Source organism: Myotis nattereri (assembly GCF_964212035.1).
Source record: "Myotis nattereri genome assembly, chromosome: 3".
NCBI lineage: Eukaryota > Metazoa > Chordata > Mammalia > Chiroptera > Vespertilionidae > Myotis > Myotis nattereri.
Genome location: NC_138077.1, coordinates 67,644,935 through 67,887,647, shown reverse-complemented (window position 1 = coordinate 67,887,647; position 242,713 = coordinate 67,644,935). Strand labels below are relative to the sequence as shown.

The 242,713-nt window shown below is 40.1% G+C and overlaps 2 protein-coding genes and 1 pseudogene across 3 annotated transcripts in view; 2 read left to right on the top strand and 1 right to left on the bottom strand.

The window, feature by feature from the left end:
* Positions 1-9,435: 9,435 nt before the first annotated feature.
* On the top strand, positions 9,436-238,521 carry PHLDB2 (pleckstrin homology like domain family B member 2). Its single transcript, XM_081086409.1, has 20 exons — positions 9,436-9,629; positions 125,671-125,785; positions 156,474-157,825; positions 176,707-177,090; positions 183,128-183,271; positions 184,529-184,666; positions 195,791-195,919; positions 201,739-201,894; positions 202,825-202,935; positions 204,715-204,804; positions 208,024-208,167; positions 209,027-209,212; positions 210,956-211,096; positions 212,266-212,365; positions 220,832-221,039; positions 229,116-229,206; positions 230,140-230,286; positions 232,296-232,515; positions 236,003-236,088; positions 236,707-238,521. Exons 2-20 carry the CDS (start codon positions 125,719-125,721, stop codon positions 236,845-236,847), a joined length of 4,035 nt encoding a protein of 1,344 aa, XP_080942535.1. The 5' UTR covers positions 9,436-9,629; positions 125,671-125,718; the 3' UTR covers positions 236,848-238,521.
* On the bottom strand, positions 66,072-66,452 carry LOC308517262 (protein C1orf43 homolog; annotated as a pseudogene). Its single transcript has one exon. The product of its transcript is annotated as a protein C1orf43 homolog (transcript).
* A 3,735-nt stretch (positions 238,522-242,256) lies between the features above and the next one.
* The window catches only part of ABHD10 (abhydrolase domain containing 10, depalmitoylase), a 15,536-nt gene continuing 15,079 nt past the window's right edge, over positions 242,257-242,713 (top strand). The window contains exon 1 of the mRNA XM_081086408.1: positions 242,257-242,415. Within this exon, the coding sequence (XP_080942534.1) occupies positions 242,274-242,415 (142 nt within the window). The 5' untranslated portion in view covers positions 242,257-242,273. The remainder of the gene's footprint in view (positions 242,416-242,713) is intronic.

Below are 242,713 nucleotides of genomic sequence, written 5' to 3'. Positions count from 1 at the left end.
GGAGGACACGCCAAGTGAGTTTGGAGCCATTCTGTAACTCCTTGAAAACAAGACTACCTCGGGGGACATTTAGGATGACTTGGATGTCGTCGAGTGAGAAATACCCAGTGTTGGAACATTTCCAGGTCGTGTCTTCCTTGTGCTGAGCCTAGTAATCACCACTGCATGAGGGCTTTGAAACTCAGAAGGGGATTTTTTTTATTATTGATAAGAGGTGCTTATCCATAAAAAGCTCTCTTGTGTTTTATTTATTCACTTATTTATTTATAGATTAAGTATCTTCAGTGCTTCTTACCTCATGAGCACTCACCAAGGAGCTTCCTGAACTTTCTCACCCAGGCCCGATGCTGCCATGGTCTTCCTCCTTAGCAGGACCATGCATCTCAGGACTGTGAGTGACCTGAGACTCTGCTGTAGATGTCCTGGCTCCTCAGTCAAGAGGGCGGACGGGGTTCGTGTGTGGGCGTGGTCCAGATCTGAGAAGCCACTCGCAAGCCACACACTGGGGCAGATGATGAAAAGGGTAGTGAAGAACTCTCAGTTCTTGAGGAAGACCCTCCAGAAAAGGATTGAAAAGAAAGCAGCCAGGAAGAAAACCGAGCATGGGAATGCGTGCACTTCGATGCTCCTAAGAACTGCTTGAGAATCTCTAAGGAAGTGTTAGCTTCCAGGTTCTAAAGGAGAAAAGATAAGCATGCAATCCTGGGTGGCTGTGTGCATGTATACAGATCGTTGGACCACCTCCCAGTAGTTTCCCATTTCTACTTTTCGATGCTCATGGCTGGATTTGCATGCTGCCTGCAGTGGGGGGTATCCTAGAGTTGCTACTAAAAGCACATGCACACCCCCAATTCTTGGTCTTCCAACCTTTACTCCCTGTGAAGGAATTTAAGCCCTGACCTTTAGCTTCCACAGCTTGAGGAGGTCATAACACAAATGCCTCTTCTGGGCATTAACTTTTCTTACATTTGAGCTCCTCCAAAGAGGTTTCTGAGATTTTATTGTCAAATTCTTTAGGACCTTCTATGGAAAGGATTAAGGAAGTGAGTGCCCTCACTTTCTCCATTTCCCTTCAATTCTGATATTAAACTCCAGTGATGAGCTCTGAAATCCCTGGCCCACCCTCAGGGTTTTATTTGTTGTTATTGTTTCATTTGGGTCTTGTGTTTAATTCATGCTCAATTGCTAGGGACTAGATCAGTTCCCCTCTTTAACCCTTTGTTACTTGGCAAAGAGATAAGGAGGCAAGAAGAGAATTCTTCTTCTCTGTTTTATTTGAGCCTCAGCTTTGTCCAGGTGCTTGGTGCTACGAGGCCAGGTGTGTGACAGGTGTCTACACAGGATACCAGTGACACTCAAGGGCTGCTGACTGTTCAGTGAAATGTTTACTTGATTTTTTTCCCTTTAGTTTTAAAATATATAGTTGCACTTGGGCTGTACCGTTTAACTGCACCGCAGTGTTTGCATGCTGAGAGAAAAGTCACCAAAAGTCACCGAGCATGACAAAGAGCACAGCCCGCGGTACCAAGGGCGTGTGCATGGAGCCCCGCTCTGCATGGCGAGTGCAGGGGCTCGCTCCTTCGCGCTGCTGTGGGTGGCAGCCTGACTTGCATTTTGAAATCCTGTGCAGGAGTTCTGGGAGATAGAAGGAGAATTATGTACAGCTCACCCTTGATAAACACCCTTGAATTAGCAAAATGTCTGCCCCAAGAAGGAGTTGCTCCATGTATGATAAGGGGTGTGTGCATTCTGCTCCTTGACAGAAGGCCAAGCAGGAGACGCGGTGGTGGGACAGACTTGAGTTCTGTGACTCATTCTGCCTCTGCCACCAATAAAAATGGTGACCCGACCATATCACTTATTCTCACAAGCTCTAGGGACCTTTCTGATCAGATAAGTTTATCTTATTTACTAGTACTCAGAATTAACTTCAAGGTCAGCTAAAAAGCTACTTGATTGATCCAAAAGAGGATGTTAGGATTCAGGGCCATGGTTATCCTGAAAAGTAGACTGAGTTTTTTATGAGCTCCCTGGACCATTTGCCACGTGGCCAAGGGGACCATTACAGGTTTCAGTTAGATTACAGCAGAGTTGAAAGGCTTGAGCTTGGAGCCTATTAGAGGTGCCGCGGTAGTTTCAAGTGGTACAGAAAATATTCTTAGGTTTGGAGAGAGAAGTCAAGATAGAACGGGTGAAATGAGAAATGATCAAAAATTAAAACTGTAATTTAATGGCAGATCTAAAGGGTCAAGCCAAAAAATATCATCTACCTTCTGTATCAGACTCTCTAGTAGTTAAATTTAGTTACTTTCCTTAGTGCTTAGCCCAGACCCCTGTATTCTTGAGAACCATTAAGTCACAGTTTAAAGCAGGATTTTCTATAAACTCAAAGAAAAGCACAAGATTCAGGTCCCAGAAATGATCGATCTTCAGAATCCTAGTTTTCTTTCATCTCCTCATCTTCACAAAGTTTGTGTTTCTGTTAAGAAGACTATGTGGTGGAACACTCCAGAGTTAAATGCAGTTTTGTGGTGAAACAGTATTTTCTATTTCTGTTTTTCTGAATCTTACCATAAGAAAGTGCTCCCCATCGAGACGTTGTGGCAACCCAACTCAAAGGCTTAACCCAAAGCTAAAGGTGGAGACGGAATGAAGACTGCAATGAAACCACCTGTTTTCCTGGGAAGCAAAAGGGCTGCGCAAATCCAGACCATCTGACAGAGTTAGTTCATGCTGCAGTTGGAGTTTTGTCACGTTCTCTCTTGGCTGACTGCAGATGTTTACTGTTAGGTTCTGGGAAACAGGATGGGCTAATGAATGGGGCACAGGCATGAGGCCCCCCTCCCCGGCCTCAGCAAGGAAGTGATCCTGAGCTAAATCTGCCTTGTTCTTCCATCTGGAATAAAGATGCCAGCCTGCTACTTTAGTGCTGTTTTGCAAATCTTGGTCAAGCAGCCCCCCAAAGCGTCAGGTCTCTAATGGTGAGGTTAAATGCTATATATTAAGCAGGTGTACAGTTTGATTCTTCTTTGTGTGCATATGTGGAGAAATGCTACTGGGGTTCATTTCTCAAAGGCGCCACCGTTAGATGGAAATTGTCTAACAACGGCGCCTTTAGTGATGTGAACAGTGAGATGAGCGGGGCTGAAAGAAATCTGCCAATGTGTATGTGAACACCTGAGAGTTGGGCGTTCCCCAGTGCACACCAAGTAGTCATGGTATGCCAGGAGGAGGTGTATAGAAATGGTAACATCAAACTCCACAGTGAAAGAAGTTTGGTTTGTATGGCATAGAACATGGCTGTCCCTCCAAATTCCACTAACTTTCCAGTACATATTGGCCCTCTGCCTCAGACTGCTTCCTGCTATTTGCTGCCATGGCTTTGTCACTCACACATGTCGTCTTGGGACACACAGGAGTGGATTGGTTGGGTGATAAGTGATTTAACTGGAAGCTTTACCCTTAGTTCCAATCGATGCTAAACAGCTCTTTACTGCCCCAAGGTTCCTCAGCTTCCTGCTAGAAATAATGATGCTAAGGACATTATGTCACTGGCTTGGCCCTAACCCAGAGAACGCAGCACACAATGCCATGGTGTTGAAGTACCACATCCTTAGACACTGGAAGCACTCTAAGATAACTCCTTCTATCCTGCAGTGGACATAGTGTTCTAGTCTTTTCTCCAACACACCTTATTCTTAGGGCTTTCCAAATTCGTTGCTAAGCCACATCGTTTGGATGAAATGTTTTTCTTCTCTTCATTGGGAATTCAGTACCATAGTCTATTAAGACAACTCCATCAATGGTCTAGAGCAGGGGTGGGCAAACTTTTTGACTCGAGGGCCACAATGGGTTCTTAAACTGGACCGGAGGGCCAGAACAAAAGCATGGATGGAGTGTTTGTGTGAACTAATATAAATTCAAAGTAAACATCATTACATAAAAGGGTACGGTCTTTTTTTTCAATAGTTTTATTCATTTCAAACGGCCCGATCCGGCCCGCGGGCTGTAGTTTGCCCACGGCTGGCCTAGAGCCATTTTCTATCTCCTTCAAAGAATACCACTTTCTCCTCTTGTTTCCTGGCCATCCTCTGTCATCTGCTGATTACTGTGAATCGCAGGATGCTGGCAAAACTTACAGAAAAAGGCACATACACTCAACAATGTCCAAACACACTCTTATCACATTGGTTTAGCTCCTTACTCTTCTCAGATGCATTATCCAGCTCCCCTCCCTGCTTCTACTCAGTTACTAGAACTGTCCCTGATTGGAGCCCAGAACTTGGGGCCAGTACTTTATTCAGATATCAGGGGCTTGCCCCCAAGCTATGAGCCCAACAAGAAGCACAGCACTTTGAAAAGTCAAATGGGCCTTTGGCAGCTTTGAACATTTGCAGTTTTACATTTGTTATTAGTTTATAACACTAATAACACTTTAGTCATAAATCTGTAATATCAATATGATAAATCTTAGTACATAGTCTAGAGACAGTGGTACCTTGCTGCTATTATACTTACTAATTTATACACCAATTAATAAGTATTACATATAGATTGTTTGCATTATTGTATTGTGTATGCATATATATAGTATATATGCCAACTGTAATACTTAACCTCACTGATCAGCATTTTAAAAATACAGTAGCCCCCCCCCCCCTTATCCACAGAGGATATGTTCTAAGATCCCCAGTGGCTACCTGAAACCATGGATAGTAATGAACTATATATGCTGTGTTTTTTTCCTACACATACATACATTTTCACTTAAAGGAAGCATTTTGTGGCTTCTCTTTGGCATATCAGAATTGCCAGCATGACTACTCTTACATTTTGGGGCCATTATTCAGTAAAATAAGGGTTACTTGAACACAAGCACTGCAATACTGCGACAGTCAATCTGAAAACTTAGGCTACTAAGTAACTGCTAGGCAAGTAGCGTGGACAGTATGGAGACACTGGACAAAGGGGTGAATCATATCCTGGACAGGATGGCTTGAGATTTCATCACGCTACTTAGAACTGTGCAATTTAAAACTTATGAATTGTTTATATCTGGGATTTTACATTTAATTTATTTGGACTGCTGCTGACCACGGGTAACTGAAACCATGGAAAGCAAAACCTTGCATAAGGTTGGACTACTGTACAGAGATTGTCATAGTGAAAATAAGTCTGGTCAATTCAGATGATACATGAATCTGAAAATGTTCTATTAGATATTATATTTTGTCCGCTATGCTTGTTTTATATTACAGTGCATGCCATTAGCTAAATTGTGCAAAATAATAATAGTAAATTATACCAATTTTAAAGTTAGAATTAAAATTTTCCATATATGCTGCTTGATACTCCGAAATGTATTTTGTGGCCTAATTATCTTATACACATTTCACATGGCTTTTCTCCCCTAGGAAATAATTGTTCAAATATCTCCCTCTCCTGTCTTGTAACCTGGATTATACTGCTTAATTCAAACTAAAACATTGTAAAGCCAGATTACCTCATTTTAACTGTGAAAAAGTTCAATCGATATGCTGATATGATGTCATTTCTTTGTATTTGACTTGAACTACCTAAATAAGCTTAAACCTAATAATAAATATAAAACTGGAGCAGGCACTTCTCCTTTGTTTGTATGCACATTGTGTTATTCGCCATATAAATCCTCAAGAGTAACTACTAGTCTTGGTAGTAGGGGTGGGGGCTTTACACCCACCCCCACCAAATATCACCCAACACAATCCCTTCGACATGGTTGATTGTGTTTAACTGGTGAATGATTTAGCAAAAATTAAGTACAGTCATGTGAAACAAAGCAGATAAATTCAGATGGCGAAAGAGAAAGTTGCACAATCACTGTATGCATTGCTCAGAGAGTGGGATCCATGCCACTGGTGGTCGGCAAGATGACGTGGGATGGACGATGGCCATGTCCTTGCGTAGCATTAATATCATTGCTCACTTACTCATTCTGGTTATCTAACAGGCATGCCTTAGCTTAGTGATGAAACCCTTCTAGCCCTTGTTTATCTAGCAAATACAAAAAAAGACAATAGTATCCAACTACGTTTATTATCATATTGTTTATATTGTGTTTATTTTGTGGTTACTGTCTCTTTGTAGAAGTGATCCTGGGTTTGTCAATAGTGATATAAAATTTCCTTTCAAAGTAAACTTGAGTTTTTTAAAGAGTCTATTCTATAGAAGCTATGGAAGTGACCTAAGTGTAGGATCCTTTCCAAGCTGGAAAAAAAAAATGTAGTTGATTCTACTGCACACTTTTGCCAAGAATTGGGTTTGGCTGTGCTCTTTAAATACATGAACTGCTATTTGGGGTAGAAAGTCACCTAGTTTTTCATAAGGGAACTTTCTTCATGTTTCCTGTAGAAGTCCACACTCAGATCATCCTCTCTCCATATTGTCCTGTGCTGCAGTTTAAACAGGGGAGGGGGGGAAAGTTGTGGAGTCGCTCAGTCTCATAGACTGTTTTTGAGGTTCCCATGGAATACAGAGAGCAAACCCTGTTTTTTCCACTTGAAAAGTGATTCCTTTTCTGTGAATCCCTGAGGTGAAGATGCCTGAGTATTCTGGATTTTTATTGTTGCTTTTCCCCCCCAAGGAATTCTTCTTACTCAGCGGTATGTCTCTTTGTTTACATCTCTGCATATCTGCTCACTGTGACCAGAGGAGTGATATTATTGTAAGACATGAAACCTTTCCTTCTCAGAGAGGGACAGTGGCCAAAGTCCATGTGCCTCAGCCTCACTCAGGATGGCCTGGACGAGTGCCAGTAAAACAGACATGCTAGTCAGACCAGCGTGTTTGCACAGCTGGGCAGTGTTTGGGGATAGCATGGGGGGTGTGGGGAGTGGAGGGTGTTAGCCTCTGTCCAGCAGCATCATGCAATCCAGAGAAGCCTTAGGCGAGCAGATGGCTTTAATATAAGGGTCCTGGTGTCTAAAGAATAGTTTCATTCTATGGAGAACAGCTCTAAGAAGCAGAGCTCTTGTTGTGAAAAGAAGCCACTGAAAGCTGTTCTTTGTTTAACCTGAGAACCTCTCTGCTTTTTGGCCTGAATACTCTCCTGCCCTGGTCCTCACTGGGTATTTGCCCAATTCAGGGCTCATGGAATCCTCTCTAGGCCTCCATGAATTATAAGGGGATCTGGACAAAGACAGATTGCCTTGTTGGATTGCCTTCTGCAAAAGCTTCTCTCACCAACAAACTTGTGGGTGTGGAACTAATTTGCCACACATCATAGGGGTTGGTGGACCATTTCAGGGGGACCAGAATGCTCTGAAATAACACACAACATTTTAGATATATGTGCACTTTTTTTCTGGTAGAGGATCCATAGCTTTCCTTAGATTCTCAAAGAAATCTATGATCTTTAAAAGTTGCGAACCACTGCCTTTCAAGTGCCTATGAGAATGACCATGAGCTAATTTAGACTAGCACCACAATGCCATGGTCCTTCCTGTTACAAGCAAACATTAAATTAAGACATTTGTTGACTTTAGAGCTCTCTATTAAGAAGCAAGGTTGGATAAAATAAGATAAAAGGGAACTGACTAAGTCAAGTCCAAAGGATCCTAAAGGATCATGACAAGGGCTCAAGCAAGAGAGGGTGGTAGCAGAGCCAGAGAAACCGGGCACGCCGGCAGACATGGGGGGATGGCTGGGTCCCATGCACAGATTGCAGAGGAAATTGATACATTGGACCCTTCTTCCAGAAGGGCAACTAGGAGAATGAAAGGTCCAGAAGTTATATCACGTGAGAAACTGGGGATGTTGAGCTTGCAAAAGATTGAGAGAAAAGTGACAGGAATATCTTCAAATATTTTCAAATTGTTACATGACTGAGATTTTAGAATCTTATGATTTTAGATGTGGAAGTGACCAAAGAACATTTGTCCAGGCGCTGTTATAGGAGAGAAAATGGAAAGTCAGACTGTGTGGCCTAATTCAGAGCTGGGACTAGAATTCAGGCTCTGAGTCCGTTCCCAGTGTTTTTTCTCATCATTTCCAGCTGCCTCCCAAGTGCCTGATGTGCAGGGAAGAGGCAGAACCCATGAGTTGCCATTACAAAAAGGGGAGCTTGGTTTAATAAAGAGTATTCTTATGTGGAATGGATGCTAAGTGAGAGAGTAAGCTCACCATCACAAAGAGTATTTCTGGGAGTGCGTGTACCAGTTTGCTGTTGCTGATATAACAAATTCTCATAAATTTTGTGACTTACAATAACACAAATGTATCACCTTTCAAGTCTGGACTCAGAAGTCTGCACTGGGCTGGCACTATGTCCCTCCTGGAGGCTCTAAAAGAAAATCCATTTCCTTGCCTTTTCAAGTTCGAAGCTACCTTCCTTGGCTCATGGTTCCTTACTCCATCATTAAAGCCAGCAGCGTGACATCTTCAATCTCCCTCTGACTCTGCTTCTCTTATCACATCTTCTTTGACTCTGACCTCTTAAGAGGCCTTTTAGTATACACTGGGCCCACCTGGATAATCCAGGATAGTCTCCCATCTCAAAATCCTTAATTGCATTTGCAAAGTCCCTTTTATGATGTAAGATGACATCTCATGTTCTGGGGATTAGGACATGGACATCTTTGGGACTTTTATGCAGCCAACCACAGAGTGAATTGTAGAAAGTGCTTTGACACTGGTACTGATTTTTAAGCAGACTTGAGTTCAAATCCTGGCTTCAGCACCTACTCGTTTCATGACCATTATCCATTTGAGCCTCTGTTCCCTTAACCATAAAATAGGAATAAAATCTCAAGGTAATTATGACAGTTTGTGGTAAACCATAAAAAATACCTAACATATATAGTGCCCTATCGCTAAATGGCAGCCCTATTTGATAAAGGAACTTTCAGATGATTCTCACATGACAGGAATTCAATAGAAGAAACTCCATTATTAAATGAAAGATTTGATAGTGACCTTCTAATTCCCTTCTGATATTGCTAACATTAAAGGGAGTGAAATAGCCCAGCCAGCACGGCTCAGTGGTTGATGAACCAGGAGATAACAGTTCGATCCCCAGTGTGGGGCATGCAGGGGGCAGCCGATCAATGATTCTCTCTCATCATTGATGTTTCTATCTCTCTCCTTCCCTCTTCCTCTCTGAAATCAATAAAAATACATTTTTTTTTAAAAAAAGGAGTGAATAAAAGGTATTTTCTTCCCGTATACTTCACAGATCCAGTTGCAAGGAAATTGCTTTTCTGGACAGTCCATAGCTAACAGACCCTCCCACAGTTCTGCTATCTATTTTTGTCACCAAGATCTCTGGTCAGGTTTGAGCAGGACTAAGCCTGGCCTGGTGTGTAATGATTGGCCAGACCAGGCAGCTGAGACCAGTACGGCCTCCCTCCTTCACATCTGTCAACATACCTGGCTGCAAGCAAGTTACAGCCCGTGACCACTGTCTGCAGGAGCCAGAGAGAGTGGGGTAGGAAACGGAGGAGAACTCCTCAATTTGGGGGAAAAGTGGAAGCCCAATGCAGATGCTTCTTCCCAACATCTGAAACTCTTCAGCAAGGATTGGGACAATCGTGGCTATCACTGCAAAGTCAAGAAGGAAGCTGAGAAAAGACTAATTTAATTCCGCAATCAAGGTAGGTGATCTGTGGTCGCAGCCCCTTCTCTCAAGATCACAGAACCAGCATTTTGCCCAGTCTTGTAGCCAGAGCGTCCGATGATGGTCCGCTGAGGTTGATGTGGTAGATGTGGGTGTGTGTCCAGAGAATTCAGTCATTTGTTCAAACATGTCCTGGAAGTGGGTTGTAGTTATCTTCCATCTTCTCTCTCCTTTGAAAATTGTTGTTCCTCTACAAAATTGTTGTTTGAAACTTTGGAAAGTTTTTTTTATCGTTCTTTATAAAAAAAAATCATATTATTTATTTATTGAAATTCTTCCATCATTCAGTTCTGCGAACGTGGTTTTGTTCCAGAATTTTGCTTGTATGAATTCTTTCCAATTTCAATATATACCAGAAATTTTATACATAATTCTGAGGAACGAGCTGTTCCTGCACAGGGCTGTCAACCTCAGATGATAGGATCTCCCAGGAAGGTATGTGCATTTTCTGCTTTGGAGCCCAGGGAGTTAAAATCTTGAAACTGCTGTAGCAAATCAAGCCTGTTTGCCTAAGCTTATCAGCCAGGGCAGCCGGGTCAATCATTTACTGACGCAGGGCTGTTTCCTACCTTTGATGGAGGACCACTAAAGCCTTGCCTGACAGAGTCTCTCTATAGAACAGACACAAGGCAGCATTGATTGAAGATACCCTTCTCTGACGCTATAGCTCATATTCTTCTCTGGCCAGAGCACCATTTTATCTGAGGAGTAGTAAATACGACAGTGCCCTTCCCATCTCCACAATAAACAAACGTGAATGAGACTCAAGCACAAATCAGAGACCTACTATCGCCTCAGGCACAAGAGCTTGTGGCTTAGGAGGAGCTTCCTCTGCCATTGGAAGTCAATGGGAAGAAACCGACGATCTGTAGGATAAGTTACTAGGGATTTTTGAAGAAGAAAAAGATTAATCATAAAAAAAAATGAACTTTCCCCTTCAAGTCTACACTTTCTAAAAATGTGTTATTTTCTAAGGAACATGGTCCACTCTTCCTTAGGTCTGCATATAACTCCTCTAGAATGGTTGTCACATTGTCACCATGTATATTTGTCGGGCCTAAGCAATGGTTTCTGGTTCGTTTAATGATTAGAGGCCTGGTGGTAGGGAGGCCCTATTTTTCTGAACTCCCTCTCGGGAAGGAGTTGGCCCGTGTATTAGCGGAGGTAAAGTTTGACACTATTTTTGTCAATCATTTATGAAACTGAAGTGCATCCCCTTTGCTGAGGTTTGTGGCAGGAATTTTTATGTGGCTCATGCAGTTAACCAGAGGCAGCAAGCGAGGCCACTGCAGAGTGTGGCGCAGGCACAAACCCCATGCGAGATCTGGGGTGAGTCTGTGGCCAACTCCCAGGAATGTGGTGGAGAACCATGGAAAACTGGTAGATTTCTGTGGAGATATTAAGTCCTGTCTGGCCAGTCTCTAGAGAATGTTTGTAGATAAGGCAAGTGATGGAAGCGGTTATGAAGAGGGGGAAGGGCGCCGGGGCATTCAAATACATTGGCCAGTTTCCCACTATATTGCAGGCTGCCTTAGGGACAGACAGACACTCAGGCCTGACCTGGTCATTCAGTGCAGCATCTAGCTCAAGGCCAAAACACGGGTGGCACCTGAGAATATACCAAGTTTTTCTTCCCATTTCATGCAAAGTGGCTATTAAGTGGGGGAAGGGGAGATTATTTTTCCTTTTACGTGTTATGAGGTTAGAAATCAGAAGTCAATTAATTTGCCCAAGTTTGCTATTAGAGGCTGAGCCAGGATTCTACTCAGCTCTGCCTCACTCTCACTGCCGCTTTCCCATGTGGTTACGGAGTTAAGCGGACCCAGGAGCATGCACTGGGGTGGGGATTCTCCACGGGTCCTTGATGTACCGTACCCAGGCTAGCTGGGTACCGCTGTAGCCAAAAGGCTAGCATTGGACTAGACTTACCTTCTTTGAGATGAGGTAAGGGGAGGGACCGGTGGAGAACAAAGGGAAAAATTCCTGGTAGTGGCAGTCACTGGAGTCTCCCTAAGTAATTAGGAATATTTTTCTAAGTAAACCCAGGCCATTCTCAGGCTACATCCCTGCCTCTTTATATTCCAGAGATGCAAATCCATGAGCCAAACTAAAGTGCATCTGAACTATTTCCAGGGAAAGAAATGACACCATCCCAAGCCTTACCTGGGAACTCAAGAATTTAATTGCTATGTCCTTTCACTTCAGTTAATACCGACTCCACTAAATCCAAGGGATTTAGGCAGAGCGAGGCTTCAAGTATGGGAACCGTCAACAGTCTATCCTATCACAGCTCGCAGTACCTGAAACCCAAAGAGACCCGTGTCAGCTTAGAGTCCAAACGGCTTGTTGGTGCCATCTAACAGGTAAATGAGTAATGTGCAGAAACAAGCCTTCCTCTGCTCCCCACCCCATTTCATTTTTGTTCTGATGCATCAAAAAATCCCTGAAATTTCTGGCAGAAATTTCAAAGCAGCCACAATTCCTGAGCATTTACAGAACCAAGATAAAGAAATGCCATCATGAAATGTGGTTGGCTAAACATTTTTGAACAAAGGGTTCCTTTTTTTCCCACTGACATGCCTCATGCATACCTAAGAGTGCGCTAGCAAAGGCGTGACAAATGGGGCTTGCATCACCAAGTCCAGGAGTCCCCTTTTCTAATACTGCTGACCCTGCCAGAACTCGACTCACGTGCTATCCTTTCTGTTGACTGAAGCATTAGATTAAAGAGAAAAAAAAATGAAGCTGAAATACAAGGACTCATAACACCATTCTACCTTTATCCAGTGCTTATTATGACCAGGAAATGAACCACTGCCTTTTTACCTACATTTTTTAAATTTAATTCTTAGAACAAATGTATGCAATTTGCCAAAATCATGAGCTAGTAAGAAGAGGTGAAGTTTGACTTTGAGTCTGTTGGACTCCAAAGCCCATGTTTTTTAGCACTATCTCTCTGGGAGAACTTACCACCCAACAGTAGCTATACTATTTGTATTCTAAATGTAAAAGAGTAAGGAGTCCTTTCTAATTTACTTGCTTGGATCCTGAAAGCATACATTTTTTACCTCCTCTGCAGGTATTCTTGATCCTGTACCAGCATAAAACTCAACACTAATATTTGTCTCATCCAGGAAAGGAACCACAAAACGCACACATACACACACATACACACACACACACACACACGCATGCACGCACACTAACAATTCCCCACAAGTCAGCATTTTGATCCCTTTCTGAAGCTGTGAGGGAATATTGTTCTTATCTTCTAGTTTTTAACATTTTTTGTTTATTTGATTTTAATGCAACATAGAAACAAATATCTTATATATTACTAGAGGCCCGATGCACAAAATTTGTGCAAGAGTAGGCCTTCCTTCCCCCGGCGGCCAGCACTGGCTATCCTCCCATACCCCGGACCCAGACTTCCTTCGCAGCCCCAGCTTCATCTGGAAGGTCATCTGGTCTAAATAGCATATTATGCTTTTATTATTATAGATACCAGGATTTTCTTAAGTTTATTTTTGCTGTCAATTTCTATCTTTGAGAAGGCAGAATATGCCAAAATGTTCCTGTATGGTTTTATTTAATCTTTATAACAGTCCTGTAAGGAGGGTGTCATTTTCAGATGGTAGTTTTTCAGAACTTGAGACTCGATAAAGCTGAGTGCCCTTCTCAACATCACTCAGCTAACAAGTCCCATATCTTGGGACTCCAAATTATTTGCTCTTTTTTTCTAACACATAAGACAGTCTCTGGATTCCTAAGACTGGCAAAGGGTGGGTATGGGCACAAAGCAATTTTCAGGAATTAAAATGCCAAATGTCTACACAGTCTGTTCTTGGACTACAAAGACTTACTGAAATATTAATTGCTTTGCTTAGGTATTATATCAAATCATTGTGGGAAATGGTGTTACTCTATTTTCATTGAGTAATGAAAATAAAGACACTAATTCTTAATAAAAACTGCTTAGAAGGTAAAAATCTTTCAAACTCATGTGCCCACAAGCTAAGTAGGATATCAAAGGAATTATTGCTGGGATAAACCACTGGTGAGAAACCACTGTCCTCTAATATGTTGCATGCCTGTGGGACAGGATACATGGGTTGGAGTCAAGAGACCCATGGAGTCTCTTGATAGACACAAACCCTCTATTGGTTAACTCTAACCAGACAGAGGTAAGCAGTTACCAAACGGTAGAGAACCTAAGGAAGTCCTCCTACAGGTTGGGAAACCACCATGGGTATAGTTGCAATCCCTGTAGAAACTAACTGAAGTGACAGGAGGAATTCTTGTGCCCCATGAATCCCATTTCTGTCCTACAGACAGCACTCTGAGCAGTCACGGAGCCCAGAATCAGCTGTGCCTCTAGAGTGCACTGAGTGTTTTCTTATTCCTAATGCTTCACTGGGAACCGCTCCTGGCTGCCTGGATCTCCATCCCCCCTGACATTCTTGTTGTCTGCATCCTTACTTTAGGGTTCACCCATTTCTGTGACCTCAGAGGCTCTAAGGATCTTGGTACAGGAGAACCATAAGCATTGGGCAATGAGCAAACAGAGAGAAAGAAACTGTGCCCCTGCCCCACATCAAATTGAAAATTATTCCCCTTCTCTCTACAGTTCTAAGGTCAAGTTTCCCTTGGGAGCAGCTAAGGAACTGAAGGTCACAGAAAGCTGGCAATTCACTGTGCCTTGGAGGGGTTCCCAGAAGCAAAATGAAAATGAGATTGCTTTTACATAAGACCTCTGAATTTGGAGGACAGGGTTCAAGCAGTCCGAGTTTGCAGTTTCACTGTGGGCTTAGGTAAGCTCCATGAAGCTTAGTAATTTTTTTGTAAAATTACAACAATATCAAAAATGCTTCCTGCAGAGAATTCTGGACAACTCTTTTTTGTCATTGTTGCACTGAGGTTTCAAGGTTCATTTCTGCAAGAGAAGCCTTGCATAGTGCATCCAGCTAGAGGCCTCACGTATTTCTGTGTAATGATGACTTTCACCCAGGGAGCCTGCTTTGTGGTGATCTCATTAGATTTCACAAGGGAAGAGGCTGGAAACTTGTAGTTAGTATCTGAGCAGGTTGCAAGAGAAGAGAAAACTCAGAGGCTAACCAGAGATGGTTCAGTGAATGAGGAGGTGGCAGGCTTCTCTATAACCCAAGGAAAAGCAGTACCTCAATCTGATTCTACCAATTCAAGTATATATATATATATATATATATATATATATATATATATATATATATTGAGTGGCCAGATTATTATGACCACCCCATCAGTACTTTATTTACACTTCCAAAAATACTGAATATTGAAAACCTCCTAAGCAAATACTCTCAAGGTTTTATTATTATTATTATTATTATTTGCATAACTAATTCATCTCATTGTACTGATGGGGTGGTCATAATAATCTGGCCACTCAGTGTGTATATATATATATATATATATATATATATATATATATATATATATATTCCACAAAAGTTAGCTCTGCTTCCCAGATAGGAATCTTGAATAGAGGCAAGAACCAATAGCTAGACTTCCCAAAACCTGACTATTCTCTACCAAAATTCATCTCATTTTGTTTCTCTTTGCAAAACGAAAATTCCCCTGATAAGAAATAATGTTATAGCATGTAGTTTTGTTGATAATTTGCAACCCAACAAACAAAACATAAAGCACAGCCCAAAATAGCCATCCTAGTCTTGACTCTGCCATTGTCTTGATCTATGAGTTGGTGGCAATTTTTAAAATTCTTAGTGGTGACTCAGTTTCAAGAAAGAATGCATCCTCGCCGTGAATGACCACAAACATGTATCTATGGGTCATCCTCAGTTCTGCATGTTTCTTTCCCAGAAACATGTTAGACACTGTTTTTGAAACAGTGTTAAATAATCTTGAAGGTTTTAAGCTTACCAAGTGAACTAAATCACAGCCTCTGTAGAGTTCTGTGTGTGTGTGTGTGTGTGTGTGTGTACTTTTAATTATTTATGCAATATCCTGAAGATTCAGAGTTCTCAGTAAATATTCACTGGTGGTATTAATTGGTATTTGACTATAAATTTAGTAGAGAAAGTGATTTTAAAAATTGCCAGGGATGACTAAAGGAACTAGAGGCCTTAACCTGTGATGCAGAAGGAATGGTGCATGAGGGTTACTTGTTCTTCTGCCATCAGTAACAGAATGGCACAGAACATGTGCGACCCCAGTCATGTTTGATTCTGCTACCATTGCATGTTAACTGTGTAACACTGAGCGAGTCGCTTCTGCTTTCTTGGCCTTAATTTTCTCTTTTTAAAAATGGAGACTAGGTGGCTTTATTATTTTTAAGTTCTACTCTGGTTTTAATATCCTATCTTCCATAAAAATAAAAAATAAAAACTAGAAAGGTTAAGATCAGGAAGTTCTTTTAAAAATTAAACACAGATGCCAAAACCGGTTTGGCTCAGTGGATAGAGTGTCGGCCTGCGGACTGAAAGGTCCCAGGTTCGATTCCGGTCAAAGGCATGTACCTTGGTTGTGGGCACATCCCCAGTAGGAGATGTGCACGAGGCAGCTGACCGATGTTACTCTCTCATCGATGTTTCTAACTATCTCTCTCCCTTCTTCTCTGTAAAAAATCAATAAAATATATTTTAAAAAGTTAAACACAGAAATAGTTTTTATCTCTGGAGCCATCACCCTTATCTCTTAGGTAAATGACCTTGGGGGAATAGAAAGCTGCTAAGGCGATCTCAGGAATATAACCTTGGATGGTGATAAACTAGAAATGCTGGGCATCAATCTTTTTTAGGGAAGGGGCCCACTCAGCTGGGAAAATGCAGGGAAAACTGCCTCCCAGATTTCCCTCCAGCTGCAGTCCTGGCACTGACATTCAGCTTTGCCACACCTGCATGTCACTAATTTGAGCTCCAGTGAGCAGGCAGTCATGACTATTACCCTCCCTTACAAATAAACAGAGCCCTTCGAGGTGACGTGACTTGCCCAAGGTTACAGAAGCATGGCAGTGAGTCAGAGGGAACAGTGTGTGTTTGGAGGAGAGGGGGTGGGTGGGAGGGTTAAGTGGCATAATCAAAAGGTGGAAGGATTAGGGACAGATCTGCACTTGCTCTGAAGTTCACACAACAGTGGTCAAGGACTGTAGACGAGCTTGAAGTGTGTTTTGGATCCTGAGAGCATCCCTGTCCTCCCGCTCTTCCCTAAGCCCCCTCATGTGCCCCACCCAGGGTTACTCACCCAGGCTGTTGCTAATTGGGTGCCTGTTCTCATGTCCTTTCTTGTAAGCTTCATGAAAGCTACTTGTAATGAAGAGGAGGTATAAAGAGGAAGGAGAATGCATCAAGGATCTTCCCTGAGGCCCTGAACTGAAAGGGTAGCTCTCTTTGATTCCCCTGACTGCCCTCTTATATTCTGCTGAAATGAGTGGTCATCAGGATGACTGACAGAATTATGAAGTTCCATTCCAAGCAGTGAATATATATATATATATATATATATATATATATATATATATATATATATATATATTGCCTCTGGAATTATTTTATTCCTCTCTGCTCTACTTCTCCCATAAAGAAAGGAAAGACCAATTCTCACTCACTGTATATGAAAGAAAGCTGCCCAGAGCAATACTGTTCAAAGGAACCTGTTTGTTGCACCAAGTACCAAGGCATGACTGAAAGGTCTAGTTAGAAGTGTAGCACCATGGCCCACACTGGTTTACTTGATCACCCAGGCCCTTGCCAAGGGAGCTCTAGGGCTCTGAAGAATGACTCTCACAAGTCACTGAAATGAATCTCTAATCCAACAAGAAAAATACTGAACGAAATTGGGCATAAATGGTCTTATGTAGCATTCCAACACTGCATCACCTTACTGCCCACTTTTGTCCCTTTTTAAAGATGAGAGAAAGACAATTATTAATTTTGTCACCAAGGGGTATCTGGTCATTTTCTGGGTGACAGGGGAATGCCATGCATTCTTTAAGAAGAGGCCTGTTTGGCTCAGTAGATGGAGCATCAGTCCACAGACTGAAAGGTCCAGTGTTCTTTTCTGGTCAAGGGCAGGTACCTCGGTTGCAGGCTCTATCCCTGGCCCTGGTCCAGAGAGGGAACCAATTGATGAGTCTCACATTGATGTTTCTCTCTCTGTCTCTCCCTCTCCCTTTCACTCTCTTTAACAACCAATGGAAAAATATCCTCGGGTGAGGATTAAAAGCAACAACAAAAGAGGCTGCATTCCTGGCAGGGTCCTCAAGTGACTTTCTGTTGTACTCAACAAAAACATTGCACTTCTCAGTTTTGATTCTATTGCTAATATCTCAAAGACGCATTAGGTAATCTCTTGGAGAGGGATGAACAGCACAGTAAATAGTGCTTAGTTGATACTGTCCACAACTACATTGGCTATACTCCCTTTCTAGAAGCCACAAAACAAAAAAAAAACAGCAAAAGTCACCCTTGGGTTGCCCATCATATGTATTCAGTAAAGGTGGGATAGGATGAGGATAGGCTTATGTTTTAACCACATAGTGCCTCTTAATGAGACCAGAGAACCAAAATGACCCATGATTCCAACAGTCATTATCAATGTCAAACTTAACTCAAATACATATCTCAATGTTTGTTTGTTTGTTTGTTTGTTTGATATGACACCATCTCATACATACTCTAATGCTAATGACCAAATGACCAAGCACCAGTTGACTCTGTCACAGTTTCTTCTACGGGTTCAGTGAGCACACTGTTGTTTCTTGAGTTAAACTGAATTTCTAATATTAGACTGGATTCTTTAGCTTGCCAGTTTTCTAGCAGGAAAAAGAGCATTTCAGGGCATGAGGCAAAACTGAACTCAGTGTTTCTACTTTCATAAAGCTATCTGGATACATATACACCTTCCCATGGTCTTCCTTCTGCCAATTAATAGTAAATGGAGTTGGAGCCCATAAGTATCCCATTTGTGCCCAACAACTGCCAAGCAGTGAAGGTAAGGAGAGGTATATCAGTCCAGGCTTCAGAAGATGCAGGACTGTCCCTGATAAACCTACTTTTCGCTGCCCACTAAGCCAAAGGCAGCATTTTGAACAGAGGAGCTTTTATGCCATAAATCTTCAGAATTTGGGGTGAGTGTTTTGCTGTAATTGCAGCAGAAGTAAAATAATTTGCAAGCTGTGTGTGTGTGTGTGTGTGTGTGTGTGTGTGTGTGTGTATAATTCATGGAAATAATTTTGATATGAGAAAAGCATTAGATCAATTTTGTTTTAAAACCGGCAGTCGGACATCTCTCTCACAATCTGGGACTGCTGGCTCCTAACCTCTCACCTGCCTGCCTGCCAGATTGCCCCTAACCACTCTGCCTGCTGGCCGGCTCACCCCTAACTGCCCCCCTCACTGGCCTGCTCACCCCCAACTGCTCTCCCCTCCTGGCCTGATCTCCCCTAACCGCCTCTGGCTCGGCCTCACCACCATGGCTTTGTCTGGAAGGACGTCCAGAAGGTCTCCTGGTCTAATTAGCATATTACCCTTTTATTAGTATAGATAATCTTATATGTAAGATTAACCAAAGAAATTCGAGTAAACTGATCAATGGATACAGAGGCCTGACATTATTTGGTTACATTGTGAGTTTTAGCCCACTCTCCAAAACTGACTTTTTTCACCTATTCTGCAGACAGCCACTCTGACCATATATGGTTATGTTTAATCTTTGGCTATTCTCCTAAGGGATTATCTGAGAGTCACCATTTTCCTCTTTGAGCCACTATCTGATATGCCTCCAACTGGGACATTACTATTTTTCACATGCATTTATATCAGAAGCTATTAATTCCCACTTGCTTCAAGCCAACGTCATAACGGCATGTTGGAATGAAATATTTTCCATTGTTCTAACAGAGAGGAATAAAAAGACATTTATAGAGCCTCATATATGCTTGACACTGTGCTAAGTGCTACAAAGATCAGTAACTCACAGTTCTGCTCAGAGGAAGACCAACATCTCTAAGAGCAGATGGACCAGTAAAGGAGCCAAGGCAGCACCATGTGAGGCTGTAAGGGCAGCGGTGACTGACACAACACAGAAAGTTTCAGATGGATGCTCAGGAAGACTTTCAGAGGAGTTGAGATCCAAGTGGTGTTGTTTAAAAAAGGGATTTAGGATTTGCATCCTTCCTTTTTTAAGAATTCAGACTTTGAAGAGAAAGCTGCTTCCTTTTAAGAATGTGTCTGAATATCCTAAGGAGGTGAAAGTACCAGAGTAGAGACAGTAGTGGTAGGCATGGCTGAGAATGATTTGATTGCCTAGAGAAGGCAAGTAACAGAGGAGCCAAAGAGAGCCTTCAAATGAAAAGGTAGAAATAGCTTCCCTGGTGTGGCTCTGGTTGAGCATCAGCCTATGAAGGAAGAAGTCACTGATTTGATTCCCAGTCATGGCACATGCCCAGGTTGCAGGCTCAATCCCCAGTGTGTGTGTGTGTGTGTGTGTGTGTGTGTGTGTGTGTGTGTGTGTGTCAGGTGGGAGCGGGGGAGAGAGGTGCAGTAGGCAGGCAGCCAATTGGTGATTCTCTCTCATTGGTGATTCTTTCTCTCTATTCTTCTTTGTTCCTCTCTCTGAAATCAATAAAAATACATATTAAAAAATTTTAAAGATAGAAGAGAAAGAACTAAAACTTTACCCCAAATCAGAACCTGAGCCTAAGTTTAGAGCCATTCTCTGCAGTCCAGGCCTTACATGCTCTCCCAAACCCTGGTGAAATTTTCCTGGTGGACAGTCTTGTTATAAATCTGATGGCTGCTCAGTTATGAGTTATATTTATCCAGGGAACAACTTTAAACCGAAATAAAAAACAAAGAAGAAAATGCTAAAGAAAAGACAGTAAGGTGTTCTGATGTCAGTACCTGATACCACTGAGGAAATTCAGGGTTAAAGATTAGAGCTGACCTACCTAGCACTCATCCCAACAGCTCCCATTGACATCCAAATCCAATTCCGTCCTTAATGCCACACATTTCAAGTGGGCTGCTAGCCAGAAGGACAAGCTGAATAGCTTTTGACCTAGTATGGTTGGAAATCTTCCTTAAGTTGGCTTAGGTAAATGTTTAGGGTGTAAGTGAATCTGTCACCATCTTAAAAAACTCCCATTTCCTGAAGTTAGGCCCCAAAATTGTTGAACTCATAATGGACTAAGTTTCATATTGGGTTGATATTTTTCATCCACTGAAAGAAAAAGTATATGTGAAAGTGAACTGAATAGATTTGACTACATACATACTTAAAACTTCATTTACAAATATTATAAGCAAAGGTAAAAATAGAAATAGTGACCTGGGAAAGTATATTTTCAACATGAATAATACACAAAATATTATTAGCCTTGGAGAGTATTTACAAATTCATACTAGCTAAAAACAATACCCCAGGAGAAAGCTGGGCAGAAAATGAGCTGAAAATTCACAAAAGAGGAATATTAAATTACCTATAATCAAATGAAGAGCTGATTAGCCACAATAAAAATAAAAGCAGATTTAAACTGTGAGATAACACTTCATTTTTTTATTTTTCAATTAGTTTGCATTCAATATTATTTTTATCAGTTTCAGGTATACAGCATAGTGGTTAGACAATCATATGTTTTACACAGTGGTCCCCCAATATTTCCAGTGCCCACCTGACCCCATACATAGTTATTACAATTTTATTGACTATATTCCTTATGTTGCACTCTGCATCAGTATTCTGTAACTACCAATTTGTACTTAATGTCTTCATCTCTTTCATCCAGCTCCTCAGCTCCCATTGCCCCCCTCTGGCAACTATCAGTCTGATCTCTGTGTCTATTACTTTGCTTCTATTTTGTTTGTTTGTTTTGTTCTTTAGATTCCATGAAAGCATATAGTATTTGTCTTTCTCTGTCAGACTTATTTCACTTCATGTAATATCCTCTAGGTCTTCCCATGCTATCACAAATGGTAAGAATTCATTCTTTTATATAGCCAAGAAATATTATATTGTATATATTTACCAGCTCTTTATCCACTCATGTATTGATGGACACTTAGGTTGCGTCCATTTCATGGCTGTTGTAAATAATGCTGCAATGAATGAATGTAGGGGGACATCTATTCTTTTGAAATAGTGTTTTGGGTTTCTTCAAATGTAGACCCAAAAGTGGAATCCTGAGGAATAAGGCGGTTCCATTTAAAAATGTTTGAGGAACCTCCATAGAGTTTTCCATACTGTCTGCACCAGCCTGCATTCCCACCAGCGGTGCATGAGGATTCCCTTTTCTCCACATCCTTGCCAACAATTGTAGTTTATTTATTTATTGACAATAGTCATTTTGACTAGTATGAGGTAATATCTCATTTTGGTTTCAATGTGCATTTCTCTAATGATTAGTGATGTTCAGCATCTTTTCATGTCTATTTGCCACCTGTATATTCTCTTTTTGAGAAGTGTCTGTTCCGATCCTCTGCACATTTTCAATTGGATTATTGTTTTTTGTTTTGTTTTGTTTTTGGTGCTGAGTTGTATGAGTTACTTATAAATTTTGGATATTAATCCCTTATCAGATGTATCATTAGCTAATATGTTCTCCCATTCAATAAGTTGTCTTTTCATTTTGTTGATGGTTGCCTTTGCTGTGCAAAAAATAAGTTGCATGCTGTAGTCTCATTTGTTTATTTTCACTTTGGTTTTCTTTGCCCAAAAAGATATATCAGAAAAAAATATTGCTAAGTGAAATGTCAGAAAGTTTACTGCTTATGTTTTCTTCTAGGAGTTTTATGGTTTTAAGTCTTACATTAAGTCTTTATCCATTTTTAGTTTATTCTAGTATATTGTGTAAGAAGATGGTCTAGTTTTGTTTTGTTTTTTTTCATGTATCTGTCCAATTTTCCCAACACCCTGTACTGAAGAGACTGTCTTTATCATTGCATGTGCTTGCCTATTTGTCATATATTAATTGACCATGTAGGCCTGTGTTTATTTCTGGACTCTCTATTCTGTTCCATTGATCTGTGTCTTTTTATCCCAATACCATGCTGTTTTGATTACCATAGCCCAGTAATATAGTTTGATATCAGGAAGTGTGATTCCTCCAACTGTTCTTTTTTCTCAAGATTGTTGTGTCTATTGGCTTTTGGGGGGGGGGGGGCTTTTGTGGTTCAATATACATTTTAGAATTATTTGTTCTAGTTCTGTGAAAAATGCCATTGGTACTTTGATAGAATTACACTGAATATATAGATTGCTTTGATGTTTTAATGATGTTATGTTTTCCTATTTATGAGCACATACTAGTATATGCTTCTATTTATTTGTATCTTTTTCATATCTTCCTTCAGTGTCCCATCATTTTTCAAGCACAAGTCTTTTACCTCTTTGGTTAAATTTATTTCTAGCGATTTCATTTTTTGATGCAATTGCAAATGGGATTGTTTGCTTAGTCTCCTTCTCTGATAGTTCATTATTGGTGTATAAAAATGAAACTTATTTCTGACTATTTATTTTGTATCTTGCTACTTTACTGAATTCCTTTATCAGTTCTAGTAGTGTTCGGTTGAACCATTGGGGTTTTCTATATACAGACAGTATCATGTCATCTGCAAATAATGAAAGTTTTATTTCTTCCTTTCCAATTTGAATGCCTTTTACTTTTTCTTCTTGTCTGATTGGTGTGGCTAGGAATTCCAGTACAATGTTGAATAAAAGTGGTAAAAGTGAACATCTCTGTCTTGTTCCTGATCTTAAGGTAAATACTTTTAGTTTTTCACCACTGGGCATGTTAGCTGTGAGTTTGTCATATATGGCCTTTATTATGTTGAAGTATGTTCCCTCTACTCCCACTTTGCTGAGAGTTTTTATCATAAATGGGTGCTAGATTTTGTCAACTGCTTTTTCTGTATCTATGATATCATCATATGATTTTTATCCTTCATTTTGTTTATGTGGTGTATCATATTAATTGATCTGCAGTTATTGTATCAATCTTGCATCCCAGGAATAATTTCCATTTGATCATGGTGTATTATCTTTTCAATGTTTTTCTAAATTCTGTTTCTAATATTTTGTTGAGAATTTTTGCATCTATGTTTATATGAAATATTGGCCTATAATTTTCTTTCTTTGTAGTGTCTTTATCTGGTTTTGGAATTAGGATAAGGCTGGCCTTGTAAAATGAGCTTGAGAGCTTGGGAGTCTTCCCTCCTCTTGAAATTTTTTTGAATAATTTGAGATGAATAGTTGTTATTTCTTTGAATATTTAGTAAAACCTATGAAGTTATACAGTGTAGGGCTTTTGTTTGTTGGGAGTTTTTTTTTATTACTGTTTCAATTTCATTATTTCTAATCGATCTGTTCAGATTTTCTGTTTTGACTTGATTCAGACAGAAAGATTGTGTGTTTCTAGAAATTTATCCATTTTTCTATATTGTCCAGTTTGTTGGCATATAGTTTTATAATATATTCTTATAGTCCTTTGTATTTCTGTGGTCAGTTGTTACTTCTCTTTTATTTCTGATTTTATTCATTTGGGTCTTTTCTCTTATTTTCTTGGTGAATCTGGTTAAAGGTTTGTCAATCTTGTTTATCTTTTCAAAGAACCAGCTCTTGGTTTAATTGATTTTAGTATTTTTTTATATTCTATTTCACTTGTTTTCACTCTGCTCTTTATTATTTCCTTCCTTCTACTCACTTGGGGCTTTGTTTGTTGTTCTTTTTTTAATTTCTTTAGGAGCAAGGTTAGATTATTTATTTGAGAAGTTTCTTATTTTAAAATTTATCTCTCTTGTTGAAAGTATTACAGATGTCCCATCCCCCCCACCCCATTGACCCCCTTCTCCCCACTCACGACCCCTCCCCAGGCCTTCACTACTGTCTGTGTCCATGGGTTATGCATATATGCATATAAATTCTTTGGTTAATCTCTTACCCGCCCCCCCCCCCTCACCATCTCCCTTCTGAGAATCTTCAGTATGTTGCATGCTTCCATGTCTCTGGATCTATTTTGTTTGTCAGTTTATTTTGTTCATTAGATTCCACATATAAGTGAGATCATGTGATACTGGTCTTCCTCTGACTGGATTATTTCGCTTAACATAATACTTTCCAGGTCCCTCCATGTTATCTCAAAGGGTAAGAGATCCTACTTTTGTTTATTTGAGAAGTTTCTTTTTTCTTGAAGTAGGCTTGTATTGCTGTGAATTTTCCTGTTAGGACTGTTTTCTCTGTGTTCCATAGATTTAGGGTTGTTGTGTTCCATGGAAATGTTCCATGTGTAAATAGAATGTTTATTCTGCTGCTTTGGGGTGAAGTGCTCTGAAGATACCAATTTAATCCATCTGGTCTAGTTTGTCATTTAAGGCTGCCATTTCCTTGTTGATTTTCTGTCCAGACGATCTATACATTGATGTTAATGGGTTGTTAAAATCTCCTAATATCACTGTCAATCTTATCCTTTATATCCATCAATATTTGCTTTATATACGTAGGTGCTCTTATACTGGATGCATAACAATTTACAAGGTTTATATTCTTTTATTGGATTGATGTCTTTATCATTTAATGTCCTCTTTTGTCTTATTACAGCCTTCTTTTTAAAGTCGCTTTTATCTGAGATAAGTATTGCTATCCAATTTCTTTTTCATTTCAATTGTCATGAAATATTTTTTCCATCCCTTTACTGTTTCTCTATGTGTGTCTTTTGATCTAAAGTAGGTCGCTTGTAGACAACATACACATGGGTCTTGTTTTCTTACCCATTCAGCTACCTTATAACTTTTGATTAGAGCATTCAATTCATTTACATTTAAAGTGATTATTGCCATTTTATTATATTGCCATTTTATTATACATATTTATATTCCACTTTCTAAATTTCTTCTTCTTAAAGAAGTTTGTTTAACATTTATTATAATACTAGAGGCCCAGTGCACAAAAATTTGTGCACTTGGGGGGGTCCCTCAGCCTGGCCTGTGCCCTCTCGCAGCCTGGGACCCCTCGGGGGATGTCCACCTGCTGGCTTAGGCCTGCTCCCCAGGGGAGGATGTGAGGACCCTTGAACTGAGTATTCTCATTTGCCTCCAAGTTCCATTTCTGATTATAAAGTACTCCACATTTAGTAATCTGTCTTGTGCACCAATACCTTTATTTCCTCCTATTCTCCTCTTTTATTTTTCCATTTTGTTGGATTGTATCTTTCTATGTAATCTCAAATCTTATTTGGAGTGAGGAGAATTTTATGTAAGTAATATTAGTGACACTAATGTCGATTTCTTGTGAGATGCGCAGCCCCGGAGCCTGTTCACTTGTGAGCATGCAGACAGCTAGAGATTTTGATCCTAAAGATCTGGAGTTAAACCTCAGTGTTGTAGTCAGTCAGGGGTTATGGTTCAACAAACAAACACTAACTCGGAAACTTTTAGCAGAAAGGAAATTTATTGGATAACTGAAACGGCTGGAGAGAAACACTTCTAAATGAATTTGGACAAAGCGGAGGAGTCTCTCCTGTTAAGTTCTATTGGGACATAAGTTTCAGATTACCTGTGAGCCTTTTTCATTTTAAAAAAATACCCATTTAGGGATGAGTTCAAAGGGACTGGGTGCCCTAATGTGATTTACCATGAACAATGTAAGATGCCTATTTCATAAATTCTTGATAGAGATAGTGATAATGCAAAAACACTGAACTTAACTCAAAAATAGATGTTTCTGGTAAACAAAATAATCTGGGGGAAGGGGAGCAAAGACATCAGTAAGAAAGATGATGTAGGTACATGTTTTAAACAATATCAACTGTTGGTTGATGTTCTTTGCATTCAATTATATTCATAAACAAGATTACTGTGTTTTATTGGATCTGACTTTACACTGTCCTATTACAATAACTTTTCCATATTTGTTTCAGTATCCTTTACATTTATAACATCCTGGAGGGTGGCGGAGTTAGATTTAATTTGTCAACCTATGTTTAATTTTATAAGAATCCAGATCAAACTGCTGTGTAAACAGAAACTGCCTTGCAGAGGCTTTTTGGTGATTGGTCTGGAGAAGTAACAGCTGAATTAGAAAATATGCTGCCAGGGATATTTTTTTCATTTTTCCCTTCTATAATTTTAATGGCTCAAATGAAAGAACAATAGTATCCTTGTTACAGTACTTTAAGGAGCTGTTCCAATGCACTGAAACAGTCTAATTAAACCATGAGTATAACAAACATACCAACAGTATCTAAATCCAAAGAATACATTTCCATCCCATGGTAGAAGTTAAAGGAGAATTTTTCAGTGTGTATTTTGATTTCCAGTTTGGGGCACTAGACATTTCTTTGCAAAAAACGTCAGCAATCTGTGAGACTTATTACAATGAGATATTATTTTCCTCAACAAAGGCTGTTATTGAAACTGCATATTATCAAGGCAGCTGTTCGATTAAGTTTTTATAAAGGATTAGGGGTTATTTGAGTACCTAACAGCTGCACCAGCTAGGATAAAACTAAAGTTCCTAAATCATATGCCTCCTGGTACATGGGATGAAATGATATATTCTCTATCCAGGCAGAAAAATATTAATATTTAAAGGGAAAATTAAATTAGAAACAAAACCTCATTTATCTGAGTTGAAAGCATTGTCTGAGCACAAATGAAGAATAAAAAGAAAGCTATAAAACTTTTCCCCTCCTCTCGGGGACTCAGTAGGCATGATGAAAACTTTCAAAACAGTACATAAAGTTAAAAATTGAAATAAAAGTCTGCAGCATTGAAGAAATTCTACAAATGTGTGCAGGGTAATTGCTGACTAACGCAGAGAGCTGCTATGGAAGTTCAGGAATCAGGAAAACTTCAGGGCCAGGGGTTACAGAAGAGAGTTGATGTAATTTATCAATTAAGACCTCTGAGAAAGTCAGCAGGATTGTCTGCAGTGTTCTGGAAGTGACATCGGAGGCCATTCCCTATTCCAGTGTTCCCTAAACTTATCTCTGGAAAAGGATCATATGAGAAACCCCTAAAAATAAAATTCCTCACCCCTTTCTCAGCCCTATTGAATCATATGTACCAGGGAATATATGGTCCCTCTTTTATTTATATTTAAATAACTTTCAACTGGCTTAGAGGCCCAAGAAATTATATATATTTTTTAAATCTCAGGTGATTATTTTCAACTGGGAAGTTTGGGAAAACCTGTTCTGAGTCAACCTTGTGATTTCAGAAAATAAAACATTAAACAAGTACCAAATGTTAAAACAAAAAAAAAAAAGGAAAAAAGCAGATGGAGACAAAGATGTGTATGTGAGTAAGTGTGTGTGTGTGTGTGTGTGTGTGCGTGTGTGTGTGTGTGCGTGCGTGTGTGTTAAAGAGTAATTACCTGGGGGTACAGCAAGGAGAGAACACTCAAGAAAGCTCCAGGGCCAAAGAGCTGTTGCCGTTATCCTTCACATAACAGACTCTCAAGAAATACCGTGCTGACTGAATTAGAAATAAAGCGAAGAACAAAACAAGCTGTAACTCTCGAGCATTTGATGACCTATTTATTATCATCTTATGTTCAATTCATGTTGCAAACCTCTTAGAGACACAAACCATGAATCTTAAAGACTCTCTTGTGGATTGTGTAGCAAGACTGATTCAAAACACTCAGTGCCTGGAAAAAATTTGAACACCAAGGAGATAAGGAGATTTTGCTGCAGTGAGGTAGAACGCTGAAATTTAAGAAAAGGGGACCCTAAGCTGCTTCTCAGAGATCATATCCAGATGCTTATTAGATTGTGGTAGATTTTGCTAAAGCATGTGATGGAATGAATAGTTCACAAAATAATTTTAAACTGGCTTGGAGGACCTTGAAGAAAATTACTTAAAACTAGCCCACGTCTTCTGCAAACCACGGAAACATAAACTGCCATATGGCATAATCTCACTGTGGCAGGGTGGAACCCATGACCTCATGCGTTTCTGCACCAGCCCCCACCATTCACGCGCTGGTTCTCTCTGCATTCCTCCAGTCAGTGGGAGGTTTGAAGTGTGTGTGTGTGTGTGTGTGTGTGTGTGTGTGTGTGTGTGTGTGTTCATGTGCATTTTCTTATGAAAGAAATGCCTATACTCGCATCCTACTACATTCTAAAATTCTACCATCCTCTTTTCTCACAGACTCCCCACTTTTTTAATATTGAATTTGTGATGCACTTTAATAATAAATTGATTTACAAAACAGGTAGAAATAATAATGTTTTGACTTTAATAGTTTATTTCTTGACTTTTTTTCTATGTCTATTTTAAATACCAGAATCAGAGTTCACTAGACACATTAAGTTGTCATTAAATTCTTTTCCAACAAACTGTTCCAAATGGAATTTTTCCCCCGTGGGTATAGTTTGAAGAATTCGTGGCTTGACATTGTAGGACTGAATCCATGGGAGAGGTGAGCCAACAACTATGAGGAAACCATGAAAGTGGTTTTATAATCTACTAGACCTGGGACAAAACGATGCAACAAGCTGTACTTTGCTAACAAGTCCTATCAATGTGGAGTCCGGGCCATCTTTACTATGAGCATCACTCAGGATGCCAGGAATCAGTCTGTAGAGTTCTCTGTGGAGTTTAAAGAAAGAAAGAAAAAAGAAAACTTACTACTTTTCGGAGCTGATTAAAGTAAAACGCTGTAAATATATATATATATATATATATATATATATATATATATATATATATATATCCATATATTATATCTCTAATACAGGCAGTGGGGAATATTTGCTGTAGCATGTAAATTTACTGTTTGCACCAGTTGAGTTTTAAGATGGTCCCCAAACACAGTAGTAACAGTTACTAAAATCCAGCATTGGACATTGCCCAGATCAGTCTTTATAGCAGCCCTATGGGTTGATCACTTTAATCCCCAATTTATAGGTGAGGAAACAGGTCTTGGAGAGTTTAAATAACTTGTCCAAGGGCACACAGCTAGTAAGAGATAGAGTCAGATTTTGGACTCAGGTTTGTCTCTTTCCAAAATTTCTATTCAAAATTTTACATTGAGATAAAATATTTATTGTTGGCAAGGGTCTTTAGGGGCAGAGAACTTGGTGTATCTGTCCAATAGGGAAGGCCAAGTGAAATCCCAGTTTCGTCTCGCTCCCTTATTGGATATAGGCTGTGGCCACGACACTTCTGCAAAGCATCTCAGGGAAAGACATTGCTAGACAGAGTCTCCCCTCCCGCTAGGTCAGGGTTCAATACCCACAGCACATCTTGCCTTCACTTTGGTGTTGTCACCCACGCTCATGACTGATACCCTTTCAGTCAGTCTGCAGTGAGTTAAAGACCAGATAGCAACACAACGTGCCGAGCAAAACTCCCCTGAAAATCAAATACAGTTTTCAGCAACAGAAACCACGTTTGCATTTTTGAAATTCTCCTTTTACCTTATTTGGAGATGTAAGTTGCACTCCAGAGACCCCTCAAACCAGAACTTAATGCCAGTGAATCTGTGCTGAGATGAAAGAAAATGTCTTTCTACCCAAGGATGCCAAATGAGGCTCACATCAATAACCATTGCTTCCATTTTCTGGCAAAGTGAAATAAAATTCCCCACTATTTTCTAATTAGGAAACGCACGTCGCATCTCAGAAGACAGGCTTTTGTAACAAACCAGCAAACCTGGAGTAAATGTTATTGAAAGTGATGTCGGCACGGTTATTAAAAGACAAATTTGTGTTGAAGGGGAACCCACTTTACACGGGTCTCTGGAGAAGGAACTAGACAGAGGGAAGAAAATGTGCATTGTTTTCATTTTCCTGCGGAGAGACATGTGGGATCAGTGAGCCCGAGAAGCGGACAAAGCTCAAGTCAAATCTTATTTTAAATACTGGAGCAATGAGCTCTCCATTTTCAGCTTTAGTGGCTTCACCCTCTGTCGGTGGGAGACAAGGTGCCTTGCTCCTGCAGAGCTCTGTTCAGAGCCTTTACAACTGAGCCCATTTGGAGCGCTAACCCCAATTCTGCAGTTGTTGAATTCAACTTGGAACCACAGTTTTATTAAACCTTGCTTTTCTCTTTCGGCATGAAGGATAACTTGAAGCTAGTCATTCTGACTGGAAAGTGAGCCTGTGGTTCCAAAAACAGAAGTGGGCTCTGCACACACACGGGAGTGGATAAAGCCCAAAGTCCCTGTGCACATCGAATCAGAAAGGAACGACACTGTTGGTGGAATTTATCACACAGGATGGGTCGTGAGCAAATCCTTCATCCTAAAAAGGACAGAAACCCAGAAAGGAATGACTGGGGTAAATGAGTCACTGGCAGCTGTTAGGAATCATAGCCCTCGATTCCTGATTTAACTCTCTCCTAAGTCTACCCCAGAGCCTATGGTTCTCAAACTTGAGCTGCATCCGGATCAGCTCCAGGGCTGCTTTGAAATAAGGAGGCTGGGCGTCCTCCCACCCTCCCACCCCCAGAGTATCCGATTCAGTCCGTCTGAGTGGGACCAGAGAACTTGCCTTTCTCCCAAGTTCCCTGGGAGGAATGCTGAGGCTGCTGGTCAGGGCTACTGACCTTTGAGACCACTGCTCCAGGTAATACCGGTTTCAGAATTGAGCCTGGGGGACCAAGACCAGTGTATTTACCTGGAAGACCAGCTCAGTATTTCTTTAAAATAGATGCTTCTATGATAACTGGAAAGGGGCACGGCTGAAAGAGAGGATGAAGGGCCAAAGTAACACATTGTCAGATAAACGATGTCTCCTCTCCCACCCACCAGATTCAGCCCAGGACCAGAGCCGGGTGGGCCAGGGTTGGTCTGTTCTTGGGGAGGCAGGGTAAGGTATCAGTTCATGGATGCCAGACCAGACTTAAATTGGAGACCCGAGTCTACCACTTAAGGTTATAAACTTGTGCCAGTCCCTTAGCTTTTCTAAACTGCAGTTCCCTCACATACAAAATCCGAAAAAGAATACCACTGATCTCATCGAGTTGTTGTGAGGATTAAATGAGGTAATGTTTAGAAAGCTTCAAGGCAGTGCCTCGTGAATGGTCAGGCTTGAATAAATGCTAGCTATAAGTTTCATTTAATAATAATCTAACTAGCATTATCATACCATTTTACATAGTCATATGTATGAGATTTTTACTACTCTCAACAAATATTGAGGTGTTTGTCTCATCGTCATATTGGAAACTCAGGTCCTAAGAAGTTAAGGTTCTTGCCAAGGGCATCCTAGGGAGCTCTCTGAAGTTTTGCCCTGTGATGCTGCTATTGTCATCATACTAATCCCAGACAACTGAGTGATCCGATCCAGACCTCTGGACAGCCCTCCCCAGAACCTGGCTGCACTCCTCGGGATTAAAGGAGGAGGTATTATTTCTTCAGGCCCTCCTGGAGTCTCTCTCAGCCTTTTTTGGCTCACTCACTGCTGTATGTATTTTGTGTCTGAAATGGAAAATTTCTGAAACACAATACCCAGCTCTGATCCCTACAGACTCTCAAGTCTCTTTCTCTCTATTTTTCTCTTTTTTGGTTTGGGTTAAAATATGACTTCATGTGCATAATGAAGCCTCCTTTCCCAGTGCTCTCAGCAAATTTATAAACATTACAGATTCAAATCCCTCAGCTTCCTAAGAAATCCAAAGAATCAATTTTACTTTTCCAAAAAAGGAGAGCAATAGCCAAGAGGTGAGAAGAGAAATGGAAAAATTAAAACTACCTGTCTGTGTGATGCAGGGTGGACATTCCCTTCTCCTGAGCCCCTGCCCAACACTGCCTGCTTCCCATGCCCCACAGGCACCCAGAGGAAAGACAGAGAGCACAGCTGCCCTCAGCTTTATGACCCTGCCTAGAGCTGGGTGTTTGACCAGTCAGGCAAAGGAAAGCAAGGGCTTAGAGTTTCAACTCTTAGACTCACCAGGATTCTTCTTCCCTAGAGCGTAAATACTTCATAAACTGTGTCAAATGTGGCCAGGACCAGACTGCACAGTACAATGGGTTTTCAGGCTCCAGAGTCCAGTTGTCTGGTGTTGATTCCCAGTTCCACCTCTTCCTACCTAGCTGGGTGACTTCAGGGCAGTTTCTAAATCTCACCACATCTTAGTCCCCTCAACCAGAAATGGGGCTCAACCCTTTGGTGTAAGACGTTACAAGGAATAAGTTATTGAAAACATTATAAAGTGTTTGGGACAGTTCTTGGCACATAATCAATTCCATGTGCTATGATCATTATTATTACTTCTATTCCAGTGCAGGGGAAGAAGCAGTTAAGGCTATATTTGCTCACGAAAACATAATGCCATAATAGAAAGGAAGCAGTCCTGGTAAAGTCATGACCTTGAAATCAGACAGATCTGAGTTTGACCCTTGACACTGCTATTTAAATTGTGTGACCTTGGGCAAGTTATGAATCTCTTGAAATCCAGTTTTCTGTTTATAGTGATAATAACACTACCTCATAGGGTTACTGGGAGGATCCGATGAAGTCATGCTTGGGAAACACCCAACCCTTGGTGGCAGCCAGGGAATGGTGGTTATTCTATGGTAAAGTGAGCACATGAACAAATAAACCCATTAACTCCTGAAAGCACTCAACACACACACACACACACACACACACACACACACACACATTTTCAAAAAGTGAAGAGTTTGTACATTTTTCTGTCTTGCATGCTCAACTCGGTCTGCTGGCTGGATTTATAAAGTATTCAACTCCCTACCCCACCCAAGCCTCCCTTCTCTATCAATCACATTTCTGTCCCAGCATATGCATGTTGCTATGGCGTTTTGCAGGTTTTGCAAGAGAACTATGATGAAAGTCCTTCCCAGACTTTCAGATGTCAACCTCCAGATGATATGAAATTGTGTGAGGTAAGGAAGGCTGCAGCACTGCTCAGTTTCAGGTGCGCTGTTTCTAACCGACTGTATTAAAACTGTGCTCCACGGTGCCTTTATCAAGGAGGGCAACAGAATGGGCAGTGCAGGGAATGCAGTTGTGTAACAGAATACCTCTGATGCCAAAGCACAGGAAATAAGGCCCACTTACTCAGACTTGGGCTCTCACTCCCCTTCTTTTGCATGAGTCAGACTCTGTCTTCCAAGCCTTAATTTGTACTTGCTGAGTGAGAAAGTGCTAATCCCCTCATGATATAATCCTGAAGAAAAAATTGCTGAGTCACCAATTCTGAGAGTTGGAAGACCTGCACAGGTCATCCGGCCAATTCTCTCCAGAGCCTTAGGAGGAGCATGTCCAGCAGTTCCGATTTGTCTTTTGTCAACAGCAAAAAATAGCCTTGGGCAAGGAGTGTTAGAGTTCACCAATCTGTCCTCCCAGAGGAGGGGGAGGAAACAGACAGACAGGAAGCATCCTTTCCTCTCGGCTCCTCCTACAGCACCGATGTTCTAAGTGCAGTAGTGTGACTAGTGGGTTTCCTGATGAGGGAGAGAAAGGATGATCCTGGCACTCAAGGTGTAGTGACAAAAAACGGGTAAATCCAAACACCAGTGGAGAAAGATCATGGAAACTAATGACTCCAGGAACCGTAACCCACTGGCTGTTCTTTCGCTTTTATACTGTCCCTTTCTCCCAAACCACTCTTTTCTTCCACAATTTAAAAGCACTTTAGAGCTAATGCCATCCACACATTATCTTGTCCTAAGGCCCTTGGGTTTCAGATGAGGAAATGGCTCCCAAATCTTTGTTGCTACCAAGCATCCAGGAAAGACGAGGGATCCAGAAATCAAGTATGCTTTCAACAGCCTTTAAAAAGAGAGAGAAATGTATTCAGGTTAAAGTAAATGGTATTTGTAACTCTATACAGATAAAGTAAGGTTCAAAGTAAATGGCAATGCATCTTCTTCCAAGTTCTTATACTACTACTCTGCTGGGTTGCAAAATCTGTGGAGGGATCAGGGTTTGAGCTGAAAGCAGCTCCCTGAGGATAGAAGCTAATACATGGATGAAAGACATGGTCCCATTCTATGCATCTTGTGGAGGATAAAAAGCCAGTCACTAATCAGTCACATAGATGGAAAACATAAAATACATTTTTAAAAAGAATCCTCTTTAACATTTCATTGTTGTCATTTCTCCCTCTGCAAACACACACACACACACACACACACACACACACACACACACACACTGCAAATGGGAAGAACAGAAGAACAGAACACCAGGCTTTTTTAAAAAAAATAATTATCTTTCAATTATAGTTGATGTTCAATATTATATTAGTTGCAGGTGTACAGCATAATGGTTAGATATTTATATAACTTAAAGATGATCTCCCAATAAATTTAGTACCCTTGACCCCATACATAGTTATAAGAACATTATTAACTACTAGAGGTCTGATGCACGAAATTCATGCAAGAGTAGGCCTTCCTTCCCCCGGCTGCCGGCACCAGCTTCCCTCTGGCACCCTGGACCCAGGCTTCCCTCGCAGCCCTGGCTTCATCCAGAAGTATGTCCAGTCTAATTGGCATATTATGCTTTTATTATTATAGATAGTCCCTATGCTGTACTTTACATCCTCATGCCTATTTTGTAACTACCAATTTGTACTTCTTAATCCCTTCACTTTTCTCACCTAGTCCCCCAATACCCTCCCATCTGGCAACCATCAGCTGTTCTCTGCATCTATGAGTTTGTTTCAGTTTTGTTAATTTTGTTTCCGATGTTTCACAAATAAGTGAAATCATATGATATTTGTCTTTCTCTGACTGACTCATTTCACTTATGCCCTCTTCAGGGGTGGGCAAACTTTTTGACTCGAGGGCCACAATGGGTTCTTAAACTGGACTGGAGGGCCGGAACAAAAGTATGGATGGAGTGTTTGTGTGAACTAATATAAATTCAAAGTAAACATCATTACATAAAAGGCTACGGTCTTTTTTTTTTAGTTTCATTCATTTCTTTTTTTTTTTTAATTTATTGCTTAAAGTATTACAAAGGGTATTACATATGTGTCCATTTTATCCCCCCGCCCTAGACAGTCCCCTAGCCTCCCCTATCCCCCAATATCTTATGTCCACTGGTTATGCTTATATGCATGCATACAAGTCCTTTAGTTGATCTCTTACCCCCCTACCTCCTGCCCCCCAACCCTCCCTGGCCTTCCCGCTGCAGTTTGACAATCTGTTTGAGGCAGCTCTGCCTCTGTATCTATTATTGTTCAAAAGTTTATAATGGTCTCTATTATCCATGAATGAGTGAGATCATGTGGTATTTTTCCTTCATTGACTGGCTTATTTCACTTAGCATAATGCTCTCCAGTTCCATCCATGACGTTGCAAATGGTAAGAGTTCCTTCCTTTTTAGAGCAGCATAGTATTCCATCGTGTAGATGTACCACAGTTTTCTAATCCATTCATCTACTGATGGGCACTTAGGCTGCTTCCAGATCTTAGCTATGGTGAATTGTGCTGCTATGAACATAGGGGTGCATATATCCTTTCTGATTGGTGTTTCTGGTTTCTTGGGATATATTCCTAGAAGTGGGATCACAGGGTCAAATGGGAGTTCCATTTGAAGTTTTTTGAGGAAACTCCATACTGTCTTCCATAGTGGCTGCACCAGTCTGCATTCCCACCAGCAGTGCACAAGTGTTCCTTTTTCTCCACATCCTCTCCAGCACTTGTCGTTTGTTGATTTGTTGATGATAGCCAGTCTGACAGGTGTGAGATGGTACCTCATTGTTGTTTTGATTTGCATCTCTCGGATGATTAGTGACTTTGAGCATGTTTTCATATGTCTCTTGGCTTTCTGAATGTCCTCTTTTGAAAGGTGTCTATTTAGGTCCTTTGCCCATTTTTTGATTGGATTGTTTATCTTCCTTTTGTTGAGTTGTATGAGTTCCCTATAAATTTTGGAGATTAGGCCCTTATCAGATATGACATTGGCAAATATGTTTTCCCACACAGTGGGTTTTCTCGTTGTTTTGTTGATGGTTTCTTTTGCTGTGCAGAAGCTTTTTATTTTGATGTAGTCCCATTTGTTCATTTTCTCTTTAGTTTCAAGTGCCCTAGGAGCTGTATCAGTGAAGAAATTGCTTCGGCATATGTCTGAGATTTTGTTGCCTTTGAATTCTTCTAGAATTTTTATGGTTTCCTGTCGTACATTTAAGTCTTTTATCCATTTTGAGTTTATTTTTGTGTATGGTGTAAGTTGGTGGTCTAGTTTCATTTTCTTGCATATATCTGTCCAATTTTCCCAACACCATTTATTGAAGAGACTATCTTGGCTCCATTGTATGTTCTTGCCTCCTTTGTCAAATATTAATTGAGCATATTGGTTCGGGCCGATTTCTGGGCTCTCTATTCTATTCCATTGATCTATATGCCTATTCTTGTGCCAGTACCAGGCAGTTTTGAGAACAGTGGCTTTGTAATACAACTTGATATCTGGTATTGAGATCCCACCTACTTTGGTCTTTTTCAGGATTGCTGTAGCTATCCGGGGTCTTTTTTTATTCCAGATGAATTTTTGGAGAGTTCGTTCTAGATCTCTGAAGTATGCCGTTGGTATTTTAATGGGAAGTGCGTTGAATTTATAGATTGCTTTGGGTAGTATGGACATTTTAATGATGTTGATTCTACCAATCCATGAACACGGTATGTTCTTCCATCTGTTTATGTCTTCCTCTATATCTTTTTTCAACGTCCTGTAGTTTTCTGAGTAGAGGTCTTTTGCCTCTTTAGTTAAGTTTATTCCTAGGTAGCTTAATTTTTTTCATTTCAAACGGGCCGGATCCGGCCCGCGGGCCATAGTTTGCCCACGGCTGCTCTAATGTTGTTGCAAAAGTACAATTTCATTCTTTTTATGGCTGAGTAATATTCCATTATATATATATATATATATATATATATATATATATATATATATATATATATATATATCTCCACTGTTTTATCCACTTGTCTACTGATGTGCAGTTGGATTGCTTCTATATATTGGCTATTGTAAATAATGCTGCAGTAAATGTGGGGGTGCATGTATCTTTTTGAATTGGTGTTTTGGATTTCTTTGGATTAGTACCCAGAAGTGGGATTGCTGAGTTCTATGACAATTCCATTTTTAAATTTTTGAGGAACCCCCATACTGTTTCCATAGAAGCTGCACCAATTTACATTTACAATCCCACAGGGTTACCCTTTCTCCCCATCCTCACCAACACCTGCTGTTTGTTGGTCTTTTTTATGATAGCCACTCTCACAGGTGTGAGGTGATATCTCATTTGTGGTTGTAATTTGCATTCTCTGATGATTAGTGATATTGAGTATCTTTTCATTGGCCATCTGTATGTCTTCTTTGGAGATATGTCTATTCAGTTCCTCTGTCTATTTTTAAAATCAGATTATCTTTTTGGTGTTAAATTGCATGAGTTCCTTATTTATTTGAATATTAACCCTTTATTGGATGTGTCATTGGCAAATATTTTCTCCCATTCAGTAGGCGCCTTTTCATTTTGTTGATAGTTTTCCTTTGCTATGCAAATACTATTTAGTACAATGTAGACCTGTTTGTTGTTTGTTTATTCTGTTTTGCTTGCCTGAGGAGAAATATCCAAAAATATATTACTAAGAGCAATGTCAGAGTGTTTACTGCCTATGTTTTTTTTTCTAGGAGACTCACATTTAAGTCTTGAATCAATTTTGAGCTTATTTTTGTATATGGTATTGGAAATTGGTCTAGTTTTATTTTATTTTATTTTTGCATGTATCTATCTAGTTTCCCCAACACCATTTATTGAATAGATTACGTTTTCCCCATTGTCTGATCTTGTCTCCTTTGTCATAAATTAACTAACCGTATATTCATGGGCTTATTTCTGGTCTCTCGATTTTGTTCTATGTGTTTATTTTTATGCCACTACCTGCTGTTTTGATTACTATAGCCTTGTAGTATAGTGTTTTATTAGGTAGCTTGATACATCCAACTTTGTCCTTTCTCAAGATTGCTTTGGCTATTTGGGGTCTTTTGTGGTTATATATACATTTTTTTAGTTATTTTTTCTAATTCTTTGTTATTTTGATAGGGATTGCATGGAATCTATAGACTGCTTTGGGTAGTATGAACATTTAACAATGTTAATTCTGCTTATCCATGAGCACAGCATATACTTCCATTTATTAGTGTCTCTTCAGTTTCTTTCTTCAATGTCTTATAAGTTCCCAAGTACAGGTCTTTTACCTCCTTAGTTAAATTTATTCCTAGGTATTTTATGCAATTGTGAATGGGATTGTTTTCTTACTTTACCTTTATGATAGTTCATTATTGGTGTATAAACATGCAACCGATTTCTGAATATAAATTTTTTTACCTTTCTACTTTACTGACTTTATTTATCAGTTCTAATTGTTTATTGGTGGACTCTTTAGGTTCCTCTCTATATAGTATCATGTCATCTGCAAATACTGACAGTTTCATTTCTTCCTTTTCAACTTGGATGCCTTTTCTACTTCTTCCTTCCCAACTTAGATGCCTTTTCTTTTTCTTGTCTGATTGGTGTTTGCCAGGTTATTGGAGACTCAGCTAAGGTGCCAGCCTGCACCTGCTATCTTTGTATGTTGAGGGGAAAGGTGCGCTTAAAAAACAAGTAAAATGACAGAGAGAGCTGCTTCTCCAGCCCTTGCCCTGAAGCCAGATGGTTGGCTTCCTTTCTGTATGTCACTGGCACCTTTTGAGCTGTGCCCAGCACTGGAGCTCAGAGCAAGTGCGTCTCTCAGCAGGTAAGGCCCTTTAAGAGGAAAGGCTGGGACTCCAGCTGGCTCATCTCACCTGGACAGAATCCCTGCTGGTTTTCACAGCCCTGTGGTGTGGAGATTCCTCTTCCTGGCAGTAGTGGTCCTGGTTGGGGAGTTGGGTGTGGGGGTGGGACCCCTTGCTCCTCAGGGAGGACCTCCACAGCCTAGAAACCCCTCCCAATTCTTGACCATCACAGGTGAGTGTGGGACTGGCCCATTTTGTGTCTCCACCCCTCCTAACAGTTTCCATGTGGCTTCTTATGTATATACTTGATTATAAGAGTTCTGTCCAGCTAGTTTTCAGGTGGTTCTCAAGTACGGTTGTTCTATAATTTAGTTGTAATTTTGATCACCAGGCTTTTTTATTTAATACCTGTGCCATCTTTCTGTTTCACACATTGTTCTTCTGTAAATAAGGGATCATTATAATATCTTTCACATAGGGTTGTTGTACAAATCTAACAAAATAATGAAGTGTAGCTGCTCTGTAAACCACAAAAAAGTGATTCTTAAATAATTTGGTTGAAGAAACTTCTTAACAATTTGATAAATGCTAAAGATCCTCCCTAGATTCCCCGCATGTGGATATGAAGTTTTGCACATCATTTCAAAAGGTTCACACACCTTCTGAAGACCTCAACTTAACACCTGCTCAAAAAGCGCTTCCCAAATGTCGAATATTTCAGCCTGGACAGATGCATAATTTTCACAACTTGGCAAAAATTAGGATGAGTTATTAATTTATTTAATAAACCCTAATTGGGCCCATAGTGAGTACTGAGAGCTACAGGGGCACAGATAACCTTCAAGTTTTAAAGCAAAGAGTCCCTTGGGTTCTCTCTACTAAGAAGGCCACCAAACTACGGCATCTGGCCTCAAAGTTCCTGTCTGGTTACTCTGATCAGATAGAGGGCAGAGTGGTCACCTCTGATTTGAGACAGGAAACAGGTGTACAAAAAGTGAAGGGACTTTTCCCAAGTCTACAAAGGTATGCTTTCCTCCAGAGCTTCATACACTGCAGGATGTGGGTGTAGACAAGCAGAGGAAGCTGTGTTCAGCTTTGGGTGAAGCACAGCTCCTCACAGGCCTGGAGTCTAAGAGCCCCTCATGCCAGTGAAAGGGCATTTGTCATTCTTCCACATTCCACTAAGAAGATCTTGAAGATTGTTGCTGCCAAACTAGGGGATCAAATATGTCTAGTAAAATAAATCAGAATTGGGAAAAAAAAGATTTTCACTATAAGTAGAGGTGTTTTCTGTGTGTGTATTCTTTTTAATTCCTACAATTCAGTATTTAAATTTCTGTGCCCCTTTCTAGTTTGAGAAAGCATAAATACACATTTTCTTTATCTGAAAATGAGAATAATGTTCATGACATCTGCTTTTAGTGGCTGTGCGATTAAATAAGATATTACATATAAGTGCTCAGAATTGTGCCTGCACTTAGTGAAAACTCAACAAATGGTCACAATTATAATTATCATTGATTCCATTCTCAACAGCAACCTCCTCAGCTATTGTCAGAGGCCCACTGATTTTACCAGCAATAGGAAATGCGTTTTTTGTAGTTGCTATTCTACAAACTGTCATTTAAAAAGTGTTGCTACTAAATTAGTCTGTAGAGATAATAATTTTCATAATGACTTAGACTTGATTTTCTAAGTTCTGATTGAGTAGCATATGAATTGGTTGTATAGGGGAAGCAGGTGGAATTTGGGAGGAGCTAGTGGGATGTGCTAAGGGTGAGGCTTGGAAGATAAATTAGAGAAGAGGAATCAAAAAGTGAGGTGATTGATCTTGATTGGGAGCAGCCAAATGAAAATTAGGAAAAGGCAGAGTGGAGAGTAGCAAATGAGTGCCCTTCCCCCTATTAGGGAACTAAATGTGTAGCTAATCTGAGTAATGTTCAGGCCAATTATCTCATTTAGGTTTAATTAATTTTGACTGGAAACTGGGTTGTAGCAATAAAATAAAATTTCTGCATGAAGCAGTATTAGGTAATGGTGATATATATATTCAGGAGAATGAACAAAATTTAACATAAAATTTTGTTGATTCAACCTGAGTACCTGGCTGAGCTACCTACATATATATAGTTTGTAACAAACGTCTTTCCATTGAAGTAAGGTTATTATTTTCTGTAAACGTTAGACTAAGGTTACTGTGCATATGTAGAGGAAGAGAAGGAAAGAAGGCAGTTGTTGGGAGCTATGGTGCTAAAAACATGACCTAAAGGGAACCCTTTCCTCTCTCAGACCAAGTCCTAACCCATGAATGAAAACAATGGAAGTGGTCAGCCACAAGAATTCAGGGACTGCTGGGGAGTTCTGCATGTGCACCCTTCAGCTAGCCAGCCAGTCCCCCACCCACACCCTCTGACTTGGCCACAAATGCATGGATCACTGCCATCGCCATGTCAATAATGGGCCCATGCTGAGTAAAAGTCCATTCACTGCCAGAAATGTAAATGTCCTCTTGCCCACTCTCATCACCCAAAGCCTCTGGTTTCCCAAAGGGGCTTCTGCCTGGCCAGCTCATTTTGCATTGTCTAGCTGGGCCTATGTGCAGAGGCCTTCTGAGAAAATACTGAGACTCATGTTTGGAATACTTTAACATGCATACCATTAAACCAACTCCCACTCTCATTTTTTCCTGAGGCAGAGATTCACAAATGCCCAAGGAGCCCTCTGGCCACAGATAAGCAATTTCTTGAGTCTTTACATATGGGCCAATGAAAACAATACCTTTCGTGAACTTCTGCCTCCCTTTCACCTCTGACCCGTGGCCAGGCACGTGACTGTGAGTGTTGCCAGATGGACATTGTCAGTGAATAGCTACATTTAATGGAACTTTTATTTATGACCTAAGAGCAGCACTCATCAGTTATCCTGTGGGCTGGAGTTGTGCTTAATACATACATAAGTGACCTCAATCTTGTGTGTGAAACCCTGTGTTTGGATGAGGCTCAGACTACCGAAGGGAGAAAAATGTGTCATTTTACCAGGAACCAGGACGATGAGGAAGCCAGTCCAAATTATTAGGGCCTAAAGGTCCGGAAGAGAGCCCAATGCCCAGATAAACATGTTCTCTTGGAACCCTTGCTCAGCAGCACTGTCAGACATCATCCTCTCCCCATATGTTGACATCCCAGAGATTATAAAGACAGGCTCTTTTATCTCACAAGTCTCTGCCCACTGAGTATTCATCAGCCGCCTTTCCCCAATCTAAATACTTTGTGGCTCTAAATAACACTTTTGTTGGAGTCTTGTCAATATATTCCTGAATAATGGAGCGTAGGACTCGGGTGTTGGTAGCATACATAAGTATGTTCAACCTCGAGGGAGAGGGATATTAGAGAACTGGGTTTCCTCATCTCCAGGCTGTTCTGTCAAGTCCCTGCGTTTTGTTCCATCTCTAAACTGTATGATCTTTAGCTTCTCTGTTCAGTAAGTGTTTGGGCAGAAGGATACAAATTGATGGAACACATATGGTTTAGATAGAGATTAAGAACCCTCCTGGGTTGGATGCATTTGACGAGTGATTGCCACAAGCATCTGAGCAGTTTAGAAGATAATGATATTTAACCCAGAGAATCTATTGTTAAATTTTAGCTTTTTATATAATTTCACAAAATTTACTTTACTTTCCGGTGTTCCTATGCAGTATTTTAGAGAAAGGAGCAGAATCATCAATTCATAAACAGAGACCTGAGGTAATGAGAAAGACAGCCAGAGCCACGCAGCTGAAAACCATCGGCGGCATCCAGAGGCCTGTTTTCCTTCGTAGAAGGTGCTTCCTCTGGGAAAAGTTCTCATTACATCATCAGTATATTTTTCCAGATACCAGGCTCCCCTGGGAAATAGAAACTCTGGGAAACATTTGTCATCCCTAAGCAAGTATTTAGATCTTTGTTCCCTCATTACTTTTTCTCCTATTTTCCTGGTGTGTGTATATATATACAAGGTGGAGCAGAAGTAGGTTTATAGTTGTTCATTTGGAAAATGATACAATAATTGATAAATAATAATAAAAGAATAAACTCTGTGTTTCATGTGCTCACAACTATAACCCTACTTTTGCCCCACCCTGTATGTATGTGTTACCCTTTTTCTTAAAAGATTACCAATTCACAAAAGACTTGGTGAATTAAGTTTGACATTTAATTCCTTTGTTACTATTTTTAATGCAAATGTTAAGTGGTGTCCTCTGAGGATCTGTGACTTTTATGCTATTTATTTATTCCAAAGCAACAATTCTTTTGGCCCTGGCGCGCGCACGCACACACACACACACACACACACACCAGGTTATAAGAGTATAAAAACACATTTGAGAAAATTCTTGACAGTATATAAAACACTTTCACTTATGTTATTACAGGAATACTATGAGAGGGCTCATATTACTGAACTATTTCACAAATGGAAAAACTTATTCAAAGACATGAAGTGATTTGTGTCAATATTGCATGGTCCTTAGATCACAAAAATGGAATTAGAAACCAAAAGTAAGAATCTGACTTCTCAACACAGGAACTTGCCAATATATGCTCTAAGGTTCCTCTTGAAAAGTGAACAAAGGGAGGCAATGATAAAAATCCTAGTCCTTTACATAAAAGTCAATTTTTCCCATTAGATTTTTATTAATTTCTGCATTTTAACAAAAGGCCCTTTGAATTTAGTATAGAATACCCTCAACCATCCTTTTATTAAAATAGAAGGCTACCATCTTTATAAGAATTTATTACTTCTCTCTTACTTGAACTATGAACCTCTATGCATTCACATTACAAAGAACAAAAATATAGTTATAATGGTTCAAAATCTATTACTATTGTTATTATTAAAAAGGATACCCTGTTCAGAGGAAAATATTTTCCAAAACAATATTAAAAAATTTTTACAATTTGTATGTTCTAAGGATTTAATTTTATATTTCTGGCTTTTTAAATAAATTATTTTTATATTTCTTATACTAAGAGAAAGATTTAAAAATATTAACAACAGGGAGCAGGAAGGAATCAGAAGAAGGAAGAAAAGATGAAGAAGAGTACCAGTAAACCCATGAAAGGGTGGAGCATATAAGTGACTAAGGCAACAGGTTTCTGTGACTGTGGGTTCACCCCAAAGATGGGGAGGTTTTTTTATAAGCTCTGTCCACTGTTGAGTCTCTGGACTCAGAAATGCCTAGAATAGATCCATCCTGTTCTATGTAGACACAGGGAATATGACATGCTTCTTATGAAGCAATTTGTGTCAGGGACATAGCCAAGTGTAAACTCAAATTTTTATTTCCCTTAGAATTTTTGTTGGTTCAAATTCACAGGTAAAAGTAACCACAGAAGAACATTCCTCAGAGCTTATCTGTTTGCCTTGCACATCCCCATGCCTCAGGGAAAGACAAGATTTCATAAAGAAAACACCTCCCACAGTGCCTCCCTGCAAGCTTTCTTCAGAGGCCTACAGGCCTGAGGAAGGCTGGGGGAGCTGAGGAATGCAGCTGGGACTTTTTCCACAGAGGGATGAGAACCCCTCTTCTAACCACTCCCACTCACATTCAAATCAAGCACTCTGATTCCCGCACACCCTTCCTGGGTATAAGCATAGAAACACATAACCCCACTAAGTAGACAGTAGCTACTCTTTTGCTCCTAGGATTGAATCTGAAGGCGACAAGCAGGAAATTCGATGCTCTGACAAGGGTTTCTCCAAGTGTCGTCTGAGAACCACTTGTGGCAGAATCACCTGAGGAAGCTTGTTCAAAAAAGTGAACGAAGTTTCACAGGCTCTGCTCCAACCAATATCATCAGAAATTCTTGGAGTGGGGACTCAGGAGTCTCATTGTTATCAAGTTTCCCAGATGTCCCCAATGCACATGAAGATCTGAGAGTCTCTGCATGACCCAGATGGATGTAGGACAACCAACGGTTACCAAGGGTTATGGGAAATGGATTCCAACATGTACTGGGGGTCCCTTGATGACAGAGAAATTCATTTTCTACCTTTTTGTGATCTCTCCAGAACCTCACATGTCACCCATGCTGTTGGCTTATTGTGATTGATTGGCTTGAATTTCTGTTGCGGGCAGAGACAATGGCTTATATTGTTATGTCTTAGAAAATCCTATTCCTGGCAGAGTCCTGCTTAATAAACTTGCTGATTAAATAAACATAATTGCTTTACTCAGCAGGAACTTAGCCAAGAGTTTATGCTTGTTCTTAGTTAACCACTGAGACTTATTAAAACACAGGTCACAATTACGACACTGGTTGGAACTTTACCTTTATTCTAACATCCCGCAAACAGTAGAGTTCATCACAAATGCTGCCACACCATCTCTTGAATTAGAAATTTGTTCTCACTCCTCATTAGAAAAGCAGTGTTGACTGCAGGGAACGGGAAGGAGGCAAACTGGCCTAATAGGAGAGAAAGTTGCATATGGTGTTTAGTTGATAGTATATTACGTACTAAAGTGACCTCTCCATTTAGCCAAAGTCTAGGAACACTTATCAATGGCATGATGAGGGTTTAGCCCTGTGTATATTAGTATTCCATGTACACAGGACCTACAGGCTCTGCAGAGAAGAGAAAGTCAGGGCCTGGGAGAGCACCTTCATTGTTTTTCTTTAATTATAGTTGACATACAACATTATGTTAATTTCAGGTGTACAACATAGGGATTAGACATTTATATACCTTACAAAATGATAACCATGATAAATGTAGTAACCACTGGTCACCATACATACTTATTACTGTGTCATTGCACTACATCCTGGTAACTAATTTTATAACTGGAAGTTGTACTTTTTTGTTGTTGTTGTTAGTCCTCAACATAGGATATTTTTTCCATTTATTTTTTAATACATTTTTATTGAATTTTTTACAGAGAGGAAGGGAGAGGGATAGAGAATTAGAAACATTAATGAGAGAGAAACATCCATCAGCTGCCTCCTGCACACCCCCTACAGGGGATCATGCCTGCAACCAAGGTACATGCCCTTGACCAGAATGGAACCTGGGACCCTTCAGTCCGTGGGCCAACGCTCTATCCACTGACCCAAACTGGTTAGGGATCCATTGATTTTTAGAGAGAGTGGAAGAAAGGAAGGGAGGGAAAGAGAGAGAGAGAAACATGAATGTGAAAGAGACACATCAATTGGTGGCCTCCTGCACACGGATGGAACCTGCAACCCGCAACCCAGGTACATGCCCTTGAATCAAATCCTTCAGTGTGTGGGCTGCTGCTCCAATCACTGAGCAACACCAGCCAGGGCTGGAAGTTGTACTTTTTTCACCTAGCTTCCCCCTCCATTTGGCAATCATCATTTTGTTCTTTGGATCTGTACATTTCTTTCTGTTTTGTTTTGTTTGTTCATTTATTATTTTTTTTAGATTCCACATATGAACGAAATCATACAGTATTTGTCTGTCTTTGTCTGACTTGTTTCACTTAGCATAATACCCTCTCGGTAGGCCCATCCATGTTGTCTCAAGTGGCAGGATTTCATTTATATGGCTGAATGATATATCAATGTGTATGTATGTATGAGCTCTATATCACATCTTCCTTATCCAGTCGTCCATCAGTGGTAACTGCGCTGCTTCCTTGTTGACTGCCCTCTCTGCGGAGCCCTCAGATTAGGTCTGGGAGAGGCCATGAGAAGCCTCTGGGCGACGTGCTGCGGGCAACATTTCACAGCCTGTATATTTTGGAACTTGTTCTTAGGCTACCAGTCTAGGAACTTGCCCTTTGACCAGTGACCTTTCAGTGATGTTTTAGTGGTTTAGGAAATTAATAAAGTCAGAAAAAAACAAACAAATTTGGTCATAAATCCTGGTGCCTATGAACAATCTGTCTCCAGGAAATAGATGGTGATCAGACAGAAAAATGCTAGGGACGGGAGTCCGAGTGGCTTGGCCCCTCTGGTTTAAGATGTGCTGACTGAAGAGGTGCCAGCACCAGAAATGAGAGAAGATATGCAGGGCCCTGGGAAAGGGCACTGCCGCCTGGGTTTGGGGTGCTTTTCATGTGTTTATTTTTTTCTGTTTTTCTCTTTTTAAAAAAAGCTGCAATAGAGCTGACTTCAGATCTTTTCAGTCATGTATATCCTAACTCTGGCACATTCTTTGTCTTGTTAACTTCTTTTTATTTCAAAGAACAATGTCAGTTTACTAGGTCCAAACTTCATGGTGTTTTTAATTTACGCGGAGGGCTTTGCCAAACCTAGCCCAAAGAGAAATATTTTTATTATCCAGCTCTTTTATCAACTCCACAGCTCGGGTGTGGTTCACTCCTCAGTGCAGCATCCCTCTGTGCTGCTGAGAAACCAAACACAATGGCCATGAAATGTGAGAGTACTCTTGATGCATTGGCGGCTGCCTGCATCTGAAATGAGAGACACACCATAGGGAATGAGTGGCAGAAATAGGGGAGCCAAACTAAAATTTATATCACATATCACACTGTTAACACTCCCCAAAACTATTATTAGTATTATCATCATCGTCATTCATAAATGAAACAGAAGAGTAGACAGAGCAAAGGGAGATGACTTGGCTTATCACTTTGCCAGATGCATGGTGGGTCCACACCCTTAGAAAACAAACCTCAAGAATCCAGTTTTAATCTATTCAGTCAAGATGATTTCCCCTGATAGATTAAAAAGTTGAGTAACCAGGGAAGAACATAACATGGAGGGGCATGTAGATGATAGTTTAGAAAGGCCGGTGAGTTAAGATGCAGAGCATGGGTGCTGAAGGTGGGATGTGAATTTGATTGTGGCCCAGAACACTCCGAAAGCAGAAAATGAGTTAGGAAGGGGGCTTGGAAGCTCTAACAACAGTGGCTAATACAGATTTGTGGCAGCATCTCCCAGACCACCTCCTACTTATACATTTTTAAGTGTCATTCAATCTATGTTCATGGATTACAATTTCTTTTGAAGGTTAAATAAAAATAAGAGTAGAAAGACCAAAGAATCATTATAGAACTGGCAATAATGAAATTTTGGCTTGAAATCTGACCCAAATAATTATTATTTGAGATATGTTTTCCTCTAGTAAACAAATTAGCAAAATTCTTATATTTTTCTACAATTACATTTATATAAATGGGTTTAGGGACTCATTTATATCTTGTTAAATTAATGAGATACCAGAATTTTTATTGACTTAATGGAAATGGGCACTCATTTCTCAAATAAGGGTTTTAAATATGCCTCATTGCTTTGCTATAAAATTAGCCCTGAAGAAGTCTCAGAGCTGTTAGTGCAAGCTTTGAAACATATTTTGCTTTTTTTTTTTCAGAGATATTAAGCTCCCTTAGAGCAATGCCAAAGGTGGGAGATACTTACAAATAGTGTAAGAGCAAGCTTCTGAGCTGATGCTTATGAAAAACCAGAAAGAGAAACAGTGATAACTGCTATTTGAGGAGACACTCATGAAAACCAGATCTTACTTATTTTGTTTTAAAATTTTCATTGTTGTGACTTTTTTTGTTTTTATTTTTATTTTTTTTATCTTTATTGTTGCAAGTATTACATAGGTCCTCCTTTCCCCTCCATTAACCTCTTCCAGCCTGCTGCTGTCCTCCTGCCGCCCCTCCCCCCCTCTCAGGCCCCCACCACTCCATTGTCTGTGTCCATGGGTTATGCATATATGCATACAAGTTCATTGGTTGATCTCTCCCCACCCATCTTCCCCAGTTTTCCCTCTGAAGAGCAGACCTAATTTAAATGTGGACTGGAGAATGACCTATGTAACTGGAGTATAAATGCATCTGGGCAATAATCCCACTTATTATATGGACTTTTCTGAATTTTATTTTAAGTCCCTCTTTGTCAATTGAGTAGGACTAGTAAAACCTTTCTTTAGTATAGCACATAGGGCAACATTTCAATTTATGGAAAGTCCCTTTCTACTCTTATATTTCCAAAGTATTTATGATTTATGGGCTTTGGTATCTATTTTATAGGCCAAATATTAATTTACTATCTGAGCCCACATTCCTACAATTATACCTCATCCTTCAAGTTAATTCTTTGGGGATGTCCCATAAGCATCCTGGAAAGTCCAGCTTCTTGAGAGTAAATATTTCCCTGCCAAAACACTGAATCATCAACTGTACCCTATCTTAGAAAACTGGGATATATGAAGAAAGGGACTAATAATGATTTATACACCTGGATGTAGAACTCAAGAATTTAGGCCAGCATCAGAGTATAAAGTATTCACAGTTCACCCTTGATGTTGCCTATAAACACGCCCCCCCCCCTTCCCTGAGTCATGGGAAATTTAATAATATGCTTTTCCTTGAGATTTGACAATTGGCCCTGGAGCCAATGGTAATTACTATGCTTGCTCCATTCTAATCTTTCTCAGGTAGAGAACATAGAAATACATTCTGTCCAAAGATTCTTAGGCTGAAGATATTCAAGTATATCGCTAAGCAAATAGAAGGTAGATTCTAGCCTTAAAGAGCTTATGGTCAACTTACAAAAATTTGGAAAGTGTGTGTAGTTTAGGAGCCAAAAGAAGAAAAGCCACCAAACAGCATAAAAAAAAAAGAGAGAGAGAGAGAGAGAGAAAGAGAGAGAAGACAGGAAGGTAAGCCAAGAGGCAGTCACATGCAATGACACAGGAAGCCAAACAGAAGGGCTTTGATGGGAAGGCAGTATCATTTGCCACAGAAAGTTCTGAGAAAATGCATTCTCTCCAAAGATAGTGGTTCTTGTGAGTGAACAATATCTCCACTATATAACAGTAATAAGGAATTAATTATTCCTTATAGAATATAAGGAATATAGAACCATTAAGATTTCCTAAATAAGGATTCATGCTTTCTTTTCTTTCTCTTTCTTTCTTTCTTTCTTTCTTTCTTTCTTTCTTTCTTTCTTTCTCTCCTTACTTATTTTTTTATTTCTAAAACATACAAAATATAATTTGAAATTAATACCCAGCTCTAAAATTTTGGCTCAGAATTTATGGTATTTATTTTCTCTTGTTTTCTAACAAAGGGACATTTAGTACGGTATCATAAATCAGACCCATCTCTCTCCGATGTGAATACTTAGAAGGACACAAAGGTCAAAGGCACTTTGGTTCAGAGTAGTAGAAACAGCTCTTTCATTCTCTGTTCATCTTTATGTAATTTACTTCAATTACGTGCCACATTTTTTCCTTCAAAAGGATGCTAGCTTGTCATAACCCTCTTGTGCATCATATTCTCAACTTATTGTTTGATGCCATCTGTTTCACACAATAGAAAAAAATTAGCAGTCCTATCACATCAGCTGAGTTCATCTGATCCCCCTCCAAATACATATATGGCACTATTGTACTGGGCAACTATTATGGGTGCTAAATCCTCCAACTAGTTTCATATTTGAAATGTGTTTTATTCCAATATTGATGTTGCATGTTCTTCTACAGCATTGCCCTTCTTTTGTCCTGGTAAATGGACTGGCTTCTGGCAAACCAGACAACTTGAGAAGCCCTAGAAAAATATTTTTTATAAGCTTAAGAGTCAGCAGAATCCTGTGGAGAGCTCTGGGCTTGCATGCCATTACACAACCATTCTGCTTCCTGAGGGAGTCATATAACTTCTCGTTTTGAAAATAGGTATACTGTTACAGGTTGAATTATGTCCTTCCCCTAGCCCCAAATTCATATGTTGAAGTCTTAATGCCCAGTACTTCTAAATGTGACCTTATTTTAAAGTAGGATTTTAACAAAAGTAACCAAGTTAAAATGAAGTCAATATGACTGACATCCTTATAGAATGGAGAGATTTAAATACAGACATGCCTACAGAGAAAACACCATGTGGACGTGAAGATAACCATCTGCAAGCCAAAGGAGATGGAACAGATCCTTCCCTCACAGCCCTAAGAAGGAACCAACTTTTCCAACACCTTGATTTCATACTTATAGCTTCCAGATTCCCAGAATCTATATTCTTAAAGGGCTCTGACCCAGACCCTCTTTTTGCCTTAGCTACATACTATGAACTATGAGAGAATAAATTTCTGTTGTTTAAGCCACCTGCTTCATGCCACTCTGTTATGGGAGCTCTAGTAAAATAATACGATCTGCTGGAGATGCACGTCACTGGGCTGTACTGGAGAGCACAGAAAATATGTTGTGTCCAGCCCAGACTCAGGGCTAAAACTGCCCTTCCTAGAGCACTGCACTTGTCTACGTTGCAGTGAATTTGGAAGATAACTCATGCTCTCATGTGAAATGCAATTCAGCTCTCACTGAAGTATCTATGGCCTTACAGTGCCTAGTACCAAGCATCTCTATTTATTCCCCAGGGCTCAAGACAGGCCAATTTGGGTCTAAGAAAACTAAGATCCATTCTGACTCCGTAAAGAAGACATGGCAGTGTTATATAGACATACCTGGGCAAAAAAAATGGAACTGAGGGATCTATGAAGATCATGTTTTCTCTCCAGTTCTCTTCTGCCTTCTGAGCCATTCTCCTCTACCTACAATTTTCTATAGCTCATACAGAGTTCCTTAGCGATGCACTTTAGCTTTCAAATTGTTCATTAGGCCACTAATGCAGTCTTTCTGTCTACTCTTACAGGACTGGTTCTCAAACTTTAGCAGCATCAGAATTACCTAGAGGGCTTGTAAAATTCAGATTGCTGATCCCTACTCCCAGAGTTTCTAAATTCAGTAGGTCTGGGCCAGTAGTATCAAGTTTCTATCAGCCGTGGGCAAACTACGGCCCGCGGGCCGGATTCGGCCCGTTTGAAATGAATAAAACTAAAAAAAAAAAAAGACCGTAGCCTTTTATGTAATGATGTTTACTTTGAATTTATATTAGTTCACACAAACACTCCATCCATGCTTTTGTTCCGGCCCTCCGGTCCAGTTTAAGAACCCATTGTGGCCCTCGAGTCAAAAAGTTTGCCCACCCCTGTCTAGATGATGCTGATACTGCTCATTTGGAGACCACACTTTGAGAATCACGGTTATATATATGACATTTCCGCTTCAGTTTTCACTGATTACTGATATACAACCTTTCCAATTCACAAAATCTATATTTTTAAAGGGCTCTGACCCAGATCCTTTTTTTTTTTTTTTTTTTTTGCCTTAGCTATGTAAGTCCCTGACAGTAGCCCAAAATTAGCTGTGGTAATGAAGGACTGGGTTATGTGGGCCCACATTTTGCTACTTATCACCCAATGCCTCCTGTAGATTTTATAAGTGGAGCCATGAATCAAGAACATTGACATGTGTCTAGTTTACAAAATGTGGGCCAAAAGTTTATTTATAAGTCAGATATTTGTTGCAGTGAGTTCTCAAATGTTAACTTCATACTACACATTATTAAAAAGTGTAACATCTAAGAATCATGTTAAAGAGTGTCATGCTAAGGGGAAAGCACATTTATAGTTCTGGCTCAGGTGGCCCAGAAACTCTCATCTCATAGAGATTCTTCAGGTAAAATCATGATGGGCCTTGGCAGGCTTGTAGCTTTGATGGCAAGGGAGTGGACCCCACTATAGTAATGGCATTAGAAGTAGAGACAAAATCTAAAAGCGATGTTGAGAGTTGTTTTTATATGTGGGTGTATTGATTGTTTACCAAGAGTTATCTGTGTGTCTTCACAAGTAGATTGTCTGTTGCTTATAGCATACTGAGTCTTGGAGTTTCCCCCTGGGCCAAGCAGAGTTATACACATAGTGGATGCTGAGTATTTGATAAATGAGTAAATGGCCATCATCCTTTATATTTGTGTAGTTACTTAGAATATTTCCACTGGCATTATTTCTGTCACCATCATAATGTATAAAATTTTCCCTGAAGTCATTTTTCAGTTTTTGTAATTCAAGTTGACATCCCTGTGGCCCAGTGACAGTAATAACACAATTAAAGAAAAGTTTAATTTATAAAAATATTTCAAAATATAACTTCTTTACTTGCTTCTGAAGAACTGTAAAAGAGACATATTGACCATGAAGATCATGTCTTTAAAATTTTCTCCTCTTCCCACCTGATCTTCTCATACTCAAACCTATTCTGAGACTTGCAAAAACTCCTTCCCCACAGCTCTAGCCCACATGCTCTCATCCTTCTGTATTTTTCTCTATTTTCTCCTATTTTAGTAACAAATTCTGCATCAAGGGTCCTCCTAAGGCAAGGTTGCCAGGAAAGTTTGGAATACACATGTTGTGCCTTAGTACTGAGCTTAGTTTGGGGGTTTTACCAGGATCTCCCCAATAACAATGACCTCATCCCAAGAGCCCATTCTTTTAGAATCCTTTGCTCTACTTTCTAAGTATTTTTATCAAATAACAATAGAATTCATATTTATCAAATAACAATGCATTCATAAAAAGATTGGGCTCAAATAGATGGCAAAAATGATCATTAGTTATCTAAATATGGTTCAATTTTAAAGTGAGAATTTTCTTCAGCCTTCTGCTATGCAGATGCATTCTTTTCTCCCCACACTCTCAACTCTCAAATTCTTAAGTACAAAAGTGTTTTTTTTTTTAAATCCAGAAAAGAATCCAGAGAACTATGCAAATTTTTCTCAAGTGGTTCAAATATTCCCCTTTGTGAAAATGAAATACAGTCCTCGGTATTTGGAGTATGAAGTAGTAGCTGTATACAGAGGCAGCATTGCTTCTAGCACCAAAGTACCCAGTCAACCTGCCTATTTTGAATTTATCAAGCAAGGAAAGAATGACTTAGCTCAATACCCCACAGGCAAAAACTCTGTTTACTCATATAGTATCTCAGGAATGGGACAGGATCCAAAGATGAGAGTCAAGATATGGTGAAAGGATGTGAAGGAAAGAGAAAAACTATAAAAGCAACTGTCACTATTTGAAACAAATGATAATAATAATAGAATGTAATGATAGGCAATAACTGTCCTTGCATTCAGAGAAAATGTTCAGATTTCTACTGAAAATGACCGTAGGTAAATATGGAACTCCTATTCCAAGTTAAATAGTCAGTTTGGGGAAGGACATTAATTTCCCAACAACTAGGTTAAACCTTGAACTTATTTCATAGCTCATGTTCCCCACTTGAAAAATGAAAAATGAGAATGGGAAAGAAGAGAGATTCTCTGAGCCTGGCAAACTCCCAGAAATGTTGATGCTCTTTGAGCTCCAGTTTAAGCTTTTATAGTTCATTGATTTTAAATTTTTGTTCCTGTTATTCTTATTATTCTTCAGTCTGGAATGCTCTCCACCCTCCTCTTCACTGTCTCAAATTCTTGCTTATCTTTTTTTATTTCAGTGTACACATCATTCATGCCAGACAGCCTGTCCTGACTGTCCCGACTTCTCTTTAAATTAGATGAACTCCTGCTAGAGCTTCGTTAGCAATAAGTAGTGATCCCAGCAGACTATTTACCATTCTTTTGTTCCTGCTTAGAGACCGTCTGTCTTTCTAACCAATGGTAAATCCTGTAAAGGCAATGACCCTCTCTACTTTCTGCCCTATTTTGAACAAGTGCTTAGCACATAAGAGGTGCCTTATAGAGCTTTGTTTTTGTTCTCAGCCTATGCAGAAAGAAGAGAAATTTTGAATATTTCTGTATATAGTGTCTATTTTTTAGGGTTATCTATATATTTTTGCAGATTATTGTACAGTTCAAATTAGTCTTTACATACTAACCTTATATCACATATTATTTTGTCTTACTTCCAGTTTTATTTTGTTTCTCTTCTTAGTCCCCATCTGTTTTCCCTTCCTCTGCCCCCAGTGCCTACTCCAAGGCAGCACTTTCTAAAATTCCAAACCTCTCTGTGCTTCAACATTTTGAAAAGCCTTACTTTACATTTTTATTTCTAGAAACTGTGCTTGCAGGAGTTCTGAGGTCTGTGGCTTCAGCCTCAAGGTCATGAGAAAATCTTTGCTGTTCAGAAGGAGGCTCCATGAGCCCTCCAATGAGTCTGTGCAAACCCTTTATTGGGTACTAGTATTACCTTTGCTTAGAATACTTCTCTCTGAAATGGTTGCCTCAACAGGCAGTTACATCTAAAATATCCTCTTTCCTTTGGAATTTACCTCTGTTTTTCTTAGTAGTGATTAAGTTCTTTAAATGATTAGACTAGAACAAGCATTGCTAGAAATGAACTGAAGCATGAGCAAGGTTAGATGAGATAAAATAACTCCTTTAAGTGTATTCAAGTCTCCAGGCTCAGATTATCCAGGGCAGTGAGGGAACTCCCAGAGAGAGGAGCATCTTTGAGAGAAGCATGTGTAACTATAAATGTACCTGCACTCCCAAGACATTAATCCCTGATTTCGGGATTAATAAATTCGCTGTTGATCCTTAGCAAGATTCTAGAATTAATCATTATTAGCCAATTTGTGGGCAGTTGGGTCAGAATATCTTGCCTTCATCCCAAAGAAGCTTTGTTAAAATCAAGTTTTGTCAAACTTAAAACAGTATGTCAGATAAATACCAAAAAGGAATTCAATCTTGATTTCAGTAAGTATGTTGACAAAGTTTGTTGTAATACCATTAAGAACCGGATGGTAAACAGCTCAATATGAAAACAGTGAGTATGGATTTCAAGTCATTTAAACAAACATATTAAAGAAAATTGTTTAGTAGATCAATGTCCTTTGGAAGGACTAATGTCTCTACATGTGGTAGTGTTCACCCTACATTTTTTCAAAACTTCCAATAAGCACCAAACTGGGAGAAAAAATAAGCTTAATAAAATCAAGATCAAGATTGAGAAATATTTTAACAGACGATGAATATACTAGCCAACATTCCACAAGTTTATTATTAAGGACACATGTCTTAACAGTAATTTTTATTAATCAAATATTCCATATGTTGATTTAGAAAAAGCAGAAAATATAAACAAACAAATAGGAAAAAAATAAAACTGTCAATGAGGTCATCACTAGGATTGTCTGCAGAAATAGCAGTTTTCCTTCCAAGCTCATTGTAAGTTTCCACTTTCTTACTCCCTTTGAAGTGAGACATGGCCTTGTGATTTTTCTTAATGATAAAATAAAAGAAGTGTCATGCAGTGTGTGCAAGTTGTCCTATCCTTTATTCCTGCCTCAGTGATGATGGAAGCTTCTGAAGCCACCATTTATCCATATCTCCGAATGGGCGTAAAGAGAGGCCCCCTCTATTGCAGCCTGCCTTGGGATGTAACAGAAACAAGAACTAATCTTTTGTTATAATAAGTCACTGAGATTTGTGGATTATTTGTTACTGCAGCAAAACTTCACCTACTTTGACTTATAAAATTAGTATTTCTGAACACAGGGATAAGAAGAAATGTGTTTGTGTAGTGTTAATTCCCAGATTTTTAGTATGTGTGTATCAGGTACACATAAATTATTAAAATGTCACCACTATCTTTTGTACATATGGTTCACTTCATTATATTGTGAAGTAAATACATTTTTACATCAATTTTATAAATTCACAATAATAATAGTTAATCATCTATAATAATAAAAGTATGATATGCTAATTAGACCAGATGTCTTCCCAGGTGTCCTACTGGACAACCTTCCAGATGAAGCCAGGGGAGGGATCCAGGCAGCCACTGTGGCTGTGAAGGCCTACTCTTGCACGAATTTCGTGCATCAGGCCTCTAGTTAGTAATAAATGCAATCTACCAATCCCCTATTGTTGGGAATTTATTGTTCCTATTATAATTACTGCCATGATGACAATTTTTGCACACATCTTTAATATTTTACTTAGGATAAATTTAGAAAAGTGGTATTGTAGAAAGAAATATTATTGTTTTCTTGGGCTTTTATTCCACATATGGAATATTTGATTAATAAACCACAAATAACCTTCACAAATCCCTCCTGACAATATATATATTCCCAAATTATCCTAAAGCAAGTAATAGAAATATATATAATCCCATCAGTTGTGTGTGAGAAATCCTGTTTCGCCCAATACTTTTCTACACCATATATTAACTATATTCATTTTTACAAATCTAATTTTGCCAGCACATTTGGTGACTAGCTTGTTTGAACATTTCATTACATCCTTGTGGGCCATTTTATTTCTTTGCCACTCAAATATCTATGGCTTTTCCTTTGGTCTATTTTAGTTATTTTACAAGAGCAATTAAACTCTATCACATATTTGCAAACATGTTTCCCAGTTTTATATTTTTAATTTTTATGATTTTAATATTATTATTTTTTCCATACTGAAATTCTAAATTTCAATTAACAAAATATATCAGTCTTTCCTTTGTGACATATTTTTGGATGTCATACATAGAGTATCTTCACAAATCTCCAAATAAAATATAATATTTTCCCCTAGTACTCATTTTTTACATATACATTTTAACTTACCTGGAATTTATGTATTTATTTATGAATATTGAATATAATAAGAATCTTTCTTCCCCCTCAAAGGAAGACCTAGAGTGTTTAGCTGACCTAAAATACAAGAAGCAGCTGTGAGTAGACAAACATATATTAATGCAATTTTAAACTTCCTTAACAAAAATCTAGGACCCATGAAAAAGGAAGTAAATTCTATTGCATTCTTTATTCATTAGACCACATCTAAAATATTTGGTCTTGTGATTACCTCTAAATTGGGATATTGGCAAGTTAAAGGCTAGTCCAACAAGGGCAACCAAAGTGGTGGTGGTTCTGGAAATCCTATCTTTTGAAGAACAATCCAAGGAATGTTTTGTTTGGAGAAGAGATTAATGTTGATGATGAAAATTATATTTAGATTGAGGAACAACTGCCATGATGAAGAACTATATTCATTCTGTGTAGTTCTAGATGTCAGCATTTGGTACATTAAATAATAATGTAATAGTGCTTCTTTTATTTAAATAAAGGAAAGAATTTTGTGTCAACTAGACTGCTTAAAAATAAGATATTGACAATTCCATTCCTGGAGGAGCTCAAACAAAGGCTAAGTGCCATTATTTCTGGAAGTCTGTACAGGAGATCCTTGTCTGGGTTGGGCTGTTGGAATCAATGCTCTCCAAGGCCGCTTCCAAAGTCTGAGGTTTTATGATTCAGGACTACGTACGACCTGCCTGAAGAAAATGGCCTAATTAATAACCCTTGTTTCTTCTAAAAATTTAGGTCTGAGAAAAATGGCTTCAGTTAAGAGGATAGGACAGGGCATTAGGAGGAGCGCTAACCTAGGGCCTTAGTACATTAGCCCAGGCCCTACCACCCAGTAATAAGCAGTAGAACCTTAGGAAAGTCACTTATCTTTCCTGAGCTATAATTTGTTATTCTAAAATGAGAGGAGTGAACTAAAATATTATTATTATAAATAATCTAAGGGTACCACCAAAGTATAAGATACTACTGTTTTGTATTTAATAAATAGGTAGAATAAACTACATAAGCAGGTTTCAATAAACCCTGATCATTTCAACGCTTTATCTTGTTGAAGCCTCTAGAAGCAAAGCCAGAGGTTAAAAATTTAAGAACCTGTTTTGCACCAGGCACTATGCTAGGTACCAGAGATTCTAAGGTGATGAAAATGAAGTCTGCACTCTCAAAGATCTCACAGTTTAGTAGTGACGAGAGCCTAGCAGACTAACATGATAATTGTATTGAGTGTCTGTACCTGCTGTAGGTTCAGAGACATGCATCTTCTATCCAAGTCTCAAGTCTCTAAACAGTAGGTCAGATGATACCTAAAGACTCTTGCAGCTCTACATCTTGCACATGTTTCTAAATAGAGGAGACTAGCCCACCATACCCACTTCACCAGGGTTAACCAATAGTTATATAAAGACAAATGCTGAGTAGAGCCCCCAAGGCTCAAGTCAGAGACTCAATCACAACTGCCTGTTTAAGATTAAAGACACCCCTGGAGTCTCAATCAAGCAAACCACAAATAACCTTCACAAATCCCTCCTGACAATTTTCTTCTGTGGACTTTTTCCATGGTGCTGGCTCATCTAAGGTTTCCTAGTATATGGTATAAATGAAACTAGGGGAGACAGTCTTCTCATGCTTTAGTAACCTGCTCAATAAAGGTACATTTTGTTTTAGGGAAGGGTCCAATGACACATCTAGATGACTGACAAATGACTATGTTTTAGTGTGTGACTGTAATGGTGTCCTGATCCAAGTGATGGCTAGGAGGTGATTCATCTAATATCTAAAGTTGGCCTTTGCAGTGTTAGTTATATGATCTGCCTCTCACAGCCTGTAAACTATTGGGGCAGGTTTCTCACATTATACTTTGTATAGCACTAAGCCCTCAGATTCTCACATTATGAAACTCTAGCCTTTGTTTCATTAGGAATAACCTGGCAGTACCTTATTAAGAACAGAGGAAAATAAAATACATTAGCTGACAGAACATTTCCACAGGACCCTGACACATGTAATTGTTTCTCCCACTACTAGATTTCAATTATAACACATCCCCAGGTATGCAGCAGCCCAAGAGAGAAAAATATGTCCTAGAATAATGGTCTCAGAATCACCTGGAGGGGCCTGTTAAAACATGGAGTGCTTACCCACACCTCAGAGTTTCTGTTTCATGTAGGTCTGGGGTGGTACCTAAGCATTTGTCTTTCTAGCAAGTTCCCAGGTGATGCTGTTGCCGCTGGTATTGGTACCAAACTTTGAGAACCACTGCCATAGAAGACAGTTAACTGATACTTGACAAATGCTTTCCCATCTCAAAGAACTTCCCAAGCCAAGTGAGGCCTCTATATCTACTAAAGGTCTCCCTAGAGAGTTCTCTCAGAAATGAAATAAAGAAAAATTTGGAAATAAATATCATTAGGAGTTCACCTGAGGCCAGAAGAAATGAGATATAGAGAACACTGACCTCTGAAGTATGGTGTAACTAAATAGCACCAACAGTAGATGGAACCAATGACCTGATGTGAATAGGCACGGGGAAGACGAGGATACCATCCACCAGGGTATCATACTTCCGACTATGGCTGTTTCTATCATTCTTCAGGAATATCCTGGTTCTTCTGTGTGTGTGGGGAGGGATTTTTTTTTTTTTTTTTGGCGGGGGAAGTTGCATTTATGATGTCTAGTGGAGCTGAGCTATTTGGCCTTCAGGTGCTCCTTACAGAACCTGAGAACATCCAGCTTATAATCCTTATCCTCATGACTTCAACTTACTCAAGATGAATTTGTTCTCTATTTAAGCAGCTCAATTAATTCACCATTTGGGGGTATTCACTGAATTCTCTATAGTGTACTATGCTGTCAGAATTTCTTTAGAGAGCAGTTAATTTAAAATCAAATGGTCCTCATAAGTGAAAGATCCTTCTTCCTCTTAGGATATTTTTTCACACTTGGGTTTCAAAGGCTGGAAGTGAGGGCTCTCTCCATTGTGTCATCTACAGACTTTTTCCCTGACTTTTTCTGATATATGACTGTGGCCAAACGCCTGCTACAAGTTAGAGGTGCCTATTCCTTTCAAGCTGGAATTGCAGTGCTCAATTTTGCTTCTATCCATTTCCAAAGCCATGGCTGGTGGTCCATACTGACCCTGAGCTTTCTCTCTCTTGATCTCTGGGGCTCTGCTTCTGACCCTGCCATTTCCCTTCTGGTCCACCTTATGCCAAAGAAGACATAGACCCCCATGGGAAAAAAAGGAGACATTCCACACCCACAGCCAAAAAGAAACGACCACCCCAGGGTAGAGCTGCTGGCAGCCCACCCAGGCTATTCTAGGGTGGATCCAACCCTATTGCATATTTCCCTAAAATAAAACAAGTTGAAGATGCACCAAATACTTTTTTCTACAGTCTTTAAACCAACATAGACATTCTAGGCCCCCTAAAATAAACCTTTGAGAATAAAGCAACATTTTTCCAGTAAATATATTATAAATAGGTGGTAAAGAATCCTTCAATCTGGCAAAGACTAGAATAGGAACATGAATGGGAAATAGGCCAAGACTCTGGGTCACAAATAGACTTCTCACTTTAATCAGTATAATTACCTTATGCATTCTGACCTGAGAAAATCACAAGCTTCTAGGAAGAGAATTGATGGGATATTTCAGCCCTAAATATGGTTAAAGAACAAGAGAAAGGAACGCAGACAAAGGAACTAGCAGGTGAAAAGAATTATTATGCCTTTTTTCTTGTAAGATCATTTCAAAGTGGTAATTCAGGTAGGTGTTACTTTGTGTCTTATGAATGCCAGTGGGTGAATGGGCATGGTCACCCTCCTCTGACAGAAAATAAGATGGGCATGGTGTTGGACTCAGTGCAGGTCAGAAGTAAAATCTGGAACTCACAGGCATTGGTCCTGCTATTTAATGTCAAGACCTTCTTCTTCTAAAGGCAGAAAAGTCCAAGAAGGGAATATATATGCCAATATTACTTTAAATGACATAACTTGAAACTCCCTAAATGAAAAATCCCCCTCTGAAACACTTCCTTGATTCTTCTTTTATCTACTTCTCCAATCTATGTACCTTTTATTCTTTCTCTCTGAAAAAAAGACTGTGGTGAAGTGGGCAAATTGGAATGGATAAACCTACCACAGAGGAATGCTTTCACGATTAAAAGGGAAATATATGGGAAAGCCCCCAGAAGACACATAGAAGTTGCTCCATAAAGAAATACCTCCTCCTTCTCTTGTTGGCAGAGGGGAAGCCTTGTGACTGGGCAGAGAAGTGTCATTATGAGAGCTACATTAGGTTCTTTCCCTTGTTGGAGTCAAATTGGTAAAAAAGGAATAGCAAGGCTCACACACCAAATCCCTTCATAACTCTTTCAAACTGAGCTTCATTCTTCCCAATCATCACAGCAGGTTTTGGAACAATGCGCTGGACAAAGTAATGCTCCTCACATCCAAAGAGTGTTCTGCTACGCAACAAATTATGCATGTAGTTCAAGGTTCTATCAGACTTCTGGCATCAGATTAGGAGTTCCTTTGAAAAAAGATTGTTGTCTTCAATAGAACTTCTTAGTAGAACTTTTCTTAGAAGGGGTAATAATATACCTCCCATGGGAACTAAGTAGTTATTTTGTCAACCAATAATTAAAGAAACACCATTCATATTTGGCTATACATTTATCATATATCTTCCTGTCTAGATTATATTAGAGGCTATAAGAACAAAAGAGTTTTGTTAGAAGTACATATAATTATATTCTTCATTTAAAAAAGAGAAAGAATCAAATGCTCTGTCATATACCTTGGGGAAGCCAGATACTATAGTGCATGAAAGTATAGTTTTGCACTCAGGTGGTTCTGAGTTCAAGTTTATTTACTAGGTTTCTGGACTTGGAAAATTTAACTTTTCTAAGATATGGTTTTTAGTTTCTATAGTATCTGACCCTATAGGTAATGGATCAATAAACAGTGGTTAATATAGTGGTAATGATTGCCAAGTGTGCCAAGATTGGCCACGCTATGTGCCTTGAGCATTTTTTGTTGACCCTTATCTTTCAGCCAACTGAACAATGCAAAACAAAGTTCCTAAAGAATCTTGAGCCCTACCTGGTTTGGCTCAATGGATAGACCATCAACCAGCAGACTAAAGGGTCCCAGGTTTGATTCCGGTCAAGGCATATGCCTGGTTGTGAGCTTGATCCCCAGTGGGGGGCATGCAGGAGGTAGCCAATCAATGACCCTCTCTCATCATTGATGTTTCTATCTTTCTCTCCCTCTTCCTTCCTCTCTGAAATTAATAAAAATGTATTTTAAAATAAATAAATAAATCTTGGAAGCAGTGACCATATTGTGAAGTACATGATCTGATCAATCAGAGTCCGTCCAAGGCCACCTCAGAACTTTGGAATGGAGTTCCATCACTGGAATAACTGCTCATACTGTTTCCATGAGTTTGGGGCGCTTAATGGGGTGGGAGGTCAGGAGGCTTCAAACTGCCATAGATCTTACCATCATCTCAGGGGTGTTTCAGCTCAATCAGCGACCAGTCGGTGGAAGCCTCCCCTCCTAATGATGTTTGTTCCTACTCAGAATGGCCATATCCTTAGTTTTCATGACTCTGATGACCTCAGGGCATCGCCCCGAATATTCAGCTTCCCTTATGAGAAAGAAAGGCCATTCTCCATTCAAAGACTGGCCGGGAGAGAGACTCCTGCTAGTGTAGCAATATGGGGACTCATTCTGTTGCCCTTTGACTCCAAGGCTCCAAATGCCTCCTTTTTTGACCGCTAAAGCAGATTTACTCAAACTCCTCAGGTAAATGTCTCTCCTCTGATAGGAAACCAAGCTCCAAAGTCCCAAAGTTTAGTATTTACCTTCCAGAAGTTTCCAGTTCTATAATTAGTAGTCTCTTCACACTCTCTTCACAGCACTTAAGGCATTAGGACTCTCTCAGTAGGTTGCTAAGTGACTGCAATTAAGAAGCCAAGCTATGACAGTCTGAACCAACTAATGTTTGTGGCCACCTACGTAGTGTTTTGACAAGGGAGATAATTTTTCGTGAATGCAGTGGACATTTTGTTTGGTGAGTTGAGCATAGTGTAGGAAAGCTGCTGTCCAGGCACTCTGGACATAAAATGACACATTATGGGGACAACAGTAACAGAACAGCTTCTAGCCAAAATATATAATCAATAGCATTTGCTTTTCATTTGGTTTTCTTCTTTTTACTTGTAAAAAATGCAAAATTATCATAGGGAAGATAATAATATAGGGAAGCAAATTAAAAAGTAAATGTTTCTCAGAAATCCACCATTACTAATGCTGTAAAATGCATCGTTCTAGTCTCTTTTTAATGTAAATATTCATTTTTTAAAACAGTGTCATGATGAGCATACTGATTTGTAATCTGCTTTTTCCTCAACATATTATGAACATTTCCCACAAAGATTCCTCTGTAACAGCATCTTAACTGACTGCCTAATAAGCCATTTATGAATGTACCACCACCATTTTAACCAAGCCTGCATTGTCAATATTTGGATACTTTCCAGATTTTTCATGATTATAAAAATACTTTGATGCATAACAGTAAATAAATGTTTACTTATCTAGTATAATTTCCTTACAATAAATTCCTAGATGATCACGTGAAGATGGTTGCTCTGAACATTCTTACACAGGATTTTTTCTGAGCAGATACAACAGTCTCCTGGGAGTGGACTTCCCGAGTTTTGGATATATGACCATATGACTTATTTTTCCCAAGTCAGTCCCAGTAATCCCTGCTGACCCAGGAACTCACTCTATTAGTGCTACTTTTTATTCTCAGACATGTCTTGGTTTAGGCCATGTATTGTCATCCTAGTGAGAGGGTAGATGGATACTCTCCTTCAAGAGATCATGGAAAACAGTTTTCCAAAGTTGTTGCACCAACTCAATCTCCCCCAGGAATGTATAAGTGATGCTGTGGTTCTACAGCCTCTGACACCTGGTGTCAGACTCTATTGGGATGTTTGGGTTAAGCCAGCAAAAACTGAACACAGCCTAAGTGCCTATGAAAAGAAGAGAGCATAAACGGGCTGTACTGTATAAAACATTATATGATTCAGGAGTCAAAATAAGTGAATCAGAGTAACATACAACACTATGGGTATCTTAGCAATATATTATTAATTAAAAATATATGTCCATAAAGTTTAAAACAAAATATATTACTAAATCAAAACACAAGTCCATAAAGATTAAAACACACAGCCACATCTATGTGTGTAAATGCATACAAAAAACAAAACTAAAATTTTAGAAATACTAATGTTACAAAAATCTATATTAAATAGAAAGCATGGGGTCATAAATATGAGAGTCAGGTTACCTCAGATAGGAGGGAATAAGGATGAAATTCAGAGACGTTTATGGTTAGATGTCGGTTATCACCAAGATCTGAGCATTTGTTTTAGGTGGTGAATGTGATACTCTAAGGATTTACTACAAATAAATAAGCAAGCAAGTACAAAAAAAAAAAAAAGAGAGAAAACCATCTGTACTAATAAAAGGGTAATATGCTAATTAGACCAGGTTGACCGGCTGTCTTCCAGACATCCGACTTCCTTCCCGACAAAGCCATGGTGGTGGGGGCTGAGGCAGAGACAGTTAGGGGTGATCAGGCCAGCAGGGGAGGGCAGTTGGGGGCTATCAGGCAGGCAGGCAGGCAGGCAGAGAGGTTATAGTCAATCAGGCAGGCAGGCAGAGGGGTTAGGGGCAATCAGGCAGGCAGGCAGAGGCAGTTAGGGGTGATCAGGCAGGCAGGCATGCAGGTGAGCAGTTAGGAGCCAGCAGTCCCAGATTGTGAGAGGGATGTCCCCGATTGGAGAGGGTGCAGGCCGGGCTAAGTGGTTAAGGGAACCCCCCCCCCTTTTTTGTTGTTTAATTGTTCATTTTATTAATTTATAAAGTCAGACCAGTGCATTGGTCTGACCGTTCTTCCCCTGTCACCCCAACTCTCTCGCCCTTGGGATTATAGTCTAGAAAGGGGCAGATGAACTATGATCAAAACCAAGTGAGGATTTTTAAGGAAGCTCTGACAGAAACATTAAGAAAAACATCTTAATTCAACTCCAGAAAAAAGTGCTACCAAGGGAAAATAAAGTCTTAACTGGAGTTTTGAAACTGGCCATAAGGAAGGTTTGGAGAATGATTCTCTAGGCATGAGCTCTAAGAGCTGTGGACACTACCGGGAGCTTCAGCTGATCCAGTCTGGGCCTGCTGATCCAGATGACCTGAGGCGCACCCGGCAAGCACAATGCAGTCTCTCTGGCTCCATCAACAGCAAGTCCTTCAGTGCCATCACAGAGTACTCTCTAGTGTGTTATAGTTGTCCTTGAAGCTCTTCAATTCAAGGAAGTGCTTGGCACGTTCACTCTTCTGGCTGGAGGGGAGGTATGTCACCTGTATGGTTGTTGGGGAAACTCCAGGAGCCTGGGGTAGGTCTTTGGCTGCTGACTGATGTTGTCGCTGAGAGTTCCCAGTTCATGCTTTGACCACTGTGGCCAGCTCACTCAGGGCCTCCTGATAGCGCAGGTACTCTCTCTGGCCAAAGACTCTAGTCCCATAGCGGGCTGTCTCATAGCCATCCAGCAGGGTATCACTGAGGGCCTTGCGCACACCATTGAAAGGAGTACTAGTGTTTCGAAGATCTAGCAGGTAGGAGAGAAAATTCTTGCCCATTAAGGAACGGGGATGCCGGCCTCCAGCATGAAATGGGATTTCAGAGGCACGGATGGCATCCAGAGCTTTCATCCTGTGTAAATAGTTGTAGCAACTCTGATTTCCCTGGGTGACCAGCTGCAGCAGTCTTGCATCATCATCCGCAAGGAGCTGAGGTTCATACTTGATATCCTGAACCCTGGATAGTCGAATATCAATCTCCTCTTTTAAGTCCTTGGGGGCATTGTGTCCCACAGGACATGAGGTCCCCTTTGGGATTTCATTGCAAAAATTTGTGCACAGGCCACTAGTGTGTATATAATGAATCAAAGCTATGATTAATTCATTTCCTATGAGGAGAGGGGAGGAAATGCACACTTTAACGTTTCTTATAGATATCACCAGATCTGACTTCAAAAAAGATTGAACAATTTATGAGTTCCTATTTTCCTACATCCTGAATTATTCTGTAAAGTGACTGGATTGGATTTACCTGGGTCATGATATTCAAAATGAAACAGGAACCTTTGTCCCTGATTCATGAATGACAAGGCCATTTTCATTTTGCTGAAGATCTGCCGGTTTTGGAAGGTGGCTACATAGCATTTGGTTGAGGGTGGAGCCATATGGAATGCCTCTATTACTATTGCTTTTCATAGCTCCCAGATGTGAGGAGAACCACATGCTCTCCAGCTGTTTCCATGTTTACCCCAGCCACAGTCTTCTTCTCAATAACAGTTTCTCAACATTTATTTGCCAATGCTATTCTAAAAACTGCCTGCTACCTATCACTGTCATCATGAACAGTAACAACTAAAGTCTGCTTTTTGTTTAAGGTGCCATGAGTATCAGGCAAGCATATAAATAAGACTAGCTCCTCGACCCTCACACATCTTCAAGTCTTGGGAAATCCCACACTTTTTCCCACCCACATCACCTCCTCCACCTTGGGACTCCTCCCCATCTTATCTGGGATGATCCTTCAGTGTGCCTCACTATGCCCTGCTTTCATAAGACCTGTTTTCTTGAAGGGAAGTGGAAAAGTACCTTTCCACCTTTCCAGAGTATTCTAAAGTAGTAGACAAAGTAAACTAATATCTTTTTTAAGATCCCAGAGGTGTTAAGACATAGTACTTGTGATTCTGCCCTCAAAATATGTTAAAAATCTATCCACTTCTCTACAGCTCCTTTGCTGTCACTTAATTCAATCTACCACTATCCTCATGTTGACTATTATAATATAGCAAATCTAAACAAATCTCCCCAAATCCACAATTGCTCACTTCTAATGGATTACCCACAGAGCAGTCAGTGGAAGATTTTGAATACACAAATCTGATAGGGTTACATCCCTAACCAGTAAGATTCAAAACATTAAGAAAAATCAGGTATTCAAATTAAAAGTCCTTATCAAGATCCACAAGGCCTACAGCCTCCCAGCTGTATACTCTGCTTCTCTTCTCTGGGTACTGGCACAACCAGTTTTGTTTGTTTGTTTGCTTGTTTGTTTTTAAACTCTCCCCAGCTTTTCACTTTCTCAAGCTTAGTCTAGTTCTCTGCCTAAAATCTTTCCTAACTACCTCCTGCTCATGCATCATGTCTTAGCTACTTCCTCCTCAGAGTTTTCATTTATTGATTGTATAATCTAAATGTGACCCTGTTTTTGTTTCTCGTTATACCCTTTATTGTCCTTCTTAGCATTGTCACAATTCATTGTTATCTATGTGTTGGTATGATTATTTATTCAATATCTGTTTCCCCTACTGACCACATATCACTAGTGCCTAACAAATAGCAGACACTCAAGAAATTAATGACTAAAGAGAAATATATGGAACCTTGAAATGGGTTGTTTTATTGAGGTAGATACATATACAAATACAAACACACGCACGCACAGTAGTCATTGTGGATTATTGAATAGCCCCACTCTTTCCTAATTCTCTGCTCAGACACTGGGTAACTAGAGACCCAGCCATTGCGACAGCATTTCTGTTTCTTATTATTGTTGACTGCCATACTTAAAAACAATTCAATCCATGTGTAAAGATTCCATGAGACAGTCTATCTTGAGACAAAGGCAAAAATGTATTGGTTCTATATTTGCTACATCTGTGCCTTTTTATATCCACTTGATATGTGGCATTTTTTGGTGGTTGGGAGACCTCTTTGAATCTGGCAAATATGTTTATAAGCTGAAATAATAGGAATATATTGTAAGAATAAATATATATTTACTTCTAAGCATAAACTGAGAAATATATTTTCTTTAATGAATTCTAAGAAGAATTAACCTCTTGAGGAACATCCCATAATCTTTCCTCTTTCATCATGTGTCCTTTGCAACACCTGTAACACCTCTCTACTCTTACCACAACCTTGGAGTCATACCATTTTAGCACTGAAATGGATATTCAAGGTTATTTTAGCTTTATATAGGACAGAACTAAGGCTCTGCAAGATAAAGTGATTTGCCCAAAGCCATTCAACTCTTATTACACAATTACAGAGGAATGGAAAACAAGGTGACCTTTTAAAAGCATGGTCTAAATAATTGGCTCCCAATTTTTCTATTTAAAAAAGAAGAAGAAGAAGAAGAAGAAGAAGAAGAAGAAGAAGAAGAAGAAGAAGAAGAAGAAGAAGAAGAAGAAAAAGAAGAAGAAGAAGAAGGGAACATTCTAAGTCTGAGAGCATTCTGATATTTAAAGTATTTTTTAAAGTTAATTGTTACTATCAAGATCAAGAAACCGCCTTGACCGGTTTGACTTAGGGATAGAGCTTCGGCCTGTGAACTCAGGGGTCCCTGGTTTGATTCTGGTAGGGGTCACATCCCCAGTGGGGCCGTGCAGAAGGCAGCTCTCTCATCAATGTTTCTAACTCTCTATCCCTCTCCCCTCCTCTCTGTAAAAAGTCAATAAAATATTTTTTTTTAAAATAAGATGAAGAAACCAAGGGAGTGAGGTCTGAAAACATTTAAAAATCTAATCATTCTTTGCAGGAAAATCTTCACATGCTCTAGGCTTGTTTGCATTTACTTTTTGTATTGTTTCCTAAGTTAGAGTAGGTGAAAATTACCTGGACCACAACTTTGCAATGAACTTATTAAACATTTATTTCAAATATAATATTATATTATATTATATTTATTTAAAATATTATATATATCTGAACAATTCTATGATCTAATATTTTTGGTTCCCAATACAAATAATCAATTATAAAACTTTTACTCAATTACTTTTATGCAAAGGAGAGTTTATTGGACCTCATGAGTGTCAGAAAGGTGAGCTAGAGTGGAGTCAGGCCTGAGGGAACTCACTCTCTGTTTGATTAGAGATAATTGATAGAGAGAAAACTTACCCCAAAATCAACGATGTTGTCAGCACAATTTGTAAAAGAATTTGTCTTATGTAATAAAAGCCTAATATGCTAAGTGTCCAGTCAGCCACCGTTCAATCAATCAAAGCATAATCTACACTAATAAAAGACAAAGATGCTAATTGACCATACTTTCACTACACCCCAAGCCACACCCACCAACCAATCAGAGGGACTATATGCAAATTAACCCAACCAAGATGGTGGCCTGCAGCCACGGAGCTGGAGCAAGCAGGAGGCTTGGTTGCCCCGGCGATGGAGGAAACCAAGTTTCCCACCTGCCCTGAGCCAGCTGTGGCCTCCGCTCATAACAACAAAGTTTCAATTATAGAAGACAAATAAATCCCAGATACCTGCTTCCAGCCAGCCTCCATTGGGAACTTGGGTGGCTGTGGGTCATGGCCAGACTGCAAAAAGCCATCAGCCCCTCACCCAGGATGGCCACACTCTCATGGGATGAGGGTCCCCGCTGGGGGGCTTGTCCAGATGCAAACAGCCATTAGCCACTCACCCAGGATGGCCACACCCTCATGGGGTGAGGGTCCCCACTGGGGGTCTTAGCCAGCCTGAAAATGGCCCTCAGCCCCTCACCCAGGATGGCCAGGCACCCCAGGGGGTACCCCTACCCTGAAGGGGCTGTGGCCAGCCTGCAAACAGCCTTCAGCCCCTCACCCAGGCTGGCCAGGCACCCCAGCGGGGATCTCCACCCTGAAGGGTCTGTGGCCAGCCTGCAAACAGCCATCAGCCCCTCACCCAGGCTGGCCAGGCACTCCTATATAATAAAAGAGTAATATGCAAATTGACCCTAACAACAGAACAACTGGGAATAACTGGTCACTATGACACACACTGACCACCAAGGGGCAGATGCTCATGCTGGAGCTGCCCCCTGGTGGTCAGGGCGCTCCCACAGGGGGAGCTCTGCTAAGCCACAAGCCAGGCTGATAGCTGCCAGTACAGCGGTGGTTGTGGGAGTTTCTTTTGCCTCCTCAGCAGTGCTAAGGATGTCCGATTGCAGCTTAGACCTGCTCCCCGCTGGCAAGTGGACACCCTTGAGGGCTCCCAGGCTGCCAGAGGGATGTCTAACTGCCAGCTTAGGCCCAATCCCCAAGGGAGCAGGCCTAACCCAGCAGGTGATCATCCCCCGAGGGGTCCCATACTGTGAGAGGGCACAAGCTGGGAGGAGGGACCCACCCGGGGTGCACAAATTTTTGTGCACTGGGCCTCTAGTATGCTAATAATATGCTAAGGTCACTTACCCGCTCCCTATGATGTGCACTGACCCCAGGGGGCAGACAGTCAACCAGTCACTATGACATGCACTGACCACCAGAGGGAAGATGCTCTGATTGGTAGGTGAGCTTGCTGCTAGGGTTTGGCCAATCAGGACTGAGCAAGACAGGCCAGACACACCCCGGAGCCCTCTCATGGTCCCTTCCCAGCTGGCCAACCTCCCGTATCTCTCCTTGGCCCGATTGTGCCCCTGCCCGATCATGTACTGCCCCAATCGTGCATCAGTGGGGTCCCTCGGCCTCACACAATACGGAACCCCTCGGGGGATGTCAGAGAGCCAGTTTCGACCCAATCCCAAAGGCCAGGCCAAGGAACCCTACTGGTTCATGAATTCGTGCACTGGGCCTCTAGTGTAAATATAAGTAATAGTAGACTCTGATTTTATTTCTGCAAAAAATTATTAAAAATGAACATTAATCCTACTCCAAGTGTTCACATTGCTGAAACAGAAAGTTTTAGTCGGTCTTTTAAAGCAGGGGTCCTCAAACTATGGCCCGCGGGCCACATGCAAATACAAATATTGTATTTGTTCCCGTTTTGTTTTATTACTTCAAAATAAGATGTGTGCAGTGTGCATAGGAATTTGTTCATAGCTTTTTTTTAAACTATAGTCTAGTCCTCCAATGGTCTGAGGGACAGTGAACTGGCCCCTGTTTAAAAAGTTTGAGGACCCCTGTTTTAAAGTACAGACTGATTTTTTAGAAATTATTTTTGGGAGCCAGTAATTACTTTGAAAAATGATGTCACACCAATTGTAAAATCTTTCTAAAAGCAGTTGGAGAACAAGAATAAACAAATATATTTAAAGTTGTCTCTGTGTCATTAAGTTGAGTACTGAATTCGTTCTTTCCTTCATACAAATCATAGCGACTTTAAGCAGTTTCATTGCTGGATAAATAGTCTGATGTGGAGTTCTTCACTGTGATTTTTTATACTCTCCAAATGGAAAACAGCATTAATATTCCTCAGAAAGGGTTGATTTAATTAACAATGTTCAAGCTGGGTGGTAGAAGAGCATTCATTCCTGAAAAAGAATAAAAGGGATCTATGAGTGCCAGCATGGGAGAAGGTCTAAGAAATATTACTAAATTAAAAGGCAAAGAACAAACTATGTGTAAATAGAATCCTACTTTTATAAAAGCAAGACTATATAAATATACTATTCATAAAGCATTTCCAGAAGGACACTCAAGAAACTTATTGGAGAATATCTTTGGGAAATGAGAGTGTGGTTTAGGGTGAAGAGAACTTTTACTTTTTAATTTTATACCCTTCTGTACCTTTTGATTATTTTTTCAACATGAATAGATATTGCTTTTTGTTTATTTAGATTCCCATACTGTTATACATACATCATTTTAAAGCTATAGTGCTTTTAAATTGAACTTACTTGGGAAAATGTCCTAACTCCTTTTCTCATTGCATGTCTTCAGTTCTATATCCCAGTGACTCTGTTTTGGGCTATGCATTTGCCTTAGGATTGTCCCATCTTTAATAACATCAAGCACTGACAACTCTGAATTTTTGTTTCTGCTAATAAACTGTTTAATCTTACTTATTTTAAGAAGCATTTCTCAGTTTCCTCACAGAAGTGTGTTAAAATAGTGTGGTTTAAAGTTTCTGCTAAAACAAAATAGCATTTTGTAAGTTATAAAATACCTGATTTTAGGGAGCATAAACTGCAGTAGGAGAGACAGAAACCGGTTTTACTCTATACCCAGTTCACACACACACACAAAAAAAGCTCTTGTCATGCAAAGGGGACATGCAGACCCAGAAGAAATGTTACTAAGTGAGACTGGATAAAGGAAGGAAGATTTCCAGGAAAACATAACAATTAAGATGAATCTTGAAAAAAGAAGAAATAATTGGTACAACAATATTGCCTTCACAAGAACATTTTACATGACCTAGAATTAGAGAATTTTAGACTTGCAAGTGTGTGACCTTAAAGAATATGAAGTCTAATCCTCTTATTTTAAAATTGATTTTTAGAAAGAGGAGGAAAGAGAGAGAGAGTGAGAGAGAGAGAAACATTGATGTGAGAGAGAAATCTCGATTAGCTGCCTCCTGTAGGGCCCCAAACCCACCACCCTTCCATGCATAGGATGAGTTCCAACCAACCGAGCCACACAAGCCAGGGCCAATCCTCCCATTTTAAAAATAAAGAAACATTACTCTTCAAAACAAGGCTCTGAGGGGTCAAATTAAGTAGCAGGTAGAGTAGACACTCAACAAATGTCTGTTCTCTCCAGGACCAGCTACATAATTTACAAGACCTATTTTTCACAAAGTATTAAAAATTTCAAGACAGCTCCAACAGAGCATTAAACCAAGCATGGGCCTCTGGATCATGGGGCCCTGTGCAACTACCACAGTCTCTGGCCCATGAAGCAAGCCTCCCTCCTGCCTTCGACCTAAGTTCTTACAGCTTCCTTGAGGCAGAATCTAAACAAGAACCCAGGATCATTCCTGCAGTACTTAGATTTAGAATTAACAATCAACAATAATTGGCAATGCCAAAACCATGTATAGAAGCTAACGTTTTTTAATGTTTCCTACATACAATTGTACAATTGTGTTAAGAAACATGTACAAAAATCACATTGTGCCTATTGCTCAAATAGCTGAATAACCCAGGCCTTCAAGCAGTTGGGTGGGTCATGAATTCTGCCTTTCTTTTTTTTATTTTTGAATAATATGAAAAACAGACAAATTTATAATGACATTTAAAATGATTATAATTTAAAAGCCCTGCAGAATACAGAAAAGCATGTTTCAAACAAAGCTAGTGGTATACAGAGCTCTTCTTTTATCTATACAAAGACTTTCCAAAATTAAAAGTCATAAATAATCCATTAACCTAATTTTTTAACTGAGGGATTTAGAAGATCTCATAATTATCTTTATGTATTTACTAATAAATGTGTGCCTGCATTTATTCATGTAATAAATATGAATCAATGTGTCCCAAGAGCCTAGGACAAGACTGGTTCATAACAGATGATCAGTGAAACATGAGTGATGATGGATGGATGGAAGGATGGATGGGTGGATGAATGAATGACTAGATATAGAACCACAACTGAAATATTATTTGGCCATTAAAAGTAATGAAACTTTGCTCTGGCTTAAAAGGTACCAGGTTCTATTCCTAGTCAGGGCACATATCCAGGTTATGGGTTTGATTCTTAATCAGGGCAGCTGATCAATAATTCTCTCTCACATGTCTCTCTTTCTCTCTCTAAAATCAATTTTTAAAAAAATAATGAAATTTTGCTACACATCTCAACATGGATGACCTTGAAAACATGTGCTAAGTGATAGAAGCCAGAACACGCATTGCATGTTCCATTTACATGAAATGTCCAGAACAGGCAACTCTGCAGAGCTGCAGAGGCAGAAAGTAAATTAGTGGTTGCCATGACCTGGGAGGAGGGAGGAATGCAGAGTGACTACTAGTGGGTATGAGTGTTTTGGTTTTAGTCAAGTGATTAAAAGGTTCTGGAATTTGAAAGTGTTGATAGTTGTGCAACTTTTGAATATACTAACAGCCATTGAATTATATACTCTGAAGAGGGTGAATATTACAGTATGTGAATTATACCTCCATTTTAAAACCTTTTTCAAATAAGTACACCAAGTTTGAGAGAGTTGAGTAATGTGCAAAAGTTCAAATGTCTAGAGAGTGGAATTTTGAGATCAACACTAAGACTTTTGGCTTCTAGTTAAAGCTTTTTCCAATCTCTCAAGCTACTGCCCAGAAATGTTCAGAGCACCACCAGCTCTCTCTACGCTTCCCAGTGCTCTGTACTTCCACACAGGAAACCACCTGGACGAAAGTGCTAACCCAGCAGTTACAGCCCTCTGCCTCCCTAGACTCTGGCCTGCAAGAAGTGAGGCATTAACAGGGGAGAGAGCAAAGGCAGAGCACCTTCCCGGATGTGCCTCACGTTCTCTTTGTTGTCCTACATGCCACCCAAGTGGCCCTTATACCTCAGGTCTTCCTTGAGGATTAAAAATAACTAGCAATCTCCCCACTGAGCCTCTCCGGTATTACATAGTACCTTGGAATATGTATTTCCTGTTTTCTATGTCTAATTTATTTGCAGACAAGCATAGAGCAAGATGACCCATAACCTCTTGTGAAATGCTTGCTATTTGTCCTTCAGGATAGATCTTAGGCCTATTACTTTGGCTAGAAAATAAAATAACAGCCGCTGAGTGTCAACTGAGGAACCAGAAGGTCACCAGTTCTATTCCTGGTGAGGGCACATGCCCGGTTTGCAGGCTCAATCCCCATTAGGGGGCATTCAGGTGGCAGCCTATTGATGATGTTTCTCTCTTAATTATATTTCTACCTCTCTATCTCTCTCCCTTCCTCTCTCTTTAAAAACATACTAAAAAAGAAAAGAACAATCTCAACTGTCCTTGCTTATGAGTGATATGCGAACATTTCCTGAGGTTTCTTTCATTTTGCGCACACAGGGTTTGTCACAGCAGAGTGAGGCAAGCATCATGCATTACATCTCTTTTAAGGAAAAAAAAATGAACATGGCACGAAAGCCATTTCCTCTCCTGACTTTGAGCTTAGTATCCTCTCTTCTTCCCTACCACAGGGCAAGCAGTCTTTCTTGCACTTAATTTTTCTTTGCTTGGAGATTGGCATGAAGTATAAGGGAGAGGGGTGATAAGAACATGTGGTTTTTGTCCTCCCAGGAGAAGTTAAAGGTTAAGGTTCTACTCCCAAAGGTAGATAATCAATCACAGTTACAATGACAACCTGTCTCTGGAAAAGGAAAAGAAAGGAAGACATAGAAAATAAAGCAGGTATGTAATGTCAGGTAGCCAAAAGATTAAAGATTTAACTCTAAATGTGTGGATGAGATTTTACACAAAAAGTTTTACAGCCCTGGCCAGTATGGCTCCATTGATTGAGCATCATCCCATGCACTGGGAGGTCTCAGGTGCAATTCTTAGTCAGGGAACATGCCCAGATTGTGGACTCGATTGTTAGGGTTCAACCCCAGCAGGTCCAGGGGTCCCCAAAGGTGTGGACGGAGTCGGCGAAGAAGGAATGACATAGAGACAGCGTTCAGTTGATCGGCAGCCTAGCCAGGATCTCTAGCCAGGATCTCCAGCCAAGTTCTATGTTGTATTGTCTTGTTACATCTGTATTTATACCAGTTGATTTTAATCCTGTCAATTTCTATTCCAAAGGTTAGGGCGTTTCTTATCTCCATTCCAGGGAGTAAAGATTATGTAGCTTAAGGGTGATAGTTCCTAGTTAAAGTGATTAACTACCCGCCTGGCATTTAGTTAAGGGGTTTTATTGCCTCCCTAACTTCAGGGAAAAATCCCTACCTGGGGAAACACCTTTCTCAGAGAGGTGATCTTGGTTAAAACACATAGCACCAAGAAGGTGAGCAAACATATTAAGAACAGTATGTCACATACGCCAGGTCCCTTGAAACATATGCTGTGCAGATGTTTCTTCCCTGCAGCGACTGAGTCAAGCAGCAAGGATGGACTGGCTTCCGGCACTCGATCCCCAGAAAGGGTGTGCAGGAGGCAGCCCATCAGTGTTTCTCTCTTTCCCTCTTCCTCTCTCTTCTTCTCTCTCTCTAAAATCAATAAAAACATATTTTTTAAAAAAAAAAATAAAAAGTTGCATACTAATCTCTAGGCATAAAACAAAAAGCAGAAATGTCTGCATGTTCATTTTTTAATTTTGAAATCAGCAGCCATTCCTTGAAGCATAGGTTACTTGGCAGTGAAATATGGGAGATCATGGAGAATAAAAGGTCCACCTTTTGCTGTGAATCAGAGTAAATAGGCAACTAGCCAAAACTGATCCTTCAACCTTTGGTCGGGATTAGAGTGCCCCTCCCTCACCGACCAATATGGAATGGAATGTAAGCTTGTGACTAATGGACACTCTGCGGTCCTGAGATTGGTGCTCTTTTAGCTAAAACTCTTAGTTTCCTGTTAGCTCCAGACTGTTGAGCCTCCCGAAGGATCTCCCCAACTCCACTGCACCCCGACCCCAACTCCTCGGATATCGCAGTGACAGCCCCACCCTCACCGGCTAGTCATTCCTGGAATTTGAACTGTGAGAACACATCAGGTCTGACTCAGGCACTTGAATCACTTTCCAGTGAACTCAGGGTAATTGAATGGGACACCATCCCACCAACCAACAATCATATCATATGAGGTGGAGGAAATCATGGGCTTTGAAATCAAACAAACCTGGAATCTTATCTCAATTCTACCTTGTATTTTTATAGAACTTGAAAGTGTTCATACCATTGAGCCTCTGTTCCGTCATTCATAAAAACAGAGATGTCAACATCTTTCTTTGGAAGTGTTGTTTTAGAAGAAAGTGAGATGAAGAATGAAAGTTTCAATTTACAAGTATTTCTTAACAAATCTTAGATTTCTTCCTTCCTTTTCCAAAGCTAATGACTTTAGGCCAAGCAATATCATGAGACTGAGGAGTTTCTGAGGGATCAATCCAGACCAAATGCATGTAGTGATTAGCAGACATTTCACTTGATTAGTCCCCTGAAACTCTGCATGGTCTTTCTTGTTCTTTGTCTATTCCAGTATTTCAAAATGCTTTTTCATTATTACACCTCTAAAGAGCCTTCAGAGACATTTTTTTCTATCTCCCTCTCCCCCATGAAATTTAATACCACAGATATACTACTAGACATGATTATATAGTATATGTATATTTGTGCTTTATACATTTTTAAAGAAGAGCAAAAATTTTTTGCCCTCTCCCCCAAGAATCAAATTTCACCACTTTGGGAGTGATCTTGCCTCCATTGAGAATGTGTGGGCTATTCTGTAGATGTTAAAAGAATTTATGAGGAGATATGTTTTGAAGGCAGTAGAGGAAGACATTATGGCCTTCTATTTCAGAACATTCTTTCCATCATCATGTCATTACTATTAGAGGTAGAAGAGAGGAAGCCAAGTTTTAATTATTATTTTTTCCTAAGGTCCAGGTCAACATGTCAGGAATAAAGGAAGACGTTTGGGATGCAAGAAATTAAATTACTCTGGCCCCAACACTCAGATGTGTCTTTCCCAACTCAGGACATTATGACATATCATCTGTGGCAGCAATACAAAAATAATGAGCCTAACCCTACAAAAAGTAGTCCCATGTCAATTGACTAATTGGTTTCTACCATACTTTATAAAGATGTCCAGATTTTTCCCAATTAAACCTTTATTTCTCACTTAAAATTACAGCTGGTGCCTTTTTCAACTTAGTGCATATAATTGAAATTTTTATGAGAGAATTTTGTTACATTGCAGTATTTATTTGAATTTTTCATTAACTCTGATGACAATCAATAGGGCTTCACTTGCACAATGAGTTTCAAAAAGTCAGCCATATGTCTTATTACTTTGAGAAAACCTCAAAATTTTGTAGTAACAAATTTCATTTAGAAAAAAACTTTGTTTATATAAATAATAAAATAATATCAGATTACCAGTAATAATATAAAAATAGAATAATGCTAAGCAATAATACTAAGTGCTGGGGAGAATGTGGAGCAACCGAAACTTTCATACACGGTTGAAATTGAAATGGTACAACCACTTTGGAAAAGTTTGCCATTTTCTTAACAAGTTAAATATATGCTTACCATGTTATCCAGCAAATCCATTCCTAGTTATAGGTATTTGCCCAAGGTAAATGAAAACATAAGCCCACAAAATATTTGTACAAAATGTTTATAGCAGCATTATCTATAATAGCCAAAGACAAATTGTGATATATCTATGCAATATAATCCTACTCAGCAATAAAAAGAAGCAATTACTGATAAATACCACAACATAGATGGATCTCAGAAATAATATGCTTAGTGAAAAAAGCCAGACACAAAGAATACACATGGTTTGAATCCATTTTTATGGAACTCTGGTAAAGAGAAATGTAATCTATGGTGACAAAAAGCAGGTCTGCAGTGCCTGGGGCCAGGAATGGTAAGTGGGGGTTGATTGGGAAGGATAGGAAACTTTTGGGGTGGTGAAGATGTCCTATACCTTAATTATAGTGATGGTTACACAGATGTATACATTGTCAATAGTTACCAACTTAAAATGTATGAATAAAAAGCAGGTCAAAATGTTGTTAAAGATGCAGCTACGTAAGTTACTTATTGTGAAAATGCCACAAATAGCCTTTATAGAGTTAATACAGCAGTCATCTTGTAGTAAAAGTCCCAATACCATTTCTTACAGCTTCATTGAGGTGTAGTTTACAAACCATAAAATTCTCCCATTGCAAGTGTGTAGTCAGATGACTTTTAGTAAATTATACAGTTATGCAACCATCACCACAATTCAGTTAAGAACACTCCCATCACCCCAAAAAGTTCCCTCATGCCTCTTGCCCAGTCAATCCCCTCACCAACCCTCAGTGTTAGGCAACCACCAATCAACTCTCCATCTCTGTACCTTTGCCTTTTCTAGAAATTTATATAAATGGAATTTCATATAATACAAAATGTAGTTTTCTATGACTAGCTTTCTTTATATGTTCTTTTGTGATTTGCTTGTTTGTTTTTCTCTCTCTTCTTTTTTTCTTGAGGTGAAGAAATTCAAGTCCAGTTGGATGTGGGACTTGTCTGAGATCACAGGTTAGTGGCAGACCCAGGACTAGAGCACAAGAACTGATGCTGGTCCAGGGCTTTTCCACACGCCGTGTTACTCTCAGAATGTGGAAGGCCAGGACAGCAAAACCCGTGGTTCAGGGCATCAGATCTGTTGTCATCTCTGGCTGTGTAGTCTAGGCATCTGCATCAGCTGCCCTGAGGCTAAATTTTCCCTTCTATAAAATGAGGATAACAGTACCTAATGCATAATTCTGTTGTGAAGAATAAATTACGTGTACAAAATGCATAAGACAGGGCTAGGCTAGCATTAGGAATTTCATAAAGACAGTTATTGTCTGGGAAATCACTTAAAGCAGATCCTTCTTGAGACAAAGGACATAGGGAAGGAGAGAAATACATGTTGGTCATTGAAGACTAAAGTTTAAACATTGACTTATTTAAACTTTTTTAAAGTTCCAAAGACAGTGCCAACAAAATTGGGAATAATTGTTAAATGTAATGGCTGAGACATTGTTTTTATTTCCTTGGCAGAAAGAACATTTTAGGAAATTTGTTTTTGCTTGATTTTATGCCTAACTCAGTAGTTCTCGGTTTTGACTGCATACCTGAGGAGTGTTAAAAAATTACCAATGCCTTGGCCCCAACCCAGATACTGATTTCATTAGTCTGGGCATTAGGGCTTTCGAAGGTTTCCCTGGCAATTTTAATGTGTAGCCATTGTGAAAAAGTTGTGGCCAAATTAAGAACTTAATTTGTTTCCTGGGTTTTAGGGAATGGCTCCAAATTGATAACTAAACTGTCCTGAGCATATATCGCTTCTGACACCTTAGGAAGAGACAAACCGCAGAGCCCGCCTGTCTCCACCCAGATGTTTCAGACGCAGATGATCTTTTCTCAGTTTTTTAAATAATGTTGGGTATTTATGCAATCAAGCGTGAGGCTTTGCATGAATGATGTTACCTACTTCTGCTCAGAAAGAGTAGGCTGCCCTCCAGCTGCACATCCTACGCTGAAGCTTTTCACTCCTCAGTCAGGATTGGTGTCTAAACCACACTCTTAGGCAATAAGTGCATTTCACCTGAGTAATGATTTTAAGGAGACAAATAAAACCAGCATGGACTATTGCACTAAAGCTCGCAAAGACCCAGCACGCCTGAAGTCTTCTCCCTCCCTGGTCTTCAAAGATTTAATTCATAAAATTAATGGAGTTCATTTTATGAACTCTATGGTATTTTCCAGTTACAAGGATTCAATAGTTATAATTCTCATGACTAATATAATAATGAGCAAATTCTTTATTTAAAGTCCCGTTTACAACTCTATTACTAGTACTCAGCAACTCCAAAAGTGAGGGTTTAGATCTCTATTAAAAACATTAGCACAGCCGAAACCGGTTTGGCTCAGTGGGTAGAGCATCGGCCTGCAGACTGAAAGGTCCCAGGTTCAATTCCGGTCAAGGGCATGTACCTGGGTTGCGGGCATATCCCCAGTAGGAGATGTGCAGGAGGCAGCTGATCGATGTTTCTCTCTCATCGATGTTTCTAACTCTCTATCTCTCTCCCTTCCTCTCTGTAAAAAATCAATAAAATATATTAAAAAAAAACACACAAAAAAACATTAGCACATACACATAAATGATATATTTTATCTTTGAGCAATATATTTAAACTAGAGGCCCAGTGCACGAAATTTATGTGCGGGGGTGGGGGGGGTTTCCCTCAGCCCAGCCTGCACCCACTCCAATTGGGGACCCCTCAGGGGACACCCCTCTCACAATCTGGGTCCACTGGCTCCTAATCACTCATCTGCCTGGCTGATTACTGCTACCTGCCTCTGCCTGCCTGCCTGATCACCCCTAACTGCCCTCCCTTGCCAGCCTGATCTTGCCTCCAACTCTCTGCCCCCGCCCCCCCACCAGCCTGACTGCCCCCAACTGCTCTCCCCTGCAGGCCTGATTGCCCCTAACTGCCCTCCCCTGCTGGCCTGATCTCACCCCCATCTGCCCTTCTCTGCCGGCCAATTTGGCTCGGATTGGTCAGTTTCTATGCCAGTCAGCATCTCTGGGCCTATCAATGGATCTGATCAGAAAGGCAGGGCTGATCAGCAGCCCCTGTGGAGGCCTGGAGAGAAATGGAGGCACAGCTGTTGGCCAGGTCGGGAGAGAAAGAAAGGCAAGTCCTGATCAACAGCAGCCACAGAGGGTATGGATCAGACCCTGCCTCTCTCTCTGCAGGTCTCTCTCCAGGCCTGATCTGCAGCCCTCTAGGCCAGTAATGGCGAACCTGTGACATGCGTGTCAGAGGTGGCATGCAAACTCATTTTTTTGGTTGATTTTTCTTTGTTAAATGGCATTTAAATAAATAAAATATCAAAAATATACATCTTTGTCTTACTATGGTTGCAAATATCAAAAAATTTCTATATGTGACACTGCACCAGAGTTAAGTTAGGGTTTTTCAAAATGCTGACACACCGAGCTCAAAAGATTCGCCATCACTGCCCTAGGCAGTCAGTGCTAGGTCGCCATGGCAATCCAGCACTGACTTCTGGTCTGATCGAGCCTGTAGTGGTAACAGTCCTTACGACCTTGGCTGTTTATTATATAGACTAGAGGCCCAATGCATGAAATTTGTGCACGGGAGAGGGGGGTCCCCTCAGCCCAGCCTACACCCTCTCCAATCCAGGACCCCTCAGGGGGTCCTGAGGATCGGGCCTAAACTGGCAGTCGGACATCCCTCTCACAATCCGAAACCACTGGCTCCTAACTGCTCACCTGCTTGCCTGCCTGATCGCCCCTAACTGGCCTCCCTTCTGGCCTGGTCACCCCCAACTGCCCCCCCCCTGCCAGCCTAGTCACTCCTAATTGCCCCCCCACCAGTCTGGTCACCCCTTACCTGCCTGCCAGCCTGGTCACTCCCAACTGCCACCTCCCCCCGCCCCCGCGAGTCTGGTCGCCCCACACAGCCTGCTGGCCTGCTTCTCAGTCATTTGGTTGCCCCTCACTAACCCCCCTACAGGCCTGGTCACCCCACACAGCCTGTTTGAACATCGTTCGGTTGTGATAGTCGCTTAGGCTTTTATATATAGAGATTATATTTTCCAAGAAAGGCAATGCCTTCGTCTATAATTTCCAGAAGGAACTAACAAACCATCAAGAGGAAAAACTATATTAATAAATTATAATCCTTTACAGATATGACAATGACAGAACCCTAATTGGTCAGCTTTGGCATCACCAAGTTGTGGCAAGACATTCCTGGTAAAATGGCCGGGAGACTGTGTGTGAGGCTGCGGCTTCCTGGGAAACTCACAAATAAATCCACAGAAACCAGAGGTGCCAGAAGAAAGCTCCTGCTATGGAACTGAAGGAGAGTTTGTTTAGAGAAAGGAAAACAACTCTAAATAGTAAAATAAATATTTTCCTCTGCCTCTGGGTGACCTTATGCTCAACCTCTTCCCTCTGAGACTGCCATCTCCCAGCCTGTGGTTCTGTGGCATGTCAGTAATTCCTGAGAGCCAAGCCTTAGTCTGGCCGTGGGCCACCTGCTAGTCACACAAGCCTGATATCCTCCTCATTTTTCCACAAAAACCTAAAGAGTCACTAGCTCCCTCATTTCTTCAGATACATTCTCTTTCTCTCTTTTTTCAATGCCAATTTATAATAATATGTCAGGTCTTTGACCCTGATACGTTGTTAATAAAGTTCCTTTTCTTGTTTCTAAGGCATGGCCTGGTAGGTGTACAGTTACATAGTAGCTCTCCTTTCTAGAGATGCTAAGGTTGGAAGAAAGGCTTTTTGAAAGAGAATATAGTAAGGCAGAACTCGGAGCATCATGTCATTGCTGACGGTCCCGAGGAAACCTCAGTGGAGTGTCACTGTCCGGTGGAATTGCCGGAGGGACACTGGAGGCTAAAAGACCAAAGACAGATTCCTCACACAGAGGCATGCACACTAACCAGAGAGAGGGACTGCGATGGGAAGTATGTTCCAGGAAGGCATCTGTCTGGGGCCAGACTACTGTGTGTTTTCATGTACATTTCTGAAACCAGGCTGTCTCTTCATGACTCCCTTAGTCTGCTTGGTCTGCCATAAAAAGCACCATGAACTGAGTGGCTTACACAACAGAAATTCACTTCTCACAGTTCTGGAGGCTCAGCTTGATGTTAGGGTGTCAATATGGCTGGTTTCTGGTAAGAGTCCTCTTTCTGCCTTGCTGACAGCTTGCCCACTTGCTTCAAGCTCATATTGCATTTTCCCAGTGTATGCACAAGGAGTGTGTATGTGGTGGGGGTGGGGGGGAAGGCGGGGTGGCAGGGGGAGGAGAGACAGGGCCCGCGCTTGTGCTGGCTTTCGTCTCTTCTTATAAGGCCACCAATCCTATCAGAGTAGGACTCTTACCAATATGGCCTCAGTTAACCTCAATTACCTCTGAAAGCCGTATTTCCCAATACAACCACATTAGCGGATAAAGCTTCGGCATACGGATTTAGGGGGAATGCACTTCAGTTCATAACAATGACCCACTAACCAACACACAAAATCCCCAAATGCAGAAGTCAGCTTTACTCTTTAAAACAACATTTTACAAATGCCTTGTTTTTTGGTATTTTTTAAATCCTCACCCAAGTATGTGTTTTATTTTACTTGATTTTAGAGAGAGAGGAAGGAAGAGAGAGAGTGAAAAATCTATGTGGTAAGATATTCAATATACAGTATAAAAATAAATGAGAGACTAAAGAAATAAATTGGCAGATGAGGTGGGAAAATGTGTTAGTCTGTGTGTGGCAGTGGATGGTTGCTGCTGCACCTGACCAGCTCTATGAGAAAACAGAGTTGCCATCCTGGGCCAATGGTTTGAGTACATGCTCCATGAAACCTTCAGGGGAAACATCTTTGCTATCACACAGGAGAATTTGTAAGAGCAGCTGTACCTCGTGGTTACCATGGAACAGAGTGGAGCCAAACACAATCCTGGCTGCAAGAAGAGACTCAACTAAAGGGTGTCTCATCCTGACTCATCGGGGTATTTCTCAGGGCAATTTAGGCAACTGGTCTTGCAAGTTAAAGCCCTTTGAAAGAATGTACACCCTTTAGTATATTACTGATAAAATCAAAGTATTTGTAAAACTGGAAGCCTTTCTAACAGGATTTAATCATCACCATAGAATAGTACAAGTCTCTTCATCAAAGCACAAAGAAAATGTATCGGACTGGGGTCAGAACAACTCTCTTCACATCCATATTTTGCCACCAGTTTGCTTTACTGGAGGAGTGGCCATTTCCTCATCAGCAAATGAAAAGGTGAATTAAGCCAGTAAGCCTCAAAATTTAATATATGTAAGAATTAGCTGGGCAGCTTATTTAAAATGTAGATTTTCAGACCTGTAGCTTCCCCAAATTTTGATTCTATGTTCTATGGCAAGACCCAGGAATTTTCTACTGGCAGCCTGCTGATGTTTACAGGCAGTAAACAGAATACTGCCCCCTCCCCTACATACACATAGGCACTTTAAAAAACATTGATGATCCTTATAGCCCTTCTGCCTTTAAGATTTGGTGTCTATATTTCTCAGATTCACCCAAGTAAAGTGTGACATTAGGCCTATATTCCTGACCTTCTATCTGCAGCAGAATTATTAAACAGGGGCATTTTTTTGCTCACTCTCAGCACATTGGACTATACCACTATGATCAAGTCCAGGAGAGAGGAAATAAAGGTGCCTGAGTAGTATGCATTTTTCTGACCTTCGTCCTGTGTGGCCTGGTGATTTTCCATTTGCAGTTTGCATGTTTAAAATGGTGCCCCAAGGTGAGAGACTGGAAATATTCCTTTAGCACTTCATTCCCTTCTTCTTCACGCTGCCACCAACCATGCATGTCCCTGTCGGGTCCCTGAACCTGAATTCTGTGACTCAGATAAGAAACTAGAGCCTCCCTGCTGCCTAGTATATCCAACTCCATTTCCAAGGTCACTAATGTGTTCAGGCCGGAGAGATGGTGGTGGTGTTTGTGGTGGTGGTGGTGGTGGTGGTGTGTGTGTTTAGTGTTTAACACCATATCCTCATCAAGGTAGTTTCTTGTCTTCATTTAGAACCTCATCTGCATGTCCAAGCCATCTTTCAGTGACCACTATTTGCTTTCATGAATGGAACTTAAGACAGCCTAAGAAGTGGGGAGATACTGTACATGGATTGTGTCTTTATGAAAAGTTACTGAACACAAAAGCTGGTACTTTGTAAGAACAATGCTCAGGAAGGGGAACGCAGGAGGACAGCGTAAACACACGGTGTCTGAGTTGTTTAATAAAGTCCAAATTTATTCAGTGAAAGATCCAGTGGAAGAAACAGGGAACTGATTATTTTTTTTTATAGTCCAAAGTTTAATGATGTAGCTGCTCAACTTTGGAAGGAATCAATGAAAGAAGGAAGAATCCTGGCCTCACTAGGTGGTTATTCTCAGTTAGCCTCTTCAACTCCATGAGGTCATCTTCAGGCCTAGGGTCACTTACTATGGGTCATTCTAGGACAGTCACTTGCTGCCTGATTTCACCTCACTGTTCCAAGCAACTTCCTGGAGATAGGTCCCTGAGGGAGGGATTAGATTGGGGCTCCATCAAATACCACTTGCCTTTGAGTTTCTGGAGAGAAAGTTAATGAATGTAGCTTGAAGTTAGACAAATTAATTTTTTACATTTTCTGTCTATTTTTAAATTTGTTCCGAAAGCTTAGAGCAAAGGAGAACAGTTGGGCAACTTTCACAGCCATAATCCAGGGGAAAAGTAATGTGACCGTAAAAAATAGATAAAGGTGGGAAGAGACATTACGAAGACTGACAGAATGCTTCTCCAATAGCCTTATCACATTGCTTTGTGATGCTTATGTATATAACCATCATCATGAGACTGTAGCTTTTCTAAAGGAGAACTCTAGACTTCAATCATCTGAAATCTCGCAGGACACTTTAGCATGTAGTTTGTAGCAGATCTGAGTGAAAGAACGCCTGCTGAATGAAACTTTACATTTACGTATAAAAATAAGTGTACAATACTTTCTTTGGAGTTTTGGTGTCAGAAATTTTTGAAAAGAGAGAAAGGAAGTGGCATATTAAATATATTTGGGTTTCCTGTCATTTTTGTCTTTAGTTAATCTTACACAAATGTAAAATAATTAAGTGAGAGGGAAAATATTTATGGCTAAGACTCAAGCAAACTTATCTGGACTTGTATTTCTCTGACGTTTTATATTCTGCCAGAATATAAATGTTTTGATTGAAAGTTCAAAACATAGTATGTTATACAAAATTGGAAATCATACAAAGATGTGTAAAGAGCAGCTAAAGGAAAGTAAAGTGACAGAGCACCAGAAATGGCTAATAACGATAAACCAATTGGAAAAACTATAAAGCATATTTGAGGCCCAAACCTGGTTTGGACTTTCTCTTCTTTGCTTCTCAACTGAATAAAGAAGTAATGTATTCTGAAAGCTATGATTCATCATGCAAGTGTGGTATTTAAGCCACATAATTAGGGTAGATATATGTTTTATCATCCAAACTGGGGCGCTTGATGCAAGTGAAAGGGGGTACTAAAGCAGGTCTGACTCAGACATCCCAATACATATGTTTCCTCCACTCCACCCACTCAGGGGAATTCTTTTTATTCTGTACATTTTGTTCAAAATTTCCATGTTTTTTCAAAGGGGGATATTAATTAGATTTCTAGAGTGTGCCAGCCTTAAGTGAACATAGTTGCTTCAAACACACCCAATTATCCAATTGCAGCCCAGCTGTGAGGACATGGCCCACACCAGTGCTGATTTGGCCTCAAAAAGGACAAAGGACACTGCACAAAATAATAGCTCATCACAGCAAGGAGAAAGTTGTATTTAAACGCTGAGTAATCTTTATCATCTCTCTAGCAGTTATTAATCTCTCATTGTGACACATAGCCAACCCCCAGCTCACAGTCAGGATTTAATGTAACTGAAATCAATAGCATTGCTTTGTTTTCATTGCATGTATTTTTAGGTGATCTATTTATTGTGATAGCAGTTTTTCATTTATAATATCATTTTCTTTAAAAATGAATTTAAGCATAACAAAGAACCCATTAAATAATGCCAGACCTAGATGGTTTTACTCAGTAGTTAGAACATCATCCAGCAGACTGAAGGGTGGTGGGTTCAATTCCAGTCAGGGACACATATCTGGCATGCAGGCTCAACCCCCCAACCCTGGTTGGGGTGAATGTGGGAGCCAATCAATTGATGTGTCTCTCTCACATCGATGTTTCTTTCTCTTTCTCTCTCTCTCCCTCTCTCTTTCTCTGGCTCTGTCTCTCTCTCTGTCTGTCTGTCTCTCCCCCTTCCTCCCTTCCACTCTCTCTAAAAAAAATCAATGGAAAAAAATATTCTCTGCTGAGGATTAACAAAAATAAATAAATAAATAAATAAATAAATAAATAAATAAATAATATTATAGGTGATATGTCGATATGAACAAAATAAATCATTTTTTAAAAAATCTTCAAGACAAAACCCCTAGCCAAAACAGTATAAGAAGTGGGACTTCTGACACAATACACATTTGTTCCTGATCCAAGGAATCTGGAGGCCAGGGTGGTACAAGATTTCACCCATGTATAAGGTGTTTTGTTGTGGTTTTTTTTGTTGTTCTGAAAACCAAAAACATAAGTTAGGAAGGAATAGTTTCAGGATCCCTAAATGAAAAGGGAAGAGCCTGAGAACTTGTTAAAATAGGGAAGGCAATGAACCAAGAAGAAAATTTGGTTAAGTATAAGCAGAGGTTTAAAATCAAGGGAGATTGACCCCCTGGTTTAGCCATATATAGTGAGACCATATGTGAAGCAGAAGGGAAAGGAAAGGGCATTTCTAGCATTCCAAATCTATGATTAGAAATGAATCGCCTCTTGAAGGAGATGCTTAAGGGACGAGCATGAATGGCTTCAGAAACTAAATCCCATTCAACAAGGTTGACTAGGGCAAAATGGGGGCCAAACCTTTGCCACTTACCTTTCCACCCAGATGTTCCCCATCCAACTCACAGCTTACAATTACCTAATATCCTACCCCTAGTCCTGTGTTAGATAAAGATTAATGTATAAGCAAAGCTTCCTATTGAGGAAGTTCAGAGCCCCAATTTGGGCCACTTTGGCATGTGAATTATTTTGAGCTAAAAGCAATCAAAACCCAGTGGGTTCATGAGTAACTTTTACATTTTTTCTGAAAGAATTTAAATTAAGGAGCCTGGCCCATAATAAGAGTTATCATCGGAAATAACTTTTAGTGGCCTATCTACAGGGTAGCACAAACTTCTAATTACTGAATTCTGCTCCTTTTGGCGTCTTGCTAATGATCTTCCTCACCTCAGAAGCTCCAAGATGCCTTACCTCACCCTTAAATCAGAATGTCATGTATACCTCATTGTCCCTTTCTGACACTGAACCTCTCATGTATGTGAAGTCTCTGACTCTCTTATGTATGTGGGGTTCTCACACATGCATATATAATTAAATTTGGTTATTTTCTCTTGTTAATTTTTCTCATGCAAATTTAATTATTAGACCAGTAGAAAGAAATTTGAAGGGTAGAGGAAAGTTACTTCCTCCCCCACATTATAAATATCTGTCAATGTTTAAATGTGATAAAAGACATATGAGCTGGAAATGGTGTTTTGGGAACTTGTCACCATATTGGTGATGACTGAAATAATGACAATGGGTAAAAATTACACCCTATGCCTCCCTCACAGATACAATGTCCTTGCTTTTTTTGTCTACAAGGGACATTTTCCTCCTATATACCTTCCCTTGGTCTGGCTAACTTTTACTACTCATTGTATAGATCTCAGCTTAAACTCCCTTTCATTTCCAGCCATGCCTTTGGTGTACCAGTATGTTCTCCTAGCCTACTCAATCACATAATACCATTGTTATTATTTATTTAATATTTCCTATTAGATTGTAGACTCCCTGAGGTCAGGAATGGGGTTCTCTGTAATATCACCATCATCTGATTTAGTCTGGTATAACTAGCAGTCAATAAATGAATGAAGAAGAGAATGAATGAATGAATTATGAGAAGCACATTGACCTGGCCTTTGGACAGGCAGGAAGAAGAGGTAAGAACTAGAGAGAATGTCAAATTAACTGCAACTCAGATCAGGAGAAAAGCACAGCAGGACTAAGCACCTCAGAGAACACGTGGAAGAAGGAGGTGAAGTTCAGTTCTTCTGTCCAAAGGGACCCTTAAAATAGTTGGGCTTGGTCATAACTGGTGTAGGAAGTGGGCGAGATGGGCCTCAAGTTTGGAGACATTGCTGCTGAACAGGACAACACTGGGATGCCTGCCCATTTTATTTATAAGAGTTATCAACTCACTTGCTTCTTTATTTCCTATTTGAAAGCCCATCCATACCCTGGAGAAAATTGTTAAATCACAACAATGATTTAACATTGGTTGGAAAGTAGTTCATCTCATAACTGAGATGAGAGGAAGCTAAGCTAAGCCTACTTTCCCTGCCCAATTATGCTCCTTCTATTAAAAAATAGAATGATTTATTCAAATGGTTACCTAAATAAGTTAATCACTAAGAAAATGTTTTCTCAGGTAATCATAAAGAGAGGCAGCTATGTAACTTTGGACAAGTTACTTGACCTCTCTGAATCTCAGTTTCCTTATCTACAGAACTGGAATTGCAGCACTTACCTTTCAGGAAGTATGTGAGGCTCAGATACATAAAGTACCAAAAACAAAGGTTGCCATTATTCATAGCAATTTATGGTAAAAATTTAAGTAAATACAATACTTCAGCATAAGGTGATAATCCTCTCACTAAACATTAACTTTTTTATTCCAAACATCAATCTAAACTGTGTTTCCCTTCAGATTTCAGAATATAACCTGAACATTTTTTGAATTCTAGACGCCTTACAGATTTGTAATCATTGATACACAAGGCCCTAGAGGCGCTTCTTTTTAGCCTTATTTCTTCTCACTCTCGTAGGAGAGCACTTTGGAAGCCCACTTAAAAGGCAAGGCTATATTTGTGTAGGATTCCGCCTCTTGATTCCTGTTTATTTCTCCCCCTGAGGCATCCCCTTACACTCAGAATGCCAGCTCCAACTCTTCCACCTGACTCTCTCCTCCACCAGCTCCCAAATTGGAATGCACTTTTCCCTTCTCCTAATGTTTTCAGCATGTCATTCTTCTACCTTTTACATCAGAATCATCAGATGCCTCACTGCATACCTTCCAAATCAGACTCTGTGGGAGTGAAGTTGGGAATTCATGTTTTCACAAGCTTCCTAGATTGTTCTTAGGCACACAACAGCATGAGAATCCCAGTCTGAAACCAGGGGCAGCATTGATGCGGGCAGACACAAGTGCCTGGACCTTTTAGAGCAGGCCTCTACTTTTAATTCCTTTCAACCTCCATTCAAGCATTTATGCCTCTTTTCCCATTGCCTGGAAAATACCCTAACTAGATCAGCTCTAAGCCTGCTTTGCACTTTGAAGGACCTAGTGTGGAAATTGGTACCTAGTCAAGTGTAACTACAGAAATTTGTGATGAATTTATAGCTTAAGTAACTAATACTCCGAGTTAATAGGTAATAGGCTCACATCAATGATTCCCAAAAGTTAACGTGCTCACTGTTAACAGTGGGAGAGATGATTTTAAAAGGCACATCCACGCAGAATGAAATAACAATGAGTCACAAAGTGAGGGCCTTTTCAATTATATTTCCATCTTTCTCATTACCTCAAGGAGTAAGTCACAGAATGGTGCTAGATGTCTTCTACCACCTAAATAAAACTCGTTTTATTTTTCAATTACAGTTTATGTTCAATATTACTATGTGTGAATTTCAGGTATACAGTATGGTGTTCAATCATCTAACTTTCAAAGTGGTCCCCTGATATTTCAAGTGCCCACCTGGCATCATACCTAGTGATTACAATATTATTGACTGTATTAGCAGTGGACGGCAAACTCACTAGTCAACAGAGCCAAATATCAACAGTACAACGATTGAAATTTCTTTTGAGAGCCAAATTTTTTAAACTTAAACTATATAGGTAGGTACATTGTTATTAACTTAATTAAGGTACTCCTAAGGCTTAGGAAGAGCCACACTCAAGGGGCCAAAGAGCCGCATGTGGCTCGCAAGCTGCAGTTTGCCGACTATGGACTATGCTATACTTTACATCTCCATGACTTTCTGTAACTACCAATTTGTACTTCTTAATCCCTTTATCTTTTTCACCCAGTCCCCTCAACCACCCTCCCTTCTGGCAACCATGAGTCTATTTCCTGTTTCTGTGAGTCTATTTCAATTTTGTTTGTTTATTTGTTTTAGATTCCATGTGTAAGTGAAATCATATGGAATTTATCTTTCTCTGACTAACTTATTTTATTTAGCATAATTCCCTCTAGGTTCATCCATTCTGTCACAAATGGTAAGATTGCTTATGGCTGAGTAATATTCTATTGTATATATGTACCACAGCATTTTTTTTTTTTAAATAAAGAGAGAATAGGCTTCAGGCTACAACTTTCTCAAGCAACAATATTTAGCTGGAATGGAATAAATAGTGTGATTTTCTGTGTATTTATTTTTATTGTTTCCTTCTATTTATTTTATAGTAGTGATATAAAACTTACTTTTATTAATTTATATTAAACAGTGATATTATTTAAAGAAAAATAAATGGTCCAGGTAATAAAGGGTGTGGCAAAAGTCATGAAGAGTGCAAATGAATGACAAAAGTTTGGGAAAGACTATCTAGTAGATTAAGGACTACAAGCCTGTTAGAGCAGTCCTCAAAATAAGGTTAGAAAACAGATTTCTGTATTGTAGCCCATGTTAACTTTTGTATATTGATATCATATGTTATTTTATGCACAAAGGGAACAATTCATTTCACATTTCTTGGACGTGAGATGTGGACAAGGTTCCATACTGGTTGACTTATCATCCTTTATAATAAAAGGCTAATATGCAAATCAACCAAACAGCAGAATGACCAGTTGCTATGACATGCACTGACCACTAGGGGTAGATGCTCAACGCAAGAACTGTTCCCTGGTGGTCAGTGTGCTCCCACAGGGGGAGCATCGCTCAGACAGAGCATAGCGGTGGTAGTGGGAGCCTCTCCTGCCTCTGCAGCAGTGCTAAGATGTCTGACTGCCAGCTTAGGCCCGATCCCCGCAGGCCCGCAGAATGCAAGAGGGCACAAGCCAGGCTGAGGGATCCCCCCTCAAGTGTACAAATTCCTGCACCGGGTCTCTAGGATACATATAGGGGTCAGGGGGCAGAAATCCTCTTCCTCTTTCTATGGGTCATATGCAAAATTGCAAAATCCAAGAGTTGTTTATTGGTTAAGGGCACTGCTGATTTTACTGCTTATTAGTTTAGGACAATTATATATATACTAGAGGCACGTGCAGGAATTTGTGCATGAGTGGGGTCCAGCCAACCCACCTGGGCTTGGGGGGGGGGGGGGGCAGGGAACACGGGAGGTCAGCTGACCCATCCCTGATCGGGGTGGGAGGGGCTGATTGGGGGGCAGGGCCGGCTGGGGGAAGGGGCCGAGGGGTGGTTGGGAGGGCCAATCAGGGTCCCGATCAGGCTGGTTGATCACCACAGTGCACGTTATAGCGACCGGTTGTTCCGGTCATTCTGACATTCCAGCATTCCGGTCACTTGGCTTTTATATATATAAATAATACATATATATATATTTGTAAATATAAATATAAATATATATATATGTAAATATATATACATACATATATATATATATATATATATATATATATATACACACATATACTAATCACAGTACCTAAAGCATAGAAAGCACTTAATAAAGGCTTAGTATTCCATTGTTATTTAAAGTTAGCACAGCTGCTGTTTTCATCATTTCTTAGTAATAGAAGTGAATCAGTATAAGTTTCATCTCTGAGGGCACCCCATTTAAACACTTTATAACTCTCAGCTTTTAATTCCTTACTCTAAATTAGGCTGTAGAACAATTTGGATTCCTACCAAAATTATTTTCCCATATTTTCTAGTATTTTCATTGTATCTTTTCAGACTCTTATCTCATACCCAAGGCTATTAGGACTATGGTTTTCCAGGTTAATGTAGCCCAGCATATGAAAAAGGGTTCAGAATGTCTAGACTACAAGGGATCACATGGCTTATCAGATATTACAGACACATCTATACTAATAAAAGAGTAATATGCTAATTAGACTGGGAGACCTTCCGGACATCCTTCTAGACAAAGCCATGGTGAGGGGGCTGAGACAGAGGCAGTTAGGGGCAATCAGGCTGGTGGGGCGGAAGGGCAATTGGGGGTGATCAGGCCAGCAAGGGGGGGCAGTTGGAGTGAGAAGGCTGGCGGGGGGGGCAGTTGGGGGTGAGCAGGTCGGCAGGCAGAGTGGTTAGGGGTGATCAGGCAGGCAGGCAGGTGAGCGGTTAGGAGCCAGCAGTCCCAGATTGTAAAAGGGATGTCCCAGATTGGAGAGGGTGCAGGCCAGGCTGAGGGACACCCCCATGCATGAATTTCGTACACCGGCCACTAGTTAATAATAATAGTGCTTAGCTGACTGAGTTATAAGAATTGATTCAGAATGAAAAGAAAGGATCTTGAATTTTGTCCACTTTATTAATAAGTATCTCTTGGGAGAGAAGATAGGCTGGCAATAGATTATTTACATTAATAAATGCAAGACAAACTAAATTTTGTAGAGTATTAGTCCTTTATTTCTACTTGGATGAGTTCTGGTGCCTTTTTTTATTTGGTAATGTTCCTCTCATTTCTTTATACACTAATGCTCATTTCTAAGATTAATCTCTTGTAGAAGACTTTGACAGAAAGTTGTGGTATCTGTTAAATGTAAGCTGATCATAGAAATGGATTTTGGGAAGCCAGTCTCACTTAAAAGAAATAACAAAAATTAACCGTGTATATGTTTGTGTTCTATTCAGCAAAGTATCAGAGGGAAATGCAGTGGTCTTGCAGATGGAAATATGGTGGCCCTTGTCTGAGACCAGGAGAGTGAGATTTCTTGGAGACAACATGTGGAATGAATGATACAATCTACTTCCTAAACTGAGTTCAAATATGCTCACAAAATATGGTGCCATAGTTGTTATTTTTCTTTTGTTACTTAATTTACCCTCTCCCCAACATGCGCTATTAGTACTGAGTCCAGTTTCTCCCATTGGGATATACTCTCAAGTCTCCTACTTAACTGCATTACCAAGAACTCTAGGAATTGACATTATCCCACATGAACTAGTCCTGCTTCCACTCTCTATAGTAAGGATCTGATTGGATCATGGTAGCCATGTGTTCTCAATATCACACACTGTCGCTGTTAAAAATGGGTCCTACAAAGTCTGTCACCTCTTTGCAGCAATGCCTTTTCTGGATGGAGCCTTGCTACAGGTACAGTGATATCCAGTAGTGAGGCTCCAAAGTTGTAGCTTTCTCAAAGTTGCAGTCATTTTCCAAAAGGCTGACACCAGTCCAGACTGGCTGAATTCTGAGGAAATTATGCATCAGCCATATGCTTTGCCACAATCCTTCCTATACATCTTGAACTCTGGTCACTATACCTGATGCTTCCTTTGCTCAAAGTTAGTTTTATTTCATAGATCCTGTTGCTTTCCCCTTCTAATATTCATATCTATCCTAGTTGACAAAGATACATTTTCTTAACTTTAAAGATGTAGGATTCTAACCAATATTTCTGACCATGTCTGTAAAAACAAACAAACAAACAACAACAAAAAACAACAACAACAACCAAGGGAGATAATCCATCTGAATTCAATGCCACTTAGTCTCTTTCATGTTTATTATCTGCAGTGGAAGGCCTATCTGCAGCTTCAGTACATGGCATAGCCAGGGCTATCCCACTGCAGTGAGTACTTCCCACCTGGGGACATTGGGTCGAAGTAAGCTTTATTTTAGATTCTTATTTGTTTGTTTGTTTGTCCTTTTTTTTTGGAGAATTTATATAACAGGGAATTTTGAGAAGACGGCCAAAACGTCAAAAAAAAAACAAACAACAAAAACACCCCACAAGACAAACAAACAAACAAAAAAAAGCAACAACAACAAAGTGGATATCCTAGAAATATAATTAGTACATTCTTTATGGATATACTATACTTTAAAGGAAACAAACCCACTATTTTCTCAACCCTGATGCTGTTTATCCATGGCTCATTCTGATCTTTTTATCTGTATACCTTAAAGATAAACAAACCTCAATGGGGTCTGAAAATTTAGTTCTCAAGATACATCCACATTTATCAAATAAATTTTTGAGCTGGAAACCTAACAAGATTGATAAGGGCTGTCAGACCTCTTTTAGCAACCACATCTCGCATGGAATAAAATGTCTCTTAGGCATTAGTGATCATAAAAATTTGAAGGAAAGTAGTGTTCAAGTAGAAAGTCTAACCAAAAGGAAACTTGGACTTAGGTCAAACCATCTTGCCCTAGTGGCTTGAGGTTGTTACTCTGTTTTTCTTGAGCTCTCTAGAAAGAGTCTGACCATATTCTTCTGTCTCTAGCTACTACATGTGGAATCAGAGTTGGCAGGGGACTTAGCAATCAGTTAGTCTAAATCTTTGAGTCACAAATTCCTTCAATATTATGATTGACACAGATGGTCGAGAGTAAAAATATGCTGTGTCTAAACATTTAAAAGTTACAAACAAAGTTAAATATGTTCTGCCTCCCAACCTTGATAAAAATATCTAAAATATCTTTATAACTATTTGGAAATAAAAGTTTAATTTAAAATTTTCAGACCCCTTAGATTTTCATTCTAGAACATAGTAATGCAGGGAGAGCTAGCCCTGGCCCAGTTTGAGATTATTCTCTTTTTAATCTCAGATCCACTTAACATGATGTTGTGCCTCACCTATAAATTAACCCACATTACTCACAAACAGTTGCCCCATGGCCACCGCTCCATCCTGAATATATATATATATATATATATATATATATATATATATATATATATATATATATAAAGATATATATATCTTTAAAAGAACAGACCTTACAGGCCATGAACAAACAATTTGGGCATGGAATTCCAAGATCTGTAGTACCTACTCTGTTATCAAAAATGGAAGGAAGAAGAAGAGTAAATCCAAAAGGGAAAGGCTGGAGGGGCATGGCCAGAATGGGGTTCTTTAAAATACTGGAGCCAGAACAGGGGTCTCTTTGCGCAAGTACAAGAATGGATCTATAGTTTACCAGTACCAGTTGTCCAAAAAAATTGGTTCACTTTAGAATTAAAATAGCAACATAGCATTAGAATAAATTCCAGAGTCAGACAAGATTCTGTCTTCAGAACTCAGCAGCCAAAACGTGCTAGTGGAGAGAATACATTTCTGGAACCAGAATTAGTTCTAAGATAGTCCATTCCCTGGACACTTCAGGAAGTGTCTCCTTTTGGATCTCACATGGGTCCCTTTTTAGGATACAAATGATCCTGAACTTGCAATGTGAATTCTGAGCTGAATTGGCCTGCCTTCAGCAAATCTTTCATGATAGGATCCAAAGAAACAGATATCTTACCACCCTGATGGATTTTTCATGCCTTTCCTGAGCCAGACTAAACTTGGTTCTTCTATAACCCAAGACATTGGGCCAGGGAGCTCAAGAGCTTGGATCTTTTGTGGTTCCAAGGGAAGAGCATATAAAGGCTCTGTATTAGGGGTCTCCAGAGAAATAAAACTTTTGGAGATTTATATATATTCCCAAAAAATGTATACGTATACTTTGAATAATTATAAAGGCAGTTTTTATTACAATACATTTCATTTTCAAGATTGAGCTATCAGCTGTCAAAGAGTGTATACATTTGCGGGGGGGACACCTGTATATGTGTATACATTGGCCACAAGCCTCTCTCTACCCTGCCTCCCAGAATAGCTGGCGTGAGAACACCCACTATAAGGCCCTCTCAGGAAACATGTACTATGAAGAGTCCCTCAGTGAGGAGTGTCACAGGCCCAGAAAGCGGCCCCTTGGACAAGAGGTAGAATTGAGCACCTATATTACCAATGGCCATGTCACTAGCCAGGTGGGCAGAGTACAATGAAGGAGCAGCCACTGGCTTCAGAGGAGCAGTGGCCAGGCCTCCAGCTCGGAGTTGGCTGGTGGGTCATCAGGAAGGGGTTCAACATAAATATATAGGATTTATTAAATATATACATGATTTATTTTATCACTGCATAAATAAATATATGTGATTTACTTTAAAGAACTGGCTCACATTACTATAGAAGCTGGCGATTTCAAAATCTGCAGGGTAGGCCAGCAGACTGAAGACCCAGGGAAGAATTGATGTTGCAGCCCAAGTTCAAAGGCAGTCTACTGGCCAAATTCCCTCTTCTTGGGAGGGAGGTCTTTCTTTTTTCTTTTAAGGCCTCCAACTGATTGGAGGAGGCCCATGCAGATTATGGAGGGTAAGCAATTTTACTCAAAGGCCCTCTCTTCTACATGTTACTCTCTTCTAAAAAATACCTTCCCATCAACGTCCAGACTAGTGTTTAACTAAATATCTGGATACTAAGGCCTAAAGTTGACACAAAATTAACCATCACAGGCTTCATGACAGGGAATTTGTCCTTAAATACAACAGCAATAAAGATGCTAAAAATAAGACTTTGTTTGCCCATTGCTATCACATTTTTTAAAGTTGTATTTAAACATGTTCGTCTTACTACTCTTCCTAGAAAAACATCATTAACCAGGAGGTGGAGCTGGGGCAATAGATTGTCTAATGGTTAGGAACTCTAGATTTTATTTCCATTCCAGACTGCTGGCAGGCAAAAATGTTAGTACTGAAAAGACATATATCTTGAATGGGATAACAGCTTTACTGAGCTGAAGAGTTTGAATTTCAGTTGTCAGAGAATCCTATATTTGGCAAGTTTTGACAATACATAAAGCCCCATATAAGAGCATTATAGCTATACTGATTACCTTTCCAGTCTACTTCTTGAAGCCAGAACCTTAGGTAGAAAAGTTAGGTATTAGTATATCTTACGAAGTTTTTCTCTATTTCTTTTTTACTTTTCATCAAAGGGGATAAAGGGGGTGGAGTTGTTCAACCCTGTAGTCTTACCTGTCTCTTTAGGTGACTTGGTCTCAGCTTGGATTACTCACAAAAACGCTCTTTCAGAGCCCTGTTTCATCCCCTGTTGATCTCCAGGATGGCATCTGCGTGTAGCTGTGTAGTTGAAAGGGGGCATGGCTCTGGGACTTACACTGTGCTGCCTGAGTATTTGTTGGTCCCTTTGTGGAGTGGCTGATGCCAGCTGTTCCCTGGACTGACCATTCTGTTGGCATCTGCTATTGAAGGCCGCAGCTGGTGTAATTTGAAATTTATGGTCTGTTCTCTCAGCTCATGTGGGCCCAGGAATTTCTCCTGATGACTCAATCCTTCCTCAGCCCCCAGTGGTGCAGTGCATCCCACCTGAGGTCTGACTGTTCTGTCCTGAAGGTTACCAGGTCAGGTGTTTGGTTCTGTAACCCCCAGTTCTAGAGCCACTTGAACCTTACCTGGTGACCTGTAGCAAACTTTCACCACCCCTCCCTGGGCAAATGGGAATGTTTGAGTCTGTCTATGCCGTTTGGAAACAAACGAAATTCCAAGTCTGTCTCTATCTAAACCATATCACTTTTACTTTCATGTGGCCACCTGCTAAGGGTTGAATTGTGTCCCTACAAAAGATATTTGAACTCCTAACCCCCAGGACCTCAGAATGTGACCTTGTTTGGAAACAGGGGTATTGCAGATATAATTAGTTAAATTAGGATGAGGTAATACGGGACTAGAGTATGCCCTTAATCCAATGTACTGTTGTACTTATAAGAAAACAGACACAGACACACAAACGCATGTGGGGAGAATGTCATGTGACAACACAGGCAGAGGTTGAAGTTCTGTAGCTGCATGCCAAAGACCTACAAGGACCACCAGCAAGCCACTAGAAGCTAAAAGAGGCAAGAAAGGATTCTCATCTGTAGGTCTCAGAGGGAGCACGGCCCTGCCGACACCTTGACTTTGGACTTGTGGCCTCCATAATGACACAATAAGTTGCTGTTGTTTTAAGTTTGTAATACTGTGGTGTAATAGCCCCAGAAACTAATACACCACCCCATGTCCTGTGATGAGACCTCCTTCCAGCATTCCAAGCAGGAAGCATGGCAGACCCTGTGACTTCTCCTCCATCTAATTCTGCCCTGCCCCAACCCTACCTCCATCCCTTACAGCCCATGGAGGTCAGGGCACAAGGCTGGCTGCCTGCTTTTCATATGTTTGTCTCCCTCTTCTCCCGGAAATCCAGCAAGACCTACAGGGTGAAGCTTTCTTAGCTTCATTTTTTCTATCTAACTCAGACACCCCTTTTCTAAAACTATGATTAAATTCACCAGGTTTTACCACTTGGTGTATTAAAGGAATTTTTTTAAAAAGAAATTTAGAAATACTTTTCCTCTCTTTAAAAATATGGCCTTTGAGTCTCTTGCTTTGCTGCAGACGCAAATCTCTCATTTGGGATGCCAAAAGCTAGCTCTTGAAGGTCTCATTGTCTTGACAATTCTAAGTCCCATGCACATGGAAGGATCATCACATGTAGCTGTGATGCAAAAAGCTTGGGCACAAAGGATATTTGAGAGTTGAGTGGTCAGTCACAGAATCACTGCTCTGTTAGTTTTCCATTTGCAGATAACTCATAACCATGCTCTCTCCTCTCCTTGAGAAGTAAAGAAATCCTTAGCCATCCTTTTTCATTTTCCAACCCATTTGCAAGCTTCCCTCTGGCCCTCAGAATCAGGGTCAGTACTTCGCCTTATAAATATATCTTTTATCTGATTCATTTGGCAGCTTCCACTGCCCAATCTTACTGTGTGTTGATGGTCATGTTGGTTTTATGCTTACAGTCTACCCATGTTCCTCCCAGGAACTCTGGAATGGACATAACTGGTAGCCTACAGCATTCATTGTCCTTTCCTCCTTTCCAGCAGATCTGTTATATTGTTTAGGTATCCACCCCTTTCTGAGACAGCCTATGTCCCTCAATGGCCTGATAGTCAAAGGGTTATCCCATAACTTTTTTCTAAGATTGGTTCTGGAGTGGAACATGGGCCCAAATCATACTGACAGGGCTCAAAGAGCTTCTGCTAGATATTTCCAGGGGAAAAGCTTTCTTGTCCTTAGGGGATGCAAGTCACCTTTAGCCTGAAAGTAGAAGAAAAAAGTAAGTAACTCTGTTTGCAGCTGGCAACTATCTTGCAACTATGAGGAAAGCTGTCCTTAAGATGAAGCTTGTGTTCAGTAGAGCTCAGAGATGAAACACATCTGGATCAATGAACTGAGGCCCAGTGAATCCATGACATCCATTATATGACTCAGAGATTTTAATGCAGTTTAAACTGACTTAATGGACTTGTAATTGAGAGTACTCTAACAGATACACATTTTATTGGTCATTTTAGAGTATGTACAATGCTAAAAAAAAAAAAGCTGCAGATTAGTTTAGCCTTTTTAGTCATAGATGCATAAAAAATTCATGCTACCTGGGTGTTCTTAAAACCTTGGAAGATTTCTTCCTTGTATTTCTACTTCTAGACTCTTTACTTCTTTGTACCATCTCTTGGTAGCCTTATCTACTCATACTAAGAACATTAGAATTTTATTTAATCTGTAAATTCAAAGAATGGCTATTCCATGGTATACTCTCAAGGAGAAGTTTTTAAGCATTATCAATGATGCATAGGTGAGGAAATAGAAATACCGATAAGAAAGGACTTGCATATGCCAAATAATTTCCATAATCTAGGTAAGCGTCACAAACACAGATCAGTATAGAACAATTCAACAAATATATAAAAGTCTGGGATGTTCTCTGATAAGCTAGATCCAGATCCTTAACTCAGGACATTTCTGCTTGGGTAATATATAAAGATTTTTACACCATCAAAAGGAGAGATCTGTAGGAAAACATTGACATTTTTAGTTTCAAAATATTCTCATCTTCTTACACTCTTAATGAAGCCAAGTGTAGTGGGAAATGCTTGGAGTAGTGTAAGGTAAACAGGCACTTCCCATTGGAAGGATACACAAACCACACTTCCTTTTAAGTAGCTCCTAAGTGCTTCGTTATTATGAAGGTTTATTTCTCTTGAATGTTCTTAATTTTTGCCTCACAAATTATTCATTTGTAAGAGAGCTAGAAAAGGAAAGAAAAGTTGAAATACAATCAAGTAGTGTCTGTTTGGTTCTTTTAAGACACTTCATTTGGGAAATATTTTTTTGGGTTATCTTTAAATTCATCTTTGTCATCTCTCCTTAGTATGCTTATTATTATTAATATTAATACAATACAAAACTAAATATTTGATTATCTTATCAAATAATCTTTTAAATAAAGCCTCAAAAATGTGTCAGACAGGTAAAACTTGTTCCATATGGTACTTGCTAGAATTATCCAATTATTCACAAGAATAAACCTGGAACATTGGAGATGAGTTTACCCACATACTATTTATTCATATCTAGAAGGTGTTGTTTCTGAGGCATATGAGTAACATTAAATACTTTTGCCAATTTTAGTTTTCCTTTGTCTAAGCACTGGGGAATCTTGGAAGCTAAAACAAGAATTAAACCCTACAATTACTCTCAAATAAGTAGAGTCAGGAGACAAGAAGACATGAGAACAAAGAGAAAATCCTTAAAGCCCAACAGCCATGCGGTAATGTAGTTCCGTGGCCAAGAAGGGAATGCAGGAACACTGCCCTCCCACACTCCTTTGGCAATTCTGTCCAGAGAGGTATGGTCCTGTGGTGAGGGGTGTGAGTGGGGCAGGAAGTGAAGATCAGATGAACCAGAACCGTCTGGGAGAGACAGGCTATGTCTATAATTTCTCATGGTAGCACTGATTCCAGCCAGGACTTGCTGTGTGGTTTGGAATCACCCATCATCATTAATTCCTTTACTTAAAACAAGCCCATCTATGCATTGAGAATGACAATTTGTTCATTATGGCACTTTAGCGTTTCTATTTGAAACTGGAGGTTTGGAATGAGTAATGCTCATACAAACATTGAAGCACTCCCCGTGCTGGGTAAATGGATATCCATCTTATTTATCTAAATTAATGTTAAGTCCATGTAAAGCAGCACAGTCCTCTTTACCTTATTAACACAGATGGGAAGGCTAATCTGAAAATTTACAAAAAATAAAAGTAGCAAATTTAAAGTAGTGCAATGATTTAAATTCATCAATTTAATTTACGTCCTTTCTTTGCTTTCTTTCACTGGCATTATTTGTTCTGATAGCCCATATTAAGGACCTCTGTACGATGGAATTGAGCTAGGCTCCTCATGATATAGCAAACCTAAACAAGTTATTGGTTATTGTCTTCCATAGTCTTAGAACGAATCGTGCATAACACATATTGGATGCCTAGTCAATATTTGTCGAGTGTTGAATAAATAATCCATAGCAAAGGAAAGACTGCAAGTCACTTATCTTGTTTTATTTTAATTACACTTTAAAGTATAGTTAGTTAATTATTTAAAGTTAACATTAAAATTTATCCTGTATGTATCTGTTTGATGGCAAGGTGAAGACATTAGACTATTAAAATACGGCCAAGAAGGCACTAAACTGATATTTTATGCACAAATAATAAGCAATACATTTTGTGATTTCAAAATTTATCACAAACTATTTTCATGAGCACATGATTCTATTAAATGAGAACAAATAACTCTGTTTAGAATGAATTTAATGTTGACCTAGGATCCTGTTAACACTCTAGTAAGACATGTGTAAGAAAGTGCTATGAAGATTTTTTACAAAGCACAGAGTTAGTTATCAGAATGGAAGCTGAAGTCAGACAGGCTGGAGTTTAAGTTCTAGGTCTGCAGTTTGCTGGCTTTACCCCCTTGGGCAAGTTATCTTACCCCTGCAAGCCTTCGTTTTTTTCATACATAAAACGGAAAAAGAATAATACTACCTCCCTCATGCACGAAACATTTTAGCCTAGTGGCAGTTCATAGCAAGAACTCAATAAACTTTAGTCCTCATCTTCTTTTTTTTTTTTCTCATCATTATCATCACCACCACAGGTGGGTTTACAAAATGTCAGGATTACCGAGAGAAGCTTTTATAATCTCTCACCTAGAACAATCAGCTAACTTGTCACCTCAGTCTTGTCCTCTTTGGCTTGATCCTTCAAGTTATCAAAATGACCTGTTTAGGACAGAAACTTGACCATGTCATTCCTCTAACCTCTTACCCAGTTACCCAGAGTCTGGGGCCTTTAGTCTGGCTTTTAGATAGGATCTTTTAGAATTGAGCCCCTGCCTGCCTCGTCAGCCTGCCCTGTGCACCTCAGCTCGATTAGATAGACCAGATTAGTTCATGGCTCGGTTAAGAAAACACCAAAACACTGAACAGCTCGGCTCATACTCTTTTACCTCCTGGGAAGCTATGTGCTTACTGACTTGTCAAATTGCTTTATAAACATACTACACTGTGAACTTTTTATGGGTAGGGCTCCAGCACTTCCCATAATGCCTGGCATATTTTAGGAGCTCAACAACTATTTCTAAATGAATTGCTAAATGAATAAATAAATGCCAAGATAATCAGATTTAACTATATAGAGTTGCTGGAGCCCAGTTCCCTTATAGGGCTTGAGGCAAACCAATAATAATAATAATAGTAACATTCTTTTCCCAATCGAGTTTGTAAACAATGAAAAGATAGATATGGAAGTTTGGCAGAAGGAGTTAAAAATGTGAACCTCACTATGGATAAAGCTGATAAAGGACAACATGGCTTAGGTGAATGACAACAGTGGACTTCCTAAATCTGCACTTCAGAAGTCGGTAGACTTACCCACAAGTCACTGCACAGCTCCCCACAAAGGGACTTGCTTCTGCACAGCCTGGAGCATGAAGGAGCAGGCCGGCATGTATAGTTCCTAAGTTCAGCTGGCTCCCAACTAGGCAGAGCCAGTTTATTTCCTGAATGTGCTAATGGGAGAGTCCCCCTTCTCCTCTGGGGCAAAGTGACTCAAGTCTGGGAGAGAGGCCAAAAGGATTCGAGCAACTGATGTAACGTGGACTTGTAAGCACGGAGCTCCCTTCCCCCAATGTCCTCTTGTGAGCTGACTGATTTAGATGTTGATGATATTTACAAATGACAGGTAAAAATGCATCACAACAATACCCCCAATTTATATATCCACCAATAAATTATCTTTTGACTTCCCCTCTCGAATTACACCTTTTCAGGTGATCTATGAACAAAGAGTCAATGACATGCTTCAATAATCTTATCAAGATTTTAAAATTATTTTGGCTTCTAAAAGACTTTATCTCCCTTTTTAATCAGTTAATTCAATGAAACCTGCTTAATATTTATTAAGACTCTGCCAAGTGCCAAACACTGTAGGATATCATAGTGATCCTTGGGAACTTACAACCCAGTCACCATCCCCTGGATTTGTTTTCTTAGAAAGAGAAAAGGGAACAAGAATACTTGTGAGATCAAAGAGAATAGAGACAAATAGTTACAATGTTTTTTTTTTCTAATTTTCAAATGTTTTTCTGAGTAGTTGAGTGACTGTTCACCAAAATTTAAGACATTTGGTTTTTCCTATCACCAGCATTAAACAGAACAAAGATACTAATGATAAAGGTCATGGAAACCACTGAAGAAACATTTGTCTTTCTCATCTCCATCAGTAAAGAGAGGAACTGGGTGAAAAGGTTTGAATGGATTGTTCAAATCTATCACCACACTGAAAAACAATTCAAACTAGCAGATGGATTATTTCACCTCCCTGTATGAAGGCATCACACTTACTCCTCTCCTAGCCTGGATTCCTGGATCATTCACCATTTTTTTGTAAAAATAAATAAAAAATAAAAATCATGCATTTTATATTTCTAATAATTCTATTTGTTAATTATTTAACTAGATTTGGGGAGATTATTCACATTATTTCACTGGATTTTAATCTCACAATATTTTGTTTTGTTTTGTTTCACCTCATTTCATCTTATATCTTCTCTTTATGGAACTGATAGAATTATTAAAAAGAAACAAGAGAGTAGATATAATTCTAAATCCTAAGATATTTAGCTTTAGTGTCTATTCCCAACTTCAACTTTTTAGCCAAACCATTATGAAACTGTTTTGTTCCCCCAGCAGTGCTAAAAGATGTACTAACATTTGTAACAGGCTTCCCCGTTCTCAGCGTTGTTCCTGATTGCCAGAAAGGCAGCTTCTCTTCTTCCCCCCACTTCCATACCTCTATTAGATTAATAGCCAAAGTATTAAGTAATTATTTTCACTTTGGAATAGTTTTCCAGCATATGCTATATGAGGACAAGCTGAGAAACTGAGGCTGGCATATCTGTTTGGGGAGGAAAAGGAGATCGAGTTGAAGCCATCTAAAAATGCAACATTTCTCTTATTAACTTAGGAGATAACATATGAATTCATAGCAGAGATAAAAATAAATATGTATTGTTTCTGGGTATGTATAAATCCTTTGTTTCTAAATATCATTGATAAAGAAAATGACAAGAAGAGACAACACATCCCAGAGGCTAAGAATACCATTGACAGCATGAAGGGCTGTGAGATCTTAAGCAACTAACTGTATTTCCATGCCTTTTCCCTAGTTTTGAAAGAAAAAATGAAAAGAAAGGCATCGTCAGGTGATTTTTTTGTTGCCCTATATTTGTTCAGAATCTATAGGAGGTAGGGTTAAAAAAGGAAACTAAAGACAGTAGAATTACAAATATTGTGGGGGCCTCAGCAAATCACTTTTCATATGCATATTTTAACATTTCCTGTATCATTTAATATTTATCCAATGCAATGTGTATTAAATATTGAACAGATTTTAAAAGAGACTTTTCATGTGTTAAAAAAAATCATTACTGGGCTTGGAGACAGTATTTGCTTCATAGTACACAGTGTTGCTTTTGCCTAAAGCATTTATTTTATTTATTTATTTACTTATTTATTTATTCATTTTTATCTATTGTCTAAAGTTTTACATATGTCTTCTTCTTCCCCAATTGACCTCCCCGCCAGCCATTCCCACCCTGGGCAAGCCCCCACCACCCCAGTGTCTATGTCCATTGGTTATGATAATATGCATGCCTAAAGCATTTTGAAGCCAGGAAGGGAAAAGGGATCCTCCCAGGATCTGTGATGAGCACATTTCTAAGGTCAATATGCTAGAAGGGGGCCCTTTGCAAACATTTTCTTAGAGCCATCAATCTAAACCCATCTGGAGGAATGATCAGTAAGCTGTAATAAAACCCTAGCTCCATAGCATGCCACTATAATACCCCTTGTGAAATTCATTTTTATAATATGTTTACCCTGTGTTTAATATGCCCCAATACTCAGTATTATTCAAGGCTAAATGTGAATAAATGCTGATTGTTTCATATGAGAATATGCAAACAGGGGTATCTATCGTTATCTGTCCATCTATCTAGATATACATATAGATGACATAGATGCCATGAATATAGATGTAAATATAGATACATGTATATCCCAGGTTAGAAATATAAATAAGTTCAAGGCAGGGACAGATAAATTTATGAAGACTAGTTTCACTAGCAGTGTGTTGTACTACCTACCAATGATTGCATAGGTTGGGAGGCCCAGAATTAATTATTAGGGAACCACATAGATGACATGAGCTATCTGGGGGTAAACAAGCTGTGTCAGAGAGAGTTATTTCCCCAATCCTAGGACCAGGCAGAAGTAGAAAAGATCTGTGATGCTGCTTCCCAGAGGCTGGCCCAGGAGTCTTGCCTTTGACCTTGTAGTGTTAGCTGCAGGCTTTACCCAGATGGGCCATATCTCTTCTGAACCTATCCTCCCAGAACCTATAAGGCCTTCCCGGGCACATGCTGCCAACAGCTACCACATGCCAACTACAATTCAACCCTTTATACAAATACGTATTAACATTAAAGCATCATCTTTTCCCTGAATCCAATGATCTTTTCAGACTTTACTGCTTCTGTTTCAGACCATGCTTGTAATGGTATGAAATGTGCAAACTTAAAATGTTTTATTAAAGAAAAACAAACACCAAAAGGTCAAATTATTCAAATTATTCAACGTAAGTATTATAAGATAATCTCATCCCCACACCCTCCCCTTCCCACTCATCAGAGAAAAGCAGCATTAATTTTAGTGTCTTTCTTTCCTGACACTTAAGCTTTCCTTGGCTTTTAACAAAAATAAGGTGATGTTATATATTTGACAATCTAAGGGAAAAAAGGTTAGTGCCCTTGACTAAACAGTCAGGTATTGCATATTTTAAAAATTCTTGTGGTACACTGATGTGCCATTGCACATCAACTGAAAATTGCTGCTATGGACTAAGTCTGAACACTTGGCTTTAACGTCTGTAATAACTGTGCATTTTCTTAGATTTATCTACTTAACCTCTGTTCCTCAGTATTCAATTATAACATTTTTTATAATAATAAAACCCACTAAGAGGACATACAAATGGCCAAAAGACATGAAAAAATGTTCAAAGTCACTAATCATCACAGAAATGCAAATTAAAACCACAATGAGATATCACCTAACACCTGTCAGAATGTCTATCATCAAAAAATCAACAAACAAGTCCTGGTGAGGATGCAGAAAAAAGGGAACACTAGTTCACTGCTGGTGGGAATAAAGATTGGTGCAGCCACTATTGCAAACAGTATGGAGTTTCCTCAAAAAATTAAAAATGGAACTTCTGTTTGAACCAGCTATCCCACTACTAGGAATAAATCCTAAAAACCCTGAAACACTATCAGAAAGAATATATGCACCTCTATGTTTATAGCAACATTATTTACAACTAGAGTCCTGGTGCACAAAATTTGTGACTGGAGGGGGGTTGTCCCTCAGCCCAGCCTGAACCCTCTCCAATCTGGGACCCCTCAGGGGATGTCCAACTGTCAGTTGGACATCCCTCTCACAATCCAGGACTGCTGGTTCCCAACTGCTTGCCTGCCTGCTTGCCCCTAACTGCTTCTGCCTGCCAGCCTGATCACCCCCTAACCACTCCCCTGCCAGCCTGATCAACACCTAATTGCTCCCCTGCCAACCCGATCACCCCTAACTGCCCTCCCCTGCTGGCCTGGTTGCCCCCAACTGCCCTCCCCTGCCGGTCATCTTGTGGCTGTGGGCACCATCATCTTTGAGGGTAGGGCAGTCAATTAGCATATTCCCTCCTTATTGGCTGTGGGCACCACCATCTTTGACGGTGGGGCAGTCAATCAACATATTTCCCCTTATTGGCTGTGGGTGCCACCATCTTTACGATGGTGTGAGGGTCAATTAGCATACTCCCTATTTATTAGATAGGATAGCTAAGTGTCCATCAGTAGATGAGTGGATAAAAAAGCTGTGGGACATTTATACCATGGAATACTATGTAGCTGAAAAAAAGAGGAATCCCTTACCCTTTGGGATAGCATGGATGGACCTGGAGACTATTATGCTAAGTGAAATAAGCCAATCTGAGAAAGAAAATTATCACATGACCTCACTTATTTATGGAATCTAGTGAACAGAATAAATTGACCAACAAAATAAGATCTGAAGCATGGAGGCATGGAACAGACTGACATACCTTGGTGTGGGAATTGGGAAGACAAGAAGAGATAAACTAAAGAACTTATATACTTACTAAAGGCCCAGTGCATGGATTCATGCACCAGTGGGGTCCCTTGGCCTGGCCTTCAGGGATCGGGCCAAAACTGGTTCTCCAACATCCCCAGAGAGGTTCTGGATTCTGAGAGGATGGTTCTCAGGGGACGTACCCTAGAATTGGGCTCCCTCCTCTCTGGTTCAAGGTGTGTCACCAGAGAACCACAGCTCCCAAGTCACCTCAGCTTGGCATCTTCTGCGTTAGGCATCTGCTCCCTGGTGGTCAGTGAGCATCATAGCTACTGGTCGGAGCATCTGCCTCCTGGTGGTCATTGCATGTGATAACTACTGTTCAGACAGTCAAACAGTAAAATGGTCGCTTAGGCTTTTATATATATAGATATGCATAGCCCATGGACAGGGCAATAGTGGAGTGAAAACCTGGGGGTGGGTGGGTAGGGGCTGGGAAGAGTAAGGATAAGGGAGGGGAAATGGGAGACATCTATAATACTATCAACAATAAAAAATATATTTTTAAAAAAGTAATAATAATAAGAAAACTACTTAGAGGACCATGAGTTAATGCCTTCAAAGTACTTAGAAAAGAGCCTGGCTCATAGTAAGCAACCAGTGCATACAAATTACACAACTATTTTCAGAATTTTTAACATCTAATGTTTAGGAGTAAGCAGAGGAAGAGCTAAAGAATAATATTGGGCACAAAGGCCTTATGAAACCTGTGTAATTGTCCTGATGAATAGCTGTGGTTATGTTCATTACTGAGTTAGCCAACATTAAAGAGTTGCTGACTCTGTTAATGAAGTGGAGTGACAGGGGAAGTAGTATTTTCTAAGCCAATACTTCACAAAGTCTATGTTTTGGGGTGTGCAATAGTAATATGTGTTTTGTCAACAACAACAAAAAAAGGTATGTGTTATACACAAATAAATTTGGGAAATGCTAGATTATACAGAATTAAATAGATGTTTCCATAAAAGCTTTCAAAGAAGGGGATATAGAGAGCATCATTTCCAAAGCTCTTTTAAGTTAGTTTTTAGTGATTATTCAGCTAAATATACAGGGAGAACACAGCTTCTCAGTGCTAGTCAAGAAAGAATCACTTGGGAAACTTCTTAAAAATACATGTTGTTAGATCCTCCTCCAAAGATTCTGATTAGAATATCTGGAGTGAGGTTAAGGAATCTGTATTTTAAAAAGCTCCCTCCTGTGCCTTGTCTCCAGGTAACCCAGAAGTGAAATTTGATTCTTCCCATAATCCCCCTCTCTCTTAACCAACCTGTTCTGAGAAAAATGACTCCTGAAAATAAAGGTAGAAAAAAAGGGAATGAGGTGGGCAGGGGAGAGAGGGCAAGATGGTGATTATTCTGGCACTAAAGAGGTGACTAGAAAATAGAATGTCTACATTCATAAACTTTTTTCCATTGAGTGGGCTTCAAGAAGCATGGATCCCTGGTGCTCAAGGAAATCTAGAATTTGCTGTTAAAAAACTGGGAAGTCTCAATGTGATCATTTAAACTGATTCAAGAAAGCTGTCTTGGCTCTTGGAATAAGGAATATCCAGTAATGTGCCTAGGTAGGTTTCCTAGAAAACATAATGAGGACATATATTTATCACCAAAGAAGCACAGCATGAGTTACCTATGTATGTATCTGTTATGGTTTTAAAACCTTTTGGATAGTCAACATGGATGAATGGTAATGATTTGATTATCATAAAAGTATAGTGAGGGGAAAGACATTCAGACTACTGCCCCATGGAATTAGTGGTAATCTGAAAGATTTTTGAGAATTCCCAACAGTACTTTGAGGCAGAGTCAAATGAGTTTTTATTTACCTACTTAGAACTCACATCTAACACAATGGGAATGGTTGTGCTCTTTGTGTGTTGATTTAAAACATTGTCTAAGAACAGGCTCCTTAACTGAGAGTTACTTGGAAACAATCAGACTGGATAATATACTTATCTAACAGATGTACTGTTAAATCTAAAGTAAGAGAGACTGTCTTAAAACTTTTTGGAAATGAAGCAATTTTCTCTTGTGGACATTCTATCCAGGAAGAATTCAGTAAAGAATGAATGGCTTAACATATTTCTATTTTTACTGGCTGCTTTAAAACTTTTATGATAAAAATAAAAGATAAAAGCATGACATCACTTCCAGGCTTCTCTCTACACACTCAAGCAATTATTCATTTTAGTTGTCTGGCAGGATGGGTTTTGGATGAGGTTAATCTCTGCCTTCTCCATTATCCCTGGTACAGAGGGGGTGGGAGTGAGGATAAATTAGTCTTTGAGACACCACCCACACTGCACTCTTCAGACTGAAAAAAGACTAAAGAGACATTATCCTAACTTATCTATCTATCTATCTATCTATCTATCTATCTATCTATCTATATATAAGCCTAATATGCTAATTGTCCCTCCGAGCGTTCTTTTGACTATTCGACCAGTTGCTATGACACGCATTGATCACCAGGAGGCAGATGCTCTGACTGGTAGGTTAGTTTGCTGTTGAGGTCTGGCTAATCAGGACTGGGTGAGACAAGCTGGAAAAGCCCTGGAGCCAATCTCCTGCAGTCCCTCCCCGGCCTCTAAAATATTTCTTCTAATTAATTTCCTTTCAGTGTGCACAAATCTGTGCACCGCGCCTCTAGTATCCTATAAAAAATGTTATTGGGATAATTGTTGAAACTTGAAAGGAGAAAGTGAATTCCATGTTAGTAAGTGTCAATGATAACTTCCTGATTTTGGTCCTTATATTTTGGTTATCTAGGGAATGCCCTTGTCTGAAGGGTTACGCATTAACCTATTCAGGGATGTTGGGCACCATGTTCAAAACTTACTCTCAAATGATTTCGAAAAAAAAAAATGTTCTTTGTTCTATTCATGCAGCTTTACTGAAGTTTTTTTATTATTTTAAAATTAACATTATCTTTAAAAGTAAATATTTATTTTATTGTTTGTGTTGATTTTCTCGGGTTCTCTAGGTAAACTCTCATGCCATCTCAAAATAGTTTTACATATTTTCCAATTTCCATGTCTCTTATTTTTTCTCTGTTTTAAATGGCACTGGCTAATAACTCTAGAATAAGGTTCAAAAGTAGCAGAGATAGGGAGCATTCTTGTATCTCCTAATCTTAGTAGAACTGTCTCATTTCCCCCGTAAGCACAATGCTGACTTAGGGACTGAGGTATTCTGTTTAGGAAATATGCATCAACTCCTATTTTCTTGAGTATTCTGATGAGGATGTTTTAAAATAAAGCTTTGTTTTGTTTTCTTTTATTATTTTTTGCATCCAAAAGATAATCATATTATTATTTCCCTTATACCTGGTGTTCATACTAATAGATTTCCAAATACTGAATCATCCTTGCATTCCAGAAACAAATCCCACTTGCTCATGGTATATTTTCTTAATATGGTGTTGGGTTCTGTTTTTTAATATTGAATCTAGTATTTTTGCATTGATACTGGGTGATTGCTGAACATATATGTACATGTTAGAATCACATTCTTTGTACTGTGTTTAGAAGAACAACCTCCAAAAGGAACTTGGTAACAAAAATGGCATGGGAAGCAGTGTAATGGGCACATGGAGAGACCTGACCTTAGAGTCACATAGACCTCCTGGAGATGGCTGGCCCCTCCCCTACTGACCGGGTGACCTCAGTGATGTTACTCCTCCTCTTCACCCTCTTTTTCGCATCTGCCAGAGAAGAGAACCTACCACAATAGGTTGTGTAAGGGTTTAATGTTAAACATTTCTATAAAGACTTCAGTACAATATCTGGCACAACATAAACACAATGTACAATGTTTGGCACATAAATATTGGGATATTTTATTATAAAGAAGTATGTTCCTTCTGCTGCTTCTCACTTTATTTAAAAAACGAAATGTGGTGTTAGGATATATATATAAACAGACAGAGTTTCCTCAAGAGACACTGAGTGTCTCGGCTTACATGATGCCCCGCAGACCTGTTTAGTGAGCCGGGTTTGTATTTGGTCTCTCCTGTTACAGTTACCCCATTCTAGACTAGAGGTTTCAATAGAGAGAGTAAGCTCTGTGCCAAGTGGCAACAGGAGGAGGGACTTTGAAAGGAATGGAAAAGGAAAATAAAATGTATTGCTACTTACTGCATGCCAGAGACTAATTTAGGAATTTCTACAGTTAGAACCATCTTGAAAGGGGGGGTGGATGTGAAGATTGTTTTTCTATCTAAAAGTTGAGACTAGCTGTTGTTCTTTTGTTCTCACCTCATAACGTCTTCAAATAGGGGAGAATGAAGGGATGTGTTGTCTCTGGTTGAGGTCCTGGCTACTTTATCTCTTAGTGTTCAGAACTTCGGGAAATCACTGTACACCCAGTAGTGCTGCTAGGACTCCTGAGTGTGGAGGAGGTAAGGAGAGTGCTCATTTACTGATGGATTAATTCTACAACTCTTCATGGTTGATATATTTATTCTACAGCCCTTATTAGGACTGCAGAGATGCCAGTTTACCACTCCATTAACCAAGAAAATGCCATTTACCACTGCGAGACTGGTAGACACACAACATAGCAGGAGTGCTGGCAGAACGAGATTGGCTTAAAGATGTAGATTATTTGTGATGAACCTAGAAAGTTGGAGTTAAAAGCAAAACTCATGGGAGGCAGTACAGGTACAGGGCAGGTATTAAGAAACACGCTCCACACTGACATAGGCATAGATCTATAGTTTGTCTATCTCTTTCTTGCTATTGAACTTGGACAAGTTCTTTATGTTTTGTGAGCTTTTGTTGTATTGCCTGTGAAATGAGGGAAATATATATATATATATATATATATATATATATATATATAGAGAGAGAGAGAGAGAGAGAGAGAGAGAGAGAGAGAGAGAGAGTTTTGATGAAGATTATAAGAGAAAAAGTACCTAACATATTTGGATTTTTGGTTTGAAGATTATAGGAAAAAATGTTTGTAAAACATTCAGCAGAGTGCTTGGCATATGACTCCTCAGAGATAATGTCTATTATTATTATTATCTGGTCTTCAGCAGTGTTCTTTAATTCTTGCCTCTGTCAATAATCTTTGCCTCAGTCCTCAAGATTCTTTTTTTAGAACAGCTTACTGAGGTATAGTTCCAATATCATACAATTTATCCATTTAAAGGATATAGCTCAATGGTTAACATAGTCATAGAGTTCTCTGCAATCCAATTTTAGAACATTTGTATCAACTCCAAAAAAGAAATCCAATACCTATTAGCAGTTACTTTCTATCTCTCCTCCACCACTGCCCCACAACCAGCACTAACTAGCCACCAATCTACTTTGTCTCTAAATACTTCCTTATTCTAGGTATGTCATATAAATGGAATGATGCAATATGTGAGCTTTTGTAATTGGCTTATTTTACCTAGCACAAAGTTTTTAAGGTTCATCTATGATGGAGAATGTGTTAGAACTTCCTTTATTTTATGGCCAAATAATATTCCATTGTATCCTATCTAATGGTAATTGGATACCTGCCCTGTACTGCCTCACATGAGTTTTGCTTTTAACTCCAACTTTCTAGGTTCATCACAAATAATCAACATCTTTAAGCCAATCTCTTTCTGCCAGCACTCCTGCAATGTTGTGTGTCTACCGATCTCGCAGTGGTAAATGGCATTTTCTTGGTTAATGGAGTGGTAAACTGGCATCTCTGCAGTCCTAATAAGGGCTGTAGAAATTACAATTGACCGTACCTTCCCTACACCTCCCGTGGGCTGATCAGCGTGATATGCAAATTAACTGCCAACAAAGATGGTGGCTAATTTGCATACTGCAGGCAGGGTGGGACAGCGCCATCCTGCCTGCCCCACCACCATCTGGGCCTGCTATTTGCCACCCAGGGTGGTGGGGTGGGACAACGCCATCCTGCCTGCTCTGCCACCATCCAGGCCTGCTATCTGCGACTCAGGGTGGCTGGTGTCCTGTGTGCAACCCGACCGGGGGCGGCTGGACAGTGCAGCAGCAATCGGCCGGCCCGCCTGGCCACCATCAGGGCATCCCGTGTGTGACCTGGCCCGGGGCGGCTGGGAGGGGCAGCGAAGGCTTGAAGGCAGCTCCGGCCAGAGAGAAGGCCTGGGTCCCGTGTGTTGGAGGAAAACCGGTGCTGGCAACCAGGTGAAGTGAAAGCCTATGGCACGAATCTTTTTGTGAAACGAGCCTCTAGTAGATACATAACATTTTATTTATCCTTTTACCTGTTTAAGGATATCTGAGTTATTTCCACTTTTGGACTATTATGAATAACTAGAGGCCTGGTGCACGACATTCATACACTGGGGAGGGGGGTGTCCCTCACCCAGCCTGCACCCTCTCGCAGTCCGCAGTCCAGGACCCCTTGGGGGATGTCTGCCTGCCGGCTTAGGCCCACTCCCTGTGGCAGTGGGACATCCCCCAAGAGGTCCTTAGCGCTGCAGTGGAGGCAGGAGAGGCCATCACCGCTGCACTCACCAGCCGTGAGCCCAGCTTCTGGCTGAGTGGCACTCCCCCGATGGAAGCACACTGACCATCAGGGGGCAGCTCCTGTGTTGGGCATCTGCCTCCTGATGGTTAGTGCACATCATAGCGACCAGTCATTCCACCGATCAGTTGATTTGCATTTTAAGGTTTTATCATATAGGATGATAATAAGAAAATGTGTTTTAAAGTTATGTGTGAATATATGTTTTCATTACCTTTGGATATACACCTACTAGTGGAATTGCTGAGCTTCATGGCAGCTCTATGTTTAATCTTTTGAGAAACATTCAGATTGTCTTCCAAAGTGTCAGTTTACATTTCCACAAGCACCATATGAGTGTCCTCTCCATTATTATCTGTCTTTTTCATTATAGCCATCCTAGTGGGTATAAAGTGGTATCACATTGCGATATTGATGTGCTTTTCCCTAATACCTAACAGCATTTTCACCTGTTTATTGATCATTTGTACATCTTTTTTGGAGAAATATCTATTCAGATCCTGTAATCATTTTCAGGTTGGAGAAATGTCTATTCAGATCCCATGATCATTGTGGGTTTTTTTTTCATGTTTCAAAAGTTGTCTTTTTTAATTTTACTTTTTAATTAGAATATGTCAGATGTACAACATAGGGGCCAATCATATACTTTACAAAGTGATACCCCTGATATTTAAGGTTCCCACCTGGCACCATAAATAGTTATTGCAATATTATAAACTGCATTCCATATTCTGGGCTCTTATATCCCCCTGACTATTTTTTAACTGCCAATTGGTACTTCTTAATCCCTTCATCTTTTTTACCCAGCCCCCCAACCTCCCTTCCCTCTGGAAACCATCAGTGTGAACTCTGTATTTATGAGACTGTTTCTATTTTGTTTATTAATTTATTTAATTCTTTAGATTACACTTATAAGTAAAATCGTATGGTATTTGCCTTTGTCTGAGTTATTTCACTTAGCATAATACCCACTAGGTCCATCCATGCCATTGCAAATGGTAAGAGTTCTCTTTTTATAGCCAAGTAATATTTCAATGTATATATGTACCATCTCTTCTATATCCACTCATGTATTGTTGGGCATTTGGGCTGCTTCCATATCCTGGTTATTGTAAATAATGCTGCAATCAACATAGGGGTACATATATTCTTTTGAATTAATGTTTGGATTTCTTTGAATATATACTCAGAGGTGGAATCACTGAATCATAAGGCAGTTCCATGTTTAATTTTTTAAGTAATATCAATATTGTTTTTTATAATGGCTACATCAATCTGCATTCCCACCAACAGTGCACAAGGGTTTCCTTTTCCCCACAATCTCACCAATAATTGTTGGCTATTGATTTATTAATGATAGCCATCTGACAGGTGTGAGGTGATAACTCATTGTGGTTTTAATTTGCATTTCTCTGATGATTGGTGACACTGAGCTTCTTTTCATATGTCTATTGGCCATGGGTATGGCCTCTTTAAAGAAGTGTCTATTCAGATCCTCTGCCCATTTTTCAATTAAATTGTTTCTTTCTTTGGTGTTGAGTTGTATGTGTTCTTTATAAATTTCAGGTATTAACTCCTTGTTGATTGGATGCATCAGTAATGAATATCTTCTTCCATTTAGTAGACTTTCTTTTGGTTTTGTTGATTGATTCCCTTGCTGTGCAAAAACATTTTAATTTGATATGGTTTCATTTGTTTACTTTTCCTTTTGTTTCCCTTACCCAAGGAGATATATCAGAAAAACATATTGCTAAGAGAAATGTCAGAGAGTTTACTACCTACATTTTCTTCCAGGAGTTTTATGGTTTCAAGTCTTACATTTTAAGTCTTTAATCTATTTTGAATTTATTATTGTATACTAGAGGCCTGGTGCATGAAATTGTGTACTAGAGGGGGTGGGGGGTGTCCCTCAGCCCAGATTGCGAGAGGGCTCAGGCCAGGCCAAGGGACCCCACTGGTGCACAATCGGGGCTAGGGAGGGTCACAGGAGGTTGGCCAGCTGGGAAGGGACTGCGGGAGGGCTCCATGGCATGTCAGGCCCATCACATTCCGTCTCGATTGGCTGGACCCCAGCAGCAAGCTAACCTACCTGTCGGAGTGTCTACCCCCTGATGGTTAGTGCACGTCATAGCAACTGGTTGACCAGTTGACTGTCTGCCCCCTGGTGGTCAATGCACATCATAGCAAGTAGTTGAGCAGCCTAGCATAGCGTTAGCATATTACACTTTGATTGGTTGAACGGACAACTGGACTACTGGACACATAGCATATTAGGCTTTTATTATATAGGATGGTGCAAGAAGTTGGTATACTTTTATTTATTTATTTTTGCATGTATATGTCCAATTTTTCCAAACCATTTATTAAATAGACTGTCTTTATCCCATTGTATGCTCTTGCATCCTTTGTCAAGTAATTAACCATGTAAGTGTGGGTTTATTTCTGGGCACTCTATTCTTTTCCATTGATCTATGTGTCTGTTTTTATGGCAGTACCATGCTGTTTTGATTCTATAGCTTTGTGGTATAGTTTGATATTAGGTAGTGTGATACCTCCAACTTTGTTCTTTCTCAAGATTGCTTAGCTATTCAGGGCCTTTTGTGGCCCCATATAAATTTTTTGGATTCTTTGTTCTGCTGTCTAATCTGCTATTGATTCCTTCTAGTGTGTTTTTCATTTCATTATTGTATTCATTATTTTTGACTCATTCTTATTTATGGTTTCTATATTCCTTTTGTGCTTTTGAAGTTCTCACTAATGCCAAGTTCCTTGAGCATTCTTATAACCATTGTTTTGAACTTTATATCTGATCGATTATTTGCCACCATAGCAGTTAGTTCTTTTTCTGGAGATTTCTCCTATTTTTTCACTTGGGGCATGCTTCTTCGTCTCCCCATTTTGTCTGCCTCTCTGTTGTTCCTATGTATTACATAAATCTGCTATGTCTCCCAGTCTTGATAGGATGGCCTTATGTAATACATGTCCTGTGGAGCCCAGTGGCGCAGTCTCCCTGTTTACCTGAGGTGGGTGCTCCAGCGATGTCCTTTCTGGGGATCCTAGCGCCCTCTTGTTGAAAGTGAGTTTTGATTGTTTTTGGTATGTCTGTGGATGAGGTTGACTCTCAGGCTATCTGGGCTATGAGGATTGGCCATGACCACAGTGTATGTATTGGGGATGACCCCTTAAAATGGGTTTTGCCCCAGCTGGGTGTGGTGCCTGCCAAGACTACCCTTTGGATGTGCTGCTTGTGGAGCTAATTAGGTTGTGCTCTGATGTGATCTGAATCCAGCCACCACAATCTAATTGTGTTGGTTCTGGGGCCTGTTGGGAGGGATTCTTATGCATGTCAATGTCAGACACTGTCTGTGACTGGTCCTGGGTTATCTGTTAGGAGCCACAAAGTAATGCATGTTTGGTAGCTTCCCATGCTGGGCCTAGGAATATGTGGGAGCAGTCAAGTTGTGTACCAAGGCCAGCTGCCACCAATATTGGCCTGGGGTAGGTCAGCGAAAGGCCCAAGGCACGCTGAGACCCACTGCCATCTTCTGGCTGCTTATAAGGTGTAGCCACTGAACAAACCTCAGGTGATACACAAGTTGCATGAGTTAGGTTCTCTGGGAGTCACTAGGTAAGGGCAAGTCACTAGATAAGGGCAAGTGGTATTCACGAGATTAATGTAGATTCAAGCTCAGTGCCAGTTATGGTCTTAGGCACTCAGCAAATGCCTCAGGGTACACTGAGGCCACTTGCCACCCACCTTTGGCCTTTGGACCTTTGTGTCGGTGCAGGGTGTCTGGGAGTCATCAGGGTAGAGCAGTGGTTCTCAACCTTCCTAATGCCATGACCCTTTAATACAGTTCTTCATGTTGTGGTGACCCCCAACCATAAAATTATTTTCGTTGCTACTTCATAACTGTAATTTTGCTACTGTTATGAATCATAATATAAATATCTGATATGCAGGATGTATTTTCATTGTTACAAATTGAACATAATTAAAGCATAGTGATTAATCACAAAAACAATATGTAATTATATATGTGCTTTCTGATGGTCTTAGGCGACCCCTGTGAAAGGGTCATTCGACCCCCAAAGGGGTTGCGACCCACAGGTTGAGAATCGCTGGGGTAGAGCCAGTAAAGTTTATCAGGCTAGAGCACATTAAGTTTTGGCCATTGGAGGGAGAGCTCTGCATAGGAACAGTGGTACCCATAGGGCTTGCAAGAAGATGGTATTCACCCTATAAACACAGAACTTAGTCTCTCCCTGTGCATCTCAAGCACCACCCTTAGCCCACTTGGAATTCTCCCAGAGTTTTTAAGAAACGCAACGATTTGAGTGAAGATTGGTTGCCACCAGCAAAACCCACAGCTATGGGAGAACCAGTTAGGGTGGGACCTCAGGAAGACTTCAACGTGGAGCTAATGTAGCTCCCAAAGTTAATGTCATGTGGGGAGAGGGCTCCACACAGGATCAGTGGTACATGTTGGGTGTTTGAGGAAAAGGGACCTTGCTCTAAAGCCACACAACTCAGTCTCTGTGTGTCTCTGACACTCTCAAACTTGCCCGGAATTCCTCAAGAGTTTTTTAAGAAAGATTGCAATGCAGGCTTGGGTTGGCTGCTGACAGCAGAGCCCACAGCCATGAACAAACTGGTTATGGCAGGGCCTCAGGGAGACTCCAGAGTGGATCCCAGGCCAATGCCTTGTTGGGTGAGTGGCAGACCAGTAAAGATGGTGTTAGTAGGTGGTATGAGAAAGAGACTCAACACAGAGACATTGGTGGCATCTCTCCAGCTCTCTGAAGCCATACAATTCAGCCTCTCCCTATATGACTCCAGCGCCGAGCCATCTTCTCTCTGCCCAGGGTGAGTGCCTTCGAGTAAGATTTTGTGTGCAGTCCCTGGGTTTCCATCAACCTTCTGTCTTACAGCAGATATTATGTGGGCTCCTCTTTCCAGCACTGGTGCTCTGGGCTGGACAGTCCGGCTTAGGATTGAGAGCCCTTGCTCCTCTGCAGCTGAAATATTCCTCCAGATTCTTAACCATGGCACATGGGTGCAGAGCGGGCTAATTTCCTACCTCTGCCCCTCCTACCAATCTCATCGTTGCTTCTTCTGCATATCCTTAATTATAGAACTTCTGATTAGCTACTCTTCACATGGTTCTCTGTGTTGGTTTTTCTATAATTTAATTGTAATTTTTATGTGATTATGGGAGAAGGTGAGTCCAACTTCCACTTACTCCACCATCTTGGATTTTTAGAAGTTGTGTATCATCTGAAAATTTGTTTCAAATTTCTCAGCCTTAACAACACAGCTACTTCTCTTCTTTAGTAGACTGCTCTTACATGAAGAACATATAAACCACTAACTTTGTCTTTATTTTCTGAGTAGCAACCACAGGTTTAAATAAAACATTTAGCTCCTGGCATTCTTCTTCTCAATGTATGTTGTGCCAGAGGAAACAGCTATAATGCCACTCCAGAAAAGCCCCATTTTCCATTTTAAGAGTTATTTTTCTAGTTTAGATACAAGTCCTATCAGATATGTGATTTGCAATATTTTCTGGCATTCTTTGAGTTGTCTTTTTACTTTCTTGATGGCAGCATTTTCAGCACAAAAGTTTTTTAAGCCTCTATTTAATATAACAATGCAAGTCTATATTTCAGCATTTTCTTCTAAAATAATATTGAAGTTGGTACTTTCAATGGAAGAGTTGGCCTTATAATTCATTGACAAAAGTGAGGCCCTCAGTATGGAATTCCTCTACTCTCAACCTCTCCTAACACACAGCTATTGATCTAGATGGGCATCTATTCACATCTCCTTTCCCCAACCTATTCTCTTAGAATGAGGAGCACTTCATCTAGTCAAAGCCAACCATCCACTGGGTTCTTGACCCTATCCTCTCTTTCTTCTCCCATGATCATCTTCAATCACTTGGTCCCCCTTTCTCATATATCTTTACCATTTACCTCTGTACCTTCCTTCAGATTATGAATCAGTTAGCTCACTGCCTCTCATTTTGAAGAAAAGCAAAACTTCTCAATATCTATATCTTCCAAATACATATCTTCAGCCATGATATCTAACTTCACTTGGATGTTTTATGGATGTATTCTAATTCAACATATCTAAAATTGAATTCCCCTTAAAATTCCACATCTCCTCCACTCTCTATTTCCATTCTTAAATAATAGCACCATCATCTACTACTTTACCCATATTTACACCAGACTCTCCCCGGTACTCACCTCCCGGTACCAATAAATCATCTTGGCCTGATGACTTTTACCTCTCATATGTATCACAGTCTGGACCTTGTTATCTTAAACAAATGCTTTAAATTAATTTCTTAGCATCTGTCCTCTCAAATATTGTATAGACCCATAATGGTCTTTGTGCCTCTAGTTCTTCCAACATTAAAATCCATCCTCCTTAATACATCAAGAGTAATTTAAAAGAGAAACCAAGATGGCGGCATAGGTAAACACCAGAAATTGCTACCTCCCATAACAACTTCAAAAATACAACTAAAACACAAAACGGACATCATCCAGAACTACAGGAAGGCTGGCTGCGTGGAACCTCTACAACTAGAAGGAAAGAGAAAAGCACACTGAGACTCAGAGAAGGTGCGGAAGTAAAGTGCAGAGGTACGGAGGCTCGCGTGGAAAGGGGCTGGCAACTGAGAATGCGGCTGTCTTTTTGAATTGGGAGGGAGTCACAAGCCCCCAACTGCTCTGAACTCCACTTCCGGGAAGTCTCTGGGGACCCAAACTCATACGGGGAGAAACTGGACTGTCTGGCAGCAGGCAGAACTCGGAACTTGAGGGTGGCTTTCTCTCAGAGTGCTTGCAGCGATTACCAGGACACTGAGACTCGGGGCCTCTTAGGGCAGGGCTGAGGATCAGCCATAGCTGTTCGCTCTGCCCTGTTGATTCTCTGAGACCCCGCCCCACCCAAGCTGCGGCAGAGGCTTTTGCATATGAATGCCCTGGCCCTTTGCAATCTGAAAATTACCTAACAAACTGCAGCTGGGCCAAACAGACCCAGAACTTCCAAGAGAAGGCCCAAGGCCCCACAGCAGCTTGCATTGCTTCACAGCTGGGCCTCATCTGGGCACCTCCAAAGCCCAAACAAGGAAGGAGAATCTGCATACCTCTTCATAACCCCTGCTGGGTAACCTCAGGCAGAGGCTAAATTAGCACCTCCTTAGATCCAAGAGCCAGTGTACCCAGTGGTCAGAGTGGGATCATCCAGATTACAACTCCTCAGATCCATAAGGGACACACTCAGGGGGCAGACTCAGTGAGCACCAAAGCCCCACTGAAGCAAGTCTTGCCCCAGAGGGGTGTCTTCAGCACAGAAGTTCTCCCACCATAGACACAGCTGATTCTCACAGACAGTTGGCCTGGAGGTCAATTCCTCCCAGTGATACCTACAACAATCAAGGCTTAACTACAACAAGATTGTGCACAAAGCCCACAAAGGGGTGCACCAAGAGTGTCCACCTCAGGTAATTGGGGAGGCTGAGCCACTGGGCCCTATAGGACACCTAGCACACCAAGCCACTCTACCAACACAGGGAAGCATAAAAAATGCGGAGACAAAGAAACAGGTCACAAATGACAGAAATGGAGGAAAGCAAACTACTGGATATAGAGTTCAAAACCACGGTTATAAGGTTTTTCAAGAATTTTCTAGAAACCACTGATAAATTTAGTGAGACCCTGGAGGATATGAAAAAAGACCAATTAGAAATTAAGCATACACTGACTGAAATAAAGAATAATATACAGAGATCCAACAGCAGACAAGAGGATCCCAAGAATCAAGTCAATGATTTGAAATACGAAGAAGCAAAAAATGCCCAACCGGAAAAGCAAAATGAAAAAACAATCCAAAAACATGAAGATAGTGTAAGGAGCCTCTGGGACAACTTCAAGCGTAGCAACATCTGAATTATAGGGGTGCCAGAAGATGAGAGAGAACAAGATATTGAAAACCTATTTGAAGAAATAATGACAGAAAACTTCCCCTACCTGGTGAAAGAAATAGACTTACAAGTCCAGGATGCACAGAGAACCCCAAACAAAAGGAATCCAAAGAGGACCACACCAAGACACATCATAATTAAAATGCCAAGAGCAAAAGACAAAGAGAGAATCTTAAAAGCAGCAAGAGAAAAACAGTCAGTTACCTACAAGGGAGTACCCATACGACTGTCAGCTGATTTCTCAACAGAAACTTTGCAGGCCAGAAGGGAGTGGCAAGAAATATTCAAAGTGATGAATAGCAAGAACCTACAACCAACATTACTTTATCCAGCAAAGCTATCATTCAGAATTGAAGGTCAGATAAAGAGCTTCACAGATAAGAAAAAGCTAAAGGAGTTCATCACCACCAAACCAGCATTATATGAAAAGCTGAAAGGTATTCTTTAAGAAGAGGAAGAAGAAAAAGGTAAAGATAAAAATTATGAACAGCAGTTACATATCTATCAACAAGTGAATCTAAAAATCAAGTGAATAAAAAATCTGATGAACAGAGTAAACTGGTGAATATAATAGAACCAGGGGCATAGAAAGGGAGCAGGCTGACAATTCTTGGGGGGAAAGGGGTGTGGGGGTGCAGGAAGAGACTGGACAAAAATCGTACACCTATGGATGAGGACAGTGGGAGGGGTAAGGGCAGAAGGTGGGGTGGGCACTGGGTGGAGGAGAGCTATGGGGGGGGGGCAAAGAGAAACAACTGTAATAATCTGAACAATAAAGGTTTAATTTAAAAAAAAAGAGTAATTTAAAATTCAATAGGGAATGGGCATTGTTATTTTAAAAGGAGTTTACCAGTACATACTGGTTTTGTGACCTTTGATAACTTGTTTATTTTTCCTGGGCCTGAGGTTTCTTATCTGTACAATGGAAATGATAGCACTTATTCTTAGAGTTATTGTGAAAATCAAATACACAGCAGGAACGCAGCAAATAGGAGTCCTTGCATGACAGTGAGATCATATTATCTTGTAGGGCATCTCCTAGTCTGCATCCCTGAGTCTGCAGAAAAACAAAACAAAGAAACTGGACATATAAGACCTGTAGGAAGCCTGACAAGTCAAGAGCTCCTTGGAGAGCTCTTTAGAACAAAGACATTAGCTAAACCTTTTCTATAATATGAAATTTTGTAAAAAGATATAATAAATACAAAGTACCCAATAGGATAGCTGGTAAATAAGCATGGGGGGAAAAATTAGAAAATAAGCAACAATAAACCCCAAGCAGAAACAACTATGCTGATAAATGGATTCTTCTTACTGGCTAAGTGTTGTTCACTGCTTGTTTGCTGGCATATTTTGTTGCTGTTTTTTTTTCCCCCCAAATCTTTAATTAATCTATTCAAAAGTGTGCTTTCATTGATGATGATTGGTGGTGACGGTGTTTAAGTTTTGTCCTTCTAAAGGCTAATCAGCAGTGAGATTATAGGAAGACCCAGAATGTTTGTTTTTCAAATTCAAAGTAATTAGTGTTTCTCAGATGGTAATTCTGTTGACGGTCAGTTGTCAGAGTTCACCGTGGCTTTCAGCTTCCCAATCGTGATATTTCTCTTTTCTTGCTGTGTACAGGCTGGCACCCATCCCAGTTCCTCCTCTGAGATTCAGCAGAAGATCCCGATGGAGGAGGATAATACCCAGAAAGAGGAGTCCCAGGAGGATGGAGCTAGTGATGAGCAACACTTAGGTGAGAACTCCCTGGGTGTGCACTTCATGCTCAGAGATTTTCAGTAATGACTTTAGAGTATTTCCTGTCTACCATACATATGGAATAACTGAGCATTGTTTAGCTAGCATAAACCTAGGAGTCCAGCAAGCAGCAGGAAGGCAGCCTAAGATTGGCTGCCCTCACTGAAGACATGCTGAGTTTGAACCAGATGCTGAATGGCATGCAGGCCAAAGCAGCTGGCATGGCAATTTTTTTTCCAGTAACTCATCAGTCATTAAAAAATCAAAGCTCACACAAAAAAAGAGTAGATGGAACAAACAGAGAAAGACATCATGGTTTTATCTCTCTAGAAGAGAAGCTGATCCTGCAGTCTCCTTTCAGAAGGGACGAGGCTGCAACCCAATCACTCCCAATTCACAGGGCTTGTGCTGGCTGAGTCTTTATAATGTGTTTCCAGCATTCAAAACTGAATAAATAGGCTCATAAAATTTATATTTTCCTCATTATTTTTTATTATGCCTCAGATGGTCAAGTAATCGGGGTTGGGGAGGAGGTGCTCAGGGATATGCTGGGAACCTGGTGTCAGGTAACCTCATTAGTATTTCCTTAAAACCAGCACCTTGTCTCTGCACTGCAAAGTCCTCTTTATTAAGGGAGAATGATTTCAAGCTAGATTAAAATTTTCATTTAATTATTGTGCTAAGTTCTAGACACAGAAACAAAAATAGTTAAAATAGAAATCTCCTGTATTAGCATTAGTTAAGGGTTCCCCAGAGAAACAGAATCAATAGAATAGACACACACACACACACACACACACACACACACACACATTGGATGGGGCAAAAGTAGGTCTACAGTTGTTTGTATGGAAAATAGTACAAAAATTCATAAATGTTAATACAAGAATAATCTGTTTCATTCATTCACAATCCTAAACCTACTTTTGCCCCACCCTGGAAGGAGAGAGAGAGATGGAGATTTATTCTAAGGAATTAAATGATTGTCTCACATGGTTGTTGGGGCTGGAAATCTTAAATCTGTAGGGTAGGCCCCAAGGCTGGAAGTTCAGGTAAGAGTCAATGTTGCAGTCTTGACTATGGATTCTGCAAGGCAGCAGACTGGAAATTCAAGGAGCATTTCTATGTTGTAGTGATGATTCCCTCTTTGTAAAACTTTAGTCTTTGCTTTTAAGGCCTAACTATTGGATGAGGACCACTCACATGATAGAAGGTAATTCACTTTTCTCAAAATCTACTGATTTTAATGTTAATCACATCGAAAAAATATCTTCACAGGAACTTCTAGACTGATTTTTGACCAAACAGCTGGGCACCATAGCCTAAGAAAGTTTAACCATCATAGTTCCCTTACCTAAGGGAGTTTATGTCTTGAGCAGAGATGGAAAATAAAATAGAAAAATTTGCAATCCAGTAATATGAAATATTTTGGCACTTAACCAAGACTGGGATTGAAATAGGGAAAAGCTTTCTGGAGAGCATGACTCCTGAACTGACTGCTGCTGGTTATGAGGGGAGAAGTGTATGAACATGATAAATAACTACAGGAAGCATATCATGATTGACACTTCCCCTCCTTTCAGGAAGAGGAGAGAGGAAATGGTATGCCACTAGGTAGAAACATACCCTGGAGAGACCAAATGATTTTATTTTTTGTTTATTTGTTAACTAGAGGCCGGGTGCACTAAATCTGTGCACAGGTGGGGTCCCTTGGCCTAGCCAGCGATCCAGGGCCGATCAGGTTTCCTGCCTCCCCGCCTCCTCCATCCTTCGTGGCCCGCACACTGCCACCACACAGTTCCCTGCCTCCCCACCTCCTCCCTTCCTCCTTTCCTCGCTGCCCACGTCCACCACCGCCACCCACCCCCAGTTCCCTGTCCCAGCCCGGGGCCCAACCCCGATCAGGTAATTGAGACCTGCCGGCCAGGAGGAGGAACCAGGAGGTTGGCCAGCAGGCCCCAATTGGGCGATCGGGGCCTGCCAACCAGGGGGAGGAGCCAATTGCTACTGTGGTGGGCTGGCAGCAGGCCAATGGGGCCTGCCGACCAGGGGGAGGGACTCAGGAGGTTGGCTGCCAGCCCAGAGGAGGGAGCCAGCCCTCGACTCCCTGGAAAAGGGGCCATGTTCATTGACACCCACCCCCGGTTCCCTATTTCAGCTCGAGGGCCCGGCCCTGATTGGACGATCAGGGCCTGCTGGTTGTGGGGAGGCACCAGGAAACTGGCCAGCAGGCCCCATCAGCAATCAAAGCCTGCAGGCTGGGGGCAGCACCTGCATTGTGTGTCATAGCGACTGGACATTCCAGTCATTCTGGTCATTCCATGGTAATGGTTAATGGTTGCTTAGGCTTTTATATACATACTAGAGGACCGGTGCTCAAAAATTTGTGCACTCTGCGGGGAGGGGGGGCCCTCAGCCTGGCCTGTGGCCTCTCGCAGCCTGGGACCCCACAGGGGATGATCACCTGCTGGCTTAGGCCCGCTCCCCAGGGGATTGGGCCTAAGCTGGCAATCAGACATCTCTCTGGCAGCCTGGCAGCCCTCGGGGGATGTCCACTTGCCAGTGGGGAGCAGGCCTAAACTGCAGTCGGACATCCTTAGCGCTGCTGAGGAGGCAGGAGAGGCTCCCACCACCACTGCTGTACTGGCAGCCATCAGCCTGGCTTGTGGCTGAACAGAGCTCCTCCCATGTGAGAGCACCCTGACCACCAGAGGGCAGCTCCTGCATTGAGCATCAACCCCCCTGGTGGTCAGTGTGTGTCATAGTGACCAGTCATTCCCAGTCCTTCTGCTGTTAGGGTCAGTTTGCATATTACCTTTTTAGTATACAGGATAGAGGCCTGGTGCATGGGTGGAGGCCGGCTGGTCTGCCCTGAAGGATGTCCCGGATCAGGGTGGGGGTCCCATTTGGGTGCCTGGCCAGCCTGGGTGAGGGGCTGATGGCTGTTTTCAGCTGGTCACACCCCCTTCAAGGTGGGGGTCCCCACTGGGGTGCCTGGCCAGTCTGGGTGAGGGGATGATGGCTGTTTGCAGCTGGTCACACACCCTTCAGGGTGGGAGTCCCCACTGGTGTGAGGGGCTGAGGGCCGTTTTCAGGCTGGCGGGTGACTGAAGCTCCCAACCTCTCCTTTTTTTCTTTTCTTTTTTTATTCTTGGATTTATTTACCTTCTATGGCTGTCACTGGAACTGAGAGCCAGCTTTAGCTCTGAGACTCGGTTCCAGCTCTGAGACCTCGGCTGCTGAAAGCAGGTATCTGGGTTTGTTTGGCTTCTATAATTGAAACACTGTTGCAGCTCCAGCTCTGATGGCTGAAAGCAGGTTTCTGGGGTTTGTTTAGCTTCTATAATTGCATCATTGTTTCTTAGAGTGCAGCTCAGAGGCCGGCAGCGGCAGGCGGGGAACCTTGGCTTCCTCCATCACTGGAGCAAGCAAGCCTCCTGTTCGCTTCAGCTGCCTGGCTGCCAGCTGCTATCTTGGTTGGCAGTTAATTTGCATATCGCCCTGATTAGCCAATGGGAAGCGTGTCAGAGGTACAGTTAATTACCGTGTTTTTCTATTATTAGATAGGCTATAGATGCTAAACTGAGGATTCTGGATTTATCTCATCCTGAAGGCATGGAAGAGTCACTGAAGAATTCTTAAGATTGAAGTGACTAGATTAAATTTTCAATATTCAAGACCAATTCACATATTCAACAAATATTTTATAGTGTCTGCCGTGTATGAAAATCTGTGGGAGGCTCTGGGGATATAATGGTCCCTGACCTCACAAAGCTTAGAATTTAGTGGGGAGATAAGAAAAAAAAAGACAAATATAATAATTACAAACTTTAATTAGTGCTATTGAGACACAGACCTAATTTAGAAGCTTTATAATTCCAGTGTCTGCCTACTGCTGACCCACTGGCCATCACATCCCTACCATAAGTGCAAGCTTCAAATACTGAGTAATCACTCAGCAACTTCCCAAACCCCATTACCTCTCTGGGCCAAATACACAGGGTCTTGGATTTGATACTCCTTGACTCTTTCATGAAAGTGTGAATCTTACCTTTGCCTTTAGGCCCTTCCATCTTCCATTGCCTTGAGTGAGCCTTGCCTATCACACACCCAATGTTCCTTCAGCCCCAGGACTAGTGAAACTTCATCTCCCCCGACACCCAGGCTTGGTCCTGGCCCTCTCTAGGAGTGGGAATTAAGAATACAACCAGGTGATAAATGAAGGTAAAGGGGATGGAGAGAAGAGTACTATTGACAGGTGTTTAAGAGGTAAAAATGATTTGATTTGGGAACAGATTAGTAATAGAGGTTGAGAAAAAATAAGAGACTGAGGACCTTTTCCAAATTGGAGGGTTGGAAGACTAAATATAAGAAGTGACCTTTATTTAGTTATGGAATATAACAAAGAAGGAAGGTTAAGAGGTGCCAGTGGGGGGAGGTGATGATTTGGATTTGCTTGGTCTGTGGTGCCCAGGAGCCATCCCTGTGAAGGTGCACAGTATGTACCCACCTTCTTCCATCTGTATCCCTCAACACTCCTTCTTTGTTATACTGAGGATTGTGGCAGTTGTAATTAAAGACAAGAGATTGATATTTCCAATAGGATCAAAACATTAAACTATTTACAAAGTCATAGAGAATTTAACATGACATTCTAATAGCCCATGAGAGATGAAACTTTCTTTGGATGACAAATTACCACTGAATTATTCATTAAGAGTAATGTTGCCCTCCAACCATTTGCATCCTTCAAAATTGCCTGTGTAAGAAATTTTCCACCTGCATGGTCACTTTGATAAACTTCAGGAATCAGATAGGATAAGAGCTTGTACAACAGGAAAATAATCAACCACATCAAGAATTGTTTTGATTGCATTGTCTATCAATGTTCAACAGACCAGAGGAATGAAAAGCAGTGAGGTGATCCCCAACCCCTACCATAGCACTCCAGTTGTTAGAGGTCCTCAGACTTCACCTGGGCTTTTTGGAGAGGAAACAGAAGGAGAGCCACAGAAAGCTCTGTTAGCAGGCATCAGGAAGCGGGAGGGAAACACACCCTTTAAGCATATCCACAATTCATTCAATATAGGTAACTTCCCCCTTGTGCATTGTTGGGTTGCTAAGCTAAGCCTTTTGTAACACTAACTTTAGTATTAACATTAAAGGTGTGGAATATCCATACATTTACCCATGTTGAAGTTCTGGAAGTTCTTATATCAATCTCATAATTATAATACAAATATCCTGGGCAGCAACCTCTTTAAATGAACAAGAGGAGGACCTTTTAAATAGACTTTCTTTTTGTTCCTTTTGGAGAAACACAGTAAATGAATTGCAATCATCTTCTTTAGGCATATTTTTAATTCATAGAAACTCTCCTGGTTCCTGAGAACAGCCAGAAATTCCAATGAGTCTAAAAGAACTATACTACTTATAAATATCACTCTCTGTATCTCAGAAATGAGTGCTACAATCATTTAGAACCTCGTGAGTGCTGATAAATCTGTAGTCAGAGCTGGGTGCTATATAATAATTTTTTATTAGCTCTCTTAACAACTCCCCTGAGAGAAATAATGCACTTAATATTCCCATAATGTGAAACATCAAAGGGGTCAATCAAGTAGCCCCCAGCACCTAGTGACACAGCCAGTACATTAGAATTTTAAGTCACTGAATTTCTAGTCCAACACATGACTCAACAGCCAAAAGGTACCTGTTTCATGCTTATTTAAATGAGAACCTTTGGATCTGTGACTATGGCATCATCATAAGGTGAAAAAAGGACGGCAGTAAAGAACTGACAGAGAGATTCAGGATCCTAACTGGGACCTTATATAATTCAGTTGAGCCCCTGGACTTGCATGGATACTTTTGTCTAACATACAGTATTAGGAAATAGAATCCATGGTGCTTTCCTGGAGTTAACTTTAAACCCAGTCACTGGAGCTCATCTTTCTCTTTCCTCCTAGCCCTATATAATCAGTTTCCACTTCCTACACAGCTGCTGCCTTTTCCTGTATTAGCCAGGCAAGGGGGAGCCAGTGCAAGTGTAGAGCAAGGAAATGACATAATTAAAATGGTATTAGACATGAAATCTTAAATTCAAAGCCCCATCACTCCCCTGCCCCGAAATCTGGTCCTGACTCCCTAGGTTCCATCTCCCATGCCCCACTCCATGCACTGTGGACTCAGGCCAGCTGCTTTGGTCCCTAGCCTTCCTTGGCTTTACTGTGGCCCTGCCTTGTTCATGTTATCTCCTCTGCAAAGACTCATTGGCCATAGATACCCTTTTTTTTACAGTATCCTATATAATAAAAGCATAATATGCAAATTGACCAAACGGCAGAACGACCAGTTGCTATGACACGCACTGACCACCATGGGGCAAACTCTCAATGCAGGAAATGCCACCTCGTGGTCAGTGTGCTCCCACAGAGGGAGCACCACTCAGCCAGAAGCTGGGTTGACAGCTGTTGAGCACAGCGGCAGTGGTGGGAGCCTCTCCTGCTTGCAGCGGTAAGAAGTGAGGGATCCCAGACAGCGAGAACCCTGGACTGTGAGCAGGATGTCTGACTGCCAGCTTAGGCCCAATCTCCTCAGGCCTAAGCCAGCAGGTAGACATCCCCCAAGTGGTCTTGGACTGGGAGAGGGTGCAGGCTTGGCTGAGGGACTCACCCCAGTGCACGAATCTCATGCACCGGGCCTCTAGTAATTTTTTTACATTACACTAAAGGCCTGGTGCACAAATTTGTGTACGGGTGGGGTCCCTTGGCCTGGCCAGCAATTGAGGCCTATCAGGGGGCCGGCCAGCTAAAGGGAGGGACCCCAGGAGGTTGGCCGGTTAGTTGGGGACTGGCCAGCTGGTGGTAGGGACCACGAGAGGTTGGCCTGCTGGCCCCCCCAATGGGGGCCCGAGGGAAGGGACTGTGGAAGTTAGCTAGCCGAGGGAGGTGCTATGGGAGATTGGCTGTGGGAGCACACTGACCACCAGGGGGAAGCTCCTGCATTGAGCGTCTGCCCCCTGGTGGTCAGTGCATGTCATGGTGACTGGTCGACCGGCCATTCTGGTCATTTCGGTAGTTTGGTTGTAATGTTGCTTAGGCTTTTATATATATAGATTACAGTTATATGCTATCCAGTATATTCCTTATTAGAGAGACATAACAAATGTCTTATTTTATCTTGATCTCCCATCCATCTAGGCACACCATATGGAACAGAATAGATGCCTAATAAATTTGTCTTTGTGTTTAACATTCCCCATGTTCTGAACCCTGCTCCCTGCTCTGAGTTGTCAGATGTCTTCAGTGCAGTGAGGTCTGCTTATATCTGGCACATCCATTAGTGCACTTATCCCTGCCCAATGTGGCTGAAAAAATATACGTATATTATATTAAAGGAGAATTTGAACTTAAGGTATGAAACAAATTGGAGGGATGGTGAAAGTCATATGGGAACAAAATAATGAAAAGCAACAGAGAAGAGAAGCTGAGTTTCTTACAATATCAAGGAGTACTACTGATAGAGTGCTGTGTCTGTGATGAACAGATAAGCTACAAAGAAAACTCCTAGTTTTAAGTCTGCCATGCAGGAAAAGTAGACCAATTCAGGGTCCTCAAGTGATTGAAAAGGGGGCCACACAAATGCAGCCGGGATAGGTTAATCCAAAGGGGACACACACACACATACACACACACACACCACTGAATCCTTTTCCTGCCTGATTCCAATACAGACTAACAGAAAAGGTAGGGGGCTGGGCAAAAAAAAACATTTTGATGCAGAAATTAATCACATGTTCCAAATATATTTATATTATTCTCATAATTGGAGAACTAATCTCTTAATATTGTGAATATAAATCAGTATATAGGGTAAATTTTCACTTTAATTTTGGTTAATTTTCTGGTATTAATTTGAAGAGCTAATGTTTTATGTATATTTCATATTTTTAAATATATATTTGAGAACATATAGTAAAATTCAAATATCTAATAAGGTTTTTGGAATAAAAATGCATAGAAGACATAAACAAACAAAAAAAAAAAGAAACAGAAAGCAAAATCTTTATTACCAAAGTACAACAATTTAACAGTAAATTTCACACTGAGCTTCCTGGCAACCAGGATACGATGGGAAACATTGGTTTACATAGTTCTTCTTAACAATGATTGCATATCTAGTATGAAAATACATGAAGATACCTTTGATAATTAATTAAAGTACACTGATTTTGTAAAAGAGAAAATTCTAAAAGTACTAAATTCTAAAAGGAGTTTATGATGAGGAACTAAACTTATATAGGACAGTCCAACACAATGATTTATATCATTGACAACAGCTCCATAGAAAAAGAGCAAGTGTGGCTGGAAACTACTCTTTTGATGCCCTGTGAAATAAGCCAGATACAGAACAACAATAGAAAACCTGCATGATCTCACTTAGATGTGGAATCTAAAAAAGTCAAATACATAGAATCAGAGAGTAGAAAGTTGATCAGCAAATGCAGTGAGGTGGGGGAAATGGGGAGATGTTGGTCAGCGGGTATAGAGCTGCAGTTAGGTAAGATAAATAAGTCTAGAGAGCTAATGTACAGAATGATGACCATAGTTAACAATATTGCATTGAATATTGAAATTTGGATAAGAGATGAGATTTCAGGTGTTCTCATCACACACACACACACACACACACACACACAGGTAATAATGTGAGATATGTTAAATCATTTGAATGTAGTAATAATTTCACTATATGTATGTCCATCATCAAATCATCATGTTTTGCCCCATAAATATATGCCATATTTATCTTTTTATTGAAAAAAAAAAAAACTACATCGGGAGTGCTCCCAGTGTGCTATATTGCCCCTGTCCAGAGCATGGTGCCTATATTGTCAAATTGGTTCATAAAAATATGAGTTTGAAGTTATTAGTCCCAATTTTCAGAATAGAAGTTTATTTCTCAGTGAAGGTAAATAATGTTCAATTTACTTGGCTAGTAAAGGGGCTGAATTAGGGTTTAAATTCAGGTCCACCTGACTCCAAAATCATGATCTTTACACTGCACTCTGTAAATGAAAACTTCTTGATTCTCTGCAAGGCAATCATTACAAACACAGAAAAAATGTACAGAGTTAGGACATAAGAGTTAATCAAGTCCAACCAGTCTTTGCTAATGAAAGGGTACAATAGCAAAATTAATTCCAAGTGAAATAATTCATATATCACTGTGTGCAGCACTTCACCTTTCCTCAACTGAGAGGGTGAAGGATACAGAAAAGTAAGATCAGGCACTTCAATCTTTACAGATCCTGGAGAAAGGGAAAGGGAAGCAATTTCTGCTGTGTAGTTTACCACACTATATGCCTAAGTGGACAAAAGGAAATGGCAGACAGAGGGAGGTGTAGCTCTGGTCTATGATTAAATAGGGGACTTTGATTTAAAGAACCCAGGAAATGGAAAATGTAAAAGGAAAGAGCTCATTTCTTTTTTCTTTCTATTTTTAAAAATGTCACAACTAAGCTCTGGCTGGTTGGCTCAGTTGGTTGGGCATCGTCCCCAGCACCAAAAGATTGCCAGTTTGATTGCTGGTCAGGTCACATGCCTGGGTTGTGGGCTCAGTGGTAGGAGGCATCAATGTTGCACTCTCACATCAATGTTTCTCTCTCCTGCTCCCTTCCTCTCTCTCTAATAATCAATAAAAATATAAAATAAAATTAAATGTCACAACTAAAAGAAAGTCTAGTAATAATGATTATTACAAAAACAATAGCTGTTAAATTTTGAGTGCATTCTACACATTTTAAGATGCTGGGATCTGCGCTTCACATTTAATTTAACTTTTATTTATCCTATATTCAGGTCACTATGGCATTATGAAAGCTATTGAAGACCCATACTAACTCATCAGCAGTTAGATGGTTCACTGGATTTAGTCATTTTAAAAAGTTCCATTAAATCAATACCCTTTGAGCCCTTTCTATCAAGTATCTATCAAGTCTTGGATATGGTTTACACAAACATGAAAAATGATCCATCTAGCTTTCAAGGAGCTTGGCTATAGTAAAAGAGACAGAGATATCAACAGATTTTCTTTTAAAAAGGCAGTGCGGGGAGGCTGATAAGGATTATTTTTTGTCTAGTGGTTCGGAATTATTTATTATGCAGAAATTTCCCCTGTCATTCCTACTTAAGGAAGAGGTGGAGGAGAGCATTCAAGAGGCATGTAATCTAGAATCATGTTGTCTGTGTTCAAATTCTTCCTCTACAGATTTATTAACTGAATGATCATGGACTTCCCTGTGCCTCATTTTTACTTAGAAAATGGGGATAATAACAGTATTTACCTCGTAAGGTTTCTATAAGGATTAAACTAATTAATATAGAAATATATTTGGAAAAGTGCCTGGAGCTAAGTGAAAGAAACCAGAGCTGAAGTTAGAGAATGACAAGAGCATGTGTTGTCTGTGGACTCTGGCTTTTGCTCTGATTGAGTTGGGGACCATTGCAAGGTTTTGAGAGGGGAGTCATGAGATGCCTTAAAGGTTTTACAAGGAGCTTTTGGGCTGCTGTGTTGAGAACAGCCCACAAAGGGGGCAAAAGCATGAAGAGAACAAGGGTATTCAAAGTCAAGATGTGGTGAGATTAGAGCTGGGTGGCAATAACAGTGGAGGTAGTAAGTGGTTGCATTTTGAATTTACAGTGTTTTAAAAATACAACCAAAAAGATTTTCTGATGGATTAAATTTGAAATGTAAGAAAAATAGAAGTCAAGGATGACACCAAGGTTTTAGGCCTGATCAGAGAAAGTATTCAGTTATGACAGGGTCTTTGGAGGCTGGAAGGAGGAATTTCAGGGTATCAGTGTTGAAAAAAATTAAGTGGGAGAAGCCTAGTAGACATCCGAGTAGGCAGCGGCACGGCACCTACAGGTCCGGGGAGATGCCCAGGCTGGAGGTAAAATTGGAGTGTTGTCATCACATAGATGGTATTTAGTGCCATGAGACAAGAGGAGGTCACTAATGGAGGGGGCGCTGATAGAAGACAGAGATCCAAAGTCTGAAGTTGGGGCACTTACCACTCCTCAGTCTGGGAGAAGAGAAGGGATCCCCAAAGGAGTCAGGGGTAGGACAAACAACATGAAAACATGGTGTCATGAGAGTAAAATAAAATCAGTTTTAGGAGAAGAAAAGTGTTAATTGTTACTTATAGTTTAAGTGAGATGAGGACAGAGACACCTTCAGCTGGAGTAGTTTCATCTTGGGAAGATGAATTCTAGGGACATGGGAGAAGCACAGCCTGGTTGGAGTAAATGGAAAGACAGAACGAGGAGAAGAGCTTTTCTTAACAACTCTTTACAGGAGTTTTGCTGTGGATGAGCAGTAAGAAAAAAGAGGGGGAGGGAGACAAGTGCCTGGAGGAGGAAGTGGAATTAAGAGAGCTTTTTGTTTATAAGATGGGGAAAATAACATGATTTTATGATCATGGTGATGATACAATAAGCGGGGAAACATGATGTGGGAGAGAAGAGGGAGATGCTAGAGCGCTAAGTGTTGGAATGACCCATGTATGTTTCTGTGGGCCAAGGGGGGCGGCAAGGCGTGGGGGGGGGGGGGCTCCTCCTATAAAACACCAAGCTGTCTATAGGTAAACCTCTCCTCAAAATTAGAAGCCAGACTTATACTTGCACAAATGAAGCGTTCATTAAATAAGCTATCTGTTGAGTGCCCAGGAGTGCCACTCACGGTGTCAGGTACATTAGGCACTTTATCCAGGAGCTTATTAACCACCCTGCAGCATCAGGGTCATTATTACTACACTATAGATGAAAAATTGTTGTGGGAGCTAAAGCTACTTGCCCAGAGCCATACTGATCTTAAGTTAGTGTGCGCTTCATTGTGCTCTTAAAAAAAAAAAAAAAAAAAAAAAATCCTCACAGGAGGAAGTTTGATTTTGGAGAGGGAGGAAAGAAGGGAGGGAGAGGAGGAGGGGGAGGCAGATTGAGAGAGGGAGGGGTGGGGGAGGGAGGGAGGGATGGGGGAGGGAGGGAGAGAGGGGGGAGGGAGGGAGAGAGAGAGAGAGAGAGAGAGAGAGAGAGAGAGAGAGAGAGAGATCAATGGGCTGCCTCCCTTAGATGCCCAGACCTGTGATCTAACCGGCAGCCTAGGTACGTTCCCTGACCTGAATCCAACCTTACCTGCAACCTTTCGGTGTGTGGAGGACGCTCTAACTGAACCAAGGGCCAGGGCATTGTGCTCTTTCTGGCCGCTGTGAGCTCCTAAGGGCCCAGGGCCTTTATCTTTGTAAACCCAGAGACTGGCTCAGAACTTGGCAGAGGCTCACATTCCCGCGGACCACAGTCAGGGCCACCCTGGGTCCAATCGGTCGCCTTCCTCAGAAGCACCCACGCTGTTCTCATTGGTTACAGCAACTCAGAAAAATATGTTGGCAAAGATAAAAACTTTCTGGGGAAATAAATGAAAGGACATTTGCATGCATTTAAAAATCCTAGGCCCTGAGCTAAGTAAGGCCGTTCCCCAACGACTTGGCAAAGCTGTTTTTCTGACGCATCAGGTACCTGCTGGCGGGTGAACTGTCTGGAGGAGGTGTGGCAACTTGGAGTTCCCAGTAGAAACCTCACCTTAGGGTGGGGAAATCGTCACCCCAGGATGAGTACTCTCCCGTCCTTCTTACAGCTCATTTAAAAAAAAAAAAAAAAAAAAAAAGCCTGCCACAAAAGTCTCCTGCGCTGCCGCGGGAAGCGCAGCTTTGTGAAGCCCGTGGATGGGGCGCGCAGCCAGGTCCCGCCAGCCGCAGTAGAGCCCCAACTGCAAACCGCCCGGGAGCTTCTTTGCTCCAAGTCCCTCGGGTGCGCAGCGGTGGTTCGGAGGGGCCGGGGGCGCGGGACCGAGCGGCGCGGAGCCCACCACCGCAGCCCGAGGGGGACCGCCCCGAGCTGCTGGGCGCACGGAGCGCGCCTCCGCTTCCCCGGCGCCCGCACCCGGCAGCCCCGGCGCCCCAGGTGAGGAGGGGGCGGCGGCCAGCCGGGAGGAAGGGGCCGCGCCGCCTCCGCCCGTCCGGGCCGCTCCCCCGGGGCGTTGCCTCCCCCGCCCGGAGTTGGTCGCCGCCGGTTGTGCGGCGGAGGGTTGGGGGAGGAGAGGAGGCAGTGGCCGCCCGGGCCGGGAGGGGCGCGCTGACTGCGCTCCGCCAGTTCGGAGTAGCCGGGCGGCCGCTGCGGGAGCCCAGGGCCGCGGGGCGGGCGGGAGAGCGGGGCTGGGGCCAGGCGAGCGGACGGCGGGCGGGTGGAGAGAGGCGGCTCGGAGGAAAGATGAGGCGGTGAGTGTCGCCGGGACCGGCTTCTTTGCTTCTCTTGCCGACTGTAGGGACAAAAGCGCAGGCTGGGGGTGAGCGGAGCCTGGGCTGCACTGCTCTGGGGGGTTTCTCGGGGGACGGGTGGACCTCCTGTTGGGAGGATCCTGGGAAGGGACTGTCGGGGTACAGGAGACGTTCACAGAGCGATTGTAGGGGTCAGGCGGGATTTGGGGAGACCTGAGGCAACTTTTACCGAGAACTCTGGGATACCCCAGGAGAGAAGGATCGGGGTCTTGGGGATATAGTTGCTTTGTCGCTGTAGGCAGAGGAAGGAGAAGGTCCACGGCTGGGTGGCGTGGGGCGCGGGAGTCAGAGACGACACCCCCGCCCCCCAAATATCTGGCTGGTTCCACTTTGTTTCAAGAGTGGGGCTCACGAGTTTGAACCGCCCAAGAACCTCAGATTCTGATTTGGACTTGGATTTCCCCAAAAGTTTATGGTATGGCGGTCTCCGCACCCCTCAAGCGGCTGGAGGTGATGGGGAATGTTTGAGCCCCTTTCACGCGTGCCCCGCGCGGCGGAGGCGCAAGGTTGGCTGGTAGGTTTAATAACAGCCCCAGCAGTCATCATTTATTAAAGCGCCCAGGACCTGGCTGACTCCCGCCACCGCCAGGAAATTAAAAGGCTGACAGACTGTCCCCTTCCTGCGCTGGGGTTTCCCGTTTGAAAGAGTTTGGGAAGTCGAACTTACTTCCCGCGCCTCCCCCATCTACCTTTCGCAACTAAAGAGAGAGCTGCTCCCGCAGCCTTGCAAGTCCGTAGATTTGCCCGGGGCTGGATATCCTCCGGGCTGGCCCTGCCCTCATCCCTAGAAGTCTTTCCTCTGCAGCTCCGAGGTAGCTCTCAAGAGTTCTAGAGTGCACAGCGAGTCACCCCCAGACACCGCTGGGAGTGGAGCAAGGAGAAGAGGCAGAAAAATGTGGAGTCCTTTTAGTGTAAATATTTGTCAGCTACATTTCCCTTCATTGTACGAGTGGGTATTTTCAAGTATTGGACTTGTAACTTTGAGCTTCCCACTTTGGCTTTCTTTAGGCGTTTGACATATGTCTCTGAGATGCAAACATTATCCAAATTCAGCTGAAGTTCACAGTTTCGGAGGGTTAACCTTTTGCCCCTAAAGCACTTGAATTCTTAGTTCCTGGTAGGATAGCAACAGAGTAGTTGAATTTAGGATAAATAAACCTTTAGAGTCGCCCACTATTTTAACAGAACGGCTATCTCCCTGATACCCTTGTCCTCCATTGTGTAAATATTTGTTTGAATAAAGAGCTAAGGTTCTTTGAAGTGTCTGTTCCTGATTCTCTTTTAATATCTTGGTCTTAGTTACTTAAAAGGCTTTGGGTTGATTGTGTGTTGTTGTTTGCCTTACATATTTAATGTGGGAATTAAAACATGAACTTAAACTGTAAAGTCCCCAAAACGTTTATAACTGGCGTTTCCTTTAAAAGCAAGGGGGCGTTGAGTTTTTGCTCTTAGTTAACCAGCTTAGCCTTTACCTCCTGAGAGCCAGAGGTTTGCAAATCCCAGCCTTTCTCACAAATGGAAAAATGAGATGCTTGGTTAAGAGTAGCCATCATTTCAGTCAGTTTGCAGGCTTCAATCAGTTTCATGCAGCTGGCAGCTGCTGCTCTTTAGCTTGTCTCCTGATCCCTGTTTGAAGGGGATGGGGGGGGGGGGAGGGGCGGGCCGAGGTGGGAGATACTCCTGCAAAGTGGGCTAAGAGCTTGCTAACTCCTATCATAAAGAACCCAAACCAAAGCTGGAACTCTTCAGCAATCATTTCAGAAACATTTTATTTGCGGGCTTTTGCACAAGAGAGAGAAGAAGAAAAAAAGCCAAGTAATTAAACCAACCACTGGTTCTGGATATTTTCTTCAAAGCCCTATTTTGAGGTCTGTAAGCAAGGGCTGATTCTGGAGTGCACTGGTAAATTACTGTGAAAATTGTGATTCCTTTTAAATACTTTTAAAGAGCAGTTGTGATTATGACTTTGTATGTTAATTCTTAATCCTTTGCAGAGAGGCTGTGCTTGGGAAGTCTGTGGTTTAGTACTAGTACATCTTCCAAGAGCAATGCAAGGTCTTTATAAATAGGATGACTGTCTCTTAGGTCTTGGTATAATCTTGGTATAATTAACTGTGTAAATGTCACCCATTTGAAACAAACAAAAAAACATGTTAAGTGATGTGCTTTATTTTAAAGCCCTGGTATACATTATAGGAGTGGTTCTCAGTGGGGAGAGGGAGGGATTTTGCCTCCCCTCCCCAACCCTCCCCAGGAGGTCTTGGCTAATGTGTGGAGACATTTTTTGTTCTCCCAGCTGGGAGCAGGGAACAACCCCAACTGACCACTGGGGCTGGTGTCTAGTGGGACAAGGCCTCAGATGCTGTGTAATATCCTGCAATGCACAGGACACACAATGAATTATCCTGCCCCCAACTCTTCACTGCAATATTGCCTCCTGGGCATTTGTTAACAAGTTTGGGGACCTTAATCTCATTTGGATCCTCAAGAAGCCAATTGTGTTCTTGCTCGACAAAGAGACCATGTCATAGAAGCCATATTGTCAGCAGCAGGTTGGTTCTTTGGCCCTTGGCATTAAAGGGCTGAATAGACCATAGATTGGAAGGAACTTCTTGTGTTCACTGAGGACTTAAAATCACAGAATTTGGGAGTGTTAGCATGTAAGGTCATTGATAGGTGTAAGAGTTGCTCAGAGTTTAATGACTCAAGTAGCAGGCGTAGTTCTAGGAATGACCTAGGATTAGAGATTTTAGAAACTGATATTCAAGCAAATATAACTTTTTAAAAAGTGGATCTGACCTTTTGTGAGGCTTTAGCGGTACCTTCTCCATGAGGAAATAAACTCTTTGATGGGGGAGAGTGGCATTAGCCATTGTGACTCTGGAGCATATGCCTGGGTGTGTCAGCCCCAAGATGGGGATAATTCCATTGTGTGACCTGTGACACTCTGCATCTGATGCCTGCACCATCCTTCCCATGGCAAAAGGGGCAACAGATGGTTCCACAGACATAGCAGATGCTGCTTTTGAATCCAGGTACAAAGCAGGACATTGGAGACTTTCTCTCTCTCCTTGCCTTGTGGGTTAAGAGCAGAGTGCATGAATGGATAGGGTTGTCTTGAACAGAAGGGAGAATGAGAGAGGCCTCCTGGGTGTGGAGTTTAAAAGGACACCTGGTGTGGGTACTTGAAATATCGGGGTGGGAGTGGGGGACTATTTTATAAAGTATATAATTGTCTAATCACTGTGTTGTACACCTGAAAGTAATACAAAATAATATTGAATGTAAATCATAATAGAAAAACATTTTTCTTTGGGGGGAAAAAAAGACACCTGGCAAATAAGGAAATGAGTGTGCATTAGGGCAGTTGTAGAGGAAATTCATACGTTGATGAGTGGATATCTAAGATAAATGTGATAGCAAGGAACTTGTGACAGGAATCTGAAGACACTTCAAGCTTAGCTATTCTTTGAGCAAGTAAGACAAAATAAATCTGGGGGTTAAAGGAACCTCAAAAATCCTCTTCTATGAATTTTTTGGCCACAATCCACCCAATTGGCTGGACAGTGCAGAATCTGCAAGCCCACTCTTCTGAATCCGGTTCTATTATAGTTCCTCTTATACCCCATGGTCTCCACCATCCCATCTGTTTGCCTTGTGAGGAAGAAAATGATAGTAATATAAAGTTTTTGTTAATTTCCTAAGAGAGTTTAACCAGCATGGTATCTGTGCACAGCTCTGTTTATCGAAAGCAATTATCTCAATGAGCTTTTGATTATCAGAAAAGTTGTGCACATGTGGCCTGATCACTTATGAACATATGTACTCCCACATTTACATTACATTTACATTACTCAGCCACGGGGCCTGTGATTATGGATTCAGTAGTTAGAATCCTCAAATCTGGGAGGCTCTCGCAATATAGGAGAGTTTTTCACTATGCCTTTGTTGGGAGAGGTCAGAGCTCTACCCTGTGCGGAGGTAGGTTCTTATCATTTTGACGCCTAGCCAATGGGTGCACCTCAAAGCCAAGTACATGGTAGTATATTTAGAAATGATTATCAAGTGATGACTCTTGGAAGGGGACTGGTCCCTTTGGATGCTGCAATAAAAGAGGCAGTAGCCTTTTCATAATCACCTTTTGTCTAGTCATTCTTGTTACCTTTATTTTTTAAATGGTAGGAGAGAAGACATGAGTTGATTAAAAAACAAAAACTATTGGCTGAAAATATTTATTGGCACTTGATTAATGTGACTCTTATCTCTTGAAAGTGAAAAATAACGAAAAGTGTAGCCCAAGGTTTTCAAATCCCTTTAAAATAAATATCTAATGAGGCAGAGCTTGTCTCTGTCACCCAGGAATTCAAATCTTCTAGGGGTTAATTTGCACACAGTTGTTTGCATGATATTTAGGGATGTTTCTTAGATGTTGAAAGGCACCTTTGTGCCATATCTGCTTTAGAGGCAAGAAGTAAGAGAAACCAAAGTATAAAAATCATTTTATTGAGGTGCAGTAGGAAAGGTAGGGATTGGAGAAACTTGCTATACAAAGAAACAGACAAATAAACTAGAGAGTAACAGGTTAAATTACATGGATAAATTTTTATAAGAGATAGTTTGTTTTGCATAGTGTGTATAGGTTGATTTATCAGATGAGCTGCTTTTCTTTACATTACAAATTAAGGGGAAGAAAAAGTTTGCTCATGCCAATATGTAATATTGTTAACCTCAAGCAGCAGCACAGTCTTTTCTAAGACTTAAAATCTAGAAATCAAGGTTCATCATCTTAGAATATTTTATCGGCACATTGCATGTGCTTCTCTAGATGGCACTATGCTTATGGAATTAGCATCAAGGATAGAAAAAAACTAAAGGTTACAGATTTCCCCCAGATTTGTTTCTTGACCACTTTATGGCTAAAACAAGGACAGGTAAGAGTGAAGGACAGCCAGCTCTTACATTTTTTTGGACCAGTTCAGACCCAGCCTGAATAGTGCTTCAGAGCAAGCAGATATTCAGAAGGGACTAGAAAATGATGTCTGGCTGCCACACCGCTTATCTCATTGCAGAAGTAGGTTTCAAACACAGCTTAAGATTTATGAAGGAAATTGCAAGCCATGGGGATCCAGACAAAATATTTCTTATACATCCTGCTGAATCAAATACCCATATTGAATTGCATTATCATGGCTGTGACCAGGCCTTTTTCCCACTCTGATATGCTGGAACAATTTACCATGCCCTTGGAATGTCATGGGCAACAGCGCCGGTGAAATCTTTTCCCAATTAGGTAGCTGCCACCTTATCACTACAACATGTTTCTGTTCTGTGGTCATTTCCTGCATTGTATAACTGGCACTTCTTGTTATTTAACCAGTATCTATGGGAGTCTAGAAAGTTGGAGCAGAAAGAACATCCAGTTTACTCTCACCTTTTTAAATATGTGGAAACCTCAGCTAAAACAAGGTGAAGACAGGTGAAGAGACTTGCTCCAGCTTTTACGTCTGCTTTATTTTGGCAGAACCAGGCCCATCCAGGTCTCCTGACTCATGTTCCCGGCAGCCTGTCCAGTGTTTTTTGCACTAGAATGTCCATTACAATAAAATTAACATCCTAATGTAACCATTTCCTTTATCAGGTCTTTGGGCCAGATATAAAAAACCAACATTGATTAAACTTAATTTAATCAGTTGTTAATTGATCTTGCTGATTCATACCCTTTTCCTTTTTCTCCCAAGCAGAAGAAATGGTTACAAAGTAGGTAGCAGGAGAAGGAAAAATTAAGTGTCTTATAGCATCCACCTTACATAATCAACCATTAAGTAATAGAGAGATGGTGTCATTATTGTTTTGTTTATTGTGTAGTGTTTTTGAAACCCATTCACTCAATTTTTGAGTTAAAGGGAAGAACATGATCATGGAAGATGTGGCCAAATTGTGTTTGTTTCATCTCTCTTGAGCCTGCTCATGCCTGACTATTTGCAGCTTACAAATATTGGGTAAGGGAATGGGGAACGTAGCTTGTTTGGGGAATGTTACTTTAATAAAAGATGATTTTTAAGAGGGTGTATTTTGATCAGTAATGTGAGGTGGGGCAGGATGGTGGAAAGACCAGAGCTTGCTCCTGTGAACTCAGCTTTCAATTCAAGCCAGGAGTGATGGTCTCAGTGTCAAGAGGGAGCATCTTTATCCCCAGGTGATCTCAGGGTCAGTATTTTTCTTTCTTGAGATTGGCTTTGAGCTTGAAGGACACTACTTCCTTCTGCTTCGGAAGTGCATCTGAAGTAGAGGGCACACAGACCAAGACCTCCACGGTAGCGATTCCAGACTCGCCTTCGTCTTCTATGGCTTCATCTCCACTGGGGTGATCACTTGATAAAGGGGCTTCTTCCAGGTCTGCAGTCAGAATCACCTTAACCCAACGGTGAATTAGGCCAATAGTCAGGAATAAGAAATATCTTGAAACATTTGATTTGTTTGGGAACATTTTAGAAATTTTTATCTTGAACTACAACTGTTTTAGGATTCTATAAAGAACCCTGAAAATAAGGGTCTATAATTTCTTGCCTAAAGAACTCTCCCACTTTGAGAGAAGCACTAAGGTAATGTAAGAATTTACGAAATGTATCAGTCTCTGTCTTAGCATAAACATGTAAGAAGTGTGTGTACGTTTTAATGTTTTTTGAGGCTGCATTTCTTCACGATATGGGCAGGGAATTTGAATGACCCAGATGTTTTTGAGGTCACTTCTGCTTTCTGTCCTCCCTTCCCTGCCTTCCTCATTGGCCGAAGAGAGTTATCGCAGAAAACATGCAGCCGAATTCCTTGGCTAGTCTAAAGTTCATACAGACAAGTTATGTTCAAGGGACTAGAACACATTTTTTTAAAATCCTATAATTGATGTTTTACCTTCTTCACTATGAGTCCTCTAAGATTCTTAAGAGTTCTTAATATAAGACAATCTAGACTTATTTAAAAGTAGCTCCTCATTTAATGCATTGTACACCTAAAACTAATACAAAATAGTGTTGAATGTCAACTGTACTTGAAAAAGAAAAACATTTTAAAAGGTGACAAAATATACAAATGTACAAATGTCAAAGAAGCTTAATTCATTTTTAAAAAATAATTTATAAAACTGAAAATAAAAGATCCTCATTCCTTGTTTGAAGTATGGCTGTTGATTGTGACTACTTTAGGAACCTTTGAATACCATCTGTAGTATTTTTTTTTTTTTTTTTTTTTTACAAAGCTTGGACTTCAATACAGCTAGGGATGAAAGAAGTAAATGGTAGTGTGGAGTTCGACTCCTTTATTGTGATAAGCACAAGCTGAAACTTTATTTTTTGCCCTCACTTCTTCCATTTACATTAAATGTTCTCATTATTCCCCATCACTCACCACTCCCTTCTGTGCTGCTTTCTTCCCTGTAGCATCATCCGATACTTTGGTTCTTTCTTTAAGGTTTCCCCTTACCTCTTCTTTTACTTGTTTTCAGAATGTAATGAAGTAGAAGTTCAAAAACAAAAGAAAATGAAGAAACTCATGTAATCAGTGTCCTGAGATATCATGTCAACATTATAGCGGTCCTCACCTTTCTCCCCTCCCTGCTCTGCATCACCTCCACACACCTGGCGGATTCTGGGGATGCCTCAAACTGTCGAGGTCCTCAAGAGCAGTCCCCTTCTGGCAGGCACAAAAAGCCCTTGTGCATTTCAGACCACTATGTGGGCAGCGTGTGTCTGTCTCTGTGTGACTGTCTGTGAGTATGTATGTGCGTGTCTACACACAGTAAGATTTATAACCTCCTGTTGTAATAGACTCAATCTGCAAGAATAAAACAGCCATTATTCTGCCACTAAAATACACTTATTTCTGTGGAACAGCTTTTTGGGGAACTTTGAGAGATGAAAATATCCTCCTTGGAGATTGTCAACCTACGTAAGAGTCTCTAGTGGATAATAATTATTTTGTCCGAATGGGCAGATCTTTAAATAACCAAGAACATGGTACAAAGGAAGACGAGTGGAATCCATTTGCTGCTATGTTTATTTGCCAAAAGAACAAGAAGAGTACAATGTCTACTAACAGAACTTTTTTTTTTTTTTTTAATCTTCTCTGCACTGGGATATACAATTTTGAGTGTGGAGGAAGCGTTAAAGAACCAGAGTTTGGGAATCTGGATGAGTGAGTAGGAGATGAGGAAGTTCTGTAGAGATGGAGGCTGAGACAATGGGAAGGTCCAGGTTTAAGGATGCTTGAGAAACTGTGGGAGCTGAGATTTGAAGGAGAAAGGATATGGAAATATTTGCCTGGGGAAGGTGTTTGCCAATGGTTGTGGGGCTTTATGGAGAGGGGAGGCTTGTTTGCCGAAATGGAGGAGGCAAAGGAGGATTTAGTGGTGAAAGGAAATATTTGTGAAAAAAGAAAGTATGTTTAAGGAAAGTATGTTTGCAAAGGGAGCGGTGGGAGGGCTGGGGGTTTATATGGATGCTGTTTGGATAATGGAGAATGGGGACAATAGGCTACTTTCAGATTTCTGAAGTGAGACTGTTGCTAGAGAAGGAAGTGGCTGTTCCTGAAGCTTCTGATTAGCCCCCTTCTTCGTCATGTTTTCATGTTGGGATTAGTGGGAAGAGGGAGGTTTTTTGTGTTCATTGTTCTCCATGCTTAAGCTTGAAGTTTGGGGCTGAAACAGATTTCTCCATTTTTCCCTTTTAGTCCTCTAAAAGCTTCCCCTCAGGCCCCATCTGCTGCCATTGGTCTCCACAGAAATGCCCACTAGCATTTATGTAAAGAATGGCACTGCTTCTGAGGGACCGTTCTAAGTTGGTGTCTGAATTCAATTACATGTCATCAGGACATGCTTTATTTGAAACATTGCCTATCGTAAACATCAGTGCTGAAAGAGGCCAGCCTGTGGACCACCAGTGTTCTGGGAAAGCTTTGCGCACTAGGCAGCAGTCTGCACCAAATACACTCCCAGAGCCAGCCCCTCAGCTCCGAGGGCCCTTCTGTAGGGTTCAGGTAGGAGGCAAACTCTGCCATAAAGTGGATACTTGAGCCTATCACTTTATGATATTTTTTGTAGATTATATTTTCCCAAGTTTGCTTCTGTCATCTACATCCCTGCCTTTCCCCAGCAATATCAAATGATTTCCACTTTTCTATCACTTGTTGCAGTCTCCCTGTCCTTAATTCCTGCTTTATTAGGTGATCTAAGGAGTGTCTCTACACTGCAACATCCGACAATTAATATGTTGCATAATTCGGGGCTCTCCAAGCTATCTTGGTATAAATTACCTGGAAAACTGCATTTATATTGACCAGACTTGGAGTCCCTCTCCTCCAACACAATACAGTACAACACAGCAAACACTTCATTTTATACTATCTTTTTTAACTTTGCTCTTGGGCCTGCTCTTGGGACACCAGGATCACTGTACTGTTGGTGACTTGTAGTTTGCATGGGATCAGCTTCACTGCCTTGTTATTTGATACACACAGAACTGGAAAACTATGTATTTTAAAAAGAATTGCACCAAGGAGTAAAGAATCTACCAAGACACTTTAATTTTATTTTTTAAATGTTTTTATTGATTTCAGAAAGAGGAAGGGAGAGGGAAAGAGGGATAGAAATATCAATGATGAGCGAGAATCATTAATCAGCTGCCCCCTGCACGCCCTCTTCTGGGGATGGAGTCCACAACCCAGGCATGTGCCCTGACTGGGAATGGAACCATGGGTTGACACTCAACCCCTGAGCAACACTGGACAGGCCCAAGGCACTTGAAATTAGTTTATCAAGTACTTTTCTTCCCTAGGGAAAAAGTACTAGGACTTTGTATGGTATCTTTCTGAGATCTCCTCCTGACTCCTGGCGATTTCTAGATGACCATGAGATGATGATATACTTCAGGTGACAGAATAGCAAGACCTCTGGGGGAATTAAACTTACTATTGGAAAGTAAGTCCAAACGTTTCAACACTTAGACTTCTTTCCTGTTTTGACTTCCCGGTGTTGTCTTTTCTCTCACGTGGGCACCAGATGCCTCTGCGGGCCCATTCCGTGGGTGTGCATGCAATATCTGAAGCCACGAAAGCCCCTGGGACTGTTATGCTTCCACAGTAACATAATGCAGTGATTTTATCATTTCCTGAGACTTTTTTGTTTACATGAAATGTACAGGGAACCCAAAATAAACACACCAGTATAGAAACAGTGGAGTCTTCTCGCCTCCTCTCTTACACGTGCTGACAGAGGCCTCTCCTGCACTGGCCCCCTCTTGGTTGTCACTTGGGCAACACCTCTTGCAGTGTTCTTCTCACCCCCCACCATCGAGCTCCTCCTCCTCTTTTCCTACACTCAGCTGCAGTCTCCGATGCATCCTGTCTGCAGAGCTCCCTCCTTGCTGGAGTTACACGCAATCTCTTCCATTGTATGGTGCACCTCCTGCCTCCCCTCTCCCCGCCACGCCCTCATCCTCACTCAAGGCAGGTTATGTGGTTGTCCACGTGAGAGTGTCCAAACCTGTAGAGAATTTTTATAAAAATTTACTTGATCCAAACAGAGGATTCACCTGGAAGCAAAACCTCAACAGACTGGTGGGGAAATGCTTCCTAGAATGGAAGTTTGCAGCTTCTCTTATGCATTTGTAATAAGCAGGGAATGTAAGGAGCATTACATGAAGGTGGGAGAAAGCAAGGCAGGATTGGAGTACAGAGTAGTTAAGATTATATGCCCACTGCCCAGGCAGTATGGTTCAGTGGTTGAACATCGACCTATAAATCAGGAGGCCATGATTCGATTCCCAGTCAGGGGACGTGCCCTCTACTCGATCCCCAGTAGAGGGTGTGCAGAAGACAGCCGATCAATGATTTTCTCTCAGTGTTGATGTTTCCATCTCTCTCTCTCCCTCTCCCTTCCTCTCTGAAATCAATAAAATAAAATAAGATTATATATTCTTTTGAGGGTGATTTTGCTTCTAAGGCTCGGAAAAAAGGCATTTCAAAGGTGTGTTAACCTAGATGTACAGAAACGTTGGACAGGGCTTGCTGAAGGTAAAGATAAACCTTTTACTAAAGAGGTTATATTCCTGGAGCTTGACTACCCACCATGACCTGCCCAGATAGGAATTTATGACCAGTTCACCTGTAAGGTTACTTTCCATAAAACCCCTTTTTTGTCCACACTGTTCTACATTCTCCTATACTTTTCCCCTTTTCAGACATTCACTCTTCTGATCTCACTGGCAATGAAAAGAAGAGGGGAAGGAGAGAGGTATCAACAGCCATTATTGTCACTCCTAGGGTCAGAAATTCCACCTGTGTGGCAGATTCTCCACCTTTTGAATTGAGTTGACTTGTGGGATTAAGAGATAGCAAGTTGAGACAAGTATATGTGCACTTAGCTCTGGCAAGTACACTAAGCTTTAGGAAAATGAATCAATGCCAGGTTTGATGATAAACCTTTAAATGTACAACTTTTCACCCATCCTTAACAGACCCAATAAGGTTGAACTGAAAACCTGGGGTGTCAAACATGTATATTCCTTTAAATATTCTCTGGAACGTCCTTCCATCCAAATCATCTGTAACTTTCTTCTATAAGTTTGTATGGTGGAGAAATGGTGCATGGCTGTTTCTCAGATGTGGTTTATTATTTGCAAATGTCCCGCTTGTCTCTCCCTAGAGACTGTAAAGCAGATCTTCTTCCAGCCAATTTTATTTTGAATATTTGGGTATTATATTTTGATTGGCCAACCAAACTGCTTCAGTAATTAAGTACCTTTTATTTTTTATAAGAGTGTATGTGAGGCCGAAACCGGTTTGGCTCAGTGGATAGAGCGTCGGCCTGCGGACTGAAAGGTCCAAGGTTCGATTCCGGTCAAGGGCATGTACCTGGGTTGCGGGCATATCCCCAGTAGGGGATGTGCAGGAGGCAGCTGATCGATGTTTCTCTCTCATTGATGTTTCTAACTCTCTATCTCTCTCCCTTCCTCTCTTTAAAAAATCAATAAAATATATTAAAAAAAAAATTAAAAAAAAAAAAAGAGTGTATGTGAGGTGGAGAGGAGAACCGAGTGTTGCCACCCTGCAGGGTAGTAAGAACATGTAGTGGTTTGATATTCTACAGTTTTATTGGCCCAAAATAAAGAGGGAACAGAGTTTGATAATATTTAATTTGGGTGATTAAGTAGCATTTGCAACTGCACACAAGTTGAAATATATTAACACGGTTTTGTCATCTTAAATGACATCATGCCTAGCCAATATGGCTCTGTTGGTTGAGCATTGTCCTGTGCACTGAAAGGTTGCCAGTTCGATTCCTAGTCAGGAAACATACCTGGGTTGTGGGTTTGACCCCCAGTTGGAAGGCAACCGATCAATGTATCTCTCTCACATTGATGTTTCTCTCTCACTTCTCTCTCTTCCTTCCTCTCTCTAAGCATGTTCTCAGGCAAGGATTTAAAAAAATGACATCAATATCTTATATTTCTGAGTCAAAAATTAAATTTACATATCCATTTTGACATGAGGTGCTAAACCCTTCAACTCTACTGTTAGAGTAAATATTTATAATGCAGTTTGGGCTTCATGCTTAGCTTTGACTTCTATTTCATAACATCTGCTCTGCCTTGCTTTCCGGATTGCTGTCTCTGCACATTGTGGAAATACCTTTTCTCTCTAACTTAGGTCTGTTTCCCATTTTGTATACATTATCTTAAAACCAAAGTCTTCCCCACTAACCGGCTTCAATTATTTTCTTGTGTATTCTAACACCTTATTATGGATTTCCTTTTCTATCCTTGTCTAAAATATCCTAAATGGTTAGAGGATGCTGTCTAATTTAAATCACCCCGAGGCCAGGCATATGCCTTAGATCCCAGACAGCTTGTCTTATACAGTGGTGGGGATGGGAAAGGATTAACTAGGAGAGGGAAATACATGGCTATTAAATACTGTTTTTCTCAAGAGTGTTATATCCTAGATTTTTAAGGACCGTGATATAAAAAATAACTGTTGCTGTTTTCCTACGCAATTTTTGTTTTGTCAGAGACATGATGTTACTGGATGTACCAGTAGTCTGGCCCCAAATGGGCTTGGGATTTAGTGTATATCCTTAAAATCACAACATTTTGGGTGTGGATGTGGCTTTATGCTACCATTGGATAATAGCCCTCAGATTCCCCTTCTTCCTACAGGACTTAACATCATTGTCATTTCTTTTTATTGAAACTTCCCCAGACTTCCCCTCTCTCTTGGGTTAGCTTCCCTCCATGCCCCTTTGCCAATCTGTCAATCACTCCTCTATTGACGTATGTATCACACTGTTCCAGCATTTGTTTATAAGTGTGTCTTCCCCCTTGGACTGTACGCTGTGTAAAGGCGGGAAAGGGTGTCTTTGACCACATACTTTCCATGCCTAGCTCAAAGCCTGGTTTATGGTAGGCACTTAATGAAGATTAACACCTTCCTAGTAACAACTCCCAAATCTCTGTGGCTTAAGACAGTCTAGGGTTGGCAAGGGCCCTGTTCTATGGTGTCCTTGTTGTAGAGGGTAGGCTAATGAATCCTCCACAAACTTGAATGCATGCTAGTCATCTTAGCAGTAAGATGAAAATGATGAATCTTGCTCTGGCCCTTGACAGTTCAACTTGTAATTGACATGTCACTTTCTCTGATATTTGATTGCTCTAAGCAAGGGACATAGCCATACCTAATGTCACAGGAATGAGGAAGAGCAACATCGCTATGTTTCTGAAGGAGGAGAACAGGAATATTAGTGGGCTTCACTAATGCCTGCTAATCCAAAGTCTGATATGTGGTTGGCACTTAATACCTACCTAATGAAATACTTACAAATACCTATTGAGATTTAAATTTTTTTTCTATACAGTAAGTAGAACCACTTGAAATCATGAAATATCCTAATAACTACATTTTTTAAAAAATGAAGATACTAATATTATTGTCTAAGCTATGTTGGACAAACATCTGAAGACTTTTTAAAATAACACTTTGTTCACTTTATTCATATTAGGGAAAGTATTATATTTGATTTTGTAGTATTTCAGATGCATAAAATATGAAATGGGTACATTTTCATAATTAACATTTTGCCTGAGTCATTTAGAAGAGTTCAGAAAAGAGGAGTCATGTAGAAGTCTTCAAATATTTGCATATTAAGTTAGTCTAATAAAAAGTACTTTAAAATAAACTTTTTTTTGGAAGAGCTAATATCTGGCTCAAAAATTGGTCCGGAGCTTAGGAAAAATGGGTCTAACTAACTTTAAAACGAAGTCTAACTATAGATTGTATTCTAGTATTTTATACTAAGTGGGGTTTTTTTCTAATTTGTAAAGTAACACGAATGCATTGTTTAAAATGTGAAAAATAAAAACTACTATGAGAAAGATGAATTAAAAATCACCACCCAGATAAACCACTGCTAACTTTTTGTTGTGATTCTGTCTATGGTTATTCTTGTTGCAGGAGAAGAGGCATATAGACAAGGCAATCCTATATAATAAAAGGGTAATATGCAAATTGTCCCTCCACCAGGAGTTTGACCGGAGTTCAACCAGGGGGTAGGGCCAGCCTACCAACCGTCCAGGGCCCCTCCCCCTGGCCAGCCCCGCCCCCTGATTGGCCTCCCCACCCCAATCAGGGGCAGGGCCAGCCAACCAACCTCTTGCGTGCCCTCCCCACAGCTGGCCCTGCCCAATCTGCCCTGATCGCGGTGGTCTGGTCAGACCCCACCTGTGCATGATTTCGTGCACCAGGCCTCTAGTAGAAGATATTGGCTTGCAATAGGGAGGTAGCAGGGGGAATGGTAAGAAACAATCAGATTAGAATATGTTTGAAGAACATGTTGGTAGGATTTGTTGATGGATAAAATGAGGAGGGAGATGATAGATAAGTGATAGAGGACACAGGAGATGGTGAAGGAGAAAGTCTTGCCCCCACACCCCAATAATATCCTCAGTATCCCAACTATTTTCTGGTGTCCTCAATGATAAAATATCTAACTTGAGGGAATTGGCCAAGGTTTGCTGGAATTTCAATGTGGCAAACCAACCAGAGATGAAACCAGTTGGGAACAGAGGGGCCAAGCCTAGAGGTCATCTTGGTTTCAGTCCTCCAAGGAGGCATAGTGAGATATGTCTCAGACCAGGCTGCTGTTGCTTTCATGGTCAGAATGATGGGAGACAATTGCTGAGAGGGACATAGGGACATTTTTCTTGGTCGGCAGAGATGGCACTGTTCCTGAGAAACAAAAGACCAGGCAAGAGCCAGAGGGCAGGGCCAGATTCCAGCTGGGTGGCAATTCTAAAGGAGAATTCCAATTTTATTTACTTTTGTGAGGATACTTCAAAAGCTAGTCATCTGCTTATATATCAGGGCAGGGCTTTTGGTTGGAAGATAAGGAATCCAAGGCAGAGCTTGTTGGGGGATACAGCTTTATGGGCAGATGGATGCTAAGCCCATCACTAGGATTTAAGCAGCCAGACTGTTTGTTGGCCCCGCTCTGTGGATAAAAGCAATTCCTTATTAGGCTGCCTGAACTTGCCTAGGAAGTCTGTGACGCCGAGCAGGCAAGACGAAGTTCCTTCAGTCTGTGGCTGGGAGGGAGTGGGGAAGGCTGTGACGAAATTAAAAACATGTTCATCGAGTGTCTCACCCATGGAACTTGGGGGTCAGGAGAGGGTGGAGATAAGATAGAAGTACGAGACTTATCCCTCTTCCTTAATCTTGTGGCCTAGTGACAGAAACAAGCACATTATGAAACTGATTACTAACCATAAGCAACACTGTTTAAATAGAGACCAGAGATATAATAACTAGGGTTGAGATGCCTGAGAAGTTAGTTGGAGGACCATCTTAGCAGTGCATGAGTTCAGTGAGAATGTCTGTGTGTCCACTTTGATGATGATCTGAAGATAATTTTTTTATCAATTAGATGTATAAACCTTCTCACATGCAGTGATAATTTTTATTTTTTAAAATTTTTATGTACTTATTTATTTATTTTAAAAACAGCATTTATCAAGGATTTAACCTTTATTGATTTTAATTTTTTTTGTTAATCCTCACCTGAGGATATTTTTCCATTGTTTTTTAGAGAAAGTAGAAGGGTGGGGGAGAGACAGAGAAAGAGAAACATCGATGTGAGAAATACATCGATTGGTTGCCTCCTGCTTGCACCCCAACCAGGGCCAGGGTTAGAACCTGCAACCAAGATATCTCTGCCCTTGACCAGAATAGAACTCAGGACCCTCCAGTCTGCAGGCCAACGTTCTATCCACTGAGCCAAACAGGCTAGGGCTGCAGTGATAATTTTTAATTAAGATGTAGTTTTATAGACTGAAACTTTAGTTTCTTAAGTTAATATTGTTCAAGCTAGCATCCAAACATGTCCATATGGTTGCATACATTTCAAAAAAATTGTAAGCATGGAAGATAGAATCCTAATCTGAGTCTTGAGGAATGGGTGGGTTCAAAAAGGTGCAAAAGAGGGAGAAAGGTGTTTCTGAGAGAGGAGGGAGTTTGAGATGAAGGATGAGCATGGTGCATTTGGGGTACCCAGAGCTTGAAAGAAAAGTCAGTTCCAGGTTTTTAAGAATTCTGTCCACCCTTTTCCTGAATACTATGGTAATTTGGGAAACACTGTTTCTTCTATTACTTGCCTTTTCCTGGTGGGTACAGGAGCTGTTGCAAGTCTCTTTGTTGAGGTTTGTTGAAACCCCTCTTAAAGGACCATCTTCTTACCTTGATGGGTTTTTTTGTCAGCATCTAACATAAAATGTTCTTTCTCAGCCAAAATGTGAATTTTGTTTTCTCAGGACCTTATTTCTGAGCAGTTAATGATTCTAGCAGAGACATGTAAAGGAGGGCCCATTGCATCCTCCCTTTGGGTGTTGCTAGGTGCTCAGGAAGCAGGTGGTCTGCCCAGGACCGGAACCCTGAAGGGAAATGGGCTTTTTTTTATGTACCAGCCTAATCCTTCACCTGCATTTAGGGATTTGTTCCTCTCAAATGTCACTGATATCCTTTTGAGCTTCTTTTTTTTTTCTTCTTTTGAACAGTCAACATCCCAGATCAGTGGTCCTTATCTCCTTCATTTTGCAGTACACGTTTGTTAGGTTTATTACTAAAACAGAGATTGTGTTTGTTAATTACATTAGGTCAGGCCGCAGGGCTATTTGTTCAGATGTGGGCTGATAAGAACTTGGTCTTTTTAAACCTTCTTTAAGTAAAACTTTCTCTTTTTTCTTTTCCTTTACAGATTCCGGCAGCATCATGGCAGAGCATAGCCATGTGCAACACCAGCTGGATTTACAGAATGGTAGTTTAGAGGCACGCTTTGCGGCAAATTCCCTTGAGAACGATTCCCAAAACATGATGGAGAGCCTGAGCCCGAAGAAGTATTCTTCCAGCCTGAGATTTAAAGCCAACGGAGACTATTCTGGCTCCTACCTGACCCTCTCACAGCCTGTGCCTGCGAAGAGAAGCCCTTCCCCTTTGGGGACCAGTGTCAGAAGTAGCCCCTCCCTGGCCAAAATCCAGGGAAGCAAGCCATTCTCTTGTGATGGCACTGACAAGAATATTTCCATGAAGCCTCCTCCCACTCCTTTACGCAGCACTTCACCCTCCGTCGGCGGATATCCACGTGGAAGGACGGACTTTGATCATTACACTGGCCGGGACAGTGAACGGTCCTTGAGGCTTTCGGAGAAGCCTCCCTATTCCAAACATAGCTCCAGAAACAAATCCCATGACAACGTCTACTTTCTCGGAGGGCTGGAAGGCCGCAAGGCGTCCGGCTCCCTCCTGGCCATGTGGAATGGGAGCTCCCTGAGCGACACCAGCCCCTCTCCCATCAGCAGATCAGGGGCGGCGAGCATGCCCTCAAGCCCAAAGCAAGCCAGAAAAATGAGCATCCAGGACAGCCTGACACTGCAGCCCAAATTGACCAGACACAAGGAGGCGGCATCTGAAAACATCGGTGTAAGAACTAGGAAGTATTCGGGCAGCAGCCTGAGTCACATGGGAGCCTACAGCCGATCGCTGCCCAGGTTGCACAGGGCCACAGAGAACCAGCTGACGCCTCTCACGTTGCCTCCAAGAAACTCTCTGGGCAATTCCAAACGAGCCAAGCCGGGGGACAAGGACCTACCTCATAGCATCATAGACAACGACAATTACCTGAATTTTTCTTCTTTGAGCTCAGGCTCTTTACCCTATAAAACCTCTGTGTCCGAGGGCAGTCCTTACGTAAGCTCCACCCTCAGTGTCCCGGGCAGCCCTCGCCTGGCGCGGAAGATGCTTCTGGCCTCCACTTCCTCCTGTGCCTCTGATGACCTCGATAAGGCTTCCTACTCGGGGACCAGCTCCAATCATTCGTTTCCTCCTGGAGAGCCAGACAGGGTGTTCGTGGCCAGGAGGAACTTCTCTTGTGGGTCTGTCGACTTGGATGATGCAGATTTGGAGAGCCTCAGACAGGCCTCAGGAACTCCCCAGCCTGTCCTTCGGGAACGGAAAAGCAGCATCAGTTCCATTTCAGGACGAGACGACCTGATGGATTACCACCGGCGGCAAAGGGAGGAGAGACTCAGGGAGCAGGAGATGGAGCGATTGGTAATCACCTGACTTGATCTCACTGTTTCATTGAACAGCTTCTTGGAGAAAAACTCCAAGGTTTTATGTGGGCACGTAGAATTTCCATGTGCACCAGCCACTGCTGTGCCTTCCTAGAATTTCTCCCACTATCTCTATCTCTCCTCTTCCCAGGTCACTGTTATTAGTTAGCTATAGGTATTTAGAAGGTCCATATGTTCCTAATATTATGTTAAGTTGCCCTGCATAGTTCTCGCAGGTATAAATTCCTGAGACGCCTAACAAAGGTAGTTGTGAATTTTACTGAGTTTCTTATGTCTTACAAAATTTTTCTTTAAGACTGTCAGGAAACATCAATTTATATTATGTATATCGTCAAATTTGTGTATACATGGTATCATAGAAATAATCAGTGAAACTAGAACGCATCAGGGTTTAGGCAGGAATCTGTATAGTAAGTTGTCTAGAAAATTGAAAGGTTGCCAAAATGGTGCTCAACCTTTTTTCTGCACTGTTCACCCACATACATACCTCACACTCCCTTCAGCCATGTCTCTTAGTATATATAGTGACTCCCGACTACATATAATCAAATGTTTTTGGCTTGTCCTTTTCTATTTAAAATGGATTTATGCTTATTTGGGAAAATATTAAAAATAATGAGAAAGGAATGAGCATTCCTTGAGAAGTCCATAATGAATGAGGACAAATTACTGCATTTTTAAATTCTTTTTTCTTTTAAGCATACTTTTTTTGCTTGTTTTGTTTTTGTTTATGGGATGAATTGCTGTCACAGATTAGGTTAATTCATTAATGATGAATTCTGTATTTCTTTAATGAGGGAAGCAGCAGGATGGTAAAGCTGGTTTACAAAAGTATAGGAGTATCAAAAGTGTTTTAGTTACTGAAAGGAAGTATGCTGGAATAAGATTTCTGAGTTATATACCAAACATGTTAATGCCCTATAGGACAATACAAATGTAACCTTTGTGTTGATTATAATGGGCAGAAATCATTGGCATCTATACAGGACAAAATTTGTTTAACATTTTAGCAAAAGAATAATTTGCATTACTCATAGATTTGATAATTTAATGTCTACTGTTGCAGTGTTTTGAGATATCCTAATATGTAATAGTAAGAATACAAATGTGTGTATCCTCAGGGAGTTAGATATTCCTCGGGTGTGTCTGTTGGATGATGCTCCAATATGACAGTTTCCTTTGTCATCATGATCTCCAGAGGTTTTTCATGGTCAGAAAAAGGCGTTGTATTTGGGCTTGATTCACTGACATAAGTTAGAAGAAGTTCTAATTAACATATGAAAGCTGTATTGTATATGGATAGCAAACCTACTACTGTACCGTGTTGAACAACTGTTATTAATGGAGTAGGAGAGTGAACATCTATTTAATTTATTAAGAAATCTAGAAGAACATTTCAGTGCTTTCCATCGCTCCAAAGATCTTCCTCAAATGCTCTTATTTACTCTTGTGTTCCAAGCATAGGAAAGCAAACTCAAAATTCATTTCCACTGGCTTTCATCTTCAGCACTTATAAGTGTTGGTGAATTTCTCTTTCCTCTAGTGTCCCCACATCTGCTGAGGCTCCTGGCAATCCCAAGTGACCTTCCTTACTGCCTGGAAACTTGATGCCTTGTAAGCCACCAGTAGGTCCCAGTTCAACTTCTTGGAAGAGCTTTGTGGCTCCAAATATAAAGTTACAACTCTTTTCCTTTAATAATGGGCTTGTCATAGCTAATGAAATGATGCTTATTTTTAAATATGACAGTCTAGGTTTGGATTCTGTTGCATAGAATATTTGTCTGATTACATCCTAGTAAAACCGAGGACAGATTCTATTGAGCCTCTGCAAGTAATGTTACTGCCATTAAAAAGTAAAGAGTCTTAGGAAAAATATTGGTTCCTGATTTCTGAGGGACCAAGCAGAACAAGCTACCATTAAGAGAATGTTTTATTTAGTTTACAAAATCATAGTCAGCTAAATTGAAGGTTAGAGATAGGACAAGATGAATGCTAAAGGGTCTTCCCATCAGAAAATAGAACATTGAAAATAATACCAGTAATTTTCCAAAACACATATTTACATTTAGAAATTAGATTTCCTGTATCAGTTCCATCATTTCTATGTAATTCATTCTTATTCCTGTGCATCTTGGGTCATTGCTAACATGAAGTCACCTATTTCTGGACTAAAATAAGTCCTGAAAATCTGATGCAGCTGCCTAGCACTGTCTTGTACTTGCCTATGTAATGTCAGCTGAGAAGCTTCTACCCATAAGTCTATTCTTTAAACTCTCAAGAGTGAAGAGTACCTGGCAAACTTCTTCCAATGAGGCTCTGAGACTGTCTTTTTTTGTTAAGGCACATTCTAGCCTATAACTTAAGCAGAGTCTTTAGATAAACATGAGAGAAAAGCAGAGACTAACGATGAGGTTAAGAGTAAATGGCCATGGTTAATCTATGGTTAATGTAATAAACAGTGTCAGCAAAAAGGAGAGCTAAAATCTATTGGGGCATAAGGCATTGGTCTTATTTAATCAGTGTTTCCCCGAAGGTAAGAATGTATCACAGATAATGAGGACATTGATATACGGTATATCCAGAACCTTTCCATAAGTATGCATCTCTGATCTTTATTTGTATTATAACTAGAGGCCCAATGCACGAAATTCGTGCAAGAGCAGGCCTTCCTTCCCCTGGCTGCTGGCACCAGCTTCCCTCCAGCACCCGGGACCTGGGCTTCCCTCCAGCCACTGGCAGGAACCTGGGACCTGGGCTTCTCTCACAGCCCCAGCTTCATCTGTAAGGTCATTCGGAAGGATGTCCGGAAGGATGTCTGGTCTAATTAGCATATTATGCTTTTATTATTAAAGATATTTTACCTGTACAAAATTATCCTGGGAAAGGCAAACTTCTCATTTGATTTGACAAGTATTCCTATGCAATTCTTGATAGTTTTGACCTATTTATAAATAAGGGGTCTACAAAACAAACCTAATTGTTTCTAGCTTTTCTTTTTTTTTTTTTTTTTTTTTGTAGGATTAAGGAAAAAATCTTGTGATTGCCCAGGGGTCCTCTGGGAAAATTTAAAGATTGTTCAGGTATAAAAGATATCGTAGATTTTTTTTTTCTTTCTAAATTTAGGGTCTGATCTCGGTAAGGCAAAATCAAATATTCACCAGAAATTTTATCACTTGAATAATATAGGATTGTCCATGTCTTTGAACAACAAGTGTTCGCAGTTTGGTTACCTAATAATTAAGTGACAATGGGTTATTTTATAATAAACAAGAAGTCTTAAATCATTTAGAAACGAGGAAGATTTTTGTCATTTTATTTTATTTTATTGTTTTTTAAAAAATATATTTTGTTGATTTTTTACAGAGAGGAAGGGAGAGGGATAGAGAGTTAGAAACATCGATGAGAGAGAAACATCGATCAGCTGCCTCCTACACACCTCCTACTGGGGTTGTGCCCGCAACAAGGTACATGCCCTTGACTGGAATCAAACCTGGGACCTTTCAGTCTGCAGGCCAACGCTCTATCCACCGAGCCAAACCAGTTAGGGTGACTTTTGTCATTTTAAAAATGCAAGGATATATCCCAGTTAGCATAGGTACACAAAGTTCCTCTTGTGAGATACCGAAACTGCTTCTCGGGCAGATTACACAAAAAAATAAATTTTTCCTGCCTTTCGTAAGCATAGGCTGATTTCTCCAAGACCAATGTTCCGTTTCAGTAAAGATAACTGCATTGTAGTTTTCCATTAATAGGGTACTTGTCATGCATTACATTTAACAAAAATAAGTACTTCATAAATAAACCTTTGTAAACTTTGCCAGAATTTTAGCGTATTATTATGTCTTTATAGACTTAACTCTTTGCAGGTGTTACAAACCAAGTCAAATAAAGCTCCATTTCTGCAGACCTCCAATTTTAAAATTTTCATCAACTTTTGTTCTTCACGGTTTTCTTTCATTCTGAAACAACCAGACACTTTAAGACAAAGGTACTTAAAGATATTGGAAATTAGGTTTAAGCTGACACATCACAGAACATACTTATTGATTTTAAAAGGTTGATCACCCATATAATTTTGTTTAGTTGAGCACAAATTTTATATTTTTCATAATCTTAAGCATCATATAAAAGTAACTTAGCTTATCTTTGAAGTAAACTAATGTATGACATTTAAGAAGTTCAGATAAACTAATCTCTTTATGATAAACCAAATCCAAACTATTTAAAATGAAATTATACTTGAATTATACTATATACTGATTAAATAAGGAAAAGGAAAAGAGCTGTTTTTAAAATAAGATTATCAAGTCAGTCTGACTTATATAAGCATTCACTTTCATCATGGAAACATATTTCCTAAGGGGGAAAAATACTTTATGAAGTCAGCAGTTTTGATGAGAAAGGTCTTTTTCTCAAAAAGGAACACATCAAAATTCTTAGAATTTTATTTTGTAGAATTTGGGAAATGTGAGATTTATTTAAATGCTATTACTCTCTATAAACTAATCAGAAGCAGAGGTCCTTATATTTTAATTTATTATTGTCTCCAGGAGGTAGGAAAATATTTCATTCACACAAGTGATTCCTCCTCCCCCCGTCCCCCCCCCCCGCCCCCCCCCCTACCTCAGGTACAGAGCACAGACAAATAAAGAACTTAGAGCGTAAGTTCAATGGCCTCTGCTACAGATCAAAAGTAAACACTGGAGCAAGACTAATGGCTTTTCCACTGGGCACAAAATATTGTCCTGATTTGAACTCACAAATAGAAAAGCAGCAAACAAGTTAAAACCAACAATAAACAAATGTCCAGTCATCTTTCACCTGAGCAAGACTAGATTCCAGTTCTACTAGACAGATCACCAAGTGGTCAGACCACAGAACCAGATTCCCAGTCATTGCTGCCACCAATGGGGATAATAACTATAGGTTGTTTGCAAACCAAAACCCCAATCAAACTTGGCTGAGAATCCGAAACAAAAACAAAAGCACAGGGTAGGAAAACAAAACCTTCAGAGAATATCCAGGCAGTGAAGGTCAAGATCTATTGCCATTTGGGATTTGCTCCGGGAGCCAAGGCAAGCTGTGCCTGGGCTTCCAGCCCATGAGGTATATACTTCCTGAGCGATGCAGTCCACTTGGACTTTTCACTGGGACTTCCAAATTGTCAAAGCATAATTTTCAAAAAATAAACACAGCTCTTACACAAATCAGAATGAATAGATGCCAAAGATTTATTGAACTCATTAATGAGGAAACCAAAGAGCCAGTTCATGAATCTAATTTCAGCATTTTTTGGCTTAGCTTTGATTATAGCAGTGTTTCATCGGTGTGTTTTTTCTTTACTTTTAATTCTTTATTTGAAAATTCAAGGTAATTACATTGAGTCTTAAAGATTGAATCCTAATTATGAACCTCTGAGGACCTATTAATGAGGCATAATAAATTTTTTGGAGTCTATAGTAAGCAGCTTCCAACTGCTGTGCTATTTGAGATGTTTACCTTTTTATAATTTTCTTCTTTCTTGCTCTCAGCTGCCAAACCTTGCTTTTATTATGCCAGCTTTTTCTTTTTTTATGATTTTAGAAATCAGATATCAAGCCTTATTATAAAATATTCCAAATGAAGCACGTTACTAGAATAAGTGAGGTCTTGATTGGGTCCAATGTGCATGAAGTGTGTGCATTTCAGTTCTCACACCTCATGGTGTCCTTTAGGGCTGGTCAATGGTCGTTTAAACTTCCAACTTCTGCATTATTTTCCAATTAGGAGTAATGCCTGAGGATCTCTAGGGGGCTGGGATGCTGATCCTTTGACAAACGGATGTTCCAGAGGCTAGAGAAATCATAAAGTGGACAGGATATTCTTTTATTCATCTCATTTGATATGCTCCCAGTAATTCAGAGATAGTGATGGCTATCTTGTACTTCTTATGGTCTGGGGCAGTTAAGTAATTTTAAAAAGAAAACAAGGAAAATAATCTGAAGGAAAACCCTGCTGCGGCTGAGAGGATTCACTTGGTTCCATTACCAAAGCATCTGTGTGCTATTGTGGAGAACCGATGTCCTCCCACAAATTGCTTTGTAGAGCCATCCAATGTCTTCTGTCTGGGTGACGGCAGTTCTCTGCGGTGCCCTGATAAACAGCATTGTCGCTGGTTAGAACTCGGTAAGACCAGACTTGGTATTCATTTCTCAAACATGTTGTAATCTGATGCCAGCTCTCATCAGGCATCATGGAATACGGTTTTCTAACTTTTTACATGCTCTACCATATTGAAGATAAAGGTTGGCTTTCTTTCAAGTGCATGTTAATATCTCCGTGGCAGTTATTATTTGAACAGGTGAAATGTCTGAGACAATTCTCTATTGTTTGGAAGGTGTTTTGCATAGCTCCTCTGAAAGCAGTTTATGACTAAAAAATTTTAAGTTGCCAGAGGTAGGGACTATGTCTGTCTTACTCATTGCTGTACATCCAACCCCTAGACGAGGGTAATGGGAAGCATTGCTTACATGCTTTTGAGAAGAGTAAATGAATGTTTCTGGCTCATTCATGACACTTATTGTGACTGTCCTTATTCCAGCGGTTCTCAACCTGTGGGTGACGACCCTTTTGGCAGTCAAACGACCCTTTCACAGGGGTTGCCTAAGACCATCCTGCATATCAGATATTTACATTACGATTCATAACAGTAGCAACATTACAGTTATGAAATAGTAACGAAAGTAATCTTATGGTTGGGTCACAACATGAGGAACTGTATTTAAAGGGCCAGAAGGTTGAGAACCACTGCCTTATTTTGTGCTGCAGGCTGTACCCTTAGTTCCCAGACATTTCAACCTTAAGTTTATACACTAAGCTCCAGGTAATAGTGAAGCTCTATACAAAAGATGCAACTAAATTAGCACAAATGCATACATTTTATTTCCAGGAATGGAGAAATTCCCTTCCCGTTTTCAATTAAAAATGAAAATGTAAAAATGAGGGTTTTTTTCTTTATTTTGAAAATTTTATATCAGTCTTTAGAAGAATTGGTGCTCTCCTGGATCATACAAAAAACCAAGGCTGTGTACTATTAAGTAGATCATTGATCTCTAATGTTTCCAAAATTAAGTAAAAGTGTAATTGAGCATATTAAAGGAGTTATGGAATTTTATAACATAAATGTATGTGTTGTTTAATCTTAAGGTAATAAGACACAGGTACTATTTGAAAGACCAGAGAGGAAACAGGTGAAAGTTACTTTACCTGTTGCTGTGTGTTGCTTTTCTACCTGCTTCTTGCTGCATCCACTTCAGTGGCTCCTGGCCCCAGAAGCAATATTGGGGCATTCAGATCTTTCTGTATCGCAAATTTGACAGCATTTCTTGGTTGGGTGCAGGATGGACAATGTTAAGAGAATGACTATCGTTGCCTAGCCATAGTATTCATCTTTTTTTTTTCTTAAGTAGAATGTGTTTGGAATGTGAAGGCAAGCTAGGGTATTGAAAACTCTTTTGTCCTCTAGTCTGACTTGAAAGGCAGCTCCTTCCTGATGTGGCCCTTCCTCTTGCTACATCCTGACTGTAGTTTTAATTTTTAAAAAATGTTTGCACTAGTGGGAAGTGAGCCAGTTAAACTGCAAATGGGGCGAGAGGTTGGTTTTTCTAACCAAATAAACTTCGTGGCTCAAACTTTCTAAAGGGATATTAAGGTACTATGAATCTCTTCCTGTATTCTGAGTCAGAATGTCCATGATTACATCACATGATTTAATCACCAAATTTAGCAACGCCTGCCTTGTTTCTGTGGAGTCTTGCTTTACTTAGCTCTGATGTTTAAAACAGTCAGACAGTTCTTTGTGATTCCCTGCCTTCTTTCACTTTTATGCCTTGTTTGGATGGTTTATAGAGTCTAGCTCCGAAATATAATGTGAGCCATAAATGTGAACCACATAATCTAGAATTTTCTTATGTTAAGAAAAATGGGTGCCAAAACCGGTTTGGCTCAGTGGATAGAGCGTCAGCCTGCAGACTGAGAGGTCCCAGGTTCGATTCCAGTCAAGGGCATGTGTCTGGGTTGCGGGCACATCCCCAGTGGGAGATGTGCAGGAGGCAGCTGATCGATGTTTCTCTCTCATCGATGTTTCTGGCTCTCCATCTCTCTCCCTTCCTCTCTGTAAAAAATCAATAAAATATAAAAAAAAAGAAAAGAAAAATGGGAAAAAAGTGAAATTAGTGAGGATATATTGCACAGCACAGGATTAAATTGGTGATGCTATTTACTGCATAACTAAGTCATCCATTTTCTAAGCCTACGTCTTTAATTTCTAATTGCCCTAACCGGTTTGGCTCAGTGGATAGAGCATCGGCCTGTGGCCTGAAGGGTCCCAGGTTGGATTCTGGTCAAGGGTATGTACCTCCGTTGTGGGCACATCCCCAGGAGGGGGTGTGCAGGAGGCAGCTGATGGATGTTTCTCTCTCATCATCGATGTTTCTAACTCTATCTCTCTCCCTTCCTCTCTGAAATCAATAAAGATATATTTTTTAAAAATACAAGTAAATATATAACTGTGGGCAATATAAAAAAGACTTATCTCTGGTCACATCACCTTGAATCACTAGAGAATAAAGACTTTATCTTTTAAATAGAAAATTGTTGGCATATATGTAGATGTTTAGTAAGTATTGAAACAATCATGAGCAAATTAGGATTGTCAGCTGTCCCCAGTTAACCTAGAATAAAAAATTACCACTTTTTTTTTTTCACTTGGAGGGCTGGGAGGGAGTTAGAAAGGGGAAAAGTAGTGTTTAGCAACAATTTAGTGGCTCCACATTGGGGAAACAGAGGGCTGAAGTCTTAGTGTAATTCTGTGGTACAGGAGTCTGTGACAGTTACTATTAAAAGTAGGTTCTTCTGTATTTGAAAGCAAACCCTACCTAGGTTCTTATTACAGTGGCAGTGCAAGCTATTGCCTCTTGATGGTGCCACACATTTAGAAATCCCTCCTCAGAACTGAGGGACCTGTACTGTGAATAGTACTTAACATAAGTTAGCATTCTCAGGTTAAATGCTGAAATATAAAAGGTAATTTAGACGAAAAGGAGGCCCTATACGCCATGAATATGGAAAAAGCCTCATTCTTTTTAAAACTTGATAAGCCAGTATACACAAGGACTTGTTGTTAAATGAGAAATAAAGCTCAAATTTTATAGAAAAATGTACAAACTAGATGAAATTCAGAATATAGTATATCAACAGGTACATAGGAATGGGCTGATGAGGGAGTGCTATTGATATTTTCTAGGAAAAGTGATCTCCATATTTGTTTTTCAAATTACTTAATATCTCTAAATTAAAAGCCATTTATTATCTACCTTTTTAAAATTTCTCATCAAATAAGTTTATGACTGCTAGCTAATTCTGACAATGAAAAATTTTCTTCCTCAATTCTAGAAAAGTTCATGTGAATATTTGCTATGAAGGATATTTTTAAAGTTTGAGCTTTATTTGTAGTCTAAAACAAGTATTACAATGCAAATACATTCACCACTTTTTCAACAGAATAATTTTGATTCAGCCATCTCAAAGTGCAAGTTAAGACCTATTAGAAGGCATGTTCTCCCCTCCCCCCCAAAAGTTAATCTTCTTAGGAAATTGTAGATTCAAGTGCAATTATAAGAAATAATTTGGAGATCTGTGTATTTTATACCCAGTTTCCTCCAGTGGTAACATGTTGCAAACTATAGTACAATATCACAACCAGGATATTGAACTTGATACAGTCAAGATACAGAGCAGTTCTAACACCACAGGGGTTTGTCCTATTGCCCTTTTATAGCCACTCCCACTTTCCTCCTACCTACCCTCACCTCCTCCTTGACCCCTGGCTCATCTGTTCTTCATTTCAAGAATAGTACATAAATGCAAGCTTATGCTATGTAACCTTTTGATTTCAGCTTTATTCACTCTGCATAATTCCCTGCAGATTGAGCGAGGGTGTTGCATGTTGTTGCCTCTCTTTAGCTCACAATCTGGGATGTATGTGGACAAGGAAATCCCAGGGGACTCACTTCTGTGTTTTTCCTCAGGTCCTACTTCCTAGCTGATCCGCTGCCTTTCTCCGTGTTTCATAGGCTTCTTATGTTTGTCTTATATACTATAAAATGTCCAGGGTTCCTCTGATCTGCTGCCTTTCTCCATGTTTCATAGTCTTCTTATGTTTGTCTTTTATATTCTATAAAATGTCCAGGGTTCCTCGTTGTACTTAGTACTTCTTCCCAGAAGCAGAAGTCAATGAAATGATTAGTGTTTCCAAGTTCAAACATGCAAGAATTTTGCTCTGTTGAAGTCTAAGTGACCACAAGGAGCAAACCTTTCTGTTGGGACATGTTTGGTTGAAGAATTTTGGTTTGGAAGAATTGATGTTCCTCACTCAAAATTGCTAAAACCATATCCCAGTTCTGGGTTTGTTTTTTAGACTTCGGGAAAGGACGATTTTGAAAAAATGCTAAGTAGAATTAAAAGGAATAAGACTAATTCACTAAACCCAAGTAACAGTAAAACTTTTCATAAACCTCAAGTCTACCATTTGATTTTAAAAAATTTGGTTTTCAGTTACATTGACACACAATATTACATTAGTTTCAAGTATTCAACCCAGTGATTAGATATTTATATAACTTACAAAGTGATTACCCTGATAAATCTAGTACCCATTGGACATCATACAGTTATTACAATATTATTGACTATACTTCCTGTGCTGTACTTTACATTCCCCATGATTATTCTGTAACTACCATGCCAGTAGATTTTAAATGGCAACATGATGTGAACAGCATCAGGAAAAGGACTGAAGTACAGAAGATCCTAGTTAGGTGATCATTGTGTTACAGATTGACTTGTCTGCCTAACAAAAGCAAATAATTGGTGGAAAAGCAAATCGAGAAAAACATTCTTGAGTTAAAAAGCAACAGGATTAATTAAATCAAGTGATAATATTTTAAGACATGTTTGATGGAATGAAAATAAAAGTAAATGTTACATCAGCATATATATGTATATATAAAAAACCTATTAATTATATGACATATTACATATTAAAGTATTACATCTATTTTTTTAAAATCTTTATTGTTGAAAGTGTTACATATGTCCCTCATTTTCCCCCATTGATCCCTTCTAGCCCGCCCCCTGCCCCCTGTCTCCCTAATCTCCCCTCCAGTCCCAGGTCCTCACCACCCTATTATCTGTGTCCATGGGTTATGCGTATATATATATATATATATATATATATATATATACACACACACATATATATATGTATATATATACATATATACATATATATATATTTCTCATCAAATAAGTTTATGACTGCTAGCTAATATATATATTTGTATATATATATATATATACATATATATATATACAAATTCTTTGGTTGATTACTTCCCACCATTAATAATAATTAAATGCACTTAGTAAATGTGCTATAATTAAATATATACTTATTTTATATTCATATATATATTAAAGTGCAGGGTATTTCTAAAATAGAGACACAGCTAGAAATAGTAGAAGGTAAGGATTTAAGGAAGATGTTGACACTGGTGAGTAATAATAATTTTTTAGAAAATGGTCAGGAGCGTGAGGAATTGATTTATGAAGTGCGGCTGAAAGAACCGAGTATCTGAGTACAAGCAGAGGCAGGATATGATGAGGTCCTCAGGTATTTGAGTGCTGCACCCTGATAGGGCAGAGACCCTGATGGTTTCTGGTGTGTAAGGTGGAGCCACAGGCAGTGTGAAGTAGAAACCTAGGTTTTATGTCAGGGCTGAAGTGTGTGCCCTGGATAGGAGAATGGATTTTTGGAGGCTTATGTCTAGAAGCTACTCTGCTGGACTTAATGTGCTGTAGGGAATATACAGGGTGGCCCAAAAGTAGGTTTACAGAGTTTACTCTTGTCTTAATTATTGTGTTTTCTGTTTATAAAATTGTTAGCTTACTTTACCCATCCTGATGCTGCCCTGTAATGGCAGGAATTGAGGGACCAAACGGCAGTGAGGGCTGGAACGATTCCTTCGTCCCTGGGCTGCTGTGGTGACCGGGCAGAGCTTTATTGCAGAGGCGCAGGTGCCTGCCCACCATGCAGAAGGGATTGGGGTCGCAAAGAATTTGTTTTTCCTCCTTCCAGAATGGCAGAGGGATCCTGTAAATTTGTGCATTTTTTCAGAGAAACATTTTTTCCCTGCATTTCCTTTGCCTGAACACAATTGGGTTTGGTCTTAAGGTTTGCTTGTTAACCAATATTAGAGATGGTTCCCCAGGACCCAAAGACAATGATCTATTTCACTTCAAGTTTTTATGGAAACCATCTCTAATTGTGGTTAACAAACACTGAGCACCTGGTATGTGACAGGCACAGGCTTTAGACTATTTAGTATAAAGTATATAAAACATTCTACATTGAATTCTCCCAAGAACTCTAGGGTAGACACTTATCTCTGTTTTATAGACCAGGTAACAGAGAGGTTGAACTTGATCATAACTTTCTGGGTTAGAGGTCTGGTAAGTGCCGGAAATCCAAATCCATGTTCTTTCCATGTAATCAATCTTAGACACGTAGATTCTGCCCTGAGTGTCCAGTGGTTCTGTGGGGGAGAGAGGGCAGTTTACCCCACAATCATTAAAATATAAGATCACAGAGAGTGGCTTCCTTCATAAAAAGTCCTGATGCCTTTATTTCAAAGCACTTCTCCTATTTCTGGTCACTTTACTCCTGATTTTCCCGGAGAATTGAGAGGTGCCCCTTCTCTTATAGGCAGAATACCTTGTTCTAGATTGCAAAGGGTGGGAATGAGGGGGAATGAAGTTTAAGCACTAGCAACTTCTTTGTGATTGGAGTTGTAGAGGTGGAGGGGTCTGAAGGGAAGTAGAAGAGTAGATGTACTGAGTAATATGATAAAAATTATTCTTTATTTTTCAGACAGAGGGGATGCAGTCACAGAGCAGAAGTGAGTGTCGGAGAAGGGATCACTGGGATATCCCACAAGGACAGCGAGAGGGCATATGGTGCAATGGCGCGGGCAGAGGGCTCAGCCTGGGGACTCTCCTTAGATAACAGCGTGTGTTCACTTTGTCCCAGGCAGCATTCTAAGTGCCAGCCATATATTATATTATGCATTTTAATACTTTCGACCATCCTATAAGGAAGATACCCCAGTAATCCTCTGTTTCTTACATGAAGAATGAAGTCTGGGAGAAGCTGAATGGCTTTCCCGGAGCCACACAAGTAGCAACAGAACCAGGAGGCAAACCCAAGAAGTCTGGCTCCAGAGTTCATGCTTTTAGCCACTGTGTGCAATGGAGGAAGGAGGACCAGACACATAGAGATAGTGACAGGAGGGAACTTCAGGGAGCTCAGACAGGAGGGCCTTGATCTCCTCTCAGTGTGTTTGTGTATCTGAGTGCACTGAGTATATTTTAGAAGCAGGTACTGAAAAACCACTGAGTGGTAAATGTTGTCCTTGTTGCTTACATATGTCTTAGCCTCCCTCAGTATACAGTTATCCATTCCTATGGGTGGAGAATAGGGGTATATGATGCAATATCCTTGTATTAATCTGCACATAACACATGTTTACCAATCAATCAATAGCTATCACGTTATTAGTAATTCTCCAAATAACTTGCAGTCCCCTCCAGAACAGATACGGTCACACAAAGCCATTACTCTCTCATGCATCAGTTGGGCCTCTTTCCAGCTCAGCCTTTCCGATGAGGCACACATGCACATTTGTTTAAACTAAGGGTAAAGAATAAAGCGTTTTCCTGACCGCAAGTCTGAATGTGGACTTCCCAGACAGACTAAAAACTGAAATATTCTTAGCTAGATATTAAAGTGACTTCCATGAGGATAATTTGTAAAACCAAACAATAAAAACTCCTTACTTATATATACAATTTCTTAATCAGATCATTTTTTCTAAACTGATTTTTTTTTTTAAAAAAACACAATACTAAGGCAATGTTTGGGTAAGTGTGCAAACCAGTGAAAGGGCACTGTCTCTACACATGACCACCTTCACTGGACACCAATTGCAAGTTCAGGGAGTTCCCCAACACCTTTTTCGTGTTTAATAATTTGGTGGAAAGACTTACAGAACCCACTGAAAGGTGTTCTAGTCACAGTTATCATTTATTACAGGGAAAGGCTACAGATAAAGATCAGCCAATAGAAAAAAAAACGCTTAAGGCAGAGTCAGGGGGTTTCAAATGTGAAGCTTCCACTCGCCTCTCCCTGTGGAGTCAGGGAGCATTACCCCAACCACCGTGCTGTGTGATGATACACCGTGTGTCCAGCACGGAGTGCATGAAGCTTCCACTCCACATTTCCCCACTCAGGGTTCAGGCGGCTGGAGCCCTCTGTCGCTCCGCCGTGGCAAGCAAGGTGTGCAATGAATCATACACTGGCTGTTCAGGCAGAGGTGACACACATTGCTTCTCACATTTCATTGGCCCAGGCAAGTTTGATAGTCACATCTAATTTGGGGTAGGGAAGGGAAGAACCATTTCACTGTGTCCAGAAAAAGAACTGATCTTAGGAGCCTTAGTTACTATCCCAAAGCATTTATCTCTAAAAACAAGTAGACTCACATAAAAGACTTATTGCTACTGTTTTTCCTCCCGATTGTCCCCCCACTAATGAAGACATGAGAATTTGCTCGTGGAGTCCTGGAAATAATGCTGTCAGCCCAGCTCTTCTCATTCTGCCATCCACTTTCAGACCAGGGTCTATGAATTTATTTCAACAGTTTGTTTAGGGCTATTGGGATCTCTTGAGTCCTGATATAAAGAGGAAGAAAGTTGGCCTATTTCTATGTATGTACTTCATCCCTCTTCCTATGAAGAGTCCCATCTCCCTAGCTACACAGTCGTTGCTGATTGCTGGCATATTGGGATAGTCCACCACTCTATGCCTTTGATGATATGGTTCCTTTACAGAAATGTCCTGCCCACCCTGCTGTTCAATAGGTCACACAGACTCATTTATTCTTGAGAACTCAACTCAAATTTGTTTTTCTGTAATTTTTCTTCTCTATCTGTGAATTCATAAATTTTCTGTAAACCTCTGTTATCACTGTTTTCTTTAATTGATTACCCATTTGTGCCTTCTGTTGAAGTTTTTAGGCTAGAAATGTTGTCTTTTTTCAACTTGGTATCACCAGCATATTACTGGGCATTGAGTAACTTAAAATATCTGTTGAATTGAAGATTGGGGAGATACTGAATCTCTAGGGTTAACAGTAGAGAGAAGTAAAGTCATACTTATCAGTTATAAAGGTTCCTCTTAAGAAAAAAACAATCTCCTTTCAACTAAATTATATCCAACATTAAAGATTGACCTATGGTTCATGTAATGACTCAATATATGTAATTATAACGGGAGGATTTAATTTTTTTTAAACTATGCTTAGTTTTCTGCTTAATTTATTTCTGCATTATATTTAGAGTCCTATGGCCTAGACTAGCTGTAGTTGATTCCAAGGAGACTGGATGGTTTGAGGAGATGGATGCGAACTGTGAACTGAGGGCTGGGAACTGCAGTGGGGCAATGCCCGACACATTCCCCTGCAAAGGAAGGAACACTCTGTTTGTTTACTCTTTTTAAACCTGAGGGAAAGTATTGCACGCCATTTTCTTCAGGTATATTTTGTCACATCTTGTGTCTCCTTCAAAGCTTTCTTTGGCCCTGACCGGTTTGGCTCAGTGGATAGAGCGTCGGCCTGCGGACTGAGGGGTCCCAGGTTCGATTCCGGTCAAGGGCATGTACCTTGGTTACGGGCGCATACCCAGTGGGGAGTGTGCAGGAGGCAGCTGAATCGATGTTTCTCTCTCATCGATGTTTCTGACTCTCTATCCCTCTCCCTTCCTCTCTGTAAAAAATCAATAAAATATATAATATATATATTTAAAAAAAGCTTTCTTTGATTTGATACATGTGGTACACAGGGATGGAGGAAAGGGGCAATGGAGAGGGAGAAAAAATAAAAATGTATTTGAAATCATTTGTTTTGAAGTGACCTACTTTCTCAACCCTAGCAGCATGGACCATGTGGATATTTGGGTTCTGTACTGGTGGCTTTTCAGGAGAATGTGCAGTAAATTGCTGGTTTGGAAAGGAGGTAGGACGTAAAGATCTCCCAAGAGGGTAGCCTCCCAACTTGGCATATCACCAGGTGAAATGCCAAAGGAAATCGAACTTAAGGGAGTTTGGCAGTCCCAGTTTGCACTTGATGTTCCAGCATAATTATTAATAGTGCCCTATTGGATTCTGAGTGTCCTGGTCTGGAGCAGTCACCCTGGTTTTAGGTCATGCAGAGTGGAGAATATTGGTGTGATGAATGGGAAGGAACAAAACTCCAGAGCGAAACAGACTCAAGGGAGAATTATTGTCTGAGGGGAAATTCTGTTCAGGGTTTTCCTTAAAAGGCTTCTTGTAGTGCTTTCCGAAATGCCTTGCAGACTTTGTTCTGACGCACTTTTCATCAGTTTATTTTTCTTTGGTGCCACTTTTATGGGGCCAATGTGCCACGGTGCGGCCTGAATTTGTTATAGACTCGTGGGCAGCAGTGGTGTGTGTGTGTGTGTGTGTGTGTGTGTGTGTGTGTGTGTGTGATTCAAGCCTAGACAGACTGGCTTGTGAATGGGGTGATAAGAATAGAGAAGCACATACCAGTAGACCGAACTTCCTGTGTACAAGCCGTTGAATGCTGCGTTTCATTCTCTGAAATAGCATTCATCTTCGGGCTGGGATCATTTATTCCTTCGGGAATTAAGCAAGAGCACTGGCAGCAAAAGAAACTATTTTGGGAAGGAGATGTGGGAGGAATTTTGCTGTATTATAGGCCAGGCAGAAGTACCTTTTATGCTTTCGAAGGCCACATGTCCTGAGAGCCCTGGTAAATGGAAATTGACAATTTCCAAAAAATCCCAACTGTAATGTCCAGGCTCATTTATACACTCTGTAATCTCTCTAGATCATAGATGCTTCAACTTAATTTACCTAAAGGGTAGAAAGAACACTTTCCTTTGGAGATTAGCCTCTAAGGTAGATGCTATTGAGAGGAGTAAAATGTAACATCTCAGTCCTGCCCCCTTCCTCACACATCCCCTTGCAGGTTCTTTTTTGCATATTCCGGATGGTTGGAGGGGTTTAAAATAAGGCAATGAATGCTGAGTCCACCCCCTCCCAACCCTCCCCATAGAGCTGAGATGGGTAGGGCTTGGCAGCTGGTGGCAGCTGTGGAGATAAATAAGGACCGGGCTCCTGGATGGACAGGGTGCAGCACTCCCGGGATGCGGGTGTGTGGCTCTGAGTGCCTGCAGTGGGAAGAGGCCATGAGGACGGAGCTGCAGCTGGAGTCCAGAAGTTCAGGCAGTGAAAGGGAGGTGGGGGCTTATAGCAACCAGTTTAATAGTCCTTTTGATCAAGCTATTGCATTTGGGGGGGTTGGGGGCATGTTTAGAAGCCAGATAAAAGTCAGATACAACTCAAATGACTTCTATTTTGTCATTTAATGAATGTATTTGATGGAAACCAGGGAATTATGTTGCTCTGTACCTACTTGACTTTTCTACTTGACACTCCTTTGACTAATAAAAAGCAAACTGCCTTCGGGATTTTGTCCTTATAGATTTGCTGCAATTAGAAATTGAAAATAGCAGCCCAGTGCTATTTAAAAGTTTTCTATTTTGTAACTGACGACCGGTTTGGAAAATGCTTTTCTCTAGAAGGCTTTGAATTCTCTTTTCAGTGTGGTAGATTTAATCACAACAGATGTTTTTTGTTACTTTATTTTTTTTCTTTCCCCTTAGACATTAAAATTAAGGTGAAGATGTTGAGATTCCCCAATCCAAACAGTGCTGTCTAGGCTTATGATAAGCATTTTGTAAATTATACCCTGTTGTTCACGAATATTTAGTAAATTTATTTCAAGTCAAGAATCATATCCTATCTACTTGTTTTGCATGGGGAATGAGGGGGTTTCAGTTAGTGGTACCATTATAGACATCAATGGCCTATATATTGCTTTTTAAAAACAAATGAACAATCATCTTATTTTTCAGTTAAATGAATCAAGGATTTAATGATCTCAGAATCTGAACTACATTGTTGTCTTTCTGTCTGGACACGACATCAAATAGTTTTCATTTTCATGCAACATTCCCACCTTTTTATCATTTCAATTACTCATGTGAGAAATTGGTGGAAAATACCTTCACATGGTGATGAAACATAAAAAGGAGCTGAAATTTTTGAATCATTTCAAGAAATAAAATGATGACCTAGATATGCCTATTAAATTTAAAAAAATCTTATATTTTTTTTGTGTGTGTCTAACAGTAGAATGATATTTCTATAGGAACTTAGAAAATATATTTTAAGGACAAATACTAAATCTGTAGTGATGAAAGAGCTAGATATTGTTGAAGGCAGATAGGTACAGGGAGTGAGGTGGATGGTGAAGATTTTTTAAAACAGAGATTTAAAAACCCTTTCAAGTGTTTGGAAAATTGTTAAATCAAGAAAAGGCTTACTGATTGCTTCTATGGGCTAGGACCAGCACTGGTATGTACAGGTAAAGGGGACAGCCCAGAATATAGGTTGGGAGGAATGTCAGACATTGTTAACCTTGGTGTCATCTGGATCCTTGTATGTGTCCATCAGAGAAGATGGAAATCATCCCCAGCCAAGTGTCTGTGGGTTCTTGTGTGGGACAAAATCACCAGTGGTCCCAGCCTCTTCATTCTTTCTATCTGGAGTTGTCTCCATTCTCACAGACTCACTGACCTTCTCCTCCCCTCGTGTTTTAGGAGAGACAGCGTCTGGAGACCATCCTCAGCCTCTGTGCTGAATACACGAAGCCTGACAGTCGCTTGTCCCTTGGCACCACCGTGGCAGATGTGCAGAAAATCAATAAGGAGCTTGAGAAACTGCAGATCTCTGATGAGGAATCTGTGTTTGAAGAAGCCCTGGTGAACCCCGATGTCAGATACAGGTGCCACCAGAAAGGCGCTGGCCACGAGGCGGACGTGGCAGTCTTCGGGAGCCTGAGTCAGAGCACTGCCAGCTTCCTTTCCCCCAGGAGCGCCATGAACGAGGAACTGCTCAGGGACCTCGCCAGGACTCCCCCACCGCCCCCCTCTGCCTTTCTGAAAGCTTCCAACGAGTCCTCTTACCTAAGTATCCTGCCAAAGGTAAAGGAGACAGAGCAGAGAGACTGGGATTGCGGGCCCGGAACTAGGCATCAGCATTGGCGTAGAGACTAGAGGCTCTATCATGCTTGTTTGCCAAATGTGTTCAGTGAAGCTTCAGTTTAAGAGGTCTTAGCAAGGTGTAGCAAATTAGTGTTTATTATAAAGCAGTAAGCTTGCACTGTAAAAAATATAGCAGCTCAGAAAAGTAGAAAAAAGGTCTCTCTCCATTCTGTCCCTTCTGAGTTGTACACCTGAGAGATAAACACAAAGTGTTTTACATGCTTTCCTAATATTTCTGTGTGTACACGGCCATATATTATAGGCATAGACATATACATAGTGTTCTGCATTTTTCCCCTCCCTAAATGTCTTGAGCATCTTTGCATATTAGTATACACAGCTTTACCTCATTCATTTCAATGGCTGACTAGTGGTCTATGTTTGGGAATACTATTTAAGTTGTTTCCAATTTTTGACTAGTAAAATCTACATGCAGCAAATTTTGTAGGATATATATATTGTGCAAATACTATCTCTGAGATCGCTTACTAAAAGTGGAACACTAGGTAAACAAGTTTGTATATTTTTTATTTTAATCAATATTTCCAAATTGTGCTCTCAAAAGAATTACACTTTCCACAGTTTATTTTATGAACACACCTCGTTCTCCATACACTTCGTAAGGCTGTTTATTATCAGAATTTCTTGATTTGCTAAGCTAATAGGTGTAATTAGCTTGTCTTTAATATGCATGAAAGTGGGCATATTTTTACTGTTTTAGTTGCTAATTTGTATTTAAATACATTTATTTATGTTCCTCACCCAATTTTTGGAAAATTGCTTGTTTTTACTGAGTAATAACTATTTTGGTAATGAAATTAGCCTTTTATCATGAATGGTGACTTTGACTTTTGGCTTTTTTGTGAAAGTTTTTGGACATATAAAAGTTTAAAATTTATATTTCATCATAGTTATTATTAAGTTTGCTGGTCGTTTGCTGATTTTAAAATGTCTTTCAAATTTGAGGATTTTTAAAATGGAGTTCAAGGAAAAATTTTTGCTGCTATTTTTTCACACAGGTTAAGAATTATTTTTCTATAAAATTTTAAAAAATGCTCCTACCGGTTCTCTAGAAAGGATTTAAGAGCACTTTATAATAAAATATATTAGAAGATAAGTATTTTATTACAATAAAATTAGAACACCAAGATAGTAAAAAACAGGAAAAAGAGTCTGGGAAAGCAAGTACCATAATCAAAAGAATTTATTTATTTAAGAATAAATAGGACTAGTTAATTTATTTATTTAAGTAGCTCTGACCACTTAGACTCTGAGATTCTTGGCAGTCATGGCCAAAGAATCCTACATAATAAAACCCTAATATGCAAATAGATCGAATGGTGGAAGGACGGGCGAACAACCCGTCGCTATGACGCACACTGGCCACCAGGGGGCAGATGCTAAACGCAGGAGTTGCCCCCTGGTGGTCAGTATGCTCCCTCAGGAGAAGCACCGCTCAGCCAGAAGCCGAACTCACAGCTGGCAAGCACAGTAGCAGTGGCAGGAGCCTCTCCCACCTCCACTGCAGGCAGGAGGTAAGGAGTAAGGGGTCCTGGACTGCCAGAGCCCTGGACTACAAGAGGAATGTCTGACTGCCTGCTTAGCAGACATCCCTCAAGGGGTCCCGGACTGCAAGAGGGTGTAGGCCGGGCTGAGGACCCCTCACTCCACCCTCCAGTGCACGAATTTCGTGCACCGGGCCTCTGGTCTATATAATAAAAGGCTAATATGCAAATAGACTGAATGGCAGAATGACTGGTTGTTATGATGCACACTGACCACCAGGGGGCAGACTCTCAATGCAGGATGCCTTTGGTGGTCAGTGTGCTCCCACAGAGGGAGTGCTGCTCAGCCAGAAGCCCAGAAGCCGGGCTCATGCTGGCATCTGCAGAAGTGCTAAAGATGTCCAACTGACGGCTTAGGCCCAGTTGGACAAACCCCTGAGGGCTCCTGGACTGTGAGAGGGCACAGGCCAGCCTGAGGGATGCCCCCCTTCCTCAAGTGCACAAATTTCGTGCACCAGGCCTCTAGTCAAATATAAAAAATATACGGTAGTTATTGTTGTTGTTGTTGTTATAAGAGAAGGACACTTACTGATTCTTTACAAGAAATATGTCATCATGGTACTAAATTCTGGAGGTAATTTATTACACTGAGTACTATTCAGGAGAGTTTATTCATTTGTTTTTATTTTTGTTTGTTTGGCTGCAACAAGATTTTTCTTGTTAAAAAAGTTGAGTGCTCTTGGTCAGAAGTCACCTACCTTGAATTCTCCCATTGTATACATCATGACCATCAAGACTCTAGACTGTCCAATCCCTTCTTCCTTCTAATGACCACATCTACTTTTCTAATTCTCTGTGGAGAGGAACTTCAAATAGGACATCTGTCTGTATTGCCAGAAAGATGCAACTGTTAAAAAAAACTAGGATCTGGAAGGAAACTCAAGAGTTGTCTTTCAGGCACAGTGAATGATCCATCATTTGGTAGTTTGACCTGTTGTCACATTGTGTTTTCTCAGAAATCCTTTGCTACCTTTTTATCCTAAGTCCTTTCACATGTCTTCTCTTATGGAGATCTGCTAGATTTTGTTCTGATGCTAAGCTGTAAGCTCTCCCTAAGGATCATCCTTTTGGAGACAGGTTTCCTCCTGAAGAGGACTGTGACGAGAAAGCTGTTGGTACGTAAGTGAGCAGAGCAGGACAGATGTTTTCCATTGCTCAAATGTGCTTTGTGGACTAGGAGGCCTCTGGGCTTGGAGCAGCATCGGACTGTGCCTCCTGGGAGACAGGAAACGTCAGGGGCTCCTGTGGTTTGCACATAGCAGCGTAGACAGTGCCAGGGAGAGGGCGACGGGTTCCCGAGAATGCATTTTTCATTTATTACTTTTTGAAGACAGACATATGTTACCTCAAGACAGGAGATAGAATCTTATTAAGAAGTTCTGGCCATTTGTTTTTGGTGCCCTTCCTCTTGGAGTAATCTGCTCACTGAATTATTTTAAAAGTACAGTGTTTGTTATTAATCCATCTAAGGATTAGTGTAGAGAGGAATGTGAAAAAACTCTAAGCCAATTTAATAAAACAAAGATTTTAATGATATTTAGGCACCTGGAGATAACCATTCTGGAACTTGCTTTACCAAACACTTAAAGGTACAGATAACTTTGTAAATAAGCTAATTTTAATGAGCTTTTATCAACCTGTCTGCCACCACCTGAGGTGAAAGTTAAGAGTACCTTACTCTTCTCCTTTGGCTGCCATTTTATTCAGATATAATTGACATACCACAGCATCTAAGTTTAAGGTATACAGTATAATGGCTTGACTAACATATATTGCAAAACAATTCCCACAATAAATTTTGTTAACATTTATCACCTCATATAGTTACCAAAAAATGTTTTCTTCTTTGTGATGAGTACTTTTCACTCTTCTCCTTTTGAGTAATCACTTTGTCTACAGTGGAAAACCCTCACACTTGCATCCTTGTCTGGTTGCAAGATGTTTCTAAGAAGAGATCTACAAAAAAAGGCAGATGCAAAGTTCCTATCCTCTCTCCCCTTTCTCTGTGTCTATCTGTTACTGTAGAGATGGCATACTTGGGGATGCACATACATGTGTAATGGGCTTATTAAATAATGTCACTCCCAGTGGAATCCTATCCATTACAATAAAAATATCCCAGAGAGATTAAAATTAAAGCTTTCTCTTTCCCTATAAAGCTAAAGATATTTAGTGGCCACCACACCCATGGCTCTCTATTGGTTTTCTTTATTTTGATATAAATGAGGTCTACATCCACACCCTATTCTATCACAAACCAGAGTTTTAGAATTCCTTTTAAAGATTTTGCTTTTTATAAATAAACACACAGTAATTTTCTAGATGGTATGTATTGCTATAAACAGCCTCTCCAGTTATTATTAAATATACCTATTGTGAAACTTTGTGTTATACAGATTCTTATAATTGCCACTATTACCTGTCTTTATGGTTTTGAAGATTGTTCGGTTTTTGTTTTCTCTTAATGCTTTGCTTCCACCAGTGGGAGAGATATTTTTAAACCATGTTGAAAGTTGAAATCTAATATGAAATGTTGACCCAACAGGATGCCGGCCTTCTTGAGGCTTTCCTGCTAGGATTACATGTCAGTGATTTCGGAATGCCATGCACTGTTACAGGAATTCCTCAGGCCCTACCTCAAGCACCTAAGTACTAGGACAATGCGATTCATTGTCTGCAGTAAAAAGGTCACAGTTGTTTTATTAGTCAATAAGATACAGATTTCAGGTGGCAATTAGAAAGCTAAATGTCACAGCTTGGAAGGGCTGCAACCTTGTTCTAGTCAACCTGAGATACTTGTCACTTCCCAATCATTTAGTCTCATTAAGGAGCAAGCAGCAAGTGGGGTACAGAGTAAAGAATATTAATAAAAGAACACAATATGATGCCTATCTTCTTAAAGTTATTTTCAGGATTTTTTAAATAAATTAAATGAACTTAATGAGATACAATAAATTTTAATAGTTTTTCATTTGAGTATTTCTTTTAATGATTAGTGAATAATCGTAAATAATTTACTTATCTGACCTGCTTTTAATTTCTAATTGTGAAATTATAGAATCATTGACTTACTGATGAAAAAAATTACACCTTTTTTAAAGAGTAATGAAACTTAAATATACCAGCATTTCTTGACATACAGTAAGACTGGTCTCTACTTGGTGATACACAAGATAATTAACCTGAATTCTTGAAATTTGCTATTTGCAATTCACTATATTTTTTTCTTAAAATAACAAGCAGTGATATTTTGGCTGTGTGTATGATCAACATTCCCTTTTCCCTGGGCATTTATATATATAAAAGCCTAATATGCAAAGTGTCCCCTCAGGAGTTCAACCAGAGATAGGGAGTTTCATTGCTCACTATGACGTTCACTGACCACTAGGGGGAGGCACGGAATGAAAGAAGGCCCCAGCTGGCAGCCAGGGAAGGGAGGCCCCAGCTGGCAGCCAAAAGGAAGGCCCCTGATTGGCCCTGATCACCAGCCAGTTTTAGGGACCCTACCCATGCACAAATGTCATGCACTGGGCCTCTAGTTTGGCATAACTGTTCAGGGGAGTAAGTATGCCTTCTCTCACTTAATTTCTTTCTTGATTTTCTCGTTTCTTGCTTAGGAACTCATTTTTTTATGACATAATTTTATGAATGATGGCCAGGGCCTTGTTTCATTTCACTAAAGGCTATTTTCCAGATAGTGTCTTAAACATTATATAGAAAGAAGATCCTATAAGATGTAAGTAGTGTGCTAACACAAAAAGCAAAATGTGAATTAACTTAATAGTAGGTGTCTCATTTTAAATCACTGGGGGAGGGGATCATAGAAGTAATTAAGCCTGTTTTGTTCTGATAATTAACTTTGTGGGACATTTAGTGAGATTGGGCCACATGGGATGTGCCCTTGCTTTTTTCCACCTTGTGTTGGAAAGAAAGAAATAAGCATGAAAGCTCACTTGCAGATGACCCTAGCAGTAGGACCCAATAGTATGGTAGAGATTCCAGAGACAGTTGTAGATGTTTTCACTTGGAGATGGGAGAGATATGGAGTTTGTAATGAAAGGCAGCAGCATGCCCAAGAGATCCCTGAGGAAGAGGTCAAAGTCTTGCCTAGGTTCTAGGTCTCTGCCTTGTAAAGAAGTAACTACAATCTCTGTGGACCAGTTTCTTCATCTGTATAACCTTAGTTATTTCATTTTAAAAATATATGAATTTATAAATTCTGTGAGCTAGTCTAAGAGCCCAACTGCTGAGATTCTGTGGGGAAATGCAGAGTTCCTACTAAACTATCAAAAGGCTGCTGTTGAATCCAGATAGGACTGGAGGCGGAAACATTAGACCTGGGGCTGGTTCATGAACTGGGAAATTCTGGAATTCAAGTGTGAACATCTCTTTTCTGTGTCGATTGATTGCAGACCCCAGAGGGCATAAGTGAGGAACAAAGGATTCAGGAGCTGGCTGCAATGGAGGAGACCCGGATAACAATTCTGAACAACCTCGAGGAACTTGAACAAAAAATCAAAGATATAAATGACCAGATGGATGAATCTTCCAGAGAGGTATAAGCCATGAGTTAATTTTTTACTCTCTTCCTGCTTTTCTTTCTTTTGTTTTTAGCTTTAAAATATTGTTGCCCATTAGGACACAGACATTGGAATACAGAGAAGTCAACATGAGCAAACATTTGTTCAGTGGGTATATATGCAGGATAAAAATGCCTTTTTTGTTTTACATTTCTCTTTTCCTTCTTTTTTTAATAAAGAGAGGTAAACATATTCAGCCATTTTTCATTTACTTTATGTATAACTGAATTTATCTTAATTAGTACAGCAGGCTCTCAAATAACTTATTTTGTTCACCTTTGTTACGTTCTAATGTTAATGAGATACTGTAGGAACTTAACTCTTGTTTATATCAACTGGCCTATAGTAAAATTCGGTTTCATTATACATCATTTCACACCACAACTACAAGAACCTTTCGATGATGTTAAGTGAGGACTTACTGTATATGCTTTTTAACTTGCTACAAGACTGTGACTCAAGGTACCGTGAATTTAGGTGTTCAAGTTCAAACCCAATAAATATTTTTGGTGCATGCTTACTGTGAGATGGATATCATGTTGATACTCTAGCAGGGATTTACATATGAATTGAACATGGACTTAGCTTCCTAGAGGTTTGCAAACCAAGGGGGAGATAGACACAGACAGACTGTAATTCTGGTTATAGAATTATAACTATAACTGAAGAGATGGAACATTTTTATATTACCTCCATGGAGTGAGAAGGAGCAAATAGTTCTGCCTAGGCAGGATCTGCATGTTTGCACTCACAGATGTTGCAGACAGCCCCATAGTGGAAGGGGACTGCTCACCTGTCAGCTTGCGCACAAACCCTGGAAGCCCCTCCTGCTGGCATTGCTAAGGAATGCAGTGCAGGCATGCTGGCTGAGTGCAATTTTTGCTTCCCATGCTGTAGGGACAAACAAAGAAAGGCATGGTCGCTCCCTAGATGGTTCATGGTGGAGCCAGAAACTAAGCAGATAGGCAAAATATCCAGAGAAATAAGCAGAAAAAGAGTCATCATAGAAAAATTACATAACTAGTTTTCTTATATTCTAGGAAGATAGGATATATTTCTATAGGACTCCTAAGCCTCTCATGGGCTCTCTGAAATAGTCTCTAGGTCCCACAATCTGGCTGATACAGTAGTTACTTCTTGGAATTTGTAGCTGTTAAAGATGAACCCCTAAAGTGGGCAGCTGAGAGTTCCCCTAAAGGTGAAACACCTCTGGGCTTTGTTTTGTGTCCGCAGTTGGATATGGAATGTGCTCTTTTGGAAGGGGAGCAGAAATCTGAAACAGCTGAACTGATGAAAGAGAAGGAGATTTTGGATCACATAAACCGGAAGATAGCAGAACTGGAAAAGAACATTGTTGGTGAAAAGACCAAGGTAAAAGAAAATGCTAATTGGAATGCAATTTTCATGGGAAAAAATGGTGGTCCCATTTGGTTGAATCTAAATGTTGTATGAATTACCATGGTTTTCCACCAGTCTTTCTCCTCTTCTGATTCTACTGTGTTTTTTAGAGAATTATTTTAGTATACTGACCTTCTTTACCACTGGTGCCCTATAGAAATGGCTTAAGCATATTCAAATATGATTGCCTCATTTCTTTTCATTTTTCTGTTTATTAAAAAGATGAATGGGAGCCATTCATCTCCCCTGTCTTGCCTTGCCATGCTCTTCAATGCAAGTGCACTGCTCCTTGAAAGACACATTGCAGTTTTCAGAAGATCCTCACACACTACCCAGGGAATCCTGTCTGTGAAACGCAGTTGACACTTATCCTGGAAAAGGTCTTGCTTATACTTTGGAGGCCACGACCTAAAAGTTTGCTTACATTTACTAGGCAAAGTATGAAAAGTTGTAGTTTTTAGAATCCCAGGTGGTAGTTGTGTTTTCTGTTTGTTTATTTGTTTATTTTTCTCTGGGAAATAGTTTATTTACTCTCCTTTCACATTCTGAGTTAGTGACAGCTGACCTAAGCCTAAACTGAAAATTAAAATTCTAGTTTGAGAAAGAAAAAGCAGAATGAGCTTTAACATATTCTTTCTTGCTCTCCATGTTCTCCACTAAGTTGAGAAAAAGAAAAAATGTTCAGTTTGAGTAAGTTCTACTGGTAATATGTGGAAAGGATTTTCTGCTGAATGTGGCTTCCTTTTTATAGGTTCTTCTTTGTTCGAGACCTATAAATAAGGGCATTTGATCTTGGTGCCAGAAAATAAGCTCAAAAAGATATTGTCAGAAATTGAAGTCAGATTAAAAGCTACACATCAATATCTTGGTTTCCTGCTTGTCAAGATTAAACTGCACAGCTTTTTCGTATTAAATTTTATGTGTGTTTCGTCTAGCCCCAGACTTTGAAATAGTAAAGAACCCATTTGGGTAATAGGTATATTTTTCTTTCAAAGCTCAAAACCAAGTCAGAGGGTTGATTGTCTAGTTGTGCAGTATGAGAAGATAATGCTTTTCAAAGATCCTGCACTGAGATAGCAAGAAACTTTCGTTGGAGGCATCAGATGTCTGTGTTTTGGGACTTACCACTACTTTATCATTTATGTCATTTCGGAAAACTTATGGGGCATAGGAATAGGTATCAAGTTCCTAGTGAACCTTTCTGCCTTCCCATTCCTGTAGTTACTTATCTTTGTATAGCCTATGCATGGCATGGCCTGCAAATTCTATTTGTCTCTGTCATTAGCATCAGATTCTACACAAAAGTAAAGTAAGCTGAGTCAGTGCTGAATCTCGCTTCCACTGAAAGTTGTGTTATGTTCTGCAAACCTAAGGTAATGTGGAACTCCAGGAACATGAGCAGAAGCAAGCAAGGGGGTGCCCTCCATCCTTCCTATTATTGTTTTGGTGGCTTATAGAGGCTGTGCATACAAGTGGGAGCCTGAAGTATAGGATCAGCTCATGCAGCTGTTAAGGGATTAGTTGGTTTTAGAAGGTGGGATTATTATCTGTCATCACATGGTGTGAAAAATGGCAGAAACTAGCTTTGGGTGAGGGGTTCCAGAGGAGGTTGAGGGAAGTGAAAACCGACTGGGCTCGATGATGCTACTATATATTCTTGACAGCCAAACTCAAATGGAGACCCTGTCTTGCTTGGTGGCATTACTGTGTTTCTCAAACAAACTTATTCCACCATTTTATAGTATGGCGATTTTGTACCTTTGCTTTGTTCAAACCTTTGGTCCCCTTTCCTCCCTCTGGCTTTGAGATGATCTAATTATCCACTGCACTGAGAAATGAGAAGCATCCCATCTCTTCCCAGATAAGGAAGATTCTTTCTTCCCTTCAAAGACCAGAGCCTGTGTATATGTTATGGGCCTCATGCCATTCACCTCAACATCTTCAGTCCTATATCCCTCCTCACCATCTTCTTTCTCTTTACTGGGCCTTTACTGTCAGCATGCCAACATCAGTATTTTAAAAAGTTGTTACTTAAAACTAAACATTCTACTAGCTAATACCTCATTTCACTGCTCTTTATCATAGGCAAACTTTTTTCGTTGTTCTAGCACTCTGTGTGTCCTCTTCCCGCTTAACCATTCCTCATTCCAGTTGGCTGAGGCTCTCACTACTCCATCAGATTTGCTCCTGTTAAAACTACTGAAGACGTAGGTGCTGCCCAGCTCACGGGGTGCTTTTCAGTCCTCTTGTGGTTAGACTCCTGAGGAGCATTCAATACAAGGGACAACTTTTTCTTGGCACTTCTCTTCTCTCCCACCCCTTTGCTTCCCATACCATGTTCTTCTGGTTTTCATTTTTATCTCTTACTCATCTTTCTGACTTTTCCATCTCAGTTTCCTTTGCTTGCTCCTCTGTCTCTATCTAACCAGGTGTTAAGAGTATTTGTCTCTGATCTGAACCCTTATTTTTGTATCCTCACATTATTTTATAGCCATGGCTTCCAAAAACCTGTATGTGCTGGTTACTGTCTCATGTTTGTCTTTAGTCTACCATCCTTTTCTGAACTTCTGACTCATATCCTGTGGCCCACCTGACAGCTACACTCAGATATTGTCAACTGGACACCCTGTAACTGAACTCTTGATCTTATCCTTCCCCTTGCCTTCCACATCCTCTCCCTTTCCAATCCTATTCTTCCTCCGGTTTTCCCAGCCCAGGAAGTGGCATCTCTGTCCACCCCGATGTTTATACAGAAACCTGGGAGTAGATCTGACACTTCTTCTCCATCACTCCCACATCGTTGATTATGAACACATCTCTCAATTACTTCAACTTCTCTGCATCTCAACTAACAGTATTTTCTTCTGAGTCTTCAAAATATCTTCCTTGGTCCCATTCCCATTTGCTTTCCTTTAGCTCATTCTTTTCACAGCATCCAGAGTGACTCTTAAAAATATATATAAATTAGCTCATATTGCTCAGGTTTGTGTTCCGCTGCATTTTATATCAATCTGAATTCCTTACTTGTCATGTGCCTTTCTGTCACCACCCTCCCCTTCTTCACACCACTCTCACGGTGGTCTTCTTTCTATTTGTTTAAAGATCTATTCCCCTACCCACCCCCACAAAAGGTCCCTTGTGGATCAGTTTGCCCTGCCTGGATTCCCTTCCTCATATTCCATGTCTGTTGTTTACATCTTTCAGGGCTTAGGTTCAGTGTTAGTATTTCCAAAAAGCCCTTAAAGACCTCTCCAGTTCAGATTATGTTCTCCCTGTTGTTGTTTTAGTCCTTTTATGATCACACATGATCATTTACATTCGTTCTGGGCTTGTTAGATATTTATTTTCCTCTCTGGCCCGTGAAATAGAGGAAGGCAGTGTTTTAGACTGTTTGCTAAGCTTGTAGTGAGTGCCAGCATACCACCCAGTATTCTTTGAGAATTGTTCATGGATCTCCTGCTAAGGACGAGTCTAGGTTGGGCCTTTCCAGAAGCACTGAGCCAAACACCTGCCCAAGAGCAAAGCAGCCAAGTGTCAGGACAGCTGGGACAGGCGGCCCAACTGCACATGCCAATGGGCTTGTAATCACACTGCCAGTCGAACTGGAGCGTAAGACAGAAGGAGGAAGTGGCCTTTGCTCTTTTGAATTCTCATTTCCTTTTCCATACACCTGTTGCTGCTATCAGATATAAACTGTGGAATGAGTAAACCAAAACCTGAAAACATATCCCTGTTGGGCAAGCTCCGATTCAGATGTTGATAGCACATCCTGTAGGCCTGGCCCTAGGAAGAAGGTTTAGCAACACCTCAGAGTTCAAATCCCGCTGTGAAATTATTGACCCCGTCTCCTTGGCTCTCAAGACCAGTCTTTAGTATTATTTCTTTTAACTGATTTGGGAACTGTCATTTAATTTGATATATTTAGTATAAATTAATATAGATGATTATTATTTATTAAATGTTACCATATAAAATATAAACATAAATGTAACATAAAATGTAGACGATGTATTCAGTTATATACGCATTGAACACCTGCTCAGCGGCTCTCTGGGCCAACCTTTCACTGCCCTTCTGGGTACCACTGTCAAGAGCATCAGTAAGCTTGTTTCCATGTCACTCTGAGCTAATGCCACCTGCCTGGCGTGTTCTCAGACAGCGGTCCCATCACAGATGGAGTCTCTATGAGTCAGATAAACCCTGAGCAGATATAAGTATCCGACTCACACATCAACTCAGAGGGGATGGTTCGTTGACGAAGCAGTAAGCAAAGAGGCCATCATGTTTTGGGGGGATGGGTGAAAGGAGAGAGGATTGTTCATCTCTGCTCTAGTAAACTGCTTTACTTTACTGGGCTTGGTGACTGAGAGTGGGGAGGCCACCGGACTGTGGGAGCTCAGTTTGGGCAAAAGCCTTGTGCGGAGCCGGCTTCCCTTCCTTCCACTGCCTTCAGCCAAGGCAAAGTCCCATTTGGGCAGCTGCTGAGAAAGTATGGGCATATATGTTTGTTTAAGAAGATTTTTCTTCTGTGTTTTCTTAATGATTCTCACTCAGGTAGATTATGATATTCTGTAGCCATCCAGACCTGTGCATTTTATAGCCAAATAATCAAAGTTGTGAACTGAAATTTAAATCACTCTATGCCATACAACATGCTCCTGAGTGAAATCTTAAATTAATGGACTGATTTTTCTACAATAAGCATATATCACTGTATTTCAAATGGTTAAATTTTATTGCCCATTATTATCTTGCCAAAGTACCTGTTACTTCCTCCCCATCCTTCCTGCAGAGCCAGGGGAAGACCATGAGCCAGGCCCCGAATTCCGAATTCCTTAGCGAAGTGTTAATGCCTCTTGAGTACAGAGCATTGGCCAAATCGCAGTCCATGTTCAGAGGGACCCAGCGCTTCCCGTGCTTTTTTCTTACATTTCAAAGTTAGCTCCCTGGTTAGAGGTTGTGGAAATATATCAAGGATTTGTGGATTAAATCAACAGGATTCCAGATTAGGGTATTCTTTTCTGGTGGTTGTTTGATTACATAAATTCCTAGTGTTTTAGTTTTCCAAGTTTTTTATACTAAATATCCATTAATTTTGTAATTAAAATGTCAAAGCCAAAGGAAAAAATCCTAAAATGAAATATAGGAAAATGCCTCAGAGGCAGACAGAGAATGGGTTCTTCATCATCTCCATTCGTTGACATAGTTTTATAAAATTCCTCTGCAATTCAAAAATCTGAAAAGTTTTATGGGGGAAAAATAGTCCTTATTAAGGTTGGCACCAAAATTTAGTTGGTCGCAAAACCTGACTTTGACTAATATTCACTTGATGTGAATATTCTTAAGTAGCTGTAGTAATGGTAATATGTTTGAGTAAAGGTATCTTCCCAACCTCACTGGAAATGCCATATAATATATGCTATATGAACTGTGTAACCCTTCTAAAATTAAGAATATTCTGAAATCTGGAACACTTGTGGCCTTAAGAATTTCAGATAAGTGGTTTTGGGCTTAAAACAGTTGCCTAATCCATGAACCAAGGAGGATGCCTGCCTGGTAGACAACCCCACAGTGTTTAGAAAATGTTAAGGAAAGAGATTCTAGGGTGTACAGAGAGGATTTTGGATGGACCACTCTTAAAAATGATGGCTTAGGGACTATGAATTTTAACCCATCATTGTACCCATTCAAAATCTGACCCAATGTTTCATATTCCTATTACCTAGTGTGTGCTGGATTCTGTGCTAAACAGTTTGGAAGTTACAAAGATGGATCTTAATTTTCAAGAAAACCTTATCAAACTAATGAGGTTGTTGGATTTGGCCCCCTCCAAATATATATATGCTCAGTTACATTTGCATTTCCAATACGCAGAAAATAACTTTTTCCTTTGGGCCGGAATAACCATCTTTCAATAATTCGCCAAAATGGCTAACACAAAGGGAAAGAAGAGAGGCACCCGCTATGTGTTTTCTGGGCCTTTTAGAAAACGTGGAATTGTTCTTTTGGCCACATACATGCAAATCTACAAAAAAGATGATGTAGGCATCAAGGGAAGTACAGTGTTCACAAATGTTCCCCTAGCAAAACTGGAAGAGTCTGCGTGTCATCCAACATGTGGTGGACATTGTTGTGAACAAACAAGTTAAGGGTAAGATCTGGCCAACAGAATGAATGTATGTACTGAGCATATTAAACACTCTAAGAGCTGAGAATAGCTCCCTGAAACGTGGGAAGGAAAGTGATCAGAAGAGGAAGGGAGCCACAGAGAAAGAAACCTGGGTTCAGCTGAAGCGCCAGCCTGTTTCACCCAGAGAGGCACACTGTGTGAGAACCAATGAAAAGGAGCCTGAGCTGTGGGAGCCCATTCCCTATGAGTCCATAGCACGACAGTGTGAAAAATGAAAGACATTTTTGGTATAATTATGTCTCATGCATTATTTGAGACATACTTACATTAAAAGGTAATTTATTGTTTACCTGAAGTTAAAATTTAACTGAGTGTCCTCTGTTTTAACTAGCAGCCATACAAGCTAAAAAAGTAAGAATCTGCCCTAACCAGTTTGGCTCAGTGGATAGAGCATTGGCCTGCGGACTCAAGGGTCCCGGGTTCGATTCCTGTCGAGGGCATGTACCTTGGTTGCAGGCATATACCCAGTAGGGAGTGTGCAGGAGGCAGCTGATCGATGTTTCTCTCTCATCGATGTTTCTAACTCTCTATCCCTCTCACTTCCTCTCTGTAAAAAATCAATAAAAAATATTTTTAAAAAAGTAAGAATCTTTTTAGAATAATCTTGACCCATCTGCTTAACAAATATTGCACACTCAGATATGCTAAAATGATTTTTTTCATTGGTATTCAAGAATTTCTGTGTGGTATTGGAATTCAGGTAGAACCGACAGGTTAACTCTCAGAGAACTTAAAAGAGAGAAAACTTATGTTACTGTCTTCTAACCACAGATCTAGCAACATAAGTGGTCCTATGACAATTCTTGGACTATTACGTTCATTCAAGATTACTGGCAATTCTTTTGTGCAAATTCCAATCATTTAGGGTAACTTTATAACCACTCCTGAGCATTTGTCTATTAGAAGAGAATCATTTTGCATCTGAATTTGAAATGCATCATTTCTCTCTGATTGCATATTGGATATTGAAATCTCTCACAGTCCAATTTTTTGTTTAGTTTACTTGAGGCATTTAATATGAATGTAAAAATTTGGGACAAAACAACTGGGATGTTACTTGTAGGAGAAACCTTTTATATTTTGAAGCAAAGGTGCTAAGACCAAATATTTAAGAACAATTTCTGGTGTACCCTATGGTAGAATCTGGTGTCTTTATTAGGAAAATCAAAATATAGTTAATTGCTTTTGCCTTTCACATCATCCTGGGTAGCTAAATCAGTGATTGTCATCCTGGCTGCATATTAGAAAAGTTGGAGAGATTTTTGTTGTTGTTTTGTTTGTTTTTATTCTCACCCGAGGACAAGCTTAGAGAGAGGAAGGGAGAGAGAAACATCGATGTGAGAGAGGAACATTGATCTGTTGCCTTCCTTACGTGCCTCACCAGGGGTCGAATCCACAGTTTAGGTAGATGCCCTGACTGGGAATTGAACCGGCAACCTTTCAGCACACAGGACAATACTCAACCAATTGAGCCACTCCTGCTGGGCTGACGAAATTTTTTAGAGGCTCATTACTTAGCCTTTCTGACTAAGTGGAGGCTTGGAAATAACATATCGAAAAGCTCACAGAAGGTACTCTAATACGCAGTCTGGGCTAAGAACCACAGAGCTGAATAGCCTGCACTTCATGAGAAGTGACCAAGTTCCCTCTCTTCTCTACCTCTAGCCCCTTATAAGTATTTATTGAGTGAGTGAATGAACAACTCGCTATGGAAACAACTATAAGCCTGGTTTATGTACTGATTTCTACTTTTATTTGCCTGCGAATAATTTACTTTTGGGTGAATAGACACCTCGGGAACATCAGTCTTAAATACACAAAACAGGCACCGTCTGGCAATGAAGTGGTGACGAGGACAAGTCAGTGCCAGAACAGTGCTGATGGGAGCAGCCGTGTCTCTAGGGAATCTTGGTCTGTTCTTGGTTTTGTAAATGGCCCCTGTACACCTGGGTTTTCCTGGTGTGTCCCAATTCCTTGAAATTTATTTTGTCAACAAAGTTAAATTTGTTAAAATATTAAAAATGTATCTTAATTCATGTATTTCCTGAAAATCAATTTTATGAATCTTTAAAAAAGTTATACTCTTTCCCAATTTTATGTTTGGGAAATATCACTGTGCTATGGTCATTGGTATAGGTGAGTTTTAAATCTCGAGGCAGAGAATAACACCGTTTTTATATTTTACATGTAAAACGCAAGAATCCCTGTAAAAAGCAATTATAGCGCAATGATTGTAAAAAGCAAGTATAACGCAATAATTGTAAAAAGCAATTATAAGACAATAATTGTAAAAAGCAATTAGAACGCCGTCTAATTTGTCCATCTATTTTACCTTCGCTGTATTAGGTGATACTTTCAGCTCTAATTAACTACTGTTTGGAGCTAATTTCCCTCTGAAAACTTCCTGGGCAGTAAATAGGAGAGAGGAATATTAATTTCTTTCTGACTCAGAGTTGGTCTACTTCTGGCTCTGGCAGGACTGTTGTCACCTCTGTGGTCCTCTGTGATTTATGGCCAGGCACACCTGCCACTAGTCCTTCTTTCATCCTTCCCCTTTACTTCCTTTGCCCTATCCTTGGCCCCACTGAGCTTTTGCTCTGAGACCTAGGTAGTGGTCACAGCCTTACTGGTAAATCGCAGAGAAGCTGCAGGAGGTTCTGATGGTGCCTGCTTGCATAATTCTTCTAACCGCCCCCTTGTATGGAGTTGCGAAACGTTTTGAGCACCTCAGGAGGAAGGCACTATGTAAACAGAAGGTATTTTTTATTAGCTGTTCATTTGTGATCTATTATTAACAATTTTTTAAAATGAGGATGTCAGAGCAATTGTTTCTTTCTTTGGATTGAGACCTGTGTTTTAGGCCAGCACCTTTTCATATTGTCAAATATTGTATCAGTGTGTTTTTTTTTTTATCAAATATAACTTTAAATTTGGGGGCTTTGAACTTACAGTATTTAATTGGAATAAGTGATTTTCTTATTTGCTTAACTTTCTGTTTGGAATTAGATTTACTGCAAAATTTGGTGAAGTAATATCTAGAAATGGAATTGTTTTTGGATAACATTGTTTGCTTTTTAAAGAGGGCCATCTTTGATCCACACAGAGAGGAAATACATTTTATTGGCCAAAAGACAATGGGTACTTTGTATTGCTGTTTTATTAAGGGAAAAATGATTGATTCTAAAAGTAAACACTAAATCCAACTGATCCTGCCAGTATTTTCAGTTTTACTATGAATCAGCACTTGAGAATCCTTTTTTTTTTCTCTGTGAACAGTGTCATTGCTTTCTCCAGTTCCTGCTCAATGTATGTGCCCAATGAGCAAACTTGCCATTAAAGGCAAGAACACTGTCCTTACAATCTGCTGAGATATAAGTTGCAGAATCATTTTTAGGTTGATATATGAAGTAGGATTTTAGTTTTATGATTTCTGGATTTAATCATTATGAGAAAAGAATGCATTTCTAAATCAAAACATACATTCCTAAAATGCTCTTGACACTTTAAAATTTAAGCCAAAAATAGAGACTCAAGTGAGCTGGCATAGGTATTGATGTCATACAGTTTTAGACTTGAAAACAACAACAAAAAAAACCCATAACATCTTTTATAAAGAATCTAAATATATGTTTACACAGGAAATCATGGCCTTTTGGATGAAGAAGTTATAGTAAGTATAATTCCATAGGACTACTTCAGAGCTTCATCTTTTAAAAAAATACTTCTGTAATATACTTAGGAACCAGTTTTATTTCTACCAATTCACATGGAATGAATGAAGGAAAGGAAGGAAGGACATGGTGTTTTGCTTACTGAGGGTGAAACTGCGGTCATGCTTCATAAAGTGCTTTTGTGTAGTCCGAGAGGGTTCCGCAAGGAGAGAATCAGGTCTGAAGTTTACATCAAGGGTTCAGAGTATCATAAAAGGAACACAAGTTGGGAAGATCAGCGCTAAACAGGTTGAAGTTTTGTTTGTTTACCAAGTGGCATTGGAAGGCCTGATAATCACTGTCTTACAGATTCGCCTATTATACTCAGGAAAATGTCCGTGTCACTTTGGAGTGTGTGACTTAGGAGGGATTCAGTGCTATCTTCTCCTTTCTCTTCTATTCTCTGACTCCTGGGTATTCTCCTCCTCTTTTTTCACTGTCCATGTTTCACTTATTTTTTCAGTCAGTCCTTGTAGGGGAAGTTCTTATCTCCACCGTAAATGTCACACATTCAGGGTCTCTTATATACCTTCCTCTCACTGCTTGGCCAAGTCTTTTTTTTTTTTTTACTAGCTCTCTCAGCCTCTGAATTAGATGTTCTCCTTGGAATCAGATCCTCTAATTGCTTAAGCACTGAGGTTGACCAGATAGCTAGAACTGTTTCGGATGCTGGGTATTACCCAAAGTGCCTAATGTGCCTCCGACATGGGAATAAAATTTCAGTGATTTTCAAAGCTTGCCTAAGAAATGTCTTGAGCAAATTGGACTCCCACAGCACTTGAGGTAAATGCCTGCTTTTCATTGTCTGGCTCTCTGCCAAGTGACTCTGCAAGGCTGTCTTAGGAATTCAGTTGGCATTGCTTTTGTTCTTTGTTGACCATTGACCAACATTACCGTTGCTTCCCCGGCTTTTGTAACGTGGTGGCATGAAGGAAGAAAGGAAGGAAGGAAGGATGGGGGTCATTGCCAATACTCCAGGGTGTAGATTGTGTTTTGAGAATACAGAAATGGGTCTCTTGTTTCTACTTCCACTGATACCCCCTTTCCCTAGTCACTAACCTATGTTTCTACGTTCATAGGGTACCTAGAGTTTGCGTATACTGTACTGTATGTGTTATCCCTGGGAAATGTTCACTAACGCCTGCTTAGGTGTGAAGGTAATTTCTATTCTTCTATTTTCTGATTTCTGAACTTCAGGAGAAGGTAAAGCTTGATGCTGAAAGGGAAAAACTAGAGAGGCTTCAGGAGCTTTACTCCGAGCAGAAGACCCAGCTGGACACTTGCCCTGAGTCCATGCGGGAACAGTTACAGCAGCAGCTGAAGAGGGTCAGTAGCAAACAGGAATGTGCCCGTTGTTTTTTTGCTTTTTTGTTTTGTTTTGTTTTGCTTTTTCAATTAAATTCCACTTACTCTGACTTCCTTTTTCACATACCATAAATTTGCATAAGTTCTGGTCATTAGATACTTTTTAAACAGAAATATGCATGCTGACAGTATATATTATTTCATGCTAATCAGTTAAAAATTACCTTGTTAGAATCCTTCACCTAACTGATAATGTAAAAACATTTTTTGTTTTTTGGTGCTTTTTTTGTTTGTTTGTTTTCTGTTGTCGTTTTTTCAAGAGAGCAATTCCTGACATGTAATGGTCACCTAGATTGTAGCCTTTTAATCAACTGACACCTTCACCCCATTCTGTGCTACATTGTGAATACTATTTGCCCTTGAATATTTTTTAGCTTGATTTTATCTTCTTGTCCAAGAAGTATCCTATTCTCCTCTTTGCTCCCCACCACCGCTTAGTGTGTGGTTTTTCTTTCTACTTCTCAGTGACGTTGAACTCACAAGCACGATCACAGCAATCAGACATGCAGCCTCAAGATGCAGGGCAGAACTAATGGCCTCAACATCTCCTATATGAATTTCATGACTTTTAAAAACTCAGTGCAGCACAGACCTGCTAGTTGAACTTCATCAGGTTATTCACTGATCCATGATGCTGGCAGTGCTGAACACGGCCACGCTCTGCAAACACGACTACAGGGGTGGTTTCAGAATCACTGGTAAAGGCCACTCCTTAGTTCAGAGATAACAGGGCTGTTTCCTCGAAACAGAAGCCCAAATAAAGTGTGACCCTGGGGAAGCAGTCATTAAGAGTCTTGGACTTTCAAATAAATCACATCATAGTAATTAGTTTTGAGTGACTAACAATTTATGATTCCACATGAGTAGAAAAGAAGGCTAGTTTCATTCATGCCATTATGTCTGTACCTTCTTGAGCTTTCCCAAGTTGAAAAATAAGATAGCCCACCCTTGAAAATGTTTAAGATGACCTTTAAACAAAGATATTTGATGCCTTGAGAATCACTAGGTTATGAAAAATTAGTTAAAACTTTTCTGTCTATTGCAGAGGTGGAAAGCATCTTAATAAAGAGTATCAAATGCAGACAAGTTAAACTGCAGCATAACAGTTTTAATATTTGTTATTTCTTACAATGTTGGATCAAAGAAAGTTCCAACAGTGTTTCTTCCTCATCACTCATTTTATCAGGTGCAGCTAAATTTGCTGTATGAAGAGAAAACTCCTAATCCCTCAATGGCACCGATCGCTGGAAATCTTGTGGTATCGATGATTAGGAAAAGAATAATCGTATTTATAAAATTATTTTAGTTTGTCATTTGTTTGTTTATATGCCAGTTCACAAAAGAGGTCGAGAAACTGATTTTTATAGTTGTTTAATATTTTTAACTCTCCTTATTATTAAAGTTTTTACATAGCTGGAGTACTATGAGTCAACAACATTGCTACATATTTTGTTCTTTCTTTCCTCTGCAGTTACTGTTTGCATTCTTTATAAACATCACTTCAAATAAAAATTGGTAGATTCTCTTAATAAACTGAACCTAGGTTGATATAATTGCTGTTTGCTTAATCTAGCTTCTATAGGATAACTCATAAATATGTTCTAAGGATTTTGAGTACAAAAGAGGAAAGGAAATTATGCAGAAAACATATTTCACTAATTAAAGGCCAAGACTCCTTCCTCTTCCTCCCCAAGCAGAGTGTATTATACTTACTACAAAACCCCCCTTTTTTTTTTTAATATGTTTTATTGAGTTTTTACAGAGAGGAAAGGAGAGAGATAGAGAGTTAGAAACATCGATGAGAGAGAAACATCGAACAGCTGCCTCCTGCACACTCCCCACTGGGGATGTGCCCGCAACCCAGGTACATGCCCTTGACCGGAATCGAACCTGGGACCTTTCAGTCCGCAGGCCGACGCTCTATCCACTGAGCCAAACCGGTTTCGGCCAAAACCCCTTTTTTTAGGAGAGAAACTGGCTTGTGATAGCTTTTGTTCTCTTGATATCAAGAGGTCTACTAATTCTATTTTTCAGGAATAATGACCATAGTAACTCTTCACCCATCCCTTGGCTTAATGAGTAAAAAGTTCACTTATTTTGTGAGAAGTGAAACTTTCCTGTGTTTTCACAACTCATTTCCCTTCAGACCTCAAATATTTCAGATTACCATTTCACCACAAAGTTTTCCCCAAGGCATTTTAATTAGATTCAATAAAGTTGATTTTATTACAACAGATTTCATTAGGTGGCAAGTTACACAAAATAAAATCATAAAGGAATAGGAAGAACATCATTTTCTTAAACTGTATGTTGTCTCAAATACTTAAGCTGAAATTGTAGGTTGATTTTGTGTATTCAACCCTATGGATTTATAACTGTGCTTCTTACCTCTGAAGCATTGCTTTAAGAGTCAGATTACCATTTTCATCTGTATTGTTCCATGGCCTGAAGTAGTATGTAGTGGGTATGGGCTCACCAATCAAATTGCTCCCCGGGGTATGAGTAGTGTGGGAAAGAAAGCTGAAATTAAATGAGTCTTTAATTTGCCAGGAAAGGTTCCACTATTAAATGCAGGCAACACCTGGCTAGGACAGTTTCTTGTGCATTGGATATTTACTCAGCTGCCTAGTTGAGATTAGGCTCCTGGTTTTAAAAAAATTTTATTCATATATATATATATATATATATATATATATATATATATACATACACACACATACACACACACACATATATATTATATATATATATATATATATATTCCATACATATATATATAATTGACTTCAGAGAGGACGGGAGAGGGAGAGAGAAATAGAAACATCAATGATGAGAAAGAAAATCATTGATTGGCTGCCTCCTGCAGGCCCCACACTGGGGATCGAGCTACAACCTGGGCATGTGCCCCTACCAGGAATCGAACCATGACCTCCTGGTTCACAGGTCTATGCTCAACCACTGAGCCACACCAGCGGGGCACCATAATATCTATAATTGGGAGACCTTGTCAGTGACTCTACAATCAGTTTATAATTTAATCTTGCACAAGTCGTTCATTCTCCATGGGCCTCAGTATCCTCCTATATAAAATGAAGAGGTTGTACTAGATGTACCATTGTACCATTATCTTTCCAAATTTCAAAAGTATGCAGTTAAAGTCTTTGACTGTAGAACATAAGATGCAGGAATGTTAACAAACCCTGAGCCCCATTTAAATTTTCTTTCAGACTTGGTCTTGAGCTGTCATGAAATCATTACTTTAATATCTCCTGGCTTTATCACATCTATTCTCTTCTTCCTCTACAAGGCAAAGAAAACATAAACATCTACATATAAACTCTGCCATATAAATTCTCAAAAGTTATTGGAAAGAAAATAAAGGAATTGCACTGAATTTTCTTTAGTGAGCTGTTTCAGGGCCTTTCACACCTGGCCTTTAAGCTTGCCAGCGGTAGAGATCTATAATGTTCTTCTAGTAGTGAGGTGGAGTTCAGATTTTCATGCAACTCATTGTATACTTACCGGAGCTTCCTGCCTATATTGTTCTGTGCTCGATGAAACTGCTTCTGCCCCCAATTTTCATCCCCTAAATTTGTATTATCTAATATCTTTTAAATGTTTTTTTTTGCCCTCCCAAGTTGTTTTACTTTCACAGTGTAAGTTTATAGACACACATTTTGATAGTTTAGATAACTTGGTCAGATGATTACACCCGCGGTATCTGAGTGCTGAGTTTAGCTTTAGTTTTCCAGTTTCCTTCCTAGTGTGCTATTATTGTCATGCAGTGATTTAAATATTTACTAAAAATTAATTAGTGACTCTCTGACCTTCGTGCGGTTAAAATAACATATTGCATGTTAACCAGATGTGGATTGAGGGACTGACTAGCATAGTGTATATATTGTGAGCCATATATCCACTTTGAATGTAGATTATCTATAAACTAAAAAAAGGGTTTGTTAAATTTTTATCTCAATAACATTTAGACACAAATCAAGTTTAATGGAAAGACTTTAAAAATGAGTGTGTACAGCTGTATGAATAAATATATCAGCTAATGTATTCTGCAAGACTATAGGACTTAATACTTGTTTCAAGACATAATACTTGAGTTATCTCTTAATTTCTTCAGTAGAGACTAGATTTGGTCTGAGTTTATTCATTTCTTTAGAAATTATAAACATGAAATGTCTGAGAAGCTTGAAATGTCAGACAATAACTTGAAACCAAAACCATATTTTACTCTGGCCAATTAAAGTGTAAAGAAGTTTTAAATGATAAATTTTCAAATTGTTTTTTCTGCTCTTAAGCTTTGAGAATACACTTCTGTTGCTGTAGTGTTGGTTTTAATCACAGGGGTTACATGGTAGCTAATATCTCTTCTGTGAATCATTCTCAGAATAAAATTATTCCATAAAATAGAAATACATTTTATTTGGTTAAAAGACTTAATTTATTATCACTTACATAAAAACTAGGAGGTGGATGGAGTAAAATGCTAATGCAGATCTAATTTATGATATATTTATTTTTTCATCTCTTTTTGATGTTTTGATTGGAAAAAAAGTCTTGGCTGTTTTGCCTATGAAGAGCTGTAATCCATAAAGTTCAGCTGCCTCTTCTTTTTTTGCCATAGATTATTTATAAATTATATATTTTTAAAAATCTATACATACCACATTTATAGTTCTGTCAAACTCTCCAAAAGTAAAGGGTGGATTTTTTAAAAAAGTAAATTGGAGAATAACTTATACAACACGGGTCGATTTTTGCACAGATACAGATTCATTCTTGTCTTCAGGCATCTTATGAGTTGGAGAATGTCCATTCTAGATTATCTGATTTTTATGATTTCAGATCTTTCTTAAGTGTCCTCAAGATTACCCTGAGTACTGTGTATAATCTCTGAGTCTCTCTTTGTGCCTGATGAGAGCTAAGGTCCCTTCTTTCCACTAAGAAGTTTTATAAACAATCTTTTAAGAACCCCAATCTCCAAATATGTTTGATTACACCTCTCTTCAATAAAATTATGTGAGCATGCATGCCTATATGTTACGTTGATCATATATATATACTTATGCATGCTCAAAAATATATATTTATATTAAATAATGTATATATGCTACTTACTTGTATGTAGATTAAAGAACATTTGTTGAGGATTATAAAAGGGAAGGAAAAACTAAAATTAAGTATAAAGGAGCTCTAATATTTTCTCTTCACATCTTAGTGGATTGTGTGGTATGCCATTTGGGACATATTATCCTTCTTAGAGACCTCTGGTCTGTTATGTATGACAACTTTTCTTTTTTTTTTCTTTTTTTACAGTCAACAACTTTGAAATCTTGAATTTAATCACTGAACTAAAGTCTCATTTTATTTGACCAGTTGTGGAAAGTGGGAATGTTATCAAGAGACTATGTCACACCTTTGGTCTGCATATAATATTTAGGTTATTCACTGAATTCTTTGTATACTTTGTGATCCATTTTAAAGCCACCCAGTAGATTTAAAGCAAGAATTTCTCTGTCCACAAAGTAGTCTAAAATCGATGGTGAAATAAATGTGTCCCCATCCCCTACTCCCAAGTCCTTTTCCATTCTAATAACAGTCTCTGCACTGGGGGTTAATTCCAAAAGGAAGGATTACCATACTATAACCCTGTTTGATGTTGTAATTGAAAAGATGTTTTGGACTGTTTGCTCTTAAATTTTTTTTTTCACATTAAAAAGGCTGTAGCCATTCTAGTGTGTCTTGTTTTCATTTGCTTTTCTCCAAAGGATGCTGACCTGTTGGATGTTGAGAGCAAACACTTTGAGGACCTGGAATTCCAGCAGCTAGAGCATGAGAGCCGTCTGGATGAGGAAAAGGAGAACCTGACCCAACAGCTCTTGCGTGAGGTGGCTGAATATCAGCGGAACATTGTTACTAGAAAGGTACTTCTGCCGGGTGTCATTCAAGACAAAAATCATAATATGCCCCTCACTGTGTAACAATAATAATCAATAATACAGCTATAGCATGTGTCTGTCTGCCTGTCTTTACATCTGAATGTCTTTGAGTGTTTAATCACATATCACATTTGGCAGATTATGGAGCCAAATGGTGTTTTAAACTAGATAAACATTACATGTTACAGTCATTGTTACTTAATGCTGTGGATGCATTTATAAATAATATCTATTTTTCTCTCTTATGTGAAAACCGAGTTAGAGAAAATCAGAAATTTCGATATTTGTTTTCAATTACTTCCTTTTGCAGTCATAGTAACTAGCTTCAGAATAATTGTATGAACAAAATCTATTTGGAAACTTTCTCTGTCCATTGCTCAATAGTTCGCAAAGCTGGCTGATAGCTTGTCACCATTAGAAATAGCCCCATGAATGCCATGCACATTACTGACTCCTCCCAACCCCTAGCACCCAGATGTCCAGCCCAGAAATCAACTCTTGTTCCAGAATTTAGAATCACACCCAACACTTTGGACTAAACCCAAAAAATTGAGCAAAGGGAAGATAGAGAAGGTGACATCTTATGCTCTCAGTTTAAATAAGAAATTCCATTGTTTTTCCCATAAGGCGTCTCCCAAGATGATGCCAAAAATTCATTTGTAGTCTAAAACAAGATTTCCTGTTGACTTCTGGGTTCTTCAAATAGATTTCAAACCGCTCAAACTGTGTTGGCCTTTGGTAAGGAAAAGCCGCGAGCTTGGCCGTCTAGGAAACTGCCTCTGGGTAGCAATGGGCCAACCGTCAATGAGAACGTTATTCCAGCTATGAACACCTCTTCTCTTGTTTCTAGGACAGACTGGCAAGCCTTTGTATGTCTAATTTGCATCTTTCTATGATCATCTTCTTTTCTGCCAGGAAAAAATTTCTGCATTGAAAAAGCAAGCCAACCACATTGTCCAGCAGGCTCAGAGAGAACAAGATCACTTTGTGAAAGAAAAGAATAATTTAATAATGATGCTGCAAAGAGTACGTATTTCCTTTTCAGCCCTGGAAATGTGGGGAAAGTCATGTCCTTCAAAGCAAGTGCCTTTTAATAGTGAGCAGTGGATTGCAATTTAAGAATGACTTTCAAAGGGACCATGTCCACACCCCAGCCCCTAAAGTGGCTACATGCAAAGGGATCCCTCCACAACCAGATTTCCTGATATGGCCATAGTCTAATTTCATGAATAAGGCACCAGAAATTTGAGTTGAAGGGCCTAGTCTCCCAACTAAGCCTGGCGTGCAGGCCAGTACATAGGAAGGTGACATTTGGGATCATATGAGGTGGACCCAGAATGGTGTGCAGGAAAAAAACAAACCCCGGATGATACATTAAAATATGAGGCTGTACCATGACCCCACCTACAAGAAATGTAGCTGGAGTGTTCCCTTTTTAGGTATTTTTAGTTTGAGAATAGAGAGGAAAATCAGTGTTTTATATAGAATTATAAGTTCACTCAAAGTGCCTCTGTACCCATACCAATCCCCAGCAGCGTCTCTCCTCTTGCTTCTTCAGCACCTACAAGCCTCTGAATGGAGCTGTAGTTGCCATTCCTTTCCGCTGCTCTAGGGATGAACTCTGCTTCAGCACCATTAGCCTCCCCACCACCATTTTACCCTTTCACATAACAGTCAAGGGCACAGATTAAATTATATAATGTAATATGTAAGCGGTTTCTGAAATTTTAGCTGAAAAGGAAAAAGTTTCTTAGGGATAAATTTTTATAAATGGATAAGTACCCTCACAGAAATACCATTTCCTTATTAAAAATACATGAAACATAATTCTATTGTAAAAATTATGGATCATAAGTATTAAAATTACTTTCCCAAATTGATCTATAGATGCAGCTCAATGGCAATAAAAATCCCAACAGACATTTTGTAGAGATTGGCAGGTTGATGCTAAAATTTAGTTGACCATCATTTACAGAAACACACATGAAATAAAGTTATGTGTATTTGCTGATTGATCAATACAGAGGCTCACAGTAATCCAACCCTGTCATTCCTTTAGGGACACTGGTTCTGCATTCACTAATTCAGTGTTATGGCAACATAATGGAACATTAACTCTGCAAAATATGAGAATTGCCTGTATATGAAAATGTAAACAGTATAGTATAGCCAAAACAGCTTTGAACAAGAGCACAGTTGGAGAACTTATACTATTTGACTTCAAGTCTTACTATAAAGCTGCAGGATTTAAGACTCCTTGTGTGTGTGGTGCTAGCATGCAAATAGATATATAGATCAGTGGAAACAGAGTCCAGAAGTAGACCCGCACATATGCTGTCTAATTCATTTTTTACAAAGGCTCCAAGAAATCTAGTAGAGAAAGGAAAGTATTTACAACAGGTAGTGCTGGATCAACTGGGTAAACAAGGAAGAAAAGTACCTCAACACCATCCATTCTCACACCATACATATAAATTAATTTGAGGGCGATTATAGACCTAAACTTAAAACTTGAAATGATGAAGTTTCCAGAAGAAATTATAGGAGTGCAAGTGCCCTGGGTAAGGAAAGAGATTTTTTAAAGAGGAAATGGCAAAGAACTTGTATCCAGAATATATTAAAAACTCCTATGACTCAATAATAATACTTAAACACCCAATAAATAATTTTTTAAAAGCAGGCAAAAGACTTAAATATAAACACTTTACAAAAGATATATGAAGTCATCTGAAAAAATGTTAAAGAGCATTAGTCATCAGGGAAATCCAAAGTTGATTAAACTTAATAGATTTTGTGTTCTTTCAGGAAAAGGAAAATCTTTGTAATCTGGAAAAGAAATACTCCAGCCTCTCTGGGGGGAAAGGGTTTCCTGTCAACCCAAATACTCTGAAAGAGGTGAGCTGTGATTTCCGTGCCCACTCACATCACCTTAGACATCAGGACGGCGCCTCAGTCCTCTGCGATTAGCGGAACAGGAAAAGCATGCGCTTAAGTGACTTAGGAAAGCACTCCATGTGTTGATAGCCTTCCTGCCTTTCATTATTTTTGTGTCTTATGCAAATGCCCTGTGTGTATGTGTTTGTGTGTATGTGTGTGTGTGTGCGTGTGTGTGACTGCTTTGCTTGACAATGACATTGTGAGTTAACTCAGAGTTTCAAAAAATTTAGGGTCCAGAAGAAAACTAATCTTATATTCTCTTCTTTCCTTCCTGCAGTTTCCTTTCTCAGTTTTTCCTCTGTTTTATTTTACTTCTAAGTCTCCTAAAACATAAAAATTCCCCATTATATTTGAGAAGATAATCTGATTTCTTTCTTTTCTCTCTCTCTTTTTTTCTCCCAAAGTCATTTCTGCTACTTTCCATCTAAATTGAAAAATCCTAGTTATATTAAACTATATACACTCTTTATCCCAAACATCCATGTTCCCCCAGACCCTAACACTCTCCTTTCCTAAATATCTTTTTATAGAGCTACACTGCTACAATGGTGACTGCTTTAACTCTAATTTGGAAAAGTATAACCTTGACTAAGAAAGAAAACTTTTCATACTTATATTCTACAAAAAGCTAAAGAAAAAGCTTGCTTCTACCTAAAAATTTGCATAATAACAACCCCTTTATTTATAAATTGCTTTTAAAAAGACATCAGAGTTAAGAATTCCTGCATAGAAAGTATTTTTTTTTTGGGGGGGGGGGGGTGGTAGGGGGAGGAAGGGTATGTGAAGTAAATGTTCATCACATAACAGGTGTGCTTAATGTGTACCACAGACGCAATTTGTGAACTATTTCCACAAAAGCTTTATTAGATGATTCAGTTTCATAGTTTCTTTCCCATAATTCAGAACCCGGAACTGGCAGATTCAGTGGACAAAGGGTGGTTGTGAATGCAGCGTAGCCAAATATAGAATGTTAGCAAGGTGAGCTGGGGCTAGGTCTTGTGAGCCATGTTAAAGGCACATGGTTTATTTTCTATGGGTGGGAAGCCCCTGAGTGGTTTTAAACTGGGAGGTGACATCACTTGACATCCATTTGTTAAGCATCACTCTGGGCTGCTCTACTGGATTAGGAGGAGGAGCAGGAGATGCCAGGAAGCCAGAGTGGTGGTGATTGCAATAGTATAGGCTGGAGATGGGGGGGCTCAGAGTCAAGCAATGGCACAGAAATGGAGAGAATTAGCTGGATGCGGATATAGGATCTTGGAACCAGAGGTGACAGTTCTTGTTGATAGACTGGATGTGGGGATGAAGTAAATTAATGTCAGGAGCCATATCATTATTCCAGTTTGAATAATGAGATGGATACTGAGTACATTTTCCTAAGATAGGGAGGACTCGGGTAAGAATAGGTTCAAGAGGGAAGATAAGCAGTTTGACTCTGGACACAGTGAGTCTGAAAGGCTTATAGCATCCAAGGAATTAAGTAGGTTCCAAGGTCTCTTTACCTCTTAGTAGAAGAATAAAATCTTTCCTTTTCTATTAATGAGTGAGTTGTTCTTTTTCTCTGCAGACTTCCTGGTTTCAAAAGGCTATTTGGATTTATTATTTTTGTGTGTCTGCAACTCTTTTGAGTAGCTATGTGTTCTCTTTCATGGACCACATCAACTTGACTCACAAGTTGTTTTGATTTTCTTTCTTTCTGACTTTACTCTCTCTTTCTCTTTCTCACTCTCTCTCTCTCTGTTTTTAAGGAGTGGTAAATTTATATCTAACTTTTAAACAAGTCCCACTTTTGACAAGCTGCATACATTTTTGAATAAATTAATTTGGTTTTGTGGTCTTTGAAACATTCTACTATCAACTGAGAAAAAGAATAACTCAAAAGTTGTTACTGTTCATTTCTGATTCATTATCAAAGATAAAATGAAATTTGGACAACCCAGTTTTCTACTGCCTTTTTTCCATTTAATCTTATAAAACTTTACATAGTATTCATTGCCTCTATCTGAAGTGAGAGACTAATTCAGCAGCATTTTGATACCTACAATTTATAAACAGTCAATTCCCACTTTCTCTACTTTCTCATAATTACAATTCTCGGTGAAGCCTTGCTTTCTAGCCTGGAATTTTTGCTTCATCAGCATAATGTTATTTTGCCTTTGTTTGGGCCATTTTTTAAAAAGATTGATGGGCTAATAGAAGAACCTAAGTGTTAAATTTAACACTATTTTACCTTTGAAAGAGATACTATTTTCTACTCTTTATTCTTTTTTCATACTGCTTTATTGGTGTGGTGAAAATCATGATTGGTCTGTACAATTACTTTCCATGAAAATTTGCAAGTGCCTTTTCCTCAAATATAAATTCAGGAGTTTGAAGATGATAGACTTTGACTTATGGGTATTTATGCTGAAGCCAGAATTGAATCACTGAATTTAAAGTAACTGGAAATTCTCTGTCTTAGGAGTAGAGTGGGAGTTGGGGGAGCTGCCTTGAATTGAAACATCCTCAAGTTGCAACTCCACCTTAGGGTGTTTGTGTGTGTGTGTGTGTGTGTGTGTGTGTGTGTGTGTGTGTGTGTGTTCATGTGTCTTGCTAGGAGAAGCACACTAGAGGACAGTGTACTTCTTATTCTCATTTAATTGAGATGCCTAAAAGTTGGATTCCATTACAAATAAATTATTGTTTTATAAATGACTTAGAGCAAAAACCAGTAGCCCTCAGCCCACATTCACTCACACTTTAATTTATCAGGAAACAGAAGAAGAAAGAAAAATCTAAAAATAATGTGGAAAAGGCTCTTGAAATAGAGAGTGAATGATTACATTGTCAATTTTATATCTCTGATTTGTGTGTGATTATCTTAAATGTTGTGTAATGACAACCTCATTCAGTCAACAGAATGAAAGGTGATACCTCTGGGTATTTTAAAATCAATGATGTTGGGTTATTTATAATTTCAACGGGAAAATTGTTTTTAATGTTTGGAATATCATTTTTCATGATTAAGCACTGTAAATCCATTTCAATTGCTGATAACTCCCTGATGAAGCATTTGATAATACCACAGATATCTGGCCGTGCCGCTCTAAGCTAACTCCATTATATTAGAGCATTAATACTCTCGCATGCCTCAGCTTTTGCTTTCTTTGTGTTTAATTTCTAAATTCCTCCTTTTAGGGCTATATCAGTGTAAATGAAATTAATGAGCCATGTGGCAATTCCACGAATCTATCCCCTTCCACTCAGTTCCCTGCTGACGCTGATGCTGTTGCCACTGGGCCTACCACAGCTGTACTGGTGAGCCAGCCACAAAATAAAGAGGTGTGTTGGCATGACATTTCATTCATTCACTGCTTTCCTCATGTCAAAAATTAACCCTGGTTAACTGAAAATGAGGGCACTTGTGACAAATACACGTCTGGTTGACCAGAGGGTCAAAGTGATACTGAGTTTGAAAAACATACCAATTTGGGGGTACTGCTCTACCAATTGTAATACAAGAAACCATGAAATATATGGGACAGAGTGGACTACTAGAAGTAAGTTCAAAATCATAAACTCTATATCTGAGTACTCTAACCTGATCTAGCTTTCTTAAAAATCAAAAGTCTTTCTAAAATTGTTGGTTTGAATCACCTTTCCAGTTTGATTTTGTTTTCTTTCTTTCTTTTTTTTTTTAATCCTCACCTGAGGATATTCTTCCATTGATTTTAGAGAGAGAGAAATATCGATGTGAGAGAAACACATTGATTGGTTGCCTCCTGCATGAGCCCTGACCAGGGCCCGGGTCAGGGAGGGGCCTGCAGCCAACGTATGTGCCCTTGATCAGAATCAAACCAGGACCCTTTGGTCCACAGGCTGACGCTCTGTCCACTGAGCCAAACTGGCTAGGGCAATTTTATTTTCTGTTACATTTTGCAGTATGGATTTTTTTAATGTTATGTCTTTTTAAAACATCTGGAAAGGGGCAAATAATAATAAGTGAAAATACCGTCTGTTGATCTAAGTTGCTTGCAGGTTGGGGTTTTCACTAGAGGCTAAATGGAAAGATACAGCCTATCATTTGTGATTTCTTGATTAAAATATAAGAAAAAGAGAACAATGAGATTATTTCATTTCTTTGTCATTATTCTTTCATTTTATATGGACACATGTATACTTTTTTTTTTTCTCCATAAAGCAAAGATCACCTGTCTGTCCTGGATTTATGTTTCCTTCTACCCTTTCTCCTCATCCTGTCACTCAACCTCCATCAGCCCCTTGGCCTGAAGTCATGGCTCCATCTGTCAATCCCTTCCCTTTAAATGACACACCTCCTCCTCTGCCAGCTAAGAAACACAGAAGGCAGCAGCAGCAGGAGCAACAGGTAATTAGGAACTGGTGTTCAGAGCTTGCAAATCTTTCCTTCAACTTTTGCAAAGAAATTTCTTAAAAAGACAAGGTGCATACTCCTTTGCTGATTTTCTTTTTAAAGGACATTTAGTGAGGCCTAAGGGTGTGGGGAACGTTATAACTTTGGGACCTGGACTGTCCTCTCCTAAGTTTTGATATATTTGAGCTAATTTTATATCCTCATACATTAGTTTTCACTCAACCAAAATATTGCAACTTATCTTGGGTCTTTTCAAAATAATAATTATTATTTCCATAAAATCCATGGTATAAAAGTTGCTGTGTCAACACACATTTTTACACATTATTGAAACCATAATAGATATCATTCCTTTACTCTGTGTCAAAATTTCCTAAACATTTTACAAATAAACATCTCATTTCTCCCTTCAAATATCCCATGAAAAATGAATTAACTGCATATTGACATTTAGGGAACTGAGGCTCAGTATAGTAGATAGCTTGTCCAGTGTCACCCAAGTAGTGTTTTGGGGCCATAGAACAACAGTTTATATTGACCAGATTAAAATATATATTTTTGTAATTCTTAATGTTGCCCTCCTTTTACTACATTCAGTACATATGTATGCTTGTGTTTAAAAAATCTGTTATGAGCCTCCTTTAAATTATAATCAAATTCCTATGTGAATTGGGCCCCAGAAGATCATAAGGAAGCATATACACTAGATTCCCCCAAATAGGCAAGCCCTGCTGTGCCGTGTCAGCCCTTACATTTCATGAAGGTATCTTTACTCTCTGTTAAAGGACTTTATCTCCCCAGTACTTTTAGGTTAGTAAGTATTAGCTACTATAAGTATTTAATGTTAAAGTAAACATGCAGATATGTTTCATAATTGGCACGTGTAAAGAAGAAGAAGGAATTTGGTAACTCAAATTTGCATTAATTTTTACATATTTCAAAAGCCCAAGCTGAGGATAACAATGATCAAACCTAAAGAAGCTTTAACTAGGAAATAACTTCACTATTGAAGACTTTTTTTTTTTTTGAGAGGCCAAGGAAATTTTGGATAAATGTCAAGTTGGCAAATTTTTGCCTTAGGAATCTGAAAGGGAAAAAAAAGAAATAGTCAACAGGAGGGCTTTGTTTTTTTATGTGAGGAATTATTCTAGGGGCTTCTTGGCCAAGATCTTTTTTAAATAAAAGAGTAACCTAGAAGGATGCCTTTTATGGAAACGTTATGCCGATTTGGAGTGTGTTTATGTGAATGAAATATTATTCCAACTTTAAAACAACTCCCCTGTTTACTTGCTCTTTCTCTCCGTCTTCTTCCTTCTCCCTTTTCTTGTTCTCCTCACACTGGGATCTGTGCCACCACACAGAACTGTCCAGACAGACAAGGGGAGAAACTGCTTACTTGCTTTGTCCACTGGCTGTTCCGCCATCCACATGGCGACCATCATAATCATTTGTAAGTTGTCCTGAGGCCCCAAGGCAGCAGGCACTAACTATGAGACTGAAAGGTGGATTTTTTTTTTCCTTTTGTTTCTAGGTTCAGTAAAAAATTCTTCTACTGCCTGTGCATCTTACCGAATGCTAGCTAGCCCAAGTCTGTTAGTGAACACAAGTATGAGTTGGATTTTTAAAAATTTTGTTAAAATTCCCAAACTTCTTGGTAAATGCATACTTCTTAATTTCTTCAGTGACCTGTTGCAATTAGTCAAGTTTTGCTATTCTGCTTTACATTTGCATTTAAAGCACTTTAGAAGTCTGGAAGAAAGGAAAAAACAGCATAAAGAAGGCCTCTATCTGAGTGACACTTTGCCTCGAAAGAAAAGCACTCCTTCCATATCCCCACACTTCAGCAGTGCTACTATGGGGAGAAGCACCGCCCCGAAGGTAGGACATGGGGAGAACTGTGGGCTTCACATTCAGGGAGTCTTCTCGTCCTTATGTTGACAGATGCTCAAAGGTCCTTAAAGAAAATGCTAAATAATAAATCATTAAGTTTGCTTGTGGGGCAGACATTATGACTAAATTGCATTTTCTGTCTTATTCAGAGGACATTTGGAATTGTATGCTCTGGTACCAAAGAACCTGGTTCAGGGTATTTTCTGCCACCACCACATAAGTGGTAGGTGGCATTCATGTGGCAGACTCCTGTGGCTGCATCCTACAGCTGGAAATTGGAAGATACAAGCTCTGGATTATAGGAATAATAGGACAAGATTTTTATTGAGTCATTTCTGAACCTGACACTGGGCTAAGTGCTTTATGCGGATTGTCTTATTTGAAAATCCAGCAAGACTATTCAGTAGAGATACTAATTGCTATCCTCATTGTACGTATGGATAAACTGAGGTATAAAGAAGCTAAGTGACTAGCCCAAGTGCCCTTAGTTGGTTAGTCATGAAGCTGGAATATGAACCATGTGGTCTGATGCCTAAACCCTCATTTATGCTCTGCTGATATGCCTGAGGGGTCATTGCAGGAAGAGGAGGAAAGGGAGGTGACAAGGAGGTGCTGAGGGGACAGGCTTTGGGGCCCTTCCTTTGACCTTAGTCAGAATAATGTTGTTTTAAACTGGCATTCTGTTTTATAAACTGGTGTTCCAAGAATATTTTACATAAAGGGTTTTGCTATTAAAGAGAGTTCTAGAACCACTGGAGGAGTTTATAGATTTCTCCAGGTTTCGGCCCATTAGATAACTGGGGGAGGTGGAAATTGGCGCCCGTGTCACAGGGTAGGTCTGCTCTGTCCTGGTGCATGCCCTGCACGTTCCTGCCCCTGCCTCTGCCCTCTGCTCCTTATGCATGTGGAACTTTGAGTTGCTCTCAATGGTGGTTTTGGAGAACAAGTGTTTTCCCTGTCTTTTGGAATTGCTGCCACTGGAGGAACTGCTGTGATGTGGAGACTTCCATGGAGCTCCTTGGGAGGGACAGTGACTGGTCTTTATCATTGAGCGTCCACAAACGGGTTGGAAGACCTTCCTGTCCTGCCCTCTGTGCTTAGATAGGCGCCATGGAAAGCTGCAGTTTGCCTGAAGTGTTTCCTCCCGGTTCTCACAGGCTCACTTGCCCCTGGGACAGAGCAACAGCTGTGGCAGCGTGCTCCCTCACTCGCTGGCAACCATGACCAAAGACTCAGAATCTCGGAGGATGCTCAGAGGTATGTCACTTTAAAAATCAAATGGGATGCCTTTTGTTAAGCATAAAAATTCTTCAGAGAGAGGGAGGGAGAGCAAGGTTGAGGATCATTAAAAGGGCAGCAAGCAAAGCCCTTGATTTCACTCTTCATGTGTCCCCTTTGGGGAAGGAATAGATGATAGATAGATGATAGATAGATAGATAGATAGATAGATAGATAGATAGATAGATAGATGATAGATAGATAGATAGATAGATAGATAGATAGATAATTGTTGTACTAAGGTAACTTTTCCTATATACACATATGACTGGTATGTTTCAAATTTTGCACTTCAGAAATGCAATAGTATTCTCAAACCAGAAATGCCCCTAGAGAATTGCTAACCTTTGCATTTTATAGGTAGAAAGAAAAGAGAGACCCTAAGTCACTCACCTGGTTTGTGGCTGAGCCACTGTGTTGAAACATGTGCTAAAGATTCATTGAACTGACACAGTAAATGGAGCACCAGTGGCCCAGGACAAACTCCCCTAGGCCTTTTAATGTGGTTTGAGCCTTTCTTCTAATGTGGTTGTGAGGTTTCAGGTAGACTTTGATTCTCAGGGTATTTTATTTCTTTGTAAAAATGCATTGCATTTATAACGAGGTTCTCAAATAGTCTTTGTGGGCTAGAAGAAATAGCTGCAATACAGTTCCAACTGTGAGAGTCTTCTTGGATTAGATTTATTGTGTTAACACAGTCGCTTAGGTCAACAACTTATACTCGTATTGGCCCTCACTTTTTTTTTTAATGTTTTTATTGATTTCAGAAAGAGGAAGAGAGAGGGATAGAAACATCAATGATGAGAGAGAATCATTGATTGGCGGCCTTCTGCACACACCCTACTGGGGATTGAGCCCAGGCATGTGCACTGACCCAGAATTGAACTGTGATCTTTTGGTTCATGGGTCGACGCTCAACCACTGAGCCACACCGGCCTGGCTGGCTCTCACTTTTGAATAGGCAGGGTGCTAGAGACCAAGAATGCAGATGAATGACATGATTCTTGCCCTTGAAATGCTTATAGTCTGGTGAGGGGAAAAGACACATAACAGATAATTTCAGTAAAAAGTGGTAAATGTGATGGAGGTGTGAAAGGATGTAAATGCAGAGGCTGATAGAGTGGTGGGCATGTGGCCCCTAAATGTATTCATGTTCCAGTGGGATTGAATCTCTTCCCTCCAAGCAGGCTGGGATTCCATCCTGACTGCTCAGCCTCTCTGCCAATGGTATCAGGGGATAATCACCGGTTTTCTATCAGACAAAAAAAAAGGAAAAAAATATATACATTTTGGTATGTATATATATGTATGTATGTGTGATGTGTATATGTATGTGTATAACTTTTGTATATATACATATATATCACTTGAATGAGGTTTGTTTGTTTTTTCTTTCCTTTTTTTTTTGTTGTTGTTGTTAATCCTCATCAGAGGATATTTTTTCCATTGATTTTTAGAGAGAGCGGAAGGGAGGGGGAGAGACAGTGAGAAACAGCGATGTGAGAAAGACACATCAATTGGTTGTCTCCCACACTCGCCCTGACCCGGAGTAGGGGATCAAGCTTGCAACCAAGGCATGTGCCCTTGACTAGAATTGAACCTGTAACCCTTCAGTCTGAGGGCCAGTGCTCTAACCATTGAGCAACGAGCTAGAGCTTGAGCGAGGTTTTTGAATCATTATTAGAAATTAATTAATAATTAGTAGAGTCTGTAGTAGTCAGAAGAGAGGTTCATAATGTATGATAGGTTTATGTTACATTTAAATAAAATACATTTGATTGAACTTTTGTGTTTTCTTTTTTAAGCTTTATGTATTGATTTTTAGAAAGAGAGAGAGATGTCAATTTGTTGTTCCACTTATGTATCTTATGTATGTATTCATTGGTTGATTCTTGTATGTGCCCTGACCAGGGGTCAAACCTGCCACCTTGGCACATTGGGCTGATGCTCTAACCAACTGAGCTGCCCAGCCAGGGCCTGTTATTTTTGTTTTACAATAATTTCTGAAGCTAAAAATAGCTCTTATGATTTATAAATAATAAACATAAAAGTACCTTTTAGCTCTCATTTATTACCATTCATTTGAGTCAAGACTGTGTTTTATTGAAGCATTTTTCTGCAATATTTATAGACTTCTTTTTAAATGTATTTTTTCTCAGTGGCTGAAGACATCAAAGCTTGGATTGGCCCCAATACCATACTTTATTTTAAAAAGATTTTCTTAAAATAGAGAGTAAGGAAAACGAGACCTTTATACTACATGGATTTGTAAAAATAAGAGCTATTAACATTATCATGTAAGATGACCCTCGTGAGAATATGGTGAAACGAAGGGATGTTTCATCTCTAATATTCTAGTCTCTGTTTCCCCTTCAAATACTGGGAATCCCTAAGCTACATTCATACAGGAAAATGGATCTGATTCTCTTAGGTCACCGCAGGGAAGTGCCCTCTGTAAAATATACTGTCTTTGATCTTTTTGCTCTGGTTCTTCGCTGGTAGGTCTTTGGTACACCCGAGAAGACTGCCGCTTCAGTCTTCCTACTGCAGCTAAAGTGGTGTTCCTTAAAGCGTTTCTGTGGCGCTGATGAGACGGCTTCTGAGGAAATGGAGAAGCATCGTGTGTGTTGATCCAATTGCATGAGATGTGTCTTGTGAGGCCAGCCTGTCTCCCGTGGCTCCCCCACGTGGAGGACGAGGGGTTGGGGGCCGCAGTTCTTAGAGCCACAGCAGACCTTAAATTTGGCAGGATTTTCTGTTGAGCCCATACTGGTGGCCCAGTGACCTGGAGGGTTGAATCATCATTTCATTTAGAATTGTTTCACGAGCACTAAAATACAAGTAAAATTTCATGGTTTTGAGAAAGTTTGGGTCTAACACATTTTCATCAACTCAAATGTAATAAATCTTACCATTTTTGTTGACTTACACAGTTAACTTAAATGAGCTATTTTTTTTGCTGTTTGTGCATCACGGATACATCAAGGACCATGGTGTAAGTATAAGCCATTCCCGCAATCAGCATTGTTTTAATGGAACCAACAATGTGAATCATGCAGACAAAGGTCCTCGAGGGCAGAGTTGAAAGCAGACAGCCCAGGAACTCGGCTCTTAAAGTTGTAATGGTTATTGGCTTTTGTACAACTTGTGAACTATTGCTTTTTGAGCTTTAGAATGAATGAAATCTTTGTCCTTTTGTCTTTTGTTTAATGCAGGAAAGTCCAAGAAAGGTATGACAACCTCCTTGTGTGGTGTTTTTGTTTCCAGCTAATAGTGAAAGGTCAATGTGAAGTCATCTTTAAGAAATGATCAGATTTAAAACTGTACAATGGCAGATTTTTAGTCTGATGATTATTCCTTTTACACAATGGAGAAAAATCGTTGCACCCTTGCAGGGTGCAGCTGCCATTCATTCACAGGCAGCTGCATGACCTTCTTTGTTTTGCTTTTTTTTATGACAAGGACAGACCATGCAGGAAGCGTGAGTGCTTTGGAAGCATTGTTTTGTAACACTCAGGATCTAGATAAAGGAAAGAGTGGGTCTTGTGGTGTATATAGGCTAAGGGTAAGACATGAGGTTACTCCTTTATAAAGACCGGGTATAAATAAAGCAGGCTGCGTGGGAAGATGGAAAGATTTAAAGGGCTCCTACTTAATCATTCTATGTAAGACTATTTCATGTGAAAGATTTAGTGGAGAGTGAAGAACAGTTTAACCAGCTGGCCTGAATCAATAAGATGTAATCACTGTGGCTAGCTGGTAGAGATGTAGGATATTAGGGAACTGAGTTATACACTTTGATGGACACTGCTTCAAATAATTGAATGACATTTTACAAACCTTCTCTCTTAAAAACAACTTGTTACTGTCTGCATGGGGAAAAATGAACTGTTTTATAGCTATAATCATGTTTTTATTCTCCCTATTTTCTGGTTGACTGATGTATGTGAAAGATTTTTTTTTTCCTTAAGAAATTTTTTTTGACTGTGTGCATGTATTACAAGCTTATTGTTTGTGTTTTTTTAGCTTCTTGAGTTCTCTATAAACTCAGATTTAATCTAAAGATGTGAACATCTTGCCTTGTCAATCTGCTGTCGTCACTAACACCGACAATGACTGCATGTTGAAGTGTCATATATTTTTCCTGTCCTCTGGTCATCCTTTTTGATCTTGTATCTTTTTCCCTTTCTCTGTCATTCTCTTCATTCCTGACTTGTCCTGTGCCTTCATCTTCCGGCTGTGGAATATGGTTAGGAAGAATGAATTTCTCAGCAGGTGAGCTATGAAAGGCTGAATTGCCAGAAGTATGGATTGATTTTGTCCTCTTAAACCCAGGTTATAATTTTAAGTCATTTCTATATTAAGGCCTAGATAGGCACTTAAAGATATACCACACATTTGGAAGATATGAGCAAGACTATGTATCTCATAGTGATCAGCTCACACAGGACTTCTTAGGTCCAATTACCCAGAATTCACAGAGGCTGACACTAAAACTAATAATAAGTGGACCTTACCTGTGCAGAATATTGGCTCTTCTTGGGCAGTGAAGAGAGTTGAGTTGTTTGGGGTCCTTGTATATGCCATGCTTAGTGACTGGTCTCAGCTGTCAGATCTCACTTTATAAATCCTATAAAATGCCCTTTCAAATAGCTTTTTTTGTCCAAACAGGAAGGATTTGAAGCATCTACAAGGCCCTTTTTACTTTTTAGATGCTGTCCACTGCTGCATGTTATTCTTGCTGCATAACTTAAAACAAGCAGTCTCAGGGGTTGGAAAAGCCTCATTTTTCCCAATCCACTTACTTAATTTGGAAAGTAAATGCATTCCACTTCTTTACTTAGCCACTAATTTGGTTGCCATTTATAGATGAGAACATGAATTCATTGAGTGATTCTTTATTTCATGACATCCATATGCTAACTAAATAGGGAATCTGTGATGAACAGGACATAGGTATGTCCTCTGTGCTACCTCACTGCACCAGCACCACTCAGGCCCCCTCCTCTAATGAAAGTACCTACACCTTTGGATGGCCAAGCCTGAGCCTGAATCCCAAAGCTAGCTCTTTGGAATCACCCTGGCACGATTCCAGAGCCACAGGGGAGAGCTCCATGGCTTTATTTGTAATAGCAAGGGCAACTTGGTGTGGGTTTTTTTTTTAATTGTTCAGGAGGGAGGAGTCTAAGCCAGGTGACAGTTGAGTTCATCATGGTCAATAAAACGTTGCCTGTTGGGAGAAATGAGAAGCTTCGTAAGGTAGAACATTTCCATTCACATTGGGTCCGCAGGAAACGAAAGTCCTGCATTGTGAAAGACATGCTCATTGGCAGCTGGCTTTTTCATTTAAGTTGCCATGAAAATGTAAGGCTCATTTTACCACCTGAATGGTAGAAGGTTCTCTAAGACATAGAGCCAAACCTCAACAAATAATGGGAGATCTGGGAAATTTATGTGCGCAATCCTTGGCACAGTACACCTTCTCACATAGCTTTTCCTCATGCTTGCATCTGAAATTTTTGAATGATTTTAGCCTCACCTGAAGATACTAAGTTCATTTGCTTATTCTGTGATACTTTTGGTGGGGGGTTGGGGGTGGGGACAGGACTCCTGGAAGATCTGAGGAGCAGGGCGTGCATTGTTTTAAGAAGAAATATACTCACCTTCCTTTCTGCTTTTCTAAGGAAATGTTATTGCATCATAGGGATTGACTTTTCCTCATTATGAAAAACTGGAGGCAAAGGGGAAGTTGAGGCATGGCACATGTCAGTGCCAAGCAGATAATTCGTGAATGTTTTTAATTACATGGTTGTCTTTTAGGGATTTGTTTTTCATACTAAAACAAGGAAATGTCATCCATGTAGTTGGTGTCACTGTGGAACTTTTCTTTGACAACAAACCTTTTGAAAGCATAGGCAAGATACATGTATGACCTTTTAAAATAATTTCTAGTGAGTTTTTTGTCCTCCTCCTTTTCCTAATGAATAATTTTAAAAAATTTTTAAAGGAGCAATTAGTAATTCTAAAAGTTCAAATATCAAAGGTAAATATTTGAGTAATGAATTGTTTGCCTTATTTTTTTAAAGGCACATGCTCCTCTCTCATGACTATACTTGCTTCATTTAATGCTTTATGCATTAATCACTACAAGTAATGTCAGTCAATCTGCCTAAAATCTCATGGTGTGCATTTGTATTTTTCATATTGCCTTACTGATATTTAGCTTTTACGTGTTTGTGTGTGTGTGTGTGTGTGTGTGTGCATGTTGGTATTTATAATTTACTAGAGGCCTGATGCACTAAAATCATGCAAGAGTAGCCCTTCCTTCCCCTGGCTGCCTGCACCATCTTCCCTCTGGCACCTGGGACCCAGGCTTCCCTTGCAGCCCCAGCTTTATCAGGAAGGTCGTCTGGAAGAACATCTGGGAGGACGTCCAGTCTAATTACCATATTACGCTTTTATTATATAAGACTAGAGGCCTGGTGCATGAAAATTTTTGCCCTCTCTCAGTTCAGGACCCCTCGGGGGATGTCCACCTGCCAGCTTAGGCCTGCTTCCCAGGGGGTTGGGCCTAAGCTGGCCGTCAGACATCCCTCTGGCAGCCCAGGAGCCCTTGGGGGATGTCCAACTGCAGCTTAGGCCCGCTTCCCGCCTAAACTGCAGTCAGACGTTCGTAATGTTGCCATGGAGGCTCCCGCCACTGCCGCTGCACTTGCAGCTGTCAGCCTGACTTGTGGCTGAGCAAAGCTCCCCCTGTGGGCGCACACTGACCTGCATTTAGCATCTTCCCCCTGGTGGTCAGTGCGCGTCATAGCGACCAGTCGTTCCTGGTCGTTCAATTTGTTAGGGTCAATTTGCATATTACTCTTTTATTATTATGCTTTTATTATATAGGATAATTATAATTTATATTACAAAAACTTTTTTTCAGAAGAGGCCTTATCTTCACTTAGATACCTAAAACTGGCCATATTTTCACTTAGACCTAAAACTGTTCCAAATTTTAGTGCATGAAAACTCATAGAACTGAAATCACTCTACAGTAGCCTTTGGTGTGTGATGCTTTGCATCATGCATGTAGCTCTGGTTTTAAATTGAAACATTTAATCAACAGTGGAGGAAACTGTTTGAAATCACTTGCCTTCTCTCACTCTCTTGCCTGCTTTTGGACATTTCATTGCCAATTCAAAGCCTCAGTGAAAGATAAGCAGAGCACAAGGAAAGAGGCAAAATTCAAATGGGCCAATTGTAAGCTCTTGATAGGTCTGATAGTCAGTTTACTCAGAGAGACAGAGATTTCAAACTACAGTACTGGCTAAAGCAATCAATGAATAGAAGAAATTGTTTATCAGTATGACCCCTGCTTCCTGAGTGTATGGTACATAGAGAATTGAAAGGAAAGAAAAACGCGATTTATGATGCCCTAAATCAGCTACTACAGAACAAGCTATAGTAATAATGCAAAGTAAAGCCAATGACCCAATGCACAGCTGACCAGGCACCAGGGTAAGGAGAACACCTCTTAGTAATGGTACCTTTGCTGCTATTGATGTATCTCCTACATTGTCATGTGGTCAATATCACCAACTGATGGAGGGCTGGCGGTTCATATGGAAAAAGAAGACAGCTATATCTACAGGTCCTCGAATAATGAAGTTTTGTTATAGCATTGATGAGATGCCATAGAAACTTAACTCTTGTTTATATCAATTAGCCTGTGAGAAAACTGGTTTTCATATGATCGTTTCACCAGTTTCAAGAATCTATCGATGATGTTAGGACTTACTGTATGTACAGTTATTAGGCGGAGTACAACCATTGGAAGGATTGCTGACTCTAAATATTTTAAATAAGTAATGGAAAATAAGGAAATTTTAAAAAAAAGAATGAGAAAAATGTACAGTTTGTCTCTTAACCAGATTGAAAGTGTTAGTGATGATGAGTAAATGATAAGTGTCTCAAATCCTACACCTCAATGATTCACCTGCTCTTTTATGACCAGATCGAGTATCCCTTAAATATGAATATCATTGAAAAGGTGACTGCCCTAAGACCCTACTGTTGCCTGTCACTAGGAGTCATTTTGCCCTGACGTGAACCCAGCTATTTTGAAAGGATCCAGGGCCTTTCACTGTGTTTCTGTTTTGGTTTTCTTGTGTTTCTGTGTGTGCTGATAATATTAGTCTCACTTGTGCAGAGATGTGGGAATGGCATAGGAAAGTGTCAAGTGATCCACTGACCAAAAAAAGATCACTCACAAGACCCCTTCTTTGAATTTGGTGCTTGCACTGAGCATGATGCCGTTTCTTTGATCTTCTTGGCTTCAAAACAAAGTAGACCAAGGGCCAAGTTTCATAGGCAGATGTTTGGGGTTGCTAGTTTGAGTCTTATAAGATCTAAGACTGAAAATGAGGCACAGTAACATATTTATGGCTCTTTCCTCAGGGTATAATCACCAACAGATGAGTGAAGGACAAAGGCAGAAATCTTCGGAGTTTTACAACCGCACAGCATCTGAATCAAATGTCTACTTGAACAGTTTCCACTACCCAGATCACGGCTACAAGGACCAGGCCTTTGATACTTTGAGCCTAGACAGCTCTGATAGCATGGAGACCAGCATCTCTGCTTGCTCACCTGACAATATTTCTAGGTAAGATTTCTTTGTAGGTAAGGTGTCTGGTTGGGAGAAGGACCTGCTGGTTTCAAAAAGTAAAGACATCAATTTGGGGCAATGTATGTATATGTATAAACCCAAATTTCTGAGACATAGAGTCTGTAATGCAGAAAGAGTTTGGGTGTCATGGTGGCCTTTAAAGTAATTTCTTTGTATCCTGTGTGACTCAGCCAGTCAGACATCATATAGTTCATCTTTCTTCATTATTTACATTTGAGTTCACATGTATACTGTGCTTCAAAATCATTTTGCTTCTGTTGGTTGAATCTAAACTTCATTAGGACTGCTTTTGGTTAAGTAAAGAAATAATTTCCAACAATGGAGTAAGAACTTTGAAGGATTTCTTACCCTTGTGTTTCATTAAAAGGGAGGCTTTAGCTGTTTTGCATATTGAAATTTTTGTAAGGATTTAACCATTCACATTTGTGTTTATACTTTGAGGCAAACAATGTTGTCTTCATGGAATTATGGCTAAAGGCACATCTAAGACATAGATCTAGTCATGGTACCCTTTCTCTTCAAAAGCTTTGATGATGCCCTGCTACCTTTTGAATAAAATCATACCCCAGAACATGGAATTCCATATTCAGCCCAACTCCCCATTCATTCTCTTCTCCTGATGTACCTCACAGAGCTTGGTATTAATTGACATGGTGATGAATTCTCAGATCTCTGTGCCTTTAACCATCTCGGTCCTTGCCCTGGAATAGTGTAGTTTGTTCATTCATTCATTTATAGGCTCCTTCATTCCACAAACACATATGGATTGCTGTACAGTCAGCAGTGGGCTAGAGTCGGTTCATACTGGCTGGCAAGTGCCAAATGTGCACATCTCTTCCTAACCCTGCAATCAGTGATGTCATGTTGGGAGTTTGAGATTGGCCATGGTGGGAATATGCATTCCACATAAATCAGCAGTTGCTACACATCAGGGTTTTTGTTTTCCTCCAGAGAGCTGGAGCACCAGCACACCACTGCCTGTAGTCAGCTCATGCTTTCATTTGTTTTATTCACTCAACCTGTACCTACTGAGCACTGATCTTGTCTGGCCTTACAAAATATCTATTCCATTATCATTGCCCCACTCCCATCTCACCAGGAGAATTTTCCTCATCCTTCAAGTTCAAACTTAAGTTGGAAACTCATGAAAAATTTTCCTTCAGAGCTTTTTCTTCTGTATTTCTATCACACTAGCTATTTTTCTTCTACTATATCACTGATCCCATTGCAGTATAAATTTTTTCTTTAATAATTAATTGGTGAAATCCTCAATGTCAAGGAAGATGTCTAATCATCTTTCAATTTCCACACCTGGTAGAGATATTGCTGTATAGTAGGTATTCTATAAGTGTTAGCTAAATAAGTACCTCAGGATGTAATAAAATGGACATATTTTCAATGTTGACATTTTTCTGTGTTTGATCTAGTTAATTGGCTGAGAAGCATTATGATTTAAACCGAAAGAAATCCCATATTCAATAAACAGTAATTGAGCATTTTTGTGTCTCAAAAGAAAATGTCTAGTTGGGTAGCTGCCAACAAACAAGTGTTCCTATATTGGAATGAAGCCTCAGGCTGGGAGCAGGAGTACTTGCGCCACTTAAAGGAGACCTCAGACTTCTCTCGGCCCTGATTTGCTAGTCTGTGAAATGGAGGGATTGTTTCTTGAATACAAGGGGAGGACGGCTTTTTAAATATTTTGATGGAAAATTTCCATCATCGGAATATAGTTTCATTCTTTACAAAGGTTTCAATAATTTACTCTCCCCCCCAAAAAAAAAAATAGTATAAAAATAAAAAAGAGTGACAAAGGCAGAAGGAAAGACTATTAGCAAGTTATACTTAGTTGTTTGGGTTAGTTAGTGTTTCATAAATGAAAAGAATATGAGAGACCCAAATGTAACCAGACATTGTAGCCAGGAAATTTGAGGGGAGAGGGGAAAGGAGGGAAGGACAGATACTATAGTCTTAATAAATAGAGTATAGTGTATTTTAATCCTGGCATTAATGGGCACAATATTAATATTATTGGATATATCCTATCAGAAAAAAAAAAGCATTCCTGGGAAAAACATAAAAGCAACCATAATTGTATTACTGCTTGTCACATGGAAATGACCCAAATTTAAGGAGGGAATTATGTAATAATAATAATGAATAAAGATGTTATTTTTGCTGCCATTAAAGAAGGTTTAGTATTTCACTTTATTCAATACTAGAGGCCCAGTGCACAGATTCATGCATCGGTGGGGTTCCTCGGCCTGGCCTGTGGGGATTGGGCCAAAACCGGCTCTCCGACATCCCCTGAGGATGCAAGAGAGCACAGGCCAGGCCGAGGGACCCCACCAGTGCATGAGTCTGTGCTCCAGGCCTCTAGTATGCATATAAGATCTTTGGTCAATCTCTTCCTGTCCTCCCCCTACCCCCTTCCTCCCTTCCCTCTGAGATTCATCAGTCTGTTCCATGTTTCTATGCCTGTGTTTTCCACTCCTACACTGAGTGTCTGCCCTCTGGTGGTCAGTGTGTGCCATAGTTACCAGTTGGCCAGTCAGCCAGTCGGTGGGTTGCTTAGGCTTTTATATATAGACTAGTGGTTGGGTGCACGAAATTCATGCATAGGAGCGGGGGTGTCCCTCAGCCTGGCCTGCACCCTCTCCAATCTGGGACACCTCGGGGGATGTCCGACTGCCGGTGTAGGCCTGATTGGGCCAAAGCCAGCAGCAGACATCCCTCTTGCAATCTGGGACCGCTGGCTCCTAACGGCTCACCTGCCTGCCTGCCTGATCGCCCTTAACCACTTTGCCTGCCAGCCTGCTTGCCCCCAACTGCACCCCTGCCAGCCTGATCACACCCAACTGCCCTCCCCTCCTGGCCTGATTGCCCCTAACCGCCTCTGCCTCGGCCCCACCACCATGGCTTTGTCTGGAAGGATGTCTGGAAGATCTCCCGATCTAATTAGCATATTACCCTTTTATTAGTATAGATTAGAAGATGCAGTATTTCCCTTAAAAACATATATAACATGACCATTTTGAGGAAGACGCGTGAGTGTGTGGAACTTTGGGCATCAAACCATCTCTCACCTGAAGGTGCTTGGTAGTCCCTGTGGTCCTGGTGAGGGTGTTGGAGCCATGTTAGCGGGAGCTGACATTCTCAGGACAGAAATCCTAGAGCTTTGAGCAGTTATTCATAAATGACTGTTGTCCAATGTAAACTGACCAATTCGATGTGCTATCTTTGAATAACAGGGTCCAAACAAAAGTCAGTAACTCAGCAACTATTATATAATGATGATAGGGGAATAAAAGTTGGACGTTAAAACAGAGAATACAAAATGCAGCACTTTAGTTTCCCAATGTAGTAATCATCGAGGGACTGCCCACGTTTCTTTGGCACGTTTTACTTAGTTGTTATTGTGAAAACATCAGACTACGCTCCCCTCTTCCCTAATAATTGTGAACATGTTATAACAATAGTCCTATGATGAATTCTTGAAAGCTTGACCTTTTTTTTCTTTTTGAGCCATCTTTTTTTTAAAAAAAATATATATATATTTTTATTGATTTCAGAGAGGAAGGGAGAGGGAGAGAGAAATAGAAACATCAATGATGAGAATCATTGATCGGCTGCCTTCTGCACGCCCCCTACTGGGGATCAAGACCACAACCCAGGCATGTGCCCTTGACCTTAATTGAACCCAGGACCCTTCGGTCTGCAGGCCAATGCTCTATCCACTGAGCCAAACCAGCTAGGGCTGAGCCATCTTTAATAAATAAATACACTCTAAGGGTTTTCCTATCTCGATGTTTTATTCTTCTTCTGTTTTCTACTCCCCCTCTTCGTTCCCTTCAAAATTAGAAGCAAATATGCATCCTTCCAGATCATCACTCCCCACCCCACCTCCCATATTTAACGGAGGTAAACAGCTGCGGTGCAGCAGTGAGTACAGGAAATGACCTAAAAAGGGACCATTTCAGTTATATGTACCAAGCATTACAAGTTCAGATCTGAATACTTAAGTACCAGTAAAACCTTAATTTATTTTTATTTGCTCATTGGGTTGCTTTTTCTGAGAATGGTTTCCTAGGGTTAAAAACAAGAATGTTCCCACTGAACATGCCACATTAAGAAAATAGCATCATTGCAGAGTGACCATTCCTGGCAGGCAGTTACCTGTGGCCACCGTCATTTTCCATAGTTCCTGCACACAGAACTGACCTGGTAGTGCTGGCAGATGTGGGTGACCAGGCACTACAGTCAGTCATTAGTACCAGCGTTTATTTCATTTTTCTGTCAGATCCTCTGAAGGTCAAAAAATTGAAGCCAAAGTAGAAAATGCCTATAGAAGGTCTAGCAGACAAGCGAGAGAAAAACAAGCATGTCTCTTCTGCACCACCATCTACCTTTAAAAAAAATCCATGCTACCCTAGGATAAGCTCACACCCTTTGTTATGGTGGAAAATAAAGGGTAAACATCAGGAAAGTGGGTAATAGGAACTAATGTTTGGAATGTGTGTTTCAACAGGACTTCCTTAATGGGAACTCTGTGAAGATAGGTAGAAAGAAGAATAAAGGGCTGCAATTTTCCTTTTTTTAAATTTTTTTTTTAAAATTATGGATTAAAATATTCTGAAATATACATATTTTAAAAAGGTAATTGCATGCTGAAATTCTAGTGACATAAACTTAGTCTTGTGGTTTATTATGTCACAAAAAGCCATTTGTAGAATTACAGAATTCCTCAGACTTGTGGGTACATTTGCCCTTCAGTTTTTGTTGAGACATCATTTTTGCATCTACCAGAAAGTTACTTGAGTCAGACAATGTTTTTGCTTTTTCAGCATTCTTACTACACTGTAAACAAACATGGAGCTAAGAAAGCAAACCTTGGTCTTAGAAAACAGTAACTGAGAATTGATTCTGCATAAAATCTCTATTCTGCTAGAATTACTGATTGTCTTATAGAACGTAGTGTTCTAAATATCACCTATAGTAATACATTATTATTACTATTGCCATTGTTAAACTTTCTAAGTTCTGACCCTGTGCTCATATTTTTTAGAAAATGTTGAGGAAGCTGATTGCTCGTGATAGCTTAAATACCAGCAGTGTTATGTGAGAGAAAGAAAGAAGATTGGGAACCGGATTGAAAGCAATCCATGGCTGAACTTGGTTTTAAAAGATGCTTTAACCAGAATTTGAGGTGCTTCTAATCTCTTCATTTTAGGCTAAGGTTTATAGTCTGCTTTCTTTCTTGGGTAGTGTTAACCAAAGAAGAGGTCCAGGCCCCATAAAGAACAAAAGGTACTTATTTGATCAAAAAGGTTTGCAACCCAGGAGGCCCAGATTCAGGCAGCAACCTCAATTGTTCTCAGAAGAGAAAAGAGAAAGGCAGGGTTTTATAGGGGTGAAACTTACAAGTTGGTTCCCATTCTGGTCCTCCATGAAAATGAAGGAATCTGGCTAACTTAACAGGGATTGGGCAGTTCCAATATGCAAATGAGGGAGTCAGAAATTAGGAGGAGGAAGTAACATCCATACATGTGCGTACATGTACAATTTCTCTTTCCCAAACTAGTGAACTAAAATGTAAGCAAGTGAAAAATAGAGATTTTTGTTTAGCGTTAAACATGTCCAAGTTCTTCTCTTTCTCATGTTGTTACCCTTAACTTTTCTTGTCCTCTGTTGTTTTTTTCCTTTACTTGTTTGTGTGATGTCTTTCCCAGGTTGCATTTCTTTTGAAGCTCTTGGATCCCTTTATGCAGTTTGTTCACTTCCAGGATGTTTAAGGCTCAGCTTTGAGCTGAGTGTAGCAACTTCATAGCAGCTCTGAGAACTGAGGCAGGAGATGTGCACAGGCCTCACATCCTCAGTGGCCTCCTGACTCTTTCTTTAAAGCGAATCTCATCAAAGAGTGGCAACATGACATCATAAAGCAGCGAAAGTTTTGCTGAATAAAAGTGGCTTAATGTCAAGGAAATATTCAAGTGAACAGTACCAAAAATGTGGCTGTGGAGAACAATTAAGTGTCTATGGATAAAAATTAATTTATATTTTTAATAAAATAACTAAGTATCTTTTTACAGCGTATCCAGCATAGTTAAAAAAAAAAAAGTTGACTTTAGGTGCCTAAAATAATGAAGACATGGTCAGTGTTAACATGTACTTTCTTCTATCAAATGTTTTCATAAAATTCAGCTCATTTGGCGCAAAAATTAAGACATTTCTGAGAACATTGCCAAATAAATAGATTGGATATAATTGGCATAAAATTAATTAGAACTATTATCAAATAAATAGAAAACACTCTGAAAATTTCTTTTAAAAAAATGAACAGAAATATTGAAAGTTGGATAAATGTTTGAAAACTTATCCCCAAGATAAACCCAAATTGCAAATATATGAAAAACCATGGACTGAAAATATTTGTGTCTGACCAAGTTACTTGCAACCAGTTCATCTGGGTAGGTTTCAAGTGGCTTCAGGGTCCTGCTTAGTTCAGTGAATGGAAGCTGTAGGAATATTCAACATGAGAATCAGCATTCTAACAATGCTGTCCAAGCAAAGGAGGAGTGGATACAGTGACTTTTCTGTAACAATGTTCAGGGCACCAGCTAGATGATAAGTAGGAATGTTGGACGAACCATGGTCTATTTATTCTTTACCTACTGAAGGACATCTTGGTTGCTTCCAAATTTTGGCAAATATGAATAAAACTGCTAAAGACATCTGTGTTCACAGTACTGTTTTTAAGATAAACCACATGTCCTGTGTTACTGCGGTCATTTATATCTTCAGAACAACCTACGTTTGAGATGATCCAAAACCTGATTTTGGAAGACCTCAGTAGTAATTATCTTATATATCTTATATGAATTCACTTTTATATGAATGTCTTACAAACACAAATTCCTACTGTGCGCCGGGTGCTATGCTATGGGGGGTAGAGGCACAAAAGCCTCTCTCTCCTCAAGAGATTCTGGAAAAGAAGACAAATAAGTAAGTGATCATACATGCGTACATGCATAAGAAACAACTTTGGTTCTCCGCAGCTGCAACATCAGAGTAAATACATTTTGACCTCAGCTACAATTTCTCTTTCCCAAACTAGTGAACTAAAATGTAAGCAAGTGAAAAATAGAGATTTTTGTTTAGCGTTAAACATGTCCAAGTTCTTCTCTTTCTCATGTTGTTACCCTTAACTTTTCTTGTCCTCTGTTGTTTTTTTCCTTTACTTGTTTGTGTGATGTCTTTCCCAGGTTGCATTTCTTTTGAAGCTCTTGGATCCCTTTATGCAGTTTGTTCACTTCCAAGTTCTTCTCTTTTTCATTTCGTTACCCCTGACTCTTCTGCAGTGTTCATTTCCTCTGTTTTTTGGTTTTTTCCTCTACTTGTTTGTGTGATGTCTTTTCCAAGATGCATTTCTTTCAAAACTCTTGGATCCCTTTATGCAGTTTGTTCATTGGTATGGCAGGTGGGTATTGTTGACAAAACTGGCCACCACCCTCCCATTGCACCTATAAGAAGTCATTTTTTAATTGGCATTATCATGTAAGAAATAAAATGCCCACAGATGTGAAGACACAACAAAAAAAGCAGCTAATGGCACATATTCCGAAACCAAATAAAGGTGCTTCAAACCATAGGTGTCATTTACCTAAAACTTTAGTGTTAGTCCTGTTAGTCTGTCGACTGAATACTTCAGCTAATGGGAAGGCCTCCCACAGGCCAAAATTTTTAGACTTTGCAAGAAGCATTTTGAAAACATTCTTCATAAAATTTGTTTTCGGTTTGTTTATGAGTAAAGCACGTTGGCATTATTTTGCTTGCCCGCATTTTGTCTCCTACACTGAGGTAAGTCAGTATCACCTACAATTTTCAGAGTTAAATTGACTTGCCCATTTAGACCTTTAAATTTCATTGGATTTTGCCCTACACCTTTGTGAACCCGTGTGTGTGTGTGTGTGTGTGTGTGTGTGTGTGTGTGTGTGTGTGTGAAGAGATCTCATTCCAAAACAATACTCTTGAAAGGCTTTTTTGTGTTTTATTTAGCGCCAGCACTTCAAATATTGCCAGGATAGAAGAGATGGAGAGACTTTTGAAGCAGGCTCATGCAGAGAAGACACGTCTGCTAGAATCCAGGGTAGGTCTCAGATCATGATGCTGGAAGGCAGAGATGTGGGGGTTCAAGGTGCTCTGCACTTGACACCAGGAAGCTGTCCTAGGGCCTCACTCAGTGGTGTGTGTGGTCGTGGAGTAGTCACTCAGCCTTTCTCGGCTGCATCTTCTTATCTGGAAACTAAGGGTGTTAGATGATTTGGAAGGCTCTTTACTGCACTACAATCTTTCATAATTGAAAATAGACATAGTGTTGACGTAGACTGAAATGAATGCTTTGTATTATGTTTTCCTTTTGTTGGGCGCTTTGTTTGCCTGCCAAAGAATGAGGAGGGATGTCATGTCGTTATGTAGTCTCCATTCCTTGTCAGCTTGCATTAACTACTCTATTGTAACATTAAAAATCCCTCGTTATTGTGACTGTATTTCAAGCAGAATCTGAACTTCCTTAGGAATCCCCCAGAATGCCTTCGCATCCTGCCCAGGGGCACCTCCTTTCCTCTTCTAACTGCCCCATGTGCTTCCTCTGCGACCTTTGGCCAGGAAGCTGCAGAGCAACAACAGGAATTGGAAGGACCCATGCATGACCTTCAGTTAGAAGAGGTCAACTGAAAGAAAGGCTAAATCTCATGACCAGCGTTGGCTGACAATTTGAGAGGCTTTTTATTAGCAATGGGAGAGTCGTGGTCATCAATATGAAATGACTAAATGTACTGATCACCGGCTGGATTTTCACTTAAATTCAGTTGTTAGTTCAAGTTACTGGTTGCCTTTTTGCATAGGATGATTTTGTAAGCCATGTGAGAGGTGATAATGAGTGTTTTAGTCGAGGTTACATTTTATAAGAGACTAGGTTATAAGCCAGAATTTCTAGTGGGAATTTCCTATTTGATATTAATTGGACTCATTCAAATATAACCAGTATGTCTTAAAATGTATTCTGCCTAATGCTATTTAGGAACGGGAAATGGAAGCCAAAAAACGAGCTCTGGAAGAAGAGAAACGACGCCGAGAACTCCTGGAAAAACGATTGCAGGAAGAAACTAGCCAGAGGCAGAAGTTGATTGAAAAGGAAGTGAAAATAAGGGAGAAACAAAGGGCGCAGGTTGGTGTATCAATGTGGATACATAAGAGTATGTTGCCCCCTAGTGGCTGTTCTGTAGAGGAAGGTACTGCTGTGTCAGGATGCCTTCCAGGAATTAGCTCTTGACATATAATGGCTAAGGGGAAAACGTGCGTTAGTGGGCAAAAAATACCAAACGTGTTGATTTTGAAACTTATCAGGGCCTGCCAATCAAATGACACTTTCCCTGCTCGTGCATGGGATATCTGATGGGAAAGACACTTTGTCTTCTACCCATTTGGGGGGCTATATTTAAAAGAAGAATTTTTTTGAGGAGCTTTGAAAAATGCAGCCTGATTTACTACTGAAAGCAAATGCAACACCCAAACTAAAACCTTTGGCTGAGGAAGATACGACAGCCTATTAAGGCATCTTTTGGAAGCAAATACTCCAGAAGAGGGTAATCTTACCAGACCTGTTTCTTGGTGGTAGTGTTAGTGTTCTGGTTTGTTGTTGATGTTTCCTAACCACTGAATTGTCACACGTGTCCCCTTTACTACACCAGTCCACATGAAATTACTGAACTCGAGCAAAACTTGGGGAAACCACCCATTCTGTTTAACTTTCTATCTTGGTCATCTTAGAGTTTGAATTTCTGTTATTGTCACTAGAGCCGCTTACATAATGTATGTTTTCTGAGAAACTCAAATAAAATTTTGTTAAGTCCATGTAATTTGAAGTTCAAATCAGTTTTACCAAAGTTTACTAGACTTAAAGGTAAAAGGCCCCATTTCCCTGATGCTTTGTAGTTGCTGGCAGTTGATAGTACAGCAGTGAGAGAGTTTCTTTACGGCTGCGATGCACCGAAAGTCTGTAACATCTGTTTACAAAGTATCACAGTCTCAAAGGCAAAGCATCGAAAGAGAACTACAAAGTGAAACATGTTCATTTTATTTTATTAAGCCAAACCTCTGCCAAATTTTGATTCACCGTTAAGGTATCTGAAAGCCAAACCAAAAAGCACAATTCTATTTTAATCCTAATTATAAGGTTTAACCAAGTATATGATGAGGTCATTTTCCCCAGGGTAAAGGAGTGGGTTAATTTAACAGGATAAAATAAAGCCTTGTTTTAGAAGCATTGTCCATGGTGATCTGTGCTTCCTAGGTTAGACGAACCTCTTCTCCAGCCACAGTAAAATAAAGGACATCTACGTCTACCTCTTCGGTGTCTGGTCCTGAACAGCATTTTGACTCCACTTCTTACCTTAATTTAGGTTCACTTTGCAAAACATACATCTCTGCCTTAGATTTCTGTGGAAGCCAATGTGTATAGATGAGGGGAATCTTGTGGGGTTTGTACTTACTAAAGAATGTTCCATCAGTCATGTCTGAAATTATTTAAGAGCTACTGTGAGGTGGTGGTGGGGAGAACTGGAAACTTTACAGTGGAGGAGTCCTCATCTGTAGGAAGCTGCCCAGGTAACTTCATGCTCCATTTCCCTGTGTTTTTAAGTGCTAAGTACCTTTTTTGAATGCTAAGATAAATGACATGTTTCCATTTTCTCATCTGTCCATTTCTCTAGACATAGGATCTGTTGGCCTGGGTTTAACCCTAGTTCTCACCCCACCCCCCACAATATTGTAGCATCCTTCTTAAAATACTACCCACTTTTTAGACCCCATGTGATGAATTTTAAGTGCTGCCCTAACCGGTTTGGCTCAGTGGATAGAGTGTGTGGACTGAAGGGTCCCAGGTTCGATTCCGGTCAAGGGCATTTACCTTCGTTGCGCACACATCCCCAGTAGGAGGTGTGCAGGAGGCAGCTGATCGATGTTTCTTTCTCATCGATGTTTCTAACTCTCTGTCCCTCTCCCTTCCTCTCTGTAAAAATTCAATAAAATATATTTTTTTAAAAAAATAATTTTAAGTGCTCATAATCACATGGGCATTTTAATGCTTAGGTTTTTCAGTTGTTTTCTGCTTCTACCCCTCTGGTCTAAATGAAGCAGATAACTAGTTTCAGATGCAATGGGTTTGCCCTTTTCCAGGCTCGACCTTTGACACGCTATCTGCCTGTCCGGAAGGAAGACTTCGATTTGCGGAGCCACGTGGAGACTGCTGGCCACAATATCGACACCTGTTATCATGTGTCCATCACAGAGAAGACCTGCCGAGGATTCCTCATCAAAATGGGTGGAAAAATTAAAACTTGGAAAAAACGTTGGTTTGTTTTTGATCGGAACAAGCGCACATTCTCTTATTATGCAGGTGGGTGATGGGAAAAATCTAAACAATTATTCAAATTAGGAACCCTCTGTTAAAGAGTAAAAACAATAAAATTCAGTATAAATAGTGAATTGGTAAATAATAGAAATAATGACAATATTAACTTTGTAAATGTATAATTATTTTATGTTCAGATTATATGGTCCATGTGATGTGACTTTCCTCTTGGAAATAATAAAAATCATGTTTTCTAAAAGTATGAAATAATCTATTGTAGTTCTTAAATAAGCTCACGTCCAAATATATATTAAATGGACTATATTTTCGAGACCAAATTTTCTCTTTTTAAACCATGAAGCCAGGGGAAAAAAAGGTTTCTATTTATTTATTTATCTATCTATTTATTGTCATATGCCCTATTTAAGTCATAGGCAACAGTAGCTGACATTCAGCTATAGTTTATAAACTGGAACGGTCTTTTTATCTCAGAGAGTAAAGCTTATCAGTGAACTAGTGAATAAGTATTTATTAAGTGACTGAAATCTTTTGAATGCTCTAAATGATGGATTATGAGAAACACACCCTACGTCATCTTCCATAAATACAGGAATATTAGTGTGACTGCATACTTATCAACAAGCCTCTTGTTTACTCTTGATCCATATGAAACATGTCCATTTCCACCACAGTAAACTCTGGCCTCCTTTCAGCTCTGAAGAAGGGGGATCATCCCAGAGGTTATCAAAAGACTCGTTTTGTGACGACTGTATCAGCACTTAAAGCCTTGTCAGGAATTGTTTTAAAAAAGTATGTATGTGATAAGTAAAAAATAACAGTTCAGCCACTTAATCTATAGTGTGAGGTCAGGATATGTTTATGAAAAGAAGTATCAAAACCAAGAAGCATGTGAAAGAAATGAAATACTGGCTGTGGAGCCCCAGAATTAGGGTGAGAAGATGGTGGGGGTACGTGCCTTTCATAGGAGCTCTTTGAGTGGGGTTCCAGTTACTACGTGGCTAGTGGCCTGACCCGAATGGCCTAACCTTACAGGTCCACTGCTTTGCCTTTTAGGGCTTTATGATCTTGAATTTTATAGAAATCCAAAGACATTCTCTCCAGTTAGTATGATAGAAAAGATGTCTACTTAAGAAATGCTAATTTAGCATCTGCAAAATGCATTTTTTTTAAAAAAGGCAAACTTTGCTATGTGCTAGTCTCCATAGGCAACCTCACCCAGAATTTTTCAAAAGTAAAATTTTGAAATAATTTCAGACAAACAGTTTCATTCTTCTTTTCTCTGGGATCCTTACTTCATTTTATCTGTCAGGTGCGTGGTTCAGTGGCCCTTCCTTCTGACCCATGGAAGTGAGTTTTTCCAACCTTAAACTTCTTAGTGACTGGTTTTCAATTTTTTATAAACCTCTTTGGCATATGGAAAATTACTCAGAATCCTAGTGCATAAAACAGACAACATCATATTTAATTCAGCTTTTTAATATTTATATATTCTATAACTGACCGGTGGGACCCAGTTTGGCGAACGCTGCCAGTTGGCTCTGTTTGCAGCCATCATCAGCTTTGACTGCTCCTGCCACCTCCACCCACACTCGTTCCCAAACAGCACCAAGTTCAGGAACAGATCAGTCCACAGGAAGTCATACAGATTGCAGTTCAGGCTGCACTTGATCCCACGTTAGCCATGCCCCGTTAGCTTATCAGTGAGGTCGATGACCATGGTATGCATGAAGGAGCTGTAAAGGTGAGTGCTGAAAGCTAGTCTTTGATCTCTCTGTTGGCATTGAACCAGGCTCTGTCCTTGGCCTCCACATATTAACTGGGTAACTTTGGAAGAATCTCTAAAAAACTGAGGCACAGAAAAAAATGTCTGTAAGTTGATAGGATACTGCTACTGAAACAAAATGAGTAGCATTACCTCATCAGCTTACCAAACCATTGTTGATTCTCTTAGTTCATAGTGTCCTTGTGAGGCCTATGTTTTTCAGAGTTCTGTCTCATATATGAAGTGCCTAACAGAAGTTTCATTCCACAGTTTTCTGTCTGCTTGAAACACTAACAAGATTTACTTGTATCTTCAGATTTTATTTTGCATCTGTTTTCAGAGAACAAAGTATTATTGTATTCCCATGAATATTGCAGACTCTTTCCAGCAAATGTTTGAGAGATACACTGGGTTAAATACAATTAAACAGCTTTATTTTCTACTGAACTTCCTAGGGGATATTGTTTTTCATACTAGGATTTTATTGTTGTTGTTGGGGGAAGAAAGGGATATTCATTAGTAAAACAATAAAAATAAAATTCAACAAAAATGTCTATAAAGAAATTGCCTCTTTCCCATCACAAAGTCCTAACCTTTTCCCACTATTACATCTGAAATATCCTTTTAGATTTTCTATCTCAATTTCAGTATGTTACATGTGTTCTTTCTTCTTTAATACAGTTGGGACCAAATTACACTCTGTTCATAACTTCATAACTTTTTTCACATAACAGTATTTCAAGATTTTTCTCTACTGGGCACATACAAGTCTACCTCCATCCTTTCAGTGGCTGTTAGATTCCATTTTATGGCTGGTCTATTATTGAATCAGTTCCCTGCTAAAGCTCAAGCAGACTTTGGCAGCCTTCTGCTATAACAAACACAAATCTGTGTGCATGCGCATCAGGAGCTTTTATACAAAACGTTTTAGAATAGAATTGCTAAGAGGATGGTTTTGCATTTTTAATTGTGTTTATTTTACAAATTGCCTTCCAAAAAAGGCTTTTTTTTTTATTTGTACTTCCACCAACAAAGTATGATAGAGTCTCTTTCTCTGCATCTTCATCATGCTGTAAAAACTTTTAATATGCTCATGTGTTATGATTCTTGATGAATTTAAGTTATATTTCAGGAACTTATTAGATTCCAGAGTGATGTTGTTTATTTGGTTGGTGGTTTGGGTGTTTGTTTTTTAAGTGTTTTGTTTGCTCTTTATGGAAAATCTGATGAAATCTTAGAAACAGTTTGGAAAATGCTGCATTGAAGGGACATTAAATTATTGATGTTAAGCTCTATTGGGAACAGGCAAATAAATCAAGCATGCTGGACAAGAAATTGATAGAAAAGAAGCATATTATTTTAAAATATAAGTCGAAAAACACAATTGTTATAAATTACAACAACTCTGTATATTCATAGTTCCAGTCTAATGTCTTAGAGAATGTGGAGAAATGATTTATATCCGTGTCAATGGTGTTTATTCTTTGTGTGTTAATCTGACAGAAGTTCTGGGTTATCTTTTGACTGCTAGTTTGCCGGAAAACCTTGGGCAGTCACTTAGTCGCTTCAGTTTGGGCTGATAATTTCATCTTTTTTCAATATAGAACCAGGCTATTGCACTAACCTGAAATACCTGAAACTTAGATGATTTTAATATTAGATAAATATTTTAATGATGACTATAATGAATTAAAATTTTTCCTGTCCATTGGTGGTGATAACGTATTTAACACTCATCTATTGTTGCAGACAAGCATGAAACGAAATTAAAAGGAGTAATATACTTTCAAGCCATTGAAGAAGTGTACTATGATCACCTCAAGAATGCTAATAAGGTAAACATTGATTTTCAGGTTCCTACCATTTTAATGCATACCTAAATTGGCAAAATATGTGTGTGTGTTTTATTTGAAGCAATTTAGATTGATCGTTCTGACATAGCAGATAGATATGATCAGAATGGTGTAGAAAAATAACCATAGAAGTAATTAGTATAGCTGATCTTTTTGTGGGGGAAAAAACATCATGGCACAGTGAGGAAATGTTCTGGACATACCGGTTTGGAGAGACCCTGCCAAGTGACTCTTTGCTAGGGTTCTAAGAACATACTACCTGCTTATGAGGAAGGATCTGAGTAGGCCTGAGAGTAACAGCCATTATTTGTTGAGCACCCACCATCAGCCAGGTACACTCCTAGAGCTTTACAGAAGGAACTGCTAAGAGGGTTGGTGAGCTCTCTGTGAGAACTCTTGTGCAGAAAGGCCAGAAAGATAGTCAGTCTTGAGAAAGGTGTTGGGACTGGGGTCTAGGTTATACTAGAGCAAAAGTAATGCCTGTGTAGATTTGCATAAATTGGAACTTTTAAAGAGGAAGAAGCCCTGGTGTTGTTTTGTGTTAAAATTTCAAGATACGTGTGTTACATTTTTGTTTCCATTTTTTTTTTTTATTTTTAGAGTCCTAACCCATTACTCACCTTTAGCGTCAAGACACATGACAGAATCTACTACATGGTGGCCCCATCACCGGAAGCCATGCGGATCTGGATGGATGTCATAGTCACTGGGGCAGAAGGCTACACTCACTTCATGTTGTAGTGAACTGGAGCGACAGTCCACTTCAGGGCAGACGGCAATAATCTCTTACCAGAATGAAGCCATATTGTGTCCCAGATGGAAGGACCCTGCAGACCCATCCCTTTCACTGTGCATACTCATAACTCTTTTCATATTAAGAGGAAGCCATTTGTAAATGAGAAAGAAGGGATTTTAGTTCAAAGCTTGATCACGAATAGCAAAGGAATCAAGCACCTGTGAGAAAGAAAATACTATTTTGGTAAATAGCATCACTTAGAGGAGCATTTCTAATAAACTATTTTTTATCCATTGTTGATCTTGGTGAACTAAACAGTTTACAAAATGTACATACTTGGAAATATGTGATTACTCTAGCCCCCAAATCATTGGTATTGACATTATTGGTATTACCTGGCTTTTTAAAAACAGGAGCATTTTGCTGAAGGTTATTATAAATATGAGCACACAGGGCCTTGGGGAAGAATATATTACAGGAGGAACTTTTGCCCTAATTTTTAAGTATTGCACCAAACCAAAGACTTGACATGACCTCTGTTTAATGGTAGTAGTTTCAAGTGATGAACTGCATTTCGTGTTATTCTACACTTTAAAATGATGCTTTGATACCATCCAGTGCCCAGGCAGTTGACTTGGAAGAGTTGCCACCAGCATAAGCTACTGTATATGTATAGCAAACCATTTTTTGTAAAAGAAGAAAGAACAGAAAGCTGTGTATTTTAGAAAAAAACAGCCTTGGACATATTTTGTCACATTGGGCAATTAAAATAAAAAGACTATTTAATATTAGGAGCTTGTTTTCCTGAAGATTTCTCCATTCCCAGCACTGAAAATACAGGTAACCAGTAGCCGATTCCTTAGATTGTTGGCTTTTCCTTTGTTACGGAGCACACCTGTTAATTGCAGCCTCACATGACATAACTATGAAATCAGATTTGTGGGTTTTTTTTAACCAAAGAACAGACCAATTAAAATACTTATTTACAGAATGCTGTAGTTTTATAAAATATCAAATGAAGTTCAATCATGTTCTCTGAAATGTACTATTTCATTATGTATCTCTTTACAATAAGCCTTTGTTTCTTAGAGTTAAATTAATTTTTAGTTGAATTAAATGACTTCAGGCAAGTCTCTTTCATAACAGTTTTTTAAATGCCATTTATCATGGTTTGTTATGTTGTGTGTTTGTAAGTATGAATGTACTTTCCTAAAACGTGGCAAATGAATAGAAGTAGAAAATAATGACATTACTTACTAGTGAAGGTGAAATGATTAGAAGTGTCCATGAAATGTTTGTCAGGCCTGACTGGGTACAATTTTTTACATTTGCAGTGTGCTTTGTGTATATGTATACATACTGCCAATAATAAGATTTTGCAACTGGATGACACATGATTTTACTTGAACAGTAGAGGACAAAATCACGATTGCAGGAGACATTTTTATTATCTGGGTTTGTTTTTTCAGAGATCACCCTTAAATCTTGTAATGATCTAAAAAAGTGAATATAATTGCTTAAAATTTCTTGGTTTAATGTAAAGATACAACTTTTTTGTACTGTACTCTCTGCATAGGATTGTAAAGATATTCTAATCAACTTTATATCTTGCATGATATAGTAAACGTTTTAAAAATGTGTGTCAAAATGTGTTGAGTTTGGATTAAAATGTTGACCAGATTTCAGTCTGAAGAAAAACTCATCTCTCATTAGGAAGTTGCCTATTGGTAACATGACAAGTGTGGCCGGGTGGATTAATCAGCCAAAGTCCATTGTAGACTCTACATAAAGGATGTTGTGTGCTAACAATATGATTTGTGGTTTAAAAACAAGTAATTAGAAGTATCTCTGGTCACATTCCTGTTGTTAACAAAATGAGGTACCCCTGGAAACCCTGACATCTTATTATCTTTTTTCACAGATGCATTTAGTACTGGGGATTACAAGGACTGTGTTTACTTATACTTCTATATGACAAGGAATCAATCACACAGGTGTGAAGTAAAGCTCTAGGGCTCTATTCCATGGGGACCTCATCTGTCTCCCTGAACAAAGGCAGCAGGTTTCAGAGAGAGAAACTGCCCTCACCAATACGCTCTTTCATCCCGGTTAATGAAGGCAACATTTACAGTAGGTCAATGGGAACAAATTTGCCTACTTCAAACACATCTCTGTCAGTAAAAGTACATTTACTTGACAGCAGCCCCAATTTTTTTCTGATTTGTTAGACCAATAAGGGTGTACAGAGGGAATGATCAATGGATTGTGTGCAGTGTTTTTTCCCACTATAAGGACAAATCAGGTTTTTTTTGTTTGTTTTTTCCATTTTGCTGCACATCAAATGCAAGACCTGCAAAAATATAGGAAGAGAATAGGGACAGGGATGATTGAGAATCTGCAATTATCCAAAAACTTTGAGGATAAGTATGTATCGTTAGGATATGAGGGATGGTGAAGTGGCGTGCATTGGGCATCGCCATATTAACTTAGTCCCTCTGTAGTCTACAACAGGCCCAATAGAGAACTAGCAAAATAACTTAGCAACTTTCAAAAGTTTGTCCTGAAGTCAAGAGGCTGTCCTTGCTCTCTGTTTCTGGCCTTACATTTCTCAAGAAAGATATCTGTTCAGTTTCTATTTAGCTAACTTTTCCAGCTAAGTTTTCTTTGGTTCTCAAGACTCCAAAGATAGGCTGATTCACTTTTTCTAACCCTTTGCCTTTAATTCTAACTCCGAATCATTGCTCCGATATTTATGACCAAGACATTAAAGTAGCTTTACTCAAAGTATATCAATCATAGTGACTTTTTAAGTAGTGGAAAACTAGGTAAGGCCTTACTTGTTGATGCTTGAGACCCTCCAGAATTACATTAGAGTGTCAGAGCTGGAATCCAGAAATCCTTGTACCACAATTTAACCACTAGAGGCCTGGTGCACAAAATCTGTGCACATAGGTGGGGGGAGGGTTCCTCAGCCTGGCCTGCGCCCTCTCACAGTCCGGGAATCCTCGGGGGATGTCCGACTGATGGCTTAGGCATGGCAGTTGGACATCCTTTGCGCAATTGGGGCTGTAGAGGGACAGGGGAGGTTGGCCAGCCGAGGAGGGATCGTGGGAGGGGTCCAGGGCATGTCCGGCCCATCTTGCTCAGTCCTGATCAGTCGGACCCCAGCAGCAAGCTAACCTACCAGTCAGAGTGTCTGCCTTCTGGTGGTCAGTGCCCATCATAGCGAGTGGTTGAGTGGCCTTAGCATATCATTAGCATATAATGCTTTGATTGGTTGAACGGGTGACCGAACAACTGGACACTTAGCATATTAGGCTTTTACTGTATAGGATTTTTCTATTATTGGCCATTTCATTTTTTTTCTTCTGTTTGCTTCTAAAACTGATGCTGTAGTTGCCCTAGTCAGTTTGGCTCAGTGGATAGAATGTCAGCCTGCAGACTGAAGGGTCCCGGGTTTGATTCTGGTCAAGGGCACATACCTCAGTTGCAGGCTCTTCCCTGGCCAGGCCCTGGTCAGTGCTCCTGCAGGAGGCAACTAATCAATGTTTTTCTCACATCAATTTTTCTGTTTTTCCCTCTCTCTTCTACTCTCTAAAAAAATCAATGGAAAAATATCCTTGGGAGAGGATTAAAAAAAACAAAAAACAAAACAAAAAACTAGTGCTGCAGTAATAATATGAATCCTTATGTGTTAATATTGTTTTCTATAGGATAGTCACAAAATGGGACCACTGGATCAGGGGTGTTGAAAATGATACCTATTTTAAATTATAAAGATGTGATCATATTAGTTGACAAGAGTTTAGCAATTCACATTCCCACCAGCCATATATTTGTACCAGTTTCCCAGGATTTTTGACAATACTTGCTGTTTTTAATTTTTGCCAATCTGATGGGTGGGGAAAGATGGCATGTTATTTTTTTTAATTCACATTTTCCAATAGTGAGGTTGGACATCATGTTTACACACATGAACTGCCTATTCATAGCCACTGACCAATTTTATTGGAATTATATTTTTTATCATTTCTTGAAGCAGATTAAATAGAAGTATTCATGTTCTGTTGTGCAGTAAAATAAATTTTTCTAGACTCTCATTTGACTAGAGGCACCTTTTACCATTCAAAATGTTTAGGCCTGGCTGATGTGGCTCAATGGTTGAGCCTCAACTTATGAACCAGGAGGTCCTGGATTCGATTCTGGTCAAGGGCACATGCCCAGGGTTGTAGGTTCCATCCCCAGTGGTGGGGGGAGGGAGGCAGGAGGCAGCTGATCAATGATTCTCTCTCATCATTGATATTTCAATGACTTTCTCCTCCTTCCCTCTTGAAATCAATAAAAATATATTTAAAATGTTTAAATCTGTATATAGTCAAATGTTTTTATTCTTTATGATTTGGGAATTGCAAGTTTTAAGATTAAGTTCTTTCTACCCTAACCAGTTTGGCTCAGTGGATAGAGCGTCGGCCTGCGGACTGAAAGGTCTCACGTTCGATTCTGGCTAACAGCATGTACCTTGGTTGCGGGCACATCCCCAGTAGGGAGTGTGCAGGAGGCGGCTGATCGATGTTTCTCTCTCATCGATGTTTCTGGCTCTCTATCCCTCTCCCTTCCTTTCTGTGAAAAATCAATTTAAAAATATATTTAAGAAATATTCTCCTAAATGTACTTATTTCTTCTGTTGAGATTTTTAAAAATCCTCACCTGAAAACATGTTTTTATGGATTTTAGAGAGGAAGACGAGAGTTTGTTTTTTCAATCTACTGGGACTTATTTTTGCAGATAACGTGAGGCAAGGGCCAGACTGGCTCAGTAGTCAGGCAGAGGAAGAGGAAGAGGAAGAGCAAGAACGAAACCAAATTTAGAAAGGGGCGGAGGAGGATGAATGTTCTGTTCCACTCTTTAAACAAGTGGGTTTACGGTCAGATTGTGGAAGCCTCTCCAGTACAGGTTAGAACTGTCAGGGGTTGGAGGTAGAGGAGATATAGGGAGGATAAATGGTGATGGAAAAAAAATAATAAAGTTTAAAAATAAAAATGCAAAAAAAACCCTCAAGAGGGTGAGAGCGACTTGTACTGCATCAAGCTTAACTTTCATGCTTCCACTCCCTAGAGCCCTCAGGTCGATGAGACAGCGGGTTTCCAACCGAAGAACCTTGGAAAGGTGCCGCGCTGCTTCCAGCCCTGCAATACCTACCTGCCTGCTGAGCAATAGCTACCGACAGGCGCCAGAGGGCAACCAACTGCACCTAAGCGAAAACGGGCAATAGCGACGCCGCTTTGCGCATGCGCGCTTCCGAGCACCGCGAGTCTTCCAGGCGCTCTTTAGCCAATCCCGTCTTCCAGCCGGGGCGCATGCGCAGCCTCGCTTCCTCTGCGCTCTGCGGCGTCTCCGTAGCTCAGCGCGGGGCGCAGGGGCCGCTGGGAAGATGGCTGGAGTGGGCATGGCGGCTGCGGCGGCCAGGGATCCTTGTCGGAGGTGGGGCTGTACGGCCGTCTCCTTCGGCTTCCACCGTGGCCTCTGCACGTTACTCGTTCGGAAGCCCGAGAAGGCGCCACGGTGGTTCCCAGGTTAGTGCCCGAAAGACGGGAACAGAAAGCGTTCTTTCGGACATCCCGGTTTCACCCGTTCCTTTCTGTGCGTTTTTGGCGCCCCGTTCAAAAATGTCCTTGTCCCGGCAGTTCTGGCGAAGGCTGTGCGAGAGCAGCGCGGCGGCCCGGGGTGTCCTGGACCCGGGGTGTCCTGGACCCGGGGCCCGGCCTCTTCCCGCGGTGACGCTCCGCCAAGGTCCCGCTCTCCGCCCTCCTCCCCTGCGCTCAGCGCCGAAGAGGGAAAGTTAACGAGTATTTACCGCGTTTGCTGATTAGT

Bases quoted from the DNA above. Each gene is read 5' to 3' on its own strand.
- PHLDB2 (XM_081086409.1), top strand. From the start codon at position 125,719: ATGGAGGAGGATAATACCCAGAAAGAGGAGTCCCAGGAGGATGGAGCT. The intron at 184,667-195,790 runs GTAAAAGAAAAT...TCTGAACTTCAG, and splicing joins TTGTTGGTGAAAAGACCAAG to GAGAAGGTAAAGCTTGATGC. The intron at 211,097-212,265 runs GTAGGACATGGG...CGGTTCTCACAG, and splicing joins GGAGAAGCACCGCCCCGAAG to GCTCACTTGCCCCTGGGACA.